At 50.7% G+C, this 285,470-nt stretch overlaps 3 protein-coding genes across 19 annotated transcripts; all 3 read left to right on the top strand.

The window, feature by feature from the left end:
• The first annotated feature begins 124,139 nt into the window (after positions 1–124,139).
• Positions 124,140–239,131, top strand: ATP2B2 (ATPase plasma membrane Ca2+ transporting 2). 15 transcript variants are annotated; one of them, XM_063114958.1, is made up of 22 exons: positions 124,146–124,344; positions 158,421–158,618; positions 168,250–168,507; positions 169,461–169,586; positions 180,332–180,457; positions 182,129–182,161; positions 183,266–183,325; positions 188,464–188,505; positions 189,354–189,512; positions 191,917–192,131; positions 195,424–195,666; positions 207,499–207,740; positions 208,736–208,970; positions 217,524–217,703; positions 217,904–217,991; positions 221,527–221,633; positions 222,097–222,288; positions 224,775–224,988; positions 226,668–226,879; positions 227,029–227,136; positions 228,905–229,087; positions 238,112–239,131. In XM_063114958.1, exons 1-22 carry the CDS (start codon positions 124,146–124,148, stop codon positions 238,421–238,423), a joined length of 3,732 nt encoding a protein of 1,243 aa, XP_062971028.1. In that variant the 3' UTR covers positions 238,424–239,131. The 15 variants fall into 15 exon arrangements, with proteins under 15 accessions (XP_062971043.1, XP_062971028.1, XP_062971027.1 ...); XM_063114957.1 differs by lacking the exons at positions 182,129–182,161; positions 183,266–183,325 and adding an exon at positions 230,974–231,060; XM_063114961.1 differs by lacking the exons at positions 182,129–182,161; positions 183,266–183,325; positions 188,464–188,505 and adding exons at positions 184,525–184,535; positions 186,555–186,585.
• A 6,256-nt stretch (positions 239,132–245,387) lies between these two features.
• Positions 245,388–264,230, top strand: SEC13 (SEC13 homolog, nuclear pore and COPII coat complex component). Of its 2 annotated transcripts, XM_063114590.1 has the most exons (9): positions 245,388–245,466; positions 248,422–248,466; positions 251,143–251,258; positions 253,957–254,108; positions 254,591–254,724; positions 259,774–259,907; positions 260,355–260,478; positions 261,420–261,566; positions 263,794–264,230. In XM_063114590.1, the coding sequence occupies exons 1-9, from the start codon at positions 245,464–245,466 to the stop codon at positions 263,905–263,907; spliced, it is 969 nt and encodes a 322-aa protein (XP_062970660.1). In that variant the 5' UTR covers positions 245,388–245,463; the 3' UTR covers positions 263,908–264,230. The 2 variants fall into 2 exon arrangements, with proteins under 2 accessions (XP_062970660.1, XP_062970661.1); XM_063114591.1 differs by lacking the exons at positions 245,388–245,466; positions 248,422–248,466 and having other exon boundaries at positions 251,191–251,268.
• Positions 264,231–272,809: 8,579 nt separating this feature from the next.
• GHRL (ghrelin and obestatin prepropeptide) lies at positions 272,810–278,275 on the top strand. 2 transcript variants are annotated; one of them, XM_063114956.1, is made up of 4 exons: positions 272,810–272,917; positions 273,116–273,229; positions 276,680–276,788; positions 278,174–278,275. In XM_063114956.1, the coding sequence occupies exons 1-4, from the start codon at positions 272,810–272,812 to the stop codon at positions 278,191–278,193; spliced, it is 351 nt and encodes a 116-aa protein (XP_062971026.1). In that variant the 3' UTR covers positions 278,194–278,275. The 2 variants fall into 2 exon arrangements, with proteins under 2 accessions (XP_062971026.1, XP_062971025.1); XM_063114955.1 differs by having other exon boundaries at positions 273,113–273,229.
• Positions 278,276–285,470: the final 7,195 nt, after the last annotated feature.

Genomic DNA, 285,470 nt, shown 5'->3' with positions numbered 1-285,470 from the left:
GGACACACCCTCAGTGTCCAGCCATGGGGCTGCTGGTGTCAACTGTGGAACAGGCATCCATCAGAAATGTGTCTAGGGATGTGGAAGGGGGTCACAGATATTGGCAAGTGGCAGCTGCTGGGCACTTGAGGCAATGAACAATATGATCAGTTTAAACATGTGTCTCCTCCTCTAGACTGGTGGGTTTCCATCGGGTGACTTTGGGCCACGCCCCACCCCCAGGGACATTTGGCAATGTCTAGAAACATTTTTGATCGTCATGACTAGGGAGGTGCTGCTGGCTTCAGCACCAGGCAGCCCCACAACAAAGAAATATCCAGTCCCAAAAGCTGATCATGCCATGGGTGAGAAATCCTGCTCTCCTGGAAAACAGTGACCACATGTGATGTCGTATTGCAATGAATGAATCTGCAAAAACATACATTTGTATCTGCGGATAAGTGACATCCAGACGAGAATACTCCTCAATGTACCGGCGGGTGTGGTGTGGCAAGATTACTAAAGATTCTTATTTTCCTCTTTGCTTATCTGTATCTTTAAAAACTTTCCCAGTATGGATTTGTATTGCTTATATAATAAAACCATTATTTAAAGGAAGAAAAATCAAAATAATGTCAGAAAGGTATAAAATGTGTGCTGAATATATATAGTAATTAAATTTATTCATTCACTTCACCGATATTTATTGATCTCCAGCTATGTATCAGGCCCAGTTCCAGGCACCAAAGACACAATAGTGGGGGGAAAAATACAGATAAAGTTGCCCTCTTGGAGCTTAAGTTCTGGCAGAAAGAGACAATAAGGAACTAAACAAATAAATATATGATATTCATAATACATTAGAATTATCCATTGGGATAAGTGCTATGACGAGAACTAAAGTGGGGCTGAGCGAGAGGGGGATGAGATGGGGAAGGCTCTTCAGCTGATCAGTGGTGCCCTCTCTGAGGAGGTGACATTTGCAGAGGCCTGAGCAAAGCAGGAATGGGACGTGATAAATGGACCATGTCTGGGTGTCGTGTGTGTTTAAGCAAGGACGTGCACCACCTTCTCTGGAAGGTCTCCGTCAACCTTTGAGAAATGGCAGGAATTCTTATTTTGGAAATGCAGTCCATCAAGATGCTGCCTCTGACACCTCTGAGAAGAGGCTGATGGTGTGTTTCTAAGCAGTGCCTCCCTCAGAGAAGGAGCCAGCAGGATGCACAGGCATTTAAAGATGGGACCTTCAAGGAGGAGGAAAAAGACTCTCTCAAGGAACCTCAGAAGTTCTCTCCTTGGTTAGGCAGCCTAGTGTCCAAATGTCACCACTTCCCAGTTGTGACCTTGGGCAGATTGCTTAAAGTCTCTCATCTGCAAAACGGCCACAGTAACATCTGCCCCACTGGGATGATGGAAACTCAGATGAGAGGATACAGGGAAAGCTCCTGGCATAGAGACTGGTACATAGGGGTGCTAGATGTGTTCCCTGCCTTCTTTCTCTCTTCTCCAGCATCCTGTTCTCATTCTTGCTGATAACTTGAGTTAAGGGGATCCAGTTTGCAGATGTGGGATAATGAAGTCTCCGATATCACTTTTTTCCCATAATGGCAGAATAAGGACATAACTGTGTAAAAGCGATGACATCCTAGTTTTGATCAGAAGCAATAAATGCCACTATTCATCTTCTCTAAAAATGCCTTTGGCTAATAAAAATGACTGCTGAGTGGAAAGCACTACAGGAGGGGAACAGCCTGATCAAAGGCACAAAGTGAATCAGTAAGTTGGCAGCTGCTTATTGAGCACCTACTGTTTGCCTGGCACAGTTCTAGATGCCAGAGATAGGAGATATCCCAGTGCATTGGATGGAGAGAGATGGAGAGTCTGGGTTCTCATGTAACTTACATTCCTAGTGACAGAACGTTACCATGTAAACAAACAGAGAAGTTGGCTTTGAGATCATCACAAAACAGAGTGATGTGCTAGAAATTGTTAAGGGAGACAACGTGAGGCAGGGTGGTCAGGGAAGGCCTCTGGGGTGGGAGGGACATTGGAGCTGAGCTCTGAATCATGAGAGAGAAGTAGACACACATCTCAGGGAAACATTCCAGGTAGAGTGACTGGTGAGTGCAAAGGCCTTGAGGCAGGAGCAAGCTTTTGTGCTGGTGAGACAGAAAGAAGGCAGGTGTAGAGAGTAATTAAGGAGGTGAGGCAGAGAACAATCTGGAGAGGTGGGCAGAGGCCAGATCAAGTAGGGTCTTGCAGGCCAGAGAATGGAGCTCACACTGTATTCTAATTACAGTGCAAGCTATTGGGATTTGAGCAGGGGAGTGACATGATCTGACCTGTGCTTTGGAAAGATCCATCTGGCTGCTCTGTGAGAAGTAGGCTATAGCCGAGCCATGCGCAAGCCAGAGAGAGTTACAGACATCCAGACGAGAGATAATGGTGGCTTGGACCTGGTTGTGGCAGGGGAGGAGGTGGGAAGGGGCTAGATTCAGGATCTATGTGGAGATAGCACCAGCAGGACTTGCTGATGGGTTGCATGCAAGGGGTGAGGGAACAAGAAGAATCAAGGATAGCTTCCTGATGTTTGCCTGAGAAGCTGGGAAGATGGAGGCCATTTGCCAAGATGGGGAGCCCAGGGGTGAAGAAGTTTGGAGCAGTGGAATTATGTTATGTTTGGGATGCCTGTTAGTCATCCTGACGGTAGTGCTGCAAAGCGGCGGGATATTTGAGTATGAAATCAGGGGTGAGTGCTGGAAAGTGGCGGAATGGAAAGTTGAGTTCTAGGATTGCCCAGAAGTAGAAAATAATTAAGAAGGTAGGGCAGGAAGTTCAGGGAATGCAGTGGGCGTGAGGGTATTCTGTGAATATCAGTCATGTGCCAAATGCCCCTTTCTCCCTGGAGAGAGGGGTCAGCTCGGCTCTGCGCTGAGTTGTATGGGATTGCGATCTGTACTTCTCTAGCACATGTGGGTTGCCACTGGGTATGAAGTGCCCATGGGAGTTTGAAGCACCTAGAAAAATCCAGAGTGTCATTTTTAGAGTCCCTAAGGTTGTGTTTAGACATGTGCAGCCTGTGTCAAACCAACAGGTGGGGGACAAGAAAGGCATTGAGGCAAAACCCTCTCTGAATTTAAACCTCACGGCCCAAGGGATGAGCTGGACTCCCGACGCTCCTCCCTGCCTTGCGGGACCATCAGATTTCGTCAGTCAAAGGCTGCTGTGGCCTCATCCAATGCCTGTCCACCACTCACATCCACCCCCAAGCTGGCTCCAGCCTCCTGCCTCCGCATGTCTTGCCCCTCTCTGAGCATTCCTACTCAGGACCTGACCCCTGCCTCCTCTGCCCCATCTCCACCTGGCCAGCTCCAGCTCTGCCCTCAAATCCAAGTGGAAGGCTCATTTCCTAGCAAGTTTCTTTGGCTTAATAGCTGCCATCTGATCAGACTGTCCCTTGCAGGAGAGCAGTGGATGTGCGTCTGTCTAGTTTGCTGTGATGTCCCCAGGGCCCAGCAAGCAGGAAGCACCTGGCCAGCAATTGCAGACTTGAATTTCCCCAGGAGCTGTTGTCAGGGCCCTCCCTGGGCACAGCCACTCTGTCTGGTTTCCAATCTGTGCTGAGGGTCAGACGACTGAGGGCCAGGGTCCATGGAGCTCCCTCCTAGCCCCACAACACGACACTGTGCTCCTGCATTCGTGTTGGCCCCTCGTAGTGGAAAAGGGTGCAGTGAGGAGGCACAAGACCCAGGACAGGCTGAACACCACCAGACTCAATCCTATGTGTTCCATAACTTCCACAGGCCTCACTTTCCTGATCTGTAAATTGGGAATCTGTAATGCTCTAATGGGGGAGATTAAATGAGATCATTTGCAAAGCTGCCTGTTTCAGTCAGTCACCTGAAATAATAAATGCCTGAATGAAATACGGGATCAGGGCAGGGAGCCGAAGACCCCAGTGCTCTCTCACTGTAGAGGACCTAAGCATGCTCAGGCTGGGGGAAAATGGGGCGTAAGTTCAAGGAATCGGCTTTCCTCGATGGCGCTGTTTGGACATATTGCAGAATAGGTGAAATACTCCACAGGAACTTAACTGGGAGTTGAGGAAGTACTGAAAGAAATAATTTGTTAATGGGCAGGCTCTCTTCTGTCTGTTATTCCTTAAACACTTGGATGTCAGTGTTCTCCTGAATTGACTGAAATGCAATCCTTTCCAGCCATGGGACGTGGTGTAAGTGTCAGAGCTGAGATATCCTAGCCTCCTTGCAAGGGCTTCAAAATGCTGCACAGTCTGAATCACATCATGTGCTCCTTTTGCCCAACAGTAGAGCAAATGAGGGGTGTGAGAAGAAATGCACAAGAAGCGTCTGAAAGAAAGAAAATGCAGGAAGTGTGTACTTGGTTTAAAAGCAAGCAAACTTGCTGGAGACTGAGGAGCTGTTGCAGATGCTGAAGCTAGCTGGTTTTCATGACTGTTCATTAAGCATTTATTTATTAAGTGCCTACTGTGTGCTGGCGATGGTGCCAGGACAGAACTGCCAGGTTGAACAGTCCAAGGGACGCCGTCCACATTAAATGCAGTGTGCATGGTACCAGCTGGAGCTGTGGTATGGCTTCCCTGCTGCTCCCTGTGCCACATCCCCACACTAGCACAGGGCACCCAGCGCCTCTTACTAGGACTTCTGCAAGGGCTTCCGAATTGGTCTCTGGGTCTGATGTAATCTGGCCCTGCCTCTTCCTCCCACCGAATTTCAGCCAGTCTTCTAACAACGCATCATGCACCGGCACCTGCCCTTCTCCAGCTTGCCAGGCTCTTGCTCCTGCTGTTTCCTCTCCTTCCAGCACTCTTCCCAGATCTTCTGTGACTGACTCTTCCTCATTCCATTCTCAGCTCAAACATCACCTCCTCAGAGAGGGCCTCCCTGCCCACCCAGAGTGCTTCTGCCTCACAACAGACCCAGAAGTTTCTCTGTCCTTCTCTTCTATTTTATTTTCTCCAAAGCACATAAAACTCTCTGCAATGATCTCGTCGGCTGGTTTATTCATCTCCATGTTCATTGTCTTTCTTCCCACTGGGACGTCAACCTTGGGAGCGAGGACCCTTCTGCCATGCCCATCCCTGGGTCCACAGTGCAGACACATAGCAGGTGTCCCTGTATGTTTGTTGAAATAAAGAAGAAGTGGAATCTCTGCCTGAGGACCCCCAGTTCAAGAGGAGCAGACAGACCAAAGGCTGTCAACTTGGGCATTGAATCCATGGCCTGTAAAGTCTCTTTCCAACTCTCAGCGCAGATGCCCACAGCAGCCTCTGTAGCAACTCTGGCCAACACCCCAGAGCCCAGGTCCTAGGTCCCAAAGAAAACAATGGCCTGAAACTAAAGATTTCTCCCTGGACCTAGTTGCCATACAATGCTGCTTTGGAACAGGGAAGGTATTTTTAAATGTTCTTGCAAGTGCCAAAGTGTGCCTTGTTAAAAATAAGGTTTGTGTTCATTGAAATGCGGTTCAGGTTCACCACTCTGCTGCAGTGTTTAAATTAACCACATTGTGCACCCAGCGAATTCCGAACAGTGTGTGAATCATTTGGGTAGAAAAAGTTGGGAGCTGATATTTGCTGAAGTTGGATCTTATTTGTATTCTGTATTTACCTAACAAATCCTTCTCTAGCACTTATTCATGCCAGGCATTCTCTGATGTGCTTTGCAAATATCAATGCCTTTAACCCTCATGAAAGCCCTTGGTGTCCCCCATTTTACAGTTCAAGAAATCAAGGCACTGGGAGTTAAATCGCTTGCCAAGTTCTGATGACTTGTGCTTTTGGAGGAGTTTTTGCCAACATTTTGGCCAGAGGGAAGTCCTTGCTTGTGACCCACCCTGCCAAAAGCTACCTACCTCCACTGTGTCTTTTTTAGAGAATTCAGAATTCCTTGCAATGCCTAGTGAGGAATTTCATTCAGCATTTTTCTCCTTCTCCTGCCGGTGGGCTTGGCAGCCTTTTGGGACCCTGTGGATGAAACGCCCACATGTATCATTTTCAGAGTGTTCTTCTGTGGTTCCCATTGCCCAGCTTTGGGCCAGCCGTCTCTGGTGGTTCATGCCCTGCCTTGCCTCAGTTATCTGGCCCTCCCTTCTAGAGTTCCTTCGTGGGTTCTTCCGGATTTGTCATCTCACCCTCCCCCCGATCTGGCTAAATCTCTTCTCCCTGAATGACTCAGCTCAGATTCCGCCTCTTCCAAGAGCCTGCCGGGGCTCCTCTGGCCTCATTTACCCTCATCTTCAGAACTTCTCTTGTGCTTGTAGAGTCTACTTGCAACATGCAAACTAGTCCCGTTGTGTTTGTCTTGTGGTTACAATTCAAGTCTGTTCCAGAATACTTTATAGTGGCATGGCATTGGTGGATTCAAATCCTGGCTCTGCTGCCTTCTGGTTGCATGATCCTGGGCAAGTCCCATCATCTCTGATCCTCGGTTTCCACATCTGTAAAATGGGCATAACAGTAGTTTCCAAGCTCATATAGGGTTGTTGTGAAGGTGTAACAAAATAATATATGTAAGTCTCATAGTATGCCCTTAATCTATGGCAGAGGTCAGCAAACTTTTTCTCTAAAGGGCAGATAGTAAGTACTTTAGGCCTTGCGGTTTAGGCAACTTCTGTCACAACTGTTCGACTTTGCTGTTGTATGTAAGAACAGCCATAGACATCCATAAACGATTGAGAATGACTTCAAATAAAACTTTATTTACAAAAACAAATGGCAGCCTGATTTAGCCTGCAGGCCCTAGTTCTATGGAACAGACTTTATTATCATCTCTGAAATGCTATAGAAGATCACAAAAGAGAAAACTCACAGCGCCTTTCTGAACATGAAAGTTTCTGTGAAAGAATAAGATGTGGGAGCCGGGAGAGGTGGGGGAGGGAGGCAGGAAGGAGCGCTGCAGACAGGGATGAGCCCCAAAGATAAGAAAGCAGGGCAGGGGATGCAGCGCAGAGCACGTGGGGGCATCCTGAGAGGGGCCTGGGAGCAACAGTTCCTGCCTGGCTGTCTTGGAAGGCCACATTATTCACAGAAGCACCAATTCCCTCATGTAACAAGTATTTACTGAGCACCTACTATGTGCCACACACTGCTGTGTGCTGAGGCCACAAGAGGAGCAAAACACAGAAACCCCCACTGTCTTAGGAGCTTAAGTTCCAGTGGAGGAGGGAAACTGTGGCTCAGAGAAGCTAACGACTCCCCCAGGGTTGCATAGCTGGTAAGTGTCTTTTGGTTTTTAAAGCACTCCAAGGTTACTGTTGCTATATTGGGACGAGCACGGGATTTGGGGTCACACTGACCTGAATTTGATTCTCATTCCCCTGCCATTCAGCACCATCACTCTTTGTGAGCCTCAGTTTCCCTGCCTGTAGCATGGGACCCAAACTCTCCCCATTGATGTAGGATCACCAGGAGAGTGACCATCAGTGGTTGGGGCCTCAACATCCTTGCTGTTAGGGCCCGTAGGTCATGACATTGAGAGTCCCTTGGAGCCTCTCTGCGACCAGAGCACCCAGAACTCCCACCTGCCAGGTGTCAGCAACTTTGTCAACCTAAATAGCGTAACTAGTGCTATGCTTATGGCAGAGTACAGGGAGGGGTGGCACTCTAGGGCAGACCTTCTAGGTCTCCTTCCTAATGAATGGCAGCTGCACAGGCCCCCCCTTGGCCACCCCGGTTGCAGGCCCTGTTCTAGGCACCTTTGCAGCATTATCTCTCAGGCTATTAGCCCATTATTCCTATTTTACAGTGCAAGAAACCAAGGCCCAAGGAATAAGAGGTACCGCCCCTATCAGACTTGGACATACCCGTAGCAGTTGTTCATTGAGCATCCAGTGGGAGTGGGACACATGTCTTACTTAGTGGTATTCTCAAAACGTCCCTGCGAGGTCAGGATGATCCTTCCCATCTTCCTCACACACCCTCACGCTCTCTTCCTCTCACTGAGTGAGGTTGCACAGTATAATGAACAAATCCCAAATGCTCAGCTGAGTGAATTTCTACCTCGTTTATGCCTGTGTAACCACCACCCAGATCCAGCTGCGGCACATTGCCAGCTCCCCAAGAGGTCTCTCCTCACCCACCAGAGGCAACCACTGCTCTGACTTTCATTGCCATAGATTAGTTTTACCTTCTCTTGAACCTCATGTAAATGGAATCATACAGTGTGTTCTCTTTGTGTCTGGCTTCTTTCATTCAACTTGTCTGTGAGATTCATCCGTGTTGCTACAGGTATCAATGGTCCATTCTTTTGGGGGCTGCATATTATTTCATTGTGTGAATATATCACAAGTCATTTATGTGTTCTCCTGTGGGTGGGCATTTGGGTTGTTTTCAGTCTTAAGCTATTGTGAATTAGATCTCTAAGAACGTTCATGTAAGTCTTTATGTAGACCCGTGTTTTTATTTCTCTTGCTTGGAGTGGGATTGCCGGGGCAGGGTAGGGGTAGGTTTAGCTTTGCTTAAAACTGCCGAAACTTTTTCCAAAATGGTTGTTCTATTTCACGCTTTCACCAGCAGCGTATGAGAGTCCCTGTTCCTCCACATGCTCATCCACACTTGGTATAGAAACTCATTTTAATTGTAGCCATTATGGTGGGTGTGTAATCATACCTGTTTCATAGAGGCAGACACCGAGGCTCAGAGGTGTTGAGCCCTTTGCCATAGATCACACAGCTACTGATGACAGAGCAGAGGCTCAGACTCTGTGAGATTCTAGATTCTGGACTGTGCTGTAGCCACAGTTAAAGGCACCGAGCTCAGGACAGAGTTAGAATATGACATGCTTATAAATGTTTTCTAGACATGAAGTGGATTGTTGAAAACCATCAGTGGCAGTGTTGGGCCAGCCTCTCAGTTCGTGGACTCTCAGCTCAGCACTCCTCCTCCTGGGTCCCCTCTGGCATCCCCAGGGAGATCCCAGGCTCCCTGGTAGCCCTGCCCTTCCCAGTCACACTGCTGGGAATGCATCCCATGAGCTTGCCAGGAAAGATTGTTCTTTTGCAAGCTGGCAGGACACAGTCTACATTCTACAGCCCAGGGCCCTCTCGGAGTCCCTGTCCCAGGGGTTCTGCTGTCCCCAAAGGCACCGATTGTTCCTCTTGGGAAAATAAACCGTTCCAAGGTCGGGAGATTAATGGGGATGACGGAACTTCGGGAGACTCCTGCTTGGCTCTGGCCCAGCCTGCAGTTTCTGCAGCCCTAGGTTCCCCTGACTGTGCCTTGGGGATTAAAGCTGGGGCAGAAGACACCAAAAGCCTGAGATTCTAGACCATCTCTGCCATTGTCTTGCCAGGTGACATTGGGAAAGTCACCTTCTCTCTCTGAGCCCTTGTCACTGTCATAAAATGGAGAGCCTGGGTAAGAAGCTGGGAGCCTGGGCTGGTGTCTGGGGCTCCAGAGCCTCTCTTGAGATTTCCTGTGGCAACTTGGTGGCTTTGCACATCTGTGGACCACCAGCCCCGTGCTTCTCAAGTTCTAAGGTGCACCTGATTCTCCTGGGATATTGTTAAATGCAGATTCCGCTCAGTAGGTATGGGGTGAGGTGTCTAAGATCCTGGATTTCTATCTAGCTCCCAGGTGATATTGATGCTGCTGTCTGAGGACCAGACTCTAAGTACCAAGAGCTTAGCCCCCCTCCCCCCAATCCACATTTTTCTTTAAATTACATTTTTTTTAAACTTAGGCTTATCCTACCCAGTAATATTGAGGCACTACTGTTTTGAAGTACCAGGTGTACTTTTTTATATGAAGCATACACTAAAATAAACATGTGACAATTAACATAAAGGTAGCCCACGTCACGCCAAGCTCATCTCACTATGCAGCTCTTCAAATGGACTCTGGACCTTTAAGTAATCATTCTAGTTGAACTCAGTATTGACCCTACACTGGACCCAAGCAGACGGGGTAAAGGTGGAAACCCAGGGGCACCAAGCCAGGGCTGCAGGAGGAGCCCACTTATGCTTCGTCTACCTGCCTTTACCCCAGTGCCAGGTCTGTCTACTCAAGGAAGTCAACACAGGGCCCCAGGCACCTCGGAGGTCTGGGTGCAGTCAGCACACCTGGGCTGGAGACTTTGCTAGAAACTAGCTGTAGGGCCTGGGCAGAGCCTCAGCTTCCTCATCTGTGAAATGAATACACTAGCAGCATTCTCAGTACAAAAACATTGTGCAGAGGGAACAAGATGGATCCTTACCAAGTGCTTGTTAAGAGTAAGGCGTGCCTGTGTGCCGGGGGTCAAATGTGACCCCCCAAAGTTCATGTATTGGAAACTTGACCCCCATTGTAACAGTGTTAAGAGGGTGGAAATCCAAGTATGGTAATTGAAAGGTGGCGCCTTTACGAGGTGATTAGATTGTGAGGACTGTGCCCTCGTGAGTGCACTGATCCATTCATGGAGTAATGGGCACAGTTCTGTTGGCTTCATAGAGAGTGATCGAGGAGGTGGGTTCACTCTTGCTCAGCCCACCCTTGCCATGTGATACCTGCATCGCTGGAGAAGGAGGCCCTCACCAGATGTGTCCCCTGGACTGTGGACTTCCCAGTCTCTGGAACTGTAAAAAATTTCATTTCTTTATAAATTACCCAGTTATGGGTATTATGTTATAAGCAACAGAAAATGCACTAAAACGCTGTATACAAGGGATAATTTTAAATTTCCCTGCCTTGTTTGGAACTGAACACATGGGGTCTCTAAGGTCCAGACTTTGGACTCTTTCCAGAAGTCAATTTCTCCCTCAAATAATCAGCCCTCCTCTAGGTTATCCTAGAAGACTATAGATTTGGGCAAAACTCCCAAACATGGCCTTGCCTAAAGCTACAGCCTCTCTCCTGCCCCAGCTTCCCCAGAGATAGCAGGAGCAACACAGCACAGGCAGCCCAGGGAGAATTCTCCTCCCCAAGTCCTGGTGGGACAAGGCCTTTTCGTGCACCTTTCCCGTCCTTCCTACCCCTGGCCTGCATGAGCTGCCAGCTAAGTCTTCCTGAGTCAGTGTCCACCTATCACTCCCTTGCTCAGCAACCTTCCACAGCTCTCCATCACCTCTGAGATCCTCTCCGGACTCCTCACCACCTGCTCAAAGCTCCAGCAGAACTTTCCAGCCTCCCTGTTCCCTCCACAGACCCCCATGTCCTAATCAAACAGAAACTTGCTGGCCCCAGAACATGCCCTGAGCTTGCCCTGTCTCCAGGTTGCTGGTCCTGTTGGCCCCTCCTCCGTCCACTTGGAATGTGCCTGTCTTCCTTCCTTTCTTCCTTCCCTAGTTTCTGCCAAGGCCTGTCTCTGTCATGCCCAGCCCCCTGCCCCTACCTCCCCCATATCCACTTGTGTTCTCCTCTACCTCTGATTTTTACATATGCATATGTGCACCTGTCTTCAGCTCTGGTCTGCATTCGTGTGTGTGTGTGTGTGTGTGTGTGTGTGTTTGTGTGTGTAGTGGTTCTGGCTCCTGACAACTGTAAAACTAGTCCTATATAGCACTGGAACCATGCTTCTTGCTTTTCTCAGTGACCTCTTATGGTCGTTATTTCATTTGAGCCCCATTTGCCTCAGTTTTTTCATCTGCAAAATGGGCATAATAACCCTCTGAACTTTACACATGTGCAGGGCCCGCAGGCTCAGCCCTCTGCCACCTTCCCTCAGGTACACCTTCTACCCAACAATTCTGGATTGTGGTCTGGATGGCTTTTTCTGATAAGGGAGCCTGAGCCAGCCAGCTCTTATTGAAGGGTAGTTCCCCAACCAAGCCTCTGAGATGCTTGCTAACAATACAGATTCCCAGGCCTGCTGGATCAAAACCTGGGCGGGGACACAGGGATATGCACTTCAACAAGCTGCCCTGGGAGTCTGACATAGACCAAAGTTTGAGACACGCTGGTTTCAGGAGCAGGTCGTGGACAAGGATTTAGGGAAGAAACTGAGTGGGCAGTCAGGGACAAAGGGAATGAGCAGGAGGAAGTAGAGGTGGGCTGGAACCTAGGAGGATGCTCTTCTGTGGCGAGCTCTGCCATCCTGGTGCGGTGAAATTATTACTAATTTCAAAATAGCAACAGCTCTTCGATATTCAGTAGCAAAATCACTGATTCAGGAAGTAATTAACATAGACGTTCTATCAATTATTCATTGCATTACTAATGTGTAGCAGTAATCAAATTGGCCTTTTAATATGTATTTCTTTTCTTTTAATTAATACTGTCCCAAACTAAAGATCCCATGCAGAAATGTATTCGGTTTAATTTTAAAAAGAAGGAAGAGGGAAAAAACATTTCATCTCATCACCGTGTCAAAAGAACCACAGGCAGGAGTTGTTTTGTGTGTTGGTTGATGCCTTGCTCACGTGGCTTGAGAGGCACCAGGAATCCCCAAATCCCACCTTCAGGTGCCTGAAATTCCACGATTAGTGATTAGGTAAATCCTTGATGAGTCCCTGTCTGTGGTAGCATAGAAAAAAACACTGGACTAGAGCCGAGAGCCCCAGCTTCCAGTTTTAGGTCTGCCACCGAGCTACTGAGTGACCTTGAGTTGCTTCTCCAAGCCTGTTTCCCCCAGTGAGAGGACTGAAGCTAGACACTGCCAAGAAGTCTTCCAGTTCTGACGTTATTCTCCTTATCATGCTACTGCTGCAAATGCCCCTTCAGATGGTTGGTACGAATGTCTGCCCCTTCCTTTAGGAAGTGAGCAGAGAGGCCAGGCACAACCGCCCCAGGACCGTTTGCCTGTGCTCCTTGACTGACCACTCCTCACGGTGTAGTTGGAGAGTGTAGCTTCACCACACATCTCTTCCTGCCTTCTAATAATCACTAACACTTGTCAAGTACTGCTTATGTGCTAGGCACTAAGTGGTTTTTTTTATTATAAAAAAAAATACATCACATAGAATTTACCATTTTAGCCATTTTTGAGCGTATAGGTCAGTGGCTTTAAGTACATTCACATTATTGTGCAACCATCACCACTGTTCATTTACAGAGATTTTTCATCTTCCCCAACTGAAACTGGTCTAAGGGTTTTAGGTGGGTTGTTTTCCTTGAATCCTCCCTAGAAGTCTAGGAGGAAGGGGCTGTGATTATCCCTGTGTATTAGTTAACTACAGCCATCTGGATGCTGTGTGACAACAGCCACGCTACCTCAGCCAGATACCGTAATGCAATAATAAGCACCTCTTCAGCTTGAGCCTGCAGGTGGGCTGGGGCTGGCTCACTCAGGCTGGCTTGGTTTGTCCCCGAATCTCCGCCTGGAGCCAGCAAGCTCGTTGGGGGTGTATTAGTCCATTTCTGTTGCTTATAACAAAATACTTGAAACTGGGTGATTTATAAGGAAAATGAAATTTATTGCTTATAGTTGCTGAGGCTGGGAAATTCAAAGTCCATCTGGTGGTGGTGACAGTGACCCAAGGGTCCCACATTGCAAGATGGTGGAAGCAGAGAGAGCACAGCGAGTAAGAAAAAGAGGAAGACACACTCTTCTCCCTCTCCTTTTAAAGCCCTCACAACCATGCTCTGACCACCGTTTTTAGTCCATTCACTACTGCAGAGTCCTACAATCCAATCACCTCTTCAAGGCTCACCTTTCAATTACTATAATAGGATTTCCCACCCTCTTAACAGTCACAGTGGGGCTGAGTTTCTAATACATAGAAACTCAGTGGGGGGACATAATTCAATCCACTGCAGGGGGTGTTCTCCTCGGGGTGACGGCAGAGGCACAGGGGCAGATGGAAACCCACAACACTTCCCAAGGTCGCAATTCCAGTTGGCACACTGCCTTCTGTTGGGCAAAGCATGTCATGTGGCCAAACGGAAGCCAAGGGGCAGGGAAGGGGACTCCACTACTTGAGTGGGAGAAACTGCAAAGTCACTTGCAAAGTCACTTAGCAAAAGCCACAAATTCTGGGAAAGCTCAAGAGTGGGGGCCAATTACACGATCTTCCAGAGTTCCCTTCTAGAGATTAATAATTCCTACCTCACAGGACTGTTTAGAGGATTAGCCGAGATGCCATGGGAAGTCACACAGGACACTGCTGGGAGCCCAACACTTCTCATTTCCTTTAGGTGAGGATTCATCCAGGGTACATTTAAACCCGAGAGCCCCTGCCCCCTACCACAGTGATTTCAGCTTTCTTCAATGTTTCCAAGCCCATCCAAAGCTTTCGACTTGGCATTCAGTACTCCTGGGAGCTGAGCTTGCGTATCCCAGTGAGCTTATCTGGCTGTCCTCTCTTCCAGGCCGCGAGCTCCTGCCATACCCACGTCCATGACTTGCTCATATGGACTATCTCGTGAAAACCACCCAGGCTTCTGTGTGCAGTTCAAGGGCCCCCTCCCCCAGGCAGTCTGCCACTAGAGACCCCAGGCAGAGTGCTGGCTCCCTTGGCCTTGTGTGTCCCAGGATGACCTCACAGCCCATGGGACATGAGACCACAGGTCATCTACCCCCCCACCCCTGGCATCCCTGCTGAAGGCTGTGTCCCTGGCACCACCAGGCAGTCCTCCTGGCCCCAGACAATGGCCTTCCCCGGACCATCTCAGGGAGCTGGGGAACCCCAAGGCAATGGCATTACCCAGTGGGCACCAAGCCAGTCTTGGGAATATTCTTCCTTCTTCACTTGGGGTAACCACAGCGTGAGAAAACTTCCAGAACTCCTTTCCCCTCCCCAACCCCCCTGATTCTAATGTGGATTCTTAGAACAATTTAAATGCAGAGAAATTTCTCTATTTTCATTTGGGGCCTAGGATAGACAAAAAGAATGAAGTAGGCCAGCTCACTGACCCAGAATTTTATATTTAAACAAAACTTTCTGTATGTGCTTCAGTAATGACAGTGAGAATTTATCTTCCTTAGGGATTGGAGAGCAGGGGCCTCAGGTGGGCAAAGTGGGCTGCTCTGGGCTTTGCGGCCAGAAAGGCCTTTGATGACTCATCAGGATGGCAGAACATTGAGGGGGCCAAGAAGTCATGAGGGTAGCAAGTCTACATCAGAGGGGGCAGGAAGCCCCTGACTCTTGGCCAGTGGAGCTTTGGGCCGGGCTGCAGTGGGACCTGCCCTGTGCCAGTTCATTGCTCAGCACACCAGGGGGCTTCCTTGGGTCGGGCTAGAGTTCACAGGCCCTTCAAACCCATTGTGCAGACTGGGTCACAGACCCCTCATGTGCAGGTCGCGAGCTAGGTAATTGGAAAAAGATCCCAGGAGCCGCCAGCAAGGCTGGCGTGCTTCGTTCCAATGTGAGCTCAGTCCTCAGTCCTCAGCTTCCTCAGCAGCAGCAGCTTACAGCAGCCTCCAGCAGCAGTGGCAGTGGCATCCTGGGGGCCCTGGCAGCAACAGCCTCCAGCAGCAGTAGCAGCCCCCTCGTGCCCTCCTCGCCCCGGGGGCATCCCAGGGATGGGGGGCACTGTAGATCAGAGCTGTTTGCCCTTTATACTTAAGTTTGACAACCCAGGAAAACCTGGATGTCCATGCACATCTACATCAGACAATAGCCAAGGAATGCCTGGGTGCACATGCACAGTTAACATATTTACATCAAATGCTCGGCAAGATTCCGAACACCTGAGGGAGCCTGACAATTTACTCTCACCTTCCCTACACCTTGTAACTCTCTCCACCAGGAAGCTGGCCTTTGTGTTCAGATCATTTTGGCCAGAGAAAGTATGGAATTTACCTTCTTCATCCTGTCCTAATTGTAGGGGAAAAACTGTTGGGATATTTGACAACTATTTCATTGTTTCAGGTGCAACAAGTAGGACCCATTACAGCTCCAGCCCAGCTTGCTGGGAAGACATTGGTTTCTTAATATCACAAACAGTGGACCAAGCTGACCTCATGGCTCAGCAGAGTGGGTGGTTGCCTTAGCAATGTGGCTTGAGAGGTGCCAGGAAGCTCCTCCTGCTGAAAATCCCTCCTACTCACCAAATTGCTGGTGCCTGTGATTCCACTCTTAGCACTCTAGTCATCAAATCAAAATGTCAAGTTGTAATTAGCCTTGGAACCTGTTTAGCTTAAAGTGTCAATGTCCTAGCTCAAAGTGCTCTTGTAAAATACCTGAACAGTCCCCTTATTTTAGAGTGAATTGGCAGAGCTAAGACTATTGTCCAGGTGATGAGATTCTAAGTCCAGTGCTAAATCCTTGATACGAGTGTGTCTCAAACTTTACTGTCCATCTTAATCCCGTAGGGATTTTGTTAAAAATACACATTCTGAGTCAGTGGGTCTGGGGTGTGGCCCGAAAATCTCATTTCTAATAAACAATCTCATTCAATCCTCATGGCAATCCTAGGAGGGGCATTTTTATACCCATTTTACAGATGAGAAAACTGAGGCTCAAAGAGTTAGGTGATGTGATATGGAGAATAATAGCCGTACCTCCCACACACACACTCCCCCCACAGATGTCAGTGCTATAATCCTTGGAACCTGTGAATGTGTTACCCTACTTGGCAAAATGGACTTTGCAGATGGGATTAAGGTTAAGGAACCTGAGATGGGAAGAGTATCCTGGATGATCCACATGGGCCCAATCTAATCCCATGAGTCCTTACAAGTGGAGAAACTTTTCCAGCTGTGGTCTGAGAGAGACGTGACAATGGAAAAAGGGTCAGAGAGATGTGCCATTTGCTGGCTTTGAAGACAGAGAAATGGCATATGAGCCAGGGAATGCAGACTCTAGAAGCTGGAAAAGGCAAGAAAATAGATTCTCCCCTAGAGCCTCCAGAGAAGAATGCAGTCCTGCTGACACTTGGATATTAGCCCAGTGAGACCTATGTTGGAATTCTGACCTGCAGAACTGTAAGATGATAAATTAGTGTTATTTGAAGCCACTAAATTTTTGACAATTTGTTATAGCATCAACAGAAAACTAAGTGACACAGCCAGGGTAGAGGTGGTACAGGGGACTTGGGTCCCTATGATCCTTGTGCTAAACTTCCTCCTGGTGGAATTTAAGCACTGACCTTTTCCTATGAGGCCTCTTATTCTAATGGTAAATATTCCTGGGCAAGTAACCCATGAAGTACTGGATGCCCGGACTTTAGGCTCCAAACTACAGAGATTGAGCCTTAGTGATTTCAGCAGGAAAGGAAATTACTAAAAGCACACCAGACCTTGCAGGAACCCTCAGCAAGGACTGGGAACCAAGCTCAGGGCTGCTTGACCAGGATCAAGGCCTCAAATTCTGCAGCAGAACCAGCCCGGAAAAGACCCCACTCCCCAAGGTCACTGACTCTGCACTCACTAGTTCCCAATGCCAAGTCTGGGTTGGCTGCTTCCGACCTGTGAAGTCTGGGTTACACATCAGACCCTGCACAGCAAAGCGTGCTGGGAAAGCCAGTCACAGGCATTTTCAGCTTCTTCAACAGGAAGGTGGGCTCCCCAAACACAGGAAGGGCATCCAAAATAAATGACAAGTGTCCTAGGAACAATGTGGTGGGCCAGGCTAGATTTTAAATATTCTCCCTGTGGTCCAGAGAAACCATCACAATGGTCCCTGGCTAGGCTACCAGTTTAGTTTCCCAATTTCATTTTCTCTTTTTCCAGTCCTGGAAATTCTTCAAAGTCATCTGGTCAACCAGGTGTCCCAGTCTGTGCTTGGAAAATAAAGCCAGTAGACAGAGGCAGGACTGGGAGCTGTAAAGAGAGATCTGTGCTGTGAACTCAGCTTCTACGGTCAAGTTCTGTCTGAGCCTCAAGTTGCTGACCCTTAGAAGGTCCCTTCATTTCTGAGGCCTCCCTTCTTCCACTGCTACCCGAGAGCATTGAACCTGAGCCCCTTCTAGCTCAGGCACTCCAAACGGCTCTGAATGGTATGGCTCAGTATTTTTCCTTTATCTTAAATTCATCATTTAAATACCATCTTTAGCTCTGTCCTAAGGAAGGAGATATATGAGGTCAGCGTTTACTTTCAAGTTATGCATTTTTTTCTGGTTCATAAAAATAATCTGTAACTACTAAAGTGAGGAAAAAAATGTTGTCAGGGTGCCATCTAGAAGCATCTGTAACTCTCTTCAGGAGAGGAACGGAGCGAGAAGAGTTGACTGCAAGTCCTGTTTCTAGCACATCCTCACAGGGGCGCCTAAGGCTGGTCACTTCACCTCTCCCAGCTTCAGCTGCAGTTTTCTTACCTGCAAAATAGGGTTAATTCTTCCAGTTAGGGATGTGAGTGAGGAATGGCTCCAATTAAAATATGTCACTGTATGGCCAGGACAGTGTCTTCCATATTGTAGGTGCTCAGTAAGAAGTAGCTGCTGTTTTTGTGATTGTCACTTTCATCACTGGTATTCTTGGGTGGAGCTCGGGCTTTGGAGCTACATAAAGATTTGACACGTGGCTCTGATATTCCCTGGAGTGTGAGCTTGGATAATTCCTGTCACCTCTCTGAGCCTCAGTTTCCTCGTCTGTAAAAAGAGGTCAGTGATACCATGTCATAGAGCTAAAAGGAGGCTCGATGGAGATGGGGAAGGACTCTGCAAATAGTAGCAGCTGCAGAAGTTATATTCAGCCGGAATGCCTTTTCCAGTTAATGGCAAATCTGTATCCTTACTTTTTTTCCCCAACACTGGTCAGTTGGTAGGTTTTTATTTTTGCTCTCTGTTGTTCAAACAAAAGTCAGGCATGGAAAATGGAAAACCAAGGTTATGTGACGGCCACAGCCACATGTCTGTGTTCGGAGCAGCAGAAACCATGCAAATGGAGAAAGAGCATTTTAGGGTTGGAACAAGTGGCCGAGGCTGGGAACACATTAGAGAATCATTTGAGCAGCTATTCATGGACGTTGCCTGATCTTATCAGGAAGTCACGTGTGATTCTCAAACTGAACAGGAGGCAGTGGCTCCCTGAGGCCTTGCTTCCAAAAGGACACTTCTGAAGCAGTTGGAGCCAAAAATACCTGGTAGTAGACTGCTCATTCAACAGTCAGAATTGAGGTGGTGAAGCAAACTACCTCCTGAGTTGCAACCACCCAAACCTGAGATCTCAGAAAATTGAGGCTCTCTGAGATGGGCTTCACATTCAGGAGGTTCTTCTTTCTTGCAACATCAGACATGTGGGTTTGTGCACTGTGGGCTGCCCCAAGCCCTGATCCTGTCAGTTGCCTGAAAGCCAGAGCTTGCTTTGAAGATCTCCTCTGGATGCACATGCCTTTGAGTGGAGAATCCGGCACTGGGGGAGTGGCTGGCTTGGTTCACGGTGTCAGGATCCAGGAAAGCACCCACCAGCCTCCCCAGTCTTCCCTTTGTGGGATGAGCAGAGGGGAGGGGACTGCCTTTGGTTCAATGGCAGCTCTGCATCTAAGGCTGGCAGGGACTGCAGCATCAGGGGCACAGTCTGAGCCTTGGACCCACACTTGCAGGGCCAGGCCCACCTCCTTGGTTCTCCTTAACTCTGATGAGGGACGGAGCCTAGCGCCCGGCCACAAAGGGCCACTCCTCTTTACCTTCCCCTTTCTGGGGTCCAGATGTCATTTTTGGAGTTGGCCAAACAGGAGATATTGTCTTAGCCCTTTTCAGAAGACTGTCAGTGCTGCCCCCGTCGCACAATCCACTCACTCTTCATTGACCCTGCGGGTACAGTTGACCATTCATCCACTTCCCCGCGAGCCCACTAGCCATTAGTTCATTCCCTGAACACAGATTCTTTGTGGGCTGAAGTGGACAAAACACAGTCCCAGCCCTCAAGAAGATCGCAGGCTGGTGGTGTTTTCCATTACCACATCCCATTCCCCAGGCCCAGCACGTATTCCTCATGTCCCATAATCAATAATAAATAGAAATAATGACTGTGTGAATAGCTGGCATTCATTGAGGACTTGCTCTAGGCAGGGCACCTCAGTGATGCACTTTGCATGAATTTCCTCATGAAAATCTCAAAACTATCTTGTGAAGCAGCCCCTATTATCATCTTCATCTTACGTGTAAGGAAACTGAGACTCAGAGAAGTTATGCATCTTGCCCAAGGCCACACAGCTGATAAGCAGGTCCATAAGATCCCAAAACCAGGCTGGCAGGCCCCTGGGCCCTCACTTACCCATATGCCTCACCTATCTGCACAAACAAAATTAAGATTATCAAATGCAGCTTTTATTTGACCACCTTCTAGCACAGGAGACGTTAGTATTCCCATTTGGTGATTCCAGAAACTGAGGCTCAGAGAGGCCAGCAGACGTTCCTGAGGTCACCTTGGTGTCAGAACGTGTGGTTGCAAATCCACTTTTGCTGTAACATGTGGTCCCCTTAATTTCCAAAAGGGTATTTTGTCCTTCGGTAGTCTTTGATTAGCTGTGGCTAAGAGGAAGCCCCTGTCCCCTGTCTGCGGGAGGACTGGCACCAGAAAAGACGCCTCTGGAAGGAGGGGGCCCCATCTGTCTGTCAATGGGTCTGCACCCATGAGGGGTGGGGAGAGGGAGAGGGAAACTTCTGGGCTGTCACAGTGGCTGGGGGCAAGGACCAAGCATGTTGTAGGCCCTGCCATCACAGGACAGCCCCACACGTCTCAGACCTGTCCTACAGCAGGCAGGCACAGTGTGTATGTCTTATGGGATGCTGTCAGTGAAAATCCTGTTTGTATGGATCTGAGCCCAGACCTGACTCTGTTACATTTTAACCCATGAATATATCCTGCAATTCCCAGGAATGAAACTTTCAAAGTAATTGGTGGAGGACTGTTCTTCATTTTGTTCAGAACTGCACCAAGAACTGTCCCCATTTTAAAAAACTCAGAACCAGCTGTGTCACCCATGGTGCTTGAGATGTTGATACAACAGCCCTGTCTGTATTAGCAGCTGTCACATTTCGAGTGATTCTATGTATATCTACGAATATATTTATTTAGTCTTCACTTGAAAATGTCATATAAGGAAAAGAGTTGACAGCACTGAGTTGAACCTTACTTCTCTTCAGTCTAAACAAGCTCATCCCAAGTGGGGTTTGTTATCTGGCTGCCTCATTAAATCTTCTAGTGTGTCACGCCCAGGCATCACCCTGTGGGAACGCACATTTTGTTGTTAGAAATGACTTTTATTTCTCTTCTAATTACAGTTGGGGCATTATCCACCTTTTTAAAATTATGAGTATTAGTAGGTTATGTTATCTGACTTTGTTTTGAAGATAAGAAAAGAGGTGTCAGATCTGATGTGACCAAGAACCACTGGCATATGGACAGAAATGGGGTTCCTATCCTGAATCCTGCTCTGTGCCTAGTTAGTGGGGACCTTGGAAATAAGCATGGATAGATGGACGAAATGAGGGAACATGGACAATGAGGCACAGAGAGGTTCACTCACTTGCCCAAGGTCACACACTGGTGAGGAGGATTGGGAGCCAGGCGCTGTAACTGCAGAGCCCATTCTCTTAATCGCTATATGACATTTGATGAAGTAACTTCGCCATGTCACCAACTATCAATAGGTGAAGCCAGGATTTAATCCAGGTCTGTCTGACTCATTTCTACCCCACTGGGCTGAAGACTAAAGAAGAACATTGGGGGCCAGCTGTGAATGATACAGGAGCCTACACCTCAGGCAGCCAGGGAGCTGGCAATGGTTTTTGTTTAAACGTGGCAGTCACACCATCAGATCTGAGTTTAAAGAGATAATTCACCCAGCAATGTAGTGGCTGGGTTGGAGGGGACCCCAGCAATCAGGAGGCTATTGCAGTCATCTAGGCAACAGATGATGAGGAGCTGAGCCAGAGAGATGGCGAAGGGGCAGAGAAGCAAAAATGGAATCAAGAGGTTTTCCAAATTAGAGTTGTCAGCACCTGGTGACTCAGCCCATGTGAGATATGGGAACAGCAGAAATCACAGAGGTCTGGGTGACCCTGGACATGGTCACTTCACCTTGCTAGGCTGCACTTGCTTCCTTTAATGCATTGGTTAGGGTAATAAAGGCTGGGCTGCTATAACAAAGAGCCCCCAAACACTGCCTTAACCAGGATAGAAGCATTTTTCCAGGGCACCATTGCCTGCTGTAGCCTGACAAGGATGCTCTACTCCGCGAGGTCATTCATTGACCCAGATCCTTGCATTTTGTTTGCTCTGCCACCCTTTAGGATTCTCCCTCCTCTGCATAGGTAGGGCTGGGCCCCAGGCATATTGCATTCCAGTTCACAGAGACAGAGACCAGATGGAAGACAAACCCAAATGTTTTAAGTCAAGGCCTAGAAGTGACACATTATTTCCACTCATATTTAACCCCATGAGGATTTGGTCAATTGGCTACACCTAGCTGCAGGGGAGGCTGGGAAACATAGTCTATCTAAGCAACCATGTGCCCAGCCAGATTGTAGTAACTCTGGGAGAAGAGGAGAGTGAATTTGGGAGAACAGCTGGATATCTGGGAATTGTTGGGCCGCAAAGTTATCAAGACAAAAGGATATAATGTCCATGGAGCACCTGGCACACACCTGGCATGAGGCAGAAGCTTGGTAATAGTAGGCGTCAGCACAATTGATGGGTGGGTAGGTGGTACATAAAAGACCAGCAAGGCATCCAAGGACCATGAGGGTCAGCAACAAAACCACTGCACAGTGAAAGAGATCAGAAACATTGGGGGCAGTTTCAAAATGGAAAGTCTTGTATCCCAGAAAGGTGGGAAAGAGAGGAGGGGAAGGGAATGTTTTGGAGAAGAGGGAGGCAGGGTCATCCTGGAGCCAGGATTGAGCTGCTGGCCTAATGGTTGCCTGTAGAGCAGACTTAGCTCAGGGAATACAGATGGAGGTGCAGGAGGCCAATCAAGAAAACAGAAACTACTCCAGGTATTTCAGAGAGAAGGAATTTAATGCAGGCAGTTGGTTGCATGGGTAACAGAAGAGCTGACACCAAATAGAGGACAGTGAGGCAACCCAGGGATCAGCAGCAGCAGTTGCTGCCATCCCATGGATGTTATTGATCAGCTCCCAAGGGTTTTATTAATATGAGTCTGTTCTGGATAGACAGATTCTCTGGCCTCAACTGAGGCTAGCCCCAGAATGAATCTGGCTGTAACCTGACACCTCCTACTCTCTGGGGTTTGGTGGAAATTCCTGGAGTGGCAGCACCCTGGAAACATACTCCATGTGCTGCTTGTGTGTGTGGACACCACTCCCGTCATTTTATGTAAGTGCTGCTCATCTCTCTCTACTCATTCCTGCCTCCGCCCTGGCCCTGCCTCACCATATCTCCCACGTCCAGGAGACAGAAGAGATCAGCCTCCAAATATCTGAAGGGCAACTCAGAAGCGTAGGCTTGTTTGGTGTGACTACAGTAGATGGAACTGAGCTCCACAGGTGGAACTTAAAGCATGAGCAGATTTGGTTCTAATCCTGGCCTCACTGCTTAGGAGCTGTGTGTCCTTGGACACGTTGATTAGCCTCTGTGATCTTCAGTTTCCTCTTCTGCAAAATGGAGATGCTAACACTGCCCTTGGAGAGTTGTTTGCAGGGATTAAATGAAGGAATCATAGCAAGGTGGCTTACAGTGGCCGGGTTAACTTCCTGTGCTCTTTCAAGGAAAGCCTGGGCTGCCCAGTTCTGTGCGTTTGGAAGTGGCCACAGCCTCAGCCCCAGTCTGGCCCTGTCTGTAGTCAAACTGTGTGGCTGATGGAAAGAGGATGCGGATGGGGGAATCCAGGTTTCCAGCATGTGGAGGCCCCCCAGGTACAAGGAGGCTCTGCTTCCCATACCTTACAAGTCAACCCCAAACCAACCATGTCTGGCCATCTCACCTATGAGAACAGGCTGTGGGAGCCATATCCCGAGATAGGGAAACTGAGGGAGGGGCAGATTGAAGACAAGAATGGGGCTCAGTTGGGGCCATGGGACATTTGAGGTGCTTTCCAAGCCCAGCACTCAGAAGAGGGGCCAGCCATGGGGATATTCCTTCGGTTTTCTGATCACATCAGAGAGAGAGCCTCAGTGAGGTGTTAGACTCTCTTTTGAACACCTGCCGAACTCCATCCCTCCTAGGAGGGCAGGCCCTTGGTTAACTATAGCCCTTGTTAGAAGTTTGGAACATTCTCACTGCTCCAACTCCCGAGGGCTCCCCACCCTGGCCTACCAGTGACACCTCATTATAAAGAGCGTCTACCCACAGTGGCTTTTGCTGGTTTGTTCAGAAGCCCAGCTGTTGCCTTTGAGTTGCTCCCATCTCTTTATCCCTGGAGTTCCTACTTCTTTTTTTGTGAAAATTTAATTGCCTGCTAGATTTGAAGGGGCCTGGGCCAGCTGTTCAGGTTTGAGGAGTCAGTTAAATGCGCCATGATCAAAGACTGCAAGAGGCCAGCGTTTTTCTCGTCAGCAGCTCCTTAAAATTGGAGCAACTGTACTCCTCCCAAAGTGGAAACCAAATCGCCCAGCACGGAAACTTGAAAGAAAGGGTGTTAGGCAATTCCCAGCATTTGAACTGGCTGCTGCATCTTTAAATCATTTTTCTCTTGAAACGGAACACCCAGGTCTCATCCTGAGCTCCCCACAAAGGGAACACATGCAGAGTTATCATTGGTGGAGCGGGTGCCTCCTTAGACGTGTTTTAAACATCAAGCCCAGGATGAATCTTGAGGAGCCAATAGGTTCTGCAGATCATCTCCAGGCTCACCCCACCCCCAGATATTCTTGGAGAGACAGGACTGAAAGGCAGACGACCTGGATGCAAACCCCAGCACCACAGGCTGGGTGACCTAGAGTCTGTCCCTATGTGCCCTGGACATGCATCTTTGAAATGGGGCTGGTAACTCCCCTGTCTGCCTCACTGGGTTTTTGAGGCAGATACGACGCAGTGTGTGAAGTAAACAAAAGCCTCAGGCCCACCAGTGGTCAATGTTGTTCATCTTATCACCCTCCCAGGAGTACTCGCATGTCAAAAATAAGGAGCCTAGAGAAGCAGCCAGTGTTTCTCAGGGAAAATAGGCATTTCTAAAATGTTGGAAAACAAATTAGTGTTTGAAGGGCAGGGATAACAGGTGTGAAGTTATGTTGAGAGCCGCAGGGTGTATAAATAGCAGAGGAGGTGACAGGAGCATCTGGCCTCACTCCTGGAGGGTACAGGGCCACCTTCTGTTACTCTCCTCACTGGTTCTCTCCTCTTTCCTCTCACTTCTGCTCTTTCACTCTCTCCCCTCACCCGTGTTTCTTTCTTTTTTTTTTTCTCTTCTGAGTTTCTTTTTTTTTCTTCTCTCTCTTCTGAGTTTCATCCTCCCTCTTTTGTTCCAAGAAGGCTATGAACTATATAAACCAGGAGGTTTTCTGTTGAAAGTGACTCAAACTGGCTTAAGCACAAAAGGGAATTTATTGGCTTGAGAAACTGCAAAGTCGTGGGATAGCAGGCTTCAGGTACAGCTGGATCCAGGGGCTGGAACGATGTCATCAGCACTTATTCTCCCCTTCTCTTTCCATCTCTTAGCTCTGCCTACCCCTGAGCTGGCTTCACCCTCAGGCAGCCTCTCCTTGTGTGCTGGTGAAGGTGCCCCTACTCTGAGCAGCTTCAGGTCACATCCTACAAGCTCAGCCAACCCTGCAGCGGAAATCTTAAGGCCGACTCTCAATAGCCCAGAGGTCCCATGCTTATCCATGAACCAGTCACTGTGTGGGGACTGTGGGACTCGTACCCCTCCTGGGAGCCCCAACTGGGGTCAGCCCCATCAGAGCCTCACAGTCTGAAAGTGGGGGGTTCAGGCAGTTCAGGCTGCTTTGACCCAAAGGAGGAGGTGCAGATGCCAGCAGAGGCCCCCTGGCATCCACCAGGCCTGGCAGCACACTTCAGTCTGCCCAGTAGCTTATTGGGATCCTGCCCCCCTCCTTCCTTGTATTCCTTATTTCTGCCTAATGTCCCTGTATCACTGCCTCACTGCAGTGCCTTCACGGTACCATGTTTGGCCAGGAGGTCTCCCCACATCCCCAGCTTCTGGGGCACTCCTGGCCCTGCACTTGACCATCTGGTCTCCCCTTCTCCCCAGCCATGATGACCCACCTTCCCATTCCTAGCAGGTCGGCATAGAAACAGCGTGGACTGCAGACTCACACAGATCTGGTTTTGAATCCCTGCTCTGCCACTTAGCTGAGATAAATGGTGGTGGGGGAGAGATAAAACCAGAATCATGGCACAGAATCAGGCCCCATTCCAACCACTTCTGACCACTCTCCCTGCCTTGCACACAGCCCTCGGTGGCTGTGCCCTGCTCAGTCCATTTCTCCTCCCTCCCTGTGAAGCTGGCTCCAGTGCGCTGTCCTCTAGGAATCCCACCTTCCTTCCCCTGTCCCATGCATCTCACTGCAGCCTGATCTCTCCAGGTGCCCTGGCCTGGGATCACTCTGCCCACCTCCCCTATGCTAGCTCTCCTCTCAGAAGGTTCTCCTGCCTCCCATCATCACACTGCAGGGGTGCAACCTCCCTGGGAATCTAGCCTCCTCCAGACAGCCCAGATGCTGCAAAGGCGGTGAGAGACCAATCCAGCAAAATGTTGGTAGCTTGACTTTTCTGATGAACTTTCATAAGTCCTCAAAAACTCACACTTCCCAAGTGCCTGCCTGCTCTTCAGAATCTTCATTTACCTCCTCAGCAACATTTCTCGGCTCTTGGAACTGTGCCTTCCAGTGCCCACAGTGGCCAGTGCAGGGCCTAAGCCAGATGCTCACCTCAGTGTCTCAGAACAGAGACCCAGGCTGGGAGGCCAAGGATGCCAGTTAGAAATACCCAGCAAGGGAAGGAAGGAGGGAATCACCCCTGGGGCTAGGAGTGACTTATGGTGGGACAGCAGGAGTGTGGGGGCATGAATACCACCACAGCCTGGTGTCCCTGGAGAAAAAGATGAACTGAAGTATCCTTCTGTCCTGGGTTCAAATGCTGACTTAACCACCTACCAGCGTTGTGTCCTTGGTCAAAGCACTTTACCTCTCTGAACCTCAGTTTTGCACATCTGCAAAATAGGGACAATTGTACCCACCCCAGCGGGTTACTGTGAGCATTCAGTGACAAGATGTATGAGAGGCTCAATGAATATGTTTCTTTTTAATAAAATGGGAAAGAATAAATAGGAAAAACTCAATTCTTATTTTTTGTAAAATAGTATAAATAAAAGAATGACATTTCAGTTCTGCATATGTTCTCTGGGCACAGACTGCATGGCCTCTTTGCTGTTTCTCACACACACTAAGTGCACCTACCTTCAGGGGGTTGCCCTTGCTGTTCCCTTCTTCCCCAGGGGTTGGCACAGCTCCCTCCAGTCTGTGCTCAAAGGCCACATCCTGGAGAGGCCTTCCCTGCCCCTCTCCAACACAGAAGCCCTCCCGGTCACCCTTGCCATTTGCCTGCCTTTCCGTGCTCCATAGCACGGCCTCTCCAGATACACTGAACTCTATTATTTAATGTTTAGCTTGTTCAGCGTCTGTTCACCCCATCCTTAGAAAGTCAGCTTACAGGAGCAGGGACCTTGTTCCCTTCCGTCCCCCAGTGCAAGAGGAGAGCCTGGCACATAGTAGGTACTGAGTAAAGATATGAGGGCTGTCAAAAAGACAAATCAGACATGTGTCCTGGATGATACTTGTTTTCTGTGGGCACTGACTAGAAGGCATTGAGGACATCACAGCCGTTCTACTGAAGACACACACTGCCATTTGGGGCACACTCGCTCTGGACCAGCTCTGCACCAGACCTTCTGTGCAGCATCTCACGGGCTGCTCACGACAGCCCCAGGAGGGAGGTGCTGTCACCAGCCCCATTCAACAGAGGAAGAGAGGGAGCTCAGAGAGGAGGCATAACTAGCCCAGAACACTCAGGCAGGGCCAAGATTGGATCCCAGATGTGGCTGCCACCATGGCTTGGGCCCTTAGCACCAACACCAAAGTGCCACAAGAAAGCCAGAAGCCCAGCCCAAAGAGGGGACTGCGACCTTGCATGGTGGGGTCAGGGAAGGCTGCCTGCCGGAGAGGGCATCTGACCTGCATTTTGACAGATATAAGTAGGAGCCTTCTAGGTGATGAGGATAGGGAGAGGAGTATTCAGTTGATCCTGTGGCCCGTTCAACAAGCATTCATCAAGCACCTTCTGTGTACCAGGAAAAGATAATGCCCTACTGGGATGAAGCCCTCAGATTCCAGAGAAACCTGAGGAGGAAGAGCCAGGGGACTTGTGAGACACAGGACAGGGCCTGGGCCTGGCTGAGAGAAAGAGAGAAGCAGCCATTGAGCACCTACTGTGTGCTCACCTTTTAATCTCACCATTTGATATGGAGGGTGCTGTGCCCATTTTCAGATGAGGAAACCGAAGCCCCAAGGCTGTGGGCTCTAGACTGCCTGTGTTTGGCGGTGGGTCATAGAAGGAGAGTGCCCCACAACCTGTCATAAATGGGCCTCTGACCTGCCTCTGCCCAAAAGAGATGCAGAGGGGATGGGTTTGGGGGTCTGGGATCCCAATGAGGTCAGTTGGTAGAGGATTAGCAAGGAAGTGGCCTAGAAGATCCATCTCCTTGGAGAGCAGTCTCAGCAGCCTTGAGGATGTCTGACCCACACCCAGAGGGCTCTGTCACTGTTTGTGTCACTTGCTTTGGGACCTTAAGCAATCAGTTTATTTCTCTGGGCCTCCTGTTTCCTTAACTCTGAGGAACTAAATGGTCCCCGATGGTGTATTCATGTCCTGTCACTGCTTTAACAAATTATCACAAACCAAGTGGCTTAAAATTGATCATATAACTTTTCTCTAGGTCAGAAGTCTGAGGCAGGTCTACCGAGCTAAAATCAAGACATGGCTGCGTTCCTTCCAGGGGTGCTGGGGGAGAATCCTTTTCCTCGCCTTTTCCAGCTTCTCAATTCAAGGACAGAGTCTTCAGCCTCCCTTTCCCACTTTTAAAGACCCTTGTGATTACATTGGGCCCACACAGATCATCCAGGCTAATCTCCCTCTCTCAAAGTCAGCTGACTAGCAACCTTAATTCCATCTACAGCCTTGATTCCCCTCTGCATGTAGCATAGCATATGCACAGGTTCTGGGGATTTGGATGTGGGTATCTAGGCAGCCATTATTCTACCTTCCACACCAGAAACTGAGACATTTTTTTTTTTTTTTTAAACTGAGACATTTATGGAAGGCCTTGGGCAAGCTGTACCCTCTCTTCGGACCTCAGTTTCCTCTATTACAAAATGGGTGGTAATCAGTACGACCCCCACTTCATACGGCTGCTGTGCAAATAAAGCAAGGTGGTGTGTGTTTACATGGGTTGTGAAGGGTCAGACCCTGTACATGGGATTAATGCTTTATTCCTGGGGTCTTTCTATCGCTGGTGGAAGCAGCTGACGGCCTCTCACTGGGTACTCCTGCCTTCCTATGCTTTGCTCTCAAAGGCTGCAGCACCCCCCACCCGCAACACTGTACCCCCAGAAAACAAACTGGGTCTGTCAACTGCTCCTGCTCATTATAATCTCTCGCTTCTTTTCACAGAACCCCAGGGGCCCCTGGGATTTGGGAGTTGGGGAATGTCACTCAAGGATGCCTATTGAGCACTGAACAATGGCCCTTCATGAGGTCAAATGGCCGCTTAGCAACCACTCAGTCCCTTAGTAACCAGCCCAGAAGTGTTGATATTTACCCAACAGAAACTTTGGATTATCTCGATAACACCCAATTCCTTCCAGAGGGCTGCAAACCCTCAAACAGCGAGCTCCACCCACTCGCAGCCGCTATTCCAGCTCTTCCGAGAGCAGGGAGCCCCAGGCTCTGTCCCAGTTCTGTTCCCCTCTTGGGACCTCAGTTTCCCCAAAATGTGGGGATTGGACCAAATGAGCACTAAATAGTATTCTGTACATCCCTGTTGGCCCAGAACAGTCCCGGTTTATCAAGACTATTAAAAGTGTCCTTTCCATTCTGAAAAGTGTTTCTAGTCAGAAGATCGATTTACTGATCACCCACCTCTAAAGCAGCATCCGGCCCTTGATTCCACAATTCTCCCCTTTACCTTTTCCTCAGTCCTCAATTAATCCTGAATAGTTCAGCAAAGATTTTTCAAGAACCCTCTCTGTGCCATGCCTGGAGCAGGGCAGTGGGGAAAACTGAGGCAAACCAGATAATGGTGCCTGCTTTCAGGAGCTTTCAGTCTGAGGAAGAATGCCACTTAAGGACTCTGCAGAAATCTAGGATTGAATCCAGAACCTTGTAATTCTCAGCCTCACTTTCAGTCCCCCCACTAAGCTATTTCAGTAAATAATAATACTCCTTAGAATTCCTGTGGCATTTTGCAGTTTCTCAGACATTTCCTTTATGTTACCTCATTTAACCCTGACATCATCTGAGGGTGTGATTTTAATATATCCCCATTGCACAGATGGGGAGCTGGAGGCCAGAGTCACAGAGGGCAGAGCAGCTGGGTGCCTTGGAAAGACCCTCAACCTCTGCCTCCTCACCTGTGGGATGGAAATAATGTATATTAGCACCTGCTTCATAGAACTGTTGTGGAAAGTAAATGAGACAACACATAGAAAGTTCTTTAAAAAAATGACAGCTGCCAAAAATCTGCACTTCTGCCCTGAGTTGTCCATGGCCCCAGCACTTGCATTTCCTGAATGTTACCTGCTTTTCACGTGCCAGCAGACACACTTTTGGGGATTTCCTGACCCATTTCGGAGCACGGAAGCACATCTTGGTTGGAATCCCAGCTCTGCCTCGGGGCAGCTGTGTGACCTTGGGTATCTTCCAGCCTCAGTTTCCTCATTTGTAAAACGGGGGCAGGAACAGGTCGTTTTGAGCATGGAATGAAGCAAAGCAGATAAAAGAGCGCTTGGAAGAGCTGGCCAGCACACAGACAGGCTCACACACATGCAAGGCAGGGTACTGCTTTTCTGCTGTGAAGTATTGGAGGAGGCTTTGAAGCTGTTTGTGTGAGGGAGAGGTGGAGGCAGCCTCCACAAGGCGGGCTTTGCCCCCAGCCCAGGAGCCTGTGCCGGCGCCCACTCTAGGTGGAAGGCAGGATGCACCCCTTCTCTGGGGCTGGCTTCCAGCCACGCTGATGGCAAGGGGGTCCGGCTGATGAAAGCTGTTCCCTCCACGCCCCACTCACCTGGCGGAGGAGCAGGCCCCCCTTCCCCTTTTCTGTACAGAGCAGCTCCACAGGGGCACCTTTGTCAGACTCTGTGGTGATGCCTAAGTGGTTTCCCGCCCACGCCCCTTGCCAGGGCTGAGTCACCAACCCACACCGAGGCGGCGGCCGTGGGAAGGGTGTTCCCTCTCCGGCTGCACAAATCCTGCTGCAGGCGAGCTCCAGAAAGCCAAAACCAGGCCCCATGACAGGCACAGTGAGGTTCCTTATGCAACTGTTTACATTGTACAAAATCAGTGTTACAGAAGCCCCAAACCGGGCCCACAGTCGCACATTCCTTATGCAACCTTTGCATTGTTCAAAATCAGTGTTGATGTTCACAACTTCCGTTCTCCGAGGGCCCTAGAGAGCTAGCCCAGCCCGGACCTCATGTCCTGCTTCCAGAAGCCCAGCCAGAGGCTACAGTCCCTGTTTTGCAGGTGGGGAAACTGAGACATGCCTGAGGTCACATGGCCAGGACTCTCCCACCCGCAGTTTTCCACGCCAGTCCTCAAAACTCCCCTTTACTGGCCAACCCAGTTAGCTTTTGGAATTGGAGACAGAGCTAAACAGGTAAATATGATACATCGTATTCTTTTTTGAATGAAACAGAATTATGCGCGGTTGTGTCCAGTTGCTGAGCTGGAACTTTGAACTCTGATTTCTAAAAAAGAAAGGAAAATCTATTTCTTGATATAAGTTAGCTTAGAATAGAAGCATGTTTGTAGCAAAACATTTCTTTATACAAAACTTTGAATTGCCAAAGCAAGGCCGTGGAAGATGCGCATGTGTTACTGAAATATTGCAGAGAATGGCACTGCACTGAGGATTGTACAAGTATTCTGCAAGTAGCAGAGAAGTCCCCATCTGAGTTGCTGAGGTTGACACCTTTAGCCCCATCTACACTGTGCCCTGAAAATGACATGTGCTGAAAATTAGCGCATCCGTCCACCACTGCCTTGCCCGGTTCTAAATCCACGCTACCTGCTTCACCATATTCTGTCTTTCATCTTTCCCCACTGAATTCACTAATTCTTCTTCCATCAGGGACTCTGACTAACTGCCCTATGAACTATTTAAGAATCAGAGCTGAGCTCCAGGAGGCTGTATGTTGAGGCAACAGAGAGTAACAAATATTTGCATAGTCATTTGGTTGATTTTGCATGTCTGCTGTCTCCGGCTGGAGTCCTCTTAATGAAACAATGGCCCAGGCCAAAAGGAAATAGGCAGAGAAGGGGGCAGAAAGGATCCACACCCATTCCCACCTACCTCAGTCCTAGCTGAGCCTCAATCTTGCTTGACCAAAGTCGGGAAAAGCCAGACTGTGCCATTCAGCCAAAGGAACAGCAGGCCCAGCCGTATCCTGCCAGCACCCTGGCCTGATTGGAGTGTTTGCTTTGTGCCAGGCCTTGGCGACTGTGCATAACAGGTTCCATCTCTCCCAGAACAGATGTGAATGTTTCCCCTTGGTTTTCACCATGACCTCACCCGCCGTGGATTTCCTCCTATTTAAAACTCTTCTGCAACAAATTCCGCAGGCTTTGGGGTGACAATGATCCTTGCCATAGCCAGAGCGGGATGTGAGTCTGGTTCCCAGGCAGCCTGGGGTCCTGGCATGGATGCACAAAGTCTTGATAGAGCTCCTGAGAAATGGATTTCTGTGGATCAGAACCTGTGTTTTTGTTGATTTTCACTGGAGCATTGAGAATGTGTCCTTCTGGAAGGGAGAAGTGTCAGATGCCAAAGGATGAGAGATCTGTACCTCAGATGGTACCAGGTCGTTTTAAAAAATGCATCACAAAGAGGAAAATGTGCTTTCTGGGGGAGAAAAGAACTGGTCTATAAAATTAGGATCCAGTTTATTTCTGGGTTAAGTAGAAAAAAATAAAGGAAAAAATAAAAACTTGTTATGAAGTTAATCTTAAGATTAACAAAAAAGACAATAAACAAAATATTTTACATCAAGTAAAATGCTCTGGGTTCCAGTATGATCCTGATTCTTCAGTGAAGTGTTCTGTCACATTTCTGTTGTTTACTTTTAAGTTCTAAGTTTCAGAAAACATTAACATGTCTTATCAGCCTCCCTTTATAGTAAACATTTTTTGTTTTCATATTCGTCTCAGCTCTTCATCTACTCTTTCTATTGAAACTTCAGAGGCTCTGTTCTCTGCATCTATGCAGCCATAAGAGATTCCCTTGGGCTAGTTCCCAAGACCTGTCTGGTGATAGAAGTCATTGATATTATGTATTCCTTAGGGCTCTTAACAGAATGTGGCCCCATATCAGGATATTAGAAATTGTTTGGGATTTCAGATCAGACCATTTTCTTGCTATGTGGCCTTAAGGAGGTGACTTAACCTTTGTGAACCATGTGGCTTCCTCCCCTGAAGTACAGCATCACTGAGCAGGGTCAGATGCTCCTCAGTGGTCACCTTTCTCTGTTCCCCACACTGTGCTGTACTGTTCACATGTCTATCTCCCCTAGACCCTGAGAGCTCCCAGAGGGCAGAGTATTTGTCATCTCTGTGTCCCAGGGCCCAGCACAGGACCTAGCAAGGAGCAAAGAGCAGGGGTTTTGGGTGGGTGGGAAAAAGGAAAGAAGGAAGGAAGGAAGGAAAGAAGGAAAGAAGGAAGAAAGAAAAGTAGGGAGAGTGAAAAATTTCAACTCCTTTGCCAGTCATGGTTATTTATTTCACCACGGGCTGGCCTAAGTGATAAGACATGCTAAAAATAATAATATTGATGCCACATATCATTTTCCATTGTTCAACCCTGGTATCTCTAACATCTTCTAACTAACACATATTGAGCACTTATTTCTATGTGTGGACTCATTCACTCTACCAAGAGCCTGTGTGCTATGCACCCCATGATCCTCCACTTGACAGATGACAAAGAGCAATTCACAGGATAGGTGTAATCACTCACCCGCATCATACAGCTGGCAGATGATTGGAGCCTGGTCCCCATGCTTCCAGATCCAGTACATTTAATCAGTGTACCCTCAGCACCTATTTTGGGGGCTTGACAAATAATTCATTTCAATCAAAAGTTTTTGAATAAATGGATGAATGGATGAATGAATGAGTTAATGTTTCTCCATGGCCATTCTCTCATTAGACTCTTAGTCTCACTCTTAGTTCTTGCTTCCTCGTGTACATGATGAATAAAACAAAACCTCTGAGGTTAAAGGGGCCTGGGTTCAAAGCTGAGCTTTCCATGTCACCCTGAGGAGGTCATCCCCCCTCTCTCAGCATCAGCTTACTTCCTATTAAAATGGGAATGATATTAGTGCCTTCCCTGCCTTAGGCTGGGGTTCTCCCAGAAGCAGATCATTAAGACAAGGATTCAAGTGCAAGTAACTTATTTGGGAGGCTTAAGAACACGAGGAGGAGAGTAGGGAAGTGAGACAGGAAAGGGAAGGAGGTGTCATCAAGCAGGTTAATTACCACTGTGGGCAACTGGTGCTTCGTCACACTGGAGGACTCTGGGAGCCAGCACAGAAACCATAGCTCATGGTTTTCCCACCCAAGGGGCAAGGGAGCTGAGGCATTTATACACCCCGCACCCATCAGTCATTGGTTGAGGGTTGCTGGGGTAGGAGGAGTGGTGTCTGCCCACCAAAGAAGGTGCAGACAGAGATGCAGATGCTGTGTGTGAGACTGAACCAGCTTCACTACAGTGGTTAGATCTTTGGGGTGATGGGTGGAGCAAAAGCAGCATGTCTGCACTAACTCTTAGCATCCCTATGAGGATTAAGTGGGTTAGTTTATGTAAAGCTTGGAGAATGGTCCTTGGCACATAGTAATCACTCAAAGAGCAGCATTCTTGAGGGGCCTTTTCTCAGCACTCTCTGATGCAGACCAGATGCCTTTGGGATCTGTTCCTTAAGAACCTGTCACCAGTCTACAAGCAGTGACGTGGTCCTTCTGAGTGCTGGGACAGCCATGAGCTTGAGGAGCATGATCCTGGCCATCTAGCATTCATGACCCTTGCAGGCAGATAGAAGATGAATGAGAAATGACAGGCATGCCCCTGTGATGATGGTGGCAGCACCCAGAGCATTGAGGACCCTGGGAGCCACCTCATCCAGTGCCCCTCACTTTACAAAGAAGGACTTGTCCCAGGCACACAGCCAAGGTGGGCAGTGCCAAGACTAGACTCCTCACCCAGGGCTCCTCCTAGCTGCCATAGAAGTGGGTGTCTCACATGTGGAAGGCTTTGGACAAACCCTCCCACTGGGATGCCCTTGATTAATTTCATATCATAGGAAACATAGTCAGCAGATGTCTAAACTGAGAAATTTCCTGGTGAGATTCCCTCCTACTTTGGGCCAGGGTGATTTTGTCTTACAAGGGGCTTCAGCTTCCCTGGACAGGGGCTCAGAAAGTCCATGCCTGCAGCTTCCCTGGGAACTAAAATTCAGAAGTTTCATGCAAGAGATGCATGGAAACCAGAATCTATCCTCCCTGTCACTGGCCAGCTGTGTGGCTTTAGGCAACCCCCTCTCCCTCTCTGGTCCTGTTTCCTCATCTGTAAAATGGTGAAATCATGGGCATGAGAGTGCTTGGGAGATGTAAGGCACCTATGTCTTATGAGTAGGAAGGTAATATTCTCATTGTTTTGATGTTGTTGTGGTTAGGAATGGTGTGGCCTTGATCCAGCCACTTCTTCTCTCTAAGAATACACTTTCTCCCCATCAGCTGTTGTCACATCCCAAAGGACCAGGAATATGAAGGCAGCCCCTTGTGACCTATAACCATAGCATTTGACCTTACCAGCCTGAAAAGACTCATATGTACCAACCCCTTGTACTGGGAAAACTGAGGCCCAGAGACAGGAGAGGGCTTGCCCGAGGCCACACAGCTTCAGTGGCAGTCAGTTCTCAACCCTGGGACTTCTGACTCCTAGCCCGCTGCACTTTCCTACCATCTGCCAAGAGCTCTGCCCACCCTGACTCCTCCGCCCATGTCCTTGACCTGACCCCTTCTCCTCTCCCCATGCCAGTATAATTGACCTGCCCCAGCCAGGGAAGTCTGGGAGGGCATGGGGACCTCTTGCTGCTCAGTTCCTGGCTGCTGGAGTGTTCTGTCTCTGCAGCAAGTCAACATTTCTGCCTCTGAGTTGGTATGTGACAGATGGTGCAGCAGAACTGAGCCTCAGGGTCTATTTTTGACTCAAAGAGGACATCGTGCAAGTGTATAGCGCTAGCTGATGGGGGCAGCAGGTCCGGAGGATTGGGCAGCGTTAATCTACTGGCTTGGGGGCCCCACAGCCTGGGTTTTAATCCTGGCTTTTCCACCATTAGCTATACAACCTTGGATATGTGGCCTTCCTCTAAGAGCCTCAGTCTCCCCATCTGTAAAACCTAAAGTCAATAAGCCATACTTCATTAATTTGGTAGACAGGTGGCCTCTCAGTGGGAGAGGATGCAGACATGGTGGCAGAACTTTGGAGGCTGAATTCTAGCTCTGGGAAAGGGAAGCCATGGGAAGGTAGGGACCTCAGAAGGGAAGAGTCCCTGGCAGGCCCCAAGTCAGGGTCTGGATAGAGCTGTCCATGGTGCAGCCCTGCCATGCCCCATGTAGGAGCTGAGGGACCCCAGCTTGGTGGAGAGCCTGGTGGCTGGGGCGGAGCCAGGCAAAGCCCTGGGACTGCCCCTTCCTCTGTTCTGATTAGTGACCCTGAACAGAGGGTCAGGGGCCTGGGGTGCGAGTACACAGGCATTAGGCATCAGCTGTGGGGAAACTGAAGACTGGGAGAGAAGGGGTGTGGGGAGGGGTTGTCTCAGCCTGCTTCCCCCTCTCTCTTGCCCCCTGCTGGAGTCAGGGTGATGGGGGCTTACCAGACACTAAACTCCAGCTCCGGGGAGCAGTTGGGTGGTTATTTGAGGGGAGTGGGCAGTGGGGGTGCCGGGAGATAGGTATAGAAGAGAGACTGCTGCACAAGTTGGTCTTCTGGTATTAATGTGCCCATGTGCTAATACGTTTTCCTACATGCATGTTTATTATAGAAAATGGGGAAATAGAGATGTTTTATAGAAGAACCAAAAATCTTAACCCACCATTGTTGACATGTGGAGAACACTGTATCCTTCAACATTATATCTTTTTTCTATATCATAAACAGTAAGTTTCTTATTGGGGTCATATCAATTGAGATCCTATTTTATTTCAGGTCTTCAGTTTGTGTTATTCACTTGAGGTTAAGATATTTTCCTGGGTCATTAAGAATTATTTGAAAACATGATTTTTTGATAGATGTATAATATTCTATCCTATGGCTGTTCAGTAATTTACTTAACTAATCCTCTAGAACTGGACATTTAGGTTGTGTCCAAATTATTGCCATAATTTAAAAAAAAACAAAACTGTGATGAATATCTTTATGCATGAATGTTGTTTGCATTTCTGAGTATTGCCATTAGAAGAGGATCCTAAAAAGTGAAATTACTGGGCCACAAACTGGACAGTTTTTTTCTTTGTTATATTTTTAATATTACACTTGATACATACAAAAGAAGTTATGTAACATATATGCTGATTTAGTAATACAATGTATATTGTAAACTTACCACCCCACCCAAGAACTAGAATGTCACCAATAATTTTCATATTTCTGTCTGATCCCAGCCCTCTGCTTCTCCCAAAGGAAATGATAATTTCCTTGCTTTAAAAAAAAAAGTTTTATCTCATGAGTGTGTATGCTTACAACACATATTGTTTAGTTTTGCTTTTGTTTTAGTCATTTAAAATGGCCCCATACAGTATGTAACCTCCTGAGACTTGCTTCCCTCAGGCAACATTACGTTTCTCAGACGCATCCATGTGGTTGCTGAAGCTGTAGTTCATGCATTTTCATTGCTGTATAATGTGCCCTGGCATGAGGATACTACAGTCTGTTGATTCATTCTCCTGCTGGTGGACATGGGGTTGTTTCCAGGGTTTTGCTCTCTGGAACAATGTTGTTGGGAACATTCTTGGTCATGGTGCCATTCACCTTGAAAAGGAACACAAGACGGAGAAAAATTTGGGCTGGCAGGATGTGGGGTGGAGTCAAGAGCTGAGTGTGCACAAGCTTGAGGTGAGGTGACTGCAGGACATGAGCTGATTTGATTTGGAGGAGGGCTGCAAAAAGCATCATTTTGTGGGCTTGGCTGGGCTATGGTGCGCTTAGCTCAGGCTTAGCTGCAGAGGTCAGTGATCTGGGGCTCATAAGCATGAGTGAGACCTTCTCCCGTGCCCCCATCAAAGAGGCAGAAGCACGGTTTGTGAAGGGAGTCTGCTCCACTCACCTCTTAGCCTCACTGCCATTAAATCTGGGCTTTCCGAAGTGTGGGGCATGTACCTCCAGTGGTACCTAGAAGGATATTACATGGTACGTGCTAAATGAGAGCTTATCACCTGATAGGAAAACTAGTCCATTTTAAGTTCTCTCTCAGTCTTCCAGGGCACATCAAGGTAAACAGTTCTGTCTGAAACTATTGTACCTTTAATTACCTCTCCCTCCCCACCCAAACCTTTGCTAAAGTCTGAGCAGACAGCAGAGTTTGAGCTCAGGGCTTTAGGCTGGCTAGGATCTACCAAACAGGAGGTCATCCTGTTGTTTTTCTTGGCGTTTCTTTGCTGTGATCATCTTCCGTTTGTGGTGAGTGCCACTGGTTTGCCACTGATGGGAGTGATAAAAGTTTCCTCTTAAAATAAATGTGTTTAAGTTTCAATCAAGCAAGTTAAGAAAAAAAACATGAGGTCAAAAAGGGACAGATAGTAACCATCATGACGGTCATATTCAATTGACTGAGTCTTGGGAAATGTCAACTTAAATCAGCCCTTCTCAAATTTTTTGTCTCAGGATCCTTTACACACTTAAAAATTATTGAGGACCCCCCAAAAATATTGCTTATGTGGGTTATATTTCTCCATATTGACCACACTAGAAATTAAAACTGAGATTTTAATAATGCTTATTTCTTAATACATTTAAAAGTAAAAATAATAAACCCATTATGGTAACACAAATAACATATTTGATGAAAAATAACTATATTTTCCAAAACAAAAAAATTTAGTCAGTAGATTAACATTGCCTTATATTTTTGCAAATCTCTTTAATGACTTAATTAAAGACAGCTGGATTCTCATCTGCATTTGCATTCACTCTGTTGTGATATGACATTTTGCTTAATGTATTAAAGAAAATCCAGACACACATATGTATTTTTTTAGAAAAAAAGAGGAGCAGTTTAATAGCCTTTTCAGATAATTGTATATACCCTTCTTTGATACTACACCCAAACTCAACAAGTGGTAGTGTATTAGTCTGCTCAGGTTGCCATAACAAAGTACCACAAGCTGGGTGGCTAAAAGTACAGGAATTCATTTTCTCACAGTTCTGGAGGCTGGAAGCCCAAGATCAAGTCCAAGATCAGTCTGCTATTAAGCACATTTATTGAGTTTTTAGAATTTCATATCTGGCTTAAGCCAAGGGCCTGCCAGGAATCAACAGCAGACTGGAGGGGACAGAGGATAGAATCATTGAACTGGAACAGAGAACAATAGAAATTACCTAATCTAAATAACAGAGAGAAAATAGACTGGAAAACAAAATGAACAGAGGCTTAGGGACTTGTGGGACTATAACAAAAGATTTAAAACTCACATCATTGGAGTCCTGGAAGAAGACAAGAGAAAACGTGGGTCTGAAAATGTACTTAAAGGAATAATGACTGAAAACTTCCCAAAATTGGGGGGAGAAAAGCCTACAGAGCAAAGAGAATTCCTAGAGATTGAGAAGGATAATATGTAACGATAAAAGGGTCAGTCAATCAAGAAGATATAGCAATTTTAAACATGTGTGCAACAAACAACAGAGCTGTAAATTATGTAGAGCAAAACCAATGGAACTGACCACAATTATGATTGGAGACTTTAAACACCGCCCCCCAATAATTCATAGAACAATTAGACAGAATATCAGCAAGGATATAGAAGAACTCAACAACACCATGAGCCAACAGAATCTAATGAACATTTACAGAACACTTCACCCAGCAGCAGCAGAATACACATTCTTTTCAAGGGTCCAAGAACATATAACAAGATAGAACCATGTCCAGGGCCATAAAATAAACTTCAGCAAAATTAAAAGAATCATAGAGAGTGTTTTCTCTGACCACAATGGAATCAAACTAGAAACCTGTAACAGAAAGACAACAGGAAAATTTTGAACTACTTGAAAATTAAACAATGTACATCTTAATAACCCATGGGTCAAAAAGGAAGTCTAAGTGTAAATTTTAAATATATGAACTAAATGAAAATACAACATATCAAAAATTGTGAGACATAGCTAAAGCAGTGCTGAGAGGGAAATTTATAGCACTATGCATAATTAGCAAAGAGAAAAAGTCTCACCTCAATAATCTAAGCTCCCACCTTGAGAACCAAGAAAAGGAAAAGCAAAATATACCCAAATCAAGCATTCAGCATAGTGCTAGAAGTTGCAGCCAGCGCAATAAGACAAGACAAAAAAAAAAAAAGGAAAGAAAAAAGAAAAGGCATGTAGATTTCAAAGGAAGAAGTAGAACTATCCCTGTTTGCACATGACTTGATTGTCCACATAAAAACCCCCAAATAATATACAGAACAAAACAATAGCAACAACAACAACAACAAAAGCTCCTAGAACTAATTAATGAATTCAGTGAGGTCACAGGATACAAGATAAACATATAGAAGTCTATTGCCTTTCTATATACTAGCAATGAACATGTGGACACAAAATTTAAAATACAATGCTATTTACAATCACTCAAAAAAAATGAACTAATTAGATGTAAATTTAACAAAACATTACAGGATTTGATGCTGACAACTACAAAACACTGATGAAAGAAATCAAAGAGTTTCTAAATAAATGAAGAGACATACTATGTTCATGGATTAGATGGCTCAACATAGCAAATAGGTCAGTCCTCTGCAATTTTTATCAAAATCCCAGCAAGATTTGTGTGTATGTAGAAAAAAATATTCTAAAATTTATATGGAAAGGCAAAGGAGGTAGCTAAAAATTTTTGAAAAAGAAGAATAAAGTGAGAAGAATAAGTCTACCTGATTTCAAGATTTATTATTTAGAAACCAAGACTGTGATATTGACAGAGGGATGACGTGTAGATCAATGGAATGGAATATGTGGTCAAGAAATAATAGATCCGCACAAATACACTCAACCAATTTTTAACACAGATACAATAGCAACTTAGTGGAAGAAAGATGAAAAATTTTTCAACAAATGGTACTAGAACAATTGGACATCCATAGGCAAAAAATAATAATAATAACAACTTCAACCTAACTCACACATTATATGAAAATTAACTCAAAATGGACCACAGACTTAAATGTAAAGTGTAAAACTATAAAGCTTTTAGAAAAAAAGAGAAAAATCTTCTGAATCTAGGACTAAGCAAAGAATTCTTATGGTTGACACCAAAAGCATAATCCGTAAAAGAAAAACAATGATTGATTAGACTTCAGAGAGAAATGAGAGAATAAAGTTTCTTTCAGTTTCTTTATGCAAAAAAAAAAATAGGCTTCACCAAAATGAAAAGCCTGTGCTCTGAAAAAAAAAAGAAAAGAAAACCCTGTTAAGAAAGATAAAAAAAAAACAAGCTATAGACTGTGAGAAAATATTTACAAACCACAAAATGACAAAGTACTGGTATCTGGCAGATATAGAAAACTCTCAAAACTCAACAGTAAAAAAAAAAAATTCAACTAGAAAATGATCAAAAGATGTGAAGAGACATTTCACTGGAGAGGATATACAGATAGCAAATAAACACAAGAAAAGATGTTCAACATCATTAGCCACTGGGGAAATGCAAATTAAAACCACAGCGAGGTTATTGCACACCTATCAGAGTGACTAAAATAGAAAATAGCGACAGCTCCCAATGCTAATGAGGGTGTGGAGGAACCATATCACTCATACGAGGGGTCTTCAAAAAGTTTATGGACAGATTCGTATTATCTTTTCATTTCATTGTCCATGAACTCTTTGAAGTACCCTTGGACATTGCTGGTAGGATGTAAAATGATACAACCATTCTGGAAAATAGTTTGGCGCTTTCTTTAAAAAATATGTAACTACTGTATGACCCAATGACTGCACTTTTGGCACTTACCCCAAATTAATAAAAGCTATGTTCACATGAAAACTCTTACTTGAATGTTTATAGCAGCTTTATTCATAATAGCCAAAAACGAAATAACCCAGATGTCCATCCTTTAATGGATAAATGGTTAAGACAACAATGGTACATCCACGCATGGAAGACTACCATTGGGTCGCCCACCATAACCAACGCCATCTCTCCTCTTTTCCAGAGCTGAGCTTTGTCACACGGTCCCCAGAGCCAGGAAGACATGGACCCCATTCTTCAAACCCTGACACCTCTCACTTAACCAGAAGACATGGAGGGGTGAGTTGAAGATTGGCTTTGTTATGGGGGACAGTCTGGGATGAGAGCTTGGGGTGGGGAGGTTTTGCTAATGGAGGGTCAACTGAGTAGGAATCCAGTGTTTGAAAGTATCTGCCTTCCCTCTGCCATCCTTTTGGGGACACACATCATTTATGCAACATTGAGCCAGTTTGGGGAAATTCCCCAGAATCCCTTTTGCATTTGACTAGGGAGTCTGGGGTAGGATGTGAAGAAGGAAGGCAGCATCACATCACACGGTGGACAGTTGTCAATCCTGGGGGCGGTCCTGGCTCCTCACTGGCACTGGGGAGCCCCGGCAGATCTAACACTGCTTCTGCCCTGGGAGGACAGACCACTGCCCGCATGGAATCCAGCAACCTCACCTGGCCCCGGTTCATTTTTCTGCACTCTGGTCTAGGCCCCAGGCTGGTGGCACATGGAGCTTCGGAGGTGGTCAGGTGGGTTTGCCAGGAGTGTGATAGGAGCTGAGAGAGGACAGTGCAGGCCAGCTGGGTGGTCACAGTATGTGTGGTGGTTATCAAGAATTTGGGGGTTGAACTCAGAGCCGGGGTCAAATACCAGTTCTGCAACTTGGGCAGCCCCCTGGGTCTGTTTCCCCATCTGTAAAATGGGGACAACAGCAGCACCTTATGAAGACCAAAGATAATCCATGTTAAATGCTTACCAGAATAGCTGGAACATAGCAGGTGCTCAGTAAATGTTTTTTGCATGAATAGACATGCTCGGCACCTAATGCATGTTAGTGAGATGGAGAAGCTTTCTCTCTGAGGTCAAAATGCCACTCAGCCTTCCAAAACTAGCACACATGGCAGCTCTATGAGATTTCTCTGGCCCCTTGCTGGGACTCTTCCACGGTGCTCCTGAGACCCTTTCTTTGGCCTCTGTTCTTGCCTTGCTCAGTCCACCTTGCGTTATGGTGATACCTGAACCTTGGAGTCCATGCCACATGTACCCCTGTTCCCACCTCATCAGGGACCAGAGCTTGCGCTGCTCATCTTGCAGCATCAGACCCAACTTATCTCCTGCAAGAATGTCCTCTGGGCCAGAGTTCAGAGTCATCATCACATCTAACCTTCTCAGCAGGGCTGTTAGCCCTTTTCACAGATGGGAAGACTGAGAGACCCAGACAGAAGCAACTTCACAGCCAGGATGCAGCTCCGGGATTCTGATATGCAAACTCAGCTGGCTTCCTGCTGCCCCTCCTCTTGCCTGCACTGAGGAAAATGAGTAACTCCAGACCCGGATGGGAGGGGTGATGAAGCAGACTGGCCACGTGCCCCTCTCCTCCGCCCTGAGAGCCCACAGATCTCTTGCTTCACTGAAGTTTGGTTTCTTGCCCAAGCACTTTGGGACTAACCAGATTGTTTCCAAACACATTACATAATTGCTCACATATTTATTTAATGCCATCTCTTGAATATTAAACAATCGATAATACAGAAGTCTAAACCCAGCAGCTTCTGACAGGCGTGGGTGGAGAAGGAGGTTGAGGAGAGCTGTCTATGAGCCAACCACAGGGGGAGAGGTGACATGTCCCCTTTCCTCCTCTGAGATGGGCTGAAAGGCTTCCTATGCCCATGGTTGGCAACCACGTAGCGGAAATTTCACCATGGGGTTCAACCTGTCTTATTATATAATGACAAAGATGTGTTATCTTCTCTCTAAAGGATGCTGGAAACCAGGGCTTGGCCACCTGTTTATTTGCTTGTGAGTGTTTATTGAGTGCCCTCTGTGTGCAGTCGCTGTTTGCTTTATTTTCCCCTGGGGTGCCCTGGTGAACGGAGCAAGCAAGACCCCAGCCTCATGGCGCTGACACTCCAGTAGACCAGTGACCAGATAAATAAAGATGACAGCTTCAGAGTATGTCAAGCATTGCAAAGAAAACAAAATGGGGTGACAGAGTGAAGAGTGTGGCAGTCAGGGGAGGCGTCCCTGAGGAAAGGACTCTTGACCAGAGGTCTCAGCAGTAGAAGCAGAAGCTGTAAAGAGAGCTGGGGTCCAGCAGATGCAAAGGCCCCGAGGAGCAAGTGGCCCTGGTGGGGATGACGAATAGCCAGGAGGACAGTAGGGCTGGGGAGGGATGAGCAGTCCCCAGGGTAGGTGATGTGGGCAGAGGAGTGGCCCCGGGACCATCTGGCATTGCAGCTACTGGAGGATTCTAGAGATCTGATGAATGTTTGAGAAACACCCCTCTGCAGCCAGGAGAGAACTGGGTGGGGGAACCCCGGGGAGGACAGGGTCACAGTTCCAGGTCTGTGTGCGGGACAGCTGGCAGGAAGAATCCAGGGAGGCCAGAGGAGTGACTTTCCATCCTCAGAAGCAGAGCTGTCCATGGTGTCCCTGAGTTTCCCCCAGGGCAGCTGAGAAGGCCTGTCCTGACAGCTAGTGGGAATCACAGCCACACACTGATGTCATAATAACAACATACCTGGGAGTCACTAAGCACTTCCTGTGAGCCAGGCATTGCATGAGCCCCTTATCCTCACCACTAATCTATGACATCTGTAGTTTTATTAACCCCATTTCACAGAAGAGGAAACCAAGGCAGAGAGGTTCAGTCAAGTGGCTGGGGTTGCTCGGCCAGGAAGTAAAAAGCTGGGGTTTGAACCTAGTCCCCTGACTGCACACACATGGCCCTCAATCATTGTTGGCTGAATGAATTCATCATAATAACAACAACAATAATAAAAATAACCGTAGCCATCACTTCGAGCTACATTCCAGGCCGTTCTAAGTGCTTTAAAAATATTAATCATCTAACCCTCACAACAACCCTGTGAGGCAGGCCTGACTGTTAGCCCAATTTTTACAAAATGAGAGACTGAAGCACAGTGTCAAGTCACTTCCCCTAGCTGGATTTGAACCCAGGCTGTCTGGCTCTGGAGTCCAGGTTTTTAATAAAATGCAGTGAAAGTGGAGGAAGTAATGCGTGCTGGGAACCAGCAGCCCAACTCGGCTCTGTGTGCATTTCCAAGGGCGGGGCGAAGGCCACTTGCCCCTCTGTCGTCTGTCCGCACTCAGCAGCACCCCTCCGGGCCAGCCTGGGTTGCCTTGGGGATTGGCTTGGGGGTGGGGGTGGGGGGAGGGGTGACCTTCCAGAAGCCTGGGAGGCCGTGAGGGCTGATCTGTCCTCCCTGAGCCTCCTTGCTCCTCAGTGACCAAAGCAGAAGGGCCTCCCCGAGCCTGGCTGTCCTGCAGGTGCCGAGCTGCTCTGAAGTAGCTGCTGTACTTCAGGCTACAAAGCAGCCTGAGTAGAAAAACATCACCTCCTCAATAAGGGAATCAAGAAACCCCTCACCCTCTTTGCCAACAGGAACATCCAGAGAGAAGACACACGGAGAGAGGTTGTCAAGTCAGAAAACATTTATGGAAAATGTTTTACACCGAGTCTGTGCCAGAACAGTACCCAAAATGTCCACAGTGGAAACCCCTTTTAAGTAAAAATTACAGGCATCTTTTTTTATAAATAAGTTTAATCGGCCAAACTTCCGCATCAGAGCGATGTATTAGGCAGTCATAACAAACACCAGTTTACAAAGCAGCTAACTCACCCTCCTTCAAACACAGACGGGACTTCCCACCTGAAGGGCAGTGCTGGGGCTGGGGGCACAGTGCTTTGTAAAAGGTGACAACTTGCAGAAACGGGGGCTGTACAAGTACGTGAGGATTCTTAAACAGCTTATCCTTTTAAGGAGTGTGAACATTTCCCTGCAATCCTGCTTTCCTCAGTGAGACAACTGAGAAGAACATGAGCCCTCCCCTTGGCCAGATTGCCCCAGTGCCCGAAACAGGAGCGACAGAACGAAGAGGCTGAGTCAACACACCCCAGACCTCCAGTGACAGCTCTTGTCAGTCAGTGCCAGAGGCCGTCTGCACGGTTTCAGCGTGGGGAGAGGCGTGGCGTGGGGGAGGCAGTCCCACCCTGCGGGCGCAGACCCTAGCTGGGCAATCTGGGGCCAGTGACTGTAGTGCTCCTCACCCCACTTTTATGCTCTTTCAAGTGGGAGCAGTAAGCGCTCCCTTCTGAGGAAGTTGGAAGGATTAGGGAGAGAAAATGCTATGTGCCGAGCACGAGGCCTGGAATATCCACGGCCGCTCAGTGGGTCTGTTCTCCTGGAGGTCCACAGTCAGAACAATAACCTCAAGCTGTGAGACCCCCAGGCCCCTTTCCATGGTTTCCCCTGGAACCATGTCAGTCTCTCTCAGCAGCACAAGCACTGGGAGAAGAGGGTTTGCCGTCTATACTGGTTTGTTGGGGCTGCTGTAACACAGGACCACAGACTGGGTGGCTTAAGAGAACAGAAGTGTGTTGTCTCACAGTTCTGGAGACTAGAAGTCCGAGATCAAGGGGTCGGAGGGGTTGGTTCCTGCTGAGGGCTGTGAGGGAGAATCTGTCCCCTGCCCCTCTTGCAGCTTCTGATGGCTTGCTGGTGATCTTTGGCTCCTTGGTGTGTAGATGCTTCACTCTGGTCCCCTGCCTTCATATCACCTTGCCTGTGCACATGTCTGTCTCTGTCCAAATTTCCCCTTTTTATAAAGACACTGAGTCATACTGGGTTAGGGCCCACTGTACTGGCCTCTTTTTAACTTCGTTACTTTGGAAAAGTCTGTTTCCAGATAAGGTCACATTCTCAGGTTGGGGGTTAGGACATCAACATATCTTTTGGGGAGGATACAATTCAACCCGTAACACCATCATAACTCTTTGAAGCGGATTCTGAATGAGACACTAGTTCATTCACATCACTGAGATTCTCAAATAGTCTCGAATGACACTTTACACCATTTTCCAAAAGAACAACATCCTTCTCAACATGGCTCATGGCTTAGCTTCCAGGGGATGCCCCATTATCTGTTGGCCTTAACAAACTCCAGACTGGGTCTCTCTGAAGAGCCGGTGGGTTTGAAACCAGCTCCTTCTCAGCATGACTCTGTGCTGGACTCTGGGAACATGGGAAACCAGGATCTCAGCCTTCAAGATGGTCACAGGCAGCGAGGCCACAAGATAGGGGTGCAGCTGGCTATGGGACAGGTGGGTGCTGGGACCACCAGAGCCCTTCTCAGTAATGATCTTCAAGGGGTGAGGGAAAGAGGGTCCTTCCTGGGTCGCTTCCTGTCTTTGTTTCCCTGAAGGGGTAAATGCCCTTCCTGGGAGCTCTGAGGACCATGGGAGACCCTCCTCAGCCCCCAATCAGTTAATCAACTTTCATTCTGGGATGAGACCTGCTCCTGAGTCTCCACCTACCCTCGGCCTTCCCCCAGGAAGGTGCGAGGTTCAGAGAAACCAGAGCCCATCCCCCTGCTTGGCTGGGATCTTCAAGAGATGAGGGGTCGGGACAGACCCCCGCTTCTTGCCAGTTCCCCATTCTTCTTCCACCCCAGGGATCTGGGAAAGTAAAACAAGCTTCCCCATCCCAAATATTAGAGGTTCTCACATTGCTTGAGCTGAGAGCCAACAACCTGTGTTCCCACTCTGATGTCAGTAGATGCCACAGTGACTACCGAGGACAAAGCTCCAGGAGCTGACCAGCGTGCACCAGACAAGACATGAGCATGCCTGCGTGTTGGGTCAAATCCCAGCACTGCCAGTCTCAGTCTGAGCTCTGGGATCTTAGGTGAATTTTGCCACTTTTCCAGCTTCAGTTTCTCCATGTGCAAAATAGGGGTGGTTCCCACCTCACAAATGAGAGATGTTCACAAATGAGGGTTCCTCCCCTGCAAAGAAGGGAGCTGGACCAGGCAGGTCCTGGCTAGCTCTGCATGGCTCTTGGGAGCAGCCTCTAAGGAGTCCAGTGTCTGGCTGGGTGGAGGCAGCCACCCACTGCCTGCAGATGCTGTGGTGGGGCTGCTCTGCCCAGAGCTCATGTGTGTCTGAGGGCACCTGATCCCCTCTCTGTCCCCCTGGTGTCTCAGGGTGCCTGTGGTGAGGGCCCTCAGCCTCTGACCTGGCGGCCAGCCATCCTGAGGTCTGAGTGTGCCTCACTGTGTGCCGTAAACCGTCATCTCCCTTTCTCTCCATCTCCTCCTCCTGCCTGTCTCTGAGACTCACCCAGGGCTGCAGAGCTGGAACTGAGGTGGCCAGAACAGATGCCGCCCAGCCCATCTCCAGGTACCCTACCCCATCTGGCAGGTGGCGGCAAGGGCATCTTAACAGGGCTCCCTACACACCTCCAGGCCCCTGGCACAGGCCTGTCTCCTAGTTGGTACCCAAACAAGGCTTGTCCAACTGGATGTACTGCTGGATCATACACCAGACTGAAGTCCAGAGGACAGAGTGTTTTACAGGGAGGCAGTCGGGGGAGGTACATGTCCCAGGGACATTTCTGCTCTCAAAGAGGAGCTGCAGTAGAAGGAGAAGCTTAACTGAAACAACGAGCGCACTAACAGTGGGAGCGTGGACACCTGCAGGCGAGCTGGCGGGGGACGGGCTGTGTTCTAACCTGCCTTCCTCTGAGATTCTTGTCGAGCAGCGAGGTCTGACCTCCAGCCTGGAGATGGTGCTGTTGGTGCCTTTTCACTGTCTCTGGGGCACTCTGCACCGACTGAGGCTGAAACAAGAAAACACATAGGAAGTGGAGTGGCACGTGACGTAGTGGAGAGAGCATGAGCTTTCAGTTCAAATCTGGCTTTGCTGGGTGACCTTAGGCAAGTGACCTCCCCTCTCTGGCCCTCAGTTGGCTCATCTGGAAACAGACCAGCAGCTGCATCACAAGTTGTTGTGAGGACTGAAAGCACTCCTGCAGGCCACGTACCCACCCTCACCCACTCCTGCCTCCTGACCCCCCACCAGCTGACCACGTGTTGGCCCTTGCCCCCTTTGCTGGGTTCCTGGCTAGGCCCGGTGTCCACACTCAGATGCCGAGAGCAGAATCCTCTGGGCCTGACTCCACAGACCCCTGCCCTCTGGGTCTTTGCTTCACTTTGTTTTCAGTGGGGCACTGGTAGCTGTAGCAGGAGGAGCACTGTGCTTGGACTTGGAGAGTCCAGATGGTGTCAGCCACTCACCATGGGGCCCCTCTCTGTGCCTCAGTTTGCCCATTTGTAGACTGGGCACAGCACCCTCTGCATCAGGGGCTGCCGATGGGCTGATGAGGTGGCCAATACCAAGGATCTGGTAGCAAATGCTTAAAACCATTTGCTGCATCTGAGCCCAGTGTGGCTGGAGGCTTTTAGGCCCACAGACATCACTGAGCTCCCTCTGGCCTCACGCTCAGCCTGGGGTGAAGGGTTCCCCTTCCCAGGGTCAATGGGAGAACTAAGAAGGGGCCGCCTTCCCTGCACTAGACCAGGAATAATAAAACCTGCAAGATCTTATTGTTAGAAGGAGCCAAAGAACTGCGGAACAGCCCCACCCAATGCCAGAAGCTTTCCCCAGTATCTTTGACTAATAACTTTTTAATTTCTCGCTGGTTACCTTCAGGAACAGGGACCTCAGTACCTGATGTGTGGCCAGGAGCAGAGGTGGCATACAGGCCATGCACTTCATGCTCAGGTGTTTTGTACATACGTAACCCCAGCAGGCCTCACTTGGGGCATCACAACTCTTACTCTAGACACAACTCTAACAATAAGAGTTATCTGATATCTCAGGCTAGAGAGTAGAAGACCCTGCTCAGGTTTCACCTCCCCACCTCCACTCTCCTCTGGAAACATCCCCAGTGTAACTTCTACCCTCACCCCCCAACCCCATGAAGATCCGTCACTCCATCCTCCATGACCCTACAGCTCGTCAGATATGCCTCTGTGGTAGCACGTACACTGTGCTACACTTGGCTGTTTAGTGACATCTCTTCCACTAGACCACAGACCCCTCAGGAGGAGAGGGGCTGCGGAAAGGGCTTGGCCTTTAGACTCGGATGAGTCTGACTTTGAATCTGTGCTCCATCTCTTCATAGCTGTGTGCCCCAGAGGAAGTGGCCTGACCTCTCTGAGCACACAGCTGAGGATCAGTGTGTCCATGACTGTCTCTCCCTCCCTGAGCACAGAGTCTGTCTCCCTTGTCTCTGTATCCCTAGTCGCTGACATACAATAGGTGCTCAGCACTTGTCAAGTCCAAGGAGGCCCCAGGTGGATTAAATTATGAGGTCACAGAGTAGGGAGTTTGCTATTGGAAGCAAACACTCACACATTCATGGAGAGTTTAGAGAGCTGAAGTCAAGAGTCGAGACCAAAGTGTCATGAAAACATGATGCAGAAGCTTAAAACACTCAGCCCCAGCACCTAGTGAGGGGGCGATAGACATATTGACATATCCCCACTCCAGAGCCTCATGTCACCACCAAGTGACCACCTCACATGAGTCCCTGCACTTGTGTCCCTGCAATGGCTTTGTTCAACACGAAAGGATTCATATAGTGCCTGACTGAAAGCTCATCTTTAAAAGAGAAAGGCTGGGGAGCGAAGGAAGTCTCTAGGTTGACTAAACACGTTTACCCCATGGATGTTCTACTATTCGTCAAATAGGAGTTGTTGTGATTAGCAAAATATCAGTTCACGTTAAGAGAGGAAAATAGTCAGGGGCGAGTTCCTTACACCTGAGATGTTTAAAATAAAACAAATGTTGGCACGCGAGGGGAAGATGGGAGTAGCTGGGAAACTCACTCATGTGGAAAGTGCTTCTTCTCCAGGGATGCTGGAGAAAGGACATGTTGCTCAACAGGAAACAATAAGTGTTTTCTTCCTGTTCTCTATAAAGGGAGAGAAGGTGACAGGCACATTATAAGGGAACAAACAAATGATGTCACAGGGCCAAGAGACAGGGTAGGTGCGGGATTCTTTTTCTTTTCTTTTACCTTTTTTCCCCTTAGTCCAGAGAGGCTTCCTGGAGGAGGTGAGATTCCAAGCTGTTTGGCCCAGGCTCTCCGCACCCTATCCTGCCTGGCCTGTCTCCAGCCATTCACATCCATGTGACGCATTTCACTGGAAGTCTCCTTCTTAGGTTGAGTCTGATGCACACATCTTGGCTACCCTCTCCCAGGGCCAGTTGTACAGGGAGTCCTCAGAACAAAAGAACTTCCAGGTAACCGGGCTGAAGCCAGGGTCTTGCTGATAGGATCAGGAGGCCTGTGCTCATGTGAATAGCAGTCCAGGAGGAAGCCAGGGACACACAAATGCCCGCCACCCACGTTGCTTTTGGCAGAGACCACTGTTTTGCCAATCGCGGCACTGTGGAGGCCAGCCCATGGCCCTTGGTGGCCAGCCATGCTCCCTTGCCCCTCCCCAGCCCAGTCCCCCCCTTCGTTGGTCCCCAGGCCAGAAAGGGAGGCAGCTCTGCTGGCAGCTGTGACCCGGGCACCGTGGCTGCCTTGCAGGGTGTAGTCACAGGCTGCAGACTTCTGCAGTGGTTGTTGATGCTGAAGCTGAGAGGTCAGAGTGGGGATTTGTGCCTGTGGCCTGGAACCCAGAGGGGACACCGGGGGATTCGCCACCATCTCTGGCCCAGGTATGGAGGCTGGTTCACCGGCTGCTGCCCGTGGCCCTGGGCTGGCTGGTACCCTCAGAAGCCTGAGTCTCCAGGGCAGGGGCATTGCTGAGATGGAAACACTTAATGTAAAGAGAGGAGGGACCTGGGAGGCTTTGAGTCTGGACTGGGAGGGAGGGTGGAAGGTGAGGACTGGTTCAGACGAGCCCTTTGGAAATTGACAAGGAGTCCCACTGTGGGACAGTCTCTGGCCTCACCCAGCTCCGCAGCAGTTCTCCCTCCAGAGGGCTGCTAAAGTGTGCAAGAGCGTGGGCTCCGGAGCCAGATGGCCCGGGTTCAAATCCTGCCACCTGTGTGTCACTTTGGATGTTTACCTCGGACTCTCTGTGCCTCAGTTTCCCGCCCTGTAAAATGTGGGTGGTGGTGACAGTACCTATCTCATAAGGCTGTTGTGAAGATCAAATGAGATCATAGAAGTAGCCCCTTAGCACAGGTGAGTGCCGGGTGGGTGTTAGCTCTGAGCATCGTCACCACTCCCCGTTCCCCTTGGACACGGGACTGACCTTCAGAGGCACAAGGTCAGCGCCGAAAGCAAAGTTAAGAGACCCTTGAGTCGGCCTGCCCATTTCGCAGGTGCAACTACAGAGGAAACAACCTGGTTACGGTCTCAAACTCTGAGTCAGACAGACTGGGGTTTGAATCCCGTGTCTGTAAACGTTTTAGCTGGGCAGCCTTAGACAGGTTCTTGTCCCCGACCCCATTTTCGCTGTATGTGAAATAGAGACAATAATAGGACCTACCTCGTGGGGTAATTGTAAAGATGACATTATGCTGTGTGCATAAAGTCTTATCCTATACCTTATGCTTAAATTGGGAGCTACCAGCACCACTATCACCACCATCATCACCATTGTTACTATTTGTTATTATTATATCAGGAAAGGGAGACTCAGAGAGGGAAAGCACTTGCCAGCGGGCACACAGCAAGTCAGAGGGCAAGACAGGACCCACCCTGGCCTCCTAGCCCCCAGTCCCTGTCTTCTGTCCCCCTTACCTCCTCAGTGGCCCTCACTGGTCTTTGTGGCCGCTCTGCTCACCCATCATGGTGTGTTCCTCCCGCCTACAGCTTGATTTTATCCCTGCAAGAGGTTGCCCTGAAGCATCTGGGAACATGTTTCCCACTGACCTCACAGCTTCTGGCCACAGGTCTCAGGGTGCCACCGCCACCCCCAATTGGCTGGGCCAGCAGAGAGCCCAACTGGGGATTACCTTGTCCTCATGATTTCCACAGCACCCTTCCAAAAGCCCTATAGCTTCCCCGCTGTATCCAGGGGCCTCGGCCATGGAGTGTGCCTGAGGCGGGAGCGGGGAGGTGTCTGGAGCTGCAGAGTTCCTTGTACCCCAAGGGGCTCCTTAGGAAGAGAAGGATTGGGATCCCAACTTCCACCAAAGCTCCCTGGGCTTTGGGGACAGGTCTGGAGGTCATCCTCGGGGGTCTCCTGCTTCTATTAGCAGGTATGAGCTGTCTTTTCAGGCTCATCTCTGTCTCTTCTGCCTTCTGGCCCTCCCTGAAAGAAAGGGATGGAGACACAAGAGGAGGCAGGGGAGGGAGAGAAGGGAGGAATGGGTTTTGCGATAAGGAGAAAGAAGACCCACACAACTGTTTTAATAATATGAAGATTACACAAGCAATAATAATAATAATTGTTCCCATTTATTGAACACTTACTATGTACCAGGCACTGTGCTAAGTCGTTCATATTTGTTATCTCAGTTCATCTTCACGACAGCCTTACCAGGTAGAAAATATTATTATATCCACTTGACAAATGAGAAAAGTAGAAGAGGCTCATTCATCTACCATGTAGTGACTACCAGTGCTGAGCAGATGATAAAAAAGAACGGCTGAGTCTGACTGGAACATGATGGGGAGTGCTGGGGACTGTGTCTAATTGGAGAGTCATTCAATTGTTTTTTTTTTTTAATTGAGGCAGGATATACATATGTTAAAGTGGGTAAAGTGCACTAATCTTAAATGTAGGACTTGATTTTTACATGTGTTTACACCTGTGCAACCACCACCCAGATCAAAATATTGCTAGTGGCCCAAAACATTCCTTCTGAGGTATTCAGATTTAATTTTTAAAAAACATTCCATAAAACTGTCACAGCCAAGAAGGGCCTAAGGAGACATGACAACTAAATGTCATGTGTAATCCTGGATGAGATCCTGGAACAGAAAAAGGACTTTAGGTAAAATTGAAAGCAATTTGACTAAAGCACAGGCTTTAGTTACTAATATCAATTCATTAATTGTGAGAAATGTACCATACTAATGTGAGTGTTAATAATATGGGGAACTAGATGTGGGGTAGACAGGAACTCTCTGTACTATCTTCACAATTTTTTTGTAAATCTAAAACTGTTCTAAAATAAAAACTTTATTAAAAGAAAACACTCTGCAAATACTTAAGCAAAATATGTCTGAGAGCTAGATCTGGCCCTTGAGCTGCCAGTTTGAGACTTCCAGTGGTATGACACCTTTGTTTTACAGATAGGGAAACTGAGGCTCAGGAAGGGGAAGCTCCACCTGTGAAGGGTAGAGTCTGTGTATGTGGGTATGGGGGCTGCAGGAGTGTCCCTGAACCTGTAATTGCCTTGCTGTGGCCTCACCCCTGCAGGAAGCTGCCAGGAGCTGCCCAGCTTCCCCTGCTGCCTCCTCCTGAACTCTCCAGGGCCGTCAGTTGGAAACCAGTTCTCCCACTGGCCTTGCTACCACAGGGAGTGTTCATTGGCAGTTCCTGTTCTGGGAGCAGGATGTTGCTTTCCTGCCCTAGCCAGCCTGGGTGCCGCTAGGGCTGGGAGCACCTTGCAGGTGTCTCTGAGTCTCCCATGCCCAGCACAGTGGTGGCACAGGCACAGGGTCTTAGTTGAGTGTTGGGCGGATAGATAAGTAAAGAAGTGAAGGAGGGAAAAAATGAATGGCAAGGTACATGGTTGGAGGGATTCAGGGGGTAAGAGGGTGCCAAGAGCACACACATACTCTGCAGCCAGATGGCCACGGTCACACCCTGGCTCTGCCATCTCTAGCCATGTGACCTTGGAAAACTTAACCCTTCTGTGTCTCAGTTTCCTGAGATTAGAGGAGTTGATTGATGTATGAGGGAGGGAAGTGATAAATATAGGAGGGGGATGATGATTTAGTTTTCACATTGAGAACTGGAAACTTGGACAAAGCTATAAGACTGGCCACTCACCCAGAAAATGGGTTGAGGAGCAGCACTGTGCAATGGATAGAGCACAGATTTGGGAGCCAGGATGCCAGGGTTCAAATCCCAACACTGCCACTTACTAATCATGTGACCTTGGGCAAGTGAGTTAACCACTTTGTGCCTCAGTGTCCTCATCTGTGAAATGGATGGAACTCACCTCACGAGGTTGTTAGGAGAATTAAGTAGTTGATTAGTATGTGTATAGTGCTTAGGACTGTACCTGGTATGTTTAAAACAATTCCTAGCATATAATGAGTGTTTATTAAATAAATGGTAAAGGTTTTATTTCAGAAGTCCACCTCCTCCCTTGAATGGGCCCCCACACTCAGCAGAACTGGAGGTCCAGGCATTGTAAACTCACTTACCTCCTGAATACAGGTGAGAAACCGCCCTTAATGAATGGCATGGGGATTTGTAAACCGGTGACCAAATACCCACCTCTGGGGCCTCACCACCTCCAGCCAACTGTGGGGTGGCCAGCACTTATGATATTTTAAGAGAAGCCAGAAATCTGGATTCTTATGCATAATCCCTCAATTTTTAAACATTGGCATTTAATTCAATTTTATTTTAAGCTCTGAGCAAAACAAACAAATTTATTTTAAGCTGGCTGCTCTGACAATCGGCTGTTTGCAACTTCTACTCCAGTCTAGCCCTGCCAGTTTGCTTTTTCAAAATTTTTCCCTACATTTTAGAGAAAAGGAAACTGACTCCATTGTACTTGGCCACTTAGTGGGGCCAGTGAGAAGTCTCCTTGTTCCCCTCTTCCCTGCTAGAACACCAGCGATCCCAGGGGATTGATTAGAATTTTGACAAGGGTTGGGAGAGAGGAGTTTGAGGGGGAACTTTTCCCTTGGTCCAGGATTCTTCCAATAGTATATTTGAAATATGATGTAGATTAACCAACCACACAATATTTGCATCATGTGTCAGGGGTACCACTGTGTATAAAGCAGGAGCCACTGCTACTTCCAGAGCCATAGCAAAGATTTGCAATTTATGAAGCTCCAGCTTCACTCCTAATCCTGGCCCAACAGGTCAGGAGCCAGGATTCCGAGGGGTTCCTGAATCTCACCATCTGCCACCAGCAGGTGACTAAGGTGTCCTGCCAGGGAGGAGCCAGCAGTAAGTTCTATGATAAAGGAAGTTGCCAAAAGGATCAAGGAAGGAAGGGTGACGTGTTTGGGAGAGAAGTTTTGAAGGGGTGTTTCTTGGGATAGAGTTAATTTACAGGCTTGTCATACTCTGAACTTGAATTGTTTTTTTCTTTTCTATTGGAAAACTGTTTTTTGGTTCCTTGTCTGCACCTCCATTTTCCCATCTGTAAAATGGGGATAAAAATTGTACTCACCTCCTAGAGCTCAGGATGAGGATAAAATGAGACAACACACGCAGAAGATTAATCAATAAAAAACAGGCATTGTTACAGTTGTCAGCAGCTGTCAGCCCCTGTTTGCACAAGAAGTGGCTTGAGACTCTCTCTCTTGGCCTTTCTTCACCCTAACTATACATATGTTCGTGACCTTTGCTTTGTCTGAAGAGTCAAATGCATCCACCAGTTGTGGAGCCCCTCTCATATGTCAGGTCCTATTCTAGATCTTTCCACCCACATTCTCTCCCTGGACTCTCAGAGCAACCCTATGGAGCCAGCATCATCATCCTCTTTACAGATGAAGAACCAGAGGCTCTGGGAGGGAGCATGATGTATCTAAGGTCACTCCCAGGTGTGAATCTGACTTTGAGAAGACCCCATTTCCTTTCTGAGCTTCCAGCTTCCTCATCTGTAAAAGGAGGTTGAGGGCACCCACCCCGGGCTGCCATGAGGATCTGTGAGGTGATGACTTGGAAAATGCACAGTCAGCTGTAAATCCCAGCTAAATGGACAGTGTCAATGTGAGTCCTTCAGAGGCCTGCTCCTGTTTGGAGTTCAGTGCATTTTGGCAGCAAGAGCTACATCAAGAAGTTATTTCAAGTATCTTTTTCTTGGGTGGTTTCCAGAATGCATCTCCTCTCTCCAGCTAACAAGTGCAATGCTGGCTTCAACAGGGGCTATGCACAAAGCAAGTAACTTCCCGTGGAATGACCCAGGAGGTGGAAGGAAGACAGGCATGACAGTCAAGGGAAGACAGGATCCTGGAGAAGACCTCAGGTTGTCTGGTCAGACAGATGTGGGATTAAATCCCAGCTCTTCCACTTTCTAGCTGTTCGACCTTGAGCCAGCTAGTTATCCTCTCTGAGCCTCACATAGGGGTTGTTATATTGAGGGGGATGAGCCCAGCAGCTGGGAGGAAACAAAGTGTGGGAATCCACAACATCCAGTGAGACTACCACCAGATCCAAGGCTGGGGCTGCAGACCTTGAAGGGGTGCAGAGCAGGGTAAAAAACAACCAAGGGGCTCAGGCGAGAAGGGTCAGCTGCTGAACCCAGGAAGAAAGAACTGGTCAGGAGAGCTTAGCAGTACTATACACCAGAAAGGAAGACTGGTCAGGAGGGCTTAGCAGTACACGTTCACTGGAAAGGGAGGCTGGTCAGGAGGGCTTAGCAGTACACGTTCACTGGAAGACAGGCATATGTGCTTTTCATCGCAGTGACCTGGCTCACAGTAGGTTCACAGCACACATTTAAAACAGTGAATTTGACATTCACTCTCCCTTCTACCTCATACCCACCCACTAAATCCTTGTCTTCCAATCCTCAGCCCCTCTGCCCCACCTCTGTGAAGTGTGGAGAAACACAGGCTTTGGTACTTGACAGATTTGTGTTCAAATCCAAACTCTGCCTTTTCTGGCTGAGTAGTCTTAGGCGAGTTACCTTTCTTCTCTGATCCTCAGTTTCCTCTTCTGTAAATGGGCTCATATTGCCTCCATAGCAGGGTTGTAGGAGGTAGAGATGATGTGTGTGAAAGCACATGGCATGGCCTCTGACACATAGTAAGCATTCTGAAAGTGGCCACAGCAAATGCTGTTCTTTCTTCCAAGTGTAGCCCATGGCCACCTATGGCCTCTCAACTCGCACTCAGACTAATTCCCTAAGGAGTTCACACTCAGTTTATCTTTACATCTCAAATGACACCATACAGGCACCTGGGATGTATATGTCTCTAAAGAGTGATGACTCACCTCTGTTCCCACAGTCTCTCTGCACGGTTTTCACACTCTCACTGCTTCTGTATTGACGAACATGGTGGGGTTAACAACATCCATAAAACATCTCAAATATGAGCTTCAACAGACAAATCAGTCTGGATCAAAAAACAAATGGCCCTCAGGGATTAAAACCCTGTCCATAACCACAAGCATCATCCACTGGCAATGGGTTTTTTCATGTCTGTGAAAGTTCTCAGGCTGAAAGTTCATGAATGAAGGGATTTCTGGGCCCAGATCCTGTGTCTTATTCTCAAGGATATCCTGTAAACTCTAAACCATTGCTTGACTGATTATTTATGGGTGCTCCTCTGATGCCTCCAAATTGAAGCTAAATTCCTGAAAGGTGAGATTGGCTTTGCTTCCCTGTGAGGATTTGTAGGGGGGCAGGTGCAGGGCTTGGCAGGAAACCCACTAAGGTGGGTCCTGTGGGGGTTGGGGGCCCACAGAGAGACAATCTATTCATTTGGGATTTGTGTGCCCTTGGAGTCCGAGGCTGGCAAGGGTCTCAGGCAAGACCTTGTTCAATGTCTGGCTGATGTCTGCAATGCAGACCATGTTCTGGAAGCCTCCTCTTCAGAACTGGGAACAGGGTTTGCCCTGTTATTATCTGGGAAAGTCCTGCTTTAACGCCTGGCTTGTGGGAGGATCTCCACAGCAATCTGCAAGGGACTTGAAGAGTTTATGTGCAGCAACACAGTCTAATGCCACCCTCTGAACCTGCAGTGATGTGTGGCCTGCAGAAGCCACATATGCTATATGGTTTGGTCCAATTAAATCAAAATGTAAAGGCACAATCTCTAAGCCCATCTCCTTCTCCTCCAGTCCTTGTCTCTTCCTCTGCATTTATTTAGGATTTCTCTCCACCCACCTGCCACAGGCAGTGAGGGGCCCTCCCAACCTCCATTACCTAGCAAGACTGATCTTCAAACCAGCTCCCCCGCCACCTGCTCCAGAGCTGGCTCTGACTCCCGGTCCTCTCCCTCTGGGCCCCTGAGCTAATTACAGGCTTCCCTAAATCATTGTAAGAAAAAGCTAATTAAATCTGGGTCGGCCATCAATTTTCTGGCTAAGGACAGGCAGTCCAATACCTCTCTTCAATTCCAGGATCCTGAGACCATGGCTTTGAGCTTCTTTTGAATTTGAGAACAGGGTTTTTTATCTCTTAGGGCTGATTTTAGGAAGAGCAGAAAGGTGAGACATTTTATCAACTGCTTCTTTGCACCACGTCAGAGTGACCATGTGTGATCAGGTTGGGATCCTGAAAAATTGGGGTGCAGCCAAGTCTGTGCAGCTAGGGAAAGGTGTGTGAGGAGGTAGCGATTGTATGGTGTGAGCAAAAACCCCTGCATTCAGTCCCAGCCTGGCCACCTGCTACATAGGAGCTCTTGAGCAGGAGTCTGCACCTGTTAAACCGCCAGCATGACCACCGATGTGAATAAGTGCTGAGCCAATGTTTGTTGAATGAATAAGTGACTACAAAGTGCCTGGCACAGTGCTGCACACAGAGTAAACACCCAAACAGTACTAGTTCCCTTGTTCCTCTTGGAATCTTCTTTTGGAACAATAAATATTCATGGGAAATTCAGCTTAAGTTCTTAAAACCTTTATATAAAAAAGCTTATTGGATATTTTCCCCCTTTGAGATTCGAGGGTGAGAGGTCAGAGGTGGGCGGGAGGCAGGGAGCATGGGACTGAGGACTCCACCCCTAGGCCCCAGTGCCTCCCACTTACCACAAGACGCTAGCCTAATCTGCTCTTTCCTGGGCCTCAGCGTCCCCCTCTGTATTGATGGTCACAATGATGGAAGTCCCAGCTGTGATTCTCATCCCATTATTTCTCTGTCCCTCGTTAGCTGTGCCCTCAGTAACTTCCTTGAAAGGACCAGACATTGTGCTGGCTACATCCAAGACCAGCAGGTGGCCTTCATTTTTGGCTCCCCCGCTCACCCCCCACCACTTTATTGCAGACAGTGAGTGATGTGCTTAACTAATGAAGGAGACCCCAAGGGCAAGAAACAAATGGGGGTAAATACACTGTATGGCTGAGGACCCGCTCTGTGTGCCAAGTTCAATGCAGTGCCCAGGGTACAGACTCTGGAATCTTCTCTGAATCCCAGCTAGCTGTGTGACCTTGGGCAACTTACCTAACTTTTCTGTGCCTCAGTTTCCTTCTCTGCCAAATGGGCATGATAACAGTATGTCCGTCATAGGATTGTCGTAGAATTAAATGAGATCCTATGTGCTGTGGGCCAGGAACAGGGCTTACTGCATAGTTGTGCTCCACATTAGTCACTGCTCACTGCTTCAGAGCAAGGACCTCAGGTAATCCTCACCATTGTCCAGCTTGGTGGGTTCGGTGGCTCCCATTTAAAGATAAGATTCAGGGAGGGGAAGCCACTTGCCCATGGTCACACAGAACAAAATTCCTGCTCTACTCCTGTCCCCCAGAGAGGAGGGTCTGACCACAGAGAAAGTGGGGCTTGGGGCAGGGTGAGCCAAAGAAGGTTCCAAAGAAGGTTCCAAAGAAGGGCTGGGCCTCCCTCAGAGGCGCGAGTAGAGTCAGGAGGTGGCTATAAATATGAGAGGCGAGGGGCTTTCTAACTAGGCCAGGAATGTGTGTTAGGCATCGAGGTCAGAACGGCCGCAGCGGCGCTTGGCTGGGAAAAGGTATGTCCAGGAGCAAGCTCTCCCTGTGCTCAGATGGAGCAGGAGCACTGAGGCTGAGGAGAAGGGCTTTGCCTGGTGCTCTCAGCTTGGGGGCATGCCAGCACCCCAAACCTTTGTCATGGGATGGGGACTAACCCCCCAAGAGTGTCCTGTCCCTTCTAACCTCCAAGAAATCCTTCTGTAACCCAAGTCAGATCAGCCACCTGAAACTCACCTTTGGGCCAAGGCTGCAGTTCTCAAAGAGCCATTTTGGAGGGTGAACAAGCAACCTCTTCTAGTATAATAGCTGTGCACTTATTTTAATGCGCCAGGAGAAAAGCGCAACTGGCAAAGCAGATCCATGATACTGCGGCTATGAGTGCTTAAGATAATACTAAGCAGACATATGTTTCCTAAAAGGGAGTCGATTTCAAGGTGAATATTAAGTATATGCCAGTACCTGCACACGGGCAATCATCACTACTGAAGGGTGAGGAGCTCTGCCCACAGGCTAAATGGGAACCTACTTGCTACAGGGGTCTAAGGCCTCCAACCCCACCCCCCATCCACCTTCATTCTTGCTGCACTTGCTGCCTAGAACACCTGTCCCTGCCACCTTTCAACTGGCAAGGGCCGGAACCTCCACAGGCTGCCCCAGGCCCTTGTCCATCTACTGCCACTCCCCACCCTGCATGAGAGTTGTCATAGCTGCAACCATTGCTCTCTTGGCAGCGGGGAAAGCAAGCTCTGGGTCTGTTTTCCTATCTGCTATGCCCAGCTCGGTGCCTGGGGCCAAGCATAGGCCTAGGGGGTGACACCAGTCCACGTTCTGGAGCTGTCATTGCCTGAGAGGAGACTGTGCACATGCCATCTCACCTCTCTGGACTCATTCCCCTCCTTCATCTGTCAGATGGGTACAAGAGGACCCTTCCCTGGCAGGGTTGCACAGATTCAGTGAGTTTACTGTACCTAAAGGCTTTCTTAGCCCAGTGCCTGGGACATGGTCAGAACTCAGTGTCAGCATCATCAGCACTACTGTCATTGTCAGGGACCGATGGATATTCAGTAAATGGGTACACAGTGGTGCAGGCCAGAGGGGAGGAAAGTAAGAACAGAGTATCTGTGCCTTTAGGATGGAGAGAAATTTCTCAGTGGCAATTTACTCTGTCCATCTTACTTTGAATATGGGGAAACTGGCCCACACTGCACCCTGGGACCAGGACCCAGGACTCCTGCCTGCCAGTCAAAGGTTGCCCCGCCACCTTCCCCCTGTGCAGGCTGGGGAGGAGGTGACCGAGGCCAGTGAGACACTGCAGGCCTCCTTCTGTCTGCAGTCCCCATCCCCCAGCCTCCCTCAATTCCTCATCCTGAGCCAGGGAGACCTGCTAAGGAATTCCAGGTGCTATGGCCATCCCTAAAAATAAAACATCCCTGAAGCCGGCGGGAGAGTTCTCCCTTCACCAAGGCAGTGAATCAAAAGCCTCATTCTTTGTAGATTCCTCAGATAGGAAGGAGCAGACGTGACCTTTGTTGTTTGTTATTTTTAGCAGAGCAGGTGAGAAATGATAAAAACCTGTACAGGAGCTGACTATAAATAACATGCCTGTGGCGTTTTATTTTTTTAAAACACATCTGAAAATTGTAGATCTAAATAAGCGTTGCTCTTCAAAGTAAACTAACAGCATTAGTATGGCACTTTACGATCAGCCAGCAAAATTTCACAAAAGCCACCTCCAGGGATCCCTGCACAATTCCAGGGGGTGGATACCTTTACCATCCCTGTTTTGCAGATGAGAAAACAAGGAATGAGATCAGCCTGGAAAGCCAAGGGCATGGTACCTGCCCATGCCAAGAGCCCCGTAAATATCAGTTCATTATTGCTGTGTCTCCCTGAGAGTTTGAGCAACTTGGCCAGTGCCACCCAGGGAAAATTGGCAGAACCAGGACCGACTCTAGGGCCACTTGTCTCCAAGTGCAATAGTCCACTGGCTCATAGCGGGCCTTTGGTGCTGAAAGCAGGAGGCTTAGACATGAGGAGGACAGAGGATCGGGCATTGGGCATTGTGGAAACTTCAAGATGAGAGTTTGAACAGGACGGTGGTGTCAGGGTGCTGGAGATTGAGAGGAGGGGGATGGGGGAAGGGCCTTTGGGTCCAGCAATGAGAAAGGAAAAAGGGGGAGCGGGAGAGAGATCACTGGCCAACAGTTTTTTAGGGCAGTGCCACACCAGGGTCACTTCGCCTGACACTGAAATCCCTTTGGGCAGAGTGGTGATCATTGGAAGCCCAGTGGCAGGAGGGATAAGAGCAGGTTATCAGCACTGGGACAGGAGCCAACAGAGACCCAGGGGCTGGAGCGAGGGCAGCCACCAGCAGGGAGGAGCAGAGAAAGGGAAACCAGATCAGAAACGGGTCTTGAGATTCGCAAGGTAATGACTCCAGGCAACTGGAAAGTGTGGAGCTCCTGCCCAGGGCTCAGAGGTATGCTGGTAAATGTTTAACCTCTGCCTCTCAGAGAGGTGGATGTCCTGCTTATGGGGTTTGCCAAGTCCTGTGGTGTAAATGCTCCTACCTTGGCAGATTGTAAGCTACCAACGTGAGATCACTGATACGCACTGTAAGCTCTCACGAGCCAGTACAAGCAACTCCAGTATACCACTGGGCAAGACTGCCGCCACGCCAAGCCAGACAGCAGGAGATGCTTATGTCCTGCTCATTTCAAGGGAAGAGAGGAGGGGTTGTGAGTCATTCTACCATTCACTGTGCATGTAACCTATGACCGGAAAAGTATTTTACAGGCAGTGTCCCAGTTTATTCTCAGGACAAAACTCAGAGGTCAGTGTTAGCACCATGTTACTGATGAAAGAATGAGGCTCAGAAAGATGAACTGACTTGCCCAAGGTCACACAGCCCAGTGAGTGGCACAGCTCAGACTTGAGCTCAGGTCTGTAAGGGTCCAGAGCCCAAGCCCCAGCCATATACCACCTGGCCTCCAGCCAATGTAGTTCTGGGAGCTGAGTGGGCTAGGTTTTTGGACAGGGGCTGCTGGGTGGGTTCCTGTGGGACTGGCAGCCAGAGCTCCCACCAAGTCATAGGGGAGGTGGTCACCACACTTGGGGGAGGTCCCAAGAGGCTTGAGACGCTGCCCATGGGGTGGGAGCAGAATAGGAACGGTACCTTCCCCTTACCCCAGGGCAGAGGCACCCCTGGGACCCCACAGGGCTCCCCAAACCCTTCCTCCCTCCTTTTCTTCTTTGCAACTGAGCATCCTCCTACCAAGCCCTGTTTCTGTACCACCAGGCATGTACTAGGTGTTCAATTAATGCTGAAGAAATGAACAAATGTCTTCAAATTCTATTTCATTTTGTTTGAAATCAAGAATAGATTCCCTACAACTTAAAAGTTTTGTCACCTCGGCAGAATAGAGATGGAGAACCAAGCCAGACTTTGCTGAGCACTACTATGCACGTACATACACGTTATTCACTCATGCTCCCCAACGATCCCACAATTGCAGGTATTATTATCCCCACTTCACAGATATAGAAACTGAGGTTCACACTGGCCAAATGACTAGCTCAAGGCCACCCAATAGTACGTGGCAGTGCCGGGGTTCAATCCCACATCTCTTTGATCCCCAAACCCCTACTCTACTTCTCTGTGTCCACCAAAGAGAAATAGCACCTTATATCTAAGAAGCTCCTTTCTGTTTGCAAAGGCCCTTCCATGTCCTTCTTGTATTTGGTCATTGCAAACCAGCCCATGGGGTTGGTGAGTCAGGGGGGCTAGGGGGAGATCAGGCCACCTCCTGATCCAGGGCAGTTTGTCCACCTCGGCTGACTCCTGGTCCAGTGCTCCTCCCACCTCCTGGGGCTGCCTGCTGGTGGGTTTGTAGTGAGACAGCTGGCCCAGCCTTCCAGGGAGTCTCATCCCCAGAGGGCCTGCAGAGTGGGCCACCGGGCCTGGACTGTTCCTGCCGGTGACAGTTCTCCTTGGAGAGAATATACCCTTTGAAGCCGTGAAGATGGGTCTGAGCGAAGTGGCCCCACAAGGTGACAGGAGGCTTCCATGTGGGCTTAAAGGGCTTCCCTGGAGCAGGCACTTGCTTCACAGCCCTGGCTTTGCTGCAGTGTGTCCACAGCAGGCAGCAGCCCCTGTCCGGGCCTCAGGCTCCCCTTCTGTAAAATGGAAGGGTAAGACTGGGTGGAGGGGCACAGCCACACCTCCCATCCCTGATGGGCCACGAGGATACATAAACCAGCCCTAAGTGCAGATCCCAAAGGGAATTCCCAGAACTTTCTGGGCCCCACAGCCTCTGGGGAGTACAATGACACCCCCGTGGGGACAGCTTTAAGGAACCCCTGGAGGCTCTGTCATCATCACTGTCTCCTGAGACAGCCAATTCATCTGTCCATCTTCCCTCTTCAGGCCCAGCTCAGGCCCCCCATCCCACCTCTTCTCTGCTCCCCTCAGTCACTTGCCAGACACATGGGCAGGGCCCAAGCGTTGCCCAGACCCGAAGCAGAGTAGTGACCAGGGAGGGACTCAGGAGCCGGCTGTCTGAGTTGACATCTCAACTGCTCTTACCAGCTAGATGACCTTGGCCAAGTTCCCTGACCTCTCTGTGCCTCCATGTCCCCATCAGTAAAATGGGAAGGATAATCAAAATGACTTTAAATGGTCTTTGGGAGGAATTAATCAGTCAAAACATGAAAAGTTCAAAGCACACCCAGTACCTGGCACATAATAGCGATCCAGTTGCATTTGTAATTTGTAGTAATGTGGTCTCTCCTGCTTCAGCAGCTGTCACACTCAGCTGCCCTGGGGTTGGCGGGAAGCAGGTTATATCGAGTGGGGCTGCCATTAGGGTCAGTCTAGGACCTGGAGGGAGCCCTGGATTGGAGTCCTGAGCCCACAGCTCTCCCCTCAATTTCTCATGGGGACTCAATTTCGCTGGGGACTGCTTCATTTCTTCTGGCCTCAGTCTCCCCTTCCGTCAGGTTGCTGCCTTCAGCTCCATGCACAGTCAGGACTCTGTAGATGTCTGGATGTTCTCATCTTCTCGGTTTGTGGAGTGAGTGAGTTACCTGCGGAAGGCAGGACATTGCTGTGGTGTGGTAACAACATGGCTGAGTTCTGCTACATGGCAGGCCCCTTACCAAGGGCTTTATGTTCATCATCCTGGGGATATCACAGGCAAATGAGACCAAGTTTCCTATCCCCAGGGAGTACCCCAGCCTGACAGATGAGACAGACACACATAAAAAGGTTAATTGCAACAGCTCCTCTTGGGGCAGGGTGGGCAATGGAGGGGAAATCAGGAAGGCTTCATGGAGGAGGGGTTGCTGGAGCTGAGTCTTGAGGGATCAGTAGGAGTTCTCCAGGCAGGGAAGTGTGGCAGGAAGGCATCCATAGCAGAGTGGGTAGCTCATGCAAAGACAGAGAAACAGAAATGCAAGGTGTCCTTGAGGAGCTAGGGAGACTTGGTGTGGAGACAGGTGATGGGAGGGGCCTGGGGTCTCACTTCATGGAGAGTTTGGGTTTTATGCTGAGGGTGCAGGGGAGCCAAAGCAGGGTTTAGAGGAATTTAGAAATCTCCCTTAGGCTGCAGGAGGTTGGCAAATGGACAGAGGATGGCAGGAGATGAGATGGGGAGATCAAGGCAGGATAGATGGATGGGAGTGGGCAGTGTGTATGTATGTGTGCCCATTAACAAGGCAGCATGAGCCTGAAGGGGTAGTGTGGAGGAGACCATGTTTCCCAGGCCTGGAAAAGACAGCCTCCTCCAGGGAGTCCTCCAAGAGTAGCTCCTGATTCCCCAGGCTCTGTGTTCTCCCAGGAGGAAAAGCACCAGCTCCCTAACCAGCTGCCCAGGCCCCTTTCGCAGTAGCCATGTGAGCTCAGGCCCCTGACCTTGGCCTCAGGCCTCACAGAGGAGAGGCAGGGTCAGCCATGACCACACACCTGCCCTGCCCAGGTGGGAGTCTGGGGATGGGCCCTCTTGGGGCTGAGGTTTTCTAACTCGTGAGACCGGAAAGACATGCCCACAGCTGTGGAAAATCCGGGTCCCATGTGGCTCCTAGACCCAGGTTCACACCCACCTCCTATGGGGTGCCTGGGCTTGGGGCGGGGCCTCATTCAGCCCCAGTTTTAATCCCAGTTCCCCTACTCACTCTGTAACCTTGGGCAACATCATTTTACCTCTCTGTACCTCAGTTTCCTCATCTGTAAAATGGGGATAAAAATAGGATCTACCTCCTAGGGTTTTGTGAGGACCACACAATAAGCACCTGGCAGAACGCCCATCACATAGTAGGATGTCAACCTGATTGGTGGTTGGCTGGAGTTCCCCAGAACCCAGGCCATCACCCTCCTCACTGAGAGCAAGAACCAGTGAGAGGGGCAGGAAATTGAGACCTGAGTTTGAATCTCAGCAGGGCTGCCCTGGGCCTGTCAGGGTCCTAGAGGCCAGACCAGCCCAGCCCCCACAGGTGGTATCTGAGAACCATGGTACGCCAGTAGGAGGGGCTGGAAGAGACCCACCCCCAGCATTTTCCCAGGGGCCTTCTGGCGAATCCCAACCCCTGTGACTCTCCTATTAATAACTGCCATTCTCCTTTAACTTGCAACCCTGCCAAATGGGTATTATCATACCCATTTTGCAGGTGAGAAAACTGGGACTCAGGGAAGTTGAGTCATTTATTTACCCAAAGTCACAAAGCGGGTAAATGAGGGAGCTGGAAGTTGAACCCAAGTCTTGTGGCCACAGAGTCTCAGCCCGATACATGGTTGCCTGAGGGAATTTGGAACCTTGTCGGAAGTGAGGACTGGATGTGGGGCCCCCACATGGCTAGAAGGGAGATTTGGGACAAGCCAGGCCAGGTGGTCCCTGAACCTCCGTTCTATGGTGCCTCAAGGTCATAGCCTAGGAGTGCCTGAGTTGTGTGCTTCAAACTTGGGTAACTTTAGACAGGAACAGAGGAAGAGCCTAAAGTTTGAGTGGGACAGATCTGGGTTCTAACCTTGTCTTTAGCTCTCACTGGCTCTGTAACTTTTAAGCAAGTCCCTGAGGGTTCCAGGTCTCAATTTTCTCTTCTGTAAAATGGGAAGAAGTCCAGTGTCTCTGAGGGTGACTGTAGAGGTCAGAAGAGATGGGAATGTGAGGGCCTTTGGAAACAGCTTCTCATCCCCCGGGGGGCCCAGCTAGCAGGTCTTTGTGGCAGCAGCTAACCTGACCAGAGAGCTGCCCTAGGGCCCCTACCCAGGTGTCTCAAGACCCTGAGCCAGGCAAGGCCAGTGCAGGTGTGAACCTCATTCAGGCTTCCCACAAGAGGTGGGGCCAGGGAGAGCCCACATCTCACAGAGAGGACTCAAGGGGCTTCTGTTTCCATTCAGTTCCCCTCCCTCACTGTCTGGACCTACCTCATCTGTCTCCCTTGTGCAAAGTTCCTCCAGTAGACTGGACCAAGCTCCCCACTCCCACCTCTAAGTAGACTGACCCTCTCCACTCATCCTGTGCCCCAGCCCTAGGACCTGGACCCAGGTTTCTCACCAAGGGGAAAAACTGGTCTGGCCAACTAAACACTATTTGAAAATCATACTAGGCTGGCTCTCCCCTCACCCCTCCCCTATTTCTCACACCTTTCCCCAACCCTGACTGACCCTCAATCCATGTCCACCATAAGCCAAATCATGCTGGAGGCAGAAGCTCTCAGTAATCCTCCCAGCTGGCCTCCTGCCTCTTTCACCCCGCTTCCCTGTGAGTGACCCTGACCTGTTGTTTCCAACCTTCCTGGAGTTGCAACACTGGCGCCATTGTTTGTCTGATTTCACAACACCTCTGCCTGTCTAGTACCCCCTGCCCCCCAACATATCCTGAAAGGACAGGCCAGATGAGCCAGGTGTGTCTGCTGCAGGAAAGGGAGGCACAGGGGGCAGGGAAGGGCAGGGGATGGGTGTCTGTGGCCACGTCCACCCTCAAGAATGAAGTTAGGTAAGCCACTTACATCTTTCCTTGAGGTCTCAGTTTGCTCGACTGTAAAATGGGAGAATTGGATAGGAGTTTTTGAGGGTCCTTCTGGTTCTGCCTCCTAAATCAAAATCACGCAGCAGTAGACTGATTCAAGCTTTTACTATGGCACCTACCACATGATGGGACCTGGGACCTAGGACCCTGGGGACATGTCTGATGTGGTTACAGTTCAGTGAGGGAGACAGACGTGTAGACCATCACATACCGTGTGATCAGAGCTGACAGAGGCAGGAACCAATTCGGTGGAATCAGGAAGGACCGTCCAGGGAAGGGGCATTTGAGTTGGACTTTGAAGGATGAATAGGAGTTCATGGACCTAGAAGCAGGGATATATGCACAAGGAAAAAGTTTCAAAGTATGCTTTTCAACATTTGGGCTGCTTCAGGAGACAGGAGGAATCCAATTGCCAGGTTGGACACAAATTAAAGAACACAGGGCCTGGAATGCCAAGCAGATGAGAGCCTAATGCTAGTTCTAGTCTTAGATTCTGGGAACCAAAATTCACGTCTGCCTGAGAGTTTGGTGTTGGCATCTGTTGATGAGGGCCCAGTCCGCCCCAAACAGGGCCAGTGGGCAGGCGAGACTCAGGGCTTCCAAGTGGACTGGTGTTGGGGCTCGTGGCCAGCCCACGCACATGCTGAGCTGCACATGTAGAGGTCCCTGGGCATGGGGTCCATAGGCCCCAGTCATAGGTTTGCTTTACCCTTTACCAGCTGTGCAAACTTGTCCTGGCCACCACACCCCTCTAAACCTTGAGTGTTCACAGCATCCCCCTAGCAGTAGTTGTTAGTATCAAGTGAATGACTGTTTTGCAGGTGGTCCTTACAAACTGTAATGTGTTGCATGCAGAAGGGATTATTATTGTTGAAACGGGGGGGGGGGGGCTCATAGCAGGCTACTCCTGGGGCTATTTGTTTGTAATCAGGAAAGATTGGCTTGACCCCAAAGAAACTGAAGCAATCATGGTGGGATTGCTGGCACAGACCTGTTTGCTCGGATCAGATGGGAGTTGCAGTGGGCCGTTCACCCTCTGTCCTTCTCTGCCTCCCTCACCACAACCATCTCAGAACACCTTTATTACTTGGCCCCGTTTGGGGATGTGGGGCTGCCTCTAGGCCCTGGGGAAAGGAGTACTCCTGGGCTGGCCCTGGACCCTGGGGTGGGGGCTGATTAGGGAAAGTGCTGACTTAGAAGCCCTCCCAGAAGGGTGGCCAGTGGAATCCCCCCATCTACACCCCTAAGAAAGGTAGAGTCCCCCCTCTACACCCTGGTAAGGAGCCTTCCCTGGACACCAATGGAGCCCAGACTTTCAATGACCACCTGGCCCTGGGCGTCTTCAGTTTCCCAGCATCCTCCCCCAGTTGAGGCTGCTCTGCTTGGTCAAGGGGAAGAACGGGAACCTATGATCAAACTGGGGGTGAAGAGCAAGGGGGTCTCAGCGTGGTACTGCTCTTGGGGACCCTGCCACTAGTGCTCCCAGCTCGCTCCCTCCTGCTGCCCCTCTGCACGGCCAGGTTCCGATTTTGGTGCAGTGCAGACTTTCATCTTAACGAGACAAATTGATATTCTGTGCCAGCCCGGAGATGGAGCAGCAGCTCGGGACGCTTGGGCAGGCAGCTCAGAGGTGGGCAGGGGGTGGGGGCAGGGGAAGGGGGGCACTTAGTTTGGAACTGCTCTTGGAACAACTGCCAACCCTGTCTCTGCTCCCCCCATACACCTCCACACTGACAGGTGCACTGAGACACTGGTCCTGAAGGTCCTCCCACCTCCAGTGCCCTCCCTCCAAGCAGGGGACCCCTCCCTCCTAGAGGAGCAGAGCAGTGGAGGGGGCGGCTTCAGAATTCTGGGGAGGACCCCTCACCTGCTGTGACCTCCTAACCTTGCTCCTATGGCTGTCCTCCCACCCATGTGGAATTAAAGGGGCAGCAGGTCTGCCAGAGATGAGGCAGGAAGAAGCAGACAGCTGGTTGGGGAGGTACGTTCCTGCGACTCCTCAATGAGGGTCCCCGGGGTCCCCTAGACACGGTCAGCCCCCAGCTCATCACAGATGTCCCTGCAGATTATATGGATGTACAGACATGCAGACACCCCTGCCGATGGGCACCTGGCAACAGAGAAATGGCCCCTCGAGGCAAACTCTTCTGCCAGGCCTCCCCCCGCCCTGGGCAGGTGGGGGTGCACACAGGCAGGGTGGTCGGATTGCAGGGGTAGGGTTTAGGTGGCACAGGGAGCTTTCTGCCGGCTCTGCTCCACTGGCCTTGAAACCACAGATGTGTATAGACTGTGTTGAGTCGGCTTTCCCCCCGCCGTGCGACCTTTGCCCCCCAAGTCTGGGGGTGCCCTGGCCAAGAAGAGGGGGCCCATAGTCCTGCCCACCCAAACAAGACTCCCAGAAAGTAGGGATTACTCGGGGGCCATTTGATCACAATCCTCCTCCACTCCCAGCCCCCCAATCACCACTCTAGGGACCCCCTCCGGCTTAGCCCCAGCCCTACCCTCTCCATGCCCTTGACATTCCTTCCTGCTCCTGGGGAGCGGGCATATTCCCGGGACTCTGCCAGCTTCGGTTCCTCATGATCCCAGGGGAGGAATTAAAACCGCAAACAACACCGTGGTGGTTCGGTCCACACACCGCCCGCCCCCCACTCTCCTCCCCCAGTCCCCCCAGCAGACCCCGCCCGCCCTGCGTCCCTCCCCCGTCCTCCCGTCCCCCTCCCCCCAGCCTCCGGCAGGTCAGGGGCGGCCTCTGCCTCCCCCGAGATCGCATTTTGCCGGCGAGATGCTCTCCTAGCACCGGCGCCCCCGCCCCCCCGCGCCCCCCCCCCAGCCGCCGGGCAGGATGGTACAGTCTGCAGAGGGACCCGCCGCGCGGGCTGGGCTCAGCCACGGGCACCGGCTGCCGCACCGCGATTACGGGGCTGTCCGCCTGGAAACCGTGCAGGATTGGTGGTGATTTTCGTAGCCAAGTAAGTACCGGCATCCCCCAGCATGAGGAAATAAAAAATAAAAAGCGCCCCACTCCACTCTCCCCTTCCTCCCTCACCCATTTTATTTTGTTTCATTGCATTTGATTTTTTTCAGTGCTGATGGTGGTGGCGGTGGCAGCGTGGAGGGGGGTGGGAGCAGGGCTTGTTTATCTGGCAGCAGCCGAGGCTGCATTGCCAGCCGCCGCTGAGGGAGACACGAGTGTGAGGGTCCGCGTGTGTGGGGTGGGGGCTGGGATGCTGGGGACGCGGGCAGGGGGGGCTCGGACAAGCGGATGCCCAGGGTCTCAGGTAGATTCCGCCAGCCTCTAGACTGCAAATATTTCCAAAGGATGTTATGCAAGGGCTGGCAAGCTGGTGTTGGGGGACAAGGTTCTCTTCTCTCTGAGCCTAGTCCCAGAGAGATGAAGAGGACCAGAGGGTGCCCCCTGCCCACCCTAGCCAGAGTCCCAGGAAAGAGACAAGGGAGGCTCCCATGGAGGGTCCCCGTGATAGAGTGAACTGCTGTGTGCCAGAAGCCACTGGGTCATGCAAGCCGGGGCATGTGGTGACAGGCATGTGTCCCCAGGTCCCTTCCATGGCCAGGAGAGGGGCAGGAGTGGGGTGGCCAGGCCGTTTTGCAGCAGTCATGCTGGGTGGTGGAGTTGGCACTTTTGGTCCGGAAGCCCAGTTCCTTGGCTAGGCTCGGTGGCCTCCCGCTGAGCGCTAGGGCACCTGGGGCTTCTCCCTGCCCCCTGCAGGGTCAGGATCGGGAAATGCAGGAGAGGGCCTCAGGACTCCCCAAGGGTGGGCTGCTGCCAGCAGCCACCCCTTTCCATGCCAGGGCTGTCCTCTGTATACACTGTTTGTGTGGGGTCTCGGTGACCGGCCTGCCCCTATCAGGCAAGGGCCCCAGGGGTCTTGGGGCCCCCAAGCAGAGGCCCAGCCTGGCTCGACCTTCAGCAGGGTGAGTGAGTAGGCAAACCCGGCGGCCAGTAGAGGGTCTTGGTGTGACGTGCATGCCCCGGGCCCAGTGCAGAAGGGGCTCCCCTCCTCTCCTGCATCACTCTCCAAGTCACTGGGAGGAGGCAGAGCTGACGTTTGGGGCATTTCCAGGAGCGGCAGGCGCCATCCGGAGAAATTCTCCTTTGACGTGTACAGTAGGAGGAGGCTTGGAGTGCAGGCTGGTGGGGCCTCCTCCTGTGCCTGTTAACTTGGTTGAAGGAGCAGTGGGGAGGAGGGGGCGGTGGCTCTGGGGAGGTATGGGTCTGGGAGACAGGTGTAGGGATGCAGGAAAGATGCTGATGGCCCATATTATTTAGCCACTTTCTCATCCCCAGTCCCATCCACATCAGGCCATATACATGTCGAGATTCACACAGATGCACAGATACAAACCAGCACTCATAGTAGTGCATCGTATATATTCAAATCACATACACACAAGTGGAATGCCTATGCCACAGATACACCCCAGCACCTGTGTACAGCTCACATCCCCAAGCACCCCATGCTCATGTGCAGAACCCAGCACACATACCTGCGAGTGCAGCATACCCACACATGCATGTCTCACTGACACGGGAGTGCAGGAGGCTGCACACAGCCCCCTGCAGCAGCCAAAAATGTGGTGTGTGCCCATGTGACTGGCCTAGGTGTGAAAACAACAGGCACACACAAGTGGGGCTCCGAGTGCCATCTGCATGCCTGTTTGTGCACAGGTGGCACATGGCATGCAGAATGTGGCCACAGGTGAGTGTCAGTGGCCCACATGAAAGATGCAGCACCTCTGTGGCTGCTGTGTGCACACATCCGCCCCTTCAGCTTCCAGGGGGGAAGGTGGCTCTGTGGGCATTGGGGAGAGGTTTGCCCCTCAGGGGACAGCCCATGAGGACAGAGGGACACTGCATCCCAAGTGGCCACCACAGCCCCACACAGCCTGAGGGAAGGGCTAGCCCACCTTCCCAGGGAGCTGTGGCTGGGCTCAGCAAGGCCATCTCAAGTTATTGATGTTCGTCGGGGAAGCCTGCCTGGAGTTGGAAAGGAGACGGAGGAGGGGTAGGGCATGCCTGCTGCCCATGGCCCAGACTGCCAGGAGCCCAGACTGGCCCTGCGAACCCCCTTCCTGGCACCAGGAAACAGGTCTGCTGGTGTGGGGTCTCTGGGAGCTGGGGCCCAGGATGCCTCCAGCAGCCCCCAAAGTCCTCCCCAGCCTAAAGGTGAGAAAAGCTGCCTGTGGCCCATGCTGTGTGCAAAGCCTGAACTGCTGCCCTCACTCTGCTCTCCCTCTGTGCCTCTCTCTTCCCCTACCCAGCCACTGGTAGGTCAGCGGGCCTGGGTAAATAATAGCCCTGCTAGCATTCACCGTGCTCCTTGCTCTGCACGCATTGCCTCAGTGAGGCCGCCCACAGCCCTCTTATTCTCATCCCAGGTGAGGAAGTTGCGTCCAAAGAAGTGGAGTCACTCACTCAAGGTCACACAGCTGGAACGGGGTGGCAGAGGCAAGGTGGACGACAGGCCGTCAGGCTCCCTGCCTACCTTCCCTACCCTCCAGCTTGAGACCAGTTCCAACTGGGATGTTAACATCTTGGGAATCAACAGGCCAAGAACTTAACATTTTTTGGCAAGACTCCAATGAAGGGTGGAGAGGGTCTCCCGTGGGTGAAGGCAGAGCCCTCCCAGGCAGGTATGGCCCTGTCCTGGGCAGCTGGACAGTCTGCCATCCTTTTACCCCGTGAAATTGATGACACCTAGAAAGCCAAAGCAGGTGTATGTATTCTGAGGTCACATCACCCAGCCCATTTATGAGAGAAACTGAGGCCCAGCCAGGGGAAAGGATTTGTCCAAGGTCACACTATATTCTCTGGGGAGCCGGGATTCTTGCCAAACTCAGATCTCAGGCAGGAAGCAGCGGGGACCTGTTGGGGATCCTAGTTTTCCCCAGGTGTTTGACTCCAGGTCAAAAGGATGAGAGCCCTGAGCCCAGCCTCTGCTCCTGACCAACTGGGCAAGTCACTTAGTCTCTCTGCACCTCTGTCTCCTCATCTGGGGCCAGGCATGTCTTTTCCTGCCCTGCTTTATCCCACAGCTGTCTGAGAGCCTTGGGCACTGTCAAGGGCTGTGCACAAAGGTTGAATTGGCATCAGGACCCAGAGCCAGAGCAGATGAGCACCTTGCTCTGTAGTCAGCCAACTCCAAGGTCAGGAGGGAAAGAAAGGAAGGTAAATCTCTAGGCTGGTGGGTCTCAAGCATTAATGGAACTAAGGTCACCTGATGGAGGCAGATTTCTGGTGATTCAGAGGATCTTGAGCACTGCATTTGCACAGGTGCCTTAGGGTTTTCCCCCTTCCTCTCTGCATCCTGGGCAGCTGTGGTGATTGGGAGTGGGCTTGGCGGAGCTCATAGGCTCTCAGAGCTGGGGGTAACCTGGACATCATACTGTTCCCCTGTGCCTGCCACATCTGGGGAAACTGAGCAAGTCAGTGGCAGAATGAGACTGAAACTCAAGTCTCCTACCCACCCCTAGCCCCTGGTTTTACTCTGCATGGCTAAATCAGGCCCTCCTGGGTGCAGGTCAGCCCTCCAATCCAAAATGAGGCTGCCTTCTCAGCTGGCAGCTGGAAGGGGTGCTCCAGAGAGACTCCCCAGGCCTTGGGTTCAAGTCCTAGTGATGCCTCTCCCCAGACATATGACCTTGGTAGAAATGGCTCCTCCTCTGAACCTCAATCTTCCCTTCTTTAGAACAATAGATGTAAAGCAGGGCTGTTGGGAAGACTTCAAATAATGTGTGTGAAGGATGCAGCTGGTACATACTAGGTACAGGGTCAAGGTTGAGCATCCTGGGGGACCCTGAGGTTCAGGACACGGCTCCTCTCAGCCTTCCTCAGCTCCCAAGGCACTGGGGTCGAGCTGTCTGGGCACCACATGTACACATGTCATGGGGCGTGGGCAGGGTCCCCCCCAACCCCACCCCTGCCTGGAGCACACAGAGCAGTGTGGGAGGCAGAGGTGCAGCTACTGCCTACAGTGGGGCTTCCCCAGCCCACCCTGCCCCTCTCCAGGGCCAGGACCTTGAGCCTGCAGAGATCCACTTCTCTCTCCCAGTGGGAGCCTCAAAGAAGGAAATTTGTAGGGAGAAAGCTCCCTGGGCAGATATGATCAGGTGTCTAGCTTTACCTCTCATCGAGAGCTGGTAGTAGACAAGCAAGGTGGCAAGGCCCTCGCATTCAAGGTGTAGGGTGGAGCCTCAGTCTCCCCATCTGTAAGATGGAGTAATAGTATCCACTTCTCAGGCTGATGTGAGGGGCACATGGGAGGAGTAATAGACATGAAGTGCTGAGCTCGGGCATGGCCCCTGTTTACAGCTCAGTGAATGGAAGCTGTCAGAGATTGAGGATCCGTCTGGATTAAGAATCTGAGCGTGTGAGTTCGAGACCCATCTCTGCTGCTTAGAGTCGAGTGCCCTTGATTTAGTCACTTTGCCTCTTTAAGTCTTGGTTTTCTGATCTATAAAATGGGCATATGCTACCCCGCTGCCCACTTCAGAGGGCTACTATGTGACTACAGTAAAGAAATTGGTGATGCTACGAACACCAAATCCTGAGGACCTACTGCTGGGCGGTGTGGAGAGGCTTCACCCTGGTCTCCAGCAGGGAGCCCTGCAGTGGAGGCTGGGAGGGTTATTAAGGCCTTAGAAGCATCATACATGATCCAGGAAACTTCTGTGGGGTCGGAAAATTCTGAGGACATGGCCAGGGGCCAAGGCTGGTGGGAGTGGGAGGGCAAGAGGGCCAGGCCCACGGGGTGCTGGGGCTGGGATCCCTGGGGCTATCATAGGTCCCTGAGTATGGGGAGAAAGCCCTGATCTGAGGGCCAGGAGAGCTGGGTCTCCGGCCCAGCTCAGCCATTGGTGGATGAACTTGGGCAAGTCGTGTCAGCTCTCTGGTCTCCAGCTCTCCCCTTGTAAGAAGTGGCAGTGATCCTGCCCTCTAATGTCCTTGGTGGGTGCAGCTTCTCCAGCCAGCTGGCCCTTAGGGGAAGGGTCTGAGGCACTGCACTTCTGAGGTATCAGTGAGAGTAATAGCAGTTAGAGCCGCCGTGTTTGCTTTCTGTGGCTGCTGAAACAAATTCCACAGTGTGGCTGGAAACAACAGAAATAATTGTCTCACAGTGCTAGAGACCAGAAGTCTGAAATCAGGGTGTCAGTAGGGTTGGTACCTTCTGGAGGCTCTCAGGGACAGTCTGTCCCCTTCTCTGTCCTAGCTTCTGGTGGTGGCCAGCAGTCCTCAGCGTTCCTGGGCTTATAGATGCATTGCTCCCATCTCTGCTTCTGTCTTCACGTCACCTTCTCCTCTGAGTGTCTCACTGTGTCCTCTTCTTAAAAAGACAGGATGATTTCATCTTAAGATACTTAACTAATTACATCTGCAAAGACCCTATTTCCAAATAAGGTCTCATACTGAGGTTCCAGATAGACATGAATTTTGGAGGGGGCACTGTTCAACCCACTGTAGTCACTAATATTTATAGAGTGTTTACTGCTAGTAAGTCTTTTGCACAGTGTCTCATTTCTTTCTCACTAGCACCAATTTTGCAGGTAAAGAAACTAAGGCCCAGGAAGGTTAAGAATGTGCCCAAATCACACAGCAAGAAAAGAGCTAGGATTCAAATCCAGGTCTCTGGTGCTCCTTCCCCTTTCTGCCTTTTTAGGGCTGGCTGGGGGTTGCCCTGAGACTCCTCAGGGCCCACAGCCTGGAACCCACAGGACAAGAACTCCAGCCTGCCCTGTGAAGACCCAGGGCCTGCAGGGGCTCTGGGCCCCAGAGAGGAGAGCTGGAGACAGGCAGTGGAGCTTGGAGTTGTGCAGGGCCCTGCCATGGCCCCACGAGAGCCAGCACGTTGCAAAAGGTTGAGAGCCACAGTCCTTCATATCTCTTCCACCGACTTTCTGTGGACCTCAGTGTCCTCATCTGGAGAATAGGGACAGCAACACAGACTTTGTTGGGTAATTGCCAAGTACCAAAACGCTAATCATTATAGTCATTACTAATAGCTAAAATGTATCTTCAAGCACTTTACAAATTTTTTTTCATTTAATGTGTGGGAGGGTAATTGCTTATTCCAAGCCATCTCCTAATAAGTGACTCCACCATTCAATAGCTGCGTGTGGTTGAGCCAGCGACTTAACCTCAGTTTACTCCTCCGTGAAGTGGGGGTAGCATTACTTACCCATCTTCCTGGTTGCTGTGAGAAGCAGATGGAAGGTAAAGTGCTGGCCCAGGGCATGGCCTGGGTAAAGGCTCAGAGGATGTTTCCTCATCTATAAAATGGGGTAATAATAGTGTTACTATTATACTACTATTTGTTGTGTGCAGATCTGGTGAAGTCATGCAAAGGCAGCACTTGGCTTAGGGCCTGGCCAGAGATCGATGTTAAAGTGGCCTCCATTTGTGGCATCCTAGGGACTTGAATTTAATGCCAGTGTTTACTGCCATGTGACCTTGAGCCAGTAGCTTTTCTTCTCTGAGCTCAGCCTCCTGACATGTAACGTGGGGTTGAAGGAACCTGCCTCGCAAGACTGTGTGTGACATGAGATGATGAGTCCAAAACCATCTTGAACAGGGCCCCGATCATACCAGGCATTTGAAATATGTCCAGCTTCTGTCCTGTGTCAGGGCATGTCCCCAGAAGGGGCAAATCGTAGCCCAGGGAGGCAGGGTTTGATTTTTCTCTCTTTGCCGAGAAGTCGTGCTATAGAGGAGCATAGGGCTGGTTGAGCCTGTGGGAGGAAGCCATGCATAGATGGCCCTGTTTTGGATCCAGGTGCCATGTAACTTTGAAGGAAGGAGGTGGGTCTCTCCGGGGTGCCTGTGTCACCTCCAAAGGCAGTTTTCTATAAAGTAGTGGCTTTTTGGTGCTGGCTTGCAGATCAGGGGGAGGGAGGGAGAGACAGGGAGCTGTGCTGTTGAGACTGTGGAGGAGTGGGGATCCTTGGGCAGCATTTGGGGGTGTCCCCCGGCCTGTCTGAGGCCTCTTCACTGAGTGAGAGCCAAAAGCTCATCTGGAGCAAAGGATGCTGGGCCCCAGCTGACTGAGCCTTCTCAAGCTTTTTAATTTGTGCCGTGGGCAGGGCACACATTACACACAGGCCTCATTTCGCAGTGACGTAGGACAGTGGTAAGGACAAGGTCTGGGCCCAGTCTGCCTGGGGTCATCTCTGAGGCCTGGCCACTGACCTGCTGTGTGTCCTTCATCCCTGAGCCTCAGCTCCCTCAACTGTAAAGCAGGGATAATAATAGTGCCTGCCTTGTAGGGTTGTTGTGATTAAGACCGAATTGTGTATATTCTAATATGCACGTTCTGACGCCTCTGAAACCAGAGTGCTCCTTACGACTGGTGTCACGCCACAGTCGAGCTAGCCATGCTCATGCCTTTTTTTCTTAAATATACTTAAGGTAGCAATGCATCTTGCAATCGATGCAGCTTAGATGCAACGGAATATCGTAAGTGAGATAAAACTTATAAGGGGCTTAGAACAAGACCACCACGCTGGTGGGAACAAGACAGGGCTCCCAACGGACTCCCCAGCTCAGTCATGGTGAGCCCCTCACAGAGCCTCTGCTTCTGCTTGGAAACAATAGGCGTGAGAACACCCACCTCTCAGAGCTGTTGTGAGAAGTCAGCAAGCTTACATGTGTACCACATGCCAGTAGAGTGCCCACATGCTTAATAAATGGCAGCTCAAAACAAACAAAAAAGACTGTAGTACAGGGAGGAATTTAAAGCACAGACTCTGGGATTCCAATTCCTGCCCTCCTACTTCCTTGCTGTGTGACCCAGTACAAGTTACTTAACTTCTCTGTGCCTTAGTCCCACCACCTGTGAAATGGGGGTAACAAAAGTATCCAATTCATAGGATTGTTTTGAGGATTAAATAAAATTAAAATGCTTGGCAGAAGTATAGGTAACTATTCTTTGATGAACTTCTAATGAGCCTCTTCAAGTTCAATAAATGGTAGCTCAAATAAACACTGGGATCAATAAAATAATAGCAATAGAGACTGCACTCATTTTACAGCTGGGGCAACCAAGGCCCAAGATGCATGTTGGTTTACCCACGGTCACACAACTGGCTCTCAGCGGACTAGACCCAGACCAAGTGTCCAGGCAGCAGCCATATGTAGCCTCCTTGTCCATATTGACCTAGGACTCTGGGATTCTTATGGAGAATAAAGTTTTTGCCACAGGAGGGAGGGTTTCTCAAAGAAGCTACAACCAGATGCAACATCATCTGGGCTGGGGCTCCACAGGGTGATTAGGGCTCTCATCAGAAGTGGTTCCCATCTTGAATTTCTGCCTGTTCACCACTCATGGGGAAGGGCTAAGCGGGGCTGCCCCCCTGCCCATCTCACCCAAGGTCAGCAAGCCTACCAACCACACTGCAAGCCTGCCAGCCAGTGCTCTCTTGGCCTCCAGGTGGCTTCTCAGTGGTTGCTGCAGAACTGACACAGCAAAACTCCCTCCTGGAGAGAGCGAAAGCCCTGGCCAGCCAGCTGGTCCAGCTATCAGGCAGTGCCAGGGCCACAGAGTGGAGGGGGATGCAGAGACCTGGGGGCAGCCCAGCCTTGGCAAATGTTCCAAGTGACCTTGGGCAAGTCACAGTCCCTTTCTGAGCATCAGTTTCCCATCTTTGAAACAAGGACTTTAGGGCCAGATGGGTCCCCTGCAACTTTAAAGGTATAACACTTGAAGTTGCCCAGACATTGCTGATAGCCAAGGTCACAGGAAAAAGGCACTGTTGGAGGGAAGTAGTGCGTGTCCATGTATGGAGTGCACATCCCTCCATATGGATCTTGGGTCGGTGTCCAAGGGACGAGCTGAGACTCTGCTCAGGAGAAGCAGGAGGAAGCGGGAAAGGGCAGGACAGAGGCTGAGCAAGCACATGTCTTTAGGTAGAGCCTCAGCCTGATCCCACAGGGGGCTCTGGAGCATGAACTGCACCCCAAAGCTGGCCTTGCCCTGAGGAAGAGAGCTGGCCTTTCATACCCCACATCAGACAGCGCCTGGCTGTGGCTTCTTAGAGCAAGATGGCATGTGCACCTGCTGGGGCGGCAGCTCCTGTTCCTCTGCAGAGAAGGGGCAGCCGGGAGCTCTGGCAGCCCAGTGGCTGGTAAGTGGGACCCAGGCAGGGCACCAGCAGTGTCCACTCTGTTATGTGTGTTGGGGATGCAAAGGTTTCTGGGGACCAGTCTCTTCCTAGCAACTGCCTGAAGGCAGGAGATTAAGAGCTCTTTAGGCCACTTCTAAATTTATCAACTTACATGACTCACTTCAGATTAAAATGAGGCCCTTCTCATCCCACTCCCAGCCAATTTCAGGTTTCTGAGCTCAGGGCATCTTGAAGAAGGGATAGAATATTAATCAATAAAACCAATATTGGCTAAGTACCTGGTGCATGCCACGCCACTAGGTGCAGGCTCCTTGGTAAACCCAGACAGGAATCAGCTCCAACAAGTCTCTCTGGGGAGATGAGGCGGCCCCCGTGAAAGGCGGCAGCTGACAGCAGGCACCCAGCTGGGAGCCCAGACCATGTTAACTTCTGGACCAAGACCTGGTCTCACCATTGCAGTCATTGGATCTTACAGGGCCTCAGTTTCCTCATCTATGAAATGGGGTCAGTGTGGTGAGGAGTTGGTGGCCTGGGCCACTTCTGTGCTCTGGCAGTGGTAATAAAATTAAGTGTGGCTGGGCACCGGGGCCCAGAGCTGCTTCTGGGCATTTCTCTGCCCTCTCAGAGACCTGAATCTGCCCCAGTGACCTCAGGGAAAGGGAATTCTGAGTGGAATGAAGATGCCAGCTTCCCTGGACTTGGAAACCTCTACAATGGGACTGCAAATGCTCATCTCTCTGAGACTTAGCACAGCCTTCAAGATAACCTGTAACAATCACAACTGATGGCCATTTACTGAGCACGTTCCATGCCAGGCGCCACTGTGCACTGGGTCCTTCACCCCTCACAGCTGCGACTGGGCCCATTTGCAGATGGCTGACATGCTCTCAGAGAGGAGAGACAGCTTATCTGAGGTCCCATGGCCAGGAGGGGCAGAGTAGGGGGCAGCCCAGGCAGCCTGACTCCAGCTCCTCCTCATCCTGCCCTGTGTGTTGGAGTCAAGGGGAAACTGGGGCCAAAGCAGCATTGCCCGAGGTTGCAGAGTCCAGAGGCCCAGGGCTCTGTCCATGGTACATCTCCCCCAACCTTCCAGGAAAGAAGGTGGGGCCAGACCTCAAGCCAGGAATAGGGTGATTCATACTCAGCCCGTGTCCCCAACACAATTGCCCACAGGGGCACAGGGGCAAGTTCAGGGTATCCCTGAGGCTGACTCTTCAACACAATAGTCCTGGGCCCCAGGAATTGGCTATGTCCTTGGTCTTCATACTCTCTCCCTAAAAGACACTGGATGACCCTCAAAAGGTCAGAACTGCACTGGGTTCACAATTTGGGGTCAAGCTGCTTACATTCCTTAAGCATCCACCAGCTACTATTGAGGGAACTATGATTTAGATCCCAGCTTTGCCACTGACACGCTGTGTACCCCTGGGTGACTTCCTGTTCCTTTCTAAGCCTCAATGTTTCCATCCCTATAATGGGGGGAAATGACCGTAACTGTGGTAGAGATTGTCTGAAATGTGAGCACTGCCCCTACCCAGTGCCAGCAGCTACTGCCATCCTCACCCCGGCTAGCATCACTTGATCCTCGTGTCCATCCTGCAAAGGAAGCATCCTCATCCTCTCTATACAGATCCTCAGAGAGGCCCAGGGGCTTGCTCCCCATCACGCAGTGAGTTAGCAGCAGAGCATGAGTGGGTGCTGCTCAGTTCATGTCCTTTGAGGAGCTTGTTGTGGTATTTGTGGGGCCTCCAAGGGCAACCAAAGGCACCATCCAGGGATAGTTTTCTCTGCCAGGAAGAAAAAATCCGAGGGTGCAGGATTGTAGCTTCTTAGATGGAGGACACAGCGCAAGGCAGTGGTTCAGAGCATGTCCTGGAGCCTGAGGGCCTGGGCTTGATTCCCTAACACTTCCTAGCTCTGTGACCTTGAGCAAGTGACTTAATCTCTCTATGCCTCAGTCTCCTCATCCGTAAAGTGGGGGTAAATAATAGTACCAACCTCATGGGAGTTTTATGTGGATTAAATGAATTAATACATATAAAAAGCCTAAAACAGTGCCTGACATGAAAATTTCTATGAAGTACTAGCTAGTAGTAGTAGTAGTAGTAGTAGTAGTAGTAGTAGTAGTAGTAGTAGTAGTAGTAGTAGTAGTAGTTATGGAAGTAGAATTAGGGGGGAGAAAGGGCTTTGCCATCTCTCCCTTAATCTCTCCCTGCCTTCTTCATGGCCACCAGTGGAAACTTCTAAGAATGTCCATCTGGCCGTTCACTCTGGTCAAATCTTCAGTGCTCCCATTGCCAAGTGGACAAAGCAGACTCCTCAGCCTACATCCTATGCATGTGTGGTGTAGCCCTTCCCCCACCTTTCTAGCACCTTCCTCCACACTTCACCTTCTTACCACTTTTCCTTCATCAGTTTACTCACTTAGTGGGCCAGGACTTTAGTTGCTCAGGAATGTAGTCATTTGATAGGATTTAGAGTACAGCTCCCGTTCTCAGTGACTCTTTTCCCCACCTCTGAGCCTCGCCCAAGATGTGCCCTTCCCTGAACACATTTGTCCGTCTTTCAGAACCTACATAAATACCTCCCTCTCCAGGAAGTCTTCTTGCCTCTCCCCACATTGTGAGCTCCCAGGCAGCACACCCTGGGCCTCTGCAGTGGGGTTAGCCCTGCCCTGCTATGTTTGGCTGACATGGTTCTCCATGCCACCCATTCCCATCACCCTGGCGCCATCTGGTTCCCCAGCCACCACCTCTCCCTGCAGTTCACATCTCTTCACTTGGTTGTCTCCTTCCCTCAAATAGATGCCCCTTGTCTCTTGTCCATGGTGTGATTCCAGTGTGTTTTGGATCGGCTATTGTTTTTTTCAGCGATTTCATTAGAACACTGGTTGTTGATGAGCATGTGCAGAATAAATAAAGGGATGGCCTTCTGTACTGTTCCCCCAAATTCTCTCTTGCCCCCTTCAATCATCTGTTTTCCCTAAGTGGCCAGACGGACCTTGTAGCAATCTAAATCAGATTGTCATGTCCCTGCTTAAACCTCTACAGTCCTCCCCTCAATGCACAACATTGAACCCAGACTCCGTCCCATAGCCTGTAAGCCCTTCCAGGTTTGGCCCCCTATCCCACCCCTCTCTCCTCACTTTTCTCTCACTTACTGCCTCCTTTTCTCAGACTCATCAGCCTCTTCCTGCCTCAGGGCCTTTGCACATGCTGTTTCCCCACCTAGAATGCTCTTTTTTCTTCCGTTTATGAGATAAATTTGTTCACGTCAAGCTAAATGGTACTTCCTCGTTGAAGCCATCCCTCATCTATTTCAAAGAGATTTCCACACCCCCTTCCTTGTGTTCCCTGTCATAGCCTATGTTTCTTAATAGCATTTATTATAATTGACACCCTTTGCCTTATTTATTCCCTTGGTTGTTGTCTTTCTTCCCCCTAGACGATCAGCAGCTTGAGGGCAGGAAGCTTATCTGTTTCATTCACTGTTGTATTCAAGGACTAAGGACGGGGAAGGCATCAGCAAATGTCTGTGAAATGAATGAATGAATGAACGAACATATGAATGAACGAATGAATTGGCCAGATCCAGAGAGGTGGTGCTGGTCAGGCAAGAACAGGCCCGGGACAGCTGTAGCTCTTCTCTTGGAGGTGGTGGGAGGAGAGGAGGAGGCACCGTCCTAGAAACTGTCCTTTGAAACCGTTCTGGGTGGCAGCCTCTGCCAGGTGCAAGTTCTGCCTGGTGTCTTCTGTGCAGCTGTGAAGGGACAACAGTGCTCCCTCAACATCACACTTGACTCTGCCTCTGCAAGATGGGGGACAAATGGAGTGGAGAGCTTGTCCGAACCCCACATGCGATCTGCCCGCCTTTCGTGAACATCCCAGGACCACCCAGGGAGAGAGGGCAGGGGCGAGGGGTACAGCCATGAGTGAGGCAGTGCAGCCCGTAGGCTCCTGCTGTGTATGTTCCAGCAGGGGAGAGGTGGTCAAGAGATAACCACATCTGGCCTAATGCCAGGCAGCAGCCACGGCAGCATCGGGTGGAATGAAGTAGGGGTCATGCTGTGTCTGGGGTGGGGGTACAGGGACGGTGTCTCCAGTGAGGAAGAGCTCTCAGCTGTCCTGTTCTTTGGTAAATTGGGCTGTGTCACACTGTTTGTAGCTCCACTGTGTACTTTCGAGCTTAGAGAGCCCTTAATGATGGGTTTGGGGGCCAGGCCTTAATAAAGGGAAATTTCCGCTGATTAGACCCACACAGGCCGAGCTCTGGAGAGAGCCTGGCGCCTCCTGCATGACACTTACCTGCCTCCCCCTGTGCACCCCAGGCTTCTCTCCCAGCACAGCACCCCGGAGCTGCCAATTACTGTGTCCCCAACCCATGAGGTGGCCAGAAAAGAAACCAGGCAGCAGCAACAGCTTGGAAACCCCTATTTTCCTTTTTTAAACTGCAGTTCATTTGAATTACAAAAATAATGCATGCTTGTCAGAACAAAAGAGTCATACAGAAGGGTCCACAGCGAAAGGAATAATTCTCCTCTCTTCACACGCCATATGCACCTGATGTAACCACTGTCGATACCCAATGGTGTCCATTCAGGGAGGCACCTCTGTTTTCACATTTTAACATCTCTGAAGTTGGGATGCGTCTTGCAGTTGACAGCACGTCGTCGTTCTACTGGAAGCCCTTTTTCTCTCAGTGGTACGAAAATTGTGGCTCCACTTGCCATTCAACTTAGATTGGACAGAATCTGGTGGCTTAGTGTTTCTTCTGCCTGCTTGTTCTTTCACATACTGACAGATGTAAGTTCAGAGGGGTTTTGTTTCTTTTTTAATAGGATCATTTTATGCATACCCTGTGGCTTTATTTTGTCACTTAGCAGTGTACTGTGGCCATCCTGGTGGCTCAGCAATCTTTGAATGAGATGTGGCAGAGGCTACCGTGGATGACAAGAACTTTGGAGCTGCCTTTTGCCAGCTGTTGTGTGCCCCTGTTACAGACTTAAGAGGCCAGCAACACGTGGTGCCCAGCACAGGCTGGCACCCAGTATAGGCCCAGGGTTAGAGCTTCCCTAAGGATGGTATGCCATAACAGGACACATCCCTCCCCTCCCCAACCAAGTACCCCTGAGACCCAGAGCAAGGGCAGAGAGTCTGAGCTTAAATCAAAAGGTTGGATGCAAAAGGTCGGCTAAAAAAAGGCACACACAAACAAGGGCAGGAGGCAAAGTCAGAAAACAAGCTCAAAGGTCAGAAGAGAAAACAGAGTGGCAGGATACACAGCCTGGAAAAGATGGTTTCCTCCCCTCCAGAGCAAGTACTATGTAGTTTTAAGTATCAGCTGAAGAAAATAGAGACTTCTTAATAAGGAGAAAGTCACTGAGAGGCCAGGATGATCTGCCGGGACCCTGGCTCAGTCCCTGCCAAGTGCAGGAGGCCTGGCGGCCACATGCAGCTATGGGCTTCAGCTCCTGAGCACATGCCCTGCAGCATTTGCTGAATGAGAACACCACTGGCTGACACATATATAGGCACCAGTGTAAGTGCTTGGAGGGACTTATTTAATCCAATATTCCTCTAGCAGTTATTATTCCCACTTTACAGATGAGGAAACTGAGGCTCATCAAGAAATAGTGACCTGCCCAAGGGCACTCAGCCAGCTGACTCCAGAGCCCCAAGCTTAACCATGAGGACAGCAGCAGTCAGTCCCAGAGTGCTTAGTCTACAGGGAGACCAGTAACTGCAAGCCAGTGTGATAACACCAGGCTAGGAGAAGCCGAGGGGACACAGGAGCCCAAGGGAGGCCCCGGCCCATTGTTGAGGTTGTTAGGGAACAACCTCACAAGGGCCTCCCAAGGACCAAGTGGAAGGATAAATAAGAGCTAGCCACCTGGAAGGAAGGTGGGATGTGGGAGGGGTACTCCAGGCAAGGGCACAGCTTGTGCAAGGCACAAGGCCACCACCAGCAGTGCAGAGCAGAAGGCACCCAGCAAGGTGGTGAGCACTCGGCCAGACAGGTGGCTGGGCCAAATCCAGGGCTGTGAGCTAGACGGTTCTAAACTGGGGAGTGATGTGACCAGATTGGCCCTTTAGGACCATCCTGTGGCCATAGAGAGGATGGTGGGCTGGAGGGACGAGGCTGGAGGCCCATGATGCAGATGAGGCAGGACGGAGACTGAGTTGAGGGCCTAGGAGGCAGGGAGAGGGGAGGCCCCACTGGTGTCGAGACCATTTAAAAAGGAATGAAATGGTGAGAGGGGAAGTAGCTGGGAGAGCCCATGAATCCCACCCAGGGAGAGGGCCTGCAAATCTCTCATGAGAGGCCAGAGGGTTATTATGAACAGACGCGTGGGGAACCACTGGCCAAAAGAATATGAAAGTCCTTGTTAAAATTAAAATAACCACCCTTACCTACAGAGCAGGGAGCATTCATTTATCCTGCAGATGTTAGTTGAGGCCTACCGTGCACCAGGCACTGGGGACGCCACACTGAATACAACAGACCAGTTCACTGCCTCGTGGCACTTGCATTCGAGTGGGTGGGGATCGACAGTAAACAAAGACGTACGTGGGTGGCTTGTCAAGGAGGTGGATGGAGAAAAATAAAGCAGAGGTAGGAAGATGAAGAGAGTTGTTTTGAATTGGGGGTCAGGGAAGGCTTCCCTAAGAAGGTGGTGCTTAGCAGAGATCCGAGGAGCCATGTGGCTGTCTAGGGAGAGGATTCCAAGAAGAAGGAACAGCCAGTGCACAGGTCCTGATGTGGGTACATGCTCGGTGGGTCCAAGGGGCAGCAAGGTGGCAGGGGGAGGGGGGAGTGAGTGAGGCAGCAGGTAGGAGGTGACTTCGGAGAGGAGGCAAGGTGGGGGGCCAAGGTCATGCAGGTCTCGTGGGCCATCAAAGGGACTTTGGCAGGAGCCACAGAAGCATTCCCAGCAGAAGAGGGATTTGACTACCTCTCTCTGGCTGTGTGTGGAGAACAGACTGTCAGGGGCGGGGGTATTTGAGAGGTAGGGAGACCAGGAGGAGGCTACTAGTGAGCGTGGTGAGGAGAGATGGTGGCTTGAGCCAGGGCAGACTGTGGAGTGATGAGAAGTGATCACATTCTGGATGATTTGAAGGTAGAGCAGACAGGATTTGCAAATAGATATTTGATGAGAGAATTTTATTATAAAATTGAAGAGCTGGGTTGACTCCAGCATCTAGCACATTGTCTAGAACCTGGTAAGCACTCAGTAAACATAGGATGAAAGGATGGATGGGTGCATAAATGAATGGATAGGTAGATAAGTGGATGGGTTGATGGAAGGATAGAGAGATTGATGTATGAATGGGTGGGTGGGTGGACGGATGGACAGATGGATGGACAGACAGGCAGATGGGTATATGGGTGAGTGGAGGGATGAATGAATGGATGGAGGCAAAGAGAGGGAGGCAGAGAGAGGAAAGCAGGCAGGCCTTGAGTGTCACACTAAATGCAAACTTTTATTCAAAGGCAGTGGGAGCCATTGAAGGTTCTTGAACAGGGGCATGAAAGGATGGGAGTACTGTTAGAGGTACTCTCAGATAGTGGCATTGGATGGTGCCTGGCACCATGCTCCAAGGTGGCAACTGCCTTGAACATTGATGGCTAATCCTCTTTGTTTCCTGCTGTCCAACCCCATACCCTCATTCATTTATTATCAGGTTTTCGTTGAGCACATACTCTGAGCTGAGGGCACTGGGACATGGTATAAATAAATCAGACTCAGTTCCTGCCCACAGGACACATTCTTCAACCCCCACCAGGGCCACAGTACCAGAGACTCCGGGGTTCAGAGGCCCACCAGCTGCAGGCTGAGAAGTGATGGATTGGTCTCTGCCCTTTCCAGCGACCTTGATTTCCTGCAGCCTCTGTGGAGATCCTCAGGTAAGCCAGGCAAGGCCCTAGTGACCCCAGCCTCCTCCTTCTGATACAGGGTTTTCTTTTTTGGAATTTTTGTTCTTTGGTTTCATCCAGGGATTTCTTTTGGTAGTGTGCATGTACGTGTGTCTGCGTGTGTGTGTATACAGGTGCATGCACTTGTGGGGAAAGGCTGTGCTGGGAATGGGTGAAGGAAAAGGGCTCAGCATTTAAAGCCCGTGTGTTTCAGGCTCAGTATATATTTATGTGTTCATTTAGCAAACATTTCTTGAACTCTTGCTTCATGCCAAGCTCATTTGAGGCAATGAAGGTATAGTGGTGAATAAGACAGAGGAGGTCTCACTAATAACTAAAGTAAGTAATTGAAAGAATAGTGACCGTTATAAAGCAAATTCACAAAGGAATCAAAGGAGCTGCCTGGGACAGTTTGAGTAGGATGTTTGGGAGGGCCTGACTGAGGATGTGATGGTCAAGATGATGAGAAACACCTGGCCTTGCCACCATCTGGGGAAGAGCAGTCCCAGCAATGGAACCAGCACATGCAAAGGCCCTGCAGTGAGAACGAGCTGGGCGTGTTTAAAAATTGTGGGCCATTGTGGCTGGAGTGAAATGTGTGAAGGGGAGAGAGGTAGATGAAGGGCCAGATCATGTGGGGCTTTGTAGGTCAAGATACAGAGTCTGGATTTGATCCTGACATTGGAAGGTCTTAAGCAGGGGTGAGACATACACACATCCCTCTGGCTACTGTATGGAAAACAGAATGTCATCTCATTAAATCCTTGCAACAATTCTGGGCAGTTGGCAGTGAAATCCCCATTCTACAGAGAAACTGAGTAACGCAGCTAGTGAGTGAAAAAGCGGGGTTCGTGTGACCAAATCCTGTGCTCTATCAGTGGGCACCTGTGGAAGGCTCCTGGGCCAGGGAGTCATGTGGGACAAGTGGGGTTGAAGGACCTGATGTGGCCACTGGCCTGGGGGCAGATGTGTGAGGTTGGCTTCTACCCCATGTGCTCGTGGCCTCACCTCACTCACGTTCCCTGGCTCCAAGTTCAGGAGGCATGGGCTGCATTCTGTGATGCCCTGGCCCCTGCACCCACTCGGGGCCACCGGGGAGTGGGTGCTGGAAACATGCATCTCACAGGATTCTGCCAGGAGCCTCTGCAAAAGGGTTCCCCTGCCATTGGCACACAGTGCCCTCTCAGAGTGACCCTCCCCGGCTCCCAGGAGTGGAGTCCTGGCCAAGGGGCAGCCCAGATGGTGGGCCTCTGGGCCAGACCTGGGAAGGCCAGTGTCCAGGCCACACAGAACAGCCAGCGCTCAGAGCCCTAGCCTTTGCGATTCTCCACAGGGGTGACCGGGCAGGGCGGACAAGGGTCTCTCCCCACCCCACTTCCCTCTGCCCACCCCTTTCTCTGGAAAAAATCAGGAGACAGGAGAGTAAATTTGGTTTCCTAGCTGTGATTTACAAGGGCCTGCTTTAGAAAGCCTCCATATGGAGAGAAGCGGGAGGCAGAGGAGGTTGGAGACAGGAGAGGAGTCTGTCCAGGATTTGCCAAGCTGGGGGTGTGTGTGCCCCCAGCTTGCCCAGAGCACACACCCAGGGGAGGGGCAGAAAACCATCACCACCTCCTCTTCTGATCCCTCTGGTCACCTCACTTTCCCCTCCTGTGCCCTCACTCAGCATGGAGCTTGGGGGCAAAGGTCCTAGTGCTGTCACCCACCCACTGGGTGACCTCACCTCTCTGAGCCTCTGTTTCTACAGTTGTAAAATGAAGATTATAAACCTTCCTGGCAGAACTTCAGTGACAAAGCCTCAAGAAGCCTTTCACTTGGTGCCTGGCACATAGGGAGTCTCATTTTACAAAGCAGACGCCACTTTGATGACATCAGTGATGATATTGGCCACGTGACCTGCTGAGCCTCCCTCGCCTCTTGCCCCTGCCTCCTGCCAAGTCTCCCTCCTCGCCACCGTTCAGTTGAAGCCAAGCAGGATCCAAACTGAGCCCTCACCCCGCCCCTCTCATGGAGGGCGTCCTGCGTCGTCTGCCCAGGGTCTGCTCCGTGCCAGGCTCTGTGCCCAAGCCTTGTATCTTATTCTCATGTTACCCTCACAATGGTGCAAGGGAAATGGCCTCACCCCCGTTTTACAGCTGAGGAAACTGAGGCTCAGAGCCGTGAAGGAGTCTGCACAGAAGTGGGGAGCTGGTGGTCAGACTCAGGTCTACGCCCTGCCTGCAGGGACTTTTCGGGGCTGCTGGTTGAGGCTGTTTTCTATGGTGTATTCTGTTCTCTGATGTGTGAGCTTATTTTCCTACATTTGGTGGGCAGGTTTTAGGTGAAGGGGAAGGTGATGCATTCGGACTCATTTCCTAGGCCCTGGGGCCCTGCAGGGCGTTAGGCACAACAGGGTCAGTGCCGGGATGTGCAAAGACCAGCCTGGCTGGTGAGAAGAGAGAGCCCGTAGAGGGAAGCCTCGGGACAGGCGGTGAGGAATTAACCGAGGCGGTGGTGGCTGCACAGGTGGGCTGTGGAGACCTCAAAATGCCACAGAGGTGGGGGGACGCCAAGGGCATCCACAGCTTCCTCACCTTTGTGCAGATCCCTCAGCCTGTCCCTTCTGGAATCTCACGCAGAGACCCCCGGGGGAGCTGTGTGCCCATGGGAGAGGCAGATAGCGGCCCAGCAGTGGGAAGGCTGCCTGTTCAGCCCCCGGCCTGCAGCCCTCAGGACCCATCCGCAGGGTGTTCAGGGCCCGCTCTCCTTCCCAGGCAGCCTGCAGCCCCTGTAGAGGCCTTCTGAGTTTTCAGGGACTCAGTTTCTCTGCACCCCTCCTAGCCTCAGCCTCAGGAACTCAAGAGACCCAAAGTCAGAGCCAGTCCTTGTCGTGGATGCTCCAGACCTTAGAGAGCATCCCACCAACTGTCTCCTTTCACAGGGGAGGAGATGGGCTCAGAGAGGTCTAGTAGCTACTCAAGGCCACCCAGTGAGCAAGTGGCAGAGAAATGGACTCTGGGCCTGTGACTCACCCCCAGGAGGACACCTTTCTTTGTTCTTTCAGCTTCCTCTCCAGGGAAGGGACTCTTTGATCCCTCGATCCCCTTGATCCCTGGGCCTTTGGGTGCCCAGCTCTGTGCTGGGGGCTGATGCCACTGCTCTGGTCCCCAAGCCCTTCCGTGGGCAGCTCCAGCAACTGTCCGGGCTGGAGTGGGCCAGTCCATCAGTTTCTTTTTGGAAGTTTTTTCAGGAAGGCCTTTGGAGGCCAGCCAATGGGTCTTTTCCACCACCATGGAAATTTCCAACAATGGAATTATTAAAACCTCCCATGGCCTCCCATTTTGTTATGAAAAACAGCTCCTTGGTGGCCAGGCAGAGGACAGAGCAGCTGAGATCCCAGAATTAAACCCACAGAGAATTCCCCAGTGAGAGACTCCCAGATCGATCACTAATCAGACCCAGGGGATCCTGATTTGGAAATCCAGCCTGCATCTCAGGAAGGGATTTCCAGCCACTCAGGGCCAGGGGCCAGGGGCCAGGGTGGCTGCCAGAGTCCAGGATTTCCTGCTGCTGTCAGTGCTTGGGGCGGTGTCGGCGCAGGCAGGCCAGGGCCTTGCACATGGCTGACGCTCAAAAAATGTTGGTTAGTTGTTAGATAGGTACGTAGGAAGGTTGATAGGGAGGACAGATCAGAGGAATGGAAGCATATTGGTAAGACAGGCTCCATTTGTCATCACTCCTGCTGAGACCTTGGCCATCCACACAGCTCCTCTGCTGGCCAACTTCCTCATCTGTAAAATGGGCATAATTATACCTACCACACAAACTGGTTTGAAATGAGAACCAATGCAGGTGCAGTGCCTGGGTCCATGAACAGCAGAGTCACCTTCACCGGGGAGTCGGGTAGGATATCTAACATGGGACCTTGGGAGACAGCCCTGGATCTATCTCTGAGAATCCTAACTGCTGCTCATGAGCTCTGTCACTTTGGGGAAGAAACTTCACCTCTCTGGGCCTCCATTTCCTCATCCTTGAAATGGGAAGAAGCAGCCAGTGGGTTCTTCTGCAAGGGTGGGCTGTTAGGATCAAATGGGACGTGAGATGGTGAGCGCTCCCCTGGTGTCGGTTCCCTTGTTCTGACCTGGAGGGACAGGGCCCCAAAGACCGGGAACGTTCAACAGGGCACGGGGTAGCAGCAGGTCCCTGACGGCAGTGAGAGGCCTTTCCATAGCTGCGGAGGGAAGGGTGTTCCAGCTCAGGCTCCTGTGGGTGAGCAGAATGCAGGCTTCCTCCAGCCCAGTCCTAGCGGTCAGGTGGGGCCAGCTGAGAAGGCAGATGTGATTGACAAGTCCTCAGGGAGACCTGGCGCAGGTAGGGCCCAGGTCAGTGGTGCCCTGGGGACACACAGGTTAGGGGAATGGCCTCCACTCTGGGATTTCAGCCTTAGGGCAACTCAACCCCAGTCCCTGAACTGCCAGTCTCTACCTCTCTCCTCCCATCAACCTGGCCAGGAAGGGGCTACCCTTGGCCAGTTCTCACCCATCCAGATGGGGCAAGGTGAGGGGTGAGCTTCTCCCAGCCCAAATGTGGTTGTTTAGTCAACAGAGGCCGAGGGGCAGATGGCACAGCCAGTAACAGAGAGACGTGCACTGCAGAGCAGCTGGGGCTTGGCCTCTGAAATGTGGCAGAGCTGGGTTCCAGTCCCGGCTCCCCTGCTGCCCTCACTCTTTGGCCTGCTGAAGCCTCAGGCTCCTCATCCGTAAAATGGACACAATAGAGTCCGCCCCCAGGCTGCTATGAGTATGCAATGGAACAGTGCACACAAGGACTGCAGGCCCCACCTGGCCCAGGGCCATCCTCATTCACCACTCAGCTGTGCACTGAGCACCTGCTAGGTGCCAGCACAGATTTGGGCAGTGGGATTTTACAGTAAACAACGAAGCAGCCTAGGGGGATCACCTCACCCTGGTTTGCCTGGGTCATTCCTAGTTTTAGCACTGACAGTCCTGCATCCTAGGAAACCCCTCAGTCCTAGGCAAATCACAACATTAGTCAGCTGAACACAATCTCTGCCCTTATTGGAGTTTACAGTTTGTTGGCGGGAGACAGACAATAAGTAAATATATAATATATATAATGATTATTAGTGCTATTTTTTAGAATAATGCAAAGTCGGGGGCAGGGAGTGATGCTACGTCCTCTCGAACAGGTAACGGTGAGGTGAGGGAGTGAGACACGTGGACATCTGGGGAGGAGCAATCCCAGCAGAGAAAACAGCAGGGGCAAGAGCCCTGGGGTGGAAACATGCCGGCTTGTTGAAGGGACAGAAAAAGGGGTGTGGTGGGGTGAGGAAGGGTTGGCCAGTTGAGTTAATTGGCCTTCAGAAGCAAGTGATATAAGTACCAACTCAAGTTAGCTTATCTAAAAAAAAATGTATTGGCTAACCTAACAGAAAAAAAAAAGAGGCAGAGTGTTGGCTTCAGATGTGGCCAGGTCCTGGTGTTACCAAGTGAGGTCTTTCTTTCTCAGCTCTGCCCACATTTGTGTTATCTTCCTTCTCAGGAAGGTCCCAGCAGCCCCAGGCCGGCCTCCTACTCATCTGTAACTGAGCAAAAAGAGATGCTCTGTTCTGAGGTCTGGGCATGGCAGGTGGGACACACTGAGGTCTAGAGAGGCTGGAGCGGAGAGTATGTGAGATAAAGAGGTGGGGGTGTCGGCAGGGCCAGAATACCCAGGCCTGGCCTTACAGACTCCAGTGAGGACTTTGGACTTAGTTCTGTGTTTGCTGGAAGTCACTGGAAGGTTTTGAGCAGGGCAGTGATGTGATCCAATTTGTGTGATAGGAAGATCACTTGGGTGCTGTGTGGAGAATGGGTTGTAGGGCAACAGGGCAGCAGGGGATCGGCAAGGAGCCTAGTGTGATCACCCACATGAGCATGGATGGTGGAAATAGAGAGAGAGAGAAGAGGATGGACGTGGCAGGGACTTAGGAGAAAGTCTGGACCAAGCTTGGAGTCCAGGCTGGGGGTGAAGGTGCTGGCAAGAGCCCGAAGGAACTGAGGTATGGGAGGGAGCTCTGTGCCAGGGACAAGGCAGGAGCCAGTCTTTAGAGTTGGGACCTGTTTGCCCAAATGCCATGAGCCATTGAGCTGAAGGCCTGGGGTCTTTTATTCTGTTAGGGGCAAGTTGGGCCCAGAGTCTGGAGCCTGCAGGTGTGGCGCTGGCGATGAGTGGAGGAGGGCTGAGAGAGCAGGAGCCCGTCCAGAAGGCAGCAGGAGCCCAGCACAGGGGCCTACTGCTTCAGCTGTACGCGTTCCCCCTTCCTCCAGTCCCGGGTCCAGAGCATGCCAGGATCCCCTGAGAAGAACCTCAGGGTTCAGGCTGGGTCTCAGAGCTTCACAGGACCTGGCCTGACCTTCAATTGGTATTAGGTACCAGGGGTAATGAAGGGGTCTTCCCTACCCACCAGAGAGACTGGCTGGAGCCACATGCGAGGGCAGAATCACCCAGAGTGTGGTGTAGGCTTGCTGGAGACAGTAGGCCCACGCTGGAGTTACCCACCTTATGACCCACCAGACTGGACTAAATGACTTTGGGCCACTTCTAAAATGGGTCTAATTGTTGATGTCCAAGCAGGTGAGACATGATCATTATTCTACGATTCCTGCTCTGACCAGGTATGGGCTTCAGGCATGGCTAGATGCAGGTGTAGCTGAGTTAAGCCTTCCAGCTGGCATGTAGCTGGAGCAGTTATCAAAGACTGCATGCTTCACAAGAGATTTAGGTCTCCTTCTACCATTCTGGGGACGTGTCCAAGCCCAGATCTGGCAGCTGATGAAGAGAAGACTGAGGCACAGAGAACCTGGGAGAGTTTGGCTGTACTTGGGAGTGTGGCTGGGCTCAAGTTCATTTATGGAGCAATTATCAGAGAAATGCATATCAAAACAATAATGAGATACCATTTCACATCCATTAGGATGGCTGTTATCAAAAAAATAGAAAATAAGTTTTGGTGAGAATACGGAGAAATTAGAACCCTTGTGCGTTGCTGGTGGGAATGTATAATGGTGCAGCTGCCATGGAAATTGTACTGTGGTTCCTCAAAAAATGAAAGAGAATTACCACATGATCCAGCAAGTCCCCTTCTGGGTTAATACCCCAAAGAATTGAAAGCAGGGACTCACGCAGATCTTTGTACACCCATGTTCATACAGCATTATTCACAGTAGCCAAAAGGTAGAAACAACCCAAGTGTCCATAGATGGACAAATGGATAAACCCAGTATAGTACCTACCAGCAACGGAATGAGTATTATCAGCCTTAAAAAGGAGGGAAATTCCGTCTCATGCTACAACAGGGATGAACCTTAAAGCCATTATGCTAGGTAGAGTCAGTCAGTCACAAAAGGTCGAATGTTGTATGATTCCGCTTACATGAGGTACCTAGAGTATCACATGCATAGAGATGGAAAGTAGAATGGTGGCTGCCAGGGCCTGGCGGAGGGGGATAGGGAGTTAGTGTTTAATGGGGACAGAGTTTCAGTTTGGGAAGATGTAAAAGTTCTGAGATAGATGGTGGTGATGGTTGCACAGCAGTGTGAATGCACTTAATACAACAGAACTGTACGTTTAAAAATGGTTAAAATGCACTTTATGTTATGTAGATTTAACCACAATAAAAAGGAAAGTAGATGAAAAAAAAAATTGGAAAGACTCATAGACCTAAACATAAAAGCTACAGCTACAAAGCTTCTAGAAGAAACATAGGAGAATGTCTTCACTGCCTAGGAGTAGGAAATAATTTTTTATTTTTTATTTTTATTTTTATTTATTTTATTTTATTTTTTTGTCTTTTTCGTGACCGGCACTCAGCCAGTGAGTGCACCGGCCATTCCTATATAGGATCCGAACCCACGGCGGGAGCGTCGCCGCGCTCCCAGTGCCACACTCTCCCGAGTGCGCCACGGGCTCGGCCCAGGAAATAATTTTTTAGAGAAGTCACAAAGACACTAATCATAAGAGAAAGACCGATATGTTGGGCTTGAGATGTGTTGATTCTGAGCTATGAGGACCTCCGGCTGGAGAGGCCAGGCAGGATGCTGGTGTCTGTTGCGAGGCCTGGCTGGAGGAAGCCATGTGTTAGGCTCCTGCATTCAGCTAATATTTCAAGCCACAGTCTGCATTTTGGGCCCATCTTAGGTCACCTGCCTTATGACCCACCAGACTAGACTAAATGGCTTTGGGTCGCTTCTACAATGGATCTAATTGTGGATGCCCAGGCAGGTGACCCTGAGTGTTTTCCCCAGGTGCCTGCTCTGCCTAGGCCCACACTCCCTGGTGACCCCCATAGAGTGTGGCTTAGACCCTCCTTCTGCTTCCCCTCTGGCCAAACATGGGGACCATCTGTGTTAACAACTCTCTGCCCTGCTCTGTCTCCTTCACTACCTTCCCCAGGGTCAGATGAAATCCAATTTCCTCTAAACTAGAGGCTGATCAATTATGGCTAAAGGAACGTGGTGTCTGGAAGAATTTGCTTTGCATTTTGCTTGAGAAAGAGCACCATCCCTGTTCTCCCTCCCACCATGCTGGCATGGAGGGAGTTGTTTGCTCCCGGATCCCACACCAAAAGGTGATTTTCTAGTGCCTTGCTTTGCTGTTGGTCTCCAAGCATGCGGTCGCAGCCGTGAACCGCGCTGTCTCTAACCATCCCCAGATGCCTTCGTTCCTGTGCTTTCTGGGTCTGCCCTCTTTATGCTATTTCAACACAGTATTCATTGGAAAGCAGGGAGTTGGCTTGGTCCCGCTAGGCAGTGATTCTGGGTCAGTGTGAGATGAGGGGGTCGGGACTCCTCTGAGAAGCTGATGAAAGCCAAAGCCTTCTTCCCCAGAAAAACACACTTTTACAAAGAATTTCAGCAGGTTCATGGACCCCTGGGAAGCCCTCCGTGGACCTCAGCTAAAGATCTGAGGCTGCCTGTGATGATGCCAAGGCCACATAAATGCTTTCCAGCCTCGCCCTCTGGTTATCTTCTGGGGGAGATGTAATTATGACCATTTTTCAGATGGAGAAACTGAGGCTTAGAGGGGTAATCCATGTTGCCTGGTCCCTAAATGAGTAACTGGGGCTGTAAGCCAGGAATTCTCAGACTCACCTTCTCCTGCACAATCTCGAGTCCCCATCCCACCCGCCCCTGGCTTCTCTGAGTGGGAAGAGCGGGGTATAAAATAGTGGTGGGAGGCCCTGACTCGCAGACCAGAGCAACCCCTGAGGGCAGAGCTTTTGTCTGAATCCCATTTGAGTCCCAGGGTCCAACCTAAGGCCCAGAATCAACCGACTGACTGAAAGACCAAGTAAGAGAACACATGAGTCACCGTGGACAGGGGAGGGGACTTCACTGCAGAGGCAGAAATGCTCTTACACATCAGCTCTGTTCATCCTAGCTCTGCCATCTGGGCCTCTCCGAGCCTCAGTTTCCCTGCCCATAAAATGGGAACAGCAATACTTCACAAACAGAGTTAGGCTTACAAAAGCCTAGCAGGCATGTGTAAATATCCCTACTTTGCAGAGGAAGAAATATGTACAGATGCAGTGGCCTGCCCAAGTCCATGTAGCAAGCAGCAGAGCTGGAATCAGAGCCTGGGTCTGCCTAACCCCAGTCTGTGCCCTTGACCAAATGCATGGTGACCGACACATAGTAGGTGCTCAGTAAATGAGCCAGTTGCTCTTTCCCCCTCCCTAGCCCCTAGCCAGAGGGCTTTCTGCAGGAGACTGTGGGTGGTAATGTTAAACACAAGACAGAGTAAAAGGAACTCAGGAGGGTGTGGGAGCTTTGACATGATCCTCCAGGCCAAGTCCCCCGCCTCTCCAGTGCACTATTTGATTTCCTACACAATAAAGTCTCTTGTTATGAGCTCGGGGCGATAATGAAGGAAGATGAACTTGATTGCTCTTTTTTCCCTGATTTTTGTCTTTTTGTCATTTTTTCCTCCTGCTGCAGTGGCAGGTGGGAGGCCCAGCAAATGCTCAGTGTACCCCCGCCTCGTCCTGACGCCCGTTCGCCCCCTCTCTCTCTTAACCCTCCTTCCTCTGCATCCGTTCAGAGCAGCAGCCCAGGCTCAAACTGCAAGTGACTAAGTCGGACGTTCTCAGCCCACCCCAGCTCTGATGCTACATTTTGGACTCTTGGGTGACCCAGGGACGCTGAATGCCTGAAGCCCCACCATGACACAGAAGTGGACCCAGTAGCTCCCAGAAAGACAGTGGTAGTGTGGTGTGTCCAGAAGGACATAGAAACTCAGAGACAGGTGTCACCGGGTCTGCCCAGGAGGTGGAAAGTTTGCCGCCCTTCAGAAGAGCATCAGCCCATAGGGGGGCGCTTCCAGCAGGAGGAACTGCCTGGGCAAAAGCCCGAGGTGTGGGGCCTCACCAGGTGTTCACTAGATCGGAAGGAAGGGGCAGAAGGACTTGAGGCTGGGGAAGTAGGCAGGGCCTGTGTGGGGGACTAAGGATTGTAACCTTGTTCTGAGGGCAGTAGAGAGCCACTGAAGGTTTTGAGCAGGGAAGCCACCTACTCAGGTCTGCAGTGTGGCCGTGTGGCTCCGTTCCCCTCCTCTGCTCAGCCTCTGATGCTGGGGGCTCTGTTCTGAGCCTCTTCCCCTCCCTAGCTGAGCTCTCTCCCTTGATGATCTCACCCTGTCCCACAGCATTCCCATATTTATATCTTCAGCCAGGGCCTCTCTTTTACACTGTGGACTCAGACATCCAGCTGCCCGCTTGGCATCTCTATTTGGACTTCTCGCAAGTATCTCAAAGTTAACAAGTCCAAAACGGGCTCTTTGATGATGCCCATCCAACCTTCTCCACCCACCCCAAACCCACTCCTTCCTGACTTCCCACCTCGGTAAATGGCACAGCTCGAGTTCCCAGCCTGCTCCTCTGTTGGTTCCCCTTCCTAACTCCCACCTGCCCCATCTCCAGCTCCACTGCCACGCCTGCAGGCGGGGCGCATGCCTGTCTCCTGATCACAGAGGAGCCTCTTTGCTTTCTACCTGCTCTTGATCTCACTCCCGACAGTCCATTCTCCAATGGATGGTGGATTTTTTTTTTTTTACCAGTAAGGGGATTGTAACCCCTGGCTCGGTGTTGTCTGCACCATGCTCAGGCAGTGAGCGCACAGGCCATCCCTATATAGGATCCGAACCTGCGGCCTCGGCGCTACCAGCACCGCACTCTCTTGAGTGAGCCACGGAGCCGGCCCTGGATTTTTTTTTTTTTTTTTTTTTTTAATTTGTGCTAACCCACCAGCTAAAATTCTTTACAGGAATTCCTCTGTGCCTGGAATAAAATCCAAATTCGTGGCCATGGCTTCAAAGCCTTGTGCAATCTGGCCCCTCCCCTTCTCTGAGCTCCCCTTTCCTCCCTGTCTCTTGTTGTCAAGCCCCAGCTTCTTTCTTTGCTGGCCTTCTTTGGGTTATTAAAAGCATGCCTCAGCCCTTCCCACCTTGGGGTCTTTGCCTGTGCTGTCCCTGTGCCTGGAACATACTGCCCCGGCTCTTTGCATGTCCACTAGGCAAAATAGGTCCCCTGACGTGTTAGTTGTAATGCCTCTTTCTCTTCATAGCATTTTTCAGTCTGTCCTCCCCAAGAGAATATAAGGAGCAAGCACAGTGTGCCTGGCACACAGTAGGTGCTCATTAAATAACTGTTGAGTGAATAAATCAAAGAACAGGAGAAAGGGGCCTAGAAGTAGGACATCAAAGGAGAGAGAATGAGACCTGAAAAGACCAGGCAATTAGAGGAAAGGGACCAGCACCAGGCAGGATATTTGGATTTGATCTTGGAAGCACTGGGGAGCCACCAAAGTTCTTGAGCAGAGACATAGACATGGAAGTGATCATTAGAGTAGGAGAGGCCATATGCCTGGTGGTCATGTGAGTGGGTTATGAAATCAGACTGCCTTGGGTCAAATCTTGGCTCAGCAACCTACCAACTATAAGATCTTGCGTCCCTAGTTTCCTCCTTTGTAAAATGGGGCCTGCTAATGAAGCCTACACGTAAGACTACTGAGAAGTCAAATGAGTTGGTACATTCAAGTTCTCGCTCAATGAACATTAACCGGTACTGCCACTGCAGGGTTGTCGGTGTGGCTTATTAGGGCTGTGTGGTCAGATGTTGCACTTGGTGCTGGCGATATATGGGGTAGCTGGACCAGCCCCTGTCATAGTGGATCCCACAGTCTGATGTGGGAGACAGGCAGTTAAACCTCTGCTTGTGGCACCTGGGATGGACGCTGCACTGAAGGCGCAAGCCAGGCAAGAAATTAATTCTGGGAGAGTCAGGGGAGGCCTCCCAGAAAAAGTGACATTGGATTTCGGAGAGACAGTTTCCTTGAGAGAATATTTTGAGTCAACAGCCACTGGCCCATGAACAACTGGGAGGGGGGGTGTATCCTAGCGGCTCAGCTCCCAAAATAACCTGGATCTGAGGGCGGACAGCCTGGCAAGCCTCGGGAGCCATGCCGTTTCCCGGCCGGGTTCCAGCGACCTTGGAACGGTCCTTGCCCTGCCTGAGGGGCGGGACAGCCAGTGCGGGCGCCATGGGTGCAGCCCTCTCTCCTCCATGTACAGGTCACTGAGACCTGTCCCATGTTTGCATTTCAGTTTCTAGACCAGTGGCTTGACCACCAGGGCCAAAGACTGGCAGGTGGCAGGAGAGCACAGTCACTCCTCTCCCCTGCCTCTGCATCTCAGCTCTCGTCTCCCTGTCTCTGTCTCTGTGTCTCGGCTTCAGTCCCTCTGTCCTTCCCTCCCTTTCTATGTCTCACTTTCTCTTTTTGAAATTTATTATTAATATTATCTTTGATTGATAAATCACAACTGCATACATTTATGGAGTACAATGTGATGTTTTGATATATGTATACGGTGTGGCGTGATTAAATCAAGCTAATTAACATATCCGTCCCCGCACTTACCTATCGTTTTCATGGTGATACCAGCTGATCTCTTTTGAAGTCTGCCTGTTTCTCTCTCCTCCCTCCCTCTCCCCTCCACCCCTGCCTCTCAAGTTTTCTACCTAAGCTTCTCCCTTTCTCTTTGCCCTCCTCCCCCACACTCTCTTCCCCTCCCTCCAGGAAGAGGCATCCTAGAACAACACACACACACACACACACACACATCCTGTTAAGACCAGAGCCCGGGCTGCAGCCTCCCCAGCCCACAACACAGGGAAGAGGATGGGATTGGGGCAGAGGGTGGGTGTTGAGGCTGATGTGGGGGGCGTCCTGCACCTCCCAGACCCCTCCCTCGCTCCCACCTACAGCTGGGTGCAGGAGGAGTTCTGCTGGGGGCAGGGAGGAGGCTCCTGAGCTGGTTCCTCCTTTTGTGCAGCTGTGGGGCTTCCCGGGCAGGTCAGACTGGGCAGGTCGAACTGCGGATCGGGTCATTGGGTCCATTCAGCAGAATTATAAATAGCGGCTTGTGCCTGGCCTGGCTCAGGGAGCAACCACAGCCACCGCAGGCCCCTGGCCCCCTGTCCTCCATTCCTCCAGCCATCCCCTCCCCTGCATTGCCAGTGGGTCCCCAGGTCAGTATCCGATGTGCTGTCGTCATGGCAACCGGTGTGTCCGCATCTCAGGTTGTGGGAGGTGAGGGGGGTGCCTGAGGGAGAGCCTGAAATCAAAGGTCACCACTCTATGCTGGGGCTTGTGGCTCTCTTGGGGGTTGGGGTGTGGCATTCTGTCCCCAGGAAATTTCACCCTGTTCGGGGAAAATGAGGCAGAATTGCCTGACCGTGGGAGGCCCCAAAGCCTGGCAGAGGGGCACTGCCCCAGTACTCTGCCAGTGAACTCGGCACAGTGGGTCAGAGGGACATGGACTCAAATCTTTCATCTTCACCTGTGGCTTACGTGACCTTGGGACTATCCCTTAACCCTCTGAGCTCAGCATCCTTCCCCCTGCCCCCCTCAGGCATTCCTGAAGAGATCAAAGTCACCCAGCTGTGATGCAGGTCCCTCAGTCCCATACTTAACTCTTGTTAGTCTTTGGGGGCAGTGTAGCTTCAGGGTAAGGCTTGTAGACTTCAGAGTCACACTGACAAGATTTGGATCTGGCCTTTGCCATCCACTAGGCAAGTGATTTTAAGTAGGTCACTCAATCTCTCTGAGCCTCAGTTTCCTCATCTGTGAAATGGGCATGGAAACAGCGCCTACACCTCACTGCATTGTTTTGGGGGTGAGATGGGCCACTGTGGGAGAAGGCACATAGCCTGTGTCCTGCCCGTGGCAGCTATACTTGTCATTGTTGTCACTGAACTGTTATGTCTCTTTCAACCCTCCCCTGTGTCCTGCCCGTGGCAGCTATACTTGTCATTGTTGTCACTGAACTGTTATGTCTCTTTCAACCTCCTTGTCAGAGATGGTCTTCCCTCCTCACTAACTCACAGGTCACTTTTGGTCTCAGTTTCCCCCTTTGCAAAATGACCTCAGGACCACTCAGGCCCTTCCCAGCTCTGAGATCTCTGCCTCAGTCAGTCCCCACCGGGCTGGGCCATTTCTATTATTATATACTGACACCCTCACACAGGCCTGGGCTCCTGAAATCTGAGCTTGGGGTAAGGACATCCTGTTCGGTTGCCTGGCAACCAAGGCGCAAGCTGGGAGGTTTGGGTGTCAGGGTGTCAAGCGGCAGCCCCCTCCCCAAAGGATGTAGGGAGCAGGAGGGCTCAGGGCAAGGACCCTGGGCTGGTCCCTCTCATACCTGCCTGAGTCCAGCCTGTCTCAGAACCCCCTTTCTCAGGGCTAAAGAGGCCACTGGCCTGGGATATTTTTATAGGTGGAGCACATGGTCAGGCTCAAAGAGAGAGAAATCGGAGCCTCCTCGCTGCTAACTGATACAGCCACTGTTACTATCACCCTCTTCCTGGAAGTCCACAGCCCAAGTTTGCCCAAAAGCACGGAGAATTCCCTGACCCCCTCAGGGGCCTGGCGCTGGTTCCTGGAGTTCCCAGGGTTCTTTTCATGGGCCTTGGGGCCACACTCAACAAATCAGGTCACATTTAGGTTGAATTAGCCTCCATGCTGTACCTCTCCCACATTTTCATTCCGTCACCCAACAAATATTTTATTGAGCTTCCATCCCAGCTCTACTGTGTTCTGTCTGAGTGACCTTGGGCAGGTTACTTAACCTCTCTTGGCCTCCGTTTTCTCATCTGTAAAATGGGGATAATAAGACTACCTGCCTCATGAAGTAGTGGTGTGGATCAGATGAGGTAATGCATATGACGTACTTAGTGCAGGGCTTGGCACACAGCAAGCGCTCCATAATGTTAGCTTCTCGTCGTTGATTAATTAAATTGTTACGATGCGCAGGCAACCAGGCCAGGCAGGGAGGCAGCAAACGCTAAGCTTTCTGAGGAGGGGCTGTGTCTGACTCCTCCATCCCCGCGGCATTGCACTTGTAGTAGGTGTAAGTTTGCCGAATGAGCGGCGATGGGAAATGAACCGCTTTCTCGGAAATTCATCGCTGCTCAGGGAACTGAGTGCCGAGACATTGACTTTAAACATCTTTTCCACTCCGAGTATTTCTTTGACTCTCATATGGCTGCATCACCCACAAAGTTACCAAAATGTGTTTGAAATCTCTTCGTGGGTTTTCAGCCCCTGCCCTTTGTTCGGGGTGGGGGTGGAGCAAGTAGGTCCATGGGTACCCAGGAAGACTTAAATAGCAAGGCCAACTGATGGCAGAGGGGTCGAGATCTGGTCGGGATAGGAACCCAACAGTGAACGCCTCCTTACATTTTACACCCCAGGCACGTCCCAGCACTGTGTCTGAGTGACCCATGTCAAGCAAGTACTTGTCCTCTTTGAGCCTCAGTCCCCTCATCTGTAAAATGGGCACCTTGCCCCCACTGCTCCAGGGTTACAAGCAAGATGAAGGAGGTTGTTCTATGAAGAACCCCTTCCAATAACAGTAATTATTTATAACAAGATAACTGCTGTGGGAGAGAGCTGGGTTGGTGGCTGTGCCTCCTCAGGGCTGGCCATTTGTCAGTAAATCCACATTGGGTGGCCGCCAGCCGTCTGGCCCGGGGCCTGTTTCTAACAGCAGGTGATGCGGCCAGGCTGACAGCTCCAGAATTTCATCCTTGACTTCTTCCAAATACAGGAAGGGGCTGCCATCTGCTTCCCACCCCCACACCCCACCTGATGGAGCAGCCAAAGCCCCCACACCTTTCCCTGCTCAGGGCCCTGGCCTTGCACCTGGCAGCAGCATAGGGGAGAAGAATCCCACTGGGGTTTCCTTAGTGGATGCTAAAGTGGAGGTATCCTGAAGGGCACGCAGACACCGGGCGCCATTCTCCCACCTGGTTGGGGAGGAGGACGGCAAGCAGCCCTGGCTTTCTCTCTCCCTTGAATGCCACACTCCATGGTGTCTCCAACTCGGGGCAGCTCTGTTTGTGCTGGTCCGGGTCTGGAGTCCATTGAGTGCTGAGGTCAAGGGCACAGCCTTGGGACTCAGGTCCTAATGCAAATCCTGGCCAGGCTGCACCCTGGCTGTGTGACTGCGGCCAGTCACCCCACCTCTCGGCACCTCAGTTTCTCATCCGCAAAATGACGACAATCAGAGCACCTGCCTCAGGGATATTGAGTATTAGCAAGATAATGCCTAGAAAAAGGTGGCCTCGAGGAGCAGCACTTGGTAGTGATAAGACTTAGCTGCTCTTACTGATATTTTTATCCTGCTGCAACACTCCCTGCCATTATTACTTTGGCCATCTCCCTGCCAGAAATGTTATCTTGTTTCCTCTGGTTCAATCACAGCTTTGATCCTACCTGGAGGCTGGGGCTGGGTACACAGCAGGTGCTCAGTGCATGCTCTCTGCCTTTGTATTCAAATGCAAGCATTTGTTGAAGAAGTGGATGAGTTGTGGCCCAGGAAACCTTGTTCTTTCCCGGTTTCTGGGGTCAAGTCATAGGTTCTTACAGCCACTTTTCCAGGAGTTCAGTGGCAAGTTTTTGTTAGGTGTCAACTTCATCTATCAGGAGTGCTTGGAGCTCGGAAATGAGGGGACCCTCGAGGGCAGAAATGGTCAAGCCTGTGGAGGGATCAGTTGACTCTGCCTGGAGAGTGGGGTCAGCATAGGGTTTACTAAGGAGGGCCCTCTGAGTGGGCTCTGATGGGTGAGTAGGAGTCAACCAAGCAGAGAAGCAGAAGGCGGGGAAGAGTCATGCTAAGGCATAGCAAGTGGCCCATAAGGCAGCTCTGAGTGGACTTTTAATCATTAAAATAAAAACATTTCCCCATATAGGTGTTGCAGTGGCCAGCAGATAACTCTGTCTGATCCAGAGATACCCATGTGCCCATCAGGGTGGAGGGTGGGAGTGCCATGAGCCAGAGAGGCCCCTTTTCCTGGGCTCCAATTCAGTGTCAAAGACATACCACAAGTCAGCTTGTGAAGGTCACTTAGAAGCCATCAAGCCTGACCTCCTTATAGCTGGGAAAACTGAGGCCCAAAGAGGAAGGCAGTGGGACAGGGACAGCTAACAGTGGCTCCCTAGCCAGGTTTGCCCAAGCCTATCCAGCCATGGTCAGGGGCGACCAGCCATGTTCTGTGCATGATCATGAGCCCCAGGTGGTCCTCTGGACAAGTCACTGTCTGCGGGACCCACCACAGGCACCTAAATGTCTCTAGCCTTAGTTTCCTTACTTGTGAAATGGAAAAAATCACTGGGTTCTTTTCAGCTTCAAACTGAAAAGCATTTATGAACACACCCAGAACACCATTTGGTTGCTGTCCTTTTATTCAGGGTAAACCTTAGTGACCGATTCCCTGAGAGCTAAAGTCATCTGCTGGCATGATCTGAGGGTTCAAGGGCCACTCTGCAGACCACCCCAGGGACAGCAATGAGGCATCTGCTACAGGTCAGCCTTCCGATCTGTTATGGAAACTTTCACTACTTACCCACCTCCCAAACTGAGACACTAAGACCCAGCTCCAGATGTAAAGCTCTTTGCCCTAATTCCTCATTTCCTCGCAGCCCCCAACACTCACACATGGCCTGGAGTCTTTTTTGAAAAATACACACGCTTTCTGCACACCTCGACACCCACCCCACTTGGATATGCTCAGGCAAGTTTATATGCAACCACACACCTGCTCCACCCTGTCCCGCCCTGCACAGACATGTGTATGCATGCACACAGAGACATGAACTGCCATTGGAGAAGAGGGACCAGGGATATTCTGTGCAGCACCAAGAATGGGTCTAAAACACCTAATATCTGTAAAGCAATAAAAATTCTTAGCAAGAAGAAAATTTTAGCTCAACATAAAAAGATTTGTAACCACCAGCATTGACATAGACCATCACAGGGGGTCAGGGGTGGGAGTGAGCCTCCTGTCAAGGGAGGCATGAAAGCACAAGCAGGACTTAACACAGATGCTGTGCAGGGCTCGGGCTTCACAAGGATTTTGACCACTGAGGTCCCTTCTGTTCTCTGGATTCAAGCGAGGTTGGAGAGCCAGGGTCTCTGCTCAGCTCTACAAACACTGTGCCCCTTTGATGGCCTCTCCTCTAGGGCGGAGATTCCCGGGGAACCCTCACAGTACAGGACATGGTGGTCAGGGACCAGCTCAGTGCAGGCCTGATGATGTTGAGGTCTGAGGTATAGGTCAGCCATAGAAATGCACACACCTAAGCCTCCCCAGACCTAGCACTCATCTCATGCCAGGCCCGACTGTGGAGAGAGAAACAGAGGTGGCAGCTCTGGCCTTGTCACTCCATCGCAACAAGGAGTCAGAGGTAGCAAAGGCCTTGATTTGGACATTGCAAAGCAGGAGGTCTCAGGGACTGAAATATCTAGGAAGACAGGATGTGGATATGAAGGGCTGGAGAAAGATCCCTTTACTTGGAGATTTGCTCCTGGGTTCCGACTGCATCTGAAACCCAAACCCTAAACTCCCCTGCATTGCACCCCAGAGAGAGCAGGCCCTAGGCATGACATGAGGCTGGAACTCAGGGGAATTTTGAAATGCAGAATGATGGTGCTGGAGGAGCTGGGGCCATGTCCCACTGGGGAAGACGGGAGCAGACAGAGCCCCTACCCCCACTCCACCAAGTTGCCTGTCATCAGACTCGGGAGGAGAGGGTGACTGAAGGAGCGGGAAAGGAAAAGGGGGCAGAGTCCCGGGGGTAGGGGGCTGTTGGATGTGAATACAACCAAGGTCCGAGGTTTGGGGTCTCCTGGGGCCTTCGAAGCACCTTGGCTTTTGAGCTTTTAAACATTCTGGCTGAGGGGTCAGGTCAGGGCTCAGGGGAGAGGAGGCTCAGGACTGGTTCTTGGCAAGAAATGGGGAGGAGATATCTCCAGGGGGTCCTTTAGGCCTGCTCAGACCAGCTCTGCAGGGTTGGAGAAGGGACTAGCACTCGAGGAAACCCTGCCCGAGGATGAAGGTGAGACACGTCCCTGGAGCAGCATAGAATGGGGGGTGGCTTAGGAAGGTGAGGTTTCTGACAGGCCTTGGGCCTGAGCCCAGCTCTGCCAGCACCTGCTGTGTGGCCCTGGGCCAGTGCCTTCCACTCAGGGCCTCCATTTCCCCACCTAGAAGTCACTGTCATTCCAGTTTATTGTGTGTCTCTTGCTGGCCAGGCTCTGGGCTCAGCCCTGTGCCCTGAATTAACTCACATTATCCTCCGAACAACCCTGGAGAGGGGGGAGTGGCTGTTATTGTCTCCATGTTAGAGATGTGGCAACTGAGGCCAGACTGCTGACTTGATTTACCCATGGTCACTCCGTGATGGCAGCACGAGGGTTCTAACCTAGATTTCTCTGACTCTAAGCATCTAACAAAGAGTTCTGACCCTACCACATTGGGAGTCCAATGAAAAGTGGTTAAAGAATCCACAGAGGAAAGGAGCCTTTGGGGATGGAGGCAATTCCCAAGAGGAAATGGCACTAGGGATTGCAGACCTAGGGACCCAGAAATGGAGTAGAAGGTCACAGGCAAAGAAGAGAGGAGAGGGCACTCCCGGTAGGGGCCCCAGCCATGCAGTGATATGGAGCGCGGGCTCCTGGAGGCAGCCACAGATGGTGGGAATAGAGGGGAGCCTGGCTGAACACACCCATCATGTCCTGGTTCCTTTCATGTCAGGGGCTCAGACCTTCAGCATCAGGCCATGGCTCTGCCCAGCTTCAGCAAGGCCCATGTCCCCCAGGAGGCTGCATTCTCATCTGTCCCCATGCAGATGGCCAGTGAGCACAGCTAGTGGCCCCCACCCCCACCCGCACCCCTTCTGTCGTGGGGACTCGGCTGCGCCTGGGAGCGTGGTGCAGCATTATTTTTAGAAGTGGCACCATCTGTTCAAGGTGCCGGGTGGATTCTGTTCATCTCCGCAGTGGCCGGGGACAATGATGCCAAGTCAGGGGAAGAGCTGCAGAGCTAGTCAGGCCTCCCATGAGCACACTCCGACTGGGATGGTGGTCGCTGATCACCATGCCAGCCTGCTGGATGTGGGCAAGCGATTCCACAGGCCCACGGGGCATGGGATCTGGGTCGTGGGCCTAGGGCTGCATCCTGGCAGATTCTGAGTGTCCTAGCTCTGACCTCCAGGTCTGGGGGTAAACAGAGAAAACACAGGAGGAAAGAGTGATGGCCAGCCATGAGGAACCATGGTGTAGCAGAAGACGTGGGCCTGACCAGTGTGGTCCAGGAGGGTGGGACATGCCCCACTCAACCCCAAAAGTTTCAGGCTGTTCCACTGCCTCAGTGGCCACCACATAACATTGGTGATTAGGAGCAAGAATCCAGATAGCAGAACCTGGGTTCAAATCCAACAATTATGTGACCCTGGGCAACCTCCTTGACCTCACAAAGCCTCCATTTGCTTGTCTGTGAAATGGGATACCAGTAGCAGCTACTTGATAGAGTTCAGGTATGGATTTGCTGATGATGCCTGTAAGGCTGTGGCATGGTGTCTGGCCCTTGGTAAGGGTGTGTTCAGCATAAGCTGTTCCTACAAAGTGGTTGGCCAATTTCTGCTTTGCAATGCAGACTTCTCCCTCAGAGTCACTGCTCCCAGTGTCCTTCCATAGTCCAGTTGCTTTCTCGGCCAGGGAACCAGCATTGAGGGACACCCTATTCTTAAGGAGTTCATGGTCTAGTGGGGGAGGCAAGCTGTCAAAACTCACCTCAAGACAGAGGGTGGCAGGTGTGGAGTCTAGCGGGGAGCCACAAATGATGGGCTGGCAGTGGGAAAGAAGATGACATTTGGAGCGGGGGAATTGGAGAGAACTTCACCAGGAGGTTGGCATCAGGGCTGGGGTTTTGATTAATGGAAAGGCAGGTGGTCAACCATGCTGGACAGAGCGTGTGTGTGCAGGGTGAGAGGCAGGAACATGCATTAGTTGTTGAGAAAATGGCAAGGAGTTCACTTAGACCAGAGCGCAGGAAGACTGTGGGGAACCAACGGGTCAGGATCCTGGAAGCCGTGGTCACGAACATGTTTCTTTAAAACAGGCACCAGGGAGCCAGTGATGGTTGGTTTTTAATTTAGAGAGTGTCATGCTCAAATCCAAAACATGACACAGTAGGAAGGTTTTAGAGTTAGACAGGCCCCAGCACTGCTTCTGGCTCTGCCACTCATTGGCCGTGTGAACTTGGGCATGATGTTATTTACCTCTCTGAGCCTCAGTTTCCTTCTCTATAAAATAGGCATATAATGCCTGCCCTCTGGGATTGTTGTAGGATAAAGTATGCAGAGCCTAACACAGCCTCTGACACGTCGAAGCCACTCTGTAAATGGCAGTCACTTTCAGCATCACACTGGGGGCAGTGGAGGAGGGTGTGTGAGGCTGGGGAACCTGGGGGCTGCGGGACAAATTGGGAGGCTGTGGATGAGGAGCCTGAACTAAGGTCAGGAGCCTGGGGAGGTGAGGAAGAGGAGGGAGCCAGAGCCCTTATCCCAGTGCTTCCTGGGTCTGGACACCTGATCAGATGTGAGGGAGGAGGCAGAGTCAGTGGTGGCCCCGAGTCCAACTCTGGTCACATTAGAGGTGCTTTAGATGCCATAAGTAACACGGGGGTTACAGAAGGACGAGGACATTTGGGGAAGTCTGAGGGCCTAGAGGAACTTAAGAGGGGATATTTGGAAGCCACAGAAAGATCAATTCTAGAGCTTGGGAGAAAGGACAGTGTGTAAAGTTTGAGAACCACCCATGTCTGGATGAAAGTTGATGCCCAGGTGGGTGGCAATGCCCAGGGAGAGGAAAGGCATTACAAGGGTCAAGGGCAGGACTGTGGGAAGAGCCTACAGCTGGTGCAAGAAAAAGAAGCCATAGAAGCCTGGGCAGACGTGGTCAGAGAAGTCACAGGAGAGTGGACAGAAGAAGGAGGGGAGGGGACATCAGCTGTGGGCAAGGACAGGAAGACTGAAAAGGGCCTTGGAGTCAGCTGGTGGGAGTTGTTCCCAGAAGCTACCCAAGGGCCAGGCCTAGCAGGAAGTGGCATTTGCATGGTCAGGGATAGGGAGCCAGAGGTGATTATGAGCCAGAGGCTGGGCCACAAGAGCAGGGCAGGACTCTAGAACCCAGAATCAGGGGCATATTGGCTGCAAGAGGAAGGAAACCCAAGAGAGAAGGGGATAGGAGCTCCAAAGCATTAGGGCCATAGTGCGCCTGTTTCAAATCCCCACCCCCACCAGCAGACACCCATTCATCTATGCAGGGTGGGGACAGTGGATCCATGTTTTAATCAGCCCCCAGGTGATGCCAACACAGGTGGCCCTCGGGGAGCCACACTTTGACCAGCCCTGTTCTGGGGTCCCTAAGCTCCACTCAGAGAAGAGGAAAGAGAGGAAAGAAAGGACACCTCTGCCACAGTGGAGGGAGTGGGCCCAGGTGCAAACCTCTACTTATTCTCGCCTGCTGTCAGCTCCTCCTCTGGCTTCCTGGCCTTTTGATTCACCTCCTTCAGGTCTGAGGCCAAGTCGCAGAGATCTCTGGCTTTCTGCCAAGGAGACTCTGGGTGAAGATAACCTGGGCTTAGGTGTGGAAGACAGTGACTGCACAGTCACCAAACCAGGGCACCTCTGCTGTGGTCTAGAAGAGATAGAGCAGTGACTAGCCTCAGTACTGAGAAATATAAGCCAAAAGACACCTCCACCCAAACACACACACGAATCCCTGCCAGTACCTGCGTCATTCTGAATCCCCCACTCTTTTGAATCCAAGAGTCCTACTTTCTGCTTTTTTAAATCTCTCTTTCTCAATATAGTTAAATTTATGAGCCTCTGCATTCTCAGATCACATAGAAAGACTTTCCGTTGAGCCTTAGCTTCCTGCTTCTCTGATCTAGTCCCCAAAGGACTTACTCAGCTATTCAAAAGTAATCTCCCAACTTAGACACATCCCCTGGCACTTCTGTGGCTGACTTTCCTCCCCCAGCCCATGGAGGAGAGAGTTTAATAAACTCAGACTGAGATGCCACCTATTTAATATGTTCCCAGCGCTGGCAGGAACCAGACGGAAAGGACCTGCACAATGCAAAAGAATGAATGTGATTTCTGGCACCAATAGCAGATGTCACTGATGGGCCAAGGTCAGTCCTCACTGCATTCACTTAAGTGGTCCTGAGTGGCCTTTTGCATGGTGTCATTTTGTTGGCTTAGGCCTGCCCACTGGAACAGCCTCATTGCCTGAGAACCAGGCTTTGAGCATTAGCATCAAGTGTCTGGGGTCAGCTCCCTATGACTGCTCACAGAACTCATGAGAAGGGCCAGTGCCTTCCCCAGCACCCCCATTCAGAGGGGCACCTTGGCCTCTCCAATCCCACACTCCATTGGTCAGCACTGCTGTCCTGGAAAGCTCCTAGGAGCACTTAAATCACCTTGCTCTGTGTCAGCACCGTAACATGTGGACAGCTCCTTGGCATGTTGTCCTTAAAGCCCACTCCCACATCCCCAGTCAGCACTGTGGCCTTGAGGACAGCTCCTGGTGGAGCTGGTTCCTAAGTCCCAACTTCTTTGTCCTCCCCAGGGATGCTGTCTTTCAGCACCAGGACCACGTGGACAGCTCTCACAACCCCCGCCTGTGCTGATCAGCCTGCACAGGGGAGAGGGGGCCCTATGGCTATCAGGTTCCTTGACCTCAGCCACCCAATCCCTCCCCAGCACCTACCTCCGTCCATCCATCAGCACTTTATCCCCAGAGAGAGCTCCCTGGGCCCCAGTCCTCCATGGTCACAGGTGAAGTCTGAGGACTCACCAACCAGATAGTGACCTGTTGTGTGGTCAGGTTCTGAGAGAAGAACCCTGAAAAAAAAGAAAAGAAAACAAACAAACAACAACAAAAAAAAAACCCGGAAAAAAGGGCAGTAGGTTGGTCTGCTAGAGGGAGGAGTGTAAATGAGCCTGGGGAGCTCTTAAGAGTTTCTGTGTGTGAGAGAGACCTGACTCCCCAAACCCTTAACCATAAGACCTTATGCCAATCACATCACTCTGTAAAATGGAGGTGCCAGCAGTACCTGCATCACAGGGTTGTTATGAAGGATTAAATGAGATAAGTGTGTACAACTGTGCTTAGCACATAGTAGGCACTGTTATCATCACTTTCTGTCCCTCCTTCAAGCCTCTGTTTGTAATCCATGGGGACAGAGCAGGAGTGAGAGGGAATGCGGAGGGTGAAGGCAAGAGCGAACAATGTCACTGTGGCCCATTAGGCCAGTTAGGCTCTGGAGTCTGGAGGCAGACAGGGCTGCAAAGGGTCCTCAAGAAGTTCAGTGCAGCAGTTGGGAGAGAGTTGGGCAGAGTGAGATATGAGACTGGGAAATGACCAAGGTGTATGGCTGGAACCAGAGACCAGTGCTCAGAGCAGCTGGCCCATCCCAGGCAGGGCCACCATCCCCAGCTTTCTCACTGAATGTCTCCTCTGTTGCAGCCCAAAGTGAAGCCTCCCCAACACTTTTCTGCCTCAACTAGGCTTTCTTGTGTCCGTTTACTAGTGACTTTACTATTTTAGCTTCACCAGAAAACTCATGATGATTTTTTTAAAGGGAAGATTTCTAAACTTGAAGCTCATGAAGGATACAAATCTTGGAAGGCAGACCCAAGGGAAGGCAGCGGGTGGGGTGTCACGGGCAGAAGGGGTATTCTGATCAGCTCCTGATTCTAGGCATTTCTTCTTCCTTCAGCCTCCAGCCAAACAGGACTTAGCCTGCAACTAGGACATTTGTTCCTGCTGGAGGGGAGGTGGCAGGAAGGAAACCCAGAACACTGTGTGTGCCCCAAGAAAAGCAAGTGTCACGGAATGGGACAGTCCTTGAGGATGAGGCTAAAATTGCCCTTCAAGACTGAGTAACTCTCCAGCCTACATCCTCACTTTACCGAAGAGGAAACTGAGGCAGCAGGGGACAGCACTGGCCCACATTTATACTGTGAGTTAGTGAAAGGCAGTGGGACACAGAGGAAAGACAGAAGTTTTGGACTAGAGCAGACGTATTTAAGCTATATCAAGTCCTATCCATATAGCCTTGGCCATCCATAACCTCACTGAGCCCTGGCTTCCTTACCTGTAAAATGACAGTGACACCGCACAGCCCATGGAAGGCATTTGCTTAGCAATCACTGTTAATAGTAGTGGTTAAGCCAAGATTGGAACCTAGCAGACCTGATTCACAGGCAAGGGTCATTTTGGCTACATCCTCCCAAAATCTGAACCAAAAGTTGTGCAGGAATTACTCCACTCGGCCTTCAGATCCTGACCACGGGGTTATTTGGGGCTGTTGGTGGCAGAGTGAGCAGGCCTTGAAACAGCAGGAAGGAAGATCAGGGCATCTCTCATGTTCTCGTAATCCCAGTGCCCAGGGACTGAGAAGCACCTCATTACGCTTATTGAATGGATGAATGGACAGCTGGTGGACAGGTGGGTGGGTGGATGGATGGATGGAAAGATGAATGGACAGCCGATGGATGATGGGCAGATGAAGGGGTGAATGGACGGATAGATGGGTGGGTGTATGCGTGAAGCACCTGGAGGACAGAAATGAAGGTTTTCTCTCCCATCTAACGTCAGCAGCTCCTCTGGAGGACAGGGGGAATGGAGGAAGCTGACCCTGGTGGGAAGCTGAAGACCAGACCTTCCCTCCCACAGGCCAGGCAGGAGAGTCAGAAGCTACGCAAGGAGCCCAGGGTCCCTCGCTGCTCACCCCCTGGCCCGCTTATGCCACCTGTGCCTCCAAGGCTGTTTCTGTGGGATTTTTTTTTTTAGATTTTTCTTTTCTGGTTAACAGAATAGAGGTCTAAAAATAACACTAAACCCGCTCTGAGGTATTCATTTTCGGTCCCCTCCTCTCTCCCTGCTCTCTCTCCTCAGCCGTGAGAGCTTGGAGCTGAGATCGTCACCGTCAGCTTTGATGAGCATGCACACACACAACATGGGCCTTGCACGTGCAGAGGCGGGTGTGGCACAGACATCTCTGGCTCGCTCACACTCACGCTCATGCTGACATGCTCCCTAGGCCCGCATGGCACACCTTGTCCTTTGAGGTCATTTGCACCAAGTACACGTCTGCTGACGCACCACAGGGACCCTCTCTCACACACACCCCAAAACAGTCACAGGCCTGACCAGTCCAACATTGTCACACTCCTGACTCAGGTGTGCCCCTATCCTGTCCCACTCATGCTAATGCACCCCCACTCACCCTGCCCACCCCCACTTGCCCTGGATGCTCACACTGATCTAGCACACCCACACTCACCCTGCACACTCATGCTGTTCTAGCATACTCACACTGTTCTAGCACACCCGTGCTGACATGCCCACCCATACCTGCACTTACCTAGTCACCCTGATTCCTTCAGGCTCTCTCTCCTTGTCACACACGTGCAGGGGAAATCCCCTGCCCAGAGAGAGGTGCCTAAGAGAATGGCTGAGGCTCTCTAACTGAGGATGAGGGAGGAGCCGTTGTCCCTCTGCCCCTGGCTTCCAGGCTGAGTTCAACCACGTCCCTGGGCTTGGCACAGAGGAGAGAGTTTCCCATCACTGGGGCAGCGGGGCCCCTGCAGAAATGCCAGAATTTGCAGCCAGGAGAGGAAAGAAAATGTCCTACCCTGTGGGAACTAGAGTAAGTTCATCAAGACCAGAGCAGAGAAGGAACTAGCCTTGTATGCGGTGGCAACAAGCCGGAAGCCTCCCCAGCCATCTGAGAGGGGAAAGGAAACTTGTGGGTGTGGCAACATCAGTTCTGAGTTCTGTTTTAAAGACGCACTGTGGGGGACAGTCTGGTTCAGCAGAGGTTAAAAGCAGGGAGTGAGTTAAATTATCATAGTGAGACAGTCACCATTTAACATGTGCTTCCTTGTTGCCAGGAATTGTGCTAAGCGCTATCTCAGTTAATCCTTATAAAACCCTGTGAGGAGGGCTGTGGGTTTTCCATTTTGGGAAGGAGGAAACCGAGGCAGAGAGGTTAAGAGCTCTGCCCAAGTCACATAGCTAGTAACTGACAAAGCCATGCCTCGGTGACTGGAGATCTTCATACTAGACTTGTGTCCCCACATCAGTCATTGCTGCCAGGGACAATTCTAAGGAAAAGGTGACTTTAAAAATACATATTAAGGTGGCTTTTAAATTCAGCTCATCTTAAAACAGAAGGATTTGGCATCCAAAAGTTATTTTTAGTATGTAATTCACTTGCTACTATCCTCCAGACAGGATTTGAAGAGCTGTTGGGATGGGTTTTGGGGGGTTTTTTTGTTTTTAATCCTTCCTTCGAAAGATAGATTCCTTCTTTGTTAAATTAACTGAAAATAATATTGCTCCTTCTTCTACCAGCACTCCTCCTGGTAAAGACTTTTTATTAAGGCGTTCCTAACCTATTCTTGAGTCATTGAAATGTGACAATACAGAGTCATTTAAATGCTAATAAGATGAAACTGAATGCATAAATCCAATATTGTCAGAATGTTCTCCTGGATTCTGAAAGGCCTGGCATGTCAGAGCCCGAAGGGACCCCAGAGAGCACTGTCCAATTCCTTCATTTTCCACATGGGGAAACTGAGGCCCAGGGAGAAAAGGGGCTCAGTCAGATGGCCAGAGCTAGAGAAGCAGGGAGGAGCTTCTCACTGGGCTTGGGCTTCCATTGGCTGTGTGACCCTAGTGTGTTGCTCAACCTCTCAGGGCCCAGGACTAGCTGTATGCCCTGCCCGGGCCTGTGTGCCCACCGCTCAGGGCAAGGGTGCTTACCTGTGCAATGTTGAGAGCTGGCTGCAAATGGACCTCATCGCAACCATGAGGGAGGCACACTTGCTAATAATAGGGTGGGGGCAGGGAGGGGAGATGAGGAAGCCAGTGTCATAGCATGTCTGCTCCAGGCCAACAGCTGGATCTCACTGGGTCCTCACAGCACCCTGTAAGATAGAGATGGGGCCATCTCCACTTTACAGATGAGGCCCAGCAAGGTTAGGTGACTTATCCAAGGTCACACAGCTCATTTAATCCCTCAGCCATAGAGTAGCGGGTAACATGATATTTGGAGAATGTGGTGGGGCTGTGGCTGAGGGGACAGCTGCCTGCCACATCTTCAGCCTCACACCTGTATGTCATTACAAAGAAGGGAAACTGGGGAGTGGAGGGCAGGGGATGCATCTCAAAGAAAAAACATGACTGCCAATTCTGATTGTTTCCCGACCCCCAGCAAACCCAAAAAGTAGGCAGGGTAGTAATCACTAGCCCATTTTACAGATGAAGAAACTGAAGTCTGAGGCACTGCACTAAGTATAAAATTGACATGGCTACTGCCATGTCAGGCTCTTGGGAAAAGGAGACAGTTAAGCAGGCCCAAGCAATAAAGTGTGAAGTCAGGAGCATTTATAGAGTCTAGGTGGTCAGGGAAGGCTTCTGAGGGAGGGCCTCGGAGGCTGAGCTATTAGGGAGGCAAAGGGCCAGGTAGCAGAGAATATTCTGTACAGGTCAGGTAGGTGGCAAGTGTGCAGGATTCATGCAGCTGATGGGTTCTGCACAAACTACCAGGTCTTCGGCTCTGTTGGTCTGTCAGAAGATTGTTTGTGTCATATTGTACAAGTGCTTCTGTGCCTGTGGACCTCACACTTTTGAATGCAGCAAAACCTGCAGCCAGAGCAAGTCCCAAAGCAGTCTGTGCAGCTTAAAAGGAAAAACCGAGACACGCGGAACTGGGGTGGCCTCGTGCATGCACCTGTGGGATGCAGGGGAGGATGTGTGTGTCAGGAGAGGTGGAGGAGGACGTATAAGATCAATCACCTACAGGGCGGAGTTTGCATTTTTAACTGATTTTGTTATCCCCAGTGTCATCCCTCCGTACTTGCTCACACCAGCCACTTCCCACACTTTTTACTAAGTCCCTCCCAACCTTCTCCCAACAGACACTGTATATTTCAGTTTCTTCCCGGTCCATCTTTTGGCTTAAGTCTTGCTTAACCTTCAGGAAAAAAAAATCCCTACTCTGAGTTGAAAGGAAAGGCCAAGCCCCGTTACCCTGGGCCAGGTCAGGTCTTCCTGCTCTGGGTATCCACAGCACCTAAGACTCCCCATCATGGCATACACATCAAGTCATGGAAATCACTGATTTAATTGCATGGATGGATGGATGAGTGGATGGATGGATGGATGAGTGGGTGAGTGAATGGGTGGATGGATGGGTGAGTGGGTGGGTGGGTGGATGGATGAGTGGGTGGGTGGGTGGATGGATGGGTGAGTGGGTGGGTGGATGGATGGATGAATGGGTGGGCAGATGGATGAGTGGGTGGGTGGATGGATGGGTGAGTGGGTGGGTGGGTGGACAGATGGATGAGTGGGTGGGTGGGTGGATGGATGGATGAGTGGGGGGGTGGATGGATGGATGAGTGGGGGGGTGGATGGATGGGTGAGTGGGTGGGTGGATGGATGGATGAGTGGGTGGGCGGATGGATGCGTGGGTGGGTGGATGGATGGGTGAGTGGGTGGGTGGATGGATGGATGGATGAATGGGGGGTGGATGGATGGATGGGTGGGTGGATGGATGGGTCAGTGGGTGGGTGGATGGATGGATGGATGGATGGATGGATGGGGGGGTGGATGGATGGATGGGTGGGTGGATGGATGGGTGAGTGGGTGGGTGGATGGATGGGTGAGTGGGTGGGTGGATGGATGGATGAATAGGTGGGTGGATGGATGGATGAGTGAGTGGGTGGGTGGGTGGGTGGATGAATGGATGAGTGGGTGGGTGGGCGGATGGATGGGTGGATGAGTAGGTGGGTGGGTGGATGGATGAGTGGGTGGGTGGATAGGTGGGTGAGTGGGTGGGTGGATGGATGGATGAATAGGTGGGTGGATGGATGGATGAGTGAGTGAGTGAGTGAGTGGGTGGGTGGGTTGGTGGATGAATGGATGAGTGGGTGGGTGGGCAGATGGATGGGTGGATGAGTAGGTGGGTGGATGGGTGGGTGGATGGGTGGGTGAGTGGGTGGATGGATGGATGGATGAGTGGGTGGGTGGGTGGATGGATGGATGGATGAGTGGGTGGGTGGATGGATGGGTGAGTGGGTGAGTGGGTGGGCAGATGAATGGATGGATGAGTGGGTGGGTGGGTGGATGGATGGATGGATGGATGGGTGGGTGGATGGATGGATGGGTGGATGAGTAGGTGGGTGGGTGGATGAGTGGGTGGGTTGGTGGATGGATGGATGGATGAGTGGGTGGGTGGGTGGATGGATAGGTGAGTGGGTGGATGGATAGGTGGGTGGGTGGATGGGTGGTGAAGATCATTGCTCATCTTAACACAGTAGCCGTTAAAACCAACAATAGCCCATTAATTCATGCCTACTGTTGTCATCACAGATATACTTGCTGCTAACGATTCTCATAGCTCGTGCTGTCAAAGCTGTAATTATCAGTGTCTGTAAGCCATGCTGCTGGTAACAAGGGGACAGATAGAAAACAGCACCTTGGGTTTAGAAAGCCCCTTGAGGTTTGCAAAGCACTTTGGTTCACATATGGCACTTTGTTTAAGCATCATAAGAACCCTGTGAGGAAGATTTACCAGGGAAGGCAGCAAAACATCCTGATTAGGCGTGTGTCTCTGGGCCCAGACTGCCTGGGTTCAAATCCCAGCTCCTCCACTCACTAGCCATGTGGCCTTGGGCAGTTTACTCCACCTCTCCGGACCTCAGTTTCTCATATGTTCCACAGGGATAACAAGACTACCTATTTCATAAACTGGTTGTGTGGATTGATCATAATAATCACAATAATCCCTGAGTGCTTACCCTGTGCTGGGCTCAGTTCTAAGTATTTTACATGAAATAACTCTTTAACCCTCATAACACCTGTGAGGTGGATACTATTATACACCCCCTCCCCGCTGCCCTTTTTAAGATCACAAAACCAAAATTAAGTTGTTTTCCATTCAGCTGAGAGGTGAAGGAACCGGAATTTGAGCCCAGAAACTGTGGCTTGCCGAGCCCCTCCTCAACACTCTGCAGCATCTCTGCGATAGATGTTCCTGTCACGCACTTAGAGTGCTGGCACCTAGTAAGTGCTCCACAAATGCTTACCAGGTGCCAGTAATATAGCATTACTATATATTTGTGTCCCCAAATTAGAGATGCTGAAACTAAGACTCAGAGAAGCTAGGTGACCAGCTCAGCACCAGAGTGATCTTCCTACTGTGCCAGTAAGTTCTGGGCAGGAGCGGGGGTAGTTTCCTTCACCTGGCCCATGCTGTTGCTTCAGCACCAAGGACTGAGGCCCCCTGGACTCCGAGTCGGTCCTGAGTTCCTTCTGGACAGAGGTCTGTAACTCCTCATCTCACCTCTCTTTCCTGAGAAAGCAAAGCCTGTTTTGGAAGGTCCCCAGTCAAATCACCTCCCTAGCCCTTGCCTCTCTGCTAGGGGTCCACCTTCTCTGAGCATCTCAACCCCATTGCCCCTCTCAGCCCCAACTACTCACAAGGCCCCAAGTCACTGTGCTGGCCTCAGGGAGCCCCAGACTCATTTCCTCTCTTCTCCCCTGATGACCGTGGCCCTGTGTGCCTCCCTCAATCCTTGTCTTGCTCCAGCCTTTTGTTTTTTCTCTGTCCAGTTTCCTAAACTTACACGAAACATACTTACACTGAGTAGGCAGTAGGAGGGGCACTGCTTAGCACAAAAGCCCCTGCACCCTCCCCATATTGGGCCTAGGACCTCATCCAACCCTGATCGCGTGGCCCACGTGGTCTGACAGGTCTCCCCTTGCCTCCTGCAGCTGGCTCTAGACTGGAGAGGGGAGCATTCAGTTCAAGTCCCAAATGCCAACACTCTCCCCAGAGAGGTTCTGCATCCCACACCAGGCCCCAACCAGCCCTTTCTTATGGGGTGGTGGACAAGAGTCCAAGGTCGAAGGTTAAAAGAGTTTCCACTCCCTGACAGTTCCCTGCTGTGTGACCTTGGGCAAGTGACTTCACCCCTCTGAGCCTCATTCTCTTTGTCTGTAAAATGGGTCTAATTATAATATCTACCTCACAGGGCAATAGAGACTCAATGAGATATTGTTTGTTTGCTTTTCATTCATTGATTTATTCATTGAACAATTATTTATTAGGCACCTACTAGGAGCCAGGTACTTTTCTAGCCACAGTGGCACACACACCATACTAACCCTCCACCCTCTTAGAATTTACCTTCCTACAGTAAATTCAGAGTTCTCAGCATGGGGCCTGACACACAGAAGATGCTTAAGAAATGGAGCGGGGAGTACTGTTGTTCTCACTCACGGACTTACCTGGTCCCTGCCTCCTGCTCCTCCCAGGAATACACTGTTGGAGTCAAAATTTGTGGGTTCTGGGGATGGCACGTGCTGGAATGGCCGAGGAGCATGAGCACTCCAGCAGAACTGGAGGTGCGAGCACCAGGCACACAGTTTCTTTGGTGTCTCGTGTCTCTTCTTGAGGCATCTGTGCTTTTTATGTTCTGCTCCATGAGATACCTGTTGGTCCCAGTGTAAAAAATAAAGCTTCCTCCTGCTTCCTGGGGTAAAAGTGTCCCTTCTGTAAGGCATGATAGGTTTCCCCTGTGGCTCCAGCACTCCTGACCCAGAGCTAAGAAGCCCTATAACCCAAGTGGAAACACACCAGATTTGAACATGGTTTATAATTAGTTCTTAGTAAATTGGGAGGTAGCAGGGGTGTGGTAGGGGGAGAGGCAAGAGAGAGTGGCTATTTTTGTCCCCATTTTACAGATGAGGGAACTAAGGCTCCAAAAAATGAAGGGACTTACCAGGGTCCCACAGCCGGGATTTAGGAGAGCTTGGATTTGAACCTGGATCACTCTGATTCCAGATCCTGTGTTCTTAACCACTGCCTGGCACAGTCCACCCACCAGTCTCAGCTCTTCAGAGAGATAGGAGGGTGCACCCCCTGGGGGAAGGGGAAAGAGCACTGGGCTGGGAGCCAGGAGGCCACCCCCTCTGGGTTCCTCTGCTCTTGCTCTGTGTGGCTCTGCACAAGCTCCCTTCCCTCTCTGAGCTTCAGGTTCTTCACTGGGAAAGTGAAATTAACTGGAATGCCTCCTGAATTAAATGAAATTAACTGGGACAGGGAGGGAGCTGGGGCTGGGGCAGGGGGCTCAGTCCCGTCTTCCTCTCCTCATCTCCCTCCTGTCCGAGGCTGCTGGGCGGAGCTGGGGCCTGTGCCAAGCCCAGCCGAGCTCAGCAGGGGCCCTTTGTCACCCAACGCTTGCTGGGACCTCGGCTGCCGGTGTTGGGTGTCTGGGTGGATTGGATTCTCCCCTGGCAGCCCCACAGATGCCGTACTCCTGCAAGAGTGGCTGGGCAGGCAGGGAGCAGCCGGGCTCCCACCTCCTCCTCCCGGGCTCCCAAGAGGGGCGGTCAGCTGCTGTCCTGTCTGTGGTGCTGGTCTGAAGGAGTCCCCAGGTGAGGGCTCTGTGGACCTGAGCTCATGCTGGGGACCAAACTCTGGGTTCGGTGACGTCCTCATGAATATCCAAGAGCTGGCTCCTGTGGCCCGGTTGAGCCTTGATTAATGTGTTTGGGGGCTACTGTGGGTGGAGGTGGGGGCCTTTCTCCTGTCCCCATGCCTGTGAGACCCGAGTGGGGAGGGAGTGTGGGAAGAAGAGTGTGTATGGGGGCAGTAGGTGGCATAGACGGGGGGAGCATCTAGCATGGGGCCTGAGGGCTGTGTACTTGGGGAGAGGGGTATGTGTCAGATCATGGGTCCTGGGACATGTAAACATGATGAGGATGGTGAGAGGGTGGGGTCTGGGTGTGCTTGCGGAGCCTGTGAGCACAGCTACTGTGAGGGAGGGCAGTGGGGATGTGAAGTTGTATGCCTAGAAGTGTGACTGTGTGTGACAATGTAGGGGGGTCCATCAGGGCGGTGTGAAGCAGGGCCCATGTGTTTGGGGGGGGTGGCAGTGGGTTAGGTGGTGCAGGGCACCTGAGCTGTGTGTATTGGAGGTGTGTGCACACAAGGACGTGTGTTGTGCAGTCTGCGTTACATGGCGCGATGGACAACGAGGGGGTTAGGCTATGTTAAGAGACTGTGCCTTGGGGCTGGTATATGGTGGAGTGCCCAAGTGGGCACTGGTACCATTTGGATTTTTAGTATGTGCTGGGGTGTCAGGGGGTACCTGTGTGTAGTCACTGTCATTTGGGTCTGTGTGTGTGTGTGTGTGCACCCTGAGCCTCTGTCCTGTGAGACCTCCAGTGCCTGACCCTCGTCACCCACTCTGTGCTTGTCCCCACAGGAGCCCCCATCCCTGACCATGTAGATGCCAGCTCCAGGGAGCAGCATGGGCCCCACTGAATGGAGACTCCTGGGTCTACAGCCCTGAGCCCCTCCGGCCCCAGGACCTCGCCCCCCACCCAGGGACACCCCTTGGAGCTCACTACCGCTGCTGCCAGCCCACCTCAGCCACCCCTGCCCCCAGGACTCAGAGTCGACCGCCTGGAGCCACAGCCGTCCAGTGAGGGTGTGTTGAGGACAGCCACACGCAGCCATCACCTGGCAGCCTCTTGTCCAGCGCTGACCCTCAGACCCGCCCCCAGCAGAGACTGCAGCAAACATGGGTGACATGACCAATAGCGACTTTTACTCTAAAAACCAAAGAAATGAGTCGAGCCATGGGGGCGAGTTCGGGTGCACAATGGAGGAACTCCGCTCCCTCATGGAGCTGCGGGGCACCGAGGCCGTGGTCAAGATCAAGGAGACTTATGGGGACACTGAAGCCATCTGCCGGCGCCTCAAAACCTCACCTGTTGAAGGTAGGCGTGGAAGCCTTGAACCCAGGGACGCAGCCCCAGGGGCCACGTTCATAATACTTAACATCTCAGGCACAGTCTGAAATGACAGAATGGCCATTCTAGTGTATTCCAGCTGAGTGTCAGCCCCTTTGGATAGGCCAGGGAATGGAGTCTTATCATGAGCTGGAGCTGAGCCAAGCCACCTGCAGGGAAAACTGCAGGAAGAGGGCTGGGTCCAGGCCGTTCTGGAGACAAGGTGCCCAATAAGCCCAGGGAGGGCATGGCTTACCACTGCCGCAGGGGGTGGGTATCATCATCATGAAAATCTGGGGGCCATCCAGCCTCTGGGTTGGGGGCAGGAGGAGGGCAGCTGGCAGGGACCACAATGGACCCATGCCTTTCTTGCCCGCAGGCAGGTCCAACAGGGACTCCTTTCCCCATTCAGCCCACAGTGGTTGAATTCGGGGTTCCAGCCACCCAGTCCTCATCCCTCCTTCCCCAGGCCCCAGAAATCCCCTCATGTGGCCTTGAGCATGGAACACAGTGCTGCTGACATGCAGCCAGTTTCAGTGGCTCATCCCCTGCCCTGGGCTGGAATCACGTCTGTCTCTCCCAAATCCAGACTCTGGTTGGGGACCGCTGGGGCTCTGGGGCAGTTGTGGGCTTTGGGGGCTGCTGAGTATACAGGGCAGCAGGAAGATGGGCCATGGCAGGAAGGTGGCAGATGCCTTGTGTGCCCTGCCTGGGGAAGGGAGTGGGGCTTTCTTGCAATTGCCAAAAGGAGCAGGCCTGGGATCTCCAGAGAGAGAGGGTTTTAGCAGCTGGAGGTTTTTCTGGAGGGAACCAAAGCTAGGTCATTTGCCACAAGGCAGAGAGGAGGGAAATCAGCCCAGCTTAGGCACCAGAGCTCAGAGTTTGGGTACCTGCCGCAAGTTGCCTTCCCCTCACCATGTGGAGAAGAGTTCCCTATGTAAACCCAAAAGGCATGGGTGTGAGGCTCTGCCCTGACACGCCCCCAGACCTGCAACTTCATGCAGAGGCTGCCCTGAGCCTCAGTTTCTTCCTCTGGAAAATTGGCCAACACCTACCCCACAGTGCCTAGTGCAGGTCTGGGCATACAGTTGGTGCTTGGTAAGTGGCAGCCATGATTATTCTAAGTGGATGCCAGTCCCTCCCCCAGGTATAGACCACAACCTCGGAGGCAGGCAGCATGTGGACGCAGAAATCTGTCTCCTGCGTCCAGTCCCTGTGCCCTGGGCACTGCTGGACACTAGCCCTAAATGCATTTCCTGCAGAGGCTGCTTTGTGGACCTTGCCGCTCAGCCAGGCCCGCCGGGCAGTCACAGGTGCCTACACCCCACTGCACCCGGGGTTTCCTGGGGGTCTTTGTCCCTTGTTGTCTGCTCTCTTGGGTCAAGAGGAAAAGCTAAGACAGGTCTCTTTCCCATATTGACTGCTCTCACTGATACTTTGCCCACGGACCAAGCCAGGGCAGAAGTTTAGAAACACCTTTTCTTTCTTGGTGCTGTTCTTTTTGATTCGGCAAGAGGGTGTGAATAGAGGAAGCAATCTTTCTTCACAGTATAATGCTAGCTCGGAGCTTCAGAAAAGCCACATGTGGCCATAAGATGGGCACGGGCTGTGCTTGGGGGCTTCTGGGTCCCAGCCTCGTGTGGTCACCAGTCCCTGGCAGAATGGGCCGTGCTCACCTCCACCATGAGATTGGCACACTGGCCTGCTAGGAGGCGGGGTTGCTCGAGTGGTCTTCGCCTGTTGATTGGGGACCAGAAGAGTCCCTTGAGGCAGGAATTCGTACCTGTCTCTGACTCCAGTCCCCAGGGAGAACCTGAAGGAAGCCATGGCCCCTCTCCCTAGAAAAACAGCCACCCACATGCGAGAGATGAGGCTTGCACCGTCAGTGGGTTTCCAGTCCCCCTCAAAGCCAGGTTGTGGGCCCCAGGTTAAGAAACCCACACTCCCCTTCACTGGAAAGGCTCTCTAGGCACTGGGAAATTGAGCAGCGCGTGGCCACGCTCCAGTACCATCCAGGGTCAGTCTCAGGTCGGTCATTGGGTCCCTGCTCTGTACTGCTGGGGGAAGCCCATTGTGTACCTGAGGGCAGGAACCCTGTCTGCTTTCGCTGTAAATCCAGTGCCCAGCTGGGTGCCTGGCACAAAGAGGGGCTGAATAACTGCCCAGTAAAACCCTGAGACGTGACCACTGAGTCCCCAGCCCACAGGGAGCAGTTGTCAGACAGCGGAGCCACCCAAAGAGCAGATAATCGAGACTGAGTAGAGCAAGGGCCCTAGGACTCAGGGGAGTGGTGAGGTAAGTGGGCAGTGAAGGTCAGGGAAGGCTTCCTGGAGAAGGAGGTGTCTGAACTCAGCTGCGGAGGAAAGAGAAGAGAAAACATGTAGCGTGACCTACAGCAGCATTTCTTAGACGGAATTCCACAGAATGCTGGTGTGCTGCAAGAAGTGAGGCACCATGTGAAAACAAAGGACTCAGTCTTCCCCTCTGTAAATGGAAAGGATAGTGGCCCCTCTGACTGTGGCTCCGCCACCGGCCAGCTGTGTACCTTCGGGCCTTCTGTCTAACCTTTCTGGGCCTGGGTTTCCTAATTTTGCTTGAGGACCAAAGGAGATCTCTGATGGAAAAGATCTCGGATGAGGAGGAAAGCCCATGGTAGGATTCACTGGTGCTCCTGCCGCACTGGTCCCTAGAAGGATCTCCCAAGGTGCTGGGGGAGGTGGGAGGGGAAAGGATTTGGGGAGGGGTAGAAGAGCGTAATGCTATAGTCCCTAGCCTTGGGTGACCTGGGTTCAAATTCCAGCTCTACCACCTACCAGCTGGGGGACTTTGGGCAAGTTCCTCAACCTCTCTGTGTCTCCATGTCTTCATCTGTAAATTGGGGATAATACCAATTGACTGCCACACAGGGTTGTAGTGAGGACAAAGAGAAGTAGCTTAGAATAGCTCCTGACACATGGTGGTTCTGTGTGCTAGGGCTCAGCCTTAGACCAAACACCTCCGTTTCCCCATCAGTAAAATGGGTTGGGAATTGGATGAGGTTAAGCCAAGTGTTCTGCATCTGAGTGTTCCCTAAATGTCAGCTCTTGTTTTTATGAGCATCATTACTCAGGAAGAAAGAGTCACATTCTCCAGAACTGTTAACTCTTTGAGATCACTGGCCAGTGTCCCCACATCATGCACCACCTTTGACAAGGATGTTCTGCATCTCTTATTACATGTGTTCCTGGAAGCAGGTGTTGTTATCCCATTTTACAGATGAGAGGCATGAGGGCTCCATGTCACCACCACTGTTTGTGTCAGAGTGGGCTGTGAACATAGCCCCATGTGGCACCACACCCAGCTGTGCCCCAGCCCTGAGCTAAGCATGTCCACCTGGGAACAGTCCTCTGAAGTGTCCACTGTCGGATGAGCCCAGAGTAGGGAGGGGCCCCCAGGACACTTTCTTTACACTCTCTCATGTTCAGTATTTGTCCTGCTCTGTTTGACCCTCTTTCGGTTTAGAGAAAGGCTTGTCCCCCAGTCTCAGCCCCCAGTGTAAAAGCCACATGGTCTGGGCTGTGCCAGCTCCAGACAGGGACTCAGATTGGCCATTCCTGACACTCATTGCCCCTTATCTGCTGATGCGAGCAGGGAGCCGGCTTCTGAGTCACACTGCAGGAAACGCTCCAGGCCACGCTTCAATTACCCTTCCTGCTCACGGCCAGCTAATTTTAGGAGAAAAGATCTCTGCAAGTGACAGATGGGGTTCGAAGCCATAGGAAATCCAGTCCCACCAGGGGCACTGCCTGCTGCCAGGGCAGCTCCCACACCCATTGGTGCTGGATTTTCCACATGGAGGCCCGACTTTGGGGACACCCTGCTGGGTAAACTGCTCCCTGTGAGGCCAGGGCAGCCTCTGCCCTGCCAGAGCTCCGTTCCTCTCCTCGCCGCTGCTGGTGCTGTCCCGTCTGGATAACTCCCTTCCCTTCTCAACTTCTACTGTTCCCTTTCCTTCCACATCCTTCCAGCCTCGGACAGTAGAGTCCCATGACCTGGGTTTGGATCTTGAGTGGCTTTCCTTTCAAGGGACACTGGGAGAGTTAAATTTAACCTCTCTGAGCCTCAGTGAACTTACCTGTGAAATGGGGGTGGCAGGGGTACTGTGAGGATTAAGTTAGATAAGGCATAGCATGAGGCAGACCCTAGACACTTCACAGCGATACTCCACAATCATTGTTGTTATTATACCCAAGTGTTTCATTTAAGAAACAATATGCCCCATCCCCAGGAAAGAAGGTTAATGTGACCCACGAGGCCCAGAGGCAGGAGCTATGTGTCATTCTCCACCTGGGGGCTCAAAAGAGGAAAGGAAAGAAGGAAGGGAGAGAGAAAGAACAGGCTGGGCTTGCCATAGTGCTGCCTCTGCATGGGACAGAAGGCTACAGGCCTGGGGGACAGGACACGGGACACCCTACGTCACCCACGGAACAGTTGGCTCCAATTCTCCAAGCCCAGTGTGGCATGCACAGTCCTCGTCCTTCACTTCCTGACACCCGCTCCTCAGGCTGTCAGAAAGGGCGACGCAGACAGGTTGAGTGTGCACCTCACTGCGTGATTCATGGGGGGTGCTGGGTGAGGAAGACAGGCAGCAGCAGGGGTGGGGGAACTGGATACTGCCGAGTGTTGTGAAACGGAACCTCTGGTTAATTTTGCATGAATCCCACCGCCTGCCCAGGTGGGGGAGATCGAGGGGCTGAGGGAGGACAAGAGAGCAGATGATAGCAGAAGGCAGATGCTTTGTGTTGCACGTAAACACAACATTGAACAAGAGCGCCCTCGGACAGGGCAGGGCCCACACCAGCCACGGAGTCACCGCCCTCTGGGTGTCGGGGCAGCAAGTTGGTGGTCTTCTGCTGTCTTCGTGACACTCTGGTTCTCCGTGGGCTCTGTCTCCCCAAGGACTGCTGGCCCCTGAGGGGTCGTTGGGGAAACTAAAGCAGCCACAGACTCAGCAGTATCCCAGCAGGGTGAGGCCGGGGGCTCAGAGACAGCATCCACATGGGGAATTTGGTGACTGGCCAGAGACAGGCGAGAATGCCACTACCACCCCCACCAAGGTCTCCGTGGGAAGTGGCCCGTGCTTCATTTTAAGGCCCAGGATACTGTTAAGTATAAGACCTGGAGGAGAAAAACTCATCAAAGTATTTAAGAGACTGAGGAAATGTAGCTGCCTGCAAATAATGCAGGGGTGGAGGAGGAGAGGCACAAAGACTGGGGAAGGGTTCCAGCCTCACCTCTGTCACTGAGTAAGTTCGCGGCCTCAGGCAAGATAGAGACCCTTGCAACTTCAGTTTTCTTATCTGTGAAATGGGAATGGTGCTACTTTTGCTGTCTGCTATTGTAGACAGTGAGTTGAAAGTGCTTTGAAAGTTTTCTACAAAAGAGTCAACTTACTATATTTACTGAATATTTCCATCTACTAGGATTCTATTTGATAGAAACCCATCTCAAACTGGCTTATGCAAAAAAAGGAATTTTCTGGCTTGTACAACTGAAAAGTCCAGGGATAGTCTAGCCTTAGGCATAGCTGGATCCAGGGCCTCAAATGCTGTCAGGAGGACTTTGCCCATCCCTCTCCTGCTATCTTTCAGCTCCACCATCCTCGGTGTTGGCTGCATTCTCAGGCAGGCGCTCACCATGTGGGGGCCCCAGCAGCTTCAGGCCATCAGCCTCCTAATCCAGCCACCCCAGCAGCCAAAGTCACCTCTTTCCGCATAGTCCTCCCCTTAAATCCCAGAATAGACTCTCATTGGGCCACCTGGAGTCACATGGCCACTCCTGAACCATTCTCTGCAGCTGGGGGATGGAATAAGCTGATAGACTAGACCCGGTCACATGCTCACCCCAGAGCGGGTGGGTCAACCCGCCTAGACCACATGGAGATTGGGAAAGGGATGGGGGATGGAGGTGTACACCACAGATGCCGTGAGCCTTGTACGTAGAAGGCCCCCACTGTGTGCCAGGGAGGAAGAGCAGACCTGTTCCGTGCTCTTGCGGAGTGCTTGGCCTGGACGGGGAGAAAAGATAGAATCAAGGAGACAGCTGAGCAGTGAAGGCAGGATTCAGGAGCACCAGATGTAGCATGACTGTAGATCTCACCAGCCAAGCAGCAGGGAAGTGGGCACAAGCTGGGGCCGTCCATGTCAATAGGTCTATGCCTAGTGTCACAGTGGTGAGGAAGCCAACTCTTATCCAGATGTGGAATGTTGGACCCGTGATCTAATCTCTCTGTGCCTCAGTTTCCTCATCTGTAACGTGGGATGACAGTGGTGCCTCTTTCGCAGGGTTGCTGTGCGGATTAAAGTAAAATGCGTAGAGCGTTTAGTGCCTGGCACATGGTAGGTGCTGTATCGGCGTTGGCTGTAATTACTTTCTGCCGGGAATTCCCTATGTGACTTTAAGGGACGAGTTGGGTTTTAATCAGTGGAGAAGAGAAAGGCAGCTTGTCTAGGCAGATCGATTGGCTTGAGCAGTACGTGTGAGTCTCTGGTTTAAAGGGAAGGTCGGCCCCGTTCTGATTTGCAATGCTTCTACCCCTCTCCACCACCACTACCCTGGAAAAATCCCTTCAAAGCACAGTTTGATGTGAGGCTCTGATGAATCACGTGGTGATGCTTTCCAGAATGCTGCCACACATCTTCCTGAATCATCAATAAAATAAACCCACATGTCAATGGATGCATGCTATCGATTGTCCCAGGCTGGGGCAGCACAGTCCCTGCTGGGCAAACAGTTCTCTGGGGAGAACACAGAACAGTTAGAGACAGGGCCCACCTTCCGCTGACCAAAGGGCTTCCGGGTGAGTTCAGCAGAACTAGGGAGACTACACATCCCGTGCGCGATGCTGCTTTGCCCGGCAGCCACTTTGCGCACCTGAAGGTGTAGTGGGGAGATGGTAGTGGGGGGAGCATTTCAGGTGGGCCTTGCTCTAGGCAGACCTACCGTGCAAAAAGCCCAGGTCCCAAAACTACCCGGTGGCTGTCATTTACTGTGTGCAAACTTATTGGGGCCAGACCCTTCCAGTACATCACTGGGATCCTGTGATCCTCACAGTAGCTGCTTGAGCAGGAAGCAGAGCCTTGGAGAACAAGGGGGGCCTGATTCTTCCTAGGAAGCAATCATTGTTCTGCAGAAAAATAGGCATTAACTGCTGCCATTTTTTCAGAAAAGAGAAGGAATGAGGAGAACATTGAATTTGAGTCCCAGTTCCACCATCTAGGTCCTTGAGCAAGTCGCTCACTCCCTCTGAGCCTCAGTTTCCCCACCTGTAAATGACCTGTAAATGATGTGATGATAACGCCCACCTCCCAGAACTGGTAGAAATGGCAAGTCAGTGAATGTCCCATTGCTTCCCCTGTTTCTCTGATGCCAAGCAGCGATGGAGAAAAATAAAACATTTATTTGTTGAACAATATATGTTGTGCACCCACTATGTGCAGGCTTGGGCCACATGTGCTCTTCTGGGAAGAGACACAGAGTTGCTTCTGTGTGCTCCCTCAGGAGCAGTGTCTGTGTGATATGGCTACACAAGGGACGGGAGGAGGTGCGGATAGGGGCAGACTTCAAGGACATCCCCTCTTGGTCCAAGGGGGTGGGGAATGTTACACAAGAAACAACCCCAAGTGCACAGAGGCAGAGGGGAGCAGGCAGGAAAGATGGCAGCCAGGTGCAGGGGACGAGGACCTCAGTCAAGCCAGAGGGGAAGAGGGGGGAGCCCCTACCAGCCCCCTGAGAGCTCCTAGAAATTCCCAGGAGAGAAGGGTGCAGAGGTGGATTGTAAACCACCCCAGCCCTGAAGACTCCCCCAGCCTGGCTATGATACTAGTTACTAGTGAACACATACTGAGCACTTTCAGTGTGCCAGGCTTACTGCTGAGGCTTCACGGCACTGTCTCATGTAGTCATCACATCTCCCCTGTAAAGCAGGAATTATTATCCCAGCTCACAGGTCGGGAAGTCGAGGTTCAGAGCACCACCCCTAATAAGAGGCCCAGCCAGGATTGGTACTCCCACGGTCTGGCTCCCCACGTGCCTGCAAAACCTCCTCAATCTGCTGCTGCTGTTGACAAAAACAACTCCCACAAGAGGGAATGTGCTGACAGTCAGAGGAGGAGGTGGTCCCTGCCTGACTGGGGACAAAATCAGGAGAGGCCTCCTCTAAGCAAGGACTAGAAGGACAGGGAGGGGGTGAATGTACGGAGATGGGGAGGAAAGCACACTCTTAATGGGGGGACCACATAAGCAAAGGCCCTGAGGTGAGGACGGGACCTCCACAGGGGGAAGGGAGGGATTCACTGTGCCCAGAGCCCAGGACTCCAGGGCCTGCAGCCCCATAAGTACAGGCCCTGAGTAGAGCCCTCTCCAGGAGCTGGGCAAGCCAAAGAACGCACTGAGTGTGGGGAAACTGAGGTTTGGGAAAATGGTTCTCATACTGGTTTCCCTAGTGCCCTGAGGTTCCAGAAGAGGTTCCCCAGGGGACAGGGGGATGCTGAATGGGTGGGGCTCTGGGTTTCCCAACCCACCATGGACAGGGCCAATCCTTTCTTATCTGTTTTGCTTGGTAAAGCATCTGTTAAGTTTTTTGTTTTTGTTTTTGTTTTAACAAAAAGTTGGAAAAGAAAAAAATTGAAAACCTCTGATACTGGAGAAAAGTGCTAACTAGAGTACCTAAAAGCCTGGTTTGAGGCCCAGGTCACGAAAGTTCTCAGTGCCTCAGTTCTTACATCTGGGCAATGGAGCAGGTAATACCCAGCTCGCAGGGCCCTACTAGCCACGTATTAAGTGAGAGAACACGCGCACAGTGTGGCCGACCCACGGGGGCCTAAGAGGGGGTCTGTCTCAGGGCCAATCCACCCGGCCATCGTCTGGCCTCCTGTGCTGGGCCCCCAGGGGGATATGTGTGACCGTGCAGAAGAAGGGCGCACAGTCCACCCACCTGTGCGTGGGCTGGCTGGGAAGAGGCAGGACCACCTGACTTTGGCCCTTATTGACTGAGACCCTCTCCAAGCTCCCTCCCTCCACTCCTGGTTTCTGTGCCTCCGTCTAGCCATCTGGAAGATAGAGAGGATGTGTCTGGTAGTCTCTGAGGCCCCTCCAGGCTAAGACATTCCAGAAGTGTGATGCTCACTGCCTTAGTGCCCCCAGCAGTACAGAGGCCACCCTGGCCAAGGGGCAGCTGACTCACAGCCAGACCTGGGCCTCTCTTCTCTTGAATGTCTGGGACCTCGTAACCTCGGGGTGCGGCTAAGGGCCCAGGATGGCCCAGGCCAGGGCAGTGCCCTTGACCCTTCCCTACAAGACAGCTCCAGGATCCTGCCCACATAGCTCCCAGCAGCCAGGCTCAGCAACTGACTGCACGTGGGCGTTCCCTGGCAACAGTTCTCTGGCTCCCAGAAACCCAAGGGCCTGGACCCCTTTTCGATTGCTTCTCCGAGTCTCAGTTTCCTCATCTGTCCAATGGGCTAAGGGGTAAGAAATGGTGGTCAGCAACTGCAGCCCACACCATCTCTACTGTCAGTGTGACTTCAGTCATCCACTCATCCTGGGTCCCACAAAGGCCCAGGTTCAGCTTGAGGGAGCAGAAGCATCCTCTCCCTCCACGCCTGCCTGTCACCCGAGAGGCCCAGACAGGGCGGGTAAGTTATTTATACGGGCCCCCCCTCCCCACAACGATTATCTTACTCCTCCTGGTGCAAGCCATGCCCCTGCTGTGGTTTCAGACCCAGAGTTATTTATAGTCAGTGGAAATTAGTGCCTCAGCAATGGCTCCTCAGTACCCACCTGCCAGCATCAGCCCGTGCCCCAAAGGGAGAGAGCCCCCTGGAAATCTCTGTGGTCCCAGAAAATGACCCCAGAGACAATTTCTGGCTGAGGAGAGTCTGCTTTTTCTGTGAGACAGCTTTGGACAAGAAGTCATGAAATTGAGAGGTGAGAGCCAACACTTCTGGCTGGAACATCCAGGGGGCTGCATGGAGGAGGCAGTATTTAAACAAAAATGTTGAAGGACAGAGAAGGGTTTTCAGTGGGGAATAAACAGTATGCACAAAGGCACAGAGGCAAGGAAGAAGCTATGTGGAAGAAAGAGCAGATCATTCTGTCTGGCTGGGGCTTGGGGCAGACAGTGACAAGAATAATAATTAAGAGTGATTGAGCATTATGAACATTTCAGACACTGTTCTAAGAACTTTGCATACATCATCACCTCATTTAATCCTCCCAACAACCCTATGAGGCAAGTGCTAGTATTATCCCCATTTTTACAAATGAGGAAACTGAGGCACAGAGAAGTTAAATCACTTGCCTGAGGTCACACAGCTAATGAGTAGAGTAATGTATTCAAATCCAGGCAGGTGATTCCAAAGCCCACACGAGGAACCTCTATGAAGAGATGTGAATGTTGAGCCAAAAAGTCTGGGCTTAAATTAAGAGGCAGGAGGGAGCCCCCGAAGGTTCTTGAGCAGAGGAGCGGTGTTGCTGAGACAGCTGTCATGAGTTTGATTTGGAAGGGGGAGACACTCCAGGGGATAAAGCCAGAAGGAAGGGAAGGTCAGGCATCTGAAAGAGAGGAGATAGGGCAGAAGAGAGGTGACAGGGCCTGTGTGACAAGGAGGAGGGAGCTCGAAGCAGCAGGAGTCAGCCTGTGATTAGTGGTCAAGGAAGAGAGGTGTCAACGTAGACTCGGTTTTCAAGACAGCAACTGGTGGCTTGTAGTGGAGACAGAGCCAACAAGGGGAGAAGCAGGGTTGGAGGTGAGGTGAAAGGTTTGCACTGGGCCTCGTGCATCCTCAGGGCCTCGGGGATAGCATGGCAGGCCTGGAACCCTGAGAGAGGCTGGGCTTAGAGGTGGAACATCTAGTGACAAAGATGTCAGTGGAGAAGTCTTGTGTCTGCTAACAAGTCCCAACCCACATCGAGGGAGGCCAGACACAAGAGAGCAGAGATCTGGGTTTCTCCTTCACTACTCTGTCCTAGCACCTAGAACAGTGCCCCTACAGAGAACACACTGTAAATGCACAAGGATGGACTCAGCTGGGGCGCTGGTCGAGGGTGGGGAGCAGGCGGCAGGGAAAGTCGGAGAGGTAGAAGGAAAGTGTCGTATGCAGGAATGGTGAGATCAGGGTATCCAACACTGGATCAGCATCTGTTAGACTTGGTGGTGCCAGGAAATAGGACAAGGAAGGATAAACGGCCTTCACGGGGGAGGGCAGGCAGTTGGATAGCCCACGGGAAATGTCTGCTGGACTGAACAGCAGAACAGAGCAGTCCCCGGGGCTTCCTCTCCACACTTTAGGGCAGTTGGATCAAAGCAGTTGGGGTGAGAGCCCGAGGGACGTGTGGACCCATGGGACCACAGGTATGGAAGTTCCCTCAGGGACAATCCCATCCAGCAATCCCAGGGGCACACGGGAGACTGAGGCCCAGAAGGGAAGGACTGACCCAGTGCACAGTGGGTGAGGGCCCAAGCCCAGGCGGGGCCCCGAGTCATCCCTGAACTTGGTGAAGGGGCAGAGGCCCTTCCTCCCTTGTCTCCCTTGCAGCCTCCTGGCTCCTCCCAAGCCCTCAGCTCAGTCACACTGTCCCTTCCTCCTCTCTGTGTTAGTTTGTTAAGGGTGCTATGTCTGCCATCAACGGGTGCTATAGACTGAATGTTTGTGTCCCCCCAAAATTTACATGTTAAATCTGAATGCCCAGTGTGATGGTATTGGGGGGGGGGTCTTTGGGAGGTGATTAGATCATGAGGGCAAAGCCTCATGAATGGGATTAGTGTCCTTATAAAAGAGGCCCCAGAGAGCTCCCTTGCTTGTTCCACTACGTGAGGTCACAGCAAAAAGACAGCCTGTGAGCCAGGAAGCGGGTCCTCACCAGACACCAGATCTGCTGGCACTTTGATCTAGGACTCCCCAGCCTCCAGAACTGTGAGAAACCATTTGTGTTGTTTATAAGCCCCCCGTCCATGGTATTTCTGCTATAGCAGCCACACAGACTGAGACAGCAGGCTGGCTTTGCTGAGTGCCGTGTGGAAGGGTCTGTTCCAGGCCCCTCCCTTTGGCTCATTGATGGCATCTTCTCCCTGTGTCTCATCACGTTGTCTTCCATCTATGCATGTCTGTCTCTGTGCCCAAATGTTCTCTTTGTACAAGGACACCAGTCATATCATGGATAAGGGCCCACCCTGGTGGCCTCATTTTAACTTAGTAACTACCTACCTCTGCAATGACCCTGTCCCCAAATATAGTCACATTCTGAGGTATTGGAGGTTAGAACTTCAAGGTATGGGTTTGGGGGGACACGATCAGCTCAGAACACTCTCATGTGGAAAAACCATTTCTGTACTCAGAGCCTCAGTTTTCTCTCCTGTGAAATGGGGGCATGAACAGGACCATGTGAGGACTGTGGTGAGGACAGACGAGCTCACCACTGTATGGGCGTGTACGTCCCTGAGAGCAGCGTAAGAGTGCAGAGGCAGGTGTCCCGGGTCTCATTCCCAGCTTGGCCACTTACTAGCTGTGTGGTGCCAAGCAAATGACATCGCTTCTCAGAACCTGTTTACTCATCTGCAAAATAGTCCTTATTGCTGGGCTGTTACAAGAATAAATGAGCTAGAGCGAGTCGTCACGCACTTAGCACAGTGCAGGAAGCCCACCGGAAATGGAAACTGCCATTACTATTATTACTCTCATCACATCATCATCATCACGGACATCATATAGGTTAAGAAGCTGCGGCCCAGAGAGGGAAGGGTCTTGCCCACGCTCACACAGCCACCTGGCACAAAACCAAATGAGGACGCAGGTCTCCCGACCCACGGTTCCAGATTTCTAACCACATTCCTGCATGATATTAAGGGGAGGGAGCGAATGGTAAAAAGTAACAAGTAATTCCTAAATGCCCAGCACTAGGAGAGCGATAAAGCTTGTTTCAGCTTCTTCATGTGCCTATGGAACATTACGGAAGGTGGTTGTTATAGAGAACATGAAGCCATTTGGTGAGGCTTGTGAAATGATGTAATGTCAAAAAAGTGGGGATGGCATTGTACATTCCAACGACGGCAACGACACCTTAAAAACAGTGCAAGGGAAAGAGGCCGGCAGGAAATATCTGAATCATGCCCCATGCTGGGGCTGCAGGGTGAGATTAGGGGCGATGGGTTTTTTTCTGCTTCTCTTTCTGCCCTTGTGGTGATGTCATTCTAAGGCGGGTCAGCCAAGGCCCACTGGTTGTAAGCAACAGAAGGCAACCGGCAGCATCATGAAGATCTGAGGTCAGGATGGAGTGGTTTCCCCAAGCTGGAGAAAAGTCTAGAAAAACTAGATCAGTTTCCAGATGGAAATTGGGACATGCAGACATTGGTGGCAGGGGAATTGGGGGTTGGAAAAAATCCACTCCAACTGTTTTTTTGTGTACTTGTTTGTTTTGTTTTGTTGAGGGTCTTTTTGGCAGCTGGCCAGTACAGGGAATGAACCCTGGACCTTGATGTTTCCAGCTGTTTTGGGGTCTTATATCTATCACTAAGGATTCCAAGCAGTGCTGTGCTTGTAAATGTTTAACATCCACCTCTCTGGGTCCTCGTTTATAGTGTGTGCTGATTTCTGTGGTGTAAATACTACCACCGTGTTACCAACATAACATCGTTAAACACAGAGTTGGGAAGAGATGCACTGGAGCATGCCATTATACAGTATTTCTGCCATGCAGATACAACAGGCTATCCAAGAGAATAGGTAATAGTGGAATGTAGTAAAATAATCAGGAAGTGACGAGTCTGGGGTATTCATTGCCTTTTAAAATATAATGTATATAATTGGAAGTTTATATCATTGGATTCTAATGATGACTATAATTAACAACGAGCTCACAAAATACCTGAAAATTTAGCAATCAGCTCTCACAAGCAGGTGTGAGCTGGCTCCAGCAAATCAGACTTCACATTCCAGGAGAGAGCATCTCTGGCAGGTGATTGGCCTAGGTTGGTCACATACCCACCCTCAGGCCAGGAAAATGGGGACATCTTGATTGACAGCCACCAAGACTCTTCCCAGTGGGGGAGACCTAATCTCCCAAAAGAAAAGAGGAATGCCACTGGTTGGCCAAAACTCAATACATGCTTTTGTTTCTCTTCTTGATAATTTCTCTAAGTTGTATTTTTTCTTCTATGATATCTTGTTGTTGTTGTTGTTGTTTTTAATTCATAATTACTTGAAGTCCCAGAGTCTTTAAAAAGTATACAGGGCTTAAATCCTGAGAACAGTGGACCAAAGGACCCAGCCAGCAGAGGTGCAGGGGCTCAGAGCAGCCATATCCACCCCCAGCTCCTCACCCCACCCCCCAGCTCCCCTCCACCTTCGGGGGGGTAGTAAGTGAGCTAAACCTCCTGCCCACCACCTGTCACACTGCCTGAAAGTCCATTCTTAGAGGTCCCCTGAGAGAACACAGACTCCTCCAGATGAAGAGTATCCTAGGGCAGGTGAGGGTCAATGGGAACCTCCAGGATCTGGAGTGGCCCAGATACTGGGGAAGTGCCCTTGAAGGCTTAGCCCCCATCTCAAAATATAGGCAGGGTGGGCATCCCAGGCCTAGTGAATCCATGATTTACCAGGAGGCCCACTGGCCCTCCAGGGATATAGGATCTCAGATGACCAAGGTAAAGAACCAGATCCCCACCTGAGAACCTCAGATCCACCAGCTGTCTTCTTATTTGGAATCATCTTGTGGCCAGCAGATGGCCATGGGGGTCTGATTTAGGAAGGGAGCCTGAGGGGAGATGCTGCCCAGTCCTCCAGAAATAGCCCAGTTGGCAACCACCTTGCCCCACCAGCACAGACCCTTAGGTGAAAGATGCCACTATTAGCCCCATTTTGCAGATGAAGAAACCGAGGCACAAAGGGGTTGACTGACTTGCCCGAGTCTCACAGCTGTGGGAGTGAAACCCAGGCCTGCATGAGGCCAGACCTTGTGATCTTAACCATCTGTCAAAAGTGGATGAGGGGCTCCACCAGTCCATCTCCCGCCCTCCAAACAAACCCACAGCCCAGCTCAGCTTAGGGGCTGCAGAGATATCAGAGAATCCAGCCCTGGCCAAAGTAGACAGTGATGTCTCCACCACCTCCCTGTACATGCCTTGGCTGGCTTTCCTGTCATTCCCTCTGTCCCTGATGTAGAAATCTATGTCCCTTTGACCCCTGCCAAGAGCTAGGTCCCAGAGGAGAGCCCCAGGCCCAGAGGAGCTGTGATCTGAGCTAGCAGAGACACACCCCTGCCTCACCCTTGCAATCTCAAGGACACATGATCGAGATTCACTTCTGGCACAGAGCTGCCTGCATCCTCTTGAAGTCCTGGGAGATCTAATTACCCAGACAGGGAAAAAGTGTTAAGCAAGTGAGTGCCGGGCTTTGGAATAATCAGCTTTTTGACTACTGCAGTTAATGCGAGGCCAGGCCACAAAACTGTCCCTCTCATGTTCCAGCTCCCAGGACCGCTGACTGTTTGATCTGGAACTTACAGCTTTTCTGTCGCCTCCCCCCACCACCCCCACTAAGGCTTTTCTAATTTGCCCTAACAAGTAGCATCTCGGGGAACCAGCCAGGCTTCAGCCTCGGTGCAGTAACCAGACAGTGCGGCCACAAAGTGGGAGGCCAACAAAGACCTCACCTGGGGCTTGGTGGGGCCCAGTCCTGGGGTTTAATCCTGAGCCATGGGGAAGCGAGGGTGTGCCCTTTATTATGGGATTTTGCTTTGGTATTATCACCAACTTACCGATGAGGAAACTGAGGCACAGAGTGCCCAAGGTCATGTGCCAACGGGTTGCAGAGGTGAGATCCAAACCCATGCCTGCTTGGCTCCAGCTGCTGCTCTTCCGATGTGCTCTGGATGCCCTCAGACCTCAGGTGTTTTTCCCTCTCCCTATTTTGTAAATTTAAATTTCAGATCCTCTTGGGACACGTGCCAGCTCTGTCCTGAAGTTTCGTCCCTAAGAAGAGCCAGCAATGACGATTTTCTCTAGCATGTTTTTCATTAGTGGGTATCATTATCTTTTGTTATGAATACCTGAAAAAGAATCACCTCCAGGAGATGCCAGGCAAAGCAGTATGAGATTTAAGGGTGTCAGCCCACCCCCCTTTTTACAAGAGCAAAGCTGAAATAAAACAAAGGAAGCTAAGGCTCATGGACACCCACTAAGTGTCAGCCACTAGGAAACTCATTTTTTTAATTCATTCATGCAATAGACAAGCTCTAGGCCCTGGGGATAGATACAGTAGTGAACGGTGCATGCCTCTGCCCTCGTGTGTTGGAGTGTGGGTGGCAAGCTTGTAAGAGGGAGTGACTGAGACTGTCTGTGTACACAGGCTCTGAAGGAGATAAGCAAGAGCTGGGGCAGGAGGGAACAGAGCAGAGCCTTGGACAGCCTGGCCCCAGGAGGCGGGGAAGGCCTGGAGGATGGAAGGGGAAGCGTGGGCAAAGGCTTGGAGAGGGGACCTGGGGTGGATTTGGTGGAAGATGAAGCCAGGGGAGCGGGCAGGGGCTGGACGACTGCAGGCTGCAGGAGGAACATGGGTTTTGTGGGGTTTCCTCTAAAGTGAGCTAGCAGAGGAGTGACGGGAGGCACAATCTTGTTTCAGTTTAGCCAAGACCCTGCAAAGCAGGCGTGAAATCCTCACTCTCGTGGGCAAGGGACCGAGGCTCTGAGAGGGGAAGCAGCTCACCTGGGGAGGATGTGACAAAAACGTGGACCTGGGGAAGGTCTCTGTTACACCTCACGCTGCCCGGGGCTGCCCGGACCCCAGCCCCAGCCCCCGAGCACAGCGCTCTGTGCCCCAAATTCCCAGGTGCTTTGTCTGCTCGCTCTGTTTTTGTTGCCAGGCCTCAGGCTGAGGAGAGCTCAATGGAATGTGATTTGAGGGTTCGTAGGGAACATCATGTCTCCCCATAAAATTTCAAGCAGCTGCAGAGATGTGTGTTCCGGTTGCTAGGCAACCAGGTGTGCTCCGGTGAGCAGAGGGGGCGATGATTCATCCCGGACTGAAGTGGTTTGTCCACCCACCCTTCCCTCCCCACCCAGCCACAGCCCCTCCCAGGCAGGCAGGAGAAGCCCAGGGACTCACAAGAAGGGGACGAAATACAAAGCAGATGCAAGCAGGACAATGTGACAATTCCAAACCAACACTGAGTGAGTTCAGCCCCAGAGGAAAAACAGAGGGAAGGACCTATTCCAAAAACGTAGGGAAAGCCCTTTGTGACCAGAATAGTGGCCCATACTTTTACCATGCACTAAACACTGTTTTAAGCACATTAACATATATTACTAATTCATCTCGTCCTCACAATAACCATGTGAGGTAGGTACTATTATAGTCCCCATTTTACAGATGGGAAAGCTGAGGCACCCGGGAGTCAACATAGCTGACCTATAAGTGGCAGGGCCAGGCAGTCTGGCTCAAGCCCAGCATCAAGACAAATGGATGGATGGCAGGTCTGGGAGACTGGATTGGGGATCAGTGAGAAGAAATAGAGTATGCGAGGGGTTTGCTTAAAAATTGGAGTTGAGTCCATTCAACTCTTACCAGGACTCTACTATGTGCCAGACAATTTTCCTTGTACAAATATGAAGCAAAGAGCTCAAGCTGGTAGAAAGGGCTAGGGGGAGACAGACCCAAACAGGCCATCATAATATTTAGGAGGGTGTGTGTGGCAGGTACTATGAGAGAGAAGAAGAAGATGCTGAGAGAGGATGGGTTGAGGCAGAGCCCAGGGGAGAGGTGACAGACCCAGGCCTGGAAAAGGAACTGGAGGAGGACAGAGAGGCATTTCAGGTGGAAGTCAAGGGCAAACTTATCAGCATGGATTGAAATTTATTTTTTAGGTGTCTCACTCCATCCTCACGACCACAGGCTCTGAGCTCCTCAAAGCCAGAGTTGTGTGTTGTCTTTGTGTCCTTAGGAGGCAGCATCTATCTGACATTTTTTGGTGAGCAATCACGAAATGTTTATTTAACAGATAGGTGGACAAAGAAGAAAGAAAAAGAGAATGAATGAATGAATGAATAAATGAACAATATTGGTCTTAATTGTCAAACAGAGGGTGTTAGACACTATTTGTAAAGCATTGCGAGCCATTGCAAGTCCCAGAGTGGAGAAGTAAAAGTCCACGATGGTCACTTAATAGAGCAGCATATATCGTAAGTCAGAAGGCAGTGGGGCTGGAGGAGGGGGACCCACTAAGGAGCTTTTGCAGGAATAGCCAACTGAGGGATGCCAGGAGGCTGAATTCAGATGATGAACTCAAAAGTAAAGAAGAAAGGTCAAATCTGAGAAACACCAAGGAGGCTGATCAATATGATCTGAAAGAGGAATAGATTTGAAGAAAACAGTGAGTTTAGTCCTCAGACTTGCTAAGTTGGAAACATTGACAAAACAACCAAGTGAAGCTACCTTGTGGGCCCTGTGAGATCCTAGCCAGGACTGAAAGACAGAGAAGACCAAATGAGACATCACAAGTCCCACTTCCTTAACCCACATCTGTGGCAGACATCACCAATCAATCCCAACACACAGACTCTCAGCTCAACTCCAGGGAGCCCCTACTAATCAATCACGGTTGACTTGCAAGATGAAACTTGTTTGCTGCTCTGGTTCTCCGGGCAGCAGTGGGAGCTTTCAGACTGGGCCACTCTTGAAGGCCAGAATAAAAGAGGGAAAGTAGCAACTGAAGGTGCAGAGATGTGAGCAGTGAGCCCTTGAGCTTAAGGTCTAGGCGTAATCCACCTGAGGTCTAGGTCAGAACCATGAATTTTTCCTTCTGTAAACCTTTAAGTGAAAAAAAGAAAAAGAAGAAAAAACTTTTTCTTTAAGCAAAATCATGTTATTTTGTTCATTCATTTCAATTAGTGAAGAAGCATCTGTTCTTATGAATAATCATATTCTAGAAGTACCATTTGATAACTTTCTTGATGAGCCTAACTATTCTCAACCAATTTCAGTTTTATTATTTGGTGAAGACCTTCAGGAGCATGCTTTTCTCTTACTGTGGGATTCAGCACCTGTTTACAAAGCACCTACTATGCGCTGGGCTCTGTTCTAGGTAACAGGACAGTCTTGACCAGACTCCTCACGGAGCTCATGCTTTGGCAAACTAGGGCATAAACCAGCCTCAGACCTATCTATGGTTTCATTCGTGGCTCGGCCCGGCAACCTCTCCTCCTCCACAGACTATCAACTTAACAGCGGGAGAAAGAAAAAGAGAGAGAGAGAATGTTCTGAGTCTCCTTCCAATTATCAAGAAAGCATTGCAGCCAGCCTTCCAGCATCTCTGCTTCAGCCTGGCAGGAGCAGGGGCATGGCTGCCCAGCAGAGGACTTATCCCTTCTCTCCCAAAGGAGGGCGAACTCACCTTCCAGCAGGAGGTCACTGTGAGTTGAGTAGGGACCTGCGATCCCTCAGGCATCACGAGAACTGGATTCATGAAACCAGATAATGCATGTTCTCTAGTGTTTAGAGTTAGCAAAACATTAGAAACAGTTTGCTGAAAGAAGCACTATCTCCCAAAACAATGCATTTCTAAATAACACTTAAAGAGAGATTGTGGCTGGCTTCTGGATAGAGACGTCAATGCCTGCCCGGTTGCATTTACTGACTGCGTTTTTCCCTCGGTTGCTGTGGCTGTCTGGTGAGCATGAGCCTTGTTCAGTCCAGCACCTTTATTGGGCCCCCGTGCTGTGCTCACCATCACCCAAGCCCTGTGAGGAAGAGGGGTAGCCGGGCTCCTGCTGGACGGGGGCCTGCAGTGCCTGGTACATGAAGAGAAAGCTGAGCTCACCCTTCTCTGTTGTTTGGGCAGCAACAGAGGTGGTCTTTGCCAAATTATTGGAGAGACACACAAGACATTCAGATTACAAAAGGAAAGCCAGTGGCATGCGGTTAAGCATCCCCATGAATGATACATGGTATAAGTGCTTAACAGTCCCCAAGAGAGATGCCTGTACTCCAGTGTCATGGAGCAACAAGACCATGGGGTCTTGGTATCTAAAGACCTGGATTCTAGACCTGGCTGTGCCACTAATAGTTGTGTGAGCTTGGACAAGTCACCTCACCTCCCTGAGCCTCAGTTTCCTCCTTTGTGGAGTGTCGATGAGGCTACTGTCCTTATGTAGTTGAAGTCAGGGAATATCTCCCTTAACTGGTGACTTTAGGTGATATTCATCAATTGTCCACCTATGTCAAGTACTGTGCTGTCATTTCCTCCCATTATCCTTCCATTGCCCCTCTGGGGTCTTCAGGACCTTCCCATTTCATAGTCCAGGAGGCCCAGAGAAGGTGAGTGTCTTGCCTCAGGTCACACAGCTGGAAAATGGTATGGCTGGAGCCACAGTTAGTTATTGGGTGCTGTGATCACTCAGCTCCAAGCCCAGAGAATCAAAATTAAGTGATATTTTATTGGTGCGTATCCTACTTGCTCCCCGAAGATTCTGAGACAGCATGTGGTAAGAGCATTACACAGGGAGGCCCCCGAGTGAGTGTAGAAAATCAGTGGGGGGTGGGAGCTGAGGTTTCTGCTCACGAGTGTATGACCCCTGCTCATGGAGTGCCGCTGCAGGGAGGTGCACAACTCACTGAATGAATGAGACCATGCAACAGATTGGGCCTTAAGCCGGCTTCCTCGCCTGAAGGGCAGCCAGGCAGGAGAACAGGGAGGCAGAGCGAGAGAGAAGACAGCGGGCACATCTCCTTAAGAGGTTTGCCACCAAAGTGACATTGTCAACAGGGCACCCTGCACCCCAGGCAGGACGTTTTCTCTGTGTCCCCCACAGGCAGCACAGGTCCTTTCCCTCGCTCAGTTGGCCAGCACCCTCCAGTAGGTGCCAGAGCCCCAAGGGCTGACCCAGCAGCCTCAGAAGGCCGCTCATAAAAGGTTAATAATGGCTTCATGAATGAATGATACGGTTACAGGAGAAGTGTGCTGGAGGATCTCAGTACTTTCGAGCAGGAAGGGCCCTTGGAAAGCTAATCCAAGCCCATTGGTCTGGAGGAAGCTTAGGTTCATTGAGGAAAGATCACCACGGGAAGGCAGACCCTAGGGCTTCCTCGCACCCTGGCATGAGCCTCCCCTGCTGACCTTGGCATCTGTCTTCATTTGGGTTCCCTGAAAAGCAGAGCCTGAGCCAAGGGCGGGGTGCAGGTGCTGTTGTTTGCGAGTGAACTCAAAAGTGAGGTGATGAGGAGCGTTAAACAGGAAAGAAAGGAATGCCAAAACAAGGAGTGCTTTCGAGCTGCTGACTGCTGCAGGCAACTGGGGCTCAGCCCCGCCGGGGACCTTTGGAGGAAGCGTGTAGGATGCACCTCGGAGTGTTCCCTTCCAGGGTGCAAGGCTAGAACATTTGTCCTGACTTTCATCTCCTGTTGGGCAGCATCTGGGTAACTCTAAGCACTTCTGGGCTCCCTGCTTGGGGGACCTAGTGACCTCCCAGCTTCAGAAAAAGCCTGATCCAGGAGATGGATTCAGTAGGTGCATGGGGGGCTTAGGAGATGGATTCAAGAGGCGCAAGAGCACACTCGAGAGCTGCCCACCACCGCTGCAGCTTGGAGCCAGGGAGACCTGAGGGGCTGTGGCACTGGGCACAAAAAAGTGGATGTCATGGCTCCTTAGACAATAACAGTGCCAAAGATTGCTAATTGAGTTATTTCACTGCATGTGGAGTGTATTATGTGCAGTGCCTTACTTGATTCTCAGACTCAGGAGGTAGGTACCATTTATCCCCACTTTACAGATGAGGAAACCGAGGCCCAGAGCTGTTTATGTAACTTTTTTAAGGTCACACAACTAGAAAATGATAGAGCCAGGATTCAATCCCAGGTCTGTCCGACTCCACAGCCTCCCGTCAGCCCCCAGCTATACTGCCTCCCAGGCGATGAGAGCTGTCCAGTGGCCCAGGTGCAAGGAGCATGTCAGCTCTGAAACGTCCCTCTTCACAGGAGGCAGTGTGCTGCTGGGGACCGCCCGGGGTGTGGATCCAGGTGCTCTCGATGACTGGCCGTGGGGAGAGTACTGTCCCCTCTCTTTGTGCCTCACGCGTGAAACGGGGCTACTCATCATCCTTTTCCAGCCTCCTTCCTGAGCATAAGCCTGGTCGGAAGAGCTTGTACAGGTTCACATCCGGGGGACATGACTTGGACTCTAGATTTAGACAGACCTGGAGTTGAAATCCCAAGCATAGGTTCATTTACATCACTATGACTCAGTTTCCCCATCTGTAAAATGTGGGTAACAAAATGTGTTCACAGGGCAACCATGAGAAGGAAATGACATAATGCCCATAGAGAGTGTCAGGGGCACTGTGAGTGTCATCACTGTTTTGAAGCTTAGGTGTGCAACCTTGTGTTGGTCTTGGTTCCCTCATCTGCACTACAAACTCTTAACACGCGCCTTGCAGAGTCTTGAGGCTCAAACATGGTGACAGATGTGGATGCCATATCTACATCAACTTACACAAGGGCCTTGCTCTCAGTTTTCTGGGGCCTCCATGGGTTTTCTGGTTTGCTGCATATCTATCTGTCTCACCACTATCCCCCCAGCCCCATCCCCGCTCTCCTGCTCCCTCCAGAATTCTTTGATCCGGAGGGATATTCTATTTCTAGGAAACACCTCCTGGTCCTCAAAGAAGCTGCCTTCTTTAGGAGCAGGGAGGAAACACTGTCACAGAAATGAGAGCCTCTACTTTCCTGGTGTTTATTTCTGATTTGGATTTCACTGATGGTCTCCCACCCCCCCACCCCAGTAGTAACTTCAGGCACCTAAATGGAAAGTTCAAGGGCCATCCCAGGTGGAGGCTGAGGCTGGAGATGTGCGTTTCCCCAACAAGTCCTTTTGTGGCCTTCATGGCCCAGGGGTCTGGCTGGAGGCTTCTTTATCCATCCTTTCAGCAACTAGGACACAGGAGGCCACTGCGGTGCTTCCTGTTGGCCTCGGGCACTACAGCAGTGACTCTAGGAGACCCCAGGCATCTCCCCACTCCCCAATGCCTCTCTTGCAGCAGACATTGCCGGGGAACTGAGCATCGCCTCTCCTCCCCTCCTTTCTTCGTGTGCTGCGTGTAGGAGAGGCCCCATGTCCATGGGGCATCTACAATGTATCAGACCAAATGGATGCAGTCCCTGCCTCGTGGAGCTTAGAGTCAGCAAGGGAGTCAAACATGAAGAAAACCAATTACATTGTTAATTATTAAAATAAATAAAATGAAAGGGATTTTCAGGGAGCTGTGAGAACATTCAAAAGGGGGTCCAACCTAGCCAAGAAGGAGGTCCAGCCAGAGGAAGTGCTGAGTTAGGTACAAAGGGAAGGAAAAGCATTCCAGGCAGAGGGAACAGCATGTGCAAAGGCCCTGAGGCAGCACTTGTGTTGAAGCAACAGAAAAGAGGCTGGTGTTGCTGGAGCATCATGGTGGGGAGGGGACAATGAGGCTTTAGAGAAGGGCAAGGGCCGTTTGTGCAGGACCTTCCAGATCTTGGTAAGGAGCATGGATTTTCTCTGAGTGCATTGGGAGTGACTGGAACGTTTTAAGCAATGACTTGACATAAATGCAGTGCACTTTACACTTCTAAAACTACCCACTGGCTGCCGGACGGAGAATGGATTGAGGGTAGGAGAAGGGAGACTAGCGAGGTGGCTACTGAAGCTGTCCCCATGAACAATGATGGTGGCCTGAACTAATGTGTGGGCAGAGGGGAGCGGTCATATCTGAGATAAGTTTTCCTTTGGGCAGAGGAAGTTTGCTTGGTGATGTAACTGGACCAGGAGGCAGGAGAGGACCCTGATGGGTGGACAGGGACAGAACATGGAAGGAAAGAAGAAATGACGGGGGTCATCATATATTAAACACCTACTGTATGCCTGGTGTGTCATGCCCATTACTTTATTTCAGTCTTCACAACCAGGCTCTGGGCTGGACACCACAGCCCATTATACAGAGGAGGTGAAGTGGCTCCCTCAAGGACACAAGGTACTAAGTGAGGAAGCCAACATTTTAACCCAGAAATGTTTGCCCCCAAGTTCACTTCATCCAAAGCTTATATGGAAACATACCTTTATTTTCTTGTAGCACATACTGATTTTCCCTAAATTAAACTTTGAGTTATTCAAATAAAACATGAACACATTCTCCTGGTTAAAATTAAAATATTTCAATCAACACTGACCACTGCAACCAATCATACTGCCCTTCCCCTGCCCAGGGGTGCCACCTTCATGAGTTTGGAGTGGATCCTTACAGACCTTTTGCTGCATATTTACGTATATAAGTACGAATAGGAAATATAGACTATTGATTTGCGGAGTTTTCTGTTTTACATAAATGGAAACAAAGTGTACATACTGCTGTGCAGCTTGCTTTTTTCACCCAACAGTTTGTCTTGAAGAGCCTTCTATGTTAGTACACATAAATGGACCCTTTTTTTTTTAACTGCTGTGTGGTGTTCTGTGGACTGGACATGCCACAGTTGATTTAGCCCACTCACTTTCCAAAGATGGAAATGCATTCTTCTATAAATGTTGTAGCCTTTGGAGGGCTTGTGAATTTTTTTTCTTTCAAAATAAAAGACTTTTATTTATGCTAATGGAGAAACCCACTCCGCAGTGACAACACAAATATTTAGCAACACCCAGCCTGGTGACTAAGTTTTTCCAATTTCCTTCAGGTGCTTGGCATCCCTGGGAGCTAACTCTCGTCCATTGCCAAGTCTCTGTTTATAGCAAAAGGCTGTCTCGAGAGCAACAAGGAGAATGGCAAGAGTTGTCAGCTTGATTTCAGTGCTGGGTCCTGAAGCAGACAGCCTAGCATGATGTGGAAAGAGTACGGTTGTGGAGCCTCAAAGACCTGTGTTCAAATATCATCTTTAGCTGTGTGACCCTAAGGAAGTCACTTTACCTCTCTGAGCTTTAGTTTGTTCTCCCATAAAATGAAGCTTGTAATCCCCGTCTTACAGAATGATCAGGAGAATTAAGCGCAAGCCACATATAAAGTGAAGATCATGTAACAGCCCATGTGTGCACATTTAGTGGCCACCCGTCTGTAGCCCCAGCATAGTGGGGCTTGCATCACTGAGGGGTCACTTGAGGTCACAGAAAATGCAAACACGAGCACACTGCCACTGCTGTTGATGCCAGTGTGGGGGCAGCACTTGAGTTCAAAAGGAGGAAGGGATGTTCTGCCCAGGTTCTGGGTGCCAGCCCAGACACTCTCCATATTGCACTTCCTTTCATCTACCCCAGCAGGCGGAACTAGGTCATCCCTCTGCCCCAATTTGCAGGTGAGGAAACTGAGGCTCATACAGGGGGCAGCGCTTCCCCAAGATCTCATTGAGTAAGTGGCAGGGTGGATACTAGAACTCGGGGCCCTCTGCCTCTGAAAGCTGTCCTGGGCGGCTGCAGGCAGCATCTCTGCGGAGCGCCCCCTCCTGGATGGATAGGGAAGCGCCTCTTGTGATGTCTGGATTCAACCATCATGGCCCCTCCACAGAACGGGAGAAATGGCTTTTCTGACCTCCATATTTCCAAGGAGCTGAGACAAAGGCTTCTCAGAGGTCACCACAGGACAGGCTGAATCAAATCTCTTCAATGAGGTTGACACAGAGAGAGAGAGAGAATATGAAACAGCCATAATTTCTGTGTGTGCAGTGAGGCTCTGTTTGAGCAAGGTGAGCATTCCCGCCTTACGTCTCCGTGGGGTGGTGAAAAGGACCTGGGCGTACTGAGCGCTGGCATGAGCAGCCTCCCTCTGGGGGATGGTGGAATCTGCCTCCAGAAGGTGGTGGCAGCAAAGGGGGGAGGGGGTCATGTCTGAGTTGGCATTTAACCCCCAGGGACAAAACTTGGCACAGGAGAGATGCTTGATCAATGTGTGTTAGCAAATGAGCCAGGTGATAGATGCTGTCAGGGAAGGATGAGAAGGATAGACTCTTGCTGGGTAAATCAAGGAAGACTTTCAGGAGGAAGTAGTAAATTTTCATCTGCGTCTCTCAAGACTAAATAGGTCAACAGACAGAGGGGAGGGATGGAAGACCTGAGTTAGGAGCCAGATGAGCCATGACAAAGGCAGACAATGTCAGGCATGCAGAGGGCCTGTGGCTGAGGAGAGCGGGATAAATGTGGTGTTACTGGGAGTGAGGTCACAGGAATCCTTTGGGACAACCTCAGAGAGGCCACTGTGAGCCCAGGAACTGGATGGCTGTGAAGGGTATGGGGAGCCATGGAAGGTTGTGGAGCAGGGCAGGGACCTGCCAGAGCCGCCCATGAAGGTGAGCTCCTGGCCCCATGCTGCCTGATCTCCTCCTCTGGTCTCCTTCTCTGCCCACCTGCTTTCTAGTCTCTCATTCTCCAGCCTTCTTCAGCCACCAGCAGGAGACAGCGGGTTGAAGTGTGGTCCCCACCTCCCCCTTGGCCTCAGGTTGGAGTTCGTCAGGTTTAAACTTGCAGCATTTATTACCTCCTCTGCCACCTCAAGGGAGATCGTGGGCCTGAACGTCAGCAGCTTTCGAGGAGGGAGACAGGCCCTGCGGGAGCTGACAACCCCTGCAGAAGAAAGGGAAGGTTAGACCCACCCGCTGTGAGGCCTGGGCAAGCCACTGCCCTCTCCGCCTTGGCAATGACCACCATGTCTCAGGCTGTTGGTGAGGGCTGCTGCGTCCGGAGGCAGTTTGTTTTCACACTAGCACTGAGCAGCAGATGGAGTGTCTGGGGGATGTGATTATTGCTGGGTTTTTTTCACTTTAAATCATTTGCTCAGGCAATGGAAGGGTCCACTCAGCCAGCCAATGCTCCCAAATATCAGCTAGCTTCAGTGGGTAATGAGTTTGCTCCAGCTTCCGCTGGGTGTAGAAGAAATCTCTGGGGTTCCTTTGCTGGAAATAGAGATGCTCAGCCTTAGGGGTCTCAGAACTGGGGAGAAGAGGTCAGAGGTCATCTGGATGACCTGGAACACTTACTCTGGGCCCCTCCTAATAGCGAGAAGCCCCTACTTTTGGTAGAGTCCAGCCTGTTGGCCTGAGGTACCTCACACATGGGAAGAGAAGAGCCCTGTCCCTGACCCCAGTTACCAGGGTAGAAAGTAAGTCTTATTTCAAATGTCCCCATTCCCCCATCTGCCCTTCATGCTGACCTCTAACCCAGCCCCTGCTTTACCTACCTCAATAGTCCCCTCTGATTAATTAATCACATCTACCTCCAAAACAGCTTATGAAAGTTTTTCTTACACAAAGATTAAAAATCACTTAAATGAGGAAATCCAGGCAAAGGAAAGAGAGGAGATATAGGATGAAGATTCGCAGACACAACACATGCCACTGAATCCTGTGGTGCGGCTCCAAGAGGTGAACTGCAGATGCACTGCTGAGCTACCAAGCAGGCAAAGGGAAGAGGGCAACAAGATGCAAGACAACAGCCAAAGTCTTCATTAGAGAATGCCCTCACCCTCTCCCCCAAGGCCTGCAGAGTGCTGACCTGTGTGGCATGTGAAGACTGCAGCTTCTCTCCCAGCTGCCCTGGCTGCTGGAGGCAGAGGGTATGATAGATGTGCCACTTCCTGACCCTCTCCTGAGGGGCACACCAGCGATGCTCCAGCCACTGCAGCCTTTCCCAAGCCCTTTAGAGTTTCTTTTGCCTTCAAAGAAACCCTCCCCCCACACCCATACCCTTCCACCTGATTAGCCCCCCTTCTTCCAAGCTCTCAGAATTACAATTGCACTTCTGCAGGGAAATCCCTCCTGACACCCCAGTCTTCCTTACTGTAGTGTCCCCAACATAGAGATTGTCTGGCTTATAGTAGGTCTCAATCAAAGTTTGTTAATTGATTGGATAAGTGATGCACACCATTTAATACAACGCTAGGTTCTTCCTTTACCTTCAGAGGGGCTGATAGGGGTTGGAGGGGGAGCTCAGGCCTCCTTAAGACAGGAGGATCCAGAGTCCTTGGGGGCCTGGCATCCAGCCTCCACATGAGCTCTCTCCCTCCCTTCCTCCCCGGATGATCCACTCATCCATCCTCAGCTCAACTGTGTGCAAGTCCTTCCCTCTCACAAAGCCAGAACCGCCCCCCCTTGTGCCTTCTCCTCCTGGCCCCCAGCTCTGCACTCCCTCTGCCCCCTGAGAGAACTTATGCTGGTGTCCACTGTCCCCTGAGCTTCCCTTACCAGAACTGAGGTGGTGCCGGTGTTTGGGTCAGACAGTTCTCAATCAGTCACAAATTCCAGCTCCCTCAGTCAGTGCCCACACTCTCGATGAACCAGATGTTGGGATTTTATGTGGAATTGCCTGAGTTGTTCATGTTTGTTACACATTTCCATTTTTCACAAACACTGGGCAGTGAACAAAACCTCTCTGATGGCCTGAGGCTGCCGTTTGCAGCAGTCAAAGACAAAGGCAGGAATGGCTAAGAAGAGAGAGAAAGGCACTCCAGGCAGAGGCATGGGCAGTGGCAGGGGCTGGGCTTAGAGGCTGGGGAAGAACCCAGCTTGTGTCCAGGACAGCTGGGTAGAGCTGAACTTGGGGACAAAGAGTCCTCAAGTACCCAGTAACAGCAAACAGCCATTCGAACAGTAATTCCTTTGCAACCAAAGTCCCCGACACTCTGCACTGTGACTTTCTTCTTGTACATAACTAATAGGATACACAAATTGCGACCCCAGTAGAAGAATCTGGAGAAGTGCTGGAGTATTTTCACCATGAAGGCACTTCAACTGTCCCTTTACAGTTTACAGAAAGCTTTGACGTATATTCCTTTGTATATGGCTCACCCCAGCTAGGGGTTATTTTGCTCCCATTTTATTGATGAGAAAACTGAGTCTCTGAGGGATGAAACAATTGGGCCAAGTTCACTCACAACTCAGTGGCAGAACCAAGACCCAAACCTGACTCCTTGCCCGTTGCTCTGTCCTCTGTCCTCTGGTTATAACTATACAGAAAGAAAATTCACATTTGACAACCCACAACCCTACACGGCATCTGTCCTGGGCATTGGTGTTTCTGAATTTTCAGGGCCTCACTGGCTTTGTCCGGCAATATTTGACATGCTATATTAATTTTTAATATGCCAAATGGCAAAATGCTCTTTAATCGAAATGGAATCTCTAATGCCATTTGTCTCTCACACCAGCCTCCGTTGTTTCTGCTCCTAAAAACAGGTGTGTTAATTTTCCGCGGGAAGGCAGGGCGACTAAGAGATTCAGCTCCAGGAAGGGCATGAGAAGTGGGCTGGACCAGGTGAGCTGTCCCACCTGTAGGTCCTCAAAACCACTGTCTTTGGACACAAGGTACCAGAGCCACCAGCCCCCAACCTCATCCAGACCAATCCTTCATGTCACATGTGGGGAAACTGAGGCTCAGAGAGGGGAAGTGGCTTCTCTGTAGTCACATGACCCTCTCCTCACCTCAACTGACCCCTCCCCATCTTATCCAAATCCTGCCCGCCCAAAATCTTCCTCTCCCAGGAGGTCTAGGTTAATCACCCACTCAGCCTAAAACCACACAACAATAATAATACAACACACTTAGCTGGTAGCAGGCACAGCACTGCGCCCCTTATGTGAGACATCTTGCTGGAGCCTCACCCTATCCCTGTAAAGTAGGCACTGCTGTTGCCCACTTTTAAGATGGGTAAACTGAGGCACCAAGCAGCAAAGTCATTTACCCAAAGTGAATCAGACAATTGAATCAGAGCTGTGACTTGAGCCCAAGCCATCTGAGTTCAAATCCCAACCACAGTCTTGGGGGCTGGGGTCCCTAGCTCGGCCCACCTTCCCCTGAGAGAAAGAGGATGAGCGAGGCCTCGTGGCCACCACCCACCATCTCAGAGGCCCAGGTGAACCTCGGCACCTGAGGTTCCCATCTGGGGCTTATATTCTGGGGTGTTTGGTGTTGTGGAAACTGCCTGGCTGTTTCTACCATGGGAATGGCCCTAGCAGAACACACAAATATTTCTATTCCCTGAGTTGTTATTTCTGAAAAGCAGAGGGCCTCTCAGAAGCCTGTGGGGAGCAGGACAGGGCCTGGGGCTGCGAGGGGCTGCCCAGGAGAGAGGAGGAAGGTTGACAGGCTGTTCTGCTCTGGCCCCTCACCTGTCAGCCTCCTCCCCAGTCCCAACCCATAGCCTGGAGGGTCTCAAACTAGCAACCTGGGGGCCGAATCCAGCTCACAGATATGTCGCTATTTGGCCCTGGAATGTTTTCAATGGGGAGATTTTACATTGAATTCCAGAGGCCCAGCTTCTCTTGAAGATTGGTAGATCTGCCACACTGGGCCCACATCCCCCCACAAGAGCTGAAGTGAGAAACGGCTGCCCCCTTTAGAGGGGCTGAGATTCTCCCCTTTGTCCCAGTCTCCACCACTCCACATTGTATCCCACCCACCTACTTCCCTCATTTACAAAACCTGCCCAGCCTCCACATCTATTTGAATTTGCAAGCCCTGCTCCATCTGATGTCCTAGGACTCAGGGTCTCGAAGCCTAGCCTCTGGCTCCCCAGCATGACAAAGCCCACGGACCTGTGGCCTGACTCCCAAAATTGGAGAACATTTATCCTATCAACTGTTCCCACTGTAGACTCTAGAACGTTTGAATCACGGAACCTCAGAAGGTTCAGAGACTTACCTCTCTTTGCATCAATCAGGAGGGGCCCAGAATGTGGGCTGGCCCCACACTCATCAAGTGTTTTCTTAGCAAAGATTTATTTACATCAAACCTTATGGAGACCCCCAAAATGTGAAACAAAGCCCTGCGGAATTACTCCAGGGCCTGCAAACCTGGGAACCCCTGGGGTCTTTGGGGCCCACCCATCTTATTGTTGAGATGGGGAAACTAAGGTTCAGAGAAGGGAACTGTCTGGCCCTAGGTACAGCAAACTGCCATAACAGGCCACGGTAGGCTGGTCATAGCCCCCTTCCTCAGAGGCCCACCACCTCTTGGGCTCTCTCTCCTCCCCTCACCAAAGCCATTCCCGGGGAAAAGTCTGCAGTTCATTTATAACATGGTGTCCAGAGCTGATGATGCCTTCCCATCCCAGGGAGTCTAAAAGAATTGGAGCTTTTAGCTAAAGGAATAAAGCCCAACTGGAGGAATTCCAGATGTTGGCTGTGTGTAGAACTGGCCAACAAGAGGAAGACAGGAACCTTCCTGCAGTTCCTGGAATCACACTGCGCCCTGCCTATTTGCTCTGTACAAGTATATAGACACCCAGATGGCCACCCCTGCATGCGACAGTGGAGGCAACATTTCCATGTGCTTAGAACATAAGGAAAGAGCACAAGAGCTGGCTTGGGTTCTCAGGGCCCAGGAGCTGCTCCAAGACAGCAGCCTGGTTTCAGGGGAGTTTCTCTCCCCACCTATAAAATGGGCATAACCCAGTTCTGGGCTCCCTCATTCTCATTGCACATGCAGGATATGTGCTCTGCAGGGCTTGCCCACACTGATAGGTGAGGGCAGTGCAGGGTCTCCTGGGGAACGTGCCATCCCCAGGCTCTCCCTCTGGAGTCTCAATGGAGGTCTTACTATCAGCATCAGAGGAGACTCAGCACCAGGAACCCCAGACAGGGAAAATGCCTGTCCCCCGACACCCTTGAACCACAGGCTGCTGGACTCGCAGAAACGCTGAACTCTCATGTTCACGGGCAGCTGGGCCTGTCCCCTACCCATCCCTCTCCCCAGAGCCCAGCACCAGGCTGGGCCCACAGCGGGGGCTCAAGAAATGCAGATTGAATGAATGAGCCAATGAACAAGAGACTGTTCATCATATTAGACCACTAGGCCCCCATAAATGTAACAGCTGAGTGTTCCAATCCTCTGACCCCAGCATGCTAGTCATGCTGTTCTCAGGAACCCTCCGGATTCTCCCTTCTCAGGAGTGGACTGGAGGCCGGAGGTCTGATGAGGGGTATGTGCCCCACCCCTCCCTGTCCACCCCCCAGCTGTCCTCACTAAGACATGGGTGAGCTGGGGTTGGACTGGCCTCAGGGACAGGACTGGCACTGCCAGTTGCAGGGATTCATTTGTGCTGCGTTCCCTGCAATAACACCCAGTCCAGGTCACATTTAGACGTGTGACCTACATTCAGTGGGTGGGTCTGACGGCCTCCAGTGCCAGGCCCTGAGCCACAGAAACCAGACCAGCCTTTGCCCCCAAGGCCAAAGCCCCAGTGGGACCCTGATTCAGTGCCCCAGGAAGCCATGCCGTGGTCCAGGCTGTGTGGAGACCAGGGCAGGGAGCTGCTCTCTGCCTGGCGTAGAGGGGATGCTCTGAGCAGCGGGTTCCTGAGAATGGGCTTGCTAGTGCAGATGGCAGGAAAGGCTGCTCCCAGCTCACTGAACAGCATGGACAGAGGTGGAGTGGAGTGTGGCAGGACACTTGTCATGGAAGAATAAACTGACACTTCAGTTACTTGGGGTGACATGGGGTAGCACTGAAGGAAGGACAGAGGCAGGGGATGGCCTCCGAAGGGGCCCAGTAGACAGTGTGGGAAGCCCTCCCCACCAGAGCCACCTCTCTGTCACACACCCGAATTTCCCCCCTGAGAGGGCTGCCTCCCCAGGCTCCTCTTGTAAGGGGCACATATACCTGGGGATTGGCCAGTTGTTGGCCATCCATGTCTTGGTACAAATTTGTTTAGGAGAGGAAACAGAGAGGCAGGTAGAGACCAGTGAAGAGGGCGGGAAAGGCACGGCGTGAGCAGATCATGGCAGGAGGGTCACCGCCACACAGGCCTTCCCCAGGTGGGCCGGGCTGAAGCCAGAGAGTGAAAGACCAGGCAGCAAATGCAGAGTCAGGTCAGGGTGCCAGAGGGCCAGCTGAGGAACACGGGCTTTGTCCTGGAGGGAAGCAGGAGCCTCCCGAGGTTGCTGAGCAGGGCAGAGAGGGTCAGATTTGTGAGTCGGGAAGAATTATCTGGAAATGAAGAAACAGCACGTTGGACGTGGACCCTCATTGCTCTCTCTTGGCCTCGCACAGTGAAAGTCTCACCTGGCTGCCCCTCCCTCCCTCGTCCAGGAGAGGAATAACGGCTCCAAGCGTGCCACCTGCGTGTCCCAGGTCAGCTCCTGGACAGACACTCTGTCTGTCTTGTCCACTGCTCTGCAGCAGTGCTGGGCACTTAGCAGGTGTTCGATAAATGCTCATCGACAGCATGAATGATCTCGTGTGATGCTCGCAAGCAACCCATGGGCTAGGGACAATCACCATCCCCATTACAGAAGAGGAAGCTGAGGCTCAGGGAGCTAAGGCCATCGGGCTAGGATTCGAACCCAGGTGGAGGCTACCAGGTTTCTGCTCTTAACCCCTGTGCGGCTTGCGACGGGAGGGTGAGTGGAACATAAAGAGGGAAAAAGGGTGCAGTGCCAGGTGGGTGCAGGGGGGTGTTCCCACCCCACATGGCTGCGTGACAAATGACCACAACCAGGTGGCTTAAAACAAGGGAAATTTACTCTCTCACAGCTCTGGAGGCCTCAAGTCCAAAATCAGGGTGTCAGCAGGGCTGGGTTTCCTCCAAGACTCTAGGGGAAGGTGAGACTTCCTTGCCTCTTCCAGCTTCTGGTGGCTCCAGGCACTCTGTGGCTTGTGGCTGCCTCATGCCAGTCTCTGTAGCCATTTTTACACGGCTGTCTGCCCTCTCTGTCTCTTGTAAGGACACTTGTGATTGGGTTTAGGGCTCACCCAGGTAATCCAGAATGATCTCATCTCAAGATCCTAAATTTAAGCACATCCGCAAAGACCATTTTCCCCAACAAGGTCACTGTCACAGGATACAGGGGTTAAGACGTGGACGTATCTTTGGGGGCACCATTCATCCCCCCCCCCCGCATGGTGTCTCTGGCACTTGACAAGAGCCCACTCAGGGCCCGAAGTGCACCGGTGTTGGGCTCCTGGGCCAGATGCCTGTAGGTTTCCTGCTCTGTCTCTTCCACTCTCTGCCCCTCGATTCCTAGAATCGAGGGGCAGAGTGTGTTTCTTAACGCGTGTCTCTCCCAGGCCCCCAGGCCAACCTCTCTATGCTTTGTCCACAGGTTTGCCAGGCACTGCTCTGGACCTGGAAAAGAGAAAGCAGATTTTTGGGCAAAACTTTATACCTCCAAAGAAGCCAAAAACCTTCCTGCAGCTGGTGTGGGAGGCACTGCAGGATGTCACACTCATCATCTTGGAGATCGCTGCCATCATCTCCCTCGGGCTGTCCTTCTATCACCCGCCTGGCGAGAGCAACGAAGGTAAGACGGGGCCTCCAACCCGCTCCCCACCTGCCACGAGCGTGCACAGCTGGGCTCACGACCGCCACTCCTGCCAAATGAGGAAACTGAGGCCCCAGGGGTAAGGCCTTGCCCCCAGCCAGTGAGAGGCCAAGCCAGGCCTCGAGCTCGGAGCCCCCAGCCCCCAGTCTTCCCATGTGGGAAATGCAAAGGATGGACCAACAATGGTAACAATTACAGTGAGCATTTATTGAGCCTTTACAGTGTGCTACGCTCAAGGCTATGTCCTCCCAACAGCCCCTTGAGGTAGGAGCCATGGTTGTGCCCATTTTAAATATGAGGAAACCAAGGCACAGAGAAGTGGGTGCTCGAGGACCCCCAGCTAACAGAATCCTCGGATTTTGCTGCAGAGCTTGTTAGAACACTGATGCCAGGCCCTCCATGACCAGGTCAGGTTCTGTTGGACACAGATGGGAGCTGGATGGCTGGATTTTAACAAGTGCCAGGTGGGGCGACCCTGACCTCTGTCCAGGATGATCTGTGAGGCCTCCCCTCACCTTGTGTCAGAGGACAGAGCCCCCAGGTTGCTTACCCCGTGGGCCACAGACACCTTTCTGATTTGACAGTGCTTCAGCCTATTCACTGACATCCCTCACGTGTCCCAACCCTCTGGGCACACCAGCCCCCAAGGGACCCTCCCCAGAATCCCCAAGTCACTCGCTCTCTGCAACTACAAAAAAAATTCATGATGACATCAGAGCTCTTTGCACCTGCTATTCTAGAACAGGGATTGGCAAGCTATAGTCCACAGGCTAAGTCTGGATTGCCTCCTGTTTCTGTATGGCCCATGAGCTAAGAATGCTTTTTACATTTTTAAATGGTTGAAAAAATGTCAAAATAGTCTTTCATGACATGTGAATGTGATATGAAATTCATGTTTCATTGTCTAAATATAAAGTGTTATCGGAGCGCTCCAATTTCTCTTCCGTCCTGTCTAAGGCTGCCTTCCCACTGCGATGGCAGCGATCGGCAGCAGAAACCACACGGCCCACAAAGCCCGATATACTTGCTCTCTGGCCTTTTATAGAAAAGTTTGCTGACCTCTGTGCTAGAAGACCAGGATGGGAAGTTTTGCCTCATGAAAACCTCCTTGCATCTGTCTCTCACTCCTTCTCTCTCTACCTCCCTAACTGCCTCTCTCTCTCTCGCTCTGCCCCCTCTCTGTCTCTTTCTGGGTGTGGAAAGAGAATGAAGTGACTAAAAGCGCAGCCTCTATGCACCCCTGGCTTGAAATCCTGTCTCCATCACTTCCCAGCTGTGACCTTAAGCAAGTCACTTTCCTTCTCTGATCCTTAGTTTTCTCATCTGCAAAACACAAGTGATCCTATCAAAGGGTCGCTGTGAGAAGGTGAAGAAGGGTCACACTGCCAGTGCTGACACAGCCAGACACACAGGAGGTGCCTGGTGGGTGCTGGACCTGCCACTGCCATGGGCGTGGCTGCCCCAGACTTCCTTCCCTGGCCTTCATCTTGGACCCCATCCTTCGTGCCTGGCGTGAGAAGGCCACTCAGTCCCTCTGCACCTCTTCCCTTCTTGTAGTCCTGTCCCCAGGGTTGGTTCCGTGGAATACAGACACTTCTGGGGCTGATGCTGGACACGTTTTCCCACATGCAGAGTGTTGGTCTCGAGGGGGCATCCTGAAATCTGTCCCTGGCTTCTGAATGAGGACACTGCTCCATGGGCCAAGGAAGCACCGTCCACTCATCCAGGGAGGGTTCTGGAGCAAACCCACACTTCTCGAAGTCAGGACTGTTAAGTCTGAGTGGAAAACCTTGACTCTCCACTATCCTTTCACTCCAGTAATGGTTACTGAGCACCTGCTGAGGGCCAGGGCTGTGCCAGATGCATGACTGCTCTCGCTTATGGGCCGGAGTCTTTTAAGCCTTCCCCTGACGGATGTTTCCCTGAATAAAACACACACACACAATTCGCATATTACAAAATCCATACAGAGTTACTGTAGAAAAAATCTAAAATGCAGGTAAGTACAAAGAAGAAAAACAAAATTGCCTATTGTATTAGTGCGTTTTTGTGTTGCTATAACAGAATACCTGAAACTGGGTAATTTATAAGGAACAGAGGTTTATTTGGCTTACGATTCTGGGACAGCTGCATCTGGTGTGGGCCTCAGGCTGCTTCTACTCATGGCAGAAAGCAGCAGGCAGCCGGTGGGTACAAGCAGATCACATGGTGAGAGGAAGCAAGAGAGAAAGGGGAGGTGCCAGTTCCTATAAACAACCAGCTCTGGTGGGAACTAACAGAGTGAGATCTCACTCACTACCCCCACACCCCAGGGAGAGCATTAATCCATTCATGAGGGATCCGCCCCCATGATTCAAACAGCTCCCAACACTGCCGCATTGGGGATCAGATTTCCACATGAGTTTCGGGAGGACTCTATCATCTATAATCCTACCACTCAGAAAGAGCCCACTGCTAACCTGCAGGTGTGTGGATCCCAAGTATACACATATATGCACACGTGTGCATGCACACACGAGGGTTCTTCAAAAAGTTCATGGAAAAATAGAATTGAAAGATAATATGAATCTTTCCAAGAACTTTTTGAAGTGTCCTCATATATATACTCATGTTTATATACATATTTATACCACATACTTCATTGAGAGATAGAGAGACACACACATACTGTGGGATATGTGGGATCACATAAGATATATTGTTTTGTTAGATTATTTTATCATCTGCTTTTTCAATTAGTAGAATATTGAAACACTTTTCTTTGTTATTAATACGATTTGACATTTCTTGATGAATGTGCTACATAAATAGATAATCCTACTGTGTTCACTGTTTCAGGCAAGCAAATTGAAAGTTAATAGCATATAAGATATTATCATTATGGGCCTCATTTTACCCAGACGAGGGGGTGGTTTCAGAGGTTCCTTGAACATCTGTCCCTTATCCTCTCCCAAGCCAAAGTTGCCCAAGAAACTGGATAAGCAAGTCTATTAGGCCAGCTACCTTACTAAGTTGTTTTCATGACCTCTTAAAGACACAGAGGGACATGTCCCACAAAATGAGGTCAAATAGAAAGCCAGACAGAAAGAGAATGGAAGAAAATTAACCATCTATAATTGCTACTGTGATTGAGATTTAAATTTGACTTGAGCTTCCTGGCAGCTAAGGCAGAAAGGGAATTAGGATGATTTGCACAGCTCACATTATCAACAAGGAGGAAAAACGTTAATTCTTTAGGAAGCCGACATTCCTCCTGACAATGAATTCTGGGATGTACTTTCACAGAGACATTATAAGAGATTCATAATGGGCAGCCTTCTTTGCGGAAGTTTTATAGCAAATATAGAAGAAGGTCTTTCGTGGCTGCTTGAATAAGCCTTGAAGAAAGCCAAGGGAGCAAGACAAATGATGATAACACTTCTCACTAATTTTATAGCTACCACTAGTTGGGAGCCATTGTGGCGGGAGTTTATTTAGTCCTCGCTTAATCCTCTCAATGACCCTGTAGCTACGTGCTATTATTACCCAGCAAGCTGAGGCCCTGAGGTAGTGAATGGCTTGCTAAGGTCACACAGCTAGGAAGTGGCAGAACCGTGACTCACACCAAGGCGTTCTGGATCCTCACTCCCATCCCTCGGCTGCATATCCTCAGAAAGGGACAGGCTGAGTCAGAGCCAACCAGATGAGTGGCCTCATGTGACCCAATTTACTGCAAGATTAGAACTCAGAGGGCAGGTGGTGGAGGGGTGCGGTGAGAACATGGATCGGGCCCCCAGTGTGTGCCAGGAGGAGCCTCCCCACAGCCCTCAAACAGGTGGCTGTGATCACTTCCATCTGAGCGGTGCAGAAACCGGGGCCCAGAGAGGGGCAGGGTGTGCCTGAGGTCACACAGCTTGTAGGTGGGAGGACTGGATTTTAAACCCAAGTCTGTCTGGTTCTTTCCACTGCCCCTCCCTGCCTCAGCTGAGGTACTAGCCAGGCCACGCCCTGGGTCAAAGGCAGCGACACACGCTGCAGCCTCCCCAAGTGAAGTTCCTGGACTTACTCCTTCTCCCGGGGCCCATGCCCTGGCCAAGCTCTGACCTTCCATGTAGGCAGGAACCCCCTGCTGCAAGTCAGACTCAGGCTTCATCACTGCTGGCACTTTCTGTCCAGTTTCTCACTGACCCTCATGCCCATCTTATAGACCAGGGACCTCAGCCAGAGATTCCCAGCAGGGCCCTCCCTGAGCAGCCACTGTTGAAACTGCCATTACTATGGTGGTGGCAGCGAAGAGTTTTGTTTGAAACCATGAAATGCATCCAGTTTCTCCTTGACACCAGTTGCCACCTCCCGGGAGGCACCAGAGGCCAGCGGTCAGAGCCTGGGCTCAGGGACCAGCCCTGCCTGTCCAACCCGGGACCACGGGCCGGTCCTCCCTCCAATGCGCAATGCACCCAGCCTCAGTGTCTACCTCTACACAGTGGGGTGAATTATAGCACCCACCTGTGGGGCCCTGGTGAGGATGGAAGGGAGCTATGCAAAGCGCTCAGCACAGAGCCCTGTGCTCAGCAAGCAGGCATTTCTACCCGTGTGGCCAGCCACACCCCCTCTCCAGAAGGGAGGCCGCACTCTTCCCAACACCCCACCATTCTGTTGTCCTCTGCTGTAAAGCAGAGGTGGACAGCCTGAGCTTGTTGGAACCACAGGTTCCAAAACCCCAGCGCCTGTCACTCTTGCCTCAACCTCTGTCATATTGGACCCTCAGAGGCCCATGCCCCCAGATCTAAAGATCCAGGAGTTTGGGCATGAGCCAGAGAGAGACCCCACTTCAGAAGCGGCAGGCAGACCCTGCACACAGGATGGACTCAGGAAATGCAGCAGAAGGCACAACACAGGCCCTGTCAGCAGAAGGAAAGGAGGGAGGGAGGCAGAAGGAAGGTGGGGGCTACTTATAACCTGGCCCCCACAGCAAAGACAGGCGACATTCCATCAGCTTCCGCCAAATCCACAGTGTCCACCTTGTGTGTGAGTTCGTTCCATTTTATTAATCACCTGCCAGTGTCTTAAGTGCCTCAGAAGGGACATCCTCTCAGAGCCCGCACTGTGCTGCTGGCCAGCATATGTACCCCGCACCATGCGCGGCAGGCGAGGAAACCGGAGCTCTGCGGGAGGAGTGGCCTAGAGCTGCTCGCAGAAGCGTGGCCATGACCCCAAGCCAGACCTCGGGCTTCCCTTGATGGTGAAAGACACGCACCTGGGCTCATTTCCAGGGCCAGGTTTGGGGCAGGCAAGGGAATGCAACACCGGACAGCTCCAGGGGTCTGGCTGCCCCCACTGGAAGACATGCCCTTCTGAGAAGGAGGCCTGTTCTGAGCAGATGGAAAAAGTGAGGTCTGGGCCCCAGAAGGATGCAGGTTCAAATCCAGTCTCAGCAACTCCCCCGCAGGTGACTGCCCCTATCTATCCGAGCCTCATCCTCATCTATGAGACAGGGCGGGGAGCACATGCCCAGCAGTGTTGACGTGCAGAATTTGAATCATACATGCAATGAGCTTGGCCCATGTGGTGCCTGCCCACAGTAGGTGCTCAGTAGATATCAGGGGACTGACCACAGAGCCCTGTCCAGTGGTGATCCTATTGCTGCCCATTCACACTGTCTAGTTTTACATAATGTTTCATTCCTGGGGTGCTGGCTCACCCTTCCTCTCATCCTTCTCCCCAAAACCACCAGCGGGGGATTGGACTGGGCTGGGCCAGACTGGGCTGGATTCCCCTTGATGACCAGGAGTGAGCAGTACAGAAGTATCTCCAAATCCCCAAACTTAGGGTAGGAGACCTGGGTTTGAGTCTGGCTCTGTCTTCCTGGTGTGTGACCTTAGGGAGGTCTCATCTCCTCCTCTGTAAAACTCAGGCACTCATACCCACCACCAAGAAAGCCATCGAAGACGGACTGTGGGTGCTACGGGTACTCTACAGCCTGTTAGTCCTCCACCAGCATCATTTTGTAAGATTACCTGGCTCAGAGACCTCTGCGCACTTGTCTGAGGTCACGCAGCATGTTCTTGGCAGGGCTGGGATTGGCACAGCCAGTGCTTCCAACTCCCTGCCAGTGACAGCTCCCCTAGTGCTAGAGTGCCAGCAGAGCCACTGGCACATAGTAAGTGCCTAGAAAATGCATGTTTGTGGCTTTACCCACTTTGAAGGCCCTTGTTGGATGCCAGGACCTGATAACCACCTAGGAGGTAAAGTCCCCACTTTACTGGTGAATAAGCAGACTGAGGCCAAGTGGGTTTCCCAAGGTCACACAGACAGTGAAAGGCCACACCCTGTATAGCTCCAGATCCACAGAGAGCAGCCACAGTCCCCTGGACCCTGCAGCCACAATCTCCAGCTGTTGTCCCTGCCCCAGTCCAAGAGCACCCCAGAGGAGACCTCGGCAGGGCCTACCCACTTTCCTCTTCCTTCCCTTTCTCTCCTCTTGCCCCTGATTGCACCAGGGGCGGCAGGAGTTGTTCTCAGGGTCCAGCAGCTCCCAGGTAGATGAAGGCCTAACCCCACAATCCACACACCTGCTTTCTGGCCATCCAAGGCACCGTGTAACCATCAGACAGTTCTCAGAAGGAGATAAAGCTCATTGGCTTTTCCTGGTAGACTGAGTTTCCTCCAAGGCCTAGAGGGCTCCTTGGTGTTGAATCAACAAGGGCAGCAGGCAAGCCTGGGAGTTGAGGGAACAGTGCAAATCCTGCTCAGCTGCCATACCTTGGCTGCCAGAGGCCAGTTCAAGCAGAGGAGCTCATGAAAAGGGGGAGAGGACAACGCTTACCATGTATCCACCACATGCCAGGCCCTTGTTAACAAGGCCCTGGGCTCACCAAGTCGCTGGGATTATCCCACATTCCAGCTGTCCAAACTGAGATTCAGAGAGGCCAAGTCACTTACCTAAGGTCACACAGCAGATCCTAGATTTGAAGCCAGATTTTTCCAATCCCAGAGCCTGGAGGCTTTCCATTGTCCTGACTCTAAATGTCCAAATGCTGCAGTAACTGCCCTAATAGGGCCCATTGAGGAAGCATCCAACAGGAGAAATAGCAGCCTTCCCATTTCCAGAACACATAGCAAGGCACTGGGGATGCCAAAAGTCCTGTAAAAGGGAATTCTGGGCTCTATATCTCGAATCACTCCTCCCCGACCCTTCCCCACTCCCAAGCCCCAAGAGAACCCATTTCCATATACTGAGTTTCTGTTTAGCGAGGTTCACCTGTGTTCCACAGTTTGGGGGGTAAATCCTGGTGTCATTCCTGGTGGTACAGGGGGCACCATCCCCTAGTTCCTCTCCTCCCATCATCACACATTACAGGAGTCCAGCAGGATACCCCTTGGTACCGTGGGCTCGAGGATCCAGCCATCCACTGGAAAGCAAGCAGCAGCAGCCTTAACCGAGCATCTCCTGTGTGCTCACTGCGGTGGGTGTTTTACGTAAGGCTCTCACTTAATCTTCCCGACCGCCTTATGAGGGAGCCCATGTTATCTCCCCATTTTGCAGATGAAAAAACCAAGGCACAGTGGTTACAAAAACAGCCCATAAGCACTCAGCAGCTAAATAACACAGCTGGGATTTGGCCCAACGTCAGTTATCATTAGCATGATTATGATTAGCATTACTACCTAAGGCTGGTCTGGTTAAACAGTTTTAAATTACTGGAAAAGTCTGAAACTCCCAAAGGGAAAAACTAAAGTAGCTTTGAGAACCCCACATGATGACACTGTTTACTGCCCTGCAGGGAGCAGGTGGTTCAGCCCAAGACCTGGAATTTTCCAGTGGCACACGCAGCTCAGCCATAATGATCCTGAATCTTCCCAAGCCTGGGCCCACCAACTAAGCCCTTACCCTCCCAGGAGCCAAGAGCCAGCAAACATTCGCTGGGTACCACTGGCCTTCCTATCATGTTGCTTCTGAACCCAGAAGCTTCTGCTGGGTTCTCTTGAAACTGCTGTTCTCTGTTCCTTGGGACTGAATTGGACTTCCAGACAGTCAGCCATGAGTCTTTGACAACGTTTTCTACTTTCCCGTGTGAGGTCAGCATGTGACAGGGGGGTCACTGGTCTTGGGGGCAAGGGGCCAGGCCAAGTCTGGTGTCAGATTCCAGGCCTAGATTCAAACCCCAGATCTGCTGTGTGACCCCAGGTGAGTCACTGCCCCACTCTGAGCCACTTCCCTTCTCTCAGCCAGCTTCTGGATTAAAGCAGATGCTTGGCCACAGTAGGCCTTGGGAATTGTCCAGTCCCCTTCCTAGGCCCCATGGGAGGGAGCCACTCTGAGTTTCTCAGGGATGGATGGTCAAACGCTGCTGGGGCATTTTCCATGGAAATGGCCATTGTCCACCCCCAGTGGTAAAAAGGGCCTGGGCTCATCCTGGCTGAGGCATCTTGCCTCTCTGAGCCTCAGTTTCCCCATCTGTAAATGGGGGTAATACCTCTTGTTCTCAAGATCCTTGTGGGGATGGAGGGAGAGGTTTGGAAAGGTCTTAGACTCAGGGGCAGGACCTGCCTTTGGGTCTGTGGCCTTTGGACCCGATGTGCCTAGTGTTTTTCTTTTTCCATTCACCCCATGGGCCTGGAAGACGTCAAACAGACTGGGAGTTTCCATGGTGCGAGGGTGTGGGGTGCAGGGTCACTGTAGGTCACACAAGCAGCCTGCAGCTCGAGTGTTAGTGTCCTCACCATGAAGTGGGGCTCACTCCCAGCTCACATCCAGCAAGGGCTGAGTTAGAACCTCCTGAGCCCTGAGCACTGGCTGTGAGCTTCCACCTTCCTCTTCCTAAGCCCTGGAAGGTGGTTTCAATGATCCCCATTTAGCAGCTGAGGGCCACTGAAGCCGAGGAAGAGCAATAACCTAGCCAGGAGCATGCAGGGACAGCAGGATGGAACTAGCTCATCGGAGGGCAGGTCCAGGGCTGCGGTCCCTGCTGCAGCCCAGCTGCCTGGAGACCTGCCTCATGGCATCTGGAAGAACAGAAGGAGAAGACACTGGCAGAACTGCATTTTAGACCCAAAAGCATGTGCAATATTCATTGCCTTTGTTGTGTGAAAAACCTGATTTTTTCTCTTTTCTCATGAATTAATGAAAATTCTCTCTTTTTTCTTCTCTGTGCCAAGTCTATGCCAGAGACTCCACGGACTTCACCTTATTAAAATTTCAACCCTCACAGTAGGTCCCCGAGAGAAAGAATATTCTTCCCATTTTACAGATGAGAAAACTGGGGTTCAGAGAGGTGAAGTCATTTACCCAAGATCTCACAGCTAGAACAAAGACAGTGGTTCTGAAGCCAGGCTGCCTGGGTTCACTTCCTAGTGACTTATTTGCCATTCCTAGCTTGGGCAAGTCACTTGGCCTCTCTAGGAAGCCTCAGCTTCCACATCTGTGCTGTGGGCGGAGTGAGTACTCTGTGACATCATCCATGTGAAGCACTTTGCACAGGGCTTGGCACCCAGACACACTGAATAAATGGATCACTATCATCTGATTATCAACATTTGTTAGTTGGCAGAGCTGGGCTTTCAATCCGAGCCCATGAGGCCCCTCATGCCTGCTGACCTTACCCCGCCTGCTTCCTTCTGCTCCCTGCAGGATGCGCGACAGCCCAAGGTGGGGCAGAGGATGAAGGAGAGGCAGAGGCGGGTTGGATCGAGGGGGCCGCCATCCTCCTCTCGGTCATCTGTGTGGTCCTGGTCACGGCCTTCAATGACTGGAGCAAAGAGAAACAGTTCCGGGGCCTGCAGAGTCGTATTGAGCAGGAGCAGAAGTTCACTGTGGTCCGGGCTGGCCAGGTGGTCCAGATCCCTGTGGCTGAGATCGTGGTCGGGGACATCGCCCAGGTCAAATATGGTAAGCGCCCCAGCCACAGATCCAGGTTCTAAAGCTGGAGTCTGCACAGAGGTGGCACAGGCCAGGCAGATGCAGAGAGGCTGGCCCAGGGAAGGGGGTGGGTCCCTGAAGGCTGATCCCAAGCCAGAATGTCTTCTGAGGTCCTTTGGGAGATGAAGGGGTACTTCCTGGAGGAGGTAAAATTCCAGAATCCATTTAAATCAGAAAAGGCAAATCCATGTACATATGCCACCACTCTCCAAATTTCCACCTACAGCTCAGAGCCTGGATACAGCCTCAGAAGCCTTCTAAACACAACGCTCCAAAGGCCGCTAATACTCAGAATGGCTGTGGATAGATGGTTGTTGGGCTAGAGGAGGTGTTAGGGGGAGCAGAAGTGGGTGAGTGAATATTCTGGGCTTGTGTAACTGCCATGGAGAAAGAGAGCAGGCTGGCACCAAAGGGGGTTGGACCTGATATGTCCTGGGGAAGTAGAGGCAGAAGGTGGGGGAGAGACAGGAGTGCCCCTTCTCACTCAGCCCTAGAGGGCTTGATTTCTCCTTGATAATGTGCCTTGGTTGGGGTCTCCTCAGCCTAGCCAAGACAGACAGACAAGTCTCTTCCAAAAGAATTTCCCCAAACCATAAGTGAGACTAAGGAATGAATCATTGAGAAAATCGGGCCTCAAACCCAAGGCAGGCCAAGATTGGTGCTTTATGAAGTACGTGCCTGCTTGAGCGAGGGTTGTTATTGGGCCCCAGCTCAGTCCTCCATGCCTTGCACCATTCACCCGGGCCCTAGTCGGGAGCCACCCGTTGGCAGTAATGGCGCTATCTTGGTTCCTGCACCCTGGGAGCTGTGGGCATCTGGTCCACAATAGTGAACTTTCCCTCATAACCACACCTTTAAGGTGATGTTTCAGTCTCTCCAGCCACCTGAGATCCTGCTGACTCCCCCACTTTTCTGCCCACCAGGTGACCTCCTCCCTGCCGACGGCCTCTTCATCCAGGGCAATGACCTCAAGATCGATGAAAGCTCCCTGACTGGGGAATCTGACCAGGTGCGCAAGTCTGTGGACAAGGACCCCATGCTGCTGTCAGGTGAGCTGCAGCCCGATGGTGGGCTCCCATTGCCAGTTCCTGCCCCCATGTGGACAGGAATAACTGTGTGTCCCCTTCATGAGGCTGAAGGATCTCAAAGACACTAGTCCCTGGCTCTGGGATCTCTGGCCATCTCAGCCCCAAATGAGGACTACCTCCCTTTTCCCCAGCAAACATTGAGCCTACTCTGCCCTCAGCACTGCTCTGGGCCCTGGGGACACTGCAGTGAACAACATTGACACAGAATCCCTTCTAGCGACTTGCTTTACTGAAAAGCCAAACACTGAAGCTTGTTTTCATCGGGGATGAGAAAGAATCAGTCCAGTGACAATCATTTTAGACACCTGCTATGTGCCAGGTGTTAGCACCACAGCAGTGCACAGGCAGATGAGAGAGGAGAGAGGCAGTGCGAGAAGCCCAAGCTGACAGGCGTCCAAAGAAGGCAGACGGGGCACCGGGTGCAGGCAGCTGGGGAGAGCAGGGAGGGTGTCTCGGGGGAGGCGACTGTGTGAGCAGAAGCGTGAATGATGAAAAGAAGCTGGCCCGGGATGATCGGGAAGAGCATACCAGGCAGAGGGAACAGCGAGGGCAAAGGCCCAGAGGCAGAACCATGCCAGAGGACTGTGGGCAAAATGGAGAGGGTGGAGGGGCCAGATGTCGGGCCTCGTGGGCCATGGTCAGGAGTTTGGAAGTTATTCCGAGTATGATGGGGATTTTCCAGAAGGCTTTAAACAGCTCATCACTTTTGTATTTTTAAAAGCCCATTCTGGCTGCTGCGGGGATGAAAGAGGAGGTGGGAGACCCTGCAAGGGTGAGGCACCAGCCAGGTGAGACATCCTCCCCACAGGCCTTACTGTCCAGCAGTGCTTAGCAGACATCCTCTGAGCAGCTACTCTGGGCCAGGCCCCAGGCCAAGCAGCAGCACCTCCCCCAAACGGTGATTCAGACCCAGCCCTGCCAGTGGGAGCCCCCAGCCTGAATGGCCTGGGGAAGCAGACCTGTGAACAGCCGTCCCACAGTAGAGGTGAGAGGGAGGCGTTGCAACACAGCCAAGAAGGAGCACAGAGCTCCCCAGAGGAGGAGCATTAAGGTGGGCTTTAGAGGGTGGGTAGGAGCTCGCTGAATCAAGCTGTAGAGAAAGGGCCCTCCTAGCAGAGGCAACTGTGTGCAGACACACAGAGGTCTGAAGGAATGTGGAATGTCCTGGAAATACAAACAAGAAGATCAACAGGTCAGTGGGGTGGGGTAGTAGAAAGGACTGAGAATCAAGGCTGGGGCATTTATTTATCCAGAGTTTATTCAGCCAACATCTATTAAGCACTTACTGTGTGCCAGTAGTTAATGGGACCAACAAGGTCCCTGCCATCCTGGAGCTTAGAATCTAGTGAAGGAGAGAGCCAGCAAAGGAGCAAGCATGCAGACATGTCAGGTAACTCCAGATAGTGGTAAGTCTGATGCAGACATTATACAGTTGTAGTGAGATCTAGAGACTCAGAGGGAGAATCAGGAATCTTTGTTGGTCAGGAACAGCCTGTCTGAGGAGGTCGTATTTGACCTAAACCAGAACAGTAAGAAGAAAGCGTTCTGGGCAGAAGAAAGCAGGTGCAAAGGCCTGGGGTCTGACCAGGAGATCATGGAAGGCCTCGAGTGCCCTCTTGGAGCACAGGGCCACATGAGGGCTCAGCAGGTGGCCCCGGCCCTGCGGCAGTGGTTCCACCCTCCGCGAGGAAGTGGCTGACAAACAGACAAACAGGCGAGCATCCTGGGGGAGGTGGCCGTGTGAGTCATCTGGACCTGTGGAAGCCCGGGGGAGGCATGGCCTGAGTAGATGAGTGATGAAAGTTCCAGTGTGGAGATGGGGGAGGAGGGTGGATGCTGGCTGGAGGCTAGAGAGAGAAAATGTTCAGAATCACTAGCCTGACAGCGTCGCAAACCAGCCAAGGAGGCGGCACAGGTGCAGAGAGACCCTGGAAAAGACACGACAGGCAGGGACGGGTGGGAAGCTGTCCAGACAGCCTACAGGGAGTCTCAGGGTAGCAGTGTCTCTGAGCAGGGACAGAGGTGCCAAAAATCAGACAATGCTGAAGGCAGAGGATAGGAGCAGGAGGCTGCTCAGGGCGAGAAGTGGAAGAGGGAGAGAGAGGATGAGTTTTGGGGGACTCGGGGAGCGCCTCTCGGCTCCATGCCGCTCCTCTCTCCAAGGAGAAGACTTATAACTAGGGAGGAGCTGCACACGTCTCCAAGGGGGCCAGAAGTCCCAGGAGGCCAAAGGACCCTACAAAAGAGCAGAGGCCTGCAGCCCTTAGAGACTCAGGAGGGAGGGAGCCCCTCAGTGGGGAAGGACAGGGAGACTGGGGACAGACAGAGGCATTCCAAGTCTCAGCAGGAATCCGAGTGAGTCCTGTGAAGCCAGCTGGGGGGTCAGCCTTGGTCCTCAGCAAGACTGCCGGTCAGCTTGGGAATGGGTGGCTTGTGAGCACTAAGAAAAGAAAGGCGTGACCACCAGAAGCCACCGTGGGCCCCTGAGCCAAGTCGAACCCAAGGCTTTGGTCTCCATCTATCTGGCTGACTGGAGGCCCGGGCAGATGGAGTTGGCCTTGGGCCTCTGGCTGTCAGGAGCCATCGGCCGGGATCTCCAGGACGTCCTTGCGGGCAGGATGGAGAAGGACATCTGGAGCCTGGAGAGCTGTTCTGCTGCAGTGTGGAAAGTGTGCCCTCAAGCCTGCAGAGATCACGAGTGCAGGGTGGGAAGCAAAAGAAAGCAGGCATCAGGATCCACTTACATGGCCACAGGGTGTGAGGCGAGCTAGACAGCAGAAACGCAGCTCAGAAACTCCATCACGTGGGCTTAGCCCAGCTCATGGGGAAGAGACTGGGAAAGGGCTGGTCGTCCCTGTGGAAAGCAGTGTGACTAGAAAGAGAAGAATCTGTAACAGGCAGAGCTGTTCCAGGGCAGAGAGGCTGCCTGGCAGGTAGTGAGCTCCCTGTCACTGGCTGTGTGTGCGCAGGGCCTGGACAGGCTGTGGGTGCTGTAGAGTGAGCCCTGCATTCAATGTCCCCACAGCCCCGACCCTCCTCAGCCAGCACCCCCACAACAGACCCACCTTGTGTTGTCCCCTCCAACCTGCCTCTGCTGAGGCTGTCCCCTCCTTCCAGACAGTCCCCTTCCCACCTCTTTGCTCATTTAACTCCTGCCCATCTGCTCAGGCCCATTCTCCTCCATGAAGGCTCCCCTGAACACCACTGCCCTGTGGCCTTCACCCCCTGACCACCAGAGACACACCTTTTAGCCTGTGCTATTCCACATTGGGCTTGGCCCATTCAGGCCCAGGCTCGTACTGTTGATTGGGTTTTGCATTGCACAAACCATCTCAACTAAAACAAAGAACAAAATCCACCTGTGGTCCCACCACCCAACCAGATCTTACTGGTCTCACTTTTATGGGCCCTTCTATCCCCGGCCAGATGCAGACAGACACTGCTGTGACCTTGGACAGGTCCCTTCACCTCTCTGAGCCTCCACATCTGTGTCTGTGCAATGGGAGAGCTGGCGGGCTCCCACTGCCTACCCCACAGGGCTGCTGTGAGGACCACAGGCACGAACAGACTTAATGTCCTTTGCAGACACTCATGTGTGAGACGCTGTGTGACAGAGACGGAGAGCAGCGTTTGGAGGCAGAACATCCAGCCCTCCATCAGTCCACTCAGGAGCCTCAGTCTCCCCGTCTGGCAAATGGGGGTAGACCAGCCTTCAGAAAGACTCAGATGACCCCAATGCTCAGGGCACCAAGGAAATCATAAAGGCCTGGCAGGTTCCCTGTGGGAGCTCATCCCACAGGACAGACAGGCAGGCACAAGCCTGTGTCTGATGTATCTTCAGACTGGGCAGTCGAAATGTTCAGGAATCACAAACTCACACGTCTGCAGGGCCAGGCAGGGACAGTGTGACTGCCACACCCAGCTCATAGCTGTTTCCTGCTGCCACCTGCAGAAGCGCCCACCCAGTGTGGCTGCAGCGCTCACTTTGCAAGAGGAGCTGGGAATCCAGATTTCTGTGTACAATCTCCTGATGTTTAAGTGCTGGCAAGAAATTCTGGTTTTTTGAAAGTCCGTGTGGGTCAAGCAATGTGGATTGACCCACACGTCAACCTCCAAAAGCTGAAGAAGACAAACTCTGGCCTAGGCCTGTTTTTAGGTTTGTATTTTAAGATCATTTCAAACTTCCAGGAATGGTGCAGGAACACGTGCCTGCACTTCCCTCTGATGCAGCTGCCATTAGCATTTGTCCCCCTCTCCCTCACTCATCACCCTCCCCCTCATCGGGCAGGCATGGTGGCCCCTTTCCCCATCACAGGTCAGATGTGCCTGCTGAGAACAGGAGATTCCAGTGCATAACCACAGCACAGCCAGAGCATTCAGCAGACCTGACAGGGATGCAATCCTGCTACCTAATGTGCTGTCCACATTCACCCTCCGCCGATTGTCCCTGCAGTGCCCTCCAGGCCAGGATCCCTCTTATAAGAAATAGGTGCCCAGATGCAAGATTCTGCAGCATTTCAGGGGCTTCAAAGATCCCTAGAGAACTCTGTCTTTGTCTCAATTTGCAGCTGGGAAAACTGAGGCACAGAGAGGGAGTTTGAGGCCCCCACAGAGGGCAGGGACAGGGCCAGAGCAAGACCCCAGCCCTCTCTCCTGTCAGCCCCAGGCTCTTCCTGCAGCCCCCAACTCATGAGCTTGCCTCCAAGGACCCTGTGGACTTGATTATGCAGCGATATGGCCTGTTTGAAGCATCTAGCAGCAACTTCCACTGGGAGACACATGACTAGATGCCATCCATGTGCAGTGGAAGGGGCTGGGGCCAGGGGCCCAGGGCAGGGACTGTATTCAAAAAGCAGCACAACCTGGCTCCAGCAGGCTGATTGGCTTGGCCCCTGCAGGACCCCCACCCTCCTCATTGCTCCCGCCCCCCAGCCAGAGCATTAACAGTACAAGGTTGCGCAGGACATCAGGAAACCCTCTCAGGACTCTGCCCTTGTCCCAGTCCTACTGCCCACCCCCAAGTGGAAGGCCAGGCACAGGAGAGTCGGACCTGCTGCCACTGCCACCGCCTCCAGGGAGCCTAGGACAACACTGTGACTGCTACTCGGCCCGCACTCTCTCCATTACACTACCCTGCCTCTTCTCCATGAGAGGCAGCGGGGTGTAGTGGATAGAGCACGGGTTCAAGTCCCGGCTGCACCGCTCACAGCTGTGTGACCCTGAGCCATCACTCAGCCTCTCTGCACTGGTGGGCACAGGGGTTCAGGATTGTGCTTGCACCAAAATCTACCTCACAGGACTGTTGTGAGGGTGCCTTGTTACTATTAACTGCACTAATAATGATAACGATGAAAGAACTGCGTCTGGGCTTTGCTTGGTGCTTGTGCCTGGAGGCAGATAACAGCCCCCAGAAATGGCCTCCATCTCTTCTTCACAACCTCTCCCCACCGAAAGAGACTTTTTGGAAGATACAACCTCTCCCTGTGCAGAGGAAGGTCAAACCCAGGAGGTCAAGGAGCCCTGGGCCCCAGGCCCCTACTGTCCTGCACCCTCCGTGCAGCCTCTATCAGCCGTTTGCCCTCTCTGGGTTCAGAAGCCCCAATTTGCAAAATGAGGCTCCTCCAGCTCTGCCACTTTGGCCCAGTGCACTCCACTTGCCTCTGCAAATGGCCCAGGCGGGGGGCTCCACATCTGATGAGTCTGTCCATACAGTCCCATCATGGCCCCATCCAAAACGCTTCCTCGCAAGACACAGCTGCCCTGCCCTGCCCAGCCCAGGACATGACCCTTGTCTCCCTGGACCCCAGAGTGTCCAGACACCATTGCTGAGAAGTGATGACCTAAGCCACCTCCCCATTTTATAGAAGACAAAATTGAAGTCCAGAGAGGAGAGGGGCTGGCCTACAGTCAGAGCAAATCAGAATCAGGCCCCAGACCAGTTCCCAGGTCCCCTCCTCCCCAGCCCAAGGCTGTCTCTATCCACCACTCACTCCCCCAGGCTTGCAAACTCCAGGAGCTCTGTGGGCGGTTGAGGGGGCGAGGGCTACAGAGTGGTGTCCAAGGGACTGTGGACAGTGAGGACCTGGTGTAGGTCTCTGCCGTGGTGTCCACACCCAAGGGCTTCTCACCAGTGTCCCTATCCAAAGACCCCGTGGCTTCTCCTTGGAGAGACTTGGTCAGCCAACCTGTGACCTGCACGCCTGCTGTTCCGCAGTCAGAGCCTCACGCCTCGGTGTTCAGCATCGCCCTCTGCGGAGCTCCTGGAGCTGGGTGTAGGCGCCTGGAGGAAGGGCCTGGTGCATTTGGTTCTTCCTCTGGTGGGAGAGCCAGCCAGTGCTCTGAAGTCCTGGTAGAGGAGAAGGCACGGCCCAGTGAGCGGGGAGGGGCGAGGCTGGGACCCTTTGTGAAACCGTAAAGATGATTTCTTGCGGGTGTTGGGCTCTCTGTGGTGAATGAAGTACGTGCCCACGGTGGAAAGCACAGAAGAGGAGGTGGCGGGAGAAAAGGTGCTGGAGCTGGAGCTCCATGCCAGGCCGTGCTATGGGAGGAGAGCTGACTTGTGTCCAGACCCTGTCCCCTAGGGGCTCCCGGTCTAGCAGGGGAGCCAGGCCCAGAAGCACCCCCCAGGAAGACTGCAGAGGCTCAGAGGAGAGAGATGAAGTCCCTTCTGGGGCCAGGGAGGGCTGTGTAGGGGGAGGGACCCTCATCCTGAGCCTTAAGGGGGAAGTTTTGGACAAGAGGTGAGGAAAGGTCATTCAGGCGGCGGCAACTGTGAGAGCGAAGGCAAGGGGCTGGACGCAGAGGTCCCATGAGCTGAGCATGCTCCCAGGACAGGCAGGAAGCACAGGTCAAGGCCAGAAGAAGGCTGGGGTCTGGCCCAGGGGGTGCTGACTGAGTCACCTGGACCTTGGGGAGGGTGTCTGGGCTGGGGGGACACTGGTTACAACAGAGGCTGGGGAGACCACTGGGGCGCAGAGAGAGAGAGGACCAGTGGGGCAGCTTATGCCTTCAACTTCCCTGCCCCCATCTAGTGCTGGGGCCTGGAGGACACCCTGGGGCTCCTCCAAGAGTGGGGAGCACTGTGCCTTCCCCATGAGGTGTGGCCAGAGGCCCCCTCCTGGCTGCCTCCTCCCCCCTCCCCACTCCCTGCTGTGATGGGAGTGATTAGATTAGAAGGCGATTTGGGGTCTGATTATCTTTGGTGGAAATTGGCCCCCTGCGTCTTTTTCCATCCCATCCACCTGGGGAGGTGGTGAGCAGCTTCTCTGTGGCCACCCAGGCCAGAGGACTGGTCCCTTCATTTTCCAGCCATCCTCTCTCTGGTGTGTTTGAGACCAGGGCTTTGGGGTCTTGTCTCCTGGGGTGTGACAAAGAGGCCACTCTCAAGAGACAGTGGAGAGTTCAAATCCCGCTCTGCCCAACACCAGCAAGGTGACCCCAGGGAGCCACCTCTGCCCTCCCAGCCTCAGTTTCCTCCTGCATGCATTGAGGGCCAGTGTGAGGACTAAATGACATAACCGCACGTGAAGGGGAGCCCAGTGCCCAGCACACAGTGGGTGTTCTACGGAGCTCAGCTCAGACGGCTGTCACTGTTTTCTGCGCACTGAGAATGCAGGCAGGTGTGTTCCTGCCTCTCCTTTGAAGAGTCTCCAGCCACCCCTCAGCCTCCATGTGACCTTAGTGTCCTCATGCATCTAATGCTGACATTTAACCACCCTTCCTCCCAGCCCCACACAAGCTGAGCCAGTGCCGAGAGAGCATCTTGTCGGCAAGTCATAATAACCAAGATGCTATTACTGGGCCTCATCAAGGATGGTGGACTGCAGGGTCTACCTGTAGTAGGAGATCGCCAGGCCTGGGCTGCCCAGCCTGGAGTCAGTGTCTGAGCTCATTCTGTGGCCCCACTGTCCCCCACCCAGGGACAAAAGAGAGCCGTCCTCTGCCCTGGGAATGGCCAAAGAGCTTGCAGGGCATCAGGCCCTCTGCGAGCCTTCATGGCTTGGTTTCTCCATCTGTGCATGGACAGGCTGGCATGTGCCTGCCTGCAAAAAACTCCCTGGCCAGTGTCTGTCTGCAGAGCACTTTAAGATCCTGAGGTCCTGGAGGCCAAGAGGCTAGAGCACCACACACCCTCTGTTTGGCACACACGCACACACACACGCACACGCACAGGCACGCACATGCATGCATGCATAGCATCAAGGTATTGCTCAGATCCTAGAAGCAAAGGGACAGGTGGGTGACACCACTTAAAAAGTGAACATAGATTCCTTGCTTAAGAAAAGTGCTTTGGGTCCTGATTCAGAACCCGTGGATGTTTACTTTGTGTACAGTTCTAACGAGTCTGCTGACCCAGACTTAAAATATGAAGGAAACTGGGAAACAGCAAGAAGGCTGTTAGAGACAAGTTTTGCTGAAAACGGGGAAGCGGCGACCGTCCTGAGGGCAAGAAGGGAAGACTCTAGACAGCAGAACTGAGTTCAAGAAGCAAGTCATGGTGGGCTGGCCCATTAGCTCAGTTGGTCAGAGCAGGTAACACCAAGGTCCAGGGTTCAATCCCTGTACCGGCCGCCAAAAAAAAAAAAAAACCAAGTCATGAAGTGTCAGGTCATCAGGACCATGACTGTCCAGGCTCCTGAGACACTGTCTCATCAGCCCAGTGTGACTCTTACTCTGTACACAGCCTGAGGACAGACTGAGACTCTGTACGAGGCTGAAACAGGATTCTTCCTTCTCTGTTTGAGAAGTTTGTAAAGAGCTTTCTATCCTGAGTGGTAAAAATCAATCAGGAAAAATAATGGGTGCCTGGAGGTCCAAAGTCCACTTATCCAGATTGTGCCCACAGAGGCTCCCTGGAAGATGCCCTGAGCCCTGTGTAGGTGGCACCACACAGGCTGGGAGGGTCATGCCAGCCAACTCTCTTTCTGTGGGTGGCCAGTCGGTTCCTTGAAAGCTGCCAGACAGCCTAATGCTGCAGGACACAGCAGTGAGGACAAAGGGCCAGCAGTGCCACAGCCCTGCTGCAGAACTAGGAGGACATACTGCTGCCCACCTCCCGGCTGGGGCCTGGCTGCCCTTCCTGGGATTGCCTTTGTTTCTCCAGTGAGGCCATGGCTTTGGCGGACTTACATTTTCAAGAGTACAGTTTAGTGGTACTAAGTACATCTCATGGTCATGCAACCATCACCACCACCCATCTCCAGAACTTTCTCATCTTCCCAAACTGAAACTCTGTCCCCATTAATCGCTAGATCCCCATCCCGCCCCCAGCCCCTGACAACCACCATTCCACTTTCTGTCTCTGTGAAGGTGACTACTCTAGAGACCTCATGTAAGTGGAATCATCAGTTTTCATCCTTTGTGACTGGCTTATTTCCATTAGCACAGTGTCCTCAAGGCACGTCCATATTGTGGCATGTCTGAGAATTTCCCTCCTTTTGAAGGCTGACTAATATTCCACTGTGTGTGTAGACCACATCTTTCCACCTCTGCATCTCGTCCTCACTCTACCACAAGCTCCTCACGTGGCTTCAGACAAGCCGCTCTCAGAGCCTGCATACAGGGGGCCTGCGTTAGAGCAGTGACAAGACTTTCTCATCAAACCAAAGCTGGCACAGAAACCCCAAAGAGAAAACAAATAGAAGTGGAGCTACTCTGACCAAAGGCATCCTTCACCCCTCATGGCTGCTGCTCCAGTCCCTCAAAAAAAATTCCAGGGCCCTTTGGAACCCAGTTTGAGAAATCTAAAATTCTAGGAAAGGGTTTTTAACCTTTCTTGCAGCATGGACCCCTGGGGACATCTGGTGTCATCACATGCCACCCTACTCAGAATAAAGCTTTGAAATGCATAAAATAAAATACGTTGGGGCACAAAGGAAACCAACTATATTGAGATAGTTAAAATAATAAAAAATTAAATGTGTGGTATAGTAATATATGTTCTTCTTTATTAGCATGTTAAATAACAAGACCTAGCAGGCAGCTTAATAACCACCTTAGTTGTAAAATAGGGATGAGCATCAACAATATCTGCAACAGCTGTAAAGTGATAGGGAAAATAATCCATGATTTTTATAATGTGTGTAATGGTGTCGTGGGCACCAATAACACTCCTGGGGTTTGTAGCCTGTGCTCATAATGGGGGAGATGCTAAATTTCAGTTAGAGGTTTGTAAAAATAAAGAAGTAATTTTTTTCTCATCCAAGTTCCCAGATCTCTGAATTCTTCCCACAGATCTTTGAGAGGGGGAGAGGGACCCTATTGTAAGCAGTCCTGTCTAGAACTTAGTTGGCATTTTCTTGAATGGTTGCAGAACTGAGCAGAAGGAGGTCTGGTTCTAAATACTATCACTAAAGAAAAGAGAGTGGTCCCTGCTTGGCCTGTAAAGGTGGGGGGAGGAGGAGAAGGAGACAGAGGGAGGAAGTGACCCTCCAGGACAGGGTAGTAGGGGGGCCTGGAGCTGTTTGGGGGCCTGAGAACTGGGGGTCAGCAGTGTTTCAGCCCTAGGCCCATCCCAGCACTGTTCAGAGGTAAAATCATCTTAGAAAGATGCACCAAACACACAGTGTGAACCTTAACCTTAGGTAGTGCCCAACAACCTCAGCTGGCAAGGAGCCAGGAGCTGACCAAGACCTCATTCCTTTCACTCTTTGGGGGAGAGGGCTTTGGCTGTGCAATGGTAACTTGGTTTTCATCACCTTCCACAGGGACCCATGTGATGGAGGGCTCAGGACGGATGTTGGTGACTGCTGTGGGTGTGAACTCTCAGACTGGCATCATCTTTACCCTGCTGGGAGCTGGTGGTGAAGAGGAAGAGAAGAAAGACAAAAAAGGTAAGCCCAACCCCTTTGCAAACCCAGAGAGGAGCTCTTAAGGCCACATTTTTTGTTATTTTTTCACTCAACAAAATGGTTATTGAGTGCCTTCTATGTCCACACCCTGTGCTGACAGCTGCCTCCTGCATCTTCAAGGCCCTGCCAGGGTCAGGTGGGCTCTGTCTGTTCCATCTCCAGGGTCTTGTCCCAGTCTCTGTCTTGTCCAGTCATGTCATGGAGGCTCCTCATTCCCCTCTGGGCCAGGCCAAGGATGCTGAGCATGTTGTTGAGTCTCCAGGCTCAAGCAGTAGAAACAGCTGGCATGAACTGGTCCCATCATCCCCCCAATACTGAGTAGGAATCCCCACCCAGGTATATTCCTTCCACTATTGTCAACTCCATTGAGCAGGGCTGAAAATCCACCCAGCATAGACTTGTCCCAGATGTGGGCAGAAGTGATTCTGGGGAAGGTGGCCAAATGTGTGGCTCCAAATCAACCACTGTGAGTTCCCTCTCCCATCCGCCTGGAGCTGCAAAGAGTCCTGGTCCTTCCTCCCCCTTGAAAATAAGAGTGCTTATTCACTGGTCTCCCTGCAGTGCAGCAGGCTGGCAGCCCAGACTTAAAGTCCCTCTCAGAACAGAGGGAGGCCCTCTCACACAAGAAGCCCCAGTCCCATCAAGCCAGGCCCAAATCCAAAGGCCCAGGTTCTGGCCCCAGCACATCCAGCTCCTTACCTGACACCCACACTTGGTCTCAGGGAAAACCCCCTTATGCATTTGAAGTCTTGTCTCCTTCCCAAACTCCAGGGGAGGATCCCCAACACCCAGAAGTTATGGAGTCTGGGGAGAAGGGTGATGAGAGGGCAGATGGCCCCTCCCTGAGTTTTAGGGGCAGTCCTGCTACCTCAAGCTCTCACAGACCAAGCAGGTACAGAGCCTGGGTCAGGACCAAAGGTTACTTGTTCCCTGGGGCAAAATCCATTGTCTACTAGGTCTCCCTCAGACTACAGCTGCCTCCACAGCAGGAGCAATGGAGCTGAGCTGTGGTCTGGGAATCAAGAGGCTGGAGTAAGGGGTACTGAGGTTGAAATTAAGGAGAGAGCCCTGGCCAGGAGTCCTAGGGTGTCAGGACAGTGTCCACGCACTGAGTTGGAACCTGAGGTGGGGTGGGGGGGAGGCCAGGCCTTGCCCCAGACCGCAGGCAGGTGTGCAGGTTTGAGCAGTTGTGCAGGATGCTGCAGCCTGTCCCCGTTTCCTCGGCCTCACTGGAGCCTGGTGAGGGCAGACACACCCAGACTCCCCACAGGCCATACCTATGTTTTTGAAAATGCCAGTAGGAAGACAGGCCTCAACTGCCCCAGAAGTGAGGTTCACAGTCTCTCCCTGAAAGGGCACCTGCACCCAGAGAGATGGGGGTGTCCAAAGACAGACTCATAGAGAGAAGAGGTGGGATGCGGAAGGGACATGGCAGAGGAAGCCTGGGGCAGCCCAGCATCTCAGGCTACCTTGGGTTGAGCAACACGGCCGGGCTCGGCCCCCTCTGCCTCCCATCCCATCACCTCCACCAGCAACATTGCTTAGAGCCCACTAACCACATGCAGGATGACCCTGGCATGCGGCCGTGTGTGTGTGTGTGTGTGGTTGTGTGTGCTTCTCCTTCATTAACATGTCTCAAAAATCATCACACAGGTGTGAAGAAGGGGGATGGCCTTCAGCTACCAGGTACAGTAAGACACCCCTCAGGGTAGATGGGGCGTTTAGAAATAGCAGCCACCTCTGACCACTGGGCCATGTCCCTAGACCACCACAGACAGCTGGAGGAGGCCACATGCCTGCTGCAGGCTCTGCCCCTAGATGCCCCTCTGTGCCCTTGTGTGGTGCCAGCCCCGAGGGACCAGCCATCACCTCACTCTGCCATCCTCCCTCCCAGCACTTCACCCTACCCTCTGGTGCCAAGTGGCACCACCACCATCTCCACACCATGCCCTGCCCCGCAAATCAGCAAGCCCCACCTCACTCGCCACCATGGGACCCCGGCCCTGCTCCCCACCCCTGCTCCCCACCCCCACACAGCGTGTCCACCCCACCCACCAGTGTGTCACCCCACAGGGTCTCTTTCCTCTTTTTTCCATAGAACCTTACTCCCACCCCAAGAAAGGACAATAGGGGTGAATTTGGCCATCTTGTAGCAGTTTTCATTTCTAAATTAAGAAGAATTCGCTAGTACCTTTTGTCTCATGTATAAAATGCAACATACTTGATGTCACCTTTTCAATGGTGGGTCATTGCATATGGACGTTGCCAAGGCAATCTTTGGTGCGCTGGTTAGGGAAGGAGGAGGTGGTGACAGGTGGTGGCCTGAGTGGGAGGTATGACCTGGTTAAGTCCCCACCATCGAGGGATATTCCGCCCGAGCACCCTGGTGCACAGAGGTGGTGGTCATAGCGAATACCCATTCTGAGTGGTTGGTGGCCACACTGCACCGCTTGCTAGATATTTTGAATTGACTCCTGGCCATGGCTCCTCTGACCCCTCTCCTCTGGGAACCCTCCCTGCCAGGGGACCCTCCTGACCATCCGGCTAACCACCCCAATCATCCGCCATGTTTTATTTCAAAGACCCTCCGTGTCTGGGTTTTGCCCCCACAACCTCTGTGGCTTTTCTGTGAGAACATTTCATCCCCCAAATTTGAGTTTCCTAATTTCCAGCGTCATTTTCTCTTTTTTTAAGTACAGAGCCATGTATTTCCCCACCTGTCAGTTCATGTCGTTACTGTTGTTGCTTTTCTCCATGTGACACTGCATTTTCCATCCCTCCACCCCGCAGCGGCCGACGGTGCGGCAGCTTCAAACGCCGCAGATAGTGCAAATGCCAGCCTAGTCAATGGTACGTGTCCCGCGGCGAGCTCTCGGTCCTGGCGGGACGGGAGGCTCTCCCCCACCCCCAGCCAGGGCTTTCTCTCCCTGTTCTGGACCGCACAGATCTCTGATGTGCATGGGCAAGTCGGGGACAGTCATCCTCTCACATGGGGCAGGCGCTTAAGAGACAGGCCGCATCCGGGAATCAAGTCCGTGCCTGCTTACAGCTGCCGAAAGGGCGCTGGCTCCTGTTGGGCCCTTGACCCCCAGCGGAGCCCAGAAGAGGGATATGACTTTGGCTTCAGATTTGGCCCCCAAGAAGCACGTCCCACCTGGTGTGGCCCTCTCCTAAGCGCGTTCCCAGCCCTGGCTTTGGGAAGAAGGCCTGGGGTCAGGACCTGGGCTGAAACTGGCACCTGGGTCCCCAGCAAAGGCTCCAGTCCTCCACTCTAAAATTCCCTCAAGGCAGAGGGACCCAGGCCGGGGCTCAGCTCCTTGGCCCTGCCCTGTAGCATGGCTGAGTCACCAGTAGACATCTCTTCCTCTTCTCTTTCACGGACCAAACGGGCAGTGGGTTTGCTTGGGCTCGGGCCTAGTTCTTCCCTTGGATGTGGACTGGTGTTTCTAGCTGTTGCCTGTGCTGGAGTGTTTGTCCTGGGTCTCTGCATTCTTACTCGCCCCCTGGGGGGTGGAGGGTGGGGGCGGGGGACTACCACTGGTGCCTGGGGTCTGCAGCTTAACCTCCCTACACATGGGCAGGAAGCAATTCCATTCACTGGCCTCCGAGCCTTTAGAAGGTTTGAAAGTTCTATGCTCTCTCATCTTCAGAGCAACAGATGAGGCTGTTGTTTACTCAGATACTGCCCATGTCCCCAAATAGTCACCCAGGCCGCTCCTGAACCACTGAGAGCTGTTGGGGATCGGGCTTGGCCCCAGAGAAGCCGAGGGAAGGGAAGCATCTTTCTTCCAGTGTCACAGCACTCCAGGCACTGGGCTATGTGTCTCTCATCCATTATATCATTTGCTCCTCATCACTCCTGCAAATCATAGAGACTCTTTCCCACACACCCTCCCATCCCCGGCCCCAGACCTCTGGCCGAGCCACCTGCATCAAAGTGAGCAAAGACAGAAGTGCTCATAGACATCAGGCTGGATGAGGCGCTCCTGCAGACAGGTCCCTGCCACGAGAGCCAGTTCGGGGTGGGTCTATTTCGGGCATGGGAGGAGGAAGGGGGAAAGTTTGGGGTGTAGGGGGTGTCATGTGTCAGGGAGGGGTGGCTGAGGGGGACAAGCAGAACCCATGTGGGCAAACCCACGGCTGGGGGAGAAGGAAGCAGGAGGTGGCACCCACTTCCCCCAGGCGATAAGGCTGCTGGGCTCTGTGAGTGTACAGACTCATCCAAGCCGGCCAGTTCCAGAAAAAAGGGCCGTTTTACTTATGAACTGCTGTAGAAAACCCCAAGTATCCAGAGAAAAACTGCAGGAAAGATGGAGATCTTTCATTTCTTGACCACCTACTAGATATTAGGCACAATTGAAGCATTTCATGTTTGCCATGTCACTTAATCCTCATGACAACCCATAATTTGAGTTTTATTGTCCCCACTTTAAAGATAAGGACACTGAGTCTCAAGGAGATCAAGACACTATCCCAAGGTCACGGATCTACAAAGTAGTAGAGCTGGGATTTGAACCCAGAACCCAGACCTTGCTGGCTCTAAAGCATGTGTTCCTCCTCCCAAACCAGGATTTCCCAATGGAGTGTGCCTTGTAAGTTTCACAAGGCCATTATGAGGCCTTCCCACCTCGTCCCCCACCACCACCAAGAAAGGACCCTGCAGTCAAAGATGTTTAAGAACCACTGGGTTGAATTGGTTTCTTCCTCATTACAGGACTTCTCAGAGCCTTGACTGTGCTGACATGCAGTGGAGAGTTATAGAGTTAGCGGGACCTTTCCTGGCTGAATCCTGTGGGATCAATATGCCCCATAATATACCTTGGGAAACAGTGCTCTAAGCCACTGCTATTCAGGATGTGATGGCTGTTCCGATGCCCATACAGGCCGGCCGCAAAAAAGAAATAAATAAATAAACAATGTGATGGCCTCACCTGGGCGCTTGTTAGAAATGCAGAGTCTCAGCCCCTGCCCCAGACCTGCTGAATGACACTCTGCATCTCAACAAACTTTCCAGGCTGCAGCTGAGAGCACATTAAAGGTTGAGAGGTACCAGGCTGAGCCTTGGTGAGTGATGAGAGGGAATTATCTGTTTTCCCTTCCTCTGAGCCAGTGACTCTGCTCCCCAAGCCCCCACTGAAAGACCTCCATTCATCTCAGAGGTCTTATGGTTGCCATTATTATTTTATTATTTTATTTTACATTTATTAATATATCACTATTTAATACATCACTTATAATCAGAATTAAGAACGTATCACTATTAACTCCTGACATTTATACAGCACTTTACGGGTGCTTTTCATAAGCATCACCTTGATGGACATCTTGGTTGACATTCTCCCATTTCAGAGGAGGAAATGGAGGCACAGGGAGAAGTGACATTTCCCAGGTCTTCCAGCTAGTGGTCTGTCTCCCTAAAGCTTGTATGTCAGGTCACTTCACCAGGAATCCTCCAGATCCATGTGTTTCACATCCATGTCCATGGTGCTGCACAAAGACAACAGACCTATTTGGAAAAGCCATGTCTAGAAACTGATGCAGAGAAGGGCCTCTGAGACCCCACCCAGTATTCCTTCTTGGAGTCCGTCCCTCATTCCTAACTCCCTTGAAATACAGCCCATCCTCCAGGTCCCACGTGGGACCAAAGCTGCCTCTCCCACCCCAGTTCAGGGCCAGGCAAGCTCCAATTTGGCTGAGGAGAGCCCCAAGTAAGTCCCTTGCTTCTGAGAAACCAGGCCACCTGCGCCAAAGCGTTCCCAGAACATCACTCCCTTCCTGCAACATATGCATTGGTGATTATTTTTCTGGCCATGTGGTCACTATGGAAATAACGGAGGAAATTGCTAGCTGAGTTTAATGGGCGCACTCCCGCTGTTGCATCTGGTAATATGCAATGCAAATAAAGGCCTCTCTGAGCCTTCCAGAACTGACTGCTGAACCGGATCCTCTGGTGCCCCTTAGCCCAGTTAGTAAAAATATTTAAAAAAATAAAAATAGTTGTTGTTGTTCATTCCTGTTTGCTGTAAAAAAGGTTTTTTCTCTTTTGTTTTTTAACCCAGTAGGAAGAATTTTACAACAGAGCAAGGGTGGGCCTTTCTCTTTAAACCAAGGTGGGCCCCTGATGCTTTGCTGTGAGAGGCGGAGGGAACAGTTCTGCACTTACACTTGGACAGACGATGCTGGCAGGGGGTCTGGGGAAGCTACTTCTCCCCTCTGAGTCACCCATAAAGTGGGCATGGCGATAGTGACAAACTAATCACGCAGCCACAGGGTTATTCTGAGGATGTTCCATAAATGCAGGGTGCCTCTGAACCTCTTGGCCTCAGTTTCCTCATCTGTAAAATGAGAGCGATGAAAATCCCTCCTACCCCACCATGCAGGGAGACAGCGAAGACCGACAAGAGACGACCCTTGCAAAAGCCCCTTAAACTGCAAAAGTCTGAACCATGCAAGTGGTGATTATTAGGGTAACTTTGAGGCACTCTGGGAGGTGAATGTCTCATCCCACTTTACAAAGGTGGAAGATGAGGCTGGAGAGGTAAAGCCACACAACTAGCTGGTGGCAAAACAGGGACTTGGGGAACCCAGTCCCAGCAGCTCCTCAGCTCCCCTCCCCTCCATGGGCCGAGGGGTGGCCATGTTCTCCCCAACTGTGGCTTCAGTAGAAGCCGCGGCACTTTGCACGTACTTTGGGGTCAGCTCTCCATTTCCTGCCTGAGGCACAAGCAGGCCATCTCCCTCTCTGAGCCTCACTTTCTCATCTGTAAATGGGTATGATCCAAGAGTACCCTTCATGGGTGAGGCTGTGGTGACGATTAGGTGCAATCATGGAAGCCATGCATGTGCCCAGCACATGGTAGGGTCTCCCAGAGCGTGAGCCATGAGAATCACCCATCACAGACCCGTCCTGAGGTGGTGAGCCTGCAAGCAGAACTCGGGGGAGCACGGGCCCAGGAGACAGGAGGGCACAGGTGAAGGCAGGTGTCTCGGGTGACAGGTGGTGGCCACCAGTACCTCCCACACTGAACCCAGCCCACGAGCCTCTCCTGAGGCTGGGAGGGGGCCTCCCAGGCAGCCATGATTAGGGGGTGAGGAGCCTGTGATCCATCCCTTTCTCCAGCAGTAGGCAGTATCAGGCCCTGGTATGGAAAGGGGGTACCCAGCGGAGCCCACTGATCCTAGTTAGTCCATCTCCTGTGGCCTGAGACACAGAACAAAGGGCATACACCCCTATCAAGGGCCAGTGGTTCCCCCCTTAGAAACCAGGGGACCTCCGCAAAGCCCCAGGACACCCTTGGGGCCCCTCAGAGACCACCTCTGGGTACCCCCTGCTCACTCTTTGCCCTGGTCACTCTCAGGAGCGTGGGCAGGGGGTCGTCCATGCCATGGCTCCACACCCCTACAGAGAGACAAGAAAGTAGAATCATCCCTCCTCGAGCCAGAAACTAAGGAACACGTTGACCTCAGCACCTTGTCCACACTCCGCTCCGTTCTGGTCTCTCTCTCCCCACTCTCGATTGCGTTTGCATGTTTTTGTTTACGGGAAAACAGAAGGATGTAGCTGAACAGGTTCCCCTTTGCCTCCTATCAGCCCACAAAACACATCAACCAAATCAGTCAGGAGATGCTTTGGGGTCTGAGACCTTTCCTCCTTCTGCTTCCTACCAGCAGACTCTCATCCTTTCTACCCTCAAATACTGTCCTTTAATCTGTAAAGTGCTCAGGGCCAAAATCTTCCCAACAGAAACACTCTGTCCTGAGCCCCCTGGAGAATCACAAGTTGCTGGGACTGACAGCCCCTGCGGCTGAGGGGGTGGCCAGGCTCGCCCTGGTTTCAGGGCCTTCCCAGTGTCCCTGTACAGAGGGACGGAGCCAGCATGGCTCTTCCTCCATCTGTGACGTGAATGTCCGTGGCCTGTTGCGTCTTCATGATGACCAACCATGTGTTGTCTGTTCTCTGTTGTCTGTTAAAATTCTTTGTCATGTAGGTAAAATGCAGGATGGCAATGTGGACGCCAGCCAGAGCAAAGGTAACCCTTTTGTATTAACCGGCTTTTGTGGTCCCTATGGCCCCTCCCCACCAATTCTGAGAGGCACACCAGAAGCAGGGACTGGCTGGGACCAGAGGCAGGCGCAGCCACGACTCTGGGTGTCTGGCGTCTTCAGGGTACAGCTGTGATTCCCAAGGTGCCGGGCCAAATAAAGAGGTGTCACTGGTGAAGAGCAGGGACACCCACAGGGCAGCTTCTCCCCAGCCTTTGAGCGCTGCTTCCCATTCAACTGAAGACCTGAGGCTGGTTCTTTTAGATCCTTAGAGGTTAAGGGGTAGGGACTTTGGCCCTGTCTCTGTCCAAAAGAGCCACAGGCCCTCTAGTCGGTCCTGCACTGAAGAGGCCATGCTAGCTGGGGATGGGAACTTGGCACTCATGGACAGGGACCACCTCTTTAACCTTTTAAGCCTCCCTTTTTGTCACTCCTGTCTAGTGGCTACTTATCACCCTAACAACATGGTTGCAAAGATCAGCTGGTAAAGCCCAAGCCTGTCTGTCTTGTCTGTTTGGGGTACGATCTGAGGACTTGTTCAGGCCCAGAAGGGTCCCCAGCCCACTCCTGCTGGGAATCAGGGTAGAAGCGTGTCAGTCCCTGCTGTGTCCCGGATTCCAGACCTGAGGCATCAGGTGCCCTTGGGATCCAGAGGCTCCAGCTAGGAGAGGCAGGCCCCTGTCCCAGGGCTCCATGCTGGCCCTGCAGGCCCAGGCAGGGCAGTCAGCACCTCCTGTGGGCAGGCAGGGGTGGGCACCAGCATCCCCACCATGCAGGCTGACCCGCGTGTGCGTCTGTGTGTCTGCATGTGCACCTGTGTGCTCTGCCCCTGCAGCCAAGCAGCAGGACGGGGCAGCCGCCATGGAGATGCAGCCCCTCAAGAGTGCCGAGGGCGGCGATGCCGACGACAAAAAGAAGGCCAACACGCACAAGAAAGAGAAGTCCGTGCTGCAGGGCAAGCTCACCAAGCTGGCTGTGCAGATCGGCAAGGCAGGTGAGTGCGCTGCGGGGGACACAGGGCATGCAGTGACAGGCCACAGAGCCCTGCCCCAAACTGGGCCTCATGAGATGGCCCCTGAAGCCTGCCCTTCTCTGTCACAGCAACCAGTCTGAATCCTGTATACTGTACATGCTCACTTAGCACTTGGCAAGGTAGAAGAGTGAAGCTAAAAGCCTGGGTTTTGGGGGCAGACTACCTGTATTCTGTCCAGCCTGGCTGCGAAAACGTGGGCAAATAACTTCACCTAGCTCGGAGCCTCTGTCTCCTCGTCTGTAAAGTGGACATAACGGTTATCCCTACTTCACAGGTTGCTATGAGGATTAAAGGAGATTATGTATACAGAGCTCTTAGCACTTGGCATGTGCGGTGGCTGCAAGGCCTGCAGTTCTAGGCAGCACGGACTTTATCCTGAGGAAGTGGGAGCCATGGAAGAGGTTTGAGCAGGGGAAGGCAGGGAGGGATTTGGGCTTTATAATGAGCACCCTGGCTTCAAGTGCAAAGGCAAGATTGAAGAGGTTAAGGGCAGCACCAGTAGCCCAAGGAGAATCCCGTTGCCTGAGCCCCAGCACAACAAGCCAGCTTCGCAACTGAGGTAGTGGCTTCAGGTGATGGTTGGTGACAGACAGTTCCTGGCCCAGGAAGCCAAGCCCAGCTGCAAGATGAGCCTCCACCCTCTAACGCGGCCTTGGCCTCCCCTCCTGGGTAAGGATGTGGCAAACACCAAGGCCTCCCCACCTGGCCGCTCCCTCCTCCACGGCTGTCTCCCCAGCTCTAATTATAGACACCATGGCTGGGGAAGGGAGGCAAATTACAGGCTTGGCTGTCTATATTTAAACTCGGGGGCCAGTGACAGCTCCCGACTGCTGGGAGCTTGGCTTCCCACCCCTGCGACTGTCAGACAGGGATAGTCCCAGCTCTGAGGCTTTGCAGCTGGAGGTGGGGATGGGAGAGATGGGCCCAGGGATGTCCTCCAGCCCTGCCATCGCTGTCACAGGCAGAAGCCTCTGTGAGAACATGGCACTGGGGGGGTGGGGGAGGTGGGAACTAAGCCATGAAAATACCTCATGGCCTTCAAAGTCCCTCTCCCTCTCCCACGTTGGCCCTGCCAAGAATGGAGTTCACAGTCAAGCACTCCTGCTTTCACGTCACACCTCTGCCTCTTTCTTGGGCTGAATTCCCTGAAAGCAGAACTGAGATGGGTGGGCAGGGGACTTATTGAGATGGTGCTCCCAGGTGAGGCCAGCAAAGGGTCAAGGCCGGGGAAGAAGCCAGATGCAGCTGAGATTTCTGGAGAACTCCTAGTCTGGCATGACCCCATGGAAGCTCTGGAGCACCAGCCGCACGGCAGGGCCTGTCCCACCCAGCAGCACGTGGGCTTCAAGACCCCATGTCAGCCACTGGATATTGGCCGTCAGATTGGGGATGGGTACACTGCCAGGCACTTTGTAATGAGGGGACTCCAACTGCTCCAGTATGGTTCTTCTCTGGCAGAGACTGCAGCTATGACCAGTCTCTGCAGCCCCTGCAGTGGCACCTGCAGCAAGTGGGGTGTGAGCACACAGCACTAGCAAGAGGGACCCCAGCATATCTGGGCAGGTAATCAGTGGTGTTCCGACAGCTACAGCATCTCCCTGGCCTGTGGCCATGGGCAAGTCACTTCCCCTCTCTGAGCCTTTGTTTCCTCATCCAAAAAGTGGCCACCTGCTGTTTCATCTACCTGGAACGATCTTCCCCTAGGTCACCACGTGGCTGCTTCCCTCATTGTTCCAGTGTCTGCTCAAATATCACCTTCCCCAGGAAGCCTTCCATGAACACCCTAGTTAACGCGGCCACCCCATGTCACAGCATTTATCCGCACCTGAACTTACCTGGTTCATGTGATTTGTTTCTTGTCTGTCTCCCCCTCTAGAAGTCAGCTCCCCAAGGACAGGGGCTCATCTTCTTTACTGCTGTGTCCCTAGTTCCTAGACTAGGAATGACTACATGCCTGGCACGTCGTAGGTTCCCAGAAGGTATCTGTCGAATGAATAAGTAAAGTATACCAACTTTACATCATTATCGTGTGAAAGCTCTATGCAAACAGTTCTTTATTCAGCACACGTTTCTTGAGCGCCTACTGTATGTTGGGTGCGTGCTAGGTGTTTTGCCTTCATTTATTACATTTGAGCCTCACAAAACTATATAAAGGAAATATGCATCCCTGTTGTGCAGAGCAGGAGACTGAGGCTCAGCGAGGATCAAGGACTTGCCCCAGGTCACAAAACAAAGAAGTGGCAGAGCTGGGAGGTGAGCTGGGGTCTGCCTGACCCTGAGGTCAAAGCCAAGGGTTTAGTCCACACCTCGCTCCCCAGTGCCCTCTGCCCCCGGACCCCACTGAGCAGCATCCCCTGCATTGCAGGCCTGGTGATGTCAGCCATCACGGTGATCATCCTCGTGCTCTACTTCACTGTGGACACCTTCGTGGTCAACAAGAAGCCATGGCTGCCTGAATGCACGCCTGTCTACGTGCAGTACTTTGTCAAGTTCTTCATCATTGGTGTGACAGTGCTGGTGGTCGCCGTGCCCGAGGGGCTCCCTCTGGCTGTCACCATCTCGCTGGCCTACTCGGTGAAGGTGAGCAGGGAGGACAGCAGGACCAGCTGGCTATGGCAGCCCTTAGCTGGGGTCGGTGGGGAGCACAGGTGGGTTCTGGGGCTGGGACAAGCTAAGAAGCAGCTGTGGACGCACTGGGGGCTCAGAGAGAGGACGCACACAGAACAGCAAACTCACACACCTTCAGGGAGTCCAGGGGCCTGTGGCAAACCAGAGATCCATGCCTTGGCTAAAGGAGTCCCGTTATTCTGCCTCACCCAGGGTTGCCTTGTGCGGATGCAGGCCCAGTGCTGCCCGATCCTCATATTTTTCCAAGAGAATCCAGAAATCTGGACTTCATATAAACTCTCCCGATTTTCAGATATTGACAGTCAACCCAACTTTAAAAAATAAAATAAAATGCAGACATCACTGTGCAGGCCAAAACTCATCCTGTACCACCAAATTTAGGCAGAAGTCTGGTCATCACAGGTACAGGCACCGTGGTAGCCGTAGTGCTTGCATAGCTGATCTCAAAGGTATGAAAGACAGAAGCCGAAAGCAAAAAGGAGGCTCCCCTTGGATATGGGCTGAAAATATAAGAGGTTTTCAAAGCAGTTAGATGAGGGGCTGGGGCCAGGAATGCTTGCTGGGGAAGCTTGGGTCTGGGCTGTTCCTAAGCGCCACGCTGATGGCAAAGCCCCACCTCTACCTCCTCGCAGGCCGCAGCTCTCTGTGGAGCCCCACACTGCAAGTCTGACCTTCCTTGGGTCCCCCCCAGGTTGTCACACCCCAGCCTCTCTTTCCTGCCTTGACGCCGTGGTTCCCCACCTCAGAGGGCAGGGATCTGGGCTCCTGCTTCCCAGTGCCCTGGTGCTGGGATGTCCCCACAAGGGCAGAGGCATGGTCACGTTTATAAACAAGACATTCACTCTGAGAAATTGGCAGAGCCGTTGGAGGGCACAGTGAGCATCAGTTTCCAAGCTGGAATTTGGGCTGGGTTCTCCGATGTAATTTCATACAGAAAAGAGATCTCCAGGCTGGTGCCAGAAAGTGGCAGCTCTGTGTAAAGGATACGGCCTTTATCGTCTCCCTGTTTTAGGATTTTCAAAGAAACGCAAACCAAAACCCAAACAGGTCACAACACAATGTTCACTGGAGGCCTGGGGCCGGGAGAGGGTGACTTGCACAACCACGAGTAGGGCGCCCATAACCACCCCGCCAAGCTCTTTGACAGTTGCACAGAGCTGGTTTGGGGGATCATGTACAGAATTTCAGGCTTCTGTGCCTTCTGCAGTTCGTGTCTCTGGCACCTGATGCCTTCGGCCGTCTTAGGTAGCATTGCTTGTACAGTACCTTGATAAACTTAGCAGAGCACCCAAGCCCAGGAAGGGAGACCACTGTCTGAGCCTGACGTGGGAGCCGCCATCAAGAGCATAAAGATGATCACTTAGACCAATGCTGCACAATACAGATATGAGCATGCTTCAAAAGGTTCATGGAAAAACAGAATTAAAAGATAATATGACAGTACCCTGGCAGAATGTGAGCCGTGTATGTAATTAAAATTTCCTAGTAGCCATTATTTTTTAAAAAGGAAAAAAGAAACAGATGAAGTTAATTTTAATAATGTAATTTACTTAACTCTTTATGTCTAAATTATCAATCTAATGATTTTTAATCATTATAAAAATTATTAATGAGATACTTCTTTGACATTTCTTTTTTCATAGCATTTTCAAAACCCGATGCATATTTTGGACTAGCCACATTTCAGGTGCTCAGTAGCCACATGTGGCTCTGGGACTGAACAGCGCAGACTCAGAGATTCTTAGGCCCAACAGACAAAGCCTCTTCAGAGAGTACAGATGGGCCGAGGCCTGATGGAAAGGTCCCGGCTATGAGGTTAAACAGCTGGGCTCAAAACCCAGCTTTAAACCTCACCAGGTGTGTGATCCTGGTCAAATCACTTTGCCTAGATTTCTTCGATTGCCAGAATCCTCTCAGTTCTCTCAGGATTCTTCTACCATCTGACAAGAAAATAAATGCAGAAAGGCTTTGCACACTGTAAAGTGTGTTGCAAATTCAGATTGCTGTTAAGCATCCATTCGATGCACACTTATTGTTACTATTCTCACGAGTTATAGTGAGAGAAACCGCAGTAGCATATGATCCTACCAATACTCATTTTTTAGTAACATAAACCTCTATTAAAATTATTCTAATCGCACTCCTCTTTTACCCTTGTTATAGAGCATTATAACGAGGAGCAAGACGAAAAGAATTCAGATCCTTAGGCACAGACTAAAACTTCTCATTCAGCCTCTAGCAATTTCTCTAACTTGTCAGATAGGACCACGACATCCAGGGGGCTACATGAAGACTGGTGGTTCCTTGAGAATTACTTTATCACATTACTTGCTTGGGAATCTGGGAGGAGCTAGGAGTATAGAGCTAGGCCAGAGAGAAGAGAGGCGTATAGAAGAAAATAAATAATAATATGTCTAGTACTATTCCATTGTGTTATGAATTTAAAAAGAAAGGATGTCAGTATATAAGATCAGCTCAGTATCAGTTCTGGGTGGTAGCTTATGGCTGGGTTTTTTTTTTTTTTTTTCTTTTTTTTTTCTCTCTGTGTACCTACATTTAGAAGAAATTTGTAGTTTTTATTATGCAGGTTACAATATGTGTTTGTTTTAGAGAAAGGAATCCATAGATTTTTTTAAAAGACAATAAAAATCTGTAATTCTATTAATATTTTGATATTTTTCCAGATAATTTTCTATACGTATAAACATATATATATATCCTAAATATATTTACTTTTGGTGAAATTTAAGTGACAATGAAAACCGGGCACCAGTAAAAGATGATACATTTGAGAAAAATCCGTAACTACATAAGGAATAGTTGTTTATGTAATCAGGAAGGACCCAACCTTAATTTATTTAATTTGTGTTGATTTAATTTTCTTTACGTTAATTTAATTTATGTTATTAGAGAGGACCCAAACTTAATTTTCTTTAATTTTTTAATTTAAATTTATTTAATCTTCCCCCTATTTTTTCTGTAAAGAATGTAGATTACTTCTGTAATCCAAATTAATAAATTCAATTAATCTAAATGGTTCAAATAATGAAAGAGAAGGGAAAGGGCCACGCACACACAAGCAGCCCGGGTGTCAGAGGCTGTGGCAGCCTCTGCGAGTGCGGTAAGCACAGGTGCAGACTGGCAGCCCTGCCTCGTTTACTGTGCGTTCACCCAGCACCCGCAGGCGCCCCTTGCTCCCCAGCTCCCTCTCCGCACTGTCACCCTCTCACCTGCCCCCTCCCAGAAAATGATGAAGGACAACAACCTGGTACGCCACCTGGATGCCTGTGAGACCATGGGCAACGCCACAGCCATCTGCTCGGACAAGACAGGCACGCTGACCACCAACCGCATGACAGTAGTGCAGGCCTACATCGGCGATGTCCACTACAAAGAGATCCCCGACCCCAGCAATGTTAACAGCAAGACCATGGAGCTGCTGGTCAACGCCATCGCCATCAACAGCGCCTACACCACCAAGATTCTGGTAAGTGGGTGCCAGCCCCTCCTCCACTAGAGGGAGCAGCATCTGTGGGATGATGCAGACGTACGGGGACGTACTGGGCAGATTGAGCAATGTGATTTGGACTTTCAAATCCTGCTGATATATTTTGGTGTAGTCAGAGAGTAACCAAATCATTTCTCTTTGACTTATTATTCTTAGTATAGAATGTTCATGTGACAAAAAAAAAAGATTGTTGTTAACTGTGTTTTTCAAATCCTGTCATTTATACCCCCCACACACAAACAACACCAAATCTTTTTATTAGTTAGCTTTTGCTACATAACAAACCACTCACAAATATAGTGACTCAAAACAAAACTGTGTATTTAGCTGGCAATCCTGTGGGTCAGCGTTCAAGCTGGGCTCCGCTGGGTGGTTCTTCTGCTCTCAGCTGAGCCCCCTCATGCATCTGCGGTGGTTCAGGTGGACAGCTCTGCTCGCCTTGGCAGGACTGCAGGCTGATCTATCTAGCACAGCCTCAGCTGGGCTGGCTTATCTCTGCGTGGCCTCACCTCCTCCAGTAGGCTAGTCTGGGCTTGTTCATGTGGCAACAACAGGGTTCTGAGAGACAACAGAAGTGTGTGAGGCCTTTTGAGGCCTGGGCTCTGAACTTTGCCACATTCCGTTGGCCAGTGCAAGTCAGGCCAGCCCAGATTCACGAGGTGGGATAAAGGACATGTTCTCTTGGTGGGAGGTATTGCAAAGGGCATGGATTCAGAGAGGGGAATAATTGTTAGCAATAGTATTAATATTACTGTTTTGATAAGAAAACCCTCACATTACTGCCTCAGCTTAAACTGACTAAACTCATCATGCTGTGATCCCTATTTGGTTTTGAAGCACAGGTTGCCTCTTTGCAATTAACCAGCATTTGGATGAAGAGAAACCCAGAGTTTCATCCATCCAGATGTCCGTCAGTACTCAGATGTAGGGCATTTCTGCCTTGTGAGCATCTGGGTGATCGGCTGGGCTTTTTTGTTTACCCTCCAAATGTGCCCAAGCCCTGACCTCCCCCTTCTGCCCCTGAGCCAGCTCCAACCTTCATGATCAGGTTGGGTTTGTGGGAGCCACCAGCAGCTTTATAGAAACGGGGCAGAGAGCATGAGTCAGCAGTGAGGCCAGGGGCTGGTGGGGGGAGGAGGCAGCGGGTTCTGCACCGTCCACTGTGCTATGGCTGAGATGCCACCCACATCCCCCTGCAGCTGCAGGCTAAGGGAGGCGGAATTGACAAAGGGGGAAAGTAGGTCGGAGAACACGTGCAGACGGGTGGCAGAGAGCCCTGGGGGTGAGGCGAGAAATGACAATGTTTTTGTCTTCTTTCCCCTGATTTGGGGATCAAGGGAGATTGGTAATGCTTTATTCTCTTCCCCGGGCCTTCCTAAAATAACTGAGATGCTGTTAATGATGTCATTGTGCAGACGTGGCAGAGGGGAACAGGGCGATTCCCAGAGCAGGCTTCAGGCCATGGGGTGACCCATGGGCACAGGCCTGCAGGGTGGGCTTAGACTGAGATGTGTGTTACTCAGTTCCAGTGAAAAGGAGTTCTTGGGATGTTCCAAGAGGGCTGCAGAAACATCCCCGTGTTGATAAGTCTTGATCTGGTAGTGCATCATAGCATTAGAGACAAAGCTGAAATCTCATTTCCAGATGTTGGTGGACTGAGGCTGTGTCCAGATGGCATAAAGGACAGCGGTCAGTCTGTCCACTTGGGGAGAAGATGCAGCTGGTAAGGCTGGAGAGAGGTCAGGGACCTGGGAACTGGGTTCCTGGTTTGTAATCCAGGCCAGGTCACTTACCTCTCAGGCACCAGTGTCCCCCTCTGTGCCTTGAATCCAGCATCGTAGGACCCCTGTGCCTGTCTTTCTGGGTCTGTCCTGAAAGTACCCTGGCCACAGGTACTCCTTGCAGGGGGCTGATGGCTATCAGTGTGAGAGGGACAGCAGAGCCCTGGCTATGATTGGGTGGTGGTTAAAACTCATACTTCAGAGCCAGACGTCCTGGGTTCAGACCCCTCACTAGCTGTGTGAATGGAACGAGTTACTTAATCTCTCTGTGCCTCAATTCCTGGGGGAAACAGGATTATCATGAGGATGAAATGAGTTCGTAAGTGGAAAGTGCATGGCACAGTGCCTGGCACACAGTCGGCACTCAGTGTGACCAGTGTTGTTATTCAGCAATAAAATCACTCATCGAGAGAGGATCCCTTCTGCAGCAGTGCAAAGGCTTACAAATAAACAGGCAGCAGAGACATCACAGCAAGAGAGAGAAAGGGTCTTGCCTAAAGCCATACAGCCAACTTCTGGATACCCTAAAGCCAGCTGCTGAGTCAGGGTGTCCAGACTAGGTTCCTGGTCACCAGAAGCAGTCCTGCAGCACCATCAGCCTATGGTGGTCTTGGAAAGGAAGACCCGGGGCCCAGAGGGTCACATTTATCACAGCCCGGGCCTGCCAGCCATATGGGGGACAGAGGTGCTCTCGGGGGCTGCCCTTTCTAGGCCTAGATGCAGACTGAGAAAAAGCTGAGGCTGCTTGGTCCAGGATATAAGTCTAGCCCCCTCCAAACCAGGCTGGGAAATCTAGACTGCAGGACATTCTGAAACCATGCAAGAGAGACAGGGCAACATCCATCAGCCTCACAGCACATCAGCTTTGGCTGGCAAAGGAGCCTGGCCTGGAAAAATAAGACCCGGGGCAGGGCTGGGCTCCTGCATGCTGTATTTCCTCCTCCATGAGGGCACCAGTTCTGCTGGTCTTCTTGCTGTCGGATGCAGACTGTGGGCTCTCTGAGAGCGAGAGACACAGCTGAGTCTTCTCTAGTCACCCTGGCACAGGCTTTTGGGAAGTACTGGGTGGATGGTTGGGGTAAGTGAATTGACTGGTGAATAAATGCATAGATGTGTAATCAGTGAGATGAGGAATAGGTAGGGAAAGGGAGGGAGGGATGGATATATGTGGGGATGGATGGATGGGATGGGTGGATGTGTTGGTGGGTGGGATGGAAGGGTAGATGGATGCACATGTGGGTGGGTAGATAGGTCGACATCAATTGATAAGAGTATTAGGATAGGACTGATACCTCTACCTTCTACTTTCTTGTTTTTGCGGAAGCAGGAGGGAGGAATTGACCTCAAAACCAGTCCCATAGCCAACACCAGTGTTCCCTCAGTACCTGCAGCTTGCTGAGCTGGCCTCTTCTGCAGCTGCCCTCAGCCATACAAGCTGCAGTGATCCAGAGACTTCCTGATTAGCTGGTGGCTTTTATTCTTTTAAAAAATGAAACTAGATGAATATTTGCAAGGGTAGATTATGTGGGTTTCACCTATATGGATTCACACCTTAGAGAACACCTAATCCAGCCCTCTCACTTTATTCTGAAGCCAAGAAATGGGAAGGGACTTGTCCCAAGTCACCCCATAAGTTAGAGAACTTAGAATCCAGATGTCCTGATACCCAGTCCAGGAAGTGATGGTTAAGAGCTTTGGCTCTGAAGTCCAAAAAACCCAGCTATAGCACTCAGTACCTATGTGACCCTGAATCAGTTACTTAACCTCTCCAAGCCTGTTTTCCAGTCTGGAAAGTGAGCATATCATTAATCATAATTGCTAACACTTAGCCAAGCTCAATGCTGAGTGTTTACCCTATATTGCCTGTAAGACCACCCTGCAAAGTAGGTGTTCTCACACTCCCAATTCATAGATAAGGACCCTGAAGCTGGGAGCAATTAAAGATCTTGCCCAGAGTCCCAGAGCAGATAAGTGGCTGGACCGGGATTGGAACCCAGATCTGTGTGATTCAGAGCCTATGCAAGTCACCACCCCCACATGCCCCACTCGTCCAGCTACACCTGTGCCTTGAGACTGTTCAAGGGCTGCTATGAAGGTTCGATGAGGTAATGTAGGTGGAATACCCAGCACAGTGCTTGATATGGACCAGGCGCTCAGATCACATTAGTTATTACTCTCATTACCTCTATTATTCTTTCTGAACCTTACCCTCTGGAGTTAGCTTTGCCGGCCACTGTCTTCCTTGACCCTACACAGCCCTTTCAGACCATCAGGCCAAATAGGACCATCCGCATCTTGCAGCTGAGAAAGTGAAGCTGCAGAAACATCAAGTAAACTGCCAGGGTTACTCCTGATTGCCAAGTGGCAGAAGTAGGCCCAGAGGATTCTGGAGGCATTCACCAACCAGGCAAGGGGGTAAGCATTCCAAGCAAGGGACACAGCTCCAAAAAGGCCCAGACACCTGAAGATGCATGGCTCATTCAGGAAACGGGACAGTCTGTGGCCTGGACACTTCTGCGGGGCCAGAATGATGAGAGGTGAGGTCGGGAGGGCTGAGGGGAGCTCGATGATAGCAAATACGCCCCTAAGAGACTTCTCCTCACAGTGCTCAGAAAGAACCACCCCAGGCACGGGTGGAGGGTGGTGTGGAGGCCTCGGCTGCAGGCAGGAGGCCAGGAAAGGATGCCCAGGAAGCCAGCCTCAATTCCATGCCCCGTCCCTTCTTTCCACTCTTATTTCTAATCATTAGGAACTAAACTCGCCCTCTGAGGGAAGGTGTGTGAATCATCTTCAAGTTAGAAAGTGCTTTCCTGCCTCAGAAATGCTGGCACACCCTCAGATTTCCTTTGCGGTCTCCAACTCTTTGTATGTCAAGATTTCTTCGAGCTTCTTCTCATCAGCCCTGCTGCTCTCCAAACCACAGCTGAGCTGCAAGATGGAAATAGCTCTTTCCTCAGACTTTTGAGGCATGTGCTTTCCTGGGAAAATCTTCTCTGCCCACGTTTATTCTATGTACTGAAAACCACCCAAGCAGACTTTAATTTCATATTTTACGAAACCTCTTTTAAAGTAGGTTGAGACTACAGTTGACATTTGAATTATTAAACTGAAGATGGGTGCTTGTGGAGCTGTGCAAGTTTATGGCATATTATTAAAACAGAAGCTACTAAGAGAAAAACACATCTCTATGGAGCCCCTGGAATGGTTCTGGAGGAAGGATTTCCCTGGCAGGATGGTCTTCCTGAATAAATAAGCCAAACTTGGCCTAGTTAGAGACAGCAGGTCCTCAGCGTACCCCATGCCCAAACTGCAGTGGCTACAACACCACCTGCGCAGGCAGCCACAGCAACCCCCAAAAGGCAGGAAGGATCTGCTTGATTAATTTCCCATAAATCTGAGAACTGGGGCAGATGGTAGGGAGGGTCGAGGAGAAGGGGGAAAGGAGAGTGGCTCTGGGAAGCAGAGAGAGCCCTTGAACTTGGCTCTCCTGGCGTCAAACCCACGGTTCATTCTAATACTTGAATGAGCCTCAAAGTCCCTCTGAGGCTGGGCTCCGGCCAAACCAAGGGTGCTAGAGGGGTGGAAGACTCTGGAAGGGACTTTGCAGGGCATTAAGATAGGGAGGTGGGGTGGGGATATAGTTTTTGTGTATGAAATGGCAGGAACCTTGGTGCTGAATTCAACAATGTTTTTTGGTTTTTGTTTTTCTTTTTGCAAACACCATCTCTGGGAGAAGAGTTTAAAGCAAATCACCCCAGAAGGAGGATTTCAGTTTCTAACAGAGCTATTAATCCCTGCATCCCACCCTCTTACCTGCACTCTCCCACATGCTTACACACGCACACACGCATCATACACATACCATACACACACACACCACATATACACCACACCACATATGCTCCACACACACCACACACCACACAAATCACACACACCACACACACACCACAACACACCATACACATACCACACACACACCACACACACCATACACACATACCACACACTACACATACACACCATGCACCACAACATACACACTACACACCCCATATGCACATCACACACCACACATAACACCACACACACCATATACCACATCCACACACACGACACAACACACATGACACCACACACACACACACCATGCACACGACACACAACACACACCATACACACCACATACAGCATACACACAGCATATACACACACTATACATACCACACACCCTATACACACCACACACTATACACACACTGTGCACCACACACACACCATACACACAGACACACACACCATACGCACATCACACCACATATACACACACCATATGCACACCATACACACACACACACCACACACCATACACACACACACACCACACACCATACACACACAACACACACACACACCATGCAAACGCACACAGCACACATACACAATGCATTGGTGATCTTGGGAAGGCCTCAAGGAGTTTGCTTTCCAGGAGTGTGTCTCCACATTCCAGGGATTTCTGTCACCCTGGACACCCATGCCAACCTCCTGCCTTCCCAGCCTCTGGGGAAGATCCGTGGCTCATGGAGTGGCTCGGCCACCTCACTCTCCTCAGGAGGTCTGGCGCTCAGGAGCTCCTGGGGAAGCAGGTCCTGAGATGACAATTCTGGAGGACAAATGCTACCAAAATTCCATCCCATCTGGTGTCCCATTGGCAGCACCCCACACACGAACACAAAATTAGTCATTGATTCATTGGACAAACGTTCACTGAATACCCCACAGTGCGGAGATGAGCCAGGCAGACGGCCCTGCCCTTGTGGACTGCAAACCAGTCACCCTCTGGTAAGCTAATTAGTGAGTGGTCTCGAATGCCAGCAAAGACAGGCAGAGCTGCTGAGAGAGCTTGCTATGGGGTGCAGAGATGGGAACACGGGGGGCAGATCCTGGCCAGCCACTTGCTAGCAGTACAACCTCGTGCCTCTCTGGACCTCAGTGTGCACAACTGTAAAATGGGAATAATAACAGCCCCCGCCTCTTAGGGAGTGGTGAGGATTCAACTAAATGATGCACCTGAACAGCTTAGTAAAGTTATGAGCACAGAGTAGGCATTTGAAAAAACAGACTCAGCCACTGCTAGGAGGTTGGGGTGGTGGTTAACCTGGGCATCTATCGGGGCCTCACTGCACATGCCTGTCCTGAAACGATGTGGCTAGGTCACCAGAGACAGCCAGTAAGCATAAAGTCTTTTTCTGAGTCCCTCAGAAAAAAATCATCATGTTGTAGTTACTGCAGTTTACCACGAGACAGGCCTTGTTACCGTAGGGGTTTGGGTTTTTTTGTTTGGTTTGGTTTGTGTTTTTTTTAAGCTTTTAAAACTGTTTTAATTGTGGGTGAAATACATAGGCATAAAATTTGCCAGGTTAACCATTTTTAAGTGGACAGTTTAGTAGCTTTAAGTACATTCATATGGTTGTGCTACCATCGCCGCCACCCAACCATAGAATTCTTCTTTTTCCAAAACTGAAACTCTGCACTCAAACAATAGCTCCCCGTTTCCCCTCCCTCCAGCCCCTGGCAACCACCATTCTGTTTTCTGTCTGTTTGAATTTGACTACTCCAGGTACCTCATATAAGTAGAATTATACAGCGTTTGTCCTGTGTGACTGGCTTGTTTCGCTTAGCATAGTGTCCTCAAGGTCCATCCATGTGGGAGCATGTGTCAGCATTTCCTCCCATTTTTAGGACTGAATAATACTCCACTGTCTGGATAGACCATATCTTGTTCATCCATTCATTCATTGATGGACACTTGGGTTGTTTCCACCTTTTGGCTGTTGTAATAATGCTGCCATGAACATGGGCACACAAATATCTCTTTGAGTCCCTGTTTTCAATTATTTGGGTTATACACCCGGAATTGGACATGCTGGATCATATGGTAATTCTATGTTAAATTTTTTGAGGAGCCACCATACTGTTTTCTGTAGCAGCTGCACCATTTTATATCCCACAACAATGAGCAAGCATTTCCATGTCTCCACTCCCTTGCCAACTCTTGTTATTTTCTGCTTGTTTTGTATAGTAGCCGTCCTAATGAGTGTGAGGTGATACATGCTATGATTTCTTTAATCTCATTTTTGCAGATGTTATTTATAACTTGTAGCTCTTCAAGTCATCATTCGTTGATCTTAGCTCTCCATTCACTCCCCAGCAACCCAAAGCAGAAGCACAAACTGTCCTCTCAAAGTTACGCCCATAGCTGCACTCCACGTTTCCAAAGGGCTTGTCTTAGTCCATTTTCTGCTGCTATAATAAAATACCACAGGCTAGAAAATTTATAAAGAAAAGAGATTTATTTGGCTCATGGTTCTGGAGGCCGGGAAGCCCAAGAGCATGGTGCCAGCCTCTGGTGAGGACCTCCTTGTGCATTGTAACCTGGCAGAAGGACCAGCAAGCACGTGTGAAAGGGAAGGGCATCGGAAGCTGGATTCGCTTTCTAACCACCTACTCTCACGATAACTAACTTGCCCCCATGATATCAATCCATATTAACCTGTCTAATCCGATCACCTGGTATTAGATCCCACCTTCCAACAGTGTTGCACTGGGGAGTAAGTTTCTAACATATAAACTTTTGGGGGACATACTCAAACCACAGCAGGGCTCAACACCAGTGCTGAGAAATGTGCTGGATGAAGCTGTGAACCAAAACCAGGAGGCATGGGGCAACCCCGGGCCTGACTCTCCACAGGTCTGCGACTAAGCAGCAAGTCACTCAGCACTCTGCCCCCGGGCCTGTGTCTGTCCCTCAAAATGGGAACAATACCAATGCCTTAACTCCTTTATAGAGTTGGAGCCCTGGAGATAAGAAGGCTCTTGAAATTTCTACAGCAAGAGCAAAATCTCTGGGTTTGCCAGGATTAAAAAAGCCAGGAGAGAAAAGGGGAGGGTCCCTGCTTCTTAGTAACACATGTAGGCAATTTCAAAGCTCAAGTTCATGGGAACAAATTGAATTATGGAGGAGGCTGCTCTGCCATTTGCAACCATGGATTGTTTGAAATCCTTTTAGAGGAAAATTAAAATATATCACAGAGGGTAATAAAATGCCGGGTGTTTTGCAGGCATAACTGCTCAGCTCTCTTGGGCAAATAAGTAACTAGACATTTTTATTTAAGTCCTCCATGTTGTCATTTTCTCTCATTAGTGGAGGGGGGAAAACTGTTGTGAAAAAATCATAAAACTCTGGAAATCACCAGAATGTTAATTATAAAATTGTAATATATATATATATATATATATTTTTTTTTTTTTTTTTTTTTTTTAAGCACAGCATAGCATACTACAGAGACAAAGGGAAGCTCTTAGAATTTGTTTTCTCAAAAGTCAGGAATGGAAAGCTGTATCAAAGATTTCTCTGCTTCCAAATGAAGTCTCATCAAAGCGCTTGGGAGTGCGGAGCCTTCCAGAGGCACGCGGTGCTGAGACATAGGTCTGTGTGGCCGTGAGAGCTGGGAGGTGTTCTGAGCCTTGTCCCCTGTGCACAGCCCCCGGGCCCCTGCTGAGGGACCTGCACCTCTTCCTCTCTCCACCATCCCTCACCACGGTCCACTTTTTAAAAAAGGTTGATTTTTCTCTCAGCTAGAATCATCTGCTCCTGCCTCTCCATTTTACAGATGGGGAAACCGAGGACATGGCTTAGGATCTAAGCCTCTTTCTTCCTTTGCATCCCTGGGTCTAGGACCACCTCGTATCAATGCCTGTGTCCCCTTGTGGCTCAGGTCTGCTCCCTGGGCCCAAGCCCTAATTGCAGAAGGGGGGGATAGGCTGGGGACATATCCATTTGCTGATGGAGGGTCCACCCTGTCCCCGCACAGCTGGTCCATGCTGGCATCTTCTTGAATCTGCCTTCTTCCTGCCTGGAAGAAATTTTCACATCACTGATCTTTTCAGCAATATGAAAGAGGCTGAGGACGAGGATTCAGAGGGTTCCTTGTGTAAGGCTGGTCTGAGACCCATGGAAAGCCATTGGGGCGGGTGACGGGGGGGTACAAAGGCACATTCGTAGGTATTTACAAGGGTACTTCAAAAAGTTTGTGGAAGAATAGAATTAAAAGAGACTATGAATCTTTCCATGAACTTTTTAAAGTACCTTCATATTCATCTTCAAAATCTCTCTAGGCTTTTGCCACGCCCGAAGCCACCTCCACCTGAGTCACTGCATATTAACTTTGCGTGGTATGAGCGGGCGTGGGCAGGGGTGTGGGTGCACGTGGGAAGCGAGCGTTCCTGCGGATGGGCACGTCTCACAGCCGCCTGCTAATCCCACCATCAGTGCCCACCTGGAGGCATCTTGTACTCACCTGTTAGCCTGCGTCTCCCCCATCAGACTGGTCAAACACTTAGTAAGCACCTACTGTGTGCTGGGTTCTGTGCTGGCCCTGAGAACCCAGATAAAGAATGCCACGCCTCTTTTACTCGGGGGCAGACAGACCCATGAGGCAATATTCAAAGACAAGGAGATATCTGAGCTGCTCCTTGAAGGACAAGGAGGAGTTTGCCTGGCAGGGGGGGCAGCGAAGGCAAAGGCGGAGGCACGAAGCGGCTCGTGTCGGTGCAGCCACCAGAGGAAACGAGAGGTGCTGGGGAGATGCGGCCGGTGTTTTTCTGAGTCTCTGGGGCAGGGGCTGGTGGTGTTCCTACGGCCGCAGCTGGCAGAGGCCCGCACTCAGCAGCGGCGCTGGAGGGTGACGAGTAAGTGAATGAGTGGAGACGCGGGACGAGGAGGAGTCAGTGCAGCTCATCCGTCTAGTGCAGTCCACAGTGCAGGTACAGAGCAGCTAACTAGAGCCATAAACAAGAGTGACTCTCAAAAGTGGAAAGTTAAGCGATCCAGCAAGTTCCAGAAGAATGTGCACAATCTCCTGATACAAAGTGTCCCACACACAAAACAGCACTGCACGTACAGACGGACATAGAGTAGGTTAAATTGCATGAAATTGCCAATATTTGACCATATTTTACAACAGAAATACCAGTTTTATTTGGTTCAACCTAAATCAAAATCACAAGGGGATGGTTCACCCAGACCATGAAATACACTCATCAGTGCAAAGAAACAAGTTTTTGGCACCCACCACAGCTTGCTGGATCCCAACGGGATTATGCTGAGCAAAAAAGCCAGTCTCCAAAAGTCACATACCGTGTGAGTCCATTTCTGCAGCATGCTTGAAATAGCAAAAGCATGGAGGTGGAGACCTGAGTGGTGGCCAGGGCCAGGAAGGGGTAGGGAGGGAGGTGACTGTGCAACCCTTAGCACAGGGACCCTTGTGAGGAACTGTCCTGCGGCTGGATGGTGGTGGTGGTCACAGGAATCCACACGTGATGCCATTGCCAAGAACTGAATACACGTGTGCGTGTGCGTGTGCACACACACCAGTGCATGTAAAGCTGGTGCAATCTGAACACTGTCGATTTGTGTCAGTGTCGGTATCCTGGTGGTGCTATTGCACTGTGGTTACACAGGAGGTCAACACTGGGGGAAACCAGAGGAAGGGTACACAGCAGCTCTCTATAGCACTTCCTGCTGCATGTGAATCTACAATTACCTCAAAATAAAGAGTTAAAACACACGTGACAATAATTAATGCCAAATTTAAGGTAGAGGTTGTTTCCGGGACGAGGGGTGAATTATGCAGATAGGAAGAGTACACAGAGGGGATTCAGCTTTATCGGTAATGTTTTCCTTATTAAAAAAGAAATCTGAAGCAAATATGGCATAATGTTAAGATTCTACAAAGCTCGGTGGTAGGTACACAACTGTTTCTTATATCATTCTGTCTTTTTTTAATATTTGAAATAATTCATAATTTTTAAAAAGCTGAGCTTGCTTAACTCCTTTCATCCACAGCCAGGAGTCGACCTGGAATGCAGGGGCCTGAGTGTGTAGGGGGTGGGCAATGGGGACAGCTGGGGTGGGGACTCCTCCAGGGTGGGCCCTGCCAGTGCAAGCCGCCCCTGCCTCTCTGCACAGCCCCCGGAGAAGGAAGGCGCCCTGCCTCGGCAGGTGGGCAACAAGACGGAGTGCGGCCTGCTGGGCTTCGTGCTGGACCTGAAGCAGGACTACGAGCCCGCACGCGGCCAGATGCCAGAGGAGAAGCTCTACAAAGTGTACACCTTCAACTCCGTGCGCAAGTCCATGAGCACCGTCATCAGGCTGCCCGACGAGAGCTTCCGCATGTACAGCAAGGGTGCCTCTGAGATTGTGCTGAAGAAGTAAGCGGCGGGCGGCCAGGGTGCTGAGCTGAGGGCTGTGCCCTGGCACAGCAGCTGGGGACGTCTGGGTCACACAGCACCGGCTGTCGTCCAGGCTGGGCCTAGCAGCGTGCGTGGGCTGGAGGGGCCATCTAGCACCCAGAGAGGGGCACAGAAAGGGCGCTGCCAAGGTCACACCGCAAGGCTCGTCTCCAGGGCCCCTTGCCCACCACTTTTCCACTACATCCTCTCAAAAACTTTTACAGGCAGAAAGTTCTCCCCCTCCTCCTCCCTAAGTCCCGGGTCATCAGGAAGTTGTACCCATTATCACACACAGATCTCTCTGATTTCACTTCTCTTAGTGTAGGGTTGGTTGCCTTCATTATTAGCCAGACTCCTTTGAGTCCAGGTGCCAGACATAAGCCTGGAGAACTGAGCAAGTCACTTCCCCTCTCTGGACCTCAGTTTCCCCATTTGTACATTGAGGGGATTGGTCTAGCTCAGTGGTTCTCAACCCTGGCTATGTATTAGAATCACTCTGGAGAGCTTTTTAAAAACCACTGAAGGTCAAGTACTTGGATGACCTTACCAGCCAGCAGCCAAAAATAAATAAATGAATAAATAAATAAAAAGCATTGTTTCCTGGATTCACCCTAGACAAACTAAATTGGAGCCTCTGGGTTAGGGTCATGCATGAGCACTTATTAAGCCATTCTAACACATCAGCGAGGTCTAGAACCACTGGCCCAGGTTGTATGTCCTTTGCCATCCATTTCAGCCAGAGGCTGGTTTTTCAGATGGGATCTTGTGAATATCTAACAGATCACTGCTCTTGCAAGTGACCTGGGGCAGATATGGCAGGAAGGCTGCCTGGGCCCAGTGGATGGGCACTGGATGACCAGTCACAGCCAGTTAGGCATTGCCAGGGAGGGGGAGGTGAGCCCCAAGCCTGTCAGAGAAAGGACTCCTTGGGCCCTTAGCTGAACCTTATTCATCTCCCTCCTGTCCTCCCCCAGGTGCTGCAAAATCCTCAGTGGGGCGGGTGAGCCCCGGGTCTTCCGACCCCGCGACCGGGATGAAATGGTGAAGAAAGTGATCGAGCCCATGGCCTGCGACGGGCTCCGCACCATCTGTGTGGCCTACCGCGACTTCCCCAGCAGCCCAGAGCCCGACTGGGACAACGAGAATGACATCCTCAATGACCTCACCTGCATCTGCGTGGTGGGCATCGAGGACCCTGTGCGGCCCGAGGTAGGCCCCTGGAGCCAGTGAGCTCAGGGAAAGAGGGCAAGGCTGGGAGTCTGGCCACCTGGGTGGCCTGGAATAAGTCACTTCACCTCTCTGAGCTCAGTCTCTGTGCAACGTCCATGGCTATCTTCTTACCTGCTCCTAAACATTCATACTCCTCAGACCAGTGTAGGCCGCACTTGGCATCGGGCTGCTCAGAAGGACATGGACAGAACCCACAGTGTGCCAGCAGGTGCTGCTGTGCCGTGGACACTCCTCGAGCTGTCCATTCGCCCACCAGGAGCTCTCTCCGCTGGCCCCCCAAGGACAGGTGTCGGGGCTCCCCTACCTTAGAAGCCTCTGGCCCCACAGCAGCCAGGATCTCTTGTAACAAATCCATAGGCCTAGATTCCAGGGTCCCTGCAAAGGACATGCCCAGTAATAAGAGTCATTGCACTCAAGAAAACCCAAAGTGCAGGGTCCCTGTCAGTATTTATGTTTCTTCCAGTCCAGTTGCAGTTCACCAGGAAGTTCCCCTTAGCAAGCTTGCCTGGTAACACAGCAGCCAGTCTACCTTTATCAGGTTTCCCGGGACATGAGCTAGAAAGTAATCAAAGGTCACATTCTCAAGCAGAAGGGAAGGGGGTGACAGCACCTGTTATACTTCTCACTGTGTAACGGAGATGAAAAAAAAGATTACTCAAAGCACCGTGAATGCGATGAGAAGCCCGAAGGGACTGCACCTCAGCAACTCCTCTGTTAGGAGGAGAAAACTGGGTACAGCCCCGATTCAAAGTTAGCTTCTGTTTTTTATTGTCAAGACAAGGAAGTTTCACAAGACAAATCAGTTAATTCAATCATTTCAAAAGGACACAAAGACATGGGTAGTGTGACGAAAGTTATCTATGGCTAAGTAGAGCTTAAACAATGGAAACAGATAACATCAGTAAAATGAACAACGTGACATTCCAAAGTACAATTTGTGAAAAGCTAAGTTGGTCAAGCTGCAGTCATTATCTAAAATATAATCTCTCCTCAAATGATTTCAGCAAACTTACATTCTTACGATTAAATCTAAGTATAATTATCTCTAAAGTTTCCACCAACAGACAGCTTGCCCCTAGCAAACATTTTTTCACATCTTTCCCTTCAGCAATTCTTAAAATCTCTTAACAGGATTGGTATGACAACCACCTGTTAGCTCTAAAATCATTAAAGTATACAATCCCACACCTAAGCAGTGATGAGAGTTGATTAGATGGGCTGTTGCCACGCTATTTGTAGACTGTTGTCTCCTAAACCGAGGACTTTGGTCCCATACATGCATGTGTTTACCTAAAAAGCCCTACTCTAAAAATCAAATGAGAATCAAAATTTCTAACCCTCCACAAGCACCCACCTCATGAGGATCGCAGGAGGTGAAGTGGATGGGTGCCCCTAGTGGGGTGCTCTGCATGTGGTAGGTCTTCTTCAGTCTCCTTCTGGGGTGACAGCTGAGAATTCACTGCTGGGGGTTTGCGAGGCCTGGGGCGATGGGCCAGGTGTGGTCCATGGGCTGCCCAGGCTGGAGAGAGGCTGTGGGGAGAGGGGCAAGCTGCCACCAATCTCAAAAATGCTGCTGTGGGCAGGCGGGGCAAGCCAGCTTCCCTGTGGGGCCCCAGAGGAGAGCTCAGCGCACAAGGCGAGGCGCAGGATGGGGTCGCTTCCGCCTCCTCACAGAACAAGCTTGCTACTGGGTCCAGACCTGATTCCTGGCCAGGCTCCAGCTGGGTCCACACTGGCCTTAGCTGTGGGCCATCTGACTCAACGAAGGGCAACTTCAGTATTCCCAACCTTCCCTGACACCATTCTCTGGGGGCCTCTGGCCACTCCCTGCCCCTCTCAGAACCTCACTTTCTCCTGCTTAAAGTGAAAGGGAGTAGACAAGACGCCGTCCACGTTCCCAGCTCTGACGATGTAAGATTTCTGTTCCAAAGAACAGGCAAAGCTAGGAGGTCACAGACGTGGACTTTCAGGTTTAGGCAGCAGGGAGGGGGTCAAAGAGTGAGCTCAGGATCAGACAGACCCAGGATCCTGAGTGCCAGCATCGCAGGCTGTGTGATCTTGGGCCACTTACATAACCTCTCTGCACCCCATCTGTAGACTGGGGACAGTAGCAGCACCCCTTGCACGCATTGGGGTGTATGAGGGCTCAGGTCCTGCATGTATGAGCAACGAGAGAGCGTCTGGTACGAGGTAGGTGTCCCATAAATGAGGGTCCCCTTCCTTCATGCCCTTCCCCAGTAGATGCATTACTCCAGATCCAGTGACAAGCAGCAGCCCTAACACAGGGCCCGGCCTCCTGAAGGTGCTCGGTAGTGTCTGTGGAATGAACGGACGAGAATGAATGGGACTAGAACCCCGGTCTTCCAGCCCCGTGCCTGGGGCTTCTCTCTCTCTCTCTGTCTCTCTCTCTCTGTCTCTTTCTCTCTGTCTCTCTGTCTCTCTCTCTTTCTGCCTCTCTGTCTCTCTCTCTTTCTCTCTGTCTCTCTGTCTCTCTCTTTCTCTCTGTCTCTCTCTCTCTGTCTCTTTCTCTCTGTCTCTCTGTCTCTCTCTCTTTCTCTTTCTCTCTCTCTTTCTCTCTGTCTCTCTCTCTGTCTCTGTCTCTGTCTCTGTCTCTCTCTCTCTCTCTCTCTCTCACACACACACACACACACACACACACACACACACACACACACACACTTTCTCAGGCCTCCTGTGGGGGTGTCACTGCGGCCTCCTCACCCCTACTCAGATCCTAAAACAGCAACAACAATTCATGCCCCTGGAGCTTGGCAGAGGAGCCATCTGTGTTTTCCTGCAGCCTGCTCTCTCCCTGGACAGACAAGCATTTATCGGTCTCCCTGTGGGACACCGGCTCATTACCAGCTGCTAATGGGTTCAGGCCTCATGGTGATGTGTTATCTCCTTACTGGAAATCGCTCAGAACAGGTGCAGAGACGTGTCCCTGTGCAGTGTACACACGAGGCCAGCGTGGCTACGCCCTAGCGCTCCCCAGCCTTCCCCACCCCATGGCCTCCCGCCGGCCCCTCCCAGACCCCGTCGCACTGCCTTGGAAACGTCCCCACAATGGGATGGAAAACAGCATCGCACACAAACATTTATCTGGCCATGGCCCATAGTAATAAAATGTATTTTATGTCATGACTCAATGAACACACACACTTAACCAAAATAAGAATTTCACTAAGTAATGCAATGCATTTAAGTATTTTCTGTTCTCTTCTATCTCTTTCTTTCTTGTTTTAAATGCCGGTCATCACCCACTAGACTCATTTCACAGTCACTAAAGGAGTTGGTTTGAGGCTCACACTGCCGATTTAGTCCACACACCTTCTTGCAGCCCCAATTTGCCAATGAAAACACTGAGGCGCAAAGAGGGACAGAGATGTTCCCAAAGTCTCGCTGTAAGTGCCTGACCAAATCCAGATTAGGACAGACTTTCTGCCTTCCTGCCCCAGGGCCTTTGCCTGAGCGCCACAGAAGGAAAGAGTGAGTAGTTCCAAGTCAGGAGTGGGAGGAGAGGGGCGCGAGCTGCACGGGCCCAGGGCTGGAGAGGGACTCAGCTGGGTCTCTGGTGTTTCCTGTTGACACCTGGTCATCCAGAGAAGTTGGCTTTAAACACAGACTTTGGGAAAAGAGGGGCCTAGATCCAAGCCCCAACTTGGCTACTAACAAGCCACTTTCCCTTTCCGTGCCTCAGTCTTCTCATCTGCAAAATGGGAGGTTGGCCCAGGTGCCCCTCAGGTTCCTTCCAAGCTCTGACATTCTCTGACTGAAAGCGGCTGATGGAAGACGTCCCCTCACGTCTTCTTCCTCGTCCTTCAGTTGGTGCATCCTTGCGGGCAACCTCCTCTCTCCCCTCGGCTCCCCCAACCCGGGATGTATATTTAAAAGGAGTAAACTGTGTCTGAGAGCAGGACTTACTCTAGTGACACGGCAGAGTCAAGGGATATGGGTTCTATCCTGCCCCTGCCACTCCCTCACAGATGACCTCGGGGGCATCGCTTCCCTGGGCCTCAGTTTCCCCATCTGAAGAGTGACATTGTTGGGCCGTCTGACATTCGCAGGTGCAGGACACAGCAGGGTTGTAGGTGACGCTATTTGAAGGTATTAAAGCTCAAACCTGTTGATTCAGCGCCTCCAGTGGGGTGGGGATGGACACAGGACCCAAGGAGACCAGCGGGTATGGTTTTTAATTTATTTGATTTTTAGGATAATTTATACACATGGAGCCAAGGTCAAAAGGTTCAAAGCACAGACAGTGTGAAGTAGCCCCTCCTGCCACCTCTTGCCCCACAGTTCCCATCTCAGAGGAGCCACTGTCACTGGTTTTGGGGGGGACCTTCAGGAAGTGTCTGTGCCTATGGTGGGCGGGTTTTTGTCAAGCTCTCCCAGGCTTTGTCCTCCTGGGCTCATCCCATTATTCAGAAGGTTTTGTCCCCTGCCTTGAATCTCATGGGTGGACTCTGCCTGCTGCCTCCAGCCTGGTGAGGCCCAGCCAGAGGGACAACCTCACCCAGACCACATCGAGGGTGCTACAGACATGTCCAGATCCATTTTGTAACTGCAGGAAGACAATCTCCACATCCCTTGGTTTCCCCAGCTGTAAAGGGTGTGAATCTCCATCCTGCCTTCCTCTCTGGAGAAGACCAAAGGCCAGAACAGATAAAAACATACTTGCCCAAACACCCCACCATAAGGCATCACCACGGGTGCATTTTCCAAGGCTGGCTGAAGCCAGAGCCATCAGGACAGCAATGGTCTGGGATTCGCTGGATTATCCAGGGCGTCTGGAGCCCTTGGGGTCACAATGACGGCTGCCACCAGAAACAACAGATGTTTAAAAGCCTTTATTTAATGAAGACAGGAAGCTCCCATTTCCTGGCTGTTTTTCCTCAGTGAGAAATATCTAGGATAATTTTAGTGAAAGATGCCTTTTTTTTCCCAAGTGTATCTATTTATTTTCAATTTAACAGTGGTTTTATTTATGTGAAAGGCATATTCCAACAGATCAGTGCCTCTCGGCTCTAGTCTTAGCATCTCTGGGTTCTCAATGCCCAGAACAGCTGGACGTCTAGAGCGGCTGTGGAACGAGCGAGAGAGCGAGCAGGAAGGGACGTGCTGAGAGCAGTTTGAGGAACTCGCCTTAAATCAGGGATGGCTTCATGACAGAGAGCGTTTCCCACGTGAGAGGGAAAGGCTGGACACCTGGAGGTTAAGGGAGGGATGGCCTCCAGGCAGAGGGTTCTGCATGGGCAGGGGACGTGGAGGAATGCTCAGTGTTTGGAGGCCAGCGAGCACCCCTGTTGCATTTATGAGAGAAAAGGCTAGAAAGGGAGCTTGGAGCCAAATTGTGAAGTCTGCATGTCCCCATCCTGTGCTTGGCACCGTCTGTGCTTTGTCACAGGATCCTCCCAGCCCGCTGAAGGGTGGGTGCTATTGTCCCCATTTTACAGATGAGGAAACCAAGGCTTGGGTGGGACCCCAGCCTTTTGGCCCCTGAGCCCTGTCTCCTCGAGGCACAGAGGAAAGAGTAGGGTCCGTAAAAATTAGCCTTCTTTTTCTCACCTGCTGGCTTGTCAGAGAGGCACAGAGGGTGGCCAATTTGGGCTCCATGAGACAGCCTTTTAAGCGGGAGTCTTTCTAAAGCACAGCACCATCACCTCATTCTGAGTTCAGGACTTCTTATGGCTCCCAGTGCCTGAAGGAGCAAGTCCCTGTTCCAGCACCTTCCAACCACCTGAAGCTGGCCCTTCTCCAGCTTCATGGCCACCAGCCCTCGCCCCTCAGACTCAGCCCCTCCAGATCACCCGCAGCGTGGCCCCCTGCCTGCTCACACCTGAGGCCTTCTCTGCCTGCATCCCTCATGGACGGTTCTGTGCAGCCAGGACCATTTCGTGTTCATCTGCGCAGCCGCAGCACAGTGCCAGGCACCAGAGCCTCAGCTGGTGTTGGCTAAACGGAACCAGCTCAAGCCTCCCCTCCTCCAGCAAGCTCTCTGATTTCTCCTCCGCACCCACTTCCTTCTGAAGTCATAGCACCTCCTCTGTGCTCCCAGAGCCTTCTGTATAGGCCTGTACCAAGACCCTGCCTCAACAAGAGTACAGGTCTGTCACAGAGCAACACTTTGCTTTCTGAAAAAAGAAAGGTTACGTGAGAGAATAAGCTAGATTTGTTCCACTGTGGAGCAGCTGGCCCTTGAGGGGGTGAGCACCCCATCATCAGAGGTGTGCAGCAGAAGCTAGCTGACCATATGTCAGGGATGCCTGGGAGCAGATCTAGGCGATGAGCACAGGGTCAGAGTCAACGACTCCAAGTTCCTTCCAACTCCAAGACCTGAAGTGTCTTTGAAACAAACATAACCTAAATTCCTCCCTTCAGAGCCAGATCAGGTGTGTATTCCCAAAAGAACATCAGCTCTTTCTTGTCTCCTGGGGCAGGAGGTAGCAGGGGGCTGCAGCCCAAGTTACAGCCATTGTGAGGACATCAATAAATTACGTAAACAGGATCTTGGACATTCCACATCCCCACTCCCTCTGGCTCCGTGAAAAAGAGGTCACGTTTGCTTATGTGAGCAGCCACCGTGGCACGAGGCACAGGCCTTGCTCACATGGGCCCTGAACCTTGAGCAGGCATGGGAGGCTCCCCTCCAGACCCCGGAAACAAACCCCGGCGGAGGCCCACGGTCAGCTCCCCCTGCTCTAACCCTTCAGCGGCAGAGAGGTCGCTGCCTACCGCCGCGGCTGGGCAGTCCTCCTCGCCAGGACCCACACCTCCAAGGCAGTCGTCCCTGCTCCACCAGGCAGGGAGAGTGACAGTACAGGCTGACACCTAGGTGGGTCACTGGTGGCCAGGGTAGGGGAAAGATGGAAGGAGGCCAAGGCCAGAGACAGGGAGACCGGGGGGGGCTAGGCAGTGACCCCAGCTTGAGACGAGGACCGAGGTGACTAGAGGAACGGGAGCGGGTGTGGGTGGCGGTGGACACAGCGAGACGTTGTCAAGGCCGATCCTCGTTCTTACCATTCCTGAGGGCAGAGAATGGAGCAGAAGGCAGGGGGTGCCACAGTCAGGGTTTGGACCAACTCTTTGGTTCTAACTCTTCATACTAGTTTGCTAGGGCTGCCCGAACAAAGTCCCATAGACAGAGTGGACTCACTCAGAAATCCCTGACCTCGCAGTTCTGGAGGCTGGACGTCGGTATGAGATCTGGGTGTCGGCAGGGCTGCTTCCTTCGGAGGCTGCGAGGCAGCATCTGTTCCAGGCCTCCCTCCTAGCTCCTGGTGTTTGCTGGCGATCTCTGGCATTCCATGGAGTGTAGACGCTTCACCCCGATCTCTCCCTTCATCCTCATGTGGCGTCTCCTCATATGCACATCTTTGTGTCCAAAATTCCTCTCCTTATGAGGACACCAATCATATTGTATTAGATACCTTGATGACCTCATTTTAACTAGATTGCCCCCATAAAGGCCCTGTCTCCAAGTAAGGTCACATTCACAGCGACTGAGGATTAGGACTTCAGTGTATCTTTTTGGAGGGACACAATTTAACCATAGCGGTCTTCAAGCTGTCTCAGCAGTGGCTTGGCAGGGCAGGCGCGGGAGTGAGCTTGCGGTCCCCGCGGTGCATTGGAGGAGTGGGGAGCCGGACTCAGTGCTTCCAGGCCTGAGATTCTCTTTGGTCTTCCCGCACAACTGGATATTCTGCCCTTGACATGTTCTCTCCCCTTCAAAGACGTTTCGCAGCAAATACAGTGACATGATTTTATTACTTGTCGCTGGTCACTGCCCACGGGTAAGAATCACTTCTTCAGTTGATATGTTGTGTACAAAGGGCCGCAGCAGCTCCAGGCTACTTTTTGCATCCTATTTACAGAGCAAATCCATGACTCTGCACAGGGACGGCTACTGGGGACCTGAGGGGTGGTGTGTGCTGCCTTTTGATTGGCTAGGTCTGTTCTGGTCATTACAATCAAAGAGGGCAGGACACAATCTTTCCTGTTGCAGCGAAATGGCATATTTTACATGAAGATAATTATTTATATTTATTCTAAGCCAGCGTCACATTCTGTAAATAAAATGCCCCCAAATGCAAATGTCCCCCCAAGAAACTGGAAATACACAGACTTACCATCGAGTTTGCAGGAGCTGTGCACGTGGGTGGAGCAGGGACAGTCGTGTGCATAGTGGAGTGCTCTGCACTCTGGCCCGGGGCCACATCTGAGGGGCTGGTTATGGGGGCCTTTCTCAAGGTGGACTCTCATGGTTGAGAGGTGGTGGCTGCCTGGGACTCTGAATTCTGAGAGTACATCAGGGTTTACTCAGAGGATGCTGTGATAGATTAACAATGCCTGCCATGGGCACAGGAAGGGAGGCAGTGGCCCATGTGCCATATGTGCCATCAGAATCTTGTGGTCATCTAGTTTCCTTTCAGTAGAGCTGCCTGTGAGCAGGGCTCACTCTGGAGTCCATGAGGGCAGGGAGGGCCTGCCCAAGGTGGTGCCCTTCCCCATGATTCCTGCCCTCCTGCCCAGGTCCCAGAAGCCATCCGAAAGTGCCAGCGGGCAGGCATCACGGTCCGCATGGTCACCGGGGACAATATCAACACGGCCCGGGCCATCGCCATCAAGTGTGGCATCATCCACCCTGGGGAGGACTTCCTGTGCCTTGAGGGCAAGGAGTTCAACAGGAGGATCCGGAATGAGAAGGGAGAGGTACGTGGCCCAGGGTCACGGGTCCACAGGGGGTCAAGCTCGAATTGGGGGCTGGGAGGCACAGGTGCTGCATGATTGTACAGGAGCCAGCCAGTTTGCTGCTGAGAGCCCAGTGACTCTGGGCGAGTCCCCTCCCTTCTCCGGGCCTCAGTTTCTCTCCCGGATCCCACCGACCCACCCCCTCCCCCATCCCTCTCCAGATTGAGCAGGAGCGAATCGACAAGATCTGGCCCAAGCTGCGGGTGCTGGCTCGCTCCTCCCCCACGGACAAGCATACCCTGGTCAAAGGTAAGACTCGGGTGGGCTCGGGCAATCCTGAGGCCCAGCGCGAGGCTGGAAACCAGCCCTTCTCTCCTGACACTTGCGGCTTCTTCCCAGGAGGGAAGAGACCCGCCTGGGATTGTCCACACATGGCTCTTATGTGATTCCCTTTAAAGCCCTGGGAGGCCTGCTAAGGGCCGGAAGGAGATGGGAGGTTGAGTCTTCGCTCTGAGCCTCAGCTCCTCTAGGAAGCAGTGGGCCTATCCGGAGTCTCAGACTCACGCTCGAGGGCAGAGTGGGGCCCACAGGTGTGTTTACTTGGCTGGTATGGCACCTTTCTTATGTTGCACTTGGATGACTTGAAACGACCTTGCTCTCTCTCGTTTGACACAGTCTTCACCACTCCTCAGGGTCCTACACTCAGCCTTCCTCATTTGTTCTCAGTATGGCCCCAGAGCTTATGAGTTTGAGGACCTTGGTCTGCCTTTTCTCCAAGGCCCCCCCAACCAACATCTGTGATCAGGACCCCACGGACGGGCTATCCTGGGAATAGCAACCTGAGAGAGGAGGCCAGAAGCCTCATCCTTCACCCTCCCCGCCTCCCTCTGGAGAGAGTGCACACCACTTGCCAAGCCCGAGGGGCTGGGTACAGGGCGCTTCCGGAGTCACATAGCCCTGGTTCAAGTCCTGGCTGCCACTGACCTGCTCTGTGGCCTTGGGCAAGTCTCTCCCCTTTGGGACTCAATTTCCCCATCTGTAAAATGGCCATAGGGGGCAGGTTTCTGGCTGAGATCATCCCTAGGGTGTCTCAGATGCCTGTCTCAAAGGTGCTGTCTAAGGACATTAACAGAGGTAGATCTGGCCTGGGGACAGAAATATAGAACCCCAGAACCACAGATACCTGAGCAGAAGGCCCCCCAACCCATCCCGGTTTCTTATTCATTCATTCATTCACTCACTCATTCACTCATACTGAGGGCCTACTGGGTGCCAGGCCCTACTCTAGGCAGACATAGTCCTTCTGTAGCCATGCAGCGGACATTAAATAGGTGGTGTCCGTACACAGAGCAAAAGGCTGCACTGGTGGCAGAGAAAGTTGTCCTGGGGCCTGCTGCTGGCCTCTAACTTGGGCTGGGGAGGGTGTCAGGTCACAGGCCATTGAAGGCGGGCTAAGGGTCTGTATTTCAGGCAGAGCAGGGAACTGCACTGTGAAGGCCCAGAGACAAAAGAGCCCCAGGCACCTTCAAGAAGTAGGAGGAAGTTCAGTTGGCTAGGCTGGGACCTCAGGACATCGGGAAACTAGAAGAAAACTAGAGGGAGAGACAGGAGAAGGCGGGCTGGCATCAGATCCTACAAGGCTGTGAACACCTGGCCAATAGCCTGTGCAGTGACTCAGGGTCCAGCATGGGAGGGCCTGGAGGGGAGAAGTGTTGTTCTAGAAAGCTCCCCCTACTGTGTGGGGACTGGCCTGGAGGCAGAGGGCCCAGGACCGTTCAGCTTGAGAGATGCCGCCTGCACGGTAGCAACAGAACAAGTAGAGCTGGCAGCCAGTGGGTCTGAGAAATGTTGGGTGGTGGCAGGGCCCAGCCTGGGCAATTGTCTGTGTCGTGGCAGGGTGAGGGGGAGGAGGGTCTGCACCTGTTGAGAGGCTGCTGTGTGCTTGTGTGCCCCATGGCTTGTGAGCGCGTGGCTGGGTGTCAGGACACACAGCAGAGGGCCTGGCTGAGGCGGGGGCCTCTGACATCTGAGTGGACCCGTCCATCCGAAGGCAGCTGGACATCCAGGCAGGGGAGGGAGCGGGCTGAGAGCGAGACCCGGGTATGTATGCGAGTGGGGAGAGCCAGGAACCGCCGAACCAGGAGCTGCTACCCAGGTGATGGCCAAGGCTGAAGACTGTCAGAGGACCAGGGGGCGGCAGCCAGAGCAGGAAGACAAGGAAGGAAACCTGGGCAGAAGGAAGGTGCAGTCCATAGTGGGAAGGGCTGAGAGGTCCAGAGGGGCAGGACAGAGGTGTGACCATAGGAGGCGGCCACAGGAGGGCCGCTGGTGACACTGGGCCACACCAGGACTGGAGGTGAAGGAAGGGGCTGGGGGAGGTGTCCTCCTGGCTCTCCACTCTGCTGGGAGAAGGAGGAGGGCTGTGACGGCTGGGGCCAGCCCAGGGAGCCAGCGAAGGAAGGCTGAGGGACAGACAGAGGCAAAGACCTCAAATGCCGAGTGTGCGAATCTGGAGCGCCTGAGCCCAGGACGGTTCCTGCAGCTCACGGCACTGGAGCTGGGCCTTGAAGAGGGTGGGCTGGGGGACCGGCAGGGGGTACAGAGCCCCAAGTCAGGGGACTCATCCCCTCATTCCACGGTAGCTGCTTCTGCCAGGCACAAGACAGGGAGGCACACACGTGGGGAGGCACAAGGAATTACAGTCATCTGACTGGGGGTGGGCAGAGGTCTTCAGGGGTTCAGAAAGGCCTGCTGGGGAAAGTCGCATCAGAGCTGAAACTACATTTTGGGTTAGCATTAGGGTGAGAGTCACCTGGCCAAGGCACAACCTGTGCAGAGATGGGGCAGCAGAAGCCAGCTTTGTGGGACTACAAGCACGGGGAGGGGGCGGCCAGGGTGAGAGAAGAGGTCAGAGCGTGGGTGGGAGGTCTCGGAGGGCCCTACAGGCAGAGCTGAGAGCGTGGGACTGTCCTGAGCCCAAGCAGGGGAGCGAGAGAATGACTTTCCCAGGGGGGCAGGGAACGCACCAAACACAGGTGTTACAGAGAGCTCTGGGGCTGTGGGGGGGAGGGGCAGAGTTAGTGAGAGAGGACGTGGAGATGCTAGTGACAGAGGGGAAGGGGACAAAGTGAACAGGAAGGATTTCAGTGGGACTTTAGAGCTGGAACTGATTGGCAGACCTTGGTGATACATTTGATGTGCAGAATGAAAGAGGGACAGGTCAAGGTTGACACCCAAGTTTCTGTCCTGCCCACAGACATCTCTGCTTGGGACCCCCATGAGTGACAAGTCCCACAAACTCTACAGGTCCCCGATGATGACATCTTTCACTCACCCTTTTTATCTGTTCTTTCTGTTACTTGCTGAATATTGTATTGAGGACGAATGTCTGGAGAGAGGTCAAGGCCAGAACAACGAGGCAGGGGCAAGTGGCGCAGCCACGACTCCCTGGGGCATGACTGGACTCCCAGGGAGAAGGTGCTGGAGAAGCGGATGGTGGGAGGCAAAGCCCTGGGCGCCCTGGAGAGGCGGAGGCACCCCTGAGTACAGGCAGAGGGGACAGTGTTTGTGGTTAGGGTGGCCAGTGCGTGGCTGAGAGCTGCAGAGAGCAGAGAGAGTGCTGGAGAGGTGAGCAGGCACAGGCCATGGGAGCCACAGGCAGCACTGGGCTAATAAGGTGCCACTGTCTCCTGCAGGTGCTGGCATCTGTGGGCGAACCTGGGATGGGGGGAGCCGCGAGGGGAGAGGTGGCTGGGCAGGGGCCAGAGGGGGCCGGTGCCCAGCGCAGGGCCCTCCAGAGGTTCAGGGCTGGCTCAGGGCCCTGAGCACACTCCCGCTTCCTCAGGCATCATCGACAGCACACACACTGAGCAGCGGCAGGTGGTGGCTGTGACAGGGGATGGGACCAACGACGGGCCTGCGCTCAAGAAGGCTGACGTGGGCTTTGCCATGGTAGGGGTGGCTCTCAGGGGCCTGGGGTGGGATGGTGGGGCTTGGACTACACTACCTTGAACTGGCTGTATGGGCCCCCAGTTCACACTCAGCCCACCTCGTGTGTGCCCAGCGCTCAGGTTCAGCCTTGCCCCTGAGGTCCTCCTGGAAGGGTGTGGGGAGGCTCCTTGCTCAGGGAGAGCTTTGTGAGGGCACTTGCAGGTCGGGAAGGAGGGGAGCAGAGTGGGGAAGGAGCCGGGGCAAGGCTTCCTAAGGGCAGGGGCTTGGCATCAGGGGCTGGTCTGGGAGGAGCATGAAGAGAGGGTTGTGTGTGTGTGCATGTGTCCCTGTGTGGTCTGGCTGTGCTGGTCCCACTGGGTGTGTGCACAGTGGGGAAGGAAGGGGTGTAGGGGTGAGGACGTCAGTGCCAGAGCTGCCCGCCTTCCCCAGCCACCAACCCAGGCTCCTGTTCCTGTCCCCATAGGGCATTGCAGGTACCGATGTGGCCAAGGAAGCCTCGGACATCATCCTGACAGATGACAACTTCAGCAGCATCGTCAAGGCAGTGATGTGGGGCCGCAATGTCTATGACAGCATCTCCAAGTTCTTACAGTTCCAGCTGACAGTCAATGTGGTGGCCGTGATCGTGGCCTTCACGGGCGCCTGCATCACGCAGGTGGGTCCTCAGAGGATATACCAAAGCCAGAGCATCCCACTTCTTCATCAAACACCTGGGGACAGGACACCCATCCATGGAGCACTGGGGACAGGGCATCCATCCATGGAGCACCTGTGGAGGGTCAGGAACTGCATCCCAGAGCTCGGGTGCACACACCAGCCCCAGGGGAGTCAAGGAAATGAGGCCCAGAGAGGTGGCATGACCTGCCCAAGGTCACCCAACCAATAGATGTCAGGCCTCATACCCCAGTCCAGAACCTGGCTCCAGGAGGTAGGTGAGGAGATCCTCGAGGGAAGGCAGGGCCCCTGGACTCCAAAAGGCAGGCCCAAAGGGGGATCAGGTGTCCATCTGAGGACAAAAGGCCAGCAGGGCCCTGGGGGCCTTTGTTCTGGAGTTGAGTATGTCTGGAGAGGTGGGGTAGAGGTGGCAGGGCGGAGTCGGGGGGGTTCTGTCTCACTCGGGGAGACAAGAAGAGTCTGTCCAGATCACCACTTCTGGGTCTCGAGCAGCGCATGCATGAGCCCACAGATCTGATGGTGGGCTGGCCCCGGATTTCTGCAGCTGATCTGCTGCTCACCCCAGCCCCATGAGGCGGGGACTGTGATGATCCCCATTTTACAGAGGCAGAAACTGAGGCTCATAGGAGGGAATGGCCAGGCACCTGCCGTGTCTCCTGCAGCCTCCTGGTACGCCAGCTGGCATGCCCCTCTCCATAGGGACTGGCCAGCCTAGCCTGAGTTGGATGGTTGGGCTCTCTTATCCCTGAGAGATCCCTGAGCTCTGACCCCTCCCACTAGCTACCTAGGCAGACAAGCCCCTGGGAACACTGCCCCCTCGGTGGCAGCCTGAGCCAAGGGGACACACATGGCAGCTCCCGCCACCCCAGCCTTGAGGCCTGGAGAATCAGAGCCCTGGGGACGGGTGCCGGGGTTCCCGACTGCTCGGAAGGACCCTTTCTCCTGGTCTGTGGACCAGAAGCTCCCTCTAGTGGCAGCTTGGGGGACACTCCTTGTTTCTTGGAGACCAACTGATGCCGGATGGAGAAACTGAGGTTTGGAGATGACTATCAGTTTGCCTGAGGTCTTCGACTGCGTTGGTGGCAGGGCCATGCAGGCCGTGGTGGGAAGACAGGTGGACTTGACACTGAGGTACAGAGCCCAGGGCGTGGGGAGTATGGCTGAGCCAGGGCAGATGTGGGAGAGGTGGCCAGGAGGGGGGCTGTGAGGTGAGTGAGTGTGTGGGTGCAGGCAGAGGGGGCCTCAGGACTGCATTGAGAGGGACAGAGGTGAGGGGAGCAGTCAGTTTGGGCGGTTGAGTTTACAGGGCCTATGGGCTTCCTGCAGGGGCTGTTCCACAGGCCACCAGACAGATGAGGCTAAGCCACAGGGAGAAGGCCGGGCTGGAGAGAAGCCATGGCGGGGAGAGGTGGGTACCTGCAGCCAGGGGCAGGTGTGGAGAGGACAGCGGGTCCGAGGAAGGGCCACAGGAACACAGATTTACAAGGAGCAGGGGAGAAGCCCTCAGAGAGGGAAGACGACAACCAGGAGAGCAGGTCGGCAGCACAAAGGGGAGGCAGTGGCCAAACGCAGTGAGATGAGGCTGGAGAGCGGGTCCCTCAGTTTGTGACACAGAAGTCGCAGGTGACCTTGGAAGAAAGCATTTTGGGGGCATAGAGGGGCCCCAGTCTGGCTGTCGTGGATAAGGCATGTGAGGGTGTGAGGAAGGAGGGGAACAACTGCATTTGGTTCCTTTGGCCAGTGTAGACCATGTGGTGTGATTGTGCACAGAGCTATATGAATAGTGGTCCCCATCTCAGCCAAAGAGGGAGGTCTGGAAGGATCTGCACCAGAATGTGGGCAGTGGTGACCTGTAAGTGGGTGAGATCCTTGATGAGTTTTAGCTTCTGCTAATCCTTTCCAAAATTTCCTACCATGAAAATGTATTTTTGGAATCATAGATATACACGGTAATTTTTTAAGGCAAGGTGGGATGATAAGAGGTGAGGAGAATTTGGGGGGCAAGGGCCATAGGCATTGTTTGTAGGACAGGAGGGACTTGAGCCACTGATAGTTGAGGGGGATGAGGCAGCGGAGAGGGTTCAGGGAAAGGTGAAGGACACAGGTGACTGAGCCAGAGATGTTGGGGGAGGCCTTGGCCTCAGCCAAGAGAGACCCATCCACGGGGGCTGGAGGGGCAGCAAGAAGATGGCTGGGATGCGGCTAAATTTACCAGAAGACAGGGAGCTGTGGCCATGGAGCCTGGGTCCTCTATTTTCTCCGGTGGGGAAGACAGGGCTGAGGTGGATGGATGCATGCTGTTCTCCAGAGAACCTGCTCCATGCCTGCGCAGGAACCCCGGGGCAGGTCAGCTCGAGGCCCTCGCAGCAGGAACCTGCCGCGACCCCACGGTGAGACCCGCCCAGCACTTGATAGCAGCAGGTGGGGCTGGCTCCCATGACAGCCTCTCCCGGGCGCTGTCCCCAGGACTCGCCTCTGAAGGCTGTGCAGATGCTCTGGGTGAACCTCATCATGGACACGTTTGCCTCGCTGGCGCTGGCCACCGAGCCACCCACTGAGACCCTGCTCCTGAGGAAGCCATACGGCCGCAACAAGCCCCTCATCTCGCGGACCATGATGAAGAACATCCTGGGCCACGCTGTCTACCAGCTCACGCTCATCTTCACCCTGCTCTTTGTTGGTGAGTCCCCTGCCCCGCCCACAACCCTCTGTGGCAGGGTCACAGTGTTATGTCCCATCTGCCTTCCTGCTTTGCTGATGGGGAAATTGAGGCCCAGAAAGATAAAGTAAGCTACTCAAGGTCACACAGCAACTGGCCGACCCCAAAACCAGGGCCTTCCCCATGACAGCTCCTGGCACTGAGTACACGCCAGGCAAGGTGGCGTCCAGGCACCGATGGACGCACCTCACGTCAGCCCCGCAGGCACTGAGGTTCTGCGTGGAAGTGGCTCACCCCTTCCCTGACCCACTCCAGACTGCCCTTGCCCGTGGGGGGAATCCTCACTGACACCCCCTCAGGGAAGTGGCACAGGTGCCTGCGTAACCGCCAACCGTTCTCACGACGCTTTCATCCAGGCTGCCTGCTTCAATCTCCCAACCACTCCATGAGGCGAGCACCTCTGCCCCCACCCCACATTACACATGAGGGCCCCGAGGCTCAGAGAGGTAAGGGGACTTGCCCAAGGGCACACAGCCAGGCTGAGGAAAAGCCTGGGCGGAGAACCAAGTCTGCCTGTGTCTAAGACTGGCCTGGTTTCCATGGATACTTCAGAGATGATCCTGGTGAAGCCTACCCCCAGGTCACAGATGGGTAACAGAGGCCCAGAGAGGGGAAGGGCCTGGCCCGCGGTCACACAGCAAGTCGGGGCCAGTGCAGCGTCCCCAGCCTGGGGCAGCTGCTTCCACAAGAGCCTCCTGGAGCTGGGCTTCCAACGCCAATGAGCACTTGCCCTCAAAGCCCAGGGTACAGATGGAAGCGGGGTGTGGATCACGTTCCTCAAAGGGCAGTCGTCTTTTTTTCTTTAAGGTAACATGTTGTCGGGACACGTTACTGTTGTAAAAATTATCATGAAAAGCCTTAGAGGAAGCCCCATGAAAGCAAAACCTGGAGAGATGGGGAGAGAGCGGAGGGGCCGGGGAGAGGAGGCAGGGCTGCGGGGCTGCTCACTGGCTGACCCGCCCGGGCGCCTGCCTACTCTGGGTGGCCTTGGGCTCGGCTAGACCTCACACCAGAGAACCCCACAAGCCCTTCTGGCACCAGTTTACACAGCTTTGCAAAAGGATCCAGGACAGCATCAGATATGCCATCTACAGGTGTCCACACAGCAGTCTGGGGGCTACTCCCCACCCCTGTGACAGCTCAGGTGTGAAAGAATGAAGCCACATAGGGGGGTCTGGAGCCTGCCTGGCCTGGAAACCCCAAGCACCATATGGGAATGGGTATCTCTTGTAACAGTCCCCTGAGCTTCCAGAGGTCTCAGCAAGGGACATGCTCAGTTACAAGCAGCAGCACTTCCAGGAAAGTCCAAAGCTACAGCCTCGCACAGGTGTTCCTGTCCTCCCAGGGCAGATGAGTTTGCCAATCCAGGGTCACTTTTTATCAGCAGTGTCACCTGGTAACACAGCTGGCATTTCACCTTTATCCCACAGAGAAAGTGGAAGACAGTCCCCCAAGGTCTTCCTCCCCTCAAGGAGAAAGGGTTTGTAACTGTTCACTTGCGCTCACCGACCAGCCAGCAGCACGCGGGCCCCCACCCTGTGTCCAGGCATGTGTCCTGTCTGCTGACTCATCCAACGCAAAGGGCCAGGGTCTCCCCTGCAACCACCCTCAGCCCAGCCCGCGCCCTCTCGGCTTCACAGGCGAGAAGATGTTCCAGATCGACAGCGGGAGGAACGCGCCCCTGCACTCGCCGCCCTCGGAGCACTACACCATCATCTTCAACACGTTTGTCATGATGCAGCTCTTCAATGAGATCAACGCCCGCAAGATCCACGGCGAGCGCAATGTCTTTGACGGCATCTTCCGGAACCCCATCTTCTGCACCATCGTGCTGGGCACCTTTGCCATCCAGGTAGCCAGCCCCCCACCCTGGCCTGGGCGGGGGTGGGCAGTGTGCACCTGGACTCCCCGGCACTGTTTTGAGAGCCCTGGCCCTCTGCGCTGGCCCCTGATGGCCTGTCCCCACCTGCCTCTCTGTCTCTGCTCCCCTTCCACCTCCAGATAGTGATCGTGCAGTTTGGAGGGAAGCCATTCAGCTGCTCTCCACTGCAGCTGGACCAGTGGATGTGGTGCATATTCATCGGGCTAGGAGAGCTCGTCTGGGGCCAGGTAGGTTCTGGGTGGGTTGCAGGAGGGAGGGTCCTCTCAGTGGGGAAAGCATAACAGCACTGGAAGGGGAATCCAGGAGCCCCAGGAATGGTTCCTGGCTCTGACGCGGACTCACTGCTTGACCCCAGACCAAGCCCTCCCTATCTCTGGGCGTCTGAGGAACGGGGGTTGGGTACCACCACTCTGATTTTTGCCTCACATCTATGTACCACTGCTCCTGTTATTTACTTAATATTTTCTTTCAACTGAATCAAGTTTTTTTTTAACTTAAACTTATTTCAAAAGGCAACATTACTAATATGAGTGGAAATCAATATCACTTGTCATAAATAGAAGCTATCAAATAAAAAACTAACGCAATGAGAACAATGTTATTAAACTCTAGCTAGATTCCATGGCCTGCCAAGGCTCAGAGCCTGGAGCCAGCCTGTTGAAAATGGGGATTAGCAGTGGTGTGCTGGTGCTGATGGCCCGCTGGCTCCACGCCCGGTCCTTCAGAGGGCTCAGAGGGAACAGAAGAGGGATGAATGCTGCCACATTGCAGTGTTCCTTGGTGCTGTGCCTGTGGCCATCTGAGATCCTCCCCGGCTTTGGGGACCCCTGAGCTGGATACTCTCTACAGACCATCCCAGCTTTGACTCCAGAACATTCTCCCACCAGTTCCCTTCACTATGTTTGCCCAAGTTCTAGGTGTGTGCATGTGCACACACGCGCACAGTCATCACAGCTCTGACAGCTCGCAGCTCAAAGGCTCCTGACCCAGGACACGGTGCTTGGGAGAACTTCCCAGAGCCAATCCTGGGCCAGAGGGGCTTTATTCCCAAGGTGCTCGGACATCCATCCAGGCAGTGGGGACCCCAACAGTCCTAAAACATTGTTCTTGCCTTCAGGCTATCCTTAGGGTAGAGCGAGGAGCTACAGCAGCAAAAATTAACTAGAAAAGAAAGAAGAAAGTTTCATCCAAAAGGACCTTCTTTAAACTATGGAGCTTCTTTGGAGAGTTGATAAACTAGATTTGGCTTAGCAAACCCCTTCCCTGGGTACCTTTGGGGCCAGGCCATCTTTATCCCACTGGGGCCTACACTCTAAGGGAGCTCTCAGCACCTGAGGGGACGGGCTCGTAAGGACTAAGGTCGATGGGCAATGCTGACCTTGAACTCCCAGGGAATCCCTGAGGCTGAGTGTCCAGGCCAGCCTTTGTCTGTCCCTACAGGAGATGTAAGGGGCCTCTGACATCTGCCACCTCAGCTTCCCTACAGGGCCTGCCTCTCAGGCTTCAGCCACAGGGACAAGCCCTTTGGGGAAAGAGTGAGAACGAGGCACATCCCCTTCCCATACTGTCTTCCCAGTCTGGATTCGCTGAGCCCATGTTCCCCAGGCTTGGGTGCCTTGGGGTCCAATGACCTCAGGGAATGAGCCCAAGAGGCCTTAATCCTAACGACTCCCAGAACTGCCCCCAGCTTTACAGCTCAGAGAGGTTAAATGAATTGTTCCAGGTCACACAACCAGTATGGCCTGGGGTATTAAAAGTCACATCTGCCCACCTCCTGATGGCAAGATCTCCACTATGTCCCCCTGACTCTGGATGAGTGAGTGAATCAAAGAGTAAATTAGTAAGAAATTGGAAAAGATCGAGTTGAGGAATGGGTGGGATGGGTTAAGGAGTGAATTATGATGTGACTAACTGAGTGGGTAAGGGGGTGCCCAGGGAGGAAAGGCCAACCAGAGGGACAGCCCCACCGCCCCTGATGGGCTGGGTCCCTTGCAGGTCATCGCTACCATCCCAACCAGCCGGCTCAAGTTCCTGAAGGAGGCGGGCAGGCTCACGCAGAAGGAGGAGATCCCGGAGGAGGAGCTCAACGAGGATGTGGAGGAGATAGATCACGCCGAGAGAGAGCTGCGGCGGGGCCAGATCCTATGGTTCCGGGGCCTGAACCGGATCCAAACCCAGGTACAGGAAGCTCTCAGGGCTGGGCCCAGGCCTGGACGGGGCGGGCCGGGTGATGGAGGTGAGTGTGCTCTGGCACCCCAGGGTGGCTCTGGTGCTGAGGGAGGGTGGCCACAGAGTGACCTGGCCTCAGGGGAGGGCCTCAGGTGGCTCTCGCCCCCTCACCAGCCACCTGTACACCCATGTTCCTCACACACTCGTGGCTGCTGAAGAAACGGTGCAGCCTCCTCGGGAATGTTCATTGTGCCCTCTCAGCCCGGCGAAGGGTGGGAATGGGGGTCACACCCGCTGTGGTACCCAGGGGGGTTCTCCTGAGGGGTAAGGAGGGTTGGCTCTGAGGCCGAGGTGAGGGAGGGGCTGTGGCTCAGGGCTGGGGGGCAGCCACCAGGAGGGGCAGTGCAGAGCTAGACGGCAGCTGCAGCCAGGGTTGCCCCGCTTCTCCCAGGGCCAGGCGAGGTGTGGGCCTTCACACATGCGCACACATCCTGCGCCTCCACTGGGGGCTTCCCACCCTCCCCAGCCCCCCCCCCGTGCACACAGATGCACACGGGCACACCCAGTACACGCCTGTCCAGCCAGAGGCAGGTTTCTTCCCCAGAGCAGAGAGCACATGGGAACCATGGGGCACATGACACACTGTGCAACGCCCCCACCATACACACACACACACACACACACACACACACCCAGGCCACATGCTCTCACACGGGCCTTTCTGCCCAGGTCAAGTGTTGTAGTTTACGGGTGCTGTCACAGCCCTGGGAGGTGATGAAACCAAGAGAAAGTGGGTTTCTTGCCCAGACCACCTGGGGAGCTGGAGCTGGGAACTTCATCCCCACGCCCCGCCCCACCCCACCCCACTCTGGAAATTGTTGCAAAGAGCCGCCCACCTCGCCTCTGTCCCGCCTGGTGTGGACCAGCTCTTCATCTCTGTCCCATGTAGCAATAGCTCACTTGGGCTGCTGCACACCCCACAGTGCCCTGTCCCAAACCTCATCTCATGTGACCTTCACAGCCCCTAAGAGGTAGGTATGATTACCCCAGTGTTAGAGTCACTGAGGTCCAGGAGCTGACCCTTCCTGCTGAGCTGGCACAGCTGGTGTGGGGATGGGGAGCAGGTTTCAGGGCCGGAACTGCCTGACACAGGCCTGGGTTCTCTTCCCCTGCCCAGTACCCTGGCAGCCAGCCCTCCCGGCTGGCTCCTTCCTGGGAAGGCCAGGGCAGTTCTCAGTGCATATGACCCTGGTGCTGTCACTGCCCTGGCAGCAAAACCATTCAGGGGTCTCCAGATTTCGTGAGGAAGCAAAAACTGTCGTTCTTGAGTGGGCACCTGTGCTTATCTTGCCTGTCTTGTACTGAGCACTGACATGGGCCAGGGCCTTTGCCATTTACAGATTACCCTGTCAGGTAGGAGGCATTGCCCCTTCTTCAGGACAAGAAGCTGGACTCAGATGACTTTCACAAGTTCACCTAGCTAGGAAGTGACAGAGCCAGAATTTGGGCCAAAGTCTGTCCACCCCAGGGCCCCCACTGCACTCTGACTCACCACCTGGCCCTGAGGGAGGCTGAGCGCCCACTCTCTTCCCCTTCAAATGCAGTGTTTAGTCGCCGCCCCCCCGCCTCCAGCCTCGGCCCAGCCCACTGGCCCCTGAGCATGAAAAAGCCCAGACCCCTGTGTCCTCCCTGGGACCCTGGGACCTACAGAGGGCCCGAAGCTGAGCAGATATCTTTCAGAGCCTTGAAGTGTGTCTGGTATTTTTTGTTTTGATTTAAGTGACATTGTCGCTGTTGCCGTGGCTGCGGCTGTTATCATGATGTTGCGCCTGTCAGTCGTGTAGCTGTTGTGTTCGTTCTTCTCGCAACTTGTCTCGTTCTCTCCTCCGTTGCAGATTGAAGTAGTCAATACTTTCAAGAGCGGGGCCTCCTTTCAGGGGGCCCTGCGGAGACAGTCCTCCGTCACCAGCCAGAGCCAGGACGTAGCCAATCTCTCTAGCCCTAGTCGCGTGTCGTTGTCCAATGCTCTTTCCTCTCCGACCAGCCTTCCTCCTGCTGCAGCTGGGCGTGAGTGTGATTCCTTACCGCTCCAGCTGGCGCCACCAACGCCAGCTCCCGGGCGGGCAGGCGGGCAGGGGCTGGGGTACCAGAGGATATGGTGGGCAGCAGTCACTCTTAGGCCCAGTGGGCTGAAGGGTCAGAGCCATTGAGGAGGGTCCCAGTTGGTCAGAAGATCACAGCCAGTCACAGGGTGGTAGTCACTCGGTGAGCCAGGGTCAGCTGGGGTCAGGGTCAGAGGCTACAACCAGTCAGTCAAAGGGCTCTAAGGGCCACAACTGGTCAAAAAGTCTGGGTCTGTCAAGAGATCACCTTCGATCAAGAGGGTTTCTTTCAGTGATCAAATGGTCCCAAACCACTACAGGGTCCCAGTGGCCAAAGGGGAGCAGGCACTGAGGGGGGCACAGACTGTCCCATCGGTCTAGGTTCATACTTGGTCAGGAGAAGCCTGGCCCATGAGAGCAAGGGTCAGAGTTGGCCAGGAAGTTGCAGTCTTGCAGTCAAAGTCAGGTGAAGGGTTACTGTGGGTCAAGGGGTAACAACCCCTCAGGGGTCACAGTGGGGTCCAACCAAGAGAAAGATCACATCATCTGGGGTTTCTCATCTGGTCAGGGAGCATCAGTCAGCAGTGACAGTCACAGTCAAGGGGGATGGTTGAGCCAAGAGGTCTCTGCTGGTCAGAGGTCACAGTCATTCCTTTTTTTTTTTTTTTTTTTAACTGGGGCAGAGGGCAGACAGACAAAAAGATGGCCTCTGCATGCCATCAGTTGTAGAGGTCACAGTCAATCAGGGGTCCCAGGGCACTGAGGGGATCACAGCCTGGAGACCCTCCTCCCAGCAGTTCAGGATCTCTGCCTCTCCCTGCTGCTCCTCCAGTGCACATCTGATGACATCAGCTGCCCGACAAACACTTTTTCATGCAGCTGAGGTTGGAACCCGCTGAAGTTCTGACCCTTTCCTGGAAGGGACAAGTCTCCTGATCCATTCAGCTTAACCTCGGATAGGAAATGGTGGGTCGAGTCTAATGTCTTGGCTGCATGCCAGCAGCCCAAGGGAGCTGGTCTAACCTTTGGCGTCCTGCTCTTCTGTGTCTGAGGGACAGCCTGGGATGCTGGCCCCTCCTTCACCTCCCTCCTGCCAAGCTCCCTTCTTCCTGCCACACTCATGACCTGGGCCTCTCATCTCTGGCCTTGTCTAGATCTTGCCTGGGGCTCTGCATATTTACCACCTGCCTCTCTTGCTTTGCCTCCAGTCAAGCTGTCCTAAACCACAAGGGAGCCCCTAGTTCTGATCTTCTCAGATTGACACAATGTGTTTGTTATCTTAGCCAGCCTTCAACTTCTTCAATGAGAAGGAGACTCCAGGACTCACCTGTTGATACTTTATGAAGTGTCCCTTTATACCCTCACCCACAATGCACATCCCCTGCCACTGAGCAGGAGAGGACCCGTGTGCTGGGTGGGAGCTATTCCTTCGTAACCCTCTCGCAGAGGCACAGGCCACAAAGAGCCTGTTGATGACATATGCTCATGTCCCATGACGTTTCTTTGGACACAGTCCTGCCCAGTACATAAGATGACAGGAAGGATGCAGAAAAGGGGGTGGGAGGTAAGGGGGGTCAGTGTTTGTTCATTAGCACAAAACATAGTGATGGGGAGGCCAGATGAGCCAATGTGACAGGGAGATGTATTTGAGCAGATGGTGTCTGAGGCACATTTCCATGAGGTACTGTCACTAGGAAATCAGTGCTGGGATTTATCAGGGCATGAGACACTTTGGTCCCATCTTCCTCCCGCTTCAGACCTGAGACCCTAACCTTGGTGGGTGGCCCTAACCCAGCTGACCTTCCCACTCCTTTTACTCCCGAATCAGCTTAGCTCTGGCTTGCTCAGCACCGCCACCTGTCCCGGTGCAGTGACCAAGTGTTCCCACATGTAGACTACCTGGAGAAGAACCCACTTCTTTTGGTTCCTGCCACCCCTGCCGGTGACTCCTGCATCCCTCTGGCTGGGTCTGACTGCCAGGAGCCTGGCTTCTGGGTACAAGCTCCGTTCTCTGTCCATCCTGGCTCAGCCTCTTCCTTGAAGCGCAGCACTTCACACACTGGCCACGACCGAGCTCCTGTGACATTCCTGGGTGCCCACGTAGCCTTTGAATGTCTCCTCTGGGCTTAGCCCCTCATCTTGGCTTCACAATCTAGAAGAAAGAGCCGTCCCCTCGGGCCTGGCAGCTTCATCCTCCCCTTGCCATTTGTAAAACCTTTCAACAAGGCCAGTCCTGGGACAACACCCCCTTCAGAGAAATGCCCGTTTATGCCCACCCTTCTCTCCCATCTCTAGGCCGAGCTCCCTCCAGGCCAGACCAATCTCTCTTTATCTCACAGTGGCCCACCTTTGGCACAGCCTTTGAAAAAGAGCCAAGGAAAGCTGACTTAATCCTTGTCCGTGGCCCTTCATTCTCTCAGAGGACCCAGAGGGGCTATCAGGCACAACTCCCTCACCCAGCCACTGTCTTTCCTCTCCCTGGTGTCATGCCTCCTGAACAATCTTGCATTTCTACCCTCTGTTACAGAATCCAGCCTGTAATTCTAGGGCCCTTCCTTGGGCATGTGGTCTTGAAAAGAGCCTGACCAATCTCCAGCCCAAGGGCACTGGTTCCAAAAGGGAATCACCACCCCTGTGGTTTCAACATACACATTTTGGTCAATACAGTCACAATGCAAACTCTGAATAAATATCCCTTATCCTCCTTTGCTTGAATAGTTTCTATAACAGTGTTACCTCCTCTGGCCTCCAAGGACTCTGCAGATCTTCTAGATAACAGGCAAGGTCCCTTCAGAAGCCAAAATGCTTTCTTCCCACAGGGAGGTGTAAAGCTGGTGGCCAGGAAGGAGGGAGGGCCCCGACTGGACAGGTGGGCTGCCCCCCACCACCTCTGAGCAGGATCTTGTTCCTGGGAATTCCCCAGCAGAGGAAGATGGTCATGTGCCTACTGAGGTCTGCCTGGGGCCTGTGTGCCCCGGAAGGAGTCAGACCTCTGTCCTCTGGGTTTTCAAGAGCTGACCGCAAAGGCCTGGGAGCAGGGTGTGGGTTTGGGCTGACTTCTGACCCATGACATTGGGGGGAGGAAAGTCCCCAGCCATGTTACACACCCTCGCGCAGCACTGCTGTGACACCAAGGTGCTCAGGAGGGAATTCTAGCACACTCTCTTGCTTTTCTTCTCTGACTTACTCAAAACCGAGTATGTTTCTCCCCCAGAAATTTAATGGCACATCCCTAATGCCTTCTCCTTGGGCCCCGGTCCACATTTCCAAAGCAGTCCACCACTCCTCTTCCTTTGCATGTGCCTCACTACTAAACTGTGAGGAGGGGGCATCTAGCAATATATGTATTTAGCAGAGAAAAACACTGACTTGGCCAAGCTCACACAGTGAGGGAGCGGCCCGAGGTCTGATCCAGAGTCCCTCATTTTTCCCACCACCTCCCACCACTTCCCAGACAGGCCCACAGACCTGGAGCCCACAGAGGTTGAACTTCCATTCCGGAACCAGTGCCCACGCCCACAGCCTTAATCAGCAAAAAGGAGCCAATCCTCCAGGGTTTAAAAGGCCAGGGAAGCTGTTTCTCTGCTTGAATTTCCACCAGCCTGCCAGGGACTGGGGAGAAGGGCACCTTCCCACTGCTGATCAAGCCGTATTAGCATTCGGCTCTTTAATCCCAGGCCGAGCCACACAGCCTCTCCTTCTCACTTCCCTCCAGTTCCTCACCATCTCGTGTCAACTTTGTACTTAGCATGTCTGCAGCAGGCCCCTCTTTCATCATCAAAAGTCCTACTTCTTCAAAACACCTGAGCCAAGAGCAGCACCCTAGCCAGGCGCCAGCCACGGCGGGGATATCATACTGTACTAGGCAGATAGGGCAGCTCCTGCTGCCACTTGCCCTTCAGATCCTGATTCTGAGGACTGCTAGGGCAAGGAGTTGGCGTTGTTAGTGGGGGAGAAATGAAGACAGTGAAAAGGAAAGAGAGCTGGACTTCTCAGCATTTAGGTAACTAATTTAGTGCAGGCTTGGGTTGGAGAGAAAATGGCTTGCTTCTGGGGGGGAAGCCTGGACCTCTCCACTGTCTGAATATTCCATGTGTTTGTTTCCCTAGAGGGCTAGAGAACCCTGGACACAGAGTTCAGCAAGAGAGAGTGAAATTAAAAGAGGTTGTGAGTCTTTAACCTTGAGCCTGAAATGAATGTGAATCGGTCCCAGACTCTTGGCTTCCCTGAAGCCGGGTAAACATTCGAGTATGTCCAACCCACCTCAGACCAGGGCCCCTGCACTTCCTTGGAGCCCGCTGCCTTTGTGCAGAGGAAGCCAAAACTTCTGAAGTCCCACTGACTGGGTCCCTTCCTCTCTTTCCCCTCACGCCCATGCCCAAACGTGGCTTAGGCCAAAAGATCCCACCGTTAGGGTAGGCTGGGAGGGGGGATGGAAGAGCTTTTTTTTCTTCCCCTACTTTTTTCCATTTCAGCTGCAGAGAGAACCGAAGTGGAGACTTGAGATGGCCGTGGCGGGGTGTCCCGAAAAGTCTTGTCCCCACAGTCTTGTCCAGAGCAGTTCATTCTTTCTGTTGTCTCCATGCCAGGGGGAGGGCGAGGGGCCTCATCTCATTGTGTGTCATCCCCTCTGCGTTGTCGGTCACATGACAGGGTCCTGCCCCCTCCTCCACCCCCACCTCCCCCATTCACTAGGTGTTCCAGCTGGCATCTTATTGCAATTCAGCCTCAGAATACACTGAGCACTTGGCTGGGCAGCTACAGTGATGGCTATTATTCCCATTTTACAGATGAGAAAAGAGGCCTGCAACACTTTTTTGTTTTCACTTAATCAAGACGATAATCACCCATTTATCAGGCGGTCAGAATATTAATAATCTCTAGAGTCACAAATAGGGAATCCAGGGGGGAAATCTCAGAGCAGCCAAAACGGCTCTCAGGGAGCAGCAGCACTAATGCACAGTGTCTGGCTGGCTCTTGCATGGGGCCTGTTGCCTCTTATTTAAGCATGATCCCAGCAAGCGGGGTTGCCTGGAGGCCCCAGCCCACAGCACATAAGGAGAAGGGACAGAAGTGCTTTTCAGAAGACAAGGAAAGGTCAGCTCTAACTGGTTAGTGGCAGCTGATAGCAAAGGAGAAAACAAAAGCCAAACTGTGGGGTCTTACACAAGACCATAAAGGAAGATCGACAAGCTTTAAGTTAAATCTTCTCTGCATACTCTAAATTTGAAGGCAGACGAGCATGATTGCTTTAGAAAGACTCCCCTTTGAACCAGAAAATAAACCCTCAGCTATGACACTTAAAATCATCACCACAGTCATCTAGAATATTCACTCCATGGAAGAGGGCTTTCCCCACCAGTGCCCACAACAGAGCTACCCTGGGTTTAGCTGTGAGCTCAAGTCCTGGGACTTCACGGGCCTCCCCACGACCGTCTCGTGCAGTCCTCTGCTTCCCCACAGCATGTGGTGTGGGGTGGCCACCGCTCTGTAGATGAGGTCTGCTACCCAGCCTCTGTGCCCCGGAGCCATCAGCACCGCCTTGTTTTCTCCCCCTCAGTCAGCTCCAGGTTGGGACTAGGAAGAGAGGAGGCACCTTTGTCCTGAGTCCTGTTAGCCCCTTGAGATGACAGGCATGGCTTCCTCTCCCAGGAGTCCAGTGAAGGGACACCTCTCTTCCAAGTGAGGGTCCTGTCCCTCTGCACCCAGTGAGGCAGGATAGAGGGCAACCAGACAGGTAGTGTGGATTGCCCACAGTCAAAGGACCAGCAGTGGCAGAGCCAGGACTCAAACAGATCTTCCTGCCTCCAAGTCCAGTGCTGTTCCTACTAGCCTTGAGGACTCAATGACCAACCTCCTTCTGTTCCTCGGAGGAACAAGCTGTGGCCTCGGGACGCGTGGTTCACAGCTGAAATGTAGAAAATGAAAGAACCTGCTGTTCTGTGGCTCGGTTCCACACATCTCCAGAATCACACCCGGGGCTGGGTTTGGCCATCATATTCTGGACTCATTTTTTGCTTTTGTGTTTTCTAAGCACAAATAAATAAACAAAATCCCCCAAGAAAGAGGGGGCCCTGAAGCAAGCTCCAATGACTGGCCAAGGCTTTGAGTCTATACTCGAGTGTTTACCTCCCAAATGCATGAAGGAAAGAAACGCTGGGTACAAATGACCTCCGTTCACATCGTCCAGGCTTCCAAGTGTAGCTGTGTGTCTGTCTGTGTGCCGTGTGGTTCCCAACCCCGCCGTGGCATGCCCCCTGAATGTCATCAGTCTGCTGCGCCCATGCCTCCTGGCTGCCTCTGCTCTGCACCTCAGAAAGCCCTGGGTTGGCTTTGGTTTGCTTTGCTGCCTTTGGTTTGATGTTCCTGTTTTCCGTTTGGCCCTTGTGTGTCTTCTCTCATCCCAGCTCATCCAACCGTCTCTCCTTTCTGTTCACGACATGTAACCTGTTCCATGTTGTATGGTTTCTTAACTGTGTGTGGTTTTTTTAAGATAAATTTTTTTTTAAATAGCCTCTCCTCTTTCCTACTTTATTCCCATCTGGCCCTACTCCCCTTCTGCATGGTCGAACCTCTGCTGTGAAGTTAACAAGGCTCAGTCTCTCACTAGGTCTGGGTGCCCGCTGGAGTGGACTATGCTTCCTTTAACCAGTTTCCCATCATCTCTTTGATGGTGCTTGATCATTCCTCCTGTCCTAATACTGTAGTTCCAACCATAACCAAAGCAATTAAAAAACCAACTCATGGGTGCATATAACCTGAACCCCTCTTCCCTTCTTCCCCATCCTGTCAATGCTCATAACACCCAGCGACTGTGGATTCCAGCCACCCGCTGTGCCCTAACCCTCCTCCTGCCCACTCCTCCACCAGGCCCCCCAGAGCCTGCCTATCGGCTCGGGCAGTGCTCCTGACCCCTGTGCTTCCCTTGCAGATCCGCGTCGTGAAGGCGTTCCGTAGCTCTCTCTATGAAGGTTTAGAAAAGCCTGAGTCTCGAACCTCCATCCATAATTTCATGGCTCATCCTGAATTCCGGATCGAAGATTCACAGCCCCACATCCCCCTCATTGATGACACTGACCTGGAAGAAGATGCCGCGCTCAAGCAGAACTCGAGCCCGCCGTCCTCGCTCAACAAGAACAACAGCGCCATCGACAGCGGGATCAACCTGACGACCGACACAAGCAAATCAGCTACCTCTTCAAGTCCAGGGAGCCCCATCCACAGCCTGGAGACGTCGCTTTAGCTGAGGACCCTGCCACCACCCGCCTCCTGGGCACCCACCCATCCAGGCACCCAACTCACCCAAGCAGCAACGAGCAACAACAGGAAACCAAATACTGGAGAGAAAACCAACGTTTCCACCAACAGACCCTTTCTCTGGCTGCGATGCTGTTTGAACTCTTTTTCACTTTGAGGCAAGGGGCGGAATCTCCAACGGGGGCTTATGGGCATGAGCAGTTTTCCCAAAACAAGCCCTTCCTGGCTCCCACCCAAACATGGACCAGCCATGCACCTGCCCGGCCACCACGTCCCCCGCATGAATGTACTGTACACTTTTAATCCTCCCCTTGTTTGGTTTTTGGGGGGCTGAGGAGGGGTTTTTTTGTTTGTTTGTTTTCTTAGGCGGGAACTGCAAACAGACTCTTTTCTGAGACTATTTATCCAATCCACTGGTCTGTGAGTTTTTGAAATGCTTGCACAGCATGGTCTCAGTTGTATAGATTAATTTAATAACTTTTTAAAACTGCAGAGCTTAACTCGCCTAGTAGATTTGCACCAATGGAACCGAAGAACTTCATAGACACTCACAAGGTTATATCCATTTATTTGTATCTATATTAACGTATACTTCTCCAAGACTGTATACGTCCATATAGATAGGTAGATATATATATATATAAATATATATACATGGATATATAAAGTTTCTTTGCCGGCATGTTGCCTTGTTTCTGCTTAAATTACTCTATTTTAACTTATTTATGTCCTAAAAGGAGAATGTAATTTGTTTACAAACCTGTAGATAACGTCTTTGGCTATTTGTATGGTTTAAGAACACTGGTGGCTGAGATGCTATAAAAACAGCTCGGCCCAGCAGACACTTGCCCTGGATTGCATCTTTGATGTTTTATGATAGCCATGCTCTGATTTTTGCCTGCTAATTCCGTTCAATAATGTCACTACCATGGGAGGCTCAGGCAGAAGCCAAATGCTACCAAGTGTCTATCCTGACGGTTTTAACAACGTGCTCCGTAGACGAAGGGAGAGGAGGAGAGAAGGCTTCCTGGGTTTGCAATGCTAACAGCCATCCTGGCCCAAGATGCCAGGATCTGCAAAGCAGATTTTTCTCTCAATGAAACTCACTTGAGTTTACTAAGAGCATTTCAAAAATAGGTTCTCTTTGGCGCTGTCTGTATCGAGATTGAGGTAGTGTTGAATCATTATAAATGCTATTGTGTTGACTTTTTTTTAGTTAGAAATTTAGACGTTTATTTCTTTATAGATTGCAGCATTTGAGCTATTGGCATATTGGATGAGGATTGGTATGGCTTGCTACTTTTATTTTTGTTTTTAAAGAAGAATAGCCTTTTTCTCTGCACTATTTAGATCCGAATGAACCTTACAATATGTATATTGAGATGTATTCAGTGTGATTTTAAACCAAATTGTCTTCCTGTAGTCACAATATATACTGTAGCCTTCTAACAGCAAGTCTTGCTTTCCCCAACAGAAAGCCATTCTAAAACTCTACAGTATCACAGGTGAGAAAAGGTGGTTATTTTTCCCCCAAGACAATAACAACACTAGTAATCCCACTTAATAAGAGCTTATTTAATTGTATGTCAGCCTCTTAACTGCTAAGCACTTTGTGGGTCTCAGCTTTTTTCATAAAAGAACTTTTGTACTTAATACAAAGTTTGCTTTGAGACTTTTCAGCATACGACCTTTTTCCATAAACTTGTACAGTACAAAAGACATTTTGAATACCATGATCGATGATGTCCCATGCTTCGAGGAAAACCAAACACTTTCCACCTCGCTTGCAAAGTCCATTCCTCATGCTGACCTTTCCCACAGCTGCTGTGTCAGCCTGGCCCCTTCCCTTCTCCAGGCCCAGAGAACTTTTCCACAAACAATATGAGAGCCACTTGGGAAAAGAGCCATAGTCAGCTGGAAGAGCCTATGTCTGGATGGCTGTGGAAAAACTTGAGGGTTTGGGGTTCAAAGTCAGCCCATCCCACCTGGCAAAATCTTTCTGTAAGAAGGACCTTCTTTTCGAGAGAGCTGCACCTGAAATGTTGTGAAGAAATATTCCTGAATGTATCTAGCAGAGGAAACTGCATACCCAAAGGGGTCACCAGCCCTCAGATGTGCTTATTGGATCCCAGTACAAACACCACAAAAGCCAGCCCACTGCTCTCCTCCGAGGAAGGAAAGACCTGCACGTGTAAAGCATGGGGCAGCCTTGGAACATGGTGTTTTTTGGAGTTTCCTTTCTCATGGTTTTCCATCTTCCCCTTCTTTGTTCAGTCATGTGTCCATGACCTCATTCCATGACATCAGGAGAGTTCTGCTTGCAGACCATGCTCCCTGTTCATCTGGAGCCAGGACGCAGGGAAAACAGGAGGGGTTCTGAGTGGAGCTTAGCCTGGGGAGTAGGGAGTAAAGGGTGCCTGATGGTCGTGTTGGTCTTTTCTGTCAGGAATGGTGGCTGTTTACACACTCACACCCCTCACTCTCACACACAGCCATACACACAGGAAAAGATTGGTTTGTCAAAACTCACATAGTACATAAAGCTTGCAATTCTGCGTCCTATATCTAGCAGCATGGGGTACGTTTGGCAGTTCATCCCAGTAGGGGGTAAATAATTTATGACCATTCATCTGTTTTTATGAATTTTTTTATCTAGACAGTAATTGTAAATAAAAAACTCACCATCTCTGTTCATTTAATACTATGCAATGCTTATGCTTTCAATTGCTGACTCTTCTGATTCCCACAGTGTGGTTCCAAAATGTCTGTGGTTTTGAAAAAAAAGAAAAAGGCAAAAAGCAACATCAAACAGAACACAGTAAATATATGCTCTGTAACATATACTTTTTTCTAGTCTGGGACTCCACCATCCACTTAGCTGCTTTTCTGCCCTCTGGACAAGGGCCCCAGAAAAACATAGCTGATCCAGGTCTGATGTCTAAGCTCACTAACTTGTCTTCCCCCCGCCCCCGAACAGACAAGGGGAGAGAAGGGAGCCATTCAGTGACTCCTGGCATTACAGAGTCACACATCTTTGGAAGTGGGCAGGGAGGACTCAGGAGTTTCCTTCCTGCAACTCAGGCAGAGCTTTCCCTAACGCAGGAGCAGCCTCCTTTGCTCCCACCAACCCCTCACCATGGCCCCTGTCCCCTTGTCCCAGTCACAGTACAGAGCTGACAAGAGGGAGGGCACCCTGCTTCTGAGACCACACTGCTTAGAACACCTGCACTGAAGCAAGAACTCTGCCCACCTTCTCCTGGGTACCCCGGCTGCTGAAGAGCCACTCTTCCTCAGCCATGTCGAAATGCCACTTTTACCACATTCTGTGCAGACTTGAGTCTATTTCTGGAATGTTTCTTCTGTTCCCTTATCTGGGTGCCTCATCTGGCACTAGCCACAGTTTTAATTATTGTCACTTTATAATGTTTTATGTGGTGGGACGAGACCCCTCCACTCTTCTTTTACAAAATTTCCTGGTTATTCTCTCACATCTATTCTTCCAAGTAAACTTTAAAATTCTGCCAAGTCCTCCACCACCTGCTTTTCTCCCACCCCAAATTCCGGGCCCTGTAATGCCACGTGCCATCATCTTCTCTCCATTGTAAGTACTGCCCATTCAGGCCACTAAGTCTAGTGTGTCCTGTAAGGAAGAACAAAAGGCACATGCTGAACTGTAAGGGAGGGAAGTCTGATGTCCTCCCATCATTTCACCTGTCCCCTAAGCACAGGAGTTGTCAGGAGAGGCCACTATGCCCCCACCCAGTCTCAGCTTGGAACCGAAGTTACCCATCTTGGTTGTGCTGGGGTGGACCCTCCATCTGACCCTGGTCCAGGGGAGTCTCTCCCAGAGCTGGAGCCACCAGAGCAAGCTAGGAGAGAATGTGTGGCCCAGCTGTCTGCATTTCTAATTCTCATCATATAGAAACCTTTATACCCGTCTTCCTTTCCTGACTGGTGTTTTTTTTCTTTTGTTTTGTGTTTTTTCGGGGGATCACTTATTGCTCTTGAATTCAGAGTTTTCAGCACCTTTGGGATGCAGAAATTTCTTGCCTGAGCCTTCTCAGCACCCTTACTCTCCTCACCCCATACTTGCTGTACCTACAGGAGGCTGCCAACCTGGTGCATTCTGACAAGCCTCCCACCCAAATCTCTCCTGCCGTAGCGTCTGAAATACCACCCTGAGAAGATCTTGGCGGAGGGGGCATTTCTTGGGGGCTCTGGGGCTTTCCAGAGCCAAGGCCCAAATCAGACAAGAGCAGGAAGTCTCCAGGTCTTTTCTAAGTTCCAAATCAAGCTTCTTGATGTTGAGGTAGTGATCATACCCATCCAAGTGTGAGGAGGGGAATCCCAGGCCCTGGGCAGCAGCTAATCACCCCCTCCACCAAAAACAAGATATTTGAGGCTGCTCTGGAACCGCCCCTCTCAGCCCTCTGTCTTGTAACGCCTGTGGTGCTCTCCCTCCAGACCTTTCCTCTCGGGGGTCGGGCTGCCACACTCTGCTAACTCTTGTGTGCACATATTTTATAACAGAGTAGCGATGGAATGGTGCCGCCTCCAGCTTCCATAAGCTGCCCGAGCTTTGGGGTGCTCTGGGGCAATCGGGGCTGGAAAGTGACTGTGTTCTTATTGTACACTCTTTATTTCTCTGTATCTCTGGCTTGTGCTCTTTGTAATTGATGGGATTTGTCTGCCTTTTCAATACTATACTGAGCAATAACAATAAATGCACACATGGAAATGCAGACATGGTACACATCACAAGGCCTTTTTCCACAGGACAGATGGGCTCCACCCTCTGTGGATTTGAACTCGGGGGAATTGAGTCCCTGGGAGGTAAAGGCACTTTGCCCAAGTGCACACAGCTCAGTGGGAGGTCTCTCTCCTTCCACCAGTTCATATCTTTTGAACATCCACCATTTGAGGGAGACAGGCTTAACCTGCCATGAGCCATTAACCCATGAAGAATGGCTGACCATCTCAGAGAGAAAGACTTTGGGGGAAGGGACCACAGGAGGAAAAGGAGATGTGGGGGCAAAGGGACTGGGGGTAGGCACAAATTGGGAAAAGTTAAGAATGGCCAGATTTGGGATCTGGGATTAACCAGAGGGAGGAGATGGAAAATATGGGTAGAGGGTGTAGGTAGCATCCCCTACTGGGGAGGAGGAATGAAGAGGGGAGCCTGGTACCCTTGGAGTCTGAACTTTGCAAACCTTTGCTGAACATTGGTGGAGAAAAAGAATAAGCCCAGACCAAGAATCAATCCCTATGGATGGTCCAATGGTTGAGGATTACATGCACACACACACACACAATCCCAGCTCTTCTCAGATTGAACTGATTCCCGGATCAGGCACCACAGGCCCATCCAACTTCCAAACGGTTTCATATCCAAGGGTTCATTTAATCCCAACATCAACCTTCAGGGAAGTTATTATAATCTCCACTTAACAGAGGAGGAGGCAGTAGCTCAGACAGATGAAGAATGTGCCCACTTAATAAGTAGAAGATACAGTATTGATACCTAGGAGTCTTGATGCAGAATCAGCACTCTAAACCTCTATATTACAATACCTTTCAGTCCCACCAGCAAATACCTTAATAAGATACAGTTCCATTGCTTGTCCCAAATCCCCAACCTCTTCAACTTCAATGCCTACACAAGGAAATTCCTTTCATAACTATGCCTCATGTATTGTACTTACATCTAATATGCCCTTGTCCCCATTTTCTATTTGAGGAAAGTGAGGCTCAGAGAGAAGCAACTTGGCCTTATCACTCAGAGAATCAGTGGTGCAACTACAGATCCAAGGCCAGGGCCTGTCCCTGGAAGAACAGGAGACCCAAGGGGTCCCCCACCCACCCACCTTTTTCCTCTACTCTACCATAAGCACCACCCCCTCACACCCCTGCAATATTTCTCCATCGTTGGAAAATAATGAGTCTCAAAAGCTGGGGCGGGGGTGGAAGGGTGGGTTGCTGCCCCAAGGTCTGGCCCTTAGTTCTGTTAACACACACTCTCCTCTGGCCCCCTCTCCAAAGCTCCTTGACAGTCTGGGTCTGTCACGCTCTCTGAACCCTAACATCTTCCCTCAAGCAGTGACCATCTCCCGCTAGGGTTCTTAGAGGTTTCCAGAGAGGAAACTGAAGGATGGTGACTTAAGGGGAGCTGAGGATCCACTATAGGTCATCTGCCTCTTTAATGTCACCAGGGGGCCAGGGCTAGACCATGTGTGGCTGAGGGAAGCTGGCTCTGTTTTGCAGTGCAGCATTCTCACTGTGCTGTGCCACCCTGCGGAAGCCAAGAACCCTGAGGTTGGGGACACTGCGGATTGGGTCCTGGGCTCTAGCTACAGGATCTTGGCTGAGATTATTTTTTGACTGGGGGTATCGACCTGATGGGCCAGACTCACAGGATCCCAGTGGATCAGTTTGGAAGAAGCAGTTTGGAGGGATGGTCCTTGTGGCTTAGGGAGGGCAGGGCAAGAGGTCTCGCCTCTGGTGAGGAGCATTCCCTGGCCTCCTCAGCCCTGGTCTCAGTCCTTGGGTCTTGAGGAGTGGCTAACAAGGAAACATAGGACCAGTGTACTCACCTCCCCCACCCCCCAAAATTAATCATCCTACGATGTTCATCATAAGGCCGATCGCACCCAGAACCGCAGGGAGGCTGGTGAAGCTGTAGTTATTAATCCTTTCTTTCATTTATGGATCTCAAGGGAAGGCTTGGTCAGGAGAGACGACCCACCAGCGCTTCAGATCTCCCAGCACCGGGTCAAGGTCGGCATGGCAAACAGCCCCACCCCGTAGGTCTCGCGCGATCCCCGAGGATTGGGGGGCAGGGAGGGCGCGGCGCGGCTTCCGGAAGGCGCGGAACCTTCATGCGAGGAGGCTGGGTTGCTGCACGGAGGCTTCTGAGCCTTGGCCCGCGTCCTGTCTGCCCGGCGCCGGAAGTGGTCTGCTCAGAGGCGCCGCCGGAAGCTGCCACGTCCGAGGCCCGGAGTCGCAGGCGCCGCCGCCGCCGCCGCAGCCATGGTGAGTGTTGGGGCTGGGGATGCCGAGCAGGTTCTGGACCTCGGTCGCGGCTCCCACGGGTTCCTTGGCCGCACCGAGGCTCAAACCGCGGGCTGGGGCCGTTCAGCTGCCCTCCACCAGTTCGAGGTTTTAGGGGTTCTGGTCCTGTCCCTGCGGAATTTCCAGAGGGGAAGGACAGGGGTGAGGCCGCGGAGCCTCCGGGAACTCTGTGGAACGCGCCGCTGCCGCCCCTCCTGCTCGTCTCTCTCCTGTCCTTCTTTTCCTTCAAAAATTGAAAACAAAACCAAAAACACCATAGGAGCTACTGTATACTTAGCCCTTAGTAAAGTTCCAAGTGTTGTTCATAATCTCAGCCTGCTGACAGCCTTGTTAGCAGAAGAAGATGCTGTCATTAATCAACACTTTACAGGTGAGGAAACGAGGTCTAGAATGGCGAAGCCTCGTGCACAGCTAGTAAGTGGCAGAGATACGAACCCTCCTAACCATTCCGTTCTGCCACCTACTACTTCTCCCAGCAGAGGTGGCTGAATAGTTCGGCATAGGGCCCCCAGGTATGATGGGCAGTTCAGGAAACTGATGTAAGGATGAGCCGAATGACTCTCTGAGGGCAGAGGCTCAGTTTTTTAAACCTGTGTGGTATCCACAGGATTCATTCACTCCACCCTTACTCATTGAGTGAATGACTGAATGAAAACTAATGGATGGAAGTATCTAGACTGAGCCTGGCACAGTCTAGTAAATGCATGCTCTTAAGCAAATGGGTGTGCCTCAGCAGCAGGTTTGAGGGAACCTGCATGAACCCAGAAATCAGAACATTGGGTTTGGTTCTTACTCTGCAGGCGACTAGAGGTTGAATCACTCACCTCTTTTGGCCTCTAGTTCTGCTGCTGAATAGGGTTGGGGGCGCATATGCTCTGAAATTCAGCTCCTTCTAAGTGAATTTTTAACTCATCAGATTCTGAAGGGTGAATTGTTTTGAGTGCTTCCTTCCACTACTTCACAATAACGCCTGGTGCACAGGAAGAAGTACTCTGAGAGCTTTAAAACTCACACTCAGGGCCAGCCCGCGGCTCACTCGGGAGAGTGTGGTGCTGATAACACCAAGGCCACGGATTCGGGTCCCTATATAGGGATGGCCAGTTGGCTCATTTGGGAGAGCATGGTGCTGACAACACCAAGTCAAGGGTTAAGATCCCCTTACCGGTCATCTTTTAAAAAAAAAAACAAAAAAAACCTCACATTCACATTCTCACTGCTGTTCAGAAGTATATTTCACCAAGCATGGCTGGTAGATGAGAGTGGTCAGAAATAAATGCTGGTTATCACTTAGGTCCTTTGGTAACCTGCTATGAAACTACCTCGCAGTAAACTTTCTTTCTGAATGTACATATTCCTCAGCCATTAGATTTAGGGAGTTCAGTGTCACAACTACTTTATCTTCTAGATAGGCAGCCTGGCAGAGTGAAAAGCTTTGTGGGCTGGTAATTAGGAGGTTAGGGGATGGGGCTCTTTTCCCAGCTTTGCCTTTAACTAGCTCTGTGACTTTGGCAAGTGCTGTCTCTTCTCTGGGCTTCTTCAGTTCCTTAGTCTGGCAGATGGCTCTGCTTGACTCTGCCCTTGGTACCTCCCAGTGAGCATGTGAAAGCATTTTGTAACCTATACAGCTCGGCACATGGAGGAGACTCCTTATCTTCTTTACTTGCCTTTACAGATCTTGGGGACTCACTTTTTAGGGAGTCTAGAATTTGATGAGAGAACTTGTGCTACTTGATGTGTACCTTTTGAACTTCTGTGCAGCTATCCTCTTCCGGTGTCCACCTTTCTGAAAAGTCAAGTCAGACTTTATACCTGTAGGGCTTGTGCTGGAAAAGATGAAATGGGGGGACTGGTAAGAAATGTTCATTCCAAACCATAACCTCCTTTTCAGTCCCCTTTTCTATCCCAAGAATTTAAGAGAATAGTGGTCAAGCAAAGAAAATTATATCCAGCTTTCGTTCATTTATTTATTCATTCAGCAAATAGTCACTGAGTTCCTTCTGTTTGCAAAGCACTGTACTGGATGATTTGAGGGGATTCAAAACTGCAGGTGACTCAGACTATAGCTCCAGGGAACTCACCTTCTAGTGGAGAAGAAAAACAGCTGTGGACAGTCAGTTCTGAAGACATGCAAGACAGTCTAGCCAATTAGGGATCTGAGAATCTTTAAAAAGGGGGGATAATTTGAGCTGAACCATAGAGAATGGGTAGGAAGGTGAAGACCATAACAGCTGTGTTCTAGCCGTATAAGCTGTTTAACCCTAGATCCCCCTAGGTGACAGTACAGGGTCTGCCACAAGTGGTAGACCAGGGAGCAGCCTCAGGAGAAACTTGAATGAAGTCCCCAAGTCTTGGGTAATAACCCTGTTATGCATAAACTGCATGGAACAACATCAGCTCTGTCATCCACAAAGGAGGTCTAGCTCTCTCAGGGTTCCTTCTCACCCTCAATGGTAGCCAGGACTGCTTGCCATCACCCCCACCCCCACCCCATCAAGCTCTCTGAGACCTCTATGTCTTTGCTCATGTTATTCCCTCTGATTGGACTGTACTTTTTTCCCTGTGCCACCTGGCAAATTCCTATCCATCATCTAAGGCCCAGTTCATGTCTACCATCACCCCACCCCCAGACCCCTATATTACATGTAAACCACCATTAAAAGTTGTGTCTTGGCATTTATGGTTATTTATGTGCAGGCTGCTCAAGGGCAAGAAGTACCTCTTTTCTGTGTCTATATCGCCAGTCCTAGGCACAGTGCTGGGCAAAAAGAAGGTACTTAGAGTGAATGTTTACTGAATGAATGAGTGAGTGAACAAACACACACAAGTCAAGAACTTTAGAAACAATTAGTAGATTTAATGAGATGATTCCATTCTAACTGCCCTCAGTTAATTTACCAGGAATATCTTTGGTTCTAGGTGTCAGTAATTAACACTGTGGATACCTCCCATGAGGACATGATTGTAAGTATTCATTTAGCCCTTCCTCAAGGGCCGTGGACATGGGCATTCCTGTGGGAGGGAAGCAGTTTGGGTTTTTCATTACCCCTTTCTGTTGACCATTCATGAATACAGGTATGGATTTTCAGCAGTTGCCAGTCAGGCTATAGCCTAAGGAGGTATGGTCAGTTTCTCAGCAGTGCCCTCTGAGTTGGCAGGGCTATGGCAGTCTCATCATTTTCACCTGGGAGGAACTTGGGAATGGTATGTAGCTCAAGGCTCTCAGTCTTCTGGCCAACACAGTAACCTGCTCTGGGATGATATGCACCTGAGTGGGTGCAGAGGTTTCACAGTAGTCTTCCCATCTGTCTTCCTCCTGCTGTCCCTTCTTAGCCCCATTGGAAAGGGGGTTTAAAAAAAAGAGAGTAGGAAGATGACTCAGTACAAGGCAGAGGGCAGCCCCAGTGAAAGCCCAAGGCAGAGCCACGTAGGACCACCACAGATAACAGGCCAAACAAGTCTCTTTGAACCAGCAGTCTCTACTCAAAGTGTTTCCTGAGAGGCAAACACAGGGTTCAGTGTAAGAGGACAGGGCTGTAGGAGAAGGTCCAAAGGTTAAGGTCTCCAGCAGGAAAACAGACTCTGGTTCACGTAGAGCCAAACAGTGCAGGCAGCCTTTAAGCAAGACCCAGTTGGCTTACAGCATTTCATGCACTCTCAACCTATGCACTTTCAGTTGCTTTTGGGTTTCTGATAGGTTACCTGGTCTCAAAGTTGTATATGATCCTTGGATTCAGTTATACATGGTCTAGCTATAAGACCACACATCCTTAGAGATAGTCCAGCACCGTAGACAAGAAGATCCAATCTGAGACTCCCTAGCCAATGTCTTAACTTTTCTGAGCCAGCCTCAGTTTTCTCGTAGGAAAAATAATGGATATGCTACCTGCTTGTATGGGTTTGGTTTGAGGAATAGATGAGGCAAAGTGGTAATGACGAACGTTTGCGTGCTCACTAAGTATCAGAGCCCATGCTAAGTACTTTTCACTGTGTCTTATTTAACCTTCATAAAAACTCTTAAAGCAGATGCACTCATTAGCCCCATTTAAAGATGAGGAAACTGAAGCTCAAGGAGATTAGGCAGTTTTTCAAAGCTTGCACAGCAAATAAGCTAAGGAGAAAGGATTTAGATCTCTTAGGTACTGTGCCCTGTTTTTTCCCAAAGTGTAACAGCACTCTGCAGGAGACATGCTTCAGAAATACACTTGCAGAGAAGATCTTTCTTCACACCTGCACTGCCTGCCTTCCAAGAAACCAAGGCCTGCTATAGAGGAGGGGGTTAATTTCTAAGGAAGAATCAGGACATTTTCCTTGAGTAGGGAGGTGAGAAAGCAATGTTGAGGAAGACAGAATTAATGCTTCCTTTGAAAGGGTATAATTGCTCCTGATGACCACAGGAGTGACAAGCGATAGATCCTGAAACTCCCCAGGTGGGATAGCTGAGGAAAGTGCCATCCATTGGAATAGACAGAGCCAGCAAGCAGGAGGAACCAGGATGTTCAGCTGGGTGGTAGGCCTCGGCAACTTTCACCCAGATGGACGAGGAAACGTAGGCAGGGGCCAGACCTAGGTCTGGATGGTCCATCAGCATAGAGGAATTTGGTGCATGAGTGGTGGGACCAGTGACACTTAAAGCATTGTTTTCCTTGGTGGGGAACTTGGGGTACTGGGGAAAAGGTCAAGCAGAAACCCAGGAACAGATCCACAAAGGATGCAGGGCAAGGGGTGGAGGAAGAAGCCTAATATCTGAATAGAACCCTGTGTCCAGGCCAGAGGCTCATTGCCTTAGTCCTTTGGCTGCTGCTATAACAGAATACCTGAGACTGGGTAATTTATAGAGCAGAAGTTTATTTGGCTCACAGTTCTAGAGGCTGGGAAGTCTATGCTCAAGTGACCCATATCTGGTGAGGGCCAAGGCAGAAGGGCAAGAGAGCACAAGAGAGCAAGGGAAAGGGGGTCTGAATTTATCCTTTTATCAGAAACTCACTCCCAGGATAATTAACCCACTCCCTCGATAATGGCATTAATCCATTAATGAGGGCAAAGCCCTCATGACCCAGTTACCTCTCAAAGGTCCCACCTCAACATTGTTGCATTTGGAATTAACTTCCCAACACATGGACTTTGGGGGACACATTCAAACATAGCATGCATCGTGGAGGACCTGATTGGGGCCTGCAGCCAGTCAGAGGCCTGCTCCTTTGGCCTGCTGCCAAGCATTAGCCTTGGGTTCTGGGGCTGAGGTGAATGAACCTCAGGGTATCTTCCCTAGTAGCCTGCAAAGACTAAGAAGGCAAGAGGAAGGTGGGGAGTATGCCTGGGAGGAAGGAGGAAGAAGAGGGCTATGCCAGCTTTTTTTCTCCCATACCTACCATACAGAACAGGATTAGAAGGGACCTTCTCTGGAATGTGTAAAGGGTCTTTTAAACCAACTGGGTATGGATTATTTTGTTCCTTTCAGAAAGACATTGCCTATCAGAAGTGAGAATGCCAGCATGCTAGCTTCCTGCCTGATGGTGATGATTCTTTGAGATTAAATTAATTCCAGGTAGATTCTGGTCCAAACTAGACTGGTGACTGCCCTCACCCCACCCCCACCCACCCAGCCTGCATGCTTCCCGAGCTGTCCTCCCTTTGCAGCATGATGCCCAGATGGACTACTATGGCACCCGCCTGGCAACCTGCTCATCAGACAGGTCTGTCAGGATCTTCGATGTGCGCAACGGAGGGCAGATCCTCATCGCCGACCTCAGGGGGTAAGTGTAGGTAAGCCAAGGGAAGGTCTCAGGAATGGTTTGGCTTCTCACATCCTGCCTGAAGCATGGGACAAATGGATGACAGCCCAGATTCAGAGCATCCCCAATGTGTCTTTAGCAGTGAGGACACCTGGATCCCAACCAGTCTAGCTGCCCCCAGCAAATGTCCACAGGGCAATGCAGCTAAGGGCACAGGTGAATCCAGGTGTGATTCCCAGCTCTGCTACCCATAAATATATATACCCACTTGAAGACCTTGGATAAGCAAGGTAGTTTACCTCTCGGAGCCTTCATCTGCTCACTCTCAAAACTGGGCTAATGTGGTACCTCCTTCCCAGGTCATGCATGCACAGTTCTGACACAGTGCCTACCACAAAGCACACCTTCAATGTGGGCAGCCACTGCTACTTTTAGAAGTGGTAAACAGTAATGTTTCATGCTAGTTTAGCGGTATGATCTAAAGCATTGCTCCAGAGCATTACTGGAAAAATAATGTAAGAATGCAATAATAATTTTATAAATGCCAGTGTTCTGCCTGTTTGCCCGTGGCAGGTGTTCAGTGAATATTTACAAGTGTTTGATTTACCATTTCCCTACTAAGATACTTGACAAGGTCCCAGCTTGTTTTTATGGCCACATCTCTACTGCTTTCCCTCACTTCACTGCCTTTCACTTGGTTGTGGGTTCTCAACCTGGGTTCCAGAGATCTCCAAGGGTTTTGTGGATAGAATTCAGGGGTTGGTGAGCTGAGGCAAGGGAAAAAACAATCACGTCTTTATTTCGAGTGACTCTGACGTTTAGCATTTTCTTCAATTATGGAGGTTAGGCCAGAAACCACAGTGGGATTTCTAATACCTGTCACTTTGTCACCAGTAGAAGTCACAGTTATTTTCATCTCACATTGCAGTTCTGGCTATCTCAGAATATCATTTATACTCATCATGACTTTGAAATTACAGTGGTTCTTGGATCTGCCACTAGAATTTGTCACTTGATATGTTAACAAAGAAGCTTATGTATCACTATCTCATAAATTGTTTAACATTTGGATAACTGCATTTCAGTATAATTGGGTTTTCTTTCTTTACTTTTTTAAAAGATGACCAGTAAGGGGATCTTAACCCTTGACTTGGTGTTGTCAGCACTACGCTCTCCCAAGTGAGCTAACTGGCCATCCCTATATAGGGATCCGAACCCGTGGCCTTGGTGTAATCAGCACCACTCTCCCAAGTGAGCCACAGGCTGGCCCCTAATTGGGTTTTCTTTATAAGCCTCGTTCTATGTATTTTGTGTATTGTTCTGACAAGGGGTTCATAACCCTTAACAGACTGTACAAGAAAGATTAAGAACACTGGCAAGTAGATGCTCAGTATGTGTTTATTAACTGAATTTAAAAAAAAAATAAACTAAGTCAGTGTCCATTTGGGGAAACGGGCCTAGAAGTTCCACCTCTTCCTGAGTGTCAAGGAAGACAAAGGAACCAGATGCCTCCTGTGCAGGAGCTCCTGGCTGAACAGAGAGCTACTAGGATGAGGCTTGATTGCCAACAGGCAGAGGCAGTCACATTTGCGGTGACTCAGTCCTTTCTGCTGTTTGTTTTTCTTATGTGACATGTTGGAGGGATAGAAAAAAATCACACTATTCTTATTTGCCTCAGTTAAACTATGCTAGCTGTTGGAAATTTGAGTCTACTCACAGTTTCATTAGCGGCTCCTTTGTAGGGACTGAGAATGTACCGTTGTTCTCACCAGGGGCAGGAGCAGACTTTTAAGTGTCTGCAGTCCTAGAGTGAGAAGTAAACAAGGAGCAGCACTTTACTAACAGGTGTATAATACTAACAGGTATTCAGTGGTTTTTCTGTTTTCTTGTATCAAGCATTGTTCTAAGCTTTGTACATGTGATACCACAAATATTTAACCCTTATGACCACCCTATGAAAGAAGTTTTATTGATATCTCCATTTTCAGATAAAGAGACGAAGCCATAGAGAGGATAGGATACTTGCCTAAAGTCAAAAGCTAGTGAATGGGGGAGTGGGTTGGAAAGAGCCTGGCTCATAACCACTATACTGTACTGCCTCATGTGTGCCGAGGTGCCAGAGAAGCAGTCCCCACGCAAAGCCTGCCGCAGAGTATGTGCTCAGATGGTACCTGTTATCAGGTGAACAGATAAAGATCAGAAGAGAAGATGAAGACATGCCTCTTGCAATTTAAAAGAGTAGTAGAAAATATAAAAGTGAAACAGATACGGGCTCTTTCAGAAGTTGACCAACTAGAAGGATAAATAGTGATTTCATCTACAGATATTTACTAAGGACTTACTGGTGTAAATCCTTGGTTGATTAATGACTGTGCTGATGACATAGACATAAGCAGTGCTGCCTGCAGTCTGGGGCTGGTGAGGTTTCTACCTGACCCAGACAGGGAGGCTGACTTAGAGTCCTGACTCTCTTTCAAAGGCTCTGTGACTTCAAGTTGCTTAACCTCTCTGGGCTTCAGAGTCCTCACTATCCAGAGAAGGTCCCTTTTGACACTGACATTCCATAGTTCTCCCTTTTGAAATTCTTAGGCAATTCCAAATGAGACATTGTTTCAGCCTGCCAAGAAAGCTACTCAGTTCTGAACAAAATAGTGCCTGGCAGAGGCACAATGGCTTCCTCTGGCCCGTCTGAGTAGCTTCTCATCCCTTCCCCTTGCAGTCATGAGGGTCCTGTGTGGCAAGTGGCCTGGGCCCACCCCATGTATGGCAATATCCTGGCATCCTGCTCCTATGACCGGAAAGTCATTATCTGGAAAGAGGAAAACGGCACCTGGGAGAAGACCCACGAGCACTCAGGACACGATTCCTCAGGTATACTGAGTGTGGCAGGAGAGGGCTGGTGAGGGGGCCCTTGAGTGAGAAAAGCCTGTGTCCTGGCTGAAGCCCTGGCTCCCTTCCCCTTGTGATGCTTTTCATCTGTCCCTTTGGCTGTGGTTGGCTTTTTTGCTAGTCTGTCCACTGAGGTAAAATACTAAACCTAAAGCCAGTCCAAAGCAAAATGAGAAAAGTAAAGATAACATAGTTAGTTTTTCTCAAGGTTTATTCGTTTTAAGTACCAGCCTTTATTCTCAAATTGTTGTTCTTCCTACTTTTTTCGTTAAGATAGACTTTAGTTTATGAAATGATGATATTAGTAGGTGGTAGGGATTTTTTTTAATATCCTTAATTGACAAAATTACAACTTCCCCCTGGTGATCCCTGCAGTTTTTTTCAAAATTTAGTAAAATGGGAAATCAGAAATTGAAACTCTGGGTCATGCTGTCAGTGCTCATGTGCTTCCCTCCTTCCTGCAGTGAATTCTGTGTGCTGGGCCCCCCATGACTACGGCCTGATCCTGGCCTGCGGGAGTTCGGATGGGGCCATCTCCCTGCTGACTTACACCGGTGAAGGCCAGTGGGAAGTGAAGAAGATCAACAATGCCCACAGCGTAAGTCTAGCCTCTGCCTTCTGTGTAGAGGGTAGCTCTGTTGCCTTGCTATGTTTCTGTTACAGACTCCCAAGAGAGTGGCCGGGGTAGTGTCCCTGCTGTGCGGTGGGGTAGTGTCCCTGCTGTGCGGTGGGCCAGGGAGGGGGCTGCTGATCAGATGTGCTTGGTATAGAGCAGCTTTGAGCCTCTCTGCTCTCTGGTCTGACACCAGACCAGGCTGCACCAGCCTCATTCAGCCACTGGCTCTTCCTTATAAGCTCCCAAGGTGGGGAGAGCTGGGGCACTGGGAAGATGCAGCAGCAGCCTGCGCATCTACCACCTTAGTTACAGATACCTTGGGGTGACACAACCCGCAGTAGTCATTGGGACTCCCCGAGAACCAAGGGGCATTATAAAAAGCTTCATTGGGGTTTAGTTCTCTGTGCTCCTGGTCATTGGACCTTAAGACTGAAACAGTCAAGAAAGTAGTGTGGACAGTGGGGGAAAGCTCACATTTCTCGAGCCTCTACTGTGTGTCATATAATTCTCACAAACATTTGCAAATGAAAGAAGGAACTAACAAAAGTACAGATTTTCAAGGTAAGCAGTCCTGGTCCCATTTTATGATGAGGCAAAGCAAGGCTTTGAAAAAAGGACATGACTTAGAGAAGGCACCATGCCAGGATTAGAACCCTGGAATCTGTGTGCCTTCTCTCTATGTAGCAGTTCTGGTTTCGAAGGCCCAAACACTTCTGAAATCTACCAGGGCCCACAGAAAGAAAAACTAAAGAGGCTGGGAGAAATCTGACCCCTGTGATCCTCGAGGGCTTGCTTCTAGGACGGGGCCCCTCATGAGGAGAAACTGCTGGGAGTGCGATCAAAATTGAGCTGGACACAGGAACAGAAAGAGAAGATATAGACCAACATAGGGAAGGGGAACAGAGCTAGGAACTTCTGAAAGCAAGCTATCACATTTTTTTAACACTATACAAAAACAAAAGAGAGGGTTCTGAACTTAGAAAGGCTTTCCTGAACGTTATTTTATCAGAAAAACTGATCTCACATAAAAATAACAAAAGAATCTGAGGTGAAATCATGTACAAAGTTATTACTATAAGAAAAAAGGGGGCTGGCCAGTTAGCTCAGTTGGTTAGAGCATGGTGCTGATAACACCAAGGTCCATGGATCGATCCCTGTACTGGCCAGCCACCAAAGGAAAAGAAAAGAAAAAGAGAATACACAGAAAGCATCCCTACAGACAATGAGAGCACACTAGGAGGACATGCCCACATAACAGAACTAAACTGTAACCCACTAGAGGTTGCATATCCCTAATCCGAAAATCCAAAAGGCTTCAAAATCTGAAACTTTTTGAGCACTGACGTGACACTAAAAGGAAGTGCTCATTGGAGCATTTTGGATTTCGGATTTTCAGATTAAGAATACTGAACTAGTAAGTATAATGCAAATGTTCTAAAATCCAGAAAAGTCAAAATCCAAAACACTTTTGGTCCCCAGCATTTCAGATAATGGATACTAAACTTTCTCATATTTCAAATCAAGCTGAGTCATTTTTAAAAATATAAACCATGAGAGAATAACATAAGTCAAAATTAGAAAAACTCAGAAATAAGGTGACAGAACTCAGGAAAGTATTAGAAATAACCAAGATCCAGGATTTGATCCCTGTACAGGCCCACCCCCCACCCCACCCCCCCAAAAAAATATGAAAAATTTCAGAATTAAAGACTAAATTAGAAGAAATATAAGAGCAAATAAATGCAACAGATAATGAGTAAATAGAAACAGAATGTAAAAAAAGGAAAATTTTCAAAAGCAAAATATGAGCTAAAGAGGTTTTGAGAAAAAGTGAAGACAGGCAAAGATAATCATGAAATGTGAATAACAGGAGTCCCTGATGAAAAAACAGAATACTAAAAAGCAATTCAAGAAAACTCTTCAAATTAAAAAATGAAAAGATTTGGAACTTGAAATTGAGAGATCATACCCTGTATTTAAGAATATCGACCAAGAATCACTAATAGAAAGACAGTAAGAAACTGGTCTTTAGAGAAAAAGAAAAAAATCCTTTGGACATCTAGGAAAAAATAGCTGTGTACCTTATAAGGGAAAGAAAATTAGATTATCATCAGACTTTTCAACAGTAGTGAATCATACAGAAGAAAAAGGAGTAACACATTTAAAATACTCAAGGAAAGAAAGTGTGAGCCAAGGATTTATCACCAGGAAAATTGACTTTCAAGTTCACACAAAGACTTATACACAGAATTTCATAGCAGCTTTAATAGCCAAAACAAAATTATCCATTTGTCCATCAACACATAAATGGATAAACAAATTGTGGTATATCCATACTTCAGAAATACTAAACAGTAAAGAAAACGACTATTGATACACACATGATGGATAAATTTTAAAATAATTATGCTGAGTAAAAAAGACAAAGTACATACGGTGATTCCATTGATCTAAAATTCTAGAAAATGCAAACTAATCTATAGTGAGCAGATCCATGGTTGCCAAGTTTGGGGGCTGCAGGGTGGAGAGATGGATTACATTACAAAAGGACCCAAGGAAACTTTTGGGAGTGATGGATATGTTCATTATCTTGATGGTGGTGATGGTTTTACAGGATATACTTATGTCAGAATTCATCAAATCATGCATTTTATGTGCAGTTAATGTCAATCATACCATATCAAAGATGTTGTTTAAAATTAACTTTGGCATATAAAGAATACAAACTTATCAGTATACAAGAACCTAGGGACTCTTGTTTCCATGACCCCTTCCTGAGGTTTTCTACCAGAAAATAAGCTGCAGACAACAAAAATGACTAGAAACACATCAACATAAATATACAGTTACTTGTAGAGAAGTAAGACTAAGTGAGGGTCAGAAGGCAGAGTATAATATGTAATGGCTGTATGCTCTGCTAAGGGGGATATAGCACCACTATTAAAAACTGCATGGGAGAGAATGGAGAGAGCATTTGCAAAAACTTTTTAAAATGTTTTTAGTACTCATATTGGCATTAATATTCTGAGACTGTTGTATGTGAAATGAGATAAAATAAGGAATATACGTACAGCAGTGAGCATCCCTATCACCCAGATTACAGTCTTGAAATAGTTTCTCACTAAAAGAAACCAGAGAAATGGCTGATCCTAGGTCTGAGGAAGGAAATGTACAAGATGAGTCTGGAACATTTTGTCACACCAGAGAGGAAAGAAATGATCAAAGCTATACTTTGACATACTAGGGTATGTCAAAAGAGCCAACTTGAACCGGCTCACACTGCCAAGAAGGGTAGTTTGAGTGTCAGAAATGAGAATATTTGCCATGAACTGAAACCCGTCAAATATGCTTAAATCCATGAGTTCATAATGACATTTAAAAGGAGAATGGGTCATCTTTGGAGAATGACAGAACTGGTACAGAAAGAATCAAGCATTTATCCAGCCTTTCCTCTCTGATCCATACCCCTGGGTAATGAAATACAGCCATGCATTGCTTAAAGACTGGGATACATCCTGAGAAGTGTACCATTAGACAATTTCATCATTGTACAAACGTGTATTATGAAAGGGAATGGCGATGAATTTTCCTGTTATCTACACTGGCCACTAGTTGCATGAATGTGGGCCCTCTAATTATGTTACTAAGTCCCTCTGCCTCACATTCCTCACCTGTTAAATGTGGATTAGAATTATACCACTCCCACAAAGTTATGAAAATTAAATTACAGGTAGGAATTATGCCTGGCACTCAGTTAATGCTAGCTAACTGTTAACTATTATTTTGCTATGGGCATGGGTGGGAATCATTTAAAAATGCAAGAATTCTAAGGTAGACAATAATCCTTTCACTTGGTGTCAGACCTAATGTGTAAAATCTTAGCTTTCTATTTTAAAGGGCTGAACTACCCTTGGGAGGGTCACACCATGGGTAAACTAGGCACTCCTCAACATATTTTACAGTAGGTTTGTTTACACCATCACATGAGTAATGCATTGTGCTATGACTTTATGATCCTAGGACATCACTAGGCAATAGGAATTTTTCAGTTCCATTATAATCTTTGTGACCACTGTTGTGTATGTCGTCCATAACTGTAGTTAATGAGGGGAGTTGCCTCTACCTGGAATATTCCATGTAATAAATGACAAAGAAATGATAGAATTAGGGTGTAATCATTTTGCAACCCCCAGTGAATTAAGAGAGGCATAAATTATTTTTTCCTTTTTTTGAGGCATAAATTATTGACAGCTGCTAATGTAAAAGACAACCTGACATGTGCCTCCTGTTGAAAGAACACACTACCACCTGCAGTCTTGCCAGGGAGCTCCCTCCTGAATCTGACAGTCTTGCCTCCAGCTGACAGTTTTTTCAGGAACTCGGGGGAATATAATGAACTGAGTACATAACAACAAAATCCAGACCGAGAGACTACAGGTCAGATGACTCTGGTTCTTCAACAGAAAAATTATAAGGGAAAAATCAGACGACTCTACAAATCAGGAGATATAATAAAAACATTTTAAAAATTGTAATGGACAAGACAAAACGATAGTGTCAAAGGATGCACATTTGGGTGACAAAATGGGAAAAAGACATTAGAAGTCAGGGTTAGGATGGGACATAATGACAGGACCTCTGAGATTGGTGACAGAGTTTTGTTTCTTGATCTGGTATTGAAGCCACAAATTTTTTGCGGTTTTCTGAATCTGTTACTTTAGAATAAAAAGATTTTTTTTCTTAAATAGGTCCCAGTGTGCCCTCCTTTCATGTGTTTAGAAAATGTTGTTTCTTAAATTCCTGAGCATTCCTAATTCCTACTTTAAATGCATACTGCAGAAAAAATGTACACACTTAGGAATCCTTGAGGGAGAATTGTGAGTGGCTAATTCTTGTTCATCACATCAGCTGTCTTATATAACCCAGTCCTGAGCAATGGAAAGGAAATGACAGCAGCCTTGGGTCTGTAGAACCACAGTGTTTTATTGTGGGGCAAAAGGGTAGAGTTACCACGTGTTCCCCTTTTTACAGATTGGTTGCAATGCTGTCAGCTGGGCCCCTGCTGTTGTACCTGGAAGCCTCATAGATCAGCCGTCTGGGCAAAAGCCCAGTTACATCAAGAAGTTTGCGTCAGGTGGCTGTGACAACCTCATTAAGCTGTGGAAGTAAGTGGAGTTGCAGGGACTTCTCTATGAGGGGACATTTCTACCCTCTACCCTACCTATCATGGCTCAGCCACAGTTCACAGGAAACAAGGTCACCTTTATTTTTCCCTACCAGTAAAATATTGTTTCAGTCTATTAGAGGATATACTTTTGAAAAACAAAAACAAAAAAAACTCTTGCCCTTTTTTTCAAGCATGTTTATTGTTCACCTAATACCCAACTGTTGGAGCTAACTTTTTAGCTATGGAGAAAGAGAGCATTTCCTAGAGGATTTCCTTACAGGTGGGGTGAACCGAATAAAATTTTGTAGCCTCAATGAATGAAATAAGAAAGGTGGATTTGCTCCTTGGCCCCTGGCTGAGCCCATGGGGTCAGGGAGGAATGGAGGTGTGGGAAAGGCACCTGGGCCGCTCCCTGCTGGATTCTCCCTCTGGTCTCTCTTGTTAGGGAGGAGGAGGACGGCCAGTGGAAGGAGGAGCAGAAGCTGGAAGCACACAGTGACTGGGTTCGAGATGTGGCCTGGGCTCCCTCCATTGGCCTGCCCACCAGCACCATCGCCAGCTGCTCCCAGGTCAGCTCAGATCTGTGAAAGCACCCATGTTATTTAATCTTGAGTCCCGTCAGCGCTGACAGTCTCCCTAGTGGAAAAGTCCTCTTGGAAGGTAGGCACCTTTGGACCAGTGCAGAGGTAGGAAGGAGCATGTGCAGTCAGGTCACTGTGTGGTGAAGTCTTCATCAGAAGCCACAAGTGGCTTGCCTCCACTGAACTGAAATGATTCCAACAGAACCAGCACCAAGAATGGGGCCAAATTCAGGACCAGTTTCCCCTCCTATACCTTGTGTGGGCAGGGAATTGAGGTGTCCATGTGCAATTCTGAGCATGTTCCCAAGCAATGATCAGGTGGGATGGGAAACTCTAAAACCCCAGAGTCATCTACCTAGCTACCCTCCCCAGTCAGAACATAAAAGTAAGAGCAAGGACATGCCTTTAATGATGTACTACCACCACCCTAGCCAAGAGTTACGGTAGGCCTTTTACGTAGGCTGAGCCTGTTTTGTTTGGTTCTAAATTTAAGAGGGATTTTTGAGTTTAAATTTTCCCTTCTCATTCTCTGAGATTGGTTTTTAGGCAGCTATACCCATTCAGTTGAGAAAGTATAGAGAGCCAGAGGGAAGTGATTCAGCAGACATGAGGAAAACCCCAGAGAAAATTCAAGTAGGCAATGCAGACAAAGTTCTTATTGGAAACCAAGATGAGAAAAGGAAACTGGGAGACTCTTGACCAGTTTAAGTGTGTTCCTGGGGGTCAAGGGACAAAAGCAAGGGTGCTGGGCTAGAAACTGGTCGTCAAAGCTGTCCTTAGGTATCCTCAAGAGGTCCTTAGGTATCCTTTGCTCTGAATTACCCACCCTATTCCTGAAGAAAGGTCCAATAGGGCTCCAGATTGGGAGGACGTTGCATATGCAGGATCCTTGCCCTCCCATTTCCTGACTCTAATCTGTCTTTTCCTAGGATGGTCGTGTGTTCATTTGGACCTGTGATGATGCCTCAGGCAATATGTGGTCTCCCAAGTTGCTGCACAAGTTTAATGATGTTGTGTGGCATGTGAGCTGGTCCATCACAGCCAACATCTTGGCCGTCTCAGGCGGGGACAATAAGGTACACTCCATTCCCAATGGCATAGTAGACAGGGCCCTGTTGGTCTTCACCTCGCCCACTAGACATTCCATTTAACCACGGGCTTGGAAGGAACCTTAATGAGAACTGCATTTTGAGCAGGTCTCTCAGTTACATCATTAAATCTCCCCCTGAAGTAGTATGTCCCCTGTTCACAGTGAGGAAAGCAGCCAACAGAGGCAACTTGCCTTGGGGCATAGGGTTCACAAAGCTGGTGGGTAACAGAGCCAGTCAGGCCCAGGCCACCACGTCAACCATTTGGTCACCTCATCTTCATGGTAATATTCAATACACTCTGTCAAAAAAGTAAGTATATAAGAAAAAGAATCCATAAACAAAGCAAAAAGATTGGTTTTTTTCTAAAACACTTAAGCATATTTTTAAAAAATCAGTACATTTCGAATACTTTTTGTGCACCCACTGTTTACCTTATACGGCTGTGCAAAGGAAGGGTAAGACATGGAGCCAAAGTGGCCACTGGAAAACTTCATAAAACAAAGACCAGCACAGGGCAGAATAGAGAGCCATGAGGACTGGAAGGATCCCTAACCAAGTCACAATTCAGAGGCAGAGTAAATGTGCTGGGTAAAGCATCATGGGCTGGCCAGTTAGCTGAGTTGGTTAGAGCATGATGTTGTAACACCAAAGAAAAGGCATCATAGCCACTCCATTTGCAACCTACCTGATAAAGTTAGGGATCCTCTGCCTTACAGGAGAGTTGATGGCAGTTGCTTGTTACTTCTTCCTTTCTGCAGGTGGTTTTTTAAATTGTGGTAAAATAACAAAATTTTATCTTAATTTTTAAGTGTACAGTTCAGTATTATTAAGTACATTCACACTGTTGTACAACTGATCTCCAGAACTCCTTTCAGCATGGAAAACTGAAACTCTACACCCAATAAATTATTATTCCCCTTTCCCTAGCAACCACTTTTCTACTGTCTGTCTCTATCAATCTGACTATTCTAGGTACCTCGTATAAGTGAAATTATATATTACTTGTCCTTCTGTGACTGGCTTATTTCACTTAGCCTATTGTGAATGCTGCTGCTTTGAACATAGGTATACAGATATCTCTTTGAGACTCTCTAAGCAGCTTTTTTCTGGCCTAGGGTCCGATTCATCTACAGTGGTCCCAGAAAGATCTAGCAGGCCCCATCTCAAAGCCATAGAATTTTGGAGCTGGAATGGCCCTCAAAGGACAGCTAATCCAACCTCCTTTATTTCTGGTGAATATCAGAGTCAGGACTAAACCCACATTTGATGGCACCCAGGACAGGCCAAGGGACCCAGACTTGCCTCAAGCAGACCTGCAGTGATTTTTACAAGGCAGTAAGCAAATGCCTGGTTGAATATTCTGTGTTTGGGGGTCTGCTGTCACTAATGCCTTTAGGCTTCTTACTCTTTCCTTCTTTATAAGCCTGTTTCCTACAAAGGGCTCAACTCTACTATCTCCATAGCACCCCTCTGCTAAAGGATTTAGTATGTTTTCAGTCCCAGAGCATCCTGCACGGTGCGTGTTTAGTGAATAAAGTTTGTCCCTAAAAGGAGTTCTTAAAATCATTTTTATTTTATCAAATTAATACTTGTACATAGTTTTTAGATGATATTTTTAAAATGCAGTCTCCTAATTTCACTCTCTGGGGGCAAACCTTTTCAGCTCTTCACTATTTCTTCTTTAGTTTACTTCAGTGTAAAAATAAGGTGCTTATTGATCTGTCATCTTCCTCTACCATAGTAATTCTCAAATTTTTTTAGCATTATTAAACTTGTTAAAACACAGATCACCAATCCCACCCACAGAGCTTCTGAATCACTTGGCCCAGAGCCCAAGAATTTGCAGTTGTAACAAGCTCCCAGGTGATGTGGACGCTCTGGTCTGGGGACCACACTCTGAGAACTTCTGCTCTCTGCTACCCCTTGTCCACTCACTGTAGCTGTATCTGCTGGCATCTGTATTTACATCATCATCATTCACAACTGCTGTTATTTCTACTCTGTTTTTCTTTATCTGTGGGAGTTTTTGTTCCTTTACTTTCATTTTAATGGGATTCCAGAGGGAGAACCAAGGTAAGTGGTCTGTTTACCCACAAGCCTCTGAGCAGTGGTTCTTGATGGGGAAGTGGGTCTCATTTAGAGGACCCAGTGAGAGGACAGTGGAGGGAGGGAGCACAGACCTGTGACATTTGGTGTGTGCACTGCCTTACAGGTGACCCTGTGGAAGGAGTCGGTTGATGGGCAGTGGGTGTGCATCAGTGATGTCAACAAGGGCCAGGGCTCCGTGTCAGCTGCAGTCACAGAGAGCCAGCAGAACGAGCAGTGACCAGACAAGCAGGGTCTGGCCCCCGCACCTGCCTACTCCAGGACTGCCCCTTCCTGGGCCAGTTGACCAAACACCTGGGAAGAAGAGCTCTCAACTCCAACAAGTAGTTACAAATGCAACCACAGATTGATCATCTGCCTTAACATGATTTGATATGGTTTGTAATTTACTGTCTAGCTGAGGACACTCATGAGGAAGAAACTACAAATGATCTTCAAATCTATTATTTTCGAATATTTTGGGCCATTTTTATGTACCTTTGGGTTCAGGCATTATTGAGGGGGAGGTTCCAAAGTAATTAAATAAAATCACATTGCTTATAATTCTTGCTGTATTATTGTAACTACACTCCACCTAGAAAGCTGGTCTGTTGCTGTGTAAGCATCATTGAGATTCAGTTGATACTAAAGGCACCATACAGAGCACTATAAAAGGAGTGCTTCAGTGACAAGAACTGTAGCTCTGGCCCTACCACTTATCCTCTCTGGGTACACATCCTCCTCTGTAGACTAGGACTAGTACAGTCCGCCCTCCAGGATGGCTGCAAGACTCAAATGAGCTAATTAAGGCATGGCACAAAATGCCATGCCAATGCAAGGTAGTAAATTAACTGAATGCTGATAGGCAAGAGGCTGGCCAGGAAAGTGGGCACAATTCATTCAGTTTATTGACCCTGTCAGGGAAAGGAGGGGCCTGTCATGGGAGACAAGTTCTTGTCCTAATTGACCCTGAGCCAGGTATTACCTCTCAGCAGAGGCTCTGGGACCCTTCCTCAAGTCACAACAGTCACTAACTAGCACTCACTGAGACCTGCTGTAAGCCAGGCACTACACTTGGGATGTTCACACATTGATTCATTCAAGCAACACAGCAAACCTGTATAGGTATAGATCCCTAATTCACTGATGAGGAAACTGGCATGGAAGGTAGAAGCCCTGCACAGGATTGTCCACAGCCAAGTGGCAAAGCCAGTGTTTGAGTCCTGATCCATTTCCAAAGTTTGTCCTCTCCACTGAAGAATCAGGGACCAGGTACTGGAGCTCCTCAACTGTATCTAAGGGTGGTGCTTGCACCAAACCTTTATATGAAGGTACTTAGATAAGAAGGCAGATCACTTGCCTCAGTAAATGGTGCACAGGTAGATATGGACCCCTATTCTTGTATCTACTCTTTTACCCTCCTTTTCAGCAGCAAAACTCATCTTTTCAAAGTAAATATTTGATTATAATACATAAAATGGAAAAAAAGTGGAACTGCTTTGGTGGAAGTAATGAAAGAGAGGCCATGGCCCAGGCCTTCAGAGAACAGTGTGAAAATGGCTGCTGCCTTCCTTTCATTGTTCAGATGAGAAAAGAAAGGCTAGAAAGAAATAGATCAAACCCCTGGAGCTCACACAGGTATGGGAATAGTTCATGTTCCCAACAACCAGAATGGAACAACTTCATTAGCACAGGGCACTGGGTAGAGTCCTAAGAAAGATTATACCCTAATAGTACATCTTAAATTAGCTCTAGAGTAAAGGCTGCTCTGGACATAAAAAGCAAGCCTCAAAAGGATCAAACTGATCTACAAATAATTTCACTTTGTACTAGATCAAAGTCAAACATACTTTAAAGGAATAAGAATCCAGCACTTGACAACATAAAATTCTCTATGTCCAGCATGCAATCCAAAACTACCAGGCATGCAAAAAGCAGGAAAATATAACTTGTATTAGTCCATTTTTGTTGCTTATAACTAAATACCTGGAACTGGGTAATTTATAGGGAAATGAAAGTTACTGCTTACAGTTTCAGGGGCTGGGATGTCCAAAATCCAGGGAACACACAGCTGGTGAAGGCCTTGGTGGTGGCGACAGTGACCCAGGGGGTCTCACATAGCAGAAAGTGGTGGAGCAGAGAGAGAAAAAGCTCCTCGTGCACTCTCCCTTTTAAGCCCTCAGAACCACACCCATGACCACCATTTTTAATCCATTCACTAGACATGGTCCTCAGAATTTAATCACCTCTTCAAGGCTTCACCTTTCACTTGCCATAATAGGATTTCCCACCCTCCACAGTTGCAGTGGGGATTAAAGCTCAGTGAGGTCGGCAGGGGAGCTGGCATCCAATCTACAGCAGACTCGTAACCAGGAGAGAAAAATAATAGAAACAGACCCAGAAATGATAGCTTGGGATGAGCAGATAAGGACCTTAAAAAACAGCTATTATAAATATGTTCAGGAATGCAAAGGAAAATGAACATAATGGGAGAAATAGGAGATACAAAAAAGCTGCAAGTAGAAACAAAAATTTCAATATCTGAAATGAAAAATACTGGGAGTAAGAGATTAGACACTGCAGTAGAAAAGATCATTGAATTTGAAGACATAGAAACTATACAAACTGAAGCACAGAGAGAAAAGGGGACTAAAAAAAAATGAACCAAGCAACTGTGACCTGTAGGACAATATCAAGTAGTCTAAAACATGTGAAGCTGGAGTCCCAGGATGGGGGAAAGAAAGGAGGGGACAGAAAAAATATTTGAAAAACAACAGTCAATTTTCAGGTTGGATTAAAACTGTAACCCTGCGGATCCAAGACAATCAGCCCCAAGCAGAAGAAACAATAACATGCACACGCATACCCCAACCATAGTAAAAATGCAGGAATAAAAAACAATTGTAAAAGCAACCAGATAGGGCCGGCCCCGTGGCGCACTCGGGAGAGTGCGGCGCTGAGAGCGCAGCGACGCTCCCACCGCGGGTTTGGATCCTATATAGGAATGGCCGGTGCACTCACTGGCTGAGTACCGGTCACGAAAAAGACAAAAAAAAAAAAAAAAAAAAAAGCAACCAGATAAAAAGATATATTTCATACAGAGGAACAAATATAAGAATGGCATCCAACATCTCATCAGAAATTATGCAAAACATAAGAAGTGCTGAAAGAAAAAACTATTGGCTTAGAATTCCATACCTAGTGAAAATATCTTTTAAATTGGGGCCGGCCCGTGGCTCACTCGGGAGAGTGCGGTGCCGAGAACACCAAGGCCCCGGGTTCGGATCCCATATACGGATGGCCGGTTCGCTCACTGGCTGAGCGTGGTGCTCACAACACCAAGTCAAGGGTTAAGATCCCCTTACCGGTCATCTTTTAAAAAAAAATATATATATATATCTTTTAAAAATAAAGGTGAAGGACCAGCCCATGGCTCACTTGGGAGAGTATGGTGCTGATAACACCAAGGCCACAGGTTCGGATCCCTATATGGGGATGGCTGGTTAGCTCACTGGCTAAGCATGGTGCTGACAACACCAGGTCAGGGGTTAAGATCCCCTTACTGGTCATCTTTTAAATAAATAAATAAAAAGTGAAATAAAGACTTTTTCAAATAAAAGCTGAAAGAATAAGCAGCACAGCTGTATTATAAGAAATACCAATGGAGGTTTCCTTCAGGCAGAAGGAAAATAATACCAGATGGAAATTTGGATCTACACCGTGGAATAAGGAGCACCAGAAATAGTAAATATCTGAGTAAATACAGGACCTTTTTCCCATTTCTTTAATCTCTCTAGTCAATCTCTATATTGACTAAAGTGCACTGGGTTCAGATCCCCATACTGGCCAGTGGCCAAAAAATAAAGTGTACTGTCAGGCTTATAACATGTAGATATAAAATGTGTAACAATGATATCACAAAGAATGGGCATGGGGAAGTGAAAGTATTCTGTTGTAAGGTTCTTACACTATAGATGAAGAGGCAGCATATATGTAAAGCAATCACTAAAAGAATAAAACAGTGTTGCTAATAAACCAATAGTGAAGATAAAAGGCTATCATAAAAAACACTCAATCCAAAAGTGAGCATAAAAAGAGAAAAGGAACAAAGAACATATGGGACAATGGAAAAACTGGTAATGTACAAATAAAAGTCTGAAGTTTATTTAACAGTAATATGGCAATATTCGTTTTTTCATTTTGATAAATGTACTGTAGTTATATAAAATATTAATATTAGTGTAAACTGAGTGAGAGGTGTGAGTGTGTGTGTGTTTATCTTCCATATGTTCAAATTTTGGCAGGAAGTAAGCATTATTTTATAATCAGAAAAGAACTACCTGGGATACTTGTTAAAATACAGATTCTGGGGCCCCACTCCAGACCTCCTGGATCAGAAAAATCTGCATTTTTGTAAGCTTTCCCTGTGAATCCAGTGCAACCCAACACAGATCTGTACCCAGCAATTGAGATTAGATGACCCTAAAAGCCTCACCCAACCATGAGATACTATGGCTCTTAGTGGTCCCTAGACTAAAAGACTGGATTATCAGCAACTCTCTGAGAAGTTTCAGTACAGTGGTGAGAATGGGAGTCAAGTTAGAGTTTTGAGGAGCCAGTACACAGTAAAGAGGAGGATACAGGAAAAGGAAAAGGAAACTAAGCTTGGAGATGGTAACATGAGGGGAACGTGGGACCGGTATAAAATAAACTTCCAGGATTAGAAACCTGGGCATATTTTAAGGCTGAGGGCAGAAGTTGTTGGAGAGAAATGATTGAAGATAGGAAAGAGGCAAATTGTTGTGGCTACAGCACCAAGATGGCAGGAAACCACAGAAGCCCCACTGGGAGAGGCTTAGCTTGGGCAGGAGAAGGGATGAGAGAGAACACGGCTAAGGTTAGGGAAAATTTAACACTGACATTCATGATTATCTAATACAGTAGCCATGAGGCACATGTGAAATGTGGCTAGTCCAAATTGAAATGTGCTGGATTTCAAAGACTTAGTATAAAACAAAACAAAACAAGTCAAATACTCATAACTCATTAATAATTTTTTATATTGATGACAAGTTGAACTGATAATATTTTGGATATACTGGGTTAAATAAAACACAATATTACAATTGGTTTCACCTGTTTTTTTGTTTGTTTTTTCAAATGTGACTCAGAGCTGGCTAGTTAGCTCAGTTGGTTAGAGCATGGTGCTGATAACACCATGGTCTGGTGTTCAATTCCTGTACCAGCCAGCAAAAAAAATAAAAATAGAAAAAAATGTCCTTCAATGTGACTCTTAGAAAATTTAAAATCACATGAGGCTCTTATTTGAGGCTAGCATTCTATTTCTATTGAAAAATGCTGATCTAGAAGCTATGGAAGCCAGAACTAAAAGAAAAAAGAAACCCCACCAAAAAGCCCTAACTCAAATAATGAAACCTCTTTCAACAACCCCAAAATCTGCCTCATTCAGAATGAAGTTTAGTGAACTTGATGAAAAAAGTGCTTGCTAAACCAACTAATTATCAGTACAAATGAAATTATAGTGAAAAGTGTATACTTTATTCTCAGACACCACTTGCAAATAGCAATTAATTCACTAATAAGAAGTCACTCATCCATCCATTAAGGCAGGCCCTCAAGGGACCAGCAGTGGGAAGGAGATCAGCCAAGCAACAAGCCATCAGAAGAAACACACTTCCTGAACCCTTCCTGAGTTCCAAGAAGGAGAAGGGTTGTGTTCCCCCTCTCAGGGATTTTCCAAACTGGTCTTGGTTATTATCCAGCTTGAAAGGAATAAGGAGAATAAACCATGTCAGTCCTTTCCTTGAGTCACACAATCTTCCTCCCAACTCCTCTTGGTTCAGATTTGCATGCAATTCCAAGCCTCATCCATCTCCCTTCCAAAACCATGAGTGGGCACCGAGGTACTTTCTGGGCGCCTCCTTCCTCCTCCCTCCGTGGTTCTCACATCCATCAGATCTTCCTTCCTCCCCAGCAAGCCTTAAGCCTTGACTCTGTGGTATGTGGTTAGGGGGTTACCAACTCCCAGATGGTATTTGTTCCCCAGAGATCACTCAGCCAGCAGTGGGTGTTTACTTGCTGCTGGTGTTATCTAAGATCAACAGTGGGAGCTCCTACCTCCAGAGGCCTCCAGGTCAGCATTAAGCAGAGTGTTCATGTCTCAGTAGGTGCCTGGTCACCATAGTTGGGGTTTTTGTTTGGGGTGTGTTTTTTTGTGGGGGTGGCAGCTCTGAAAAAGCTGCACTTCTTTTTTTTTTTTTTTTTTCTTAAAAGATGACCGGTAAGGGGATCTTAACCCTTGACTTGGTGTTGGCAGCACCACGCTCAGCCAGTGAGCGAACCGGCCATCCGTATATGGGATCCGAACCCGGGGCCTTGGTGTTATCAGCACCGCACTCTCCCGAGTGAGCCACGGGCCGGCCCAAAAGCTGCACTTCTTCTCTGAGGGCTCCAGATTTCTCCTTTCTCTACCTTCAGCCCCTCCCCTGGGGCCAAAAGAGGTCTAAGCTCTCAAGTGGTTGACAGGGCTATGAAAGTCTGCTGGTGACAGGCTCACATTCTGCTGGGACTAAAGGTGGGATCTAAGCTACCACAGTAGGCTGTGGATGAGATGTTTTTCAACAGGAGAGGGCTAGCTGGTTACTTCAGTTGGCTAGAGCATGGTGCTGAGCACACCAAGGTCCAGGGTTCGATCTGTGTACCAGCCAGCTGCCAAAAAAAAAAAGTTTGTTCCAATTTCAACAGGAGGTACTTAGTCTCCCATGTTCTACCTAAGGATTCAGCCCAGCCCAGCCCATACCTCCACTATCCGTAGAGTTTCTACAAGGGTCCAATTCACCCTGAAGTTGATCTTTTAAGTCAGATGGTCATTTGGTGATCAACTTTTCTGCTGCTTCGATATCCTACTGACTGGATATCCTGCCCCAATTCTATCCTGCTCATAGCAGACTGATTTTCCTGGAACACAATGCTCATTATGGAAGGAGGTGGTATATCAGAAAGAGCACTGTACTAGGAGTCAGAAGACCCAGGTGGGAGTCCCGGCATTGCCCCTGATGGCTGTATGGCTTTGGGGAAAGTATGCTCATCTTGGCATCGTTTTTCTTCCAGTGAAATAAAAGGTTCAGACTCCCATGGCTTTAAAGTCTTTTCAACTCTTTAATTCTCTGGTTCTTTCTCTCCTCTGTTCAAGAATCTTCAGTGGCCTCCCTCCTACAAAGGAAAGCCAGATTTCTTGGGCTAGTAGCTTTCAAGGCCATCCATAACTTGACCCCAAATGGCCTTCTATTCCTTTCATTATGACTCACCCCAGTTGCCACCCAGCCTTCTCCTTACTGCCCCAAACATATATACCTACACCTTCACTTCACCTTCGCTCACACCACTCTGTGTGCCTCGATGCTCTCCCTTCAATTCCACCACACACCTCTTTCATGGAGCCTCTCTGAACATCCCAGTCCCAAGACCCAGCCTAAAGTGAATTCCTCCTCGGAACTGCTAGGACTTCTGTGTAGACAACTCATTTGGCCCTTAGGAGTCACTGCCTATGCATCCAATCATATGAAGTACTCCAGAAAGTAAGGAATTCCTGGGGCTGATAGAACCCGAGGCAATGACTTTGGCATTTGCCTGCAAGTCCTTTATGGGCCTGGTGTAAAACAGGTGTCATCTGCAGGATAATTCACAGGTTCTAAAGCACTTTCATATTCATCACCTCATTTAATCCTCAAAGGACTCTGAGGCAGGCCCTGAAGCAAGGAGCAGTATTAGTGATCTGCCTTCGGCCAATCAGCTAATAAGGAACTGTACTAGGCCACAGATCTTCTGCATCCTGGCCCAATCTGTTTCCCACTCAGAACAAGCGTCCATTAAACTAGGGATCAAAACCTGCTGGGGGAAGGTGAGGCAAGCTGCCATGTTAAGAAACACCAGGCCTTGTGACTAAAGTGCAGCCACTGATGGAAAGTGTCCCTACACTTGCTCCTTGGAGAGGATGGTTAGGAGCATGTGCAACCGCACCTCCCAGCAGTTTCCTCATCTGTGAAATGGGACTTTCCTACTTGGGAAGGTATGAGGATTACATGAGCCTGGCTCCCAGTGTCTCCAGAGGTTTGTGGAAGCCAGACCAGCATCAGTCCACAGAAAACAAGACTGCCAGCACTGGAGAGGCCTTAGAGACCTCCCAGTAATGATAGCCTCATTTCACTGAGGGAGGAAGGGGGAGTAAGAAAAAGCCACACAGCATCAAAGCCAGTCCCCAACCCCAGAGCCACTCTCCCCCCTCCCACCTAAGCCAGGCCCATGCCCACTTGGGGCACCTCCCTGCACTGTTTTCCAAGGACAGCTGGGGCAGATCTACCACCCCAAACCAACCCAGCAATCTTGCAGGGCATTTGACCTCCATTGTTGATTTCTACCTAGAGGACATGATCATTTTTAGTTCCCGAGGAATGTAATCAGCCTCACAGATGGTAGGCCACCTCTGAGATGGAGCTGCTGGTTTAAAACAAACACCAGGCTTCCTATATAAGGACCAGACAGCCACTGGACACCACCTCCACCAGGAATCCCAGGTAGGCACTCTCTCTACTCTTTGTATGTGTATGTTTACAGGTTTAACAAACTGTGTGACTGCTGGCCATTCATTTAACTTCTCAGGGCCTCAGCAGGCCCATCTAAACAAAGGTGATGTCGGACAACCTGGGTCAGTCTGGCTGCTCAGAGACAAAGCTTGGTTTAGGAGCTGTCCCCATTCTCCCCATGGCCCCTGGGGACCTTGCTGGTTCAGCTTCATCCCAAATTTAAAAACTTAGCAGAAGCCTGGGACAAATGACATTGTGGTGGTCAGCCCAACCTCCATGACATCAAGTCCTACTGCCAAGCATTCTGCCCTGTGACAGTCTTGGAAATGACAACACATATCCTTCAATTCTCTCCTGCTTTGGGAAGGTGAGGAGAGGGGAGCCGCTCTCTACTCAGCATCATGACCCGAGGTCATAAAGTCTCCTCACCCTGTCTGCTGGGGTCCTACCTGAATTCTGAGGCACATCAAGGGGATGAGGCCTCTGAGTGGAGACCCTTTCTCTTCCACAGGCCCATCTGTCCCCAACCCAGCTGAGGCCATGCTCTCCCCAGGGACCATCTGCAGCCTACTGCTCCTCAGTGTGCTCTGGGTGGATTTGGCCATGGGAGGCTCCAGCTTCCTGAGCCCCGAACACCAGAAAGTCCAGGTGAGACTTCTCTCCACAAGGCCCCACATACTGACTGGGGTATCTTGTTCCAGCCATGTGACCTGGAGCAGTGGCTCACCTCTCTGGGCTTCAGCCTTCTCCCAGAGCACAAAGGAAGGCTCTGATCTGACCTCACTCTGTTTCTGGTAGAATATGGGGGCTTAGGGTCCTAAAGAGAACATCTCCCCTTTCCAGCAGAGAAAGGAGTCCAAGAAGCCAATGGCCAAACTACAGCCCCGAGCTCTGGAAGGCTGGCTCCACCCAGAAGACAGAAGTCAGGTGGAAGGGGCAGAGGACAAACTGGAAATTCGGGTCGGTACCTCTGCCGTTTTAAGCTCTTATGGCAGTAAAGCGTTGGGGTTGGGAAGAGAGAGGGCAGGAAGAGACGGCTATGAACAGGGATCCACTTATAAGCTACTCAAGAATTCTAAAACAAGAGCTGGCTGGTTAGCTTAGCTGGTTAGAGTGTGGCCTTGTAACACCAAGGTCAAGGGTTTGGATCCCCTTACTGTCCATCTGCCAAAAAAAAAAGAATTCTAAAACTGTACTAAAATGGTTGAGCTCTGCACTGGACTATGAGGTCTTTGCCCACTAAGAGAAAAACGTCTGGAAGTAACTTTGCTACAACAAAATGGGAATGTGAGGAGCTGCAGGCAGTGGAGGAGGAGCTAGCACACTCAGGAGATTTCAAAGGGAGCCAGCAAGTACCCTGCAAAGACATAAAGACACCAGATGTAAACAGCTGGTCAAAGACTAAAGATGTTTCTACACAGAAAACTTTGTTTTATTTGGGGGCCTCTAAGGCCTGACCTTAGGGGTGGAGTGCTTTGAGACACAGGCCTGGCCAGCTGAGCCAAGGCTCTTGCAGCCAACACTCACTGAACCTCACCTGGAGGCGAGAAAGGGGTAGATCAGACTTATTGTTGTTCTGACAAATACTGTGTGGGACAAAGAAAAAGTTTAGAGACAGCTCAAGGATTAAAAGGAGGGAGTCAATGGATTTTACAGGGGTTGTCTATGTAACCTTCCCGAAAGGTTGGCTGTGGTTCAGGGAATGGTATTTTGGGGTTTTTTTTTTTTTTTTTTTTTCAAGCATTTAGGTGGCAATACCTTTTTGCAGCTAAACCAGGATTCCCCTGGGGGTAGTACTTAAGAATGGCAATAATTATACTGCTGTGCCTATGTATACTAATTTCATCTACAAGCTGTTTTTCCCTTATTACATATCATTTCATCTCTACAACAACCCGTGAGGTAAGTAAGGCTGCTATTATTATCTCTATTTTATAGATGAGGAACAGAAGTTTAGACAGGTGAACTCACTTGCCCAAGGCCCCAGATAGGACTTGAGATCAGGGCTGATGCCAATTCCCAAACCCTCTCTTCCTCCTCACTAGTCTGGCAAACAGAGAGAATGCACAGTGCCCTAGGAGTGGTCTCTTTCTGCCTGAGAAACAGCTGAAGTGCGTCCTTCCTTGGCCTCCCTTTACCTATTCACCATCCTCTTCTCCAGTCAAAGATGAATGCCAACCCCAAGCTCCCAAAACCCCTGCTCTCTCTGATCCTCACCAGAACCTAGAGGTGTTCTTCCTTTGCACTAGGTACAAAACATCCCCCTATCCCCCAAACCCACTAGATTCCCATTTTAATGGCCTGCAAACCCTTCAGCTAAAACCAGAAAACTTTCTCAGTGAAAAAGTGGGCCGACAGCTCCAGTGGGCAGGCAGTCACCCCAGCCACAGGAGCTCTACATTATACTATACGTTAGCCCAGAGGGGAAGAGGTCTTGGTAGTTGATGACTCAAGCCAGGGCTGGGATAACAGGAGGTTTCCAGTTCTGGTGAAAGCTGACCTTGGAAGAAATGGCCCACACTGCCTCCATGAGAATGGGAAGTCTGAAGTGCCTGGCCGGTGTTGGGGCTGCCAGAGGTGGGGCAGGGCAGGAGGCCTGCAATGCGGCTGCCCAAACCCCTTGCATCCTAGGGTTCCACCTCTCTCGTCTCAGGACCCTCCACTCCCCTCAAACGTTTTCCTCCCAAAATCAAGTTTCAGAGCTGGAAGACTTTTGAGACCAAGCCCCACATCCACCCCCACTGAAGAGAGATGGGCCACTGAGGCTAAGAGGGAAGGGGCTTTTTCAAGTCACATCAAGAAGATCTCCCAACAGTCACCATGTAACCTTTCAATTGCCCCTACCACACAGTTCCAGGATGTCAGACCAGACCAGCAGTTTCCCAAATCGGTGCTCATGTCAGGTGATCTGACCACCTACATCAACCACAGGGGCGGAAGTAGGAAAACAAGTTCTACTGAAGGAGGGATGGAAGCCCCGAAGTTCCCTAAAAGCCTCTCATGCCATTCCCCACCCACTCCACCTTCACAGTGGAGAGGAGGGGAGGGAGTAAATTGTAAAAAGAGAACAAATAGCTATTTGTTACTTTAATAAATGCGAATAGCAGTATTACCTGGGAGATACTGCTACAACATGGATGAGATGGAGATAAGGCCTTAGCCTGGCCTGACAGGGGAAGGGTGTGATTTCCGGGCAGGGTAAATTTAAATCTTCTAGTCCTCAGCCACCAACTCCCTCTGTGGCCTCAGGCAAGTCATTCATCCTCTCCAGGCTTCTGCTAGGGGGTGGGGAAGGCAGAAGGACCAGATGACCTAGGGCTCCCTTCCAGCACTAAGATTCTTTCCACTAAGATTCCTACACTGACTCATTCAGACCAACATGGCTGGGCACCGAAGTAGCTACATGGCAAAGCAGAGATAAAGACAGTCTCGCTCTCAAGGAGAGAAAAATCTATGATGTGGCTGCAAACAGAGCTTTTTTCCATTTACCCAAAGCCTTGGGCTCCAATAAATCATCTCAGAGAATGTCTGGAAAATGGAAAAGTTGGGGCACTCTCCCTGGAGAAGGGAAGAACCAGAGGCACAGAAAGAAGAAAGGTATTGGCTCAGAGCATCCTTCCAGGAAAAAGTCAGCTTCATTTTGAATTTCCACAGAAGAAAGAAAGGGCTATGTACAAGGGTACTTCAAAAGTATGGAAAAATAGAATTAAAAGATAATAGGAATCTTTCCACAAACTTTATTTATTTATTTTTTTTGGTGGCTGGCTGGTATGGGGTCCAAACCCTTGACCTTGATGTTATAACACTGTGCTCTAACCAACTGAACTAACCGGCCAGCCCCTCCATGAACCTTTTGAAGTAGCCTCATATATGACAGGAAGAACACCTGGGAAAGGAGAAAGGGGAGAGGAAAAATGAATAAGAAAGTGAGGGGTAGAGACCATCACCCAGGCTAGTGCTCTATATGCCAGGTGGAGCCACTGCCCCCCAAAAACCTCCCTGCCAGGGCCTGAAATTCTACCATTAGCAATTCAACCTTTTTTCTTCCAAAAAAAAATTTTTTTTGTCTTCCCAAATTGCAAGGGAGGAAAAACTTGTCTGAGGTGATTACACAGCCTTTATCAGCAACCCTCTTAGAGGCTGAGGCTAGGGTAACGGACAGACTGCAAGGTCAGTATCCTAACAATGGGAAGAGGGAAGGTAAGACATGGGCCCCAGAAGGCAGAGTCAGCCCTGGTTGAGACATCACTCACTGCTACCTGCTGGGACCCAAACACCATTCTCCCTCCCTACCCCTGTAAGGAGAGAACATGAGAGTCCAGAGTCCACTTTGTGATAGTGGCGTGTGTTTGGGGCAGGGGTGTGTGTGAACTCTGACACCTCTTGAGTCCTCTATGCCCTACCTCCTAGTTCAACGCCCCCTTTGACATTGGAATCAAGCTGTCGGAGGCTCAGTACCAGCAGCACGGCCAGGCCCTAGGGAAGTTTCTTCAGGACATCCTGTGGGAAGAGGCCAAAGGTAAGTCCTTGCCTGGGTCAGGTTAATTCAATTCCCTTGAAGTCCCAAATGCAAGCCCACCCTTTGGGTGACACCAGAGAAGTTTTCTTCCCCATCTCCTGCCTCTCAAAAAAGACCTTCCAATTCCTCTTTCCCAAATATCTGCAGGAAAGTTGGTTGCCTGTTATTTGTGCATCGCGGATAAGAGGGTTGGGCACAAAGTCGTTGTATTCAAAGGACACTATGTTCCAAGAACTAATACATAAACTCAGCTTCCCAGTTGAACCTCAATTTCCTGAACTGTGAAATGGAGCTAGTACCTATTGTGAGAATATAAAATTATTTGGTGTTAAAGCACCTTTACTGTACAACCTTACTTCACAAACAAAAGGAATTAGGGCCACGGTCTCATTCAGAACAGGCTCCATAGCCAGTTAAGCAAAGGTTTTTGGGTTCCATTTTGAATCCCCTCATTTAAAGAAAAAAAAAAAAAAAGGGGAAATCACCTAACTTGTTCCTGACGGAAGAGGCAGAATGTTGCTTTGCCTCCCACAGATTTGTCACCCCTTTTCCCCTGGGTGACAGAGCCGCCAAAGATTACTCACAGCCCATCTCTTCTGAGCAGTGAGAAGCCCTGAAAAGGGGTTAATCTCCCGGAACCCTCAAGAGGGAGGCATTCCTTCCATTTGGGAAATTAACCCCGAATTGGGGTTCTCTTCCCACATTTATTCTCCAGACCAGGAAGTTACAGGAAGAGAACATAGGTAAAACAAGCAAGGTGACCTTCCATAATGCAATTTGCAAGAAGTTAAGTTGATCCACCAACAAAAGCTTGATCTTAGCAAACATTCTCTTCTTACAGCAATTTCCCAGTGTCTTTACATATCAATCAGTAACCTGTCTTTGAGCCAGCAACCTTGCTGTGTTACAATTCTTTATCTTACAGCAGAGACTATAGCCTGGGGAAAATTTCCTGTCCTTTGCAGTGTTAACATTTGAAACTGCAAGGCTTTGGAAAACCAGGCCCTGTGAAATACATTTGCTTTATGTATACTCCACAGCAGAAACACATGCCTTTAAAAGTGCATGCTATAATCTGCAATGCACTGTCCTCACCAACATGGTGACTACGCCACACCCCACCAACCCTGTGAGGTATGCAGGGGCAGCACTCACCCTGCTGTGCAGATAAGGAAACCAAGACTCAGAGCTATGAGGCAACTTGCCCTAGGTCACAACAGTCCACACTCCAAAGCCAACTTCTGACTCCAAGGCCAATGCTACCTCCTCCCCACCCCCATTACAATATACCACTTCCAACATCACCATTGTGGGAGAAAAGCCATCTGTGTTGGTATTGGCGGGATGGTAGACCCAGAATTTTGACTTGACCTCTTGCTTTTCAGAGGCCCCAGCTGACAAGTGATCACCCACAAGGCTGGCCCACCTCTTCGTTTTTCTTCCAAACTTAGAAACTCTCATCTGGCTTTTAGATTGCTTCTGCAACAACCCCCAGTACTGTTGTACTAGTGTAAGAGGTGAATAAATGTTTAAATTGTATGGTGAATGTTCAAAATAGGCATTTATTTCACCAAAGAAGAAAATTTCATATTTTACCAAAAACAAAACAAAACAAAACAAAACAAAAAATTCTTGGTCTATGGCCAATGGGAAGAAGAATAAAAGGACATACGCAAGGCAGGTGTGCACGCTTAGAAAACCAAATTAAACCAATTCATTCAAGCAAACTGCTGGGGGAATGCATGACAAAAGGTTTCTTAAGGAGCAAGAGGAGGAGGAAGAGGGATAGGAAAAAGAAAAACACAGTGCCTTTGAATATCAGAGCTTCCTAAGTGTATCAAGTCTGCATCATGAACTGATTAACAACCAGCAAGGGCTATGTGGACAAAGAAACTTCAGGTGACGTTATCAGAGCCAACATCCATTCAAGATCAGTCAATGGGATGGTTAAAAACAGGATGAAGGGAGTGCCAAGGAATGAATTTGAAGTTAGACATAATGACGTGCCTAGCAATGGCTCTTAACACTGCTAGACAGGGGTGAAATAATTACGTTCTCCTTCCTCCTTGTCCACTATTGAAAAGGCCTGGCAAAGCAGATACCTCATGCAGACAAGGCTGCCTCTTGCCTTGGTTACTTCATTGACATCAGGTAGGTATCCCAAAACATCTTCTACAGCTCTAGGTCACAGCTGATGAGCCTTGACCCTTACATTCCAAAACTTAATTCCAGTTAGGACAACAGTCTTCCTGGGAGGAATGTCATTCATCAGTCACGCACACCTTGGTGCAAACATGTAGACTGATTTCTGAGTGCTGATGATGATGGATGGGACACATCACTAAGGGGAGGAAGACAACCAAAATAAGCACTGCCAACTTGCCAATTCAGACATATGAATACTTACTAGAAAAAGTAGGTTACCAACCAAGCACATTATGTAGGGGAGAAAAAAAGAAATATGTAGGAAACCCTCTACAGAGATGGAGTTGGGGTAATGTCCACACTCTGGAAAACTCCTATCACAGAGGGGTCTGGAAGCCAAGTGCCCCCTCAACTAAAATTCTGGCCACCTAGTACTCAAGGCACTAACTGAAAGAAAGTGAGCCGAGATGCCTGGTACCATTCAAGCTTTATTAAAGAAAGAAATCTGCTGGGCTGTACTCAAAATAGAGGACAGCCTGGGGCTGCGCTGAAAATGGGGGACAGCACCACATGTGGGGGTGGTAGACCTTATATAGTGCACCAAGGGCTCACTGATACCATCAAGGAGGGTCATTGTGCTAATGTGGATCGGGGTGGAGAACTGTGTCCTTGCGGAACCAAAAGCGGTTTAAGTCAGGAGGCTTCTCATAAAGGGAAGTGGGGAGGGGCTTGGTGCTGGAGTGGAATACGAGGCAGGCGGCTATTTTGTGCTCATTGTGTGCACAATGGCGCCAGTCACATCCAAAATCCATCATTCCTGCCTTTCAAGTAAAAGGAGAAGGGAAAAGGGACGAAGGTCTCATTCTTCTGAAGCTATTTCCTGCTGGAGAAGGGTGAAGATATGAAAAAATAAAAGATTTATGTTGGTGGGCAAAACAATTAGGTGGCAGGGTACTGGTTTTGTGTGGGTAGGCTGTATTCCTCCGGGGAAGGGTCGTGTTTCTGAGGGGCTGATATCCTCCTCACAGGAACAATTTGGCGACCTTTTGGCTGGTGAAAGCCTGTATATGTTCCTGCAAGAAATTAGAGAAACACCAAAAGAGACAGGGACCAAAAAGTAGGATGAGGCACATTTAGGGGTTCTAGTAGGGACATGAGCCAGGGTATCCAAGGGTTCAGTGAAATAGTTTAAGTTGTTTTGGATCACCCTGGACTCATTTACATAATAACAGCATTCCTCCCCCAAGAAGAGGCAGGTGCCTTCCTTCTAGGCTGTGAGGAAGTAAAGGGCTCGACGGTTCTGTAAAGTGACTGTTGTGAGTGAAGTGACCTGTCACTGGAGGGAGGAGGTGCTATCTATACTTAGTTCTGAGAGTTTTTGATAGAATTGAGAGGCAGTAGCAAGGCCCACTATGCCAGTTCCAGTTGCAGGAAGGATCCCTGCCCCAGTTAAAAGGTACAATTAGTGCCCTACAGGAGCAGGGGGAATTCCTGAGAGGGAGGGGCCGGAGTTAGTCCCAGTCTCATCTCCATCCCTCCATTGGTCTGGAGGGTGATGTCAGGGACGAGCCAAAAGAATATGCAAGAAATCGCGTTGGGGGGGGGCAGGCAACAGGATAACATAGTTTTACAAAGGAAATTTATTCCAGTTTTACAGCATGGATGAGGAAGGGGTAAGTGAGTAGTAGTGTTTGGGGTTAGTAAGGCAGAGTGTGGGCAGGTCCCACATAATGCTGACAGTCCCCACTGAGGTGAGATTAGAGGAAAGTGAAGAGACATTTGTGGAAACGTTGTGGGCTGCATCGACAAGGAGGGAGGTGACCACAAAAAGTTTCTCACGAAATGAGAGACAAATGAGTCACTCGGGGACCAGTCTGATTTGCTGAGGACTACATCGTCCCTGTGGACCTGGAACCTCCATGTTCCAGGTAAGGGGGAGCATTGAGATAGGAGGGAAAGCACGGGAAGGATGCAAAGGGTTAGGGAGCCAAAGAATTTAAAGGGGGCATTGCCACAATGAAATCGTTAAGAAGCATCTTACCGATGGGAAGTAAAGAAGTGCCAGGAGAAATCTTCCCATAATGTTACACTCTTTGGGGGCAGCTTCTGCCAATCCTGTAGCAAGTACTAGAACAGATAGTATAATAGTAGCTCTTGTGTGAAGGATGTGAAGCGGGCTGCAAGAGCGAGAGCATAATCGCCAGGGGAAAGATCATCTTTTTTCTGGGACTGGGGGAAGAGCAGAGGTCCTGGAGATTTTCAGTTTTGTGGGTCCTAAAATGGACGAAGTGTGAAGAGATGTCAGGTTGGGGTGTGAGCAGAGGGACCCTCTGGCTTGGTGTTAACAGATTCTTTGGGTAAAGTCTCAGGTGCTAGTTTTACCAAGGATAAGTGATACCAAGGGGCATTTCCTAGTACTTTTACTGCCATGGGGGTGGTGAGAAGTACTCTATAAGGCCTTTCCCAACATGGCAAGAGAGGCTTTGGGATTCAGGTCTTAATATACACTTGCTGTCCTGGGCTCAATTTAAAGTCTGAGGGGGTGGTGGGGAAAGGATGAGGTAATAGAAGGTTGGCCTGTTCCCTAAGAAGATCCTTAATGAGTGAAAGAGTAGGGAGATACTGGCCTAAAGGTGATGAGCTGGAAGGGAGAGGTGTGAGACTGAAGGGCCTACCGTACGTAAGTTCGAGGGGGCTGTGGCCTGTGGGCTTGTGAGGAGCAGCCTGTAGGCGAGTGACTGACTGGTGGGCAGGCCAAGATAAGGGATGATTTCTGAGGTGAGAGCATGCGTTACTGTTGTAGCAACCTCTGAAGTGTAGGGAAAAGCCTCAAACCAACCTGAAAAGGTATCTACTAAGAAGATAGAGTGTCCTTTTGTGGGGAGAGTAATATAAGGGCTGAGGAAGGCATAGTAGGGGATTCATAGCTTATATGAACTGAAGTACGAAAATCTAAAAGAATTTGCTCAGTTTGTGTAGTAGGGAGAACATAGCAACCAGAGTATACCAGTTGTCCTTTCTCTGTGCCCGCAACTGTTGGAGGTAGTATATTTCTTGGGGTATCTATTGGGATAAGGGCACGGGGGCCATGAGAAGGACCTGAGCAGGAGAGTAAGAGTGGGAGCCTGGTGACTGAGCAGGCTGTTTTGCAATTAGATCCACCAGTTTATTTCCCTGGGCTATGGGGTCGTTGGAGGTTTGGTGTCCTCTGCAGTGTATAACCCTAACCTCCTTTGGGAGTTGTGCAGCCTCAATAGCTTCTGTTAGATTTACTATGGTACAACCCACCTGGAGGGCAGGCGTGCAGGTGGCACTTCCATCTATGAACCGCATAATGGGATGCAGGGAGATGTGTGGAAAGGGATTGAAAAAGAGGTGTAAAGCCTCCACACAATTGTGTTTTAAGGGTCGTCAGTGTTTTGGGATGAGAGTGGCGGGATTTAAGGGAAGGGCAAGGTTTGAAGGAAAACTGGGAATTCTCAATGAAAGTAAGGTGAATAAGTTGTTGGCAGGAAGGGGAGAGAAATGACTTGGCCTTATGGCTGAGAAGTTCTTGACTGTTGTTGTCCAAAAGTTAGTTTAGAGCTTTCTTGTGCTAAAAGGGTGGCTGCTGCCAAGGCCTGTAAACAGGGTCCCATTCTCGAGCTGTGGTGTCTAGTTGTTTAGAGAGGTATGTAAGCAGGGAGAAAATATCTCCTGCCTTTTATCCCAAAACCCCGACTTCCAATCCTTGGGTTTCGGTGACAAATAGGATAAAAGGAAGAGATAAGTTTCGGAGATAGAGCTGGGGCTGCAAGGACAGCCACTTTTAATTGCTGGAAGGGAGAATGAATGAGCTTTGTGGGATCTAAGGGAATGGCAGGATCCCCTTTGGCTGCCCCATAAAGTGGCTTTGCTAGCAGCCAAAGATAGGAATCCATAGGCGAAGATACCCTGCAAGCGCCAAGAAAGATTTTACTCTTTGTGGTAGGAGTAGGGAGTTCCGAAATTAAACTTTTGTGATCCACCATTATTTCTCTGGTGATGGGGGTGAAGTGGACTCCCAAGTAGGTGACTGAAGGAGAAGAAATTGGGGCCTTGCTGGGGGACACTCGATATCTCTTGGAAGCCAAGAAATTGGCCAGGAGATGGCCCAGAGGCATAGAGCACAGAGTGCAGTAGAAAACGGGACGTTTAGGTTTAATGTCTCCCTGGAAGCCAAAAAATTGGCCAGGAGACAGCCCAAGGGTGTAGAGCATGGAGGTTTGGATTGTGGGTATCCCATTTAGAGGGTGAAAAAGGGCAGTCAGTCCTGGTAGAAGCATGCCAACAAAGACAGTCCTCTCTCTGCTGTCCACACTCTTTTCGAGAGAAAAGCTACCAACCAGCTAGAGGAACATCCTCCAATAGCTGGGGGCACAAGAAGAGTTCCCTCAGCCAGGCACCTGGGCGTCATAGAGATGGGAACTGTAGAGTAGTTGGGGGAACCCATAGAAGTAGGCAGGACAGACCCACTGACTCTTCCTGAATTGAGGCCGGTGTTGGATGTGTTGGTCTGAAACAGCAAAAGTAGAAAGAGTCCTGGAGGCATCTGGTTTCGGCAGGTCCAGGAAGGGCGGCCGAGGGCCAATCACCCCAAGAGAGAGGGGATCATCCACAACACTGGCCAAAACCCTTCCCGGGTTTAGGCACCATAATGAAAGAAAGTGAGCCGAGATGCTGGGTACTATTCAAGCTTTATTAAAGAAAGAAATCTGCTGGGCTGTACTCAAAATAGATGACAGCCTGGGGCTGCCCTGAAAATGGGGGACAGCACCAGGCGTGGGGGTGGTAGAGCTTATATAGTGCACCAAGGGCTGGCTGATACCATCAAGGAGGGTCATTATGCTAATGTGGATTGGGGTGGAAAACTGCATCCTTGTGGAAGCAAAAGGGGTTTCTATTTAAGTCAGGAGGCTTCTCATAAAGGGAAGTGGGGAGGGGCTTGGTGCTGGAGTGGAATACTAGGCCGGCGGCTATTTTGTGCTCATTGTGTGCACAATGGTGCCGGTCATGTCCAAAATCCATCACTAACCACTGACCAGACCTGGTGGGCACACCATAAACCCAACTGCCATCTCTCATAGAGGAACTGTGTGTCTGTGGTCCATGGTACATTACCATGATCTGGGAACTTCTCAGAAATGCAGAATCTTAGCTCCACCCCTGCCCTACTATATCAGGATCTGCATTTTATGAAGATCCCTAGGCTATTAAATGGCTTAGAGGGAACTGGATCATATTCAGGCAGCACAGCACACTGCATACCGGGTGACCCCACCTAGCATGGAATAGGTATTGACTATAATAAAACTCAAGGAAATTCAGATCAGGACAGGTGGGGTTCTCAGCAAAGCTGGGAACACATGAAAAAGGTATCCCGTTTCCTCTCACCTCCCCCCAATCTCTGTAGCCCCAGCTCTGTTGTCAACTCCATGTCTGTCCCCTGGGCAAACACGCACACACGCGCACACACTCTCTTCCATCCCTAAGACAACTACATAGATACAACTATATGACTATATAGTGACTTAGTTCACTGTTCTTGCTCCCAAAAACACTTGCCTCTAAGCCTCATAATGACCATAAATGGAAAGATTTTGTCATCATTAAAGGAATTAAAGATATTGGAGAGTAAATGAAGTGGGGGAAGAGAGGGAGGAGGGAGAAAGGAAGCAAATATGGAGGGAAGGACGTTCCTCAGCCTCCAGATAGCCAGCCCCCTGCCTCCCCAGGCACCCAGCACTGATGCAGAGATTAACACGCTTGTCCTGGAACTTAGACATATCCCAGCTCCATCACTTGGTTGTCACTCACCATGCTCACAGCCCTCTTCTCAATAGCTAAAGAGGACCCAAGGCCCAAGTGTGGTCAAAGTGGCCAGGACACCAGCTGGTGAGAGCACATCCACTGATTGGGCTTGGGGGAGGATGGGTACTAGACCCTGGGGAAAATGCTGGTCATCTGATGTTTCTGCTACCAAAGACAAGAACTCACTTCTCTCCCCAATTCTCTTGCCCAGGTCATTCATTCAAGAAACAAACACTGAGCACCCACTCTGGACTGGGTACTCTAATCAGTGCCTGGCAACAAGGTGTGGAGCAAAGCTATAGGCCTTGGACTCAGACCTGAATTTGAACACCAGCTGTATGACCCAGACTAAAATCTGTTAAGACTGAACATCACAACTCCCACAAGAGCGTGTGGCACATAGTAGGCATTCAATTATTATAACAGCTACCATTTCCTGCATTCCTGTTGACCAGGCACTGTTCTAAATACCTATGTAGACTAATGGAATTTCAGTTCATTTTCACAGGAAGCCTACTTAAGAGGGAGAAAACTAAAGTGCCATGGATTTGCTATGTAAACGTTCCCAAGGTCACATAACAAATACATGGCAGACTCATAACCAGAGCTGTAGTGCTCCAGTACAGGCTTTTTCCATCATATTCTACCAACTCCTGGTCAATGTTGCTTCCCTTGCCCTACTGTCTAGGACTCAAGGGATTTTTGTTT

This window comes from Cynocephalus volans, chromosome 11, assembly GCF_027409185.1.
Source record: "Cynocephalus volans isolate mCynVol1 chromosome 11, mCynVol1.pri, whole genome shotgun sequence".
Classification (NCBI taxonomy): Eukaryota; Metazoa; Chordata; class Mammalia; order Dermoptera; family Cynocephalidae; genus Cynocephalus; species Cynocephalus volans.
The sequence above is the reverse complement of the archived record's forward strand: the minus strand, read 5'-3'. Positions and strand labels throughout refer to the sequence as shown.

Excerpts from the sequence above, each read along its gene's own strand:
- SEC13 (XM_063114590.1), top strand. Across the intron at positions 254,109-254,590 it reads CTCAGGACACGATTCCTCAG|TGAATTCTGTGTGCTGGGCC; the intron begins GTATACTGAGTG and ends TCCTTCCTGCAG. Across the intron at positions 259,908-260,354 it reads AACCTCATTAAGCTGTGGAA|GGAGGAGGAGGACGGCCAGT; the intron begins GTAAGTGGAGTT and ends CTCTCTTGTTAG.
- GHRL (XM_063114955.1), top strand. The coding sequence starts at position 272,810 with ATGCTCTCCCCAGGGACCATCTGCAGCCTACTGCTCCTCAGTGTGCTC. Across the intron at positions 273,230-276,679 it reads AGGACAAACTGGAAATTCGG|TTCAACGCCCCCTTTGACAT; the intron begins GTCGGTACCTCT and ends CCTACCTCCTAG. Across the intron at positions 276,789-278,173 it reads CCTGTGGGAAGAGGCCAAAG|AGGCCCCAGCTGACAAGTGA; the intron begins GTAAGTCCTTGC and ends CTTGCTTTTCAG.
- ATP2B2 (XM_063114958.1), top strand. The coding sequence starts at position 124,146 with ATGGGTGACATGACCAATAGCGACTTTTACTCTAAAAACCAAAGAAAT. Across the intron at positions 182,162-183,265 it reads GGATGGCCTTCAGCTACCAG|CGGCCGACGGTGCGGCAGCT; the intron begins GTACAGTAAGAC and ends TCCACCCCGCAG. Across the intron at positions 227,137-228,904 it reads GAGAGCTCGTCTGGGGCCAG|GTCATCGCTACCATCCCAAC; the intron begins GTAGGTTCTGGG and ends GGTCCCTTGCAG.